The following is a 243,793-nucleotide window of genomic DNA, read 5'->3' on the forward strand; positions in this document are numbered from 1 at the left end:
TCTAGTTACTGTAGTAGGGCAGGAGTGGAGGAGTAGAGTAGTTAGGATGCCATTATAACAATTCAGGCAAGATGGTAGAGGCTTGGACCAGACCAGTGCAATAGTTGTGGAGATGGTGAGAATTGGAGATATATATTGATATTGAACTATATTGATATCATTGATAGTAGAGACACAGGGTTTGTGCATTTGAATATGGGATAAAGAGAGGAGTCAAGGATGACTTCAAGATTCTTGACTTAAGCAACTGGAAGGGTGGAGTTACCATTTACCAATGTGGAGAAAAGTGTATGAGAAGCAGGTTTGATAGGGGAAACCACACCTTTGGTTTTGGTCCTAGTAAGTTTGAGATGTCTCTTAGACATCTAAATGGAGATGTTAAGTAGGCAACTGAATATATGTGTCTGGACTTCTGGGACAGAGTCCTGACTGGAAGTATAAATTGAGGAATCATATTTAAAGCCAAATGACTAGAAGTAATCATGAAGGGAGTGAGTGTAGTTATGGAAGAGAAGCGGTCCAATGATGGAGCCTCCAGCTTAGAGTCAGCGAAAAGAAAAGGAACCAGTAAAAGAGACAGTGAAGTAGCAGCCACTGAGGTAGAAGGAAATTCAAGAGAGAATAGTGTACCAGAAGCCAAAGGAAGAAAAGATTTCTGAGGAGGAAGGGAAAGAGTGATCAATTATGTCAAATCCTGCTGATGGGACAAGCAAAAGGAAGATGGAGAATTTAACACTGGATTTGGCTCACATCATTTGGATGTCAGTGATCTTGACAAGTAAGGGCTGATAAAGGATCTTTCCATGAAAATAGTCTTCTTTACTTATAAAAGGTGTAACTGAGCCTCTGAAATGGAGTAAAGAGGAAGTAGATGAAGAATTTATGAAGAAGAAAGTCTGAAGGCAAATAAAACAAACCTCAATAACTATATACAAGATCCCTCACCTCACTTGGCCACAGTATTGAGAAGGGCCAAAAGAAAGAATTGGTCTCTACCCTCAGTTTTCTCTTCTGTATGATGGGAATGTTTACTGTACTTACCTTATAGGGTTATGGTTGGGATTCAGTGATTTAAAACATGTGAAGTATTTAGAATACTTCTTGGACATAATCAGGTCTTAATGAATGTTTGCTTTAATTACTGTATTACTGTCATCATGTTTAATATTCTTATTTTCACTTCAGCTTGGAAATTTCATGACTCTATGTCATCATTATCATCTTACTAAGAACCAACCATCCCTGATGGCTAGTTCTAGTGTTATACTGACACAGTAGAGTGTATTTGCTTCCTGCCCAAATATTAATCATGGCTTTCTTGTCGACTTCTCTGTAAGAGTCCATTTTAGATCAGAGTAAAGTAGGTTAAAAAAAAGGAGTTGGGAATGCTCTTTCCTTGGATGAGTGGTCCTTTATTGATACTATGGATTGGTAGATACAACAGACTTTAATCTTAGGGCTTTAGTATTAGGTCCACTTGGCTTGAGATAAAACATTCTCTTGGAAAACTGGTCCCTGAGTTTGCTCTGGCTTTGGAAGTGGCTGCTCTCCACAGTTTATATTTTTTTGCCTGGTTGTTTCTGAAGTGTTTACACTGCCCTCTCTAGCTAAAGTTGCTAGGCTGACTTTGTTTCATCTGGACTTTATATTACACCATAATGATTAATCCACTTGGTCTGGCCAAAGTAAGCTAGCAACTAAGTACCACTTGTAATTTCCACAACAAATGACGTAATTCATCCTAGTCTGGAGTTTGTACTTGATAAATGTCCAATCCTTGTCTACAGTGAACCTGGAACCTTGGCTATAACATCATGATGGAGATTTTTAATATCTTACTCTTTTTCATCCCTCTTTTTGAAATTTGAGGGAGGGGCTTTATGGACATGGGACTGAGATTGATAAAACTCAGACAGAAAGAAAGGGTCAAGAGAGAGTGACAATTAGTTGATCTCTCACTGAATTTGATCTGTCTTCCCTCCTCAAGGCAAGGATGGCAGCATGGAGCTGCCTCCATGCCAAAGCAGTCAGTCAGTGAGGTGAAACTGCTGCGGAGGAGGGGGTGGGAGCCTTTGGCCACCACTGTCCTGCTTCCTCAGGACACTTTCCAGACTCTTTGAGGATGGGGTGTGTGAGTATGTTTTGAGTCAGATATCTTTATCTGTATTTTCCAGATGTGGACAGTGAAGTTCACAGAGAATGTAGTACCTCATTAAAGTCACACAACCAGTAAGTAGTAAAGCCAGGATTTGAACGCAGGTCAGCCTAATTTCAAAATCTATATCCTTAAACCCTATTCAATATTGTCTCCTGATTCAATCTTACGTTTTTAAGTGTACAGTTCAGTTATTTTTAGTATATTTGAATTGTACGAACATCACCAAAATCAATTTGGTAATATTTTCATAACCAAATGGAAACCCTGTATCCTTTAGCCATCAACTCCTAAACCTACCATTCTGCCAGCCTTAGGCAACCACTATCCTACTTTCTGTCTATAGATTTGCTTATACTGGATAATTCATATAAAGGGAATCACACAATATTGGTCTTTTGTGACTGGCTTTTTTCAGTTAACATAATTTTTAAAATTTTAATTTAATTAATTTATTTTTTATACAGCAGGTAAAGACTTTTTTGGAGCAGTTTTAGGTTCAGAGCAAAATTAAGAAGAAGGCAGGAAAATTTTCCATATGCCTCCAAACCCCACCCATGCATAGCCTCCCTCGTTATCAACATCCTGCACCAGTGTGGTACACTTGTTACAATTGATGACCCTACAATGACACATCACAGTTACCCAAAGCCCACAGTTACTTTAGGGTTCACTCTTGGTGTTGTATATTCTTTGGATTTGGACAAATGTATAATAATATATATCCATCATTATAGTATCATACAGAGTATTTTCACTGGGCTAAAATCCTCTGTGCTCCACCTATTCATCCCTCCCTCCTTGCCCCCAACTCCTGGCAATCATTGATTTTTTTACTATTTTCATAATTTTGCTTCTTGGAATAATGATTTGAGAATTTATTCCAGAAAGATAAAGAAAAGAGAAAAACAAGCAATTCAAATAACAATTGACTAAACTCAGCTGCTCGATACAAAGTAAAGCTGGAAAAAAACAAAAACAAAAAAAGTCCCTGCAATAAACAGAACAACACCGTTCCCCTCCTGGAGTAAAATGACATTGAAAACTAAGCCTCAAAAGTTAGCAACCCAAGTTGGATTAGCAAGTCAGGAGGCTCTGGAAAGAATAGCTTCAAGAAGAAAATAAATTCCCTCTAAAGTGTTGCAGATTCTAGATTATTATCTTAGTGAGAAAGTGAAGGCATATGACAATAATACATTATAAAAATTCAGCACCTTGCTTCCTCTACTTCTTCCCTCTTCCTCCCAATTTAAGTATGTGCATTTCTTTTTCTACTGGCAAGGTTATATGCCATAGAATTTCTTTACTTTTTCTATGAGTCCAATCATATGTTAAAATGTAAGCTCTATGAAGGCAGGGATATTTTGTGTTTTCTTCATTGATCTATCCCTAGCACTTAGAATGGTGCTGGCCCAGAGTATGTAATCAATAAATATTTTTTATTTGAATAGAATGAAATTTACCAAATAATGACTAATATTCATTTAATTAAAATAAGTCCTGGTTATTTTTAAACTTAATAAACAGCCAAAATGCAGAAGAATTAATTATATAAGAAAGTATAAATTCTATAAGTTTTGACAATGTAAAATTAACTATATGATGAACTGAAGCTGTGACGTTGGGGGTAGCCATGAAGGGAGGAGGGGAACACAGGGCTATTAAATCTCTCATCTTAGAGGGAAGCCAAGAGATACCATCTGAAATTGATGGATCAAGAAATGGAGGGATGTATTGGGTAAAGCTATAGAAATATGTAACAGAATAATAAAAAATGAAATATATCTGGCAGTGGTTGTTGAAGTATAAATGAGCAAAGATCTTCATCTTTCATGAGGGGACCCATCAGATGTACTTTGAAGTTGATACATCGAAGACAAAAGGCTAATAAATTATTATTGTGGGTGTTGGTCTCAGAAGGATTAAAGTTAGAGCAATTTTCAGCTGTTACCTCTGGGGAATGCCACGGAAAAAGACCTGTACTTTCTTTTTTTTCAAATTACTCTCTATTACCAACTGAATTGTTATTGCCAGGTAGCCATATTTTAAAAGTGATATTTTTAATTTAAAAATAGTTTCTAGAAAAGAGAAGAATTTTTAGGGCAGAAAAAACATTGCAACAGTTTGCAATTACATACTGTCTACCAGCAAGGGCCGTCAAACATTTTGCAAACATTATCTGATGGTGAGTGTCAGAATCTACATTTGCCAGATGGAGATATTCAGACAAAGATGGAAGTGACTTGCCCATTTTCAGTGCATCTGTGACCAAGCCAGAGATAAAACCCAGGCTTCCTGGATTCTGAGTCCAAAGAAAGATTTGGATTGATTTCTTCTTAGAAAAATCACCACATATTGGTGTGACAATAGTTAAGGAAGAAATCCAAACTAATAGATGACATGCTCTGTGTTTAGGGCTTGGAAAATGCCTGTATTTTTCCATCCAATAATTTGGTGCCAAAATGCACATTGTCTGTCAAGAGAAAGACCAGTGCTTCTCTGAAGCACCTGATGGGAATACATATCATTTCAAGGAGTTGTGCCTGCAAAAATAAAAAATGACAATCCCTATAACAACCACAATTAATTTTTAAGTCTCACTGTATGTATAAAGATTTCTGCCATTTTATGGTCAATTAGGAAACTAAATATGGTTAATTAGCTTGCTAAATAATTATGATTATTCTGCCATATGCCTCTAATATTAATTTAGACTACTAGCATAAGTGGAAAGGATAAAAAAACTTTTACTGATCTGGCATCATTTTACCTATTGATTTTACTCTTGATGTGAGTGTGTATATATGTGTGTGTGTGTGTGTGTGTGTGTGTGTGTGTGTGTGTGTATTTTGCCTGACTTCCCCATCTGGTTAAAACTCTGGAGGGAAGTCATTAAATGATTATAGTGGATTCCTCTTGTCAGTAAAGTTCCCTCCTCAATCATCCTACCCCCAAAATGACAAATAAACACTTCTGAAAACAGGTCAATAGCAGATGATACTGGCCCAAATAACCAAAGTGAGCATTGGACCAAAGCTGCTGCAGAACTTCCAGGAGAATTTGGAAGAGGAAATTGTGAGAGTCCAGACTCAGTCTGGCTGGTTTCTTGACACAAGGGGAGCTGTTTTAGGTGAGGAGCTGTTGGTGGCCATGTTTTTAATGTGTGGACTGAGAAACAGAGAAAGGAAGAAGAAAGTGGATGTATGGAGAGGAGCAAAAGTGAGGCATGAATATAGTAACCATGAATTAATCTTTCTAAAAAGTGTAGTAGGGCTTCCCTGGTGGCACAGTGGTTGAGAATCTGCCTGCTAATGCAGGGGACACAGGTTCGAGGCCTGGTCTGGGAGGATCTCACATGCCACGGAGCAACTAGGCCCGTGAGCCACAACTACTGAGCCTGTGCGTCTGGAGCCTGTGCTCCGCAACAAGAGAGGCCGCGATAGTGAGAGGCCCGCACACCGCGATGAAGAGTGGCCCCTGCTTGCCACAACTAGAGAAAGCCCTCGCACAGAAACGAAGACCCAACACAGCGAAAATAAATTAATTAATTAATAAACTCCTACCCCCAACATCTTAAAAAAAAAAGTGTAGTAGAATATACATAATAGAAAACTTACCATTTTAACCCTTTTTGAGTGAACAATTCAGTGGTATTAATATTAAGTACATTCACATTGTTGTACAGCCATCACCACCATCCATCTCCAGAACTTTTTATCTTCCCAAACTGAAACTCTGTACCCATTAAACAATAATTGTCTGTTTCCCCATTCTCCTAGCCCCTGGTAACTACCATTCTGCTCTCCTTCTCTATGAATCTGACTATTCTGGGAATTAATCATTCTTACCAGGGTACTGTTGAAATTTGTGCCAGTTAGCAATTTATTGTCTCTCAGATCCAAATTCACCCTTCAATGCGTGCTCTGCAATAATAGATGGAATTCCTTTAAGCATCTCTCCTTTACAAAGAGCACTTGTTAAGCTTTCTCAGTAGAGGTCACTCAAGGGAGAACGCAGGAGGAAGGGGCCCTCCTGCTGTTTCTGGCAGCTACGTTATCAGCTGGTGGTACTCTGACCCAGTTCTGGCACAGGCCCCAAAGTCATGGTCCCTTGGTGTCCTTGCAGCCTTGGCCTGCCCTAACAATCCCCTTCCTGTGGGCTTCCTGACATGGACACCATATGCTCCAGGCCTCCTATCTGCAACGGCACTTGTACCCGCTCTGCACACCCATGTGTCAGGCCACTGGATGTGACTTTTCTACACCCCACTATGTCTCAGAGAGTTGCTCCCTGCTTGCCCAGTGACTGCAGACCAGCTCTGGACCGGGTGGATCAGCAGACCTCTCTGCTGCCCAGTGGTTGCAATCCCAGCCTTGGGAAGGGAGTCCTCTTTTGCTGTTGTCCCTCCTTGGGTACTCTCCCTCAGCTTTAGGGTACCACATAGAGTTCCCTTATATCTTATAATTGCTCTTTTATCAGAAAATTTAAAATATTTACATTAAATTTCTCCTATTTAAGTCACCTTGAGGTTTCTGCCTCTTGACTGGACCGAGACTGACATACAGTGATTGTGGGCAGAGTGAAAGAGTAAACCAGGATGTTCCTACAGAAACTGAAATGGTTCCTACAGAAACTGAAATGTATGGTCACCTCTTCTAGAGATGGGAGGGAAGGTCCCGACTGCATTTGAGGCTCTGGCTCTATTTTATTTCTAGAGTCCACTAGCTACCTGCCCCTGGGTTTGGAGATAAACCTGTCTCTAAAATAAACTCTAGGGGCTTCCCTGGTGGTGCAGTGGTTAAGAATCTGCCTGCCAATGCAGGGGACATGGGTTCGAGCCCTGGTCCAGGTAGATCCCACATGCCGTGGAGCAACGAAGCCCGTGTGCCACAACTACTGAGCCTGTGCTCTAGAGCCCGCAAGCCACAACTACTGAGCCCGTGTGCCACAACTACTGAAGCCCGAGAGCCTAGAGCCCATGCTCCACAACAAGAGAAGCCGCCACAATGAGAAGGCCACGCACCACAACGAAGAGTAGCCCCCGCTCGGCGCAACTAGAGAAAGCCTGCGGGCAGCAACGAAAACCCAATGCAGCCAAAAATAAATAAATAAAGTTGTGAAAAATAAAATAAGCTCTACCTCTTGTCTTTAAGAGAGCTCAAGTGTGTTTCTGTTAGTTGAAACCAATAATAAATATGCAATTTCACATTCTCTCAAATATGGTTCAGAAAAAAGGATGGAGGCATAAAGGACTATTCCAGAAGCGCAAAAAAAAAAAAAAAAAAAAAAAAAAAAAAAAGGGAGAGGAAGGAAGACTATGCTGAAGATAAACATGAGAGCAACTTCCAGTTTTTTAAGAATCTCAGTTGGGTTTGCTGTTGATGTTGGGGATTCAGGTTCTAGGACTCACCTCACTTGTCACCAGTGGAGACTCACACAAATGGAGCTGAGGAGGGCACTGGCTCAGGGATTCTGAATGCAGGGCAACGTGGCTGGGACCGAGTGAGTCCTCCTACTCCCATCACAGCCAGACCTTGGGATCTGCTCAGCCAGTGTATCTGAGAAAGGGGTTGGGTGTGCAGAGCCAACCCAGGTTCACCCAGCAGCCGGCGGTAAGGAACAGAGATGCCTCACCGCTCCAACCACAAGGTGGCAGAGTCGGAGCCTGCTCCCTGGGACGGAGAACGCTCAGGTGAAGGCAACGCGCTGAACTGGTTTTGCTCAGCAGACAAAAGTCCCTGCCCATTAGGAAAGCGTGGCTTAGTACATGTCAGATTTTCACCCATCGGATTTGCCATTTTTGTCTGAGGCGGAGTAAGCAATGAGGAGCGGAGAGAGGTGGAACCTCCCGTTCCTGCACTTCTCCCCCTGTGAAGACAGCACTAAAATGTTGGTGTCAGTTCCCCGCTCCATGAGCCAAGATGGAACTTAGGGAGACAAGGAACACAAACACTCCTCCCTTCCAATAGTAACTTTCCTTACCTATCCAAATAGGAGGTTTTTAAGACTGCACAGAGTATTCGACGCTTTATACTGATCACATAGAATCATGATTATCTTTCAAAGTGCCTTTTTTTTAACAGAAAAAAATAATATGTCAATCCTCAATTGAGTGTGAAACCTGAGATGCTTTTGCTATGAATGGAGTGAAACTAAGTGAATCCATCCACCCTCTTCCATCTGGAAGTACAAAGCTGGATGAGATACAGTCCCTGCCTTTTAGAAAGTAGAGGACTTCCACCCATATTTTACTTCTCCTGGCTCTGCCATGGAGAAAGAAAATTAAACTGGGTTCCAACCGACCAGAATGGAGGGTGAAACAAGAGTGGATTCTACAACCAGTCAGAGCAGATGCCGCAAACAATGTCAGAAATGCTGGCTGTAAACAACGGGTCAGGCTGTACAGCATAGTATGTCCCAGTGGTTGCCAGCTCTGGATCTGTGAGAACCCGTGTCTAAGGTCATGGGAAGGACTGTAGGAGAGCCCCTGGCTGCTCTGACTTTAGTCATATCTCCTGGTCTAACTTAATTGCATCTCAAGGTACTGAAAGAAACTGTCAGGCAGTTAAGGATTTTTGAAAAATATTTCCTCTGAAATTTACTCTTCCCATAACCTTAATTATCTCAGTACATTGCAACACAGTTTTTCTAGAGTAACTAACTGTCCAGTGCTTTGGAGTCATCTGTTTTTCTTCTTTCGTTCTATATCCTACATTTGCATTGTAGGCAAATCCTGGCCATTCCCCCTTCAGATTATGTCCATTACCTGACTACTTGTCAGCACTTCTATGACTACTTTCCTGGCCAAGCCGCCATTGTTTCTTGCCTGGTTCACTGCAGTAGCCTCCACACTGGTCTCCTTCCCTTCTTCAGTCTACTCTCAACCTGACAGCTAGAGTGATTCCATTAAAATACAAGTCAGGCTGTGTTACTCCTCTCCTGGCACCCCTCCAATGGCTTCTCACCTCAGAGTAAAAGCCAAAAGACTTACACTGGTCTGCAAGGCCCTATACCACCTCCATTCCCATTACCTCTCTGACCTTATCTCCTACCAGCTCAATGTGGTAGACTCACAGCAAAAACCGGTCCTAATTTTCCACCCCTCACTATATTCATATCCTTTGCAATGTGACTTCAAGGCTCTCCCCGTGAAGGAGTGAAGTTTGTTCCCGACCCCTTGAAACTAAGCTGGTCTTATGAATTGCTCTGGCCAACAGAATGCGGTAGAAGTGCCGTTGTTTCAGTTCTGAGCCCAGGGCTCAAGAGGTCTTGTGTACGTGCCCGCTCTCTCTTTTCTTCCCTCTCCCCACCCTGTTTCTCTCTCTCTTTCTCACCATCCCCTCCCTCCCTTTCTCTCCTCCTGTTACGGTCTCTCCCTCTCTTCTTTCTTTCTCTCCTCACCTTTCTCCCCACCCTCCCTGCTAGGCATGAGAACAGAATATCAACTTACTGGAGGATGAGAGACACTCAGGTATGTGCAGCAGAGCTAAGTCAACCCAGTTGTCTTATCCGAGTCTCCACACATGTGAGGGAGCCCAAGATCAGAACTATGCTGGCTTGCCACTGACTGCAGAGGCATGAATGAGCCCTGCTAAGCTCAGCTCAGCTCAGCAGAACCACCCAGGTGATCTTTAGACTCATGAGTAAAACTAAGTGTTTATTATGATATACCACTGGGGTTCTGAGGTTGCTTGTTACTTAGCATTATTGTGGAATAGATAACTGATACATTTTCCAGTCACAGTAGCCTTCTGGAAAAGACTAGTCACATCTCTACCTCAGAGTTTTTGTACTTGCTGTTTCCTCTGACTAGAATACTCTTCCTTGACCCACCCCACCCCCAATATCTGCACATCTTAATCCCTAACCTCCCTCAGATCTTTACTCAAATATCACCTTCTAAACTTTTTTTTCTTAAAATCTAGTTTTGCTTTACTGACATAATTTCAACTGGGGTAACAAAGACAAATTCATCAACAATATCTTCGAAAAGAAATTTGACGTTCATATGTATCATAGCATTTAAAATTTGAGTCTAGAATTTAGTTGTAGAATATAGGGGAGTATGAAACAGTGGACATAGTATTGACTTTGGATTCATTTTACTTGAATTTGAATGCTAATTTCTCTACTTCCACAGTGCTGAGGAAGCTGAGTTAATTTCTTTCAGTCTAAGTTTCCTCATTTTTGGGGCTATTTTTTGCTAACAAATATATTTTATATGTTCCTTATCTTTCTTGCTTATGATCTAAATCCCTTGCAAGCTCCTTGGGAACGGGGATTTTTGCCTGTTTTATTCATTACTATATCGCCATGCTTAGAACAGTGCCTGGCACATAAAAATAACACAATACGTATTTATCAAATAAGTAAGTGAATGAATGTGAATTCTTCAAAATGGTAGGGTGGACTGAAAATATTTTCTTCATTTTTAAAACTGGCAAAGTTAAGCCCCCTCAAATTAGATTAGCTTTATCTAACTTCTCTCCTTGTCCACATCATGATCTCTGTCATAGCCACCCTGAACTCCTGCCTGGATGGTTGCAATTGCTTCCCAACTAGTATTTTCACATCTGTCCTTCTCCCTACAATCCTTTTCCTCCATCCCGGCTGGGGTGGTCTCTTAAAAGGGAAGACCTGACTGAGACTGAAATCCTGAGCAAAGCCTAAGAGGACCTGCAGGATCTACCTCTGCTCCCTCCCCACCTTCGACTCACACACACTCTTCTCCTCATTCTCCTTGCTACTTCACTAGTCTTGCCGTTTCTTAAACTGGCCATGACCTCTCCTGCCTCAGGGACTTTACACGAGCTGCTCCCTGTGATGAAGAGCATCTTTATCACCCCTTGGCCGAGTTACCTCCTATTCATCCTCCTGGTCTCCTGGCAAGGATCATCTCCTCAAGAAAAGCCTTCCCTGAACCTCCAGGCTCAAGTTTCTCTGGTACTTCATGTTATTCTTTAGGGCACACCATACAGTTTATACTCCTATGTTCGTGCAATTACTTGTTTAATAACTGCCTTTCCCAACGTGCTGCAAGCTCAGTGAGGACCTAAAAACTCTTCAACAGATCATTTGGCTAAGTTTGGTCTATGGTGCAGAGAAGGCCTTGGTAGGTGAGAAACTTGTAGTGTCAAACAGGAAGCCTCTGAAGAAAAGGGCTTTCACATAATAAGTCACGTCTTCCAGGGAAGACTCAGTTCTGATGATATTTGTGTGCCTTTCTAAAGCCACAGAGGTCGATAAACCACTCCTCCCCGTGACCATCACCAGCCCATTAGCAGAAGACAGAGCGAATGCTTCCCGTCTAAGGGGGGTGTGTTGAAGAATAGCACCTCTTGCCATTCTTGCAATGTCATGATTTATGCAGCGAGGTACTGCTGCTGATGACAGCAATTAGGAACAGAACCAGACACAGCGAGAACAATAGCAGTAGTGTTGATTAACTCTAGGTAGGATATTAGTCTTCTTTTACTGTGAACAAATTACCCCAGACTAAGTAGAGTAAAACAACACCAACTTATTATCTTACATTTTCCATGGATCAGAAGTCTGAGCACAGCTTTGCTGGATCCCTGCTCAGGGGTTCACAAGGCTGCAGTTAGGGCACCGGCCAGGCTGAGTTCTCATCTGAGGTGTGGGGTCCCCTTCCAAGCTCAGTCGGGCTGTTGGCAGAATTCAGTTTCTCATGACCTCGTAGGAATATGTTCCCCATTTCCTTGTTAGCTGTCATCTTGGGATCACACTCAGCTCCCAGAGGCCATTGGTATTCCTTGCCATGTGGTCCCCATGCTATTCACAGCATGGATGTTTACTTTCTTCCAGGCCAGCAGGAGCCCACTTCTAGGATTTCCCACCTGTGACCAGCGGAGAAAGCTCTGTGCTTTTAAACTGACTAGGTCAGGTCCACCCCATGACCCCCCTTTTGCCGTATTACGTACCACAGCCATGGGAGTGATCGCTCGTCGTATTCACAGGCTCCGCTTTGCCCAAGGATGTTAAACAGGCCATCACGCCAGGGCATCCTGCCTACCACCAGCAGCTGGGACAGCTGATGTTAATAACAATGAACCCTTGAGTGCGTATTCCTTGCCAGCACTGTGCTAGGTGCTTTTCAGCATTTAATCTTTAAAATAATCTATGAGGAAAATTCCATTGCTTTCCCTGTTTTACCTGGTTTACAGGTGACTGTCCAGTTTTATACAATCACTAGGAAGCGTAACTAGATTTTAAGCTCCAGTCTTTCTGATTCTAGAATCCATTCTTATACACCTTACCTCAAGACAGCTGTTTCTCCTGTAACCAGGGGAATGATGATTATTACTGTTTTATGGATGTAAACACTGGTTTGGGGAGATCAAGTAACACACTCAAGGCCACCTGGTTGGTAAGTGATAGAGCAGCCATCAATCTAATCTTCTCCTTCTCAGCCCCACGCTGTTGGCATCCCATGTAATAGGGGGACATTCAAATCGCTTGTCAGCTAGAAGGAAACTCAGTAATGAACCCTCCCCCAGAGACCAGAGGAACCAGCATGCCTTCAGGCTCCAACGCTTGACTGAATGACATGACACACGTTATCAGTGCTATTTCTTTTAACCTGCAGTGAGTGAAAGCAGAGGTGTTTTATTCCCAAGCTCAGGAAACTTACCTGAGCTAAGGGCACCTGGAATCATTCCCTCAGAAGTTTCCTGATACTTAGCACCAGAAGTCGCTCCTCCCAAGATGGTAAAAGGTTAGTGATCATTAACTTCTCTCTTCTGTGCATTTACACGTTTGAATGAAAAGTGTCTGGGGGGCTGAAACAAACAATTATTCAGGAGTGAGGATGTATTTCCCTGGGACTAACATCGTCTTGTTTTCATTGCTTCCCGCAGGGAGACAACACAGCTTTGGCCCCGACCTGCTAACAAATACAATTATCCTTTGTAAATGTGATATCTGCCCCCCCCCCACCACCACTTTGTGCTTTGGCACCCAGAGGTCAACCTCCACCTGAGAGTGCTGTCCACTTTGTTTCTCTTGATAGCTCTCAATGCCAATAGTCAGCTTGGTGCAGAAACAGCTACTCAAAGGACATACCTGCCTCCAGCACCTCAACTGTAACCCCCTGTCCTGCTGCTGTGCTTCAGGTAAGAAGCAGAAAATAAAGTTATCAGAAAAGTTTCATTTCATCTGAGTGTCCTGCCAGGTGAAGGTCTGGATTATAACTGCATTCCTCTGTCAGCAGCTACTCCTCCCAGTGGGCAGCTCTCCTCCCAGGGCTGCAGCTTGCCCAGCACCAGGAGCACCACTTTCTTCTCCTGCCCCTTCAGGACCAGGGCTGGTAACAGCTGCCCACCTGGCACTCATCACCCACCCCTTGATGGCCCACACCTCAGTATATAGCTCTGTCCTAAAAATGTTCTTAATTAACCTTTAATTAATTGAAGTGTGGCATCCATATCCTTCCAAGAACCCTGGCTGATAATCACTTTAAACTCTTAATGGAATTATTAACTTATGCAGTGAGTATAAACTGGTGAAAAAAGCATTAGGCATATGGCTGATGGGGCACTGGACATTTGTATATTGCCAAAATAACATCGCATCGTTTACTTGCTAGTCACATGGGGAAAACATCATGCTACAATGGAAGGATGAGACTATCATTTGCCTTAATTGATGGCTCAATGCTAGGATCCTCAATGGTGAGTCAACCAGAACATATGTAGCTTATGATGAAATGCAATATAAAGTCCACATCTATGACATAATCTAGCTAACAAGATTTAAATTGAATCATCATGCCTTTGCTTTTTCCTTCCAGTTTATAAAAAATAAGTGGGTTAGAGAAACAAGCTAAATGATATTGTAAAGAAGCACCTAGTCAAAACCAGAAGATGGGATGTTCTGTAGATAACTGGCCAAATCTGTTTAACAAGCATGCTATTATGTCTATACTTGATCTTTTTTAAAAAGGACTTAAAATTGGATATGTGATGTACATGCTCTAATTGGTTCCTCATTAAACAAACTAGCTAGAAAGGACATTTGGGGGATGATTTGGATAATCAAATATGGACTGGTTATTATTAAGATGTATTGACATGGAAAGTTTCAAATCATTAACTGGGAGTAAATGCAGTTGTCCAGGGAAGGGACTGTGAAGAATAAAAGAGGGCTGAGGACATAGCCTTCAGAAACATCAAGATTTCAGAGAGAACACTGGAGGTGGAGAGCTGGTCGGGGACTGACGAGGAGCCAGGAGAGAACAGAAGCAGCAGGAAGGCCAGGGGAGGAGGGTGTTTCCAGAAGGAGGGAAAAGTCAGGTGCATCATACGCTACAGATAGGCGAGCGGGAGGATGAAAAGGAGACCACTGATATTACAGTAGGAAGTCCTCGGAGACTTCTGCACGTGGAAAGGCAAGGAACAGAGATGGCTCTTGTAAGAATGGTATTAGAAGGAAGGAAGAACACAGGACAGTAACTGGAGGGAAGCAACGGTGCCCATCTTTGCACGAGGAGGTGGAAGAGGAGGAGTTGCATTCCGGTTGTATCCTGGGTAAATGAAACTCCTCGAAACTACTCCTGTACCCAGAATACAGTGTGGGTGGCGCCCCCTGGAGGACGCAAAGGGAAGGGCTTATGAAGCAGGCAGAGTACATAGAGTTGTTTGGAAATGGAGAGTTAAGCAATTTGTAGACTAATTGGAAAAGGTCAGTAGGGATGCAGAGATTGAAAATCTAAGAGGAGAAGGAAGGATCACTTATGGCACAGGATGCAGAAATTCACAGAGCAGGGAATAACGTGGCGAGCAGCAGACAAGGCCGATGAGCCTTGTGGAGGATCGAGGCTTCCTCTGAATCAGCAGGAAGAGAGCCAGGACCCAAACCATGGAATTCTCACCTTCTGTGGAAGTCACCAAGCTGGTGATGATGAGTAACCATAAGCACACTTTGAAAGCAGGTTTTCCAAGTGGCAGTGTTTTGGAGTTCTGCAAAGCCGCATCAGCAGTCACTAGATTGTATGGGCCTCACATTTACTGGGGCAGGGGATTGTCAATGTGATGGGACTTGAGGGGTGGACCCATCACCCCAGGAAAATCTCCCCAAAGCTTTTCATAATGACACTGTGATGGAATGAATAAACAATAAAAGGTTTGGAGTCAGCAGATGAGTTTTTGGCCCTTCTCTTCTGTCATGAAAACTTTTTGAACTTCAGCTTGACTTGCTTCAGTGAACTTTTACTCAATCAAGGGCACAAAGGACACTGTTCTTAGTACAGCCCGTGACATTCTATTCAATCAAGAATCTGGAGGAGGGGCTGGAATATTTTGGGCCTGCAATGAGAAACATACCTGCAATGAGAAACATAAAACGGTTCTCCATGTGCCTGGAACAGAGAACTGCCTCCCTAAAAAGTTAAGACTGATAGAAGAGGAACTAAGGTGCACTGTTTACTATGACCATTTCTTTTCTCTTTCTGTACTCTCTTCCCATCACTCCATCACTCAACCAGAAAGGGCCGATGTCTTCTGGCCTCTACTACCCCACGGAGTCCTGCTTTGTGGCTACTGACCACACAGAAAACTATCCCCTGATCAGCAGGTCTCAGACGTGCACGCAACGCTCCTAACCAGGGCTCTGAGGAGACCACAGCTGTCTTCCAGGGGATTCAGCAGCTGCTCAAGGTCTAACAGCTCAGAGGCCATTAGTCAAAGGTTTCTATTCCCAACTGCTCTGCTCACTATGTCAGATGGATCTGGGACAAGCTCTTGGTCAGAGGGTTTTCTCCCTGGTGCCTCTTCGTAGATGCTCATTTTCCCAATTTATACTCCAAGCAATATCTTCCCTCACAGCTTTAGAAACTCTGGGGCTTTGCACAAATGTGTACAAAGTGTGGAGACTCCAGCCAAGAGATGAGAGTGGGAAGGAAAACTGCAAAGGGAGGGAGAGCTGAAAGGTGCCGGGCCATTAATTCCAGCTCAGTGGGGATGGGGAAGGAAACACTAACTCAGAACGGAGCTCCAGAGCTAAAGCAAACAGGAAGGTTTTAATGAGAAAGTCCTTGAGGGGAAATGACTCACTGGTTTGGAAAGAGTGGGTTCCTGGCAGGGCTGGAGGTACCACTTGGAGCTTCATCCTTGGGGAGGGAGGGTAGCCAGTCCGGAGGAGGTCCACCAGGGAAGGGCAGGACTTTCTTTTTGGTGCCAAGACAGAGCAACCTCATCCTCCACTGGGGTTCCCCCCACCACACACATTTCCCTGGAACGGGGGTTGGGAAGGGGATCCTCAGGCAGGAGCAGCTGTTTCATCTGCTACAGGATTGAGAAAAGCATCTTAACTCTTAGTATGGAGGGGGAGGCTGAGACTGCGTGGTCAAGAATCTGTTTGGAGAAGGGGCTGGGATATTCTGGTGCTGCACCTGCAATGAGGGATACACAACAGTTCTTCCAGTGCCTGGAACAGAGACTTAAAAAAAAAAATGCTGCTAAAAGGAAAACTAAGTCACGATGATTATCACGATGATGATCAGACATGGCGCGGAGCTTGGGGAGGGGATGCATTTTCTGATCCAAAAATCAGGGCATGGCATCTAACAAAAACATTTTTTCTCTGGTTTCTGAATTTGCATACAGGAGATGCCTTAAAATGGTATAAAATGAAATCATACTTAGTCATAAATGTAACAAAATGAACTTATCAGAAAGGATGACTTTGCATGAAATTGGAAGTATGCTGGAGAATATGGCAGGAACCAAAACTGTGTTTGAACTGAAGTGTACCTGAGAAGAGCTGGCGAATGAAACTTTAAAATCCTGACTTTATTATAATTTCTGCATGAATCAGCAATGGGTTGGGAGAGAGGGAGAGCACGCTCCCTTCTGCGAGTGTTGGTGTCAGGGGAGAAGCCAAAGTCCCTCCAGCGTATTCAAGTGAAAAGCGCTTGGGCTCTGGGGCCCGGGACCTAGAGTTGAGTCCTGACTCTCTGACATCCTAGCTGTGTTTCTGGTGAATCTGGGGTCCCTGATCTGCCGAGTGAGGACAGAACTGAGCCTGCCAAATGGCTGTGAGAATTCCAGCTAATGTCCATTGGGCGCCTGGTCCAATGTCTGGCGGGGATGGTTACGCATGATGTCAATTCCTTCTCCCTCTCCGACCCATCTCATTGAGGTAGGGAAAGATGCGCCAGCTTTGGAAAGGTGCCCAGTCACTGAAAACACCCTGCAATTTATCAGACATTTGGGGACTCCTCCAGAAGCACAAGGAGGCCCTGCCCGCCCCCCGCACCCCCAGGCAAGTGGGTGAGGCGAGAACACGCTCAGGTCAAGCTGCCTGCTGCTCAGTGGGTGCCCACCGCAAACCCACCATAAACCCACCGCAAACCAGTAATGGGCCAGGCTTCCACTGGCTGGAAAACTGCATGGAGAGGAAGCTGTAAACAGTCTGGGGGGAAAGAAAGTTTCCTGTTGAAATAGGGGCAGCAAGAGCCTGGTGATTTGGGGTGAGCAGAAGAACAAGGACAGCAAAGAGGGGGAAATGTAAACACAGATGGACCGTGAGCCCCCGGTGCATTTTATCTGACCCGAGGAGCAGCCGGGGCAGAAAGAATGTGGGAACCTCAATTATGCTGCAGATGATCACGAGGAACTTCCCAGCCTTAGCTGATGCCGCTGACGGCTCCTTCAGCGACTTAAAAGGGCATTTTAAAAGCCATTCTCCAAGGCCCTCCTGCAAGGGGAATGGGGAAGATTTGTCATTTCCACCCAGCTTGCAATGCTGTCACTTCTGTGCACCCTGGCTTTTTCTAAAAAGGTCTCTGTCTTTTAAATTTCATCACTTACACCACTTGCTTCAATGACTCTAAACCTGGCATGCTGCTCCATGGATTTGCTGCTCTCTGAATCACATGCTTTTGCACACATTACGTAGTAGGGCTTGGAGGCCAACCTTAGAAGGAAGTTGCCAAAGCTTCCCATTCCTTTACCAAGGCTGCTGGTGGTGCCTTTCTGGAGTCGTCAGAAACACACTCTCTTCCTCAAGGTCTTTTTTCTAATTCTAAGCTAACCTTGAAGGAAGATCCCAGGCTGGGCCATGACTACCTAAGAGCTCAAGCCAATTCTGATTAATAAATATTTAGGCACCTACTATGTGCCAGGCATGATGGAGATTCCCAGGTAAGGATCCTTAGTTTCTACTCTGCAGGGCCTTGCTGCCTGTAAAGGAGAAACATACAGGGTCTACGTCGGATCTACAGCGGAGTCCAGCTCCTGTGGGCTGTGAGTAGAAGCGACTGGCACAATGGAAACAGTTCATTGTTATTGTATTCATTCAAAAGATATTTGCTGAGTACTGATTATGTACCATACACTTTTCAATACCTTGGGGATACAGTGAAGAATAAGTGTGGGATCTGAGGTCAGGCAGAACTGAATCAAAGCCCTACTTCCAATGCAACCCAAGTCTCAAACTCACTGAGCTCCAGATTTTTCATTTTTAAACTGGGACCATAATAAGAATAATAATATCTACTTTGCAGAGTTCTTGTGAAGTCAAGGAGTGGTTATGATACGTGCTTAATGTGGCTGATTGGTTGTTCTAGAATAGATGAATAAATAAGGATGATGATTGGATATGCAAACAGGGGAGGTAAAGAAAATTAATTTTATTTCTTGGGCATGACCGAATGCACGGGTATGGCAGAAGGAGAAATAATAGCATATACAGAGACGCAGCATTCCACACGAGGCTATGCCTAAAACAGTGTTGTTCCTCAAGGGGCCACAAATTTTCTAAGAGAATGTTTTACTTTTTTATTTTAAAACTAAAACTTGACGATTATTTCATGTACATAAATGCATATGTATACATACATATATATCATGTATATATAATAAATATGATATATATATCATATTTCTAAATATTTATTCTAAATAATCTGAATATCCAACGTATAATCCACAGTCACCGCATGATTGCAGCCTCCAGTTTGTGTCTGGGATCACATTAATGCCAAGTAAAGCCACTTTATTTCTTTTCCTTTAATGAGGAATAGAGAGAGGTGGGCTTAACATATAAATGTGTTTGCATTTGCTGGAAGCTAAAAAACAGCAGGGTGCATTTTATCCAAAAGTAGGTTTAGAGGTGGTAGGAAGAGAGAAAAGCTGAGTGCAAGAGAGGATGCCTGCACTTGGCCCAGGGTAATACAGATGGGCTGACTGGGAAAGAGCTGGGCTTGGCCAGTTAGGACCACACTGTGTTGGGAATACAGACTTGGTTTTAGGAAAAGAATATGATGTCACATTTCATTAATGTTATTAATGCTCATTTTACTGGCTTTGTGACTTTTTTGGTGTTTACATCATAAATTTGTTTTAGTCTTATATGATCACTAAGGTAACATGGGTTAATACTACCTAGTTTTATGAGGCACAGATTTAAATAATATATTAATAGGGCCTCCCTGGTGGCGCAGTGGTTGAGAGTCCTCCTGCCAATGCAGGGGACACGGGTTCGTGCCCCGGTCTGGGAAGATCCCACATGCCGCAGAGCGGTTGGGCCCGTGAGCCATGGCCGCTGAGCCTGTGCGTCCGGAGCCTGTGCTCCGCAACGGGAGAGGCCACAGCGGTGAGAGGCCCGCGTACCGCAAAAAAAAAAAAAAAAAAAAAAAAAAAAAAAAAAATATATATATATATATATTAATAAACCTAATTTAAATCTAACCCAAGGGTCCACTAGATCTCTGAAGGGCAGGGCATTGTCCTAGGTTAAGGAGCAGCTGGGATACTCCATCCTGGTGTAGGCGGAGGAGGGGCTGACCAGAAGTGCCACTTTCTGGGTGAGGGCCTGAGTCCACAGCTTCCTGGGAACTATGAGCAGGTTCCTGGGAAAGGTGAGGTCATCACAGAAGGGCTTGGAAGGGTGCAAAGGAGCATGTGCTACGGAGAACAGATCCTCTTTCCCCAACTTTCTCCTGGCTTAACCTCTGGACTCACAGAAACCTCACCGGTTGCTTCTCTCAACTTCCTTCACTTACTGCTGCAGATCTGCCACGTTTCAGCTCCTATGCTGGGCGCAGGGATACAGTGTGCATGAGATGAACACAGCCCCCTACCCCCAAGGAGCTTACAGTGAGAGGGACCATTGAATTCATACTTATTCTCCACTCTCACTGCTTGTCCTTTTCCGCAAACTTAGTCTTTAGAATCCTACACATAATTCCCGCCCCACTTCTACAAAGAAATAATCAGGCTTCATTTGATTTATTCAACTACATACCCGGAAAGGGGCAGGTACCAGGGGCGATAGCGGCATTTTCTCCTGTTTTTTTCTTGGTGCTGTCTGAGTCTAGCCCAGGAACCTGCAAAAAAGTGAGGACTGCGTTTTATAGAGAGTTAGAAGAGGCAACAAGGAAATGGCATGATTGGCTAGGAGGTCCGGTATTAAGGCTAGCAGGTCTCGTTTTCTAGGGTGAGGGAAGCCAGCTAAAGCTGAGTTGGAGGATTGTGACTGGTGTATGTGAGGTTTCCTTGACAGTGAGGCATTTCTTGTAAGTGGGAACTGACTTTCGTTTAGATCTGTGATGTGGACCCCCGCCGCTGGGGCAGCCTCCATTTTGTGGGTCCCGATATTTGAATTAATTTTTTATTACATCTTAGGTTGGGTTCTATGGAAGTACTGCCAGAGGTAGGGGTTTGGGAACACGTGGTTTATTCAGGAAAAACTTGTAAGGGAAGAAGGGAAGCAGAAAAGTGAAGGGAAAAGAGTAAAGCGAGGAAGAAGTCCAGATTTGATCCCCAGAGGACTCTGGAGCATCACAGAAATGTCCCCACCATGAGGCAAGAGGGCCAGACTTTTGTGGTTGGGAGTGTGTATGTGTGTGTGTGTGTGTGTGTGTGTGTGCGTGTGCGCGCGCGTTGAGCGAGGGGCTGGTCGGTGGCATAACCTCAAAGCTGAGGCAACCCCCATCAGCTGTAAGGGTAATTTCTAGAGAAAGGGGGAGCTGTAAGCTGTTAGCTCACCACCTCTGTAGATGGGTGCACCAGCCCAGTAAGGGGGACCCGAGTGAGGCACCAAATGAATCTACCTCATGTAGGTTCAAATGCAGGGTTCACCTTCACAAGTTAGCATGACCATTATATGAGGTGATTATGAAAAGCACCTGCTGCAGTAACTGTCCCTTCCTCTCCTTTCTGGCACTAGAGGCAGAAGTTCTTGACAGACAAGCCTAATCAGAAAATTCTACCTGATTCATACTCGAGGTAAGCAAGAAGGTTAAACCCATCACCGAAACCTTATTCCTTTGCCCCCCTTTGCGCCAACCACGTGGAGGAATCCAACCTCACCTGGTCTTGTGCTTACCCAGTGCTTTGGCTGTTGCAACAGCCCCTAAAGAAATAGCTTCTTTCCTGTCTAGAATCAGCCCTCTGGATACCTCTACCGCAGGGCTTCCCAAACTCTATTGCATTAAACTCTAGTTTAATGGGGTTGGGGAATGAAGGTTGTGGTAGGGAATGACTCTCCCAAAGATGTCCACACTCTAATCCGTGGAACATGTGACTGTGTTGCCTTACATGGTAAATGGAACTTTGCCCATGTGACTAAGGGCATGGATCTTCAGGTGGAAAGAGCACCCTGGATTATCCACGTGGGCCCAGTCTAATCACATGAGTTCTTAAAAGCTGGAAATCTTCCCTGGCTGTGGTCAGAGAGAGATGAGACAGAAGAAGATGGAGGAGAGATTCAAGGTGTGAGAGTTATTCCACCTGCCATTGCTGGCTTTGAAGATAGAGGACAGAGCCATGAGCTAAGGAATTTGGGCAGCCTTTAGAAGCTGGGAATGGCCCTCAGCCAGCAAGAAAATGGAGACCTTGGTCCTATAACCACAAGGAATTCAATTCTGCCAAGAACCAGAATGACCAAGGAAACGGACCTTCCCCTTGAGCCTCAAGAAAGGGACATAGCCCTGCTGACACTGTCATTTTAGCCTGTAGAGACCCACATCAGACTTCTGATCTACAGACTGTAAGATAATACATTTGTGTTTCTTGAGCTGCTAAGTTTGTGGTGATTTGTTACAGCAGCAACAGAAAACTAACACGAGGGTCTTGATCAAATAAATTTGGGAAATGATGTTACAGATTATAGGACATGTTAATCATTTTGTTATGAGAGAGTCATAGTAAAAACAAAGTGAGTAAAAAAAACATTAATTGAATCAAATAGCAGATAACTTGTTCACTACAAAGAGAGAGGCCGACATTACCCTGATTCACAGTTCTGTGTTCCCACAGCATCATGTGTGCAAATAGAGGGCTGCTGCACAGCCACAGCATCAGCATCATGCTCTGTTGTCATAGTTACCCTCTGAAAAGGAAGATGCCCTGACAAAGACCAGACTGACTGTGGTAAGTGGTGGGAAGTTACCCTGAGGGCGGCCAGATGCTTCCACATTCATGTCAGAGACGTTTTCTGAAATTCGTATTCAGTCAGCTCTGCCCCAAATGGAAACATGGTCATTTATGTTTAGAAAACAGGAAGCCTTGCAGAAATACAAAAGATCATGAGAGATTACTATAAGCAACTCTATGCCAATAAAATGGACAACCTGGAAGAAATGGACAAATTCTTAGAAATGCACAACCTGCCAAGACTGAATCAGGAAGAAATAGAAAATATGAACAGACCAATCACAAGCACTGAAATTGAAAATGTGATTAAAAATCTTCCAACAAACAAAAGCCCAGGACCAGATGGCTTCACAGGCGAATTCTATCAAACACTTAGAGAAGAGCTAACACCTATCCTTCTCAAACTCTTCCAAAATATAGCAGAGGGAGGAACACTCCCAAACTCATTCTACGAGGCCACCATCACCTTGATACCAAAACCAGACAAGGATGTCACAAAGAAAGAAAACTACAGGCCAATATCACTGATGAACATAGATGCAAAAATCCTCAACAAAATACTAGCAAACAGAATCCAACAGCACATTAAAAGGATCATACACCATGATCAAGTGGGGTTTATTCCAGGAATGCAAGGATTCTTCAATATACGCAAATCAATCAATGTGATACACCATATTAACAAACTGAAGGAGAAAAACCATATGATCATCTCAATAGATGCAGAGAAAGCTTTTGACAAAATTCAACACCCATTTATGATAAAAACCCTGCAGAAAGTAGGCATAGAGGGAACTTTCCTCAACATAATAAAGGCCATATATGACAAACCCACAGCCAGCATCGTCCTCAATGGTGAAAAACTGAAACCATTTCCACTAAGATCAGGAACAAGACAAGGTTGCCCACTCTCACCACTCTTATTCAACATAGTTTTGGAAGTTTTAGCCACAGCAATCAGAGAAGAAAAGGAAATAAAAGGAATCCAAATGGGAAAAGAAGAAGTAAAGCTGTCACTGTTTGCAGATGACATGATACTATACATAGAGAATCCTAAAGATGCTACCAGAAAACTACTAGAGCTAATCAATGAATTTGGTAAAGTTGCAGGATACAAAATTAATGCACAGAAATCTCTGGCATTCCTATATACTAATGATGAAAAATCTGAAAGTGAAATCAAGGAAACACTCCCATTTACCATTGCAACAAAAAGAATAAAATATCTAGGAATAAACCTACCTAAGGAGACAAAAGACCTGTATGCAGAAAATTATAAGACACTGATGAAAGAAATTAAAGATGATACAAATAGATGGAGAGATGTACCATGTTCTTGGATTGGAAGAATCAACATTGTGAAAATGACTCTACTACCCAAAGCAATCTACAGATTCAACGCAATACCTATCAAACTACCAATGGCATTTTTCACAGAACTAGAACAAAAAATTTCACAATTTGTATGGAAACACAAAAGACCCCGAATAGCCAAAGCAATCTTGAGAACGAAAAATGGAGCTGGAGGAATCAGGCTCCCTGACTTCAGACTATACTACAAAGCTACAGTAATCAAGACAGTATGGTACTGGCACAAAAACAGAAAGATAGATCAATGGAACAGGATAGAAAGCCCAGAGATAAACCCACGGACATATGGTCACCTTATCTTTGATAAAGGAGGCAGGAATGTACAGTGGAGAAAGGACAGTCTCTTCAATAAGTGGTGCTGGGAAAACTGGACAGGGACATGTAAAAGTATGAGATTAGATCACTCCCTAACACCATACACAAAAATTAGCTCAAAATGGATTAAAGACCTAAATGTAAGGCCAGAAACTATCAAACTCCTAGAGGAAAACATAGGCAGAACACTCTATGACATAAATCACAGCAAGATCCTTTTTGACCCACCTAGAGAAATGGAAATAAAGACAAAAATAAACACATGGGACCTAATGAAACTTCAAAGCTTTTGCACAGCAAAGGAAACCATAAACAAGACGAAAAGACAACCCTCAGAATGGGAGAAAATATTTGCAAATGAAGCAACTGACAAAGGATTAATCTCCAAAATTTATAAGCAGCTCATGCAGCTCAATAGCAAAAAAACAAACAACCCAATCCAAAAATGGGCAGAAGACCTAAATAGACATTTCTCCACAGCAGATATACAGACAGCCAACAAACACATGAAAGGATGCTCAACATCTTTACTCATTAGAGAAATGCAAATCAAAACTACAATGAGATATCATCCCACACCAGTCAGAATGGCCATCATCAAAAAATCTAGAAACAATAAATGCTGGAGAGGGTGTGGAAAAAAGGGAACACTCTTGCACTGCTGGTGGGAATGTGAATTGGTACAGCCACTATGGAGAACGGTATGGAGGTTCCTTAAAAAACTACAAATAGAACTACCATATGACCCAGCAATCCCACTACTGGGCATATACCCTGAGAAAACCATAATTCAAAAAGAGACATGTACCAAAATGTTCATAGCAGCCCTATTTACAATAGCCCGGAGATGGAAACAACCTAAGTGTCCATCATCGGATGAATGGATAAAGAAGATGTGGCACATATATACAATGGAATATTACTCAGCCATAAAAAGAAATGAAATTGAGCTATTTGTAATGAGGTGGATGGACCTAGAGTCTGTCATACAGAGTGAAGTAAGTCAGAAAGAGAAAGACAAATACTGTATGCTGACACATATATATGGAATTTAAGAAAAAAATGTCATCAAGAACATAGGGGTAAGACAGGAATAAAGACACAGACCTACTAGAGCATGGACTTGAGGATATGGGGAGGGGGAAGGGTAAGCTGTGACAAAGTGAAAGAGCGGCATGGACATATATACACTACCAAACGTAAGGTAGATAGCTAGTGGGAAGCAGCCGCATAGCACAGGGAGATCAGCTCGGTTCTTTGTGACCGCCTGGAGGGGTGGGATAGGGAGGGTGGGAGGGAGACGCAAAAGGGAGGGGATATGGGAACATATGTATATGTATAACTGATTAAATTTGTAAAATAAAAAAAAAAGTTAAAAATGAAAAAAAAAAAAAAAAAGAAAACAGGAAGCCTATATTCATGATGGATACTTTCTAATGAGGAGGATTTGTTCTACCATCCTAACACTGAGGGAACCAAACACCAGCAAAAGCAATGTTTTGTAATAGATTTTGCCCCAACTACTGGTAACTTCTTATACCTCATTTCCTACCCTTCTCCAACTTAATCCCTTCATGCTAGTCACGGGGCTTCCTGTTATACCTTGAATACTCAAGTTTATCCTTCTGCAGGGACTTTGCCCTTGCTCTTCCCTAGGCTGGAATGCCCTTCCTCCAGATGTTTGCATGCTTCACTCCATCCATTTAAGTCTCTGCTCAAATGTCCCCACCTCAGAGAGGTCATCCCTAAGCTCTTTACCTAAAATAGACACCCTGCTCCAATATTATTAGTCTTCTTACCCAACTTTATAGTTCCTTGTGGCACTTCTGTAATTATTTGAGCAGTCGTTCATCACATCCCCACCAGACTCTAAATTACATGAAAGCTGCTGGAGCCTTGTCTCTTGATCACTGCTGTATCCCCAGTTTCTGGCACCTGATAAGTACCCAGTAAACACTTGTTGAATGCAAGAGGAATTGCTTGGAGTCTTGATTCTCCACTGCCCTTCCAGCCCTCTGGCACTTAATACTGGCTATAGTACCTCGTCCAATTTCTCCCAAATCCAAGTTGTTCCCTAGTCCATTGTAATTGGTGTGGATGATTGTATCTTTCAAAGATGGCCACCACAATATATATCCCATCTCACATGCTCCTCTTACAAATTGATGTTGATTCTCCTTCCTTTGAGGAATGTGTCTATAATTCTCTCCTCTTGAATCTGGCCTCGCCTGTGACCACAATGCGAATATACTATGACACTACGTGACTTCTAAGGCTAGGTCCTAAAAAGTGATATAGTGTTTGCCTCATTCTCTTGGGTCTCTCCCTCTGGGAACACAGCTCTCTTCCTATGGGGACAGTCAGGCCCATGGAGAGATGATGTATAGCTGTCCTGACACACAGCCGAGCTGAGGTCCCAGTTCACAGCCAGCACCAACTTCCAGATACTTGAAGAAGCCTTTGAAATGACTCCAGCCCCAACCATTGTCCAGCTGCAACTGAAGGAGAGACCCCAGTGAGAACCACCTAGCCAGACAGCCACCCACCAACATCCATGGGAGGTAATAATAAAATAATTGTTCTTGTTTTAAGCCACTAAGTTTAAGGGTGGCTTGGTATATAGGAATAAACAACTGAAACAGATGGGATGTGGAGCTGTCTGTTGAAAGCTCTGATTTCTAATCTCTATTCTGTACCACTCACTCTACTTCCCAAGGACTCAGTTTCCAACCTACAACACCAGAGCATGCATGTAACCACCTCTTGTAACCTCCTCTTTCAACTTTCATCCTAGGGTGATTGGTCATCCTCAGGAATTGTGCTTAGAAAAAAGTACACATATATTTTGATATTTTCCTATTATAACAGTTCAGAATTTGCCTGGATTCAGCCACTCTGAAGATAAATAAGTCACCCAGGACAGCTGGGTTAATGAACTGCACTCCACCGTCAGTCTTCTCAGCTCTGGTCCCACGCCAGTCCCTGGTAGCATTTCCTTTTCCAGCAGCCCTTGTCATCTACAAGGACGAATTCCATACATCTCTATGCACCTCTACAGCTGGGGCAGGCTCTCATAACGCTGTTCAACTGCTTTCTCCAAGCAGTTCTTACTCAAGGCTGAGGGTAAAACCAAGAGCCCCCCACCTCACTGGGCTGTTTCTGGGCCCAGTCTGGGAGGGGTTTTTAGGGAAGTCAACACAGTCACAGTGGGGCTAGATAACAAACCTATGGTCAGAACCTCTCAAATACAGTTAAGCATTGAGTCTGGAAAATAAGCTGCAGATGGAAATAATATGCAAAAAATACAGTGTCTATTGCAGAGAGACTGATTGGGTAGGAGATTTAGAACTGGTCAGTATGATAACAGTAGTTAAGATCATGGTCTGGCTTCAGTGAGCCCAAGCTCAGATTCTAACTCTGCAAGTCCCTAAGCCTCTCCAAGCCTCAGTTTCCTTGGCTGTAAGGTGGAGCTAAGACTAGAACCTCCCTCATAAGGATGTCATATGGACGAGTTGAACTGATGCTTGTACAAGCCAACACTGAAAACTGAAGCCCTCAGTAAACGGGAGCCCTTGTCTTGCCCTGAGATGGATCACAAAGGCTGCACAGGGTTGGTTAAGGCTGGAAGAGTTTGCCCAGTGATTTATGGAGCTGGAATGGGGAGCTCTGAAATGGGAAAGGCCAGCATGTTGCCTCAGGGATGCTGTATAAAAGCCTTGGCTTTTTATGTTTCCTCCCCCAATCCAGAACCCCCCTCCGCCTCCTCGGCAGCTGCCACCCCTGGATCGCTTTTGAGCCACTAAAAGTGTGGACCCCTGGGACTAACACCCTGGGAAAACCCTCCCTCCATCCTCTCCCTTGTCTCATTGGAAGGTTGCCTGAAGGGCCGACTCACAACACTTAACATAAAGAGCAGAAACTCCCTATCCCACCCATGCCCTTGGTTTCCCACGAACTAGTGGTGGAGCAGTCGCATTTGCACGAAATGGCATGTACTAAAATAGGCAGTTTGAAATATTCCTGGCAGATGGTGCTAAATATAGACACAGCGACAGATTGGCCCCTCAGTGCAGCTCTTCTCCAGAGCGTTAAGAACGTGCTGGAGCCAAGAAGCTTCTCTTTTCCGGAAGACTGTGGCAACAGCCCCAGGATCTCGCCATGCCAGAGAACTGCTAAGATTTAGAGAAGGGAGGTACCTCAGAGAGTGAACACTGGTACCATGGTAAGAGGTTCCCAAATTCCACAAGTGCTGGAATGAAGAAAAACAAAGGTGCAGAGAAGAAGTTCTGATGAACTGGAATTATTTATCTTCCTTCTGAAGGATCAACTACTCTCTCAAGAGATGTCTTCCATGAGCAAAAACTGAAATAGAAGTAGAGGCAGTAGAGTACAGTGGTTAAGGTTGGAGGTTTGTGGCTAGAGTGCACAGGTTTGAACCCTGGTTTTGCCCCTTACTAGTTATGTGAGCTTGGCCAAGTTATTTAAACTTTTGCTGCCTCAGTTTCTTCATATGCAAAATGGGATAACAATAATACTCTCCTGTGACAATTAAGTAATGTAATGTAGGTAAAGGCCATGCCCAGGGCCTTGTACAGAATAACTGTTGCTTGGATGGTGGCTATTTTATTTCATGGACTAGGAAGGAAAGAGAGGTACTTATTGTAAAATGGCTGAAGAGCTTTAAGGCTTGGAGGAATATTTCGGATAAAAACCAAGCCAAAATTAAAAATAAAGTCAGGTTGCAAATTCTTAAGTAGTTCCCATATCCACCGAGACTGTATTTGGAAAGGGTGATGCCATAAATAGCTACCCAGTGGAAAGCCATCACCGTGGGAAGGGTGCTGGTGTGTGAAAGGCTGGCTGCTGGGAGAGGAAGGAGACAATCTGGAGGGGCTCGGTCATTATCTTAAAAGGGAAGGCAAATCTATCTTTTCCTAAGGACTAGGACTTCGAACATCGTGAAATTCACTATCTGACTTCCACGCAGTAAAACTTTTTAAAAGCCAGGAGGATTTTCTCTTAAATTGTAATGACAATACCTGCCAGTCTGTGAAGTGCCATTAAGGGACCTAGCAGGTGGTCCTGTGCTCTGGTTCTCTGCATGCGTGTCATGCTCCATTGTGGCTGTGCCTCTGGTTTCCTTCTATCCAATCCTGTTGTCTCCAAATTCTGAAGTGAGAATTTCTGTGTATTTCACACTCTGTGTGCTGCTAGGACCATGTCCCATTGACCAAGAGAAATGTTCGCTTTGAACTGTCCTTGTAGGACTAGAATACACCTGACAGCCTAAATACTGCCCCCTGGAGCTAGAAGAGTCTTTTCTACAGAATTTTCTCAGGGGGATTATGGTAAAGGCAACCTCTGCAGGAGAATTATGGGACTATGTTCAGGGCTCTGGCTCCAGAAATAATAGGTAGTGCATGGCCTCTTGGTATAGACTTGCCCGTATTCTTATATCCTGTATTAGTTAAAGTAGGCTAACTGCTGTTACAGACTAACCCCAACGCTTCAGAGGCTTAACAGGGTGAAGGGTTCTTTTTCTCTCAAGCAAAGTCCATTGGCATTGGGATGGGGAGGAGTGGGGATGGGATGTCCCTGCTCCGTACAGTCATTTAAGAACCCAGGCTGACAGAAGCCCTGCAGTTTTCAATTTGTGGCTTTCAAGGTTGCCTGGGTGTCATCATCCAGCAGACAGAAAGGTGCATGGAGAACCACAGTGGGAATTTTTTATGGGTCAAGCCTAGAAGAGGTATATCTATCTATCTATCTATCTATCTATCTCACATCACTTCCACTCATATTCCATTGGCTATAACTTAGTATATGACCATATAGAGAATGTAAAGGAGGCTTGGACGTGTAGTTTACCTGTGTTCCCAGGAAAGAGAGGAAAATCAAGAATTTTGGGGATCAGCAGCCACCATATTGCACTTCTTGAAGCTATTTCAAGAGACCAGGAGACATTTTGAATCGACATTTGGAAAAAATTCTAGAATTTTTTTTCAGATTTCCTGTGCTGTTTTCACTCAATTTTGAATCAGACTTGTTAAATAGTTGCTTCTAACCTACATCTCTTCCTATTAAATCTTGTAGTCAAGGAACATCACAGCTTCCCTACAATAAAAGTGGAGTTGATCCATCCCTCACAGCCTAAGTTTCTTTGTGAATGGCACAGTAAATGAGTGTCTCCTTTTAAGAAGAAAACACCAATTATTCTTTAAAAGAAAGCTTATTTTCCTCAATGCAAGACTCAGAGTTTTGCCCTTTGCATTATTGTGAGTGTTTTAGAAACTGCAGATACTCCTCTAATGCTGTTTGTATCAACAGGCTGCAAAAGAGCTCAGTAGACAAAGGAATAAAAGAAAAGGAAAGAACCTTTTCATTTATAACAGGACCAGTCCTGTAATGGCCACAGAATATGCTCCCCAGCATTTAAGTAAGAACTGCCAGATGCTTTCCTCATTCCTACTAAAGGAAGTTGTATGTATGGATATAATGATATTCATATGTTTACAGCATGCTCTTACCTTTATGATCAGTTATAAGGACATTAAAATTTTCTGCAATATTAATGAAAATAAACATATTGCTAAGGCTTTAAAGACCTAACAAAAATTCCATTATAGCTGAAAATTTGCAATAATATTGTTGAGTGTACAGTCTACTGCTATAAGAAGATACAAATATAATAAAATTTAATATACACTCTACCCCATGTATACTTCTATCTGACACCTCTTACATTTTAGTATATCTAAGTTTTCACTATAAATGTTTTTACATAGAACAATAGTTCTAAAACTTTGTTGTGCACCAGAATCACACAGAGAGCTTGTTAAATATAGATTCCCAGAAACGACCCTGGACCGAATATGAGGGGGTGCATTGGAGCATATGTATTTTTAACAAGTTTTCCAGGTGGTTCCAATGCATACCAAAGCTTCAAAATCATGCCTGATGTGTCTTAACGCTCCCAGTGTCTGGCATATAGTAGGCACTTAACATACATTTGATGTATGAATGAGTGAGTGAATGAGCAAAATAAATTTGTTGCTGAGTCTAAAGCAATAAAATAAAAATTCATTGGGAATTTACTGCCACTAGCATTAAACACAAAAATAAGAAATAATCCCATTCCCAGGAATGCTGCAATAATAATTCAACTTTATTTGTACAGTGTTTATCATCAAGTTTCACTGACATCAAATATTCAAATTTACTACTAGAATGCCAAAAAGCCATAGATGAATAATAGGGTATCTGGAAAGGATATGCCACACTCAGAGGGGGAATGCAAGAATTGGAATAAACTAATTTTTTTTTTTTTTTTTTTGCGGTACACGGGCCTCTCACTGTTGTGGCCTCTCCCGTTGCGGAGCACAGGCTCCGGACGCGCAGGCTCAGCGGCCATGGGTCACGGGCCCAGCCGCTCCGCGGCATGTGGGATCTTCCCAGACCGGGGCACGAACCCGTGTCCCCTGCATCGGCAGGCGGACTCTCAACCACTGCGCCACCAGGGAAGCCCTGGAATACACTAATTTTGATGAAGACACAACATCTTAATAATGCAAAAATCTACATCCTTCCAGTGTTGTAGGTACATCTGGCTGAGAACTATTTATCTAGTGTCAAGCACAATTTCAGGACCACCTGCTTAATGATAATTTTTAATTAAATGACAGGTACTTTATTAGGAGTTAGACTCCCTCCCCCAAAGCAAAGTTTGTTATGAGAATTGCAAGCTTTCAGAAAGCTGACACAAACCTTCCTGTGTGTAACATCCTCCCAGTTTTCCTGTGACCTCTCTGGGTGCTCCTTCTCTGCCTTTTCATGCTCATCATTTTCTATTCAACCATTAAAAATTAAATTCCTCAAAGTTTTGAGCTCGGCTCTCTCCTTTTATCACTCTCCAGAGCATATGATCTACCCCTATACCTTTAATTACCATACATTTATACATGATACCCAAATTGTTGTCTCTAGCTCAGACCACTCCTCTGAGCTCCAGTTGGTTATGCACACCATACAAGAACAGTTTATAAAACTTAGACCTAACTTTAATGAGTAAAAGAAAAATATTAGTCAGCCTTTTATTTTTAACTGATTAAGCATATAGATATATAAAGTATTCAATATACTTGATAAATGTGAAAAATCTTGATATCATATGCCAAGCACTCAGTAAATATTACATGCTGGGGTATTTTTTTTCTGATGTTGTTATATATAATATAGCCCTCCAAAGCAGGATAAACATAAAATTTCAAAGCTACATCAAGATGTACATCTGAGTAGATAGTGTCAATTGTGCTAAGATGGAATGATGTTTGGCTGGAATTTTGAACACCCAATCTTGGACCAGCCCCCTATGGCTAGCTGTCTCAGGTTCAGGAGGAAAAAGTGTAGGTGCAGGGGAAAGCTGCTCTGTTTATTACTGTGAAGTTTTAGCCCCTCCTTGTCCTCTCCACTTGGAAATTAACCCCCAACTGAGCTGCACAGGGCCACCTGATGCCAGTGGGATTCCTTTGCCTGGAGAAGGCCAACAAACAGCCTAGATCTCAATCAAGCACAGTGGTCTAGTTCCTCAAGATCTACATCCAGTCCTGGTCCTCAAGTCCTACTACTCTGATGACTAGAAAATATAAGGAGAGAGAAACCCAAAGGAAAAACATGAGGGAGAAGGGAGAGTTTCCACCTATGGCCACTCCATCTCAGTATTCCACTGGTATTGATCCATCGCAGTTATCCTCCAGATGGTAGGGTAAGGAGTTTTGTAATTGTCCAAGAGAATAGTGGGTGCCATTTTTTCAGTGATGTGTTTAGTCATCCAACAAATATTTGTGAGTGACATGTGTCAGGCACTGTTACAGGTACTATGGTTACAGCAGCAATGAAAAATGACAAAATCCCTGCCATAATAGGACCTATATATTCTAACATATAAGTAAAATATATACAAGGTCAGATGATGATAAATCCTACTGAAAAAAATAAAGCAGGGAGGGTGGACAGGGAGTGCTAAGCTATTACAATAACATAAGCAAGAGATGATAGTGTTCAAAAATCACAGTGGGAGATCTTAGTACTACACTTTAAATTGATAGAACAGCTAGGCAGAAAGTCAGCAAGTATAGAGAAGACTTAAAAACACTTGCCCTCCCTGATATTTATAAAACATTCCACTCAATGACAGCAGAATACACATTCTTTTCAAACACGCATGGAACATTGTCTGGAGTGGACCATATGTCAGGCTATAAAACAAGTTTCAATAAAGTTAAAAGGTCCGAAATCATACAAAGTGTGTTGTCTAACTATAATACAATTAAATTAGAAATCAACAACAGAAGGAAATTGGGAGAATTACTAAATACTTGGAAATTAAACAAAACACTACTAAATAAACAATTTGTCAAAGAAAAACACCAGAAGGAAATTTTAAAAAATATTTTGAGCTGAGTAAAAATAAAATTCAACATATCAAAATTTATGGGATGCAGTTAACTCAGTAATTAGAGGGGAATATATAGCTATAAATGTCTACACTAGAACAGAAGACAGTTATTAAATCAATAACTTAAACATCAACCATAAGAAACTAGTAATAAAGAGACTAAATCCAAAGCAAGAAAGAGAAAGGAAATAATGAAGAGTAGAGTAGAAAACAGAGAAGTAGAAAACAGAGAAATAGAAAACAGAAAAATAGTAGCGAAAAATCAATGAAACCAAAAGTTGGTTCCTTGCAAAGACCAACAAAATTGATAAATCTTTAGCTAGACTAACCAGGAAATAAAAAGAGGAGTTATAAGTTACCAAACCCCCCAAAAAGAGGGGCAATCCTTTCCATTCTTGCAAAAAATTAAAGGATTATAAGTGAATATTATAAACTACTACTTTATATCAAATTAGACAACTTACGTAAAATGGAAAAATTTCTAGAAAGACATGTTACCTAAACTGACTCAAGAAGAAATAGAAAATCTGAATTGACATATAATAAGGTAAAAACTGATTTGTAATTTGAAATCTTCCAACAATGACAAAGCCATGCCCAAATGGATTCACTGGCAAAAGTTTTCCCACAAAGACTAGGAATATGGCAAGCATACCTACTCTTACTCCTTCTACTCAACCTTGTACCAAAGTTCTAGTCAGTTTAATAAGGCAAGAAAAAAATTAAAGGCATACCAATTGGAATGGAAGAAGTAAAACTGCCTTTATTCACAGGCAACATGATCTTGTATGTAGAAAATCTTGAGAAATGCTCACATTAAAAGATATATTAGAGTTAATAAACAAGTTTGGAAATGTCACAGGGTGCAGGATCAATGCACAAAAATCAACTGTATTTCTACATGTTAGCAAGGAACAGTCCAAAATCAAGATTAAGAAATGACTTCCATTCACCATAGTGTCAAAAAGAATAAAATATTTAGGAATCAAGTTAACAAAAGAAGTGCAAGATAGGGCTTGTACATTGAAAACCACAAAGCATTGCTAAATAAATGGAGTTACATTCCATGTTCATAAACTGAAGACTCAATTTTATTAAGATGGCAATTCTCCCCAGAATGATCTATAGATTTAACACAATCCATATAAAATTGCCATCAGGATTTTTTATAGAAATTGACAAGTTTACTCTACAATGCATACGAAAGTGCAAAGAACCTACAGTAGCTGAAACAATCTCGAAAAAAAAGAGAAAAGAACTTATATCGCCCAATTACAAACTTAACCATAAAGCTACAGTAAGCAAGACAATGTGGTACTGGCATAGGATAATCACATAGATCAATGGAACAGAGGTGAGAGTCCAGAAACAAACTCTCACATTTATGGTCAGTTGATTTTTGACAAATATGCTAAGGCAATTCAATAGGGGAAAGGTAGTCTTTCCAACAAACAGGGCTGAGACAATTGGCATTTACATGCAAAAAAAAATTGAGGGCTTCCCTGGTGGCGCAGTGGTTGAGAGTCCGCCTGCCGATGCAGGGGACACGGGTTCGTGCCCCGATCCCGGAAGATCCCACATGCCGCGGAGCGGCTGGGCCCGCGAGCCATGGCCGCGGAGCCTGTGTGTCCGGAGCCTGTGCTCCGCAACGGGAGAGGCCACAGCAGTGAGAGGCCCGCGTACAGCAAAAAAAAAAAAAAAAAAAAAAAAAAAATTGAAAATAAAAAGAATGTAGATAGTAACTTCACACCATACAAAAATTAACTCAAAATGGATCATAGACTTAATGTAGAAGTGAAATTACAAGACTTCTAGAAGAAAACATAAAAAAAAATGTAGTGACATTTAGATGTAGAGTTCTTATATATGATATCAAAAACAAGAAAAAAATGGATAGATTGGACTTTATAAAAATTAAAACTTTTGCTCTTCTAAAAGGCACCATTAGAAAAATGAAAGGGGGAAGGCACAAACTGGGAGAAACAGTTTGTAAATCATATGTCTGATAAAGAACTTGTATCCAGATTATATAAACAACTCATATGACTCAATAATAAGACAAGCAATTCAATTTTTAAATAGTCAAAATATTTGAATAGACATTTCACCAAAGAAAATATAAGAGCTAATAAGCACATGAAAAGATGCTTGACATCAATAAATCATTAAGAGATGCAGTTTAAAACCAAAATAAGGTATTACTATACCCCCACTAGAATGGCTATAATCAAAAAGACAGACAACAACAAGTACTGGTGAGGATGTGGAGAAATTAGAACCCTTATACCTGTGGGAATGAAAAATGATAGACCCACTTTGGAAAACAGCTTGGCGGCTTCTTATAAAGTTAAATATATTTTTACAACCCAGCAATTCCACATCTAGATATCTAGGTAAAAGAAATACAAACATACGTCCACAGAAAGACTTAAAGTTCAGAGCAGACTTACTCACAATAGCCAAAAAACTTGAAAAAATCCAAATGTTGACTAACTAATGAAAAGATAAACAAATGTGGTATGTCCATGCAATGGAATACTATTCAGCAGTAAAAAGGAGCAAACTACCAGTGCATGCTACAACATAGATGAACCTCAAAAACATTATGCTAAATGAAGGAAGCCACACACAAAACACTACATATTGTATGATTCCATTTATATGAATTGTCCAGAAAAGGCAAATCTATAGATATAGAAAACAGAGCAGTGGTGGCCAGGGATTGAAAGTGGGAGCAGAATTGACTGCAAATAGGCACAAAGAAATGTTTTGGGGGTGATGGAGATGTTCTAAAACTGTGATGATGGTTACACAATTCTATTACTAAGTGACTACTAAAAATCATTGAATTATACACTTACAATAGGTGACTTTTATAGTATATAATTACACCTCAATAAAAAAAGAGAGGTGATGGTGGCTTGGTTATGGTGTCTCAGAGGGGAGGTGATGAGAAGTGCTACCAGCAGATGGTAGAAGACAACATTATACTATGGGTGAGCATAATGGAGAGACCAGGGTCTTGATCCAGGTCAGATTTCTTCAGAGACATCGAACCAATAGGAGATATATATATATATATATATATATATATATATATATACATATATATATATATATGTATATATATATATATATATATATATATATATATATATTTAAGAGGAAATTTATTATAGGAATTGGCTCACACAATTATGGAGGACAAGTCCCACTACCTGCCATCTTCAAGTTGGAGAAGGGAAGCCAGTGGTATAATTCAATCCAACTCTGAAGATCTGAGGAGCAGGGCAGCTGATGGTGTAAGTCCTGGTCTGAGTCTGAAGTCCAGGAACACTGATGGCTGAGGGCAGGAGAAGATGGTGTACCAACTCAAGCAAAGACAGCAAATTTGCCCATCCTTCACCTTTTTTTTTTTTTTTTTTTTTTTGCGGTACACGGGCCTCTCACTGCTGTGGCCTCTCCCGTTGCGGAGCACAGGCTCCAGACGCGCAGGCTCAGCAGCCATGGCTCACAGCCTAGCCGCTCCGCAGCATGTGGGATCTCCCTGGACCGGGGCACGAACCCGGTGTCCCCTGCATCGGCAGGCGGACTCTCAACCACTGTGCCACCTGGGAAGCCCTCCTTCACCTTTTTGATCTATTTAGGCCCTCACTAGACTGGATGATGCCCACCCAAAGTGGTATGGGCAATCTTCTTTATTTCTTCCTTATTCAGCCTACTGATTCAATGCTAATCTCTTCCAGAAACACCCTCACAGACACACCAAGAAATAATAGTTTACCAGTTATCTGGGCATCTGTTAGTCCAGTCAAGTTGATGCATAAAATTAACCATCACAGTCACTTAACAGGTCAACATGTGGATTAAAAACAATACTTGTGCTTCATTTTCCCACCATGTACTGTTTGGTTTTTTTAACATAAATTTAGTTATTTATTTATTTATTTTTGGCTGTGTTGGGTCTTTGTTGCTGCGTGCCGGCTTTCTCTGGTTGCCTTGAGTAGGGGCTACTCTTTGCTGCTGTGCGCAGGCTTCTCACTGCAGTGGCTTCCCTTGTTGTGGAGCATGGGCTCTAGGTGTGCGGGCTTCAGTAGTTGTGGCTCGCAGGCTCTAGAGTGCAGGCTCAGTAGTTGTGGCTCACGGGCTTAGTTGCTCCGCGGCATGTGGGATCTTCCCGGACGAGGGCTCGAACCCGTGTCCCCTGCATTGGCAGGCAGATTCTTAACAACTGTACCACCAGGGAAGTCCCTGTGATGAACTTTTGATCTAGTGAGTAAACTGGTTTCCTGAGTCCTGTGTACTGTTCTAGAATATTAATCAGATCCAATTTTGAGGATTTGAGGAAATCTCTGATTTATAGCCAGCTGGTCAGAAATATAGGTGACAACTGGACTTGCAATTGACATCTGAAGTAGAGGGACATCTTGTGGGACTGAGCCCTTAACTTGTGGAATCTGATGCCATCTGGGTAGATAGTGAGTCAAAATTGAGCTGAATTGTAGGATACCCAGCTGGTGTCCAAGAATTGCTTGGTGGTGTGGGTAGAACGCCCACCCTGCCCTGCACCTTGCCCCCTGCACCCTCCTCAAACACACACAATGGAATTGGTTGCAGAACCTTTTCATAGGCAATAAAAATCATGGAGAAATTTTGAGCTCAAGAATGATATGGTTTCAATTTCCCAGAGCCACTGTAGGAAGAAGCCACAGGATGAACAAAGGAAGACAACATTAGCTTCCAGAGTGTGGTCCAGATACCACGAGGTGAAAAGGGATCTGCACTGTGGTACTGACAGTAATGAGATTGTTGGAAGAATAAAAGCAGAACAGAGAGAATTTGTGAATTTCTCTCACGGATGACTATCTAGGGAGGTTGCGTTCAAAGATGGCTGTGGTTCTGAGCCTGGACTGGGAGAAGTGTCATCAGGAACAGAAATAGTTTCATCTGGAGAAGAGAGACGGTGGAGAACATGATGGATTCAGTTTGGGATATGTTTGGAGGAAGGGATTCTGGCAGAGCAATCAAATGGAACATTTTAGCAGTCAGGCAGTTAGAAATGTAGGCCTGGAACTCCGGAGCTCCGAAATTTTAAGCAATGATCAGCCAACTTCAAGGCTCTTTAAATAATGGTACATGGATAATTAAACCAGGAAAGAGCATTTTTAAACAAACATTTAAGTACTACCTCCTCTCTGGGCTGCCCTGTTTGTCTCAGTAACTAGGCCCAGTTAAGAGAGTATTCCAAGTTTCTTGCCTCTTTGCTCTTCTTAACCAAGGAAAAGGGAAAAATTCCAAAGAATTCTTTCATAACAGAGAGTAAATGTAGGGTTCAGTGAGTTTACCCTTATTCTTAATAGGCTCTAATTAAATGAGCTAACTGGCCGTAGATGGTTAGCATTATACTTTAATTAGTAGAGGCTTAAAAACTCCTCCTTCTGTAAACCTGGTAGGCAAGGATGAGGCCTGCAGCATTTCAACAGGACTCCATCAAAGAGAAAGTTGGTTGGGAGAAGAGCAACTTCCGCATTAGAGGCCGGGGCCCTATGAACAAAGCTGTAACTATTGGGGTTTCATGGTCCCCAATCTCAACGTTTGGATCCTGTGAAACAGATTCTACGGTGGGCAGTTTCCCCCAAGCTCCATCCCTACTGTAAGTTACCAGGCTGGCATGAATTTTAATATTAGAATCAGGCTATATTGCTAGAGCTATAGGAGTAATGACTCTCCCTCTGGGTGGGATTTGAACAATCCATCCCTTTCCTAGAAAGTTCTTCTGAGATATTAACATTTTTACATTTTACTATGAAACCAAGACATGATCTCACAGGTGCTAGGATCTTCTTAAGCAATCTGTGCCTCCGTTACTCCATTTAAAAAATGGATGAAATATTATTGTATATCTCATGGGATCATGGTGAGGATGGAAGGAGTTAATTTACATATGGCATATTAGGTATTATAGTAATGTATGTATAGAAGAGTGCCTGGTTCATAGTAAGTGCTCAATAAATATTAGATTTTTAATTTTTATCATAGTAACTCTCATTCAGGGCCCTTCTCTTCTACATTTTTTTTCCCTGAAAATGTTAATTTTACATTACCTGCATTGTTACTTAAGAGTTCGTTTGAATGCACAGTTCTGGGCCCCAAACTATACCAATGGGATCTCTCTATCCCTGGGAATGGATCCCAGAAATCTGCCTTTGAACAAGTTTTCTAAGAGATTTTATTCTCCCTGGAGTTTGAGACCCACCAGTCTACTGGGATTATATGAAGTATGGATGACATTTCTGCCTTGCCTTCATGTCCTGCTGCCTGGATCAGCTATGGAAGTATTCCATCATCTAGAAACCCAAGACCTGAGATGTGGTAATTGTTCAAGGCACGGTGGAGTCTGAGTCAGGATAACGTCAGCAAGATCACTCTGAAGAACCCCTGAGTCTTGTAAAAATTTACCTCATGATCTGTTATGATCAATTCCTGGCCTGCAGTCTCTGGAGGGAGCCTCCCACAGACATCAGCTTCCCTAGAAGGAGATCTGTTTAGGGAGCCTGGTGATGCTTTGAATACATCTGTCACCACATCAATCAAGTCAGATCCACAACGTTCATGATTCCTGCTGCTTCCTGGCTGTGAATTATCTGATTCCCTGGCATGTCAGCATATCAAATGATTCATTTTGAACCTCAGCCTCACTGGATGTGACATTTGAATTTGACTCCTCTGCGAATCTTTACCCCAGAGCAGCTACCATGTCTCATATGAGAATCTTGCCACCTCATCATAGTGATCACAATACAAAATAATGTCCTATTGTTATGACTTTATGGTTGACTGTCCAAAAACTTTCACAGCTATTATCTGGCAAGCCTTCACAATGGGAGTGAGAAAAAACAGGAGTCCCTTCTGCTTTATAGGAAGCAAAACCTCAGGGAGTTTATGTGACTTACCTAAACTCACCTAACAGATTAGAGGCTAACATGACCAGCAATTCTCCATGCTTGCAGCATGGTCTTGTCCTGCTACCCTACATGGCTTCCAGCCATTGTGTCCTCAGGGTAGAGAAGAGGTGAGGAGCAGTGAATCGGAGTCCATCATTCACTGCTTTGTGATCTTGACAAAACCCACCTCACAGTGGTGAGATAAGGATACAGTGTCAAGCATAAAACTCCATGCAGGTGCTGCAGGTTAATATCCTTGCCATTATGATTAACTACAGACATCACTGACAGTAAGTGATGGTGGTCCTGACCAAAATGGCTGACATTCCATCAGGATCCTGTCTCCTCTCTTACATATTCTTTTTGAGAAAGAGGATAATTGGTTATTATGTTCCATTTCTGTCTTCTTTTGCTTTGATAAAGTAGAGAAAACTTTTGGAACGTATTCCCCAGTTTTCAACAACTGTAGACTAAATTGTTATATGACATTATATTTGACACAGAGAATTGAGGGGTTTTCTTCCCCAGAGAACTGAACTTAAGCTATACTCCTGTCCCAAATCAAATGAGTTCAGTTACTCTGTTTTGTTCCAGTAACTTTTTGACCAAATTAAGAAGACATGGTATTCACACACACACACACACACACACACACACACACACACACACACGACTATTACTCAACCATAAAAAGAATGAAATAATGTCACTTGCAGCAACATGGATGGACCTAGAGAATATTATACTTAGTGAAATAAGTCAGAAAGTGAAAGACAAATACGATATGATATCATTTATATGTGGAATCTAAAAAGTAATACAAAAATAAAAAATAAAAAATAAAAAGTAATACAAATGAATTTATATACAGAACAGAAACAGACTCATGGATATATAAAACAAACTTGTGGTGGTTACCAAAAGGGGAGAGGGAGGTGGGGGAAGGACAAATTAAGGGTATGGGATTAACAAATACAAACTACTGCATATAAGATAGATAAGCAACAAGGCACAGGGATGCCCATTATCTTGTAATAACCTGTAATGGAATAAAATCTGCAAAAATACTGAACCACTATGGTGTACCCCTAAAACTAACACAATATTGTAAATCAACTATACTTCAATTTAAAAAATTAATAATAAATTAAAAATGCTGAAAAGATACACTAGATCAGATGAGCAGGTGAGATACGACCAGGCAAGGAAAATATATTAGTTGGATGAATTTCCCAGATACCTGCTTGACCTGGTAAGCTGGTCCCTGACTAATTTCTCAACCCCATCTAGAAAGTTAGAATGAAATATTAAATAAAGGAATAAGTAAACATGCTGACACTCAGGGAACAATTTGCCTTAGATGATGTAATTATAACTTTCAGTTAATTACAGTCACAGAGATTTTATGCCTCGTCTCACAATCACTTCCTGCTAACAACAAGTTAATTCATTGCCACTACCTTTGCACCTTTCTGTTCCACATACAACACTCACCAGAACTTAAAAAGACCTTGGGGGAAACTGCAAAGTGAGGGAGGAGAACGAGTTACCTGTCAGGCTAAGGGCCATGGAGGTTCTGAGTGCATAAAAAACCCCAATAGAGGCAACATCCTAGAGGATTAGCGTATTAACACAACAACCTGCATTCTCTGTACATCTAATGAGGAAAATCCTCCTCCTGCCTGCCACTGCCCCTCCCCCACCAACTCCCTGAAGCATCTGGTACCCTGGGAATTTGTTCCCACCCAGGCAGGGCAAGTGAAGCCTGACACAAAACACTGTGAGCATCAGAGCAGCTATCTGACATGCAGAGAAATGACCCATGAGGGGAATGTAACCCAAGAAAATAACTTGTGGGAAAACAAAAATATTCCCAGCAGCACTATTTTTAAGGGAAAAAACTATAAAGAACGAATAAGCAGACAAGTGTATAGAAGCACCAAAAATACCATGATGGAATACTACACAGCTGATAAAAATAACAAGTTTATGGACCACGAACATGTAAGAATGTTTATATAGAGGAGTGTGAAGTGGAAAGTTACAACTAACAATGTAAAAATTAATTTCTATGTCTGTGTCTAAATCCTGAATACTGCTGTAAAAATTCTCACCACCCGAGAGATTAGAATCTTTATGAATTTATCCTATCTCAAACTAAACGGACCACATTACTGCATTTCTCTAGTAAGAACATTCTCTCAGTCTTACAACTTCTACTTACATTTCTTCCACTAGTCTCACACTTCTCAGCTATCTCATAAGAGAATCCTAGGAGTCGTCTGTGACTCTTGGTCTGCCTGCCTGATTTTGGCAACACAATCCCTCTCCTTTCTTGTGTTCTAGCCACAAGGGCCTGTTGGATCCTTGAATTTGCCAAGTGCTCTGCTGTCTTGAGGTCTTGCCTTATGCACTTCCTGCTCCCTAGAAGGCCCTTGCTTTGCATAAGTCAACTCAACCAAGTCTCATATTTATGCCCCTCCACTGTTATCCACAGGCACGTTTCCCTTCATAGCACCTAGCATGCTGTGTAATTATAGATATATTTGCATGACTAGTGGCTTACAATGTCCCCCTCCCCTAAATAAACTGTAAACTCCATGAGGAATCTGGGCTGTTCACAATCATATAACTACCTAGCACTTGACAGAGTGCCTGGCCCAGACTGGTTGTCTAATAAAACTTTGTGAATGAATGAATGGATGTGTGAATGAATGAATGGATGTATGAATGAATGAAGTGATGTGAATATAATTTTTTTATTGAAGTACAGTTGATGTACAATATTATATAAGTTACAGGTGTACAAAACAGTGACATAATTTTTAAAGGTTATACTCCATTTATACTTATTATAAAATATTGGCTAGATATGAATATAATTTAATATTCATTAGGTTTTATTTTTTTCCACAAAAATACCATGTAGTGTAGACTAATGAAAATGCCTTGCACTCATTCGAATAGTACTTTCTAATTTCAAAGCATTTTCATATACAATGATACAATTTAAAAATTCTTTAGTATCCTATGAGGTAGATATTCCAGCTTTACATGTGAAGAAATGGAGACTTGGGGAAATGAAATAATTGGCCCAAGCTGAACTAAGTGGTAGAGAGAGGTATGGAATCCACACTTGCTTGGATTCAGGCCAGTGACTTGGACCTTCTGCCTCTGTGGCTCCGAATATGTCACTGTGTCCACTATAGGATGCACTGGGAGCACCAGAGGGCTGGAAAGTGCAGAGGCATCATCCTGATGGCTACTGATACTTGAGAATGATGGGAGGTGATGGGGTTACAGTCTGGGAAGAGGGTCCTGGCCCTGGCCAGGGAGGGTTGGAGTGATGAGGCAGTGGGCAGTGGGCCTCAGATGTGGCTCTCAGGTCACTCTTTCACATGCAACCTGCAGTTGTTCAATGCCTTGTTGTCAGTGTTACTCTGGCGATCATGCAATAGGTATATGAAACTATTGATTACTGATAATTGCACAGATGGCTCCATAGTCATCAAACTCAGATGCAACACAACAGAACCAATAGAGCATGGGCTTGGGGTCCAAGCTCCTGGGCTGAACGCCAAAGGTGTGGTCAGAAAGTCAAGTGACACAGAGAAGTCAAGGAGAGTCAACATGGATATATCAACACCATCACTCTGGCAAAGCTATGACCTTATTCATCATATTGTTTGTCCTATCTAAATATTTATAAAAATAGAAGCTCAAAGGGCAGAGGTGTGGTGGGAGGGAGTATGATATAAAAAGGCAAGTAACCAAATGAAGGCCTAACCCTGAAGGCAGAAAATCCTTTCTTGGGTCACATGCTTTTAGTGCACCCTTGTCATCATTTCAACTTTCACACTGTGTTAAAGCCTTCATCGTCTTTTCAACCCCTGTCTACGGCAGCTTTCCATAAAGAGCTTGATGACAGCTCTGTCTGTTGGGAAAACCACAGCCTCATTTTTCTCTCTCTTCAGAAGAAGAGAGAAAAAACCCTTAGAACTGTGATACCTGCCACCACTTAACAAGGTGGGCTTGCAAGGCCAGCAGTGGAGAGGCTGGTTATTTCTTCCCTGACAGCATTTGTAATTCCGGCAGCTGCCTCTAGGCAAATGGCAGGTGGTGCCTGATGTTGATTGCACAGGCCCAAAGTTGAGATTCACCCCAAACAAGTATAACTAAAACAAATCATGAGTTGAATGTTCACTGCCTTTCTCATGCTTTTTGCATTATTAAATTACTAAATTTTTTGCATTATGCTTTTGTATTACTAAAATAATACTACAGTTATTATTAATAACATAATTACTTGAGAGGAACACTGTAACATTGAAACAAATCCAATAATAAATATAGCTACCATTTTTAACACCTTGCCTATGTTACATTTTTCATTTTTCACAATAACCTTTTTACCAGCAAGGAAAATGAGATTCAGACTTACCAGTAGGGTGCGAAGTTGGAAGTTAGGAGATTAAGTCTGTTCCCAACTATGTTATTAATTAGCTGTGTGGCCACAGGCAAGTCTAGTTACCTCTCTGGACTTTGATTTCCTTTCTGGAGACAGAAAATGAGTGAGTTAGACTTGCAGATGGTGCAGGTACCTTCTTGCTTTAAGTGTCTTCAGGCTGAATTTTATTGCTTTCTTTCATCAATGATTGTTCTAGTTCTTGTTTGGGGTTTTGGGTTTTTTCTTTCCTAATCCCCATAGTTTTCTCATCATCCAACTCTCAGCTTATCACCTCTCAGTGAGATTTCATTGACCAATCCTGCTAAAATAGCTTGTCCAGCCTCCCACTCTTTATTACAAAGTCTAAACACCTTGGCATGGCACACACAACTGCTGCAGATTGGCCTCAATTTTCTCCTCCAGAACCTAGTAAACAGTCAATGAATATTTGTTGATTGAATTTATGAATAAATCCAATTTATTAAAAGTTCTTTTGATTCTGTCACAAAAACCCTAGAATTGTGCTGTCCAATATGGTAGTCAATAGCCACATATAGCTATTTAAATTTAAATTAAAAGTTCAGTTCCTCAGTCTTACTGGCCACCTTTCAAGTAGTCAATGCTGTATGTGGCTAGTGGCTAGTGTAACGGGCAGTGCAGAATAAAACATGTCCATCATTGCGGAAAGTTCTACTGGGGAGTGCTGGTCTAAATTCTGGCCCTTTCTCTCCAACCCCACCATGATTCCTCACCTGGATTCTTATAACAGTCTCCTAAGTGGCCTGAGAGTAGCCTCCTCCCATGCTAGTCTATTCTCCACTCTGCCTCATTCATTTAGTTCATTTATTCATGCAGCAGATATTTAAGGAGGACCTTATACATGCCAGGTCTTCACAGGAGACCAAGCAGGGCACGAGTCAGACCTAGTCCTGCCTCTGTGAACTTACAGGCTGGAGATAATGTGTGTATGCCATTCTCACGCTTCAGAACTAATGTTGGGTCCTCTACCAAAGTACTCTACAGTGTTGTTCCTAGAATTCTGGGCTCTGGGGGATACAGCAGACAGAGTCAACTCTGCTCTCAAGAGGGGGTTAACTGATGGAGAGGTTCCTGTGTGTGTGTGTGTGTGTGTGTGTGTGTGTGTGTGTGTGTGTGTAAAATGGCAGGAGGGCCCGTGGGCTGCATCCCTGTGACCTCATCTAATCCTAATTACCTCCCAAAGGCCTCACTCCATCTTCTGATATCCTCACACTGGGGTATAGGTTTTCAACATATGAATTCAGTCCATAACAGTGGTTGACTACCTAGCAGCTTTTCCCCTCCTTCTTCTTTACACACAGAAGTCCACTTCCACTAGAGAGGCCAGTTACTTTCCCAGCTTCATCATAGGCAGAACATAGGCGTGTGACCCTATCCTGACCCTTGATACTAAGGAGAAATCTGCCAGGGGGTAAAATTTTGGAAAAATTTTTCCTCCCTATTTAAAAAAGAGAGATAAAACTCGAATGGTGTGCACTGTCTCCCTGTCTTCCTTTGGATATTTTTGTGAAGACATAATGCTTAATGCTAGATGGCTAACCTACATCCATATGGGAGAGACTACAGAATGACAGATAAGTCAATATGGAATCTTTACTACCTTGTTACTATATTAATCACCCTCATAAAATAGATTCCTCCTTGTTTAAGTTACTATTAGTTAACTATTTGTTTATTTGCAGCCAAGATGATTCCAAAGGACTATGGTATTACAAAGACAGCCCTACAACACATTGCAGGAAATTTGTATTCAGCTGTAATTTAAACACATTAAAAAAATGTGTTTATTATAATTTTCTTCCATTACATGACAGGCAAAATAAAGAACATAAAGAGCAGGACAAAAAGAATAGCTAGTGTTGGGTTTGGAAAGGCATAGGACCATCAGCAAATAAGCTGGTAGTAAACAAAGTAAATAGCCAGTACTTTGCCACACACTGGAAAGAATCACATTCTCCTTTGTAACTGAGAAAGGTTGTATTTAAAGGGAACATTGGGTAAAAGTATAAACAAAGACTGAGAACTTTCTGAAAACAGTAAGGGTCTAGAAGCAAGAAAGCAATAACCCAGTGCAGATCAGAGCAGGATACTAACAGTGTAGCCTAAGAAGAGGGTCAGTGGAATCCAGAAGACAAACCTAAGGTCTACATCAGGCCACTGTCTTCTCTCAGCTCAGCTCTATAGGTTTCAGTAATTCTCAACTAAGCTTTCTGCTTTTCTTAGTAAGACCCAAGTTAAAGTGCCCCTCAACATACTGCTACATATAGATACAAGGTCTGCATGGGTCTGCTCTGATTTGAAATAAAGATTCTGACACTCTTTTGTCAGATTTTTCTACCAAGATGAACATCTTTCTGGGGGTATTGCAATTTAGATATTTATTAAGCACTTTTATAAGCTGGTGGTATTATAGCTACTTCCAAAGTTGATTAAACAGACACAGCCAAGGAAGGGAGGATGGCTCCATCTGTCCATTAATGATGCTGGCAGCCCTGAGCAAGAGATCCAGGCATGGGGCAATCTGTCACATCCCAGTTATGAATGTCCTGAGGTGCTTTTAACGGGAACCAAGGTGCTGCACTAGGCAGCTGTCCCCTAAGAATAAGACTCCTTGATCTGAGGCAACTAGAATTAAACCACTTACTTCTCCAGAAAAAAAGAAATGGATTCCATGATGTGGTCTACCTCCTTTCCCATTGTTCACACACTAGTTTTTTAAAAAGGGAAACTTGAGTTCCCTGAAGGGAAGCTGATCCTAATGTTTGGTAAAGTACTATGTTTAAAGAAAACCCCACAAAACTCAGAGCTGTGAATGAATGACACAAATGTCTTCATAAAACTGCAGCCCGTGTGAAATATGGCTGATCCAACACATCAGGAATTAGTGAGTCTTCCCACAAGGCCCAGCTTGCTTTAAGGCTAAAAATGGAATGAGAAACTCCAACTCATGTCATCTAATCTGATCAAGGGCAGAGTCTTTGGGCTATTCTCTCAGCATTCAAGGAATGTGCTATTATTCCCCTGATAGCACACAAACTCTCCATGAGTTGCAGAGTCCCAGTGGAGATGTGTTTTGCCTCTGGTGAAAATGAACTTCCATGGAAAATGTGACACAAACACTACCTTTTGGGTCTCAAATGAATCAGGTTTTATGCCAGAAAGACTTTTCTCATCAAAACTGTACTTTGGGGAAGTGGCTCTCAAAGGGCTTGTGGGGCTTCCTGATGGTCCTCCAGGGCAGGGGTCCCCAACCCCTGGGCCATGGACCGGTACTGGGCCACAGCCTGGTAGGAACCGGGCTGCACAGCAGGAGGTCAGTGGCAGGGCAGTGAGTGAAGCTTCATCTGCCGCTCCCCCATCGCTGGCATTACCGCCTGAAACACCCTCCCCACCCACCCTGGTCCGTGGAAAAATTGTCTTCCATGAAACCGGTCCCCGGTGTCAAAAAGGTTGGGGACCACTACCCTAGGGCCTGACTGCCCCCCCAACCCCTACCCCGTGACCTGTTCTGTTTTACTCAGGTTTAAAAAGGGGAAAAATATAGAGCAGTGGGAAAAGTATGGTCAGGGGAGTCAGATCTGTGATTAAATTTTAAGCCTGCTGCTTCCTCACTGTGTGATATTGGATACATTCACTAATTTCTCTGAGCATCTACCTTAGAGGGTTGATGTGAGCCAATATATGTAACCTATGAAATATATGTACCTAAGAAAACACAAAGGATCAGATTGTTAAAGCATACTCATAAAAATAGATCTTACCCAGTGTCAAGCTTTACTAATAACATCAGTGAAACAGGTCATTGCAAGGCTCAGGTAAAGCAATGAGTGGTCTGAGACTAATGCAGCCGCCCAGGCCCTTTTATGCCACATCAAGATATTCTCTTGCCCAGATGAACATAGAAAACCTTTAAGCCATATATATAGCCACATCACCTACACGGAAACGAGTCATTGGGAAGTACCTTCCTATTTATATTCAGATAGTTACCTAATTTACTTTACTTTTTCCCAGAAACCATGCTCAACGTATCCATAGGTTCTAGATTTGTAACAAATGAGCAACCCAGGCAGATCAGGTATCTCCTTATAAAAGCATTTCATAGATAAGGATCCTGCAACTAGCAAATATCATTAGTATGCTTAGTTGGATGTCTATCATTAGCATGCTTACATGAAGATTTGACTGAGTTACCTTCCTTCTGTCTGTCCCATGGGCTTCCCCCCAGTAAAGAGAGAGGATGGATTGTAGGCCTATTGTTAAACACTTCCTGCCTAGAACCTAAACCAGACTGGAACTTGACAGATAGTAGCTTTTATCACATTATGAAAAATAATAACTACAATATGACTGTGCTTACTGTACTTCTATTCCTTCCTGACTTTCCAGGTCTCGCCTAATTCAGCCTCTCTCTTTCATCTAGGCCTCACCTGTCCAATTGTGTGCAATTCTCACCTCAGCCTTTTCTCCCCTTATTCCATTCTACTGGCTCTACCCATCTTTCAAGGACAGTCAAGAGCCCTTTCCTCCTGAAAACATCCATGTTTACTTCTGCCCTCTGATCTCACCCTTTCTACCATCTCTAACCCATGATCTAACACTGAATTTAGAGTATCTTACATCATTCTGTTTCTTACTTTTGTATGTATGACAGTTTTCTTTCTCTAAATAGGTTATAAATCCTAGGAGAGCTGAGAACTAACTTGCTCTGAGTCACTTATACCAGGAAACATTGCTTGATCCACCTCCCCAACAGACATGGTCCCACGTTATTGACTCCATCAACACCCCACTTCCCATACTGTGAGGTTATCATAATTTCTTGTAATTCCAGATTTAATTGTTGTTTCTCTTTAAGGGCAACAAGCTCCTGGAAGACAGGGTCATGTCTCTTTTGCTCACTCTTATAAACCTAGTGCCGGATACAGCACCTGGCAAGGAGTAGGTAATTAATAAATATTTGTTGAAGAACCTGATTTTCTAGTGGTAAAACTAGGTGGAGCAAGGAGGTCCATTAATGTATACAATGAACATATTGAGCACCTACTCTGGACACTCAGGGTGCAGAGATGAATAAGACATGATTTCAGTCATCTAATGTCTGGCCTGAGAAAGTTTGAGTCAACTTCTTTACCACCACTATCTGGGTCTATAGATATGTAAAAAAATGTTAGGCAGATAACAGTCAAAACCAAATCCCATTAGTTAAGCCCAATGAGTTAATGGGGAGAAAGTAGAAAAAATAGGGGAATGTAGCTCTAGAGGGGTGTGGGTGCTCTCAGGAAGACTTCCTGCTCCCACTGCCTCTTCTTCCTCCCCAGTGGCCATCGTACAAGTTTTACCACTGGCCTCAATTCATGTGAAATCCTTACAGCAATCCTTAAATTGAGCTTTAACTTAGTAAATAGACAGTTGTGTACGTATACACTAGGGCACCTTTCTGGATACCTTTTTGTTTTTAGAATGACACAATCTGAATAGCATTCCGACTTGTTTATAGCAGATTTTGGCCACCAACGTAAAGCTACATGCTAATTAACTATATTGTTCAAACCAGATAATAATATATACTTAATTTTGTCCATCGTAATATCACACTATGTAGTAAAAGACATCATCTTATCATTGCTTTTCCTAAATCAACAACTCTCATAAGTTTGGTACAGGGTCAGTCCATTCCTTAGTCTTCTGAGTAATAAGGGAATCAATGAATTTGGTATTTATTAGTTGTATCTTATGAAAGCTAAAGAGAAACTCTAGTGGGCCAATCTCTCAACTCCTCCTGGGAAGAGGGGCTGGGATTATGGAATGGTGGCAGATGGATTCATATATGATATTTCCTCAAGTATGTAAGGTGATTCCCTTCCTTCCTTCCTCCCTCCCTCCCTCCCTCTTTTCCTTCCATCCATTCTGAGCCAAATGATTACATAGTGCTGCTCAATATGAGAAAGTTTCTTCCACTCAGGCTTTCACCTTCCGAGGCTCCTTCTTGGTGCCCAAGCTAAAGCTGTCTGCAATCTACACCGACATCCCTAGCCGCCTTTGGCCGTATATTAAAAAGATTGAGGGCCTCCCTGGTGGCGCAGTGGTTGAGAGTCCGCCTGCCGATGCAGGGGATATGGGTTCGTGCCCCGGTCTGGGAGGATCCCATATGCCGCGGAGCGGCTGGGCCCTTGAGCCATGGCCGCTGGGCCTGCGCATCCGGAGCCTGTGCTCCGCAACGGGAGAGGCCACAACAGTGAGAGGCCCGCATACCGCAAAAAGAAAAAAAAAAAAAAGATTGATTATTTCAAAAGCAATTAGCTGGCTGCTTCTTTTGCCCCATTACATTTGCCCTCCCACTAAGGGGCTTCTCTTCTTCTTCCCTCCTGGAAGGTGAGCTCCATATCCCTTGGTACTCTCTTCAAAGCCTTTTCCATGCTCCGTCCTCCTCTTCCACAATGTGTTAGTAATTATTTCTCTGCTCTCCCACTAAACTGGAGCTCTTTGAAGGCAGGATCTGTGTCTCATTTGCCTTAGCATACCCAGTGCCTTCAAGCGGGCCTGGCACATGGTGAGTGTTGAGTAAATGTTTGGATTTAATGAATACATTTAATCAACGTTGAATCAGAGAACAAATACTTAGCATCTGGGAGATACAAAAAGAAGTAGGTTTAATGATTCATATTCGAGCACTTCATCCATCTGTGACAGAGGAATAAATGGCAAGGGATCCTATAGGCTACAACACCCTTCTGGGTGAAGCCAGGGTGGGTGGAGAGGCAGTAACAAGAAAGAACAATAGAAATTTGATCTGTATCTTTTGTAGTCTCTGGGGACAGCCGGACAACACTGATTTAAAGAGAAATTTGAGGGGGAAAAAAAAACCAGACAAAAGAACCCCCTCAACTGGTTTCAATTTAGCCAATGTAACCCCCTTCCAATTTATCAGGACTCAGCACTTTTTTTTTTTCTCTTTCCACACCACTTAGAACTCTGATCAATGATCTCAGATGGTTCTTTTTTCCCACATAGATTTTGGTACCACCTCTAATGCATTCATTTGGATTAAAAATAAAGACAAAAAGAATTACAGTTGCTTAAGAGGCCTCTTCTGTCCCCTCCCCAATCTGTCCATAGGAGGTCCAAAGCCCAGAAGTCTACTTGGAGGGCCCTGGCGGAGGCGTCCTGAGGAATGTAAACAGCATTATGAAACCAGAACCTCAGAGTTTTGGTGAGAGAATGGAGTTTTGGGAGGTCCCTCTCCCTGATGTGTCCACGAGTTGGAGTTAGCTATGCTTCTAAGAGACGGAACAGCCATTAGTCAAGGCCAACTTGAAGGAAAATATGTCTTATACTGTAAGCTCAACCCCGTAATTCCTAAAATGGACCAGTCTGGCCTACTTCCAGACTGCACAACCTAAACTAAAGAGAGAGTGGAACAAATGCGATTATCATATTTTATTAGTGTCCCCCTGTGCACTGTCCTGGTCTCAGGTGCCTGACCATCTAAGACATTCTCTTAGCTCAGCCTCAGGATACAGACATTTGCCTGATGGATAAGTAGTTGGCAAAAGCACATTAAGTTCCTCAGAGGAAAGATGCAGTCATATTATTTGACCCAAATCATTATGACTTATATACAGAAATAGGATTGGAAGATTTCAGGGAGTGTGGTTTGCTTTCTTTCTGACGTCCTCAATTTCTCATCGGAAGCTTAACATGGATTTGCAACTGTTTGGAACAGGATTTCTAGAATTCTCTTTCTCTCCTAGAAAGGTGGGTATTTTATTAGAAGCAATAGTAATAGCAATAGCTACACTTAATGACTCTCCACCTTGTGTCAGATGCCACTGCAAAGCCCTTTATATGAGTTACTTCTGTATTAGTTTGCTAGGGCTTCCATAACAATATCTACAGCCTGTGGGGCTTAAACAACAGAAATTAATTTTCTCACAGTTCTGGAAGCTAGAAGTCCAAGATCAAGCTGCCAGAAAATTTAGTTTCTGGTGAGGCCTCTCTTCCTGGCTTGCAGATGGTACTTTCTCACTGTGTCCTCACATGCCTTTTCTTCTGTGCACACAAGGAGAGACAGAGAAAGATCCCTGGTGTCTCTTCCTCTTCTTATAAGGACATTAATCCTATTGAATTAAGGCCTCACCCTATGACCTCATTTTAATCTGATTACCCCCTTATAGGGCCTAACTCCAAATACAGTCACACCGGGGCTTAGAGCTTCAACATATGAATTTCGGCGGAACACAATTCAGCTCATAATAACCTCACTGAGTCCTCTCCACAAGCTTGGGAAGTCAGGGGCATTCTCTACCTTCTACTGCTGGATAAATTGAGGGTTAAGTAGTTTTCCCAAAGTCTCACTGCCAATAAGTAACTTGTTGGTGTTGGTGTTGCTTGTTTTTATAGAAGGAGAAGTGGAAATACAGAGAGCTCATTGGTATGAATGTAGGGTTGCTAGTAGAAAAGTCAGAAAGGAACTGGCAGGTGGAAGCAAGAGCAGAGCACTGAATTCACTGGGGTAGAGCCTTTCGCCTCAAGGCTCTGGAAGAGCAAGAAGCTAGGCCATCGGAAAGGCCAGACATGGCCTCCAGTGCTGCAGAAACTGAAGAAGAGATTAAGAATTTGGCGTCCAGCAGATCACCGCCTGAAAGGAGAATGTAAAGTGTGTGGAAAGCCTGGTGGTTCAACTGCATGAACATGAAGACCAGGAGACTCTCGATTGGGGTCAGTTCCAAAATACTGCTTTCCCCTGCATTCATAGGGGTTTCATAGGCCCAGGTATACACAGCACAAGGAGAAAATATATTTTAAAATGAAATATTTCTTTCTGGGAAAAAAAGAAAGATGAGTTTAGTTAGACAAGTCGCTGGTCATTGTGCTGAGCTCCGAATACTAAGACAAGAAGATGTGGTCACTATCTTCCGGGCACTCACAGTCTCAGCAGCGGTGAGTCTTCCTTTCCGGGCCCCCTGATCTGGATACAACTGGGAAGTAGGAAAATGTCCCTTTGGGCTCCTTCCTTCTCTGAGTCACACTTTTGGGTCCCCCATTGGTGCCACTCTCCTCAGAGGTCACCTTTTCCATGTCTACCTCCAATCTGGCAGCTGGCACCCCAGATTATCCAGGGTCTTTGCTGGTGATGACTCACCCCATCAGAAATTTCTTGATATTTTTTCCACTAAAACATCTTTGATCCAAGTTCCTTTCCCTTGAGGCAAGTCTGGCTAGGAAAGGAAAGGTCATAGCTCATTTGTTCCTTCTCTTGGGTAACATCCTCACATTTTATTGGTGGCCTCTGGAGACTGGCACCAATTTCAGGCACGACAGCAGGCAGTATGGTGGGAATTTTTTGAGGGTAAGTGAGTCTGTCAATGGACATCAAACCCACAGTGGATGAGACATCATTCATCCTGAGCTTTTCACAAATAAGGCTATTCCTGCTACTACACAGAACTGGGCTAAAGGGTGTGTACCAGCCCCTGTCAGTGCTTCACTCCTATCTCCTAGACTTCATATTCCAGAATGAAGAAGGCCATGCTGCTTCTGATTGTCTGCCAAGGACGTCCCTGGGAGTAACCCTCAACCAATGACTCTCCAGGGATGGGGTATAAATAACTCAACTCCCTCATCCCTTGGGTGGGATCATTTTGAGGCATATGTTTTACACTGTGATCTCACGTTTCCCTGTGGAGTTTCAGTTACTTGCAGTAGAAAATGAATAATAATATACCTATTATTGGCTGCTTCCCCTTCCCTCCTTCACTGCCAAATGGCAAATGGTGTTTCCTGTGTTTCACAAATCAACTACTTGCACTGAAGTCCTTTTCTCAGTGTCATCTTCCAGAGGGAAGCAAACTGAGAAAGGGTGGCCATCAGAGAAATGGACAGAGGCGTGCAGCAGGACAGTGTACAGGCCAGGCTCTCTCATCATGCTGTGTCATTGGCAGCCCCCTGTGGGGAGCCTTACCAGCACCCCTCTCTTCCCTCCTCTGCATGGCCATGAGAAGAGGGTGGGGAGCCCACATCAGAGCTGGTCTCCCTCTGGAGATGTTTGGAAAGGGCAGCCCCAGCTGATGGTGTTTCCTAACTTCTCTGAGTGGAAACTTAATTGGGACTAATTCTGCCAGGGCAAGTACAGGGCTCTGGGAATAAACCTTTCAATAGGATGCACGGGATTTGGTGTTAGAAATGTCTTGTTTGGATTCTAGGTCTACCACATATGAGCTATCTGGCTGCTTAACGTCTCTATGCCCTATTGTCCTCATCTATAAAATGGGATAATAATTGCTGCCTCAAAGAATTGTTCCAAGGATGACAACAATAGCCAATGAGATTCCCAGAGGCTTACATGAAGTTAATGTAGCTCAAAACAGCCTTATGAGGGTGTGTCATGGGTCACTTACCCAAAATCCTTAGAGCCAGATGAGTTTTGAAATTCAGAATTCAGATTTAATAAAGATAACATGGCACATGTAACATATATTACAGAACCCCCTCAGGGTCTTGGGGAGTCCCCTAGACTCAATCACAATATTTCTGCACAAAATTAGGAAGATTTATGCAAAGTGGGTTAAAGCTCATAAAAAGTCTCATTTTGGAATTGCAGATAAAGGACTGTGTCCCAGAGAAGTTAAGCAACTTGCTCAAGATCACACCCCAGGATTTGAGCCCCAAAGACTCATGCCAGAGCCCCCACTCCAACCACTACACAGCGCTGCCTCCAGCAATGAAACCCTCTCCCCAGAATGAATGAAGGTAGTTAGAGACTTGTATCTGATTCATATGGTAGATAAGAGCTGCTTTTTGTTATTATCAAGAATAAATTTATATAATTTCCCCAGAAACAAACTTGAAAATATGGTCACATTTGAAACATTAATGCTATAAAAGACCAGCCTACAAAAAGTAATAGCTACCATTTCTTGAAAATGTGTTGAATAGTTTACATATATTCACCTCATCTAACCCCTATAAGAGCCCTAAGAGATAGGTTTTATTAGTACCACCCATTTTATAGATGAGTTTAAGTAATTTACCCAAGGTCACCCGTAAATAAGGGGCTGGGCAGGAGATCCAATCTGGGTCTGCTGAAGCCTGCGCCCCTTCCACTACACTGCCCTTCCTCCAAAGGACAGGTGTGTGCTGCTGACTGTCATTGTGTGATTTGCCCAAGGTCACAGGAGAGCCAGCCCAGAGCACTAACTACCTTGGCCCCGCTACCTCGGAAGGCCTTGCAGTCATTGACTTCTACTTTGGAAAGCTCCACAATTCAATATCATTTCTTTTTTGCTGCCCACTCTTGCCACTCTGACAAAAGAACAGTACCTGGTGTTCACTAGAAGATGCAAGGGAATTGATTGGAAAGGAAATGTTGTTTTATTCCAGTCCTGTCCATAGTGGTATACCTTTCTATATTTAGATAAGTGCTCTGTGCAGCCAAAGAGGCAATAAAAACAAGATAAAAACGTACTAGGCCCATGCCAGAAAACACTAAGAAGCTGTAAGTTCCTATTCTTTGCCCAAAGATGATTATTAAAAAAACAAGAGACAATAAAAACAAGCTGATGGGTAAACAAGGCCCAAGCTTCCTTGCGCCCTTGAGAACCCCTTCTCTGGGCTCCCGCCTGAGGGTTGTAATTCCTCCATTATTCATGGCAACAAATATTTCAATCATAAACTGTGTCCACTACAGTCATTTGTCCATGTTTTATCCTTTTTTGTAAATTGCACACTCTTCAAGGGCAGAGAACAGTCCCTAGTTATTTTATAACCTCTATAGAAGCTAGCATGGCATCTAGTAAATTGAGATTTTTAAATGTACCTCTTGTTCAAGCCTTTTTTCAGTCACATCTTCTACTGGTTTGAGCCAATAAGTAGTTTTCCCTTCCAGTCCTGTGAAGCCTCAAATTTCTGGCCTCTATCTGGTCCCTTTCATTTCTGCTGTCATACAAACCAGTTCTTGCCTGAGCAGCATATCTCTGTCTTGTGATACTTTGTTAAACACAATAAGTGATAACCTATCTCTCACTGGGAGAAAAAGGCTTGTAAGGCACTTGGCCTGCCTTTGAAATTATCAGTAACAACAGATTTACCAAATACTTTGCCATCACTTCCATTGGTCTCCATCTTCCCAGCCTTCACTATGTGTCTGTGCCACCCACCATCCAACTGCTGAGTCAATGCAACATATTTTAGGTTTTTCTTACATTCACCCTCACTTCAAAGTGCCCATTTCTAAATTCACTAAGGTAATTAACACAAGCTGCTATAATAAATAAACCCCAGAATTTCAGGGACCCAACACAAAATAAACTTGTTTCTTCCTTATACAGTCCAACGCAGGTGTTACTGGGCGACAGACAGCTTTCTTCCAGGTGGTGATTTAAGGACCCCAAGCTCCATCTACCTTATGGTCCCACCATCTCCTATGGTCCCTTTGTCTTCTGCTTCTAGCCAATGGAAAGGAAAAGAGAGGGGAGAAGGGACACCCTCTTCTAAAATCCTTGCCCCTGGAGTGACACACAGCACTCGCATTCCATTTTCTCCATGCCATATGTCCACACCCAGATGCAAGAACAGCCTGTGAGCTGTTTCTGCCACCAGTGTCTAATAATAATAGCTAGAATATATTATTCATCTTCATTTTGCAAATTGTGTACTTTAATTATTTCATATAATATATACAACAGCCTAAAAAGTAGGAATTATCATCGCCATTTCAGAAATGAAAAGAACACATAAATATGTATATCAATCTCTAAACCTCAGTGACTATATATATATAGTGGCAGATCAAGTGGTAGGTCAAGATGTGAACTCAGACTTGTATGACAGTCAAGCCCCTGTCTCTTCTTTTGAACAATGTAGCAAGAAATACACAGATCTGCTTTGAGACTGGTGGGTGGAAAGGATTAGGGACAATGACCGAAGCTGGATTTTTAAAAAATAAGTATCTGACAAGCCCAGAGAGGTATTAAGACTGGAGAATGACGTTCCTGCTTGAAGCAATGATATGTGCAAAGGCAGTGAGGCCTGAATAAGCATGGTATGCCTGTGGAAGACTTACTTTAAAAATAATTATGATGTTTAGATAGTATTTATCTAAGTGTTTTAGGACTACCAAAATCATGTCCTAAACCTCAGCCATTTTTCTCCAAAACGTCCCTGAGGGAGCTATATACCCAATGAACAATGGTAAAGGAAAGTAAGTGTCCCATTCTCAGCTAAAGTTGGGCTCTTACCCCAGCGCAGAGCCTTTGTAAGCTGGGCTGGAGCACACGAGCAAGTCTGAAGGCTTAGAGACAGAACACCTTTTCTCCCCGTAAGTCCAAACCCAACTTCAAGATTTCACCACACCTCACCTGCCAAAAATGAAGACCGAAAACTAAACAAATGAAAAGGCTTCATGATGCAAGATAAGAGCAAAAGGTTAGCTGGGCATGTTCTAAGCAGGAAGGCCCTAACTTTTCCCTCATTCAAGTCACATGGAAGCAGAAAGGTGAGCTAAATCTATTGACTGTTTCTGCAGCACAGGTGAAAGAGGTACAGGAGAGCACCAGAGAGAACTCAATTTTTATTCAGGACCTTTCTGTTTAAATCAAGTGTATGGAGGTATAATTTACATAAAATAACATATACCTATTTGAAGTGTAAGTGTGATGAGTTTTGAACCTATAATCACACATGTAACCACCACAAAAATCAAGATATAATCATTTCCATCATCCCTTCTGAAAATTCCTTCATGCTCTTTTGTATTACATGCCCCCAACTGCGAGCACCAAGCAACCACTGATCTGTTTTCTGTCCCTATAAATTAGATTTGCCTCTTCTAGAGTTTTATATAAATTGAATTATATAGTATGAACTCTTTGGGCTCTGACTTCTCTTGTTCAACACAATGTTTTATGAATAATATATATATATAAAAGTAGTTTGTTCCTTTTTATTGCTGAATATCCAGTCAACTACTAATGGACATTTAAGCTGTTTCTAGTTTGGGCTACTATGAATAAAGCTACTATGAACAGGGCTTCTCTGGTGGCGCAGTGGTTGAGAGTCTGCCTGCCAATGCAGGGGACACGGGTTCGTGCCCTGGTCTGGGAGGATCCCGCATGCCACGGAGCGGCTGCGCCCGTGAGCCATGGCCGCTGAGCCTGCGCGTCCGGAGCCTGCGCGTCCGGAGCCTGTGCTCCGCAAAGGGAGAGGCTGCAACAGTGAGAGGCCCGCGTACCGAAAAAAAAAAAAAAAAAAAAAAAAGATTGTGCACAATGTCCACAAAAAGACTTATACACATATGTTCATAGCAGCTTTTTGTTTGTTTGTTTCAGGTCCCTAAAAGACTGGAGGGCCTCATTACCTCACAGAGTTCTGTCCAGTTTCCAGAAATTAGATTAATTAACAAATAGGGTCTGACCCATTATATTTTTTCTTAGAGAATCAAAACAAAAAGGCAAACACACAAAAGCAACCCACGCAAAATTGGTGGTTACAGTAGGAAACATAAGTAGAAAAACACAATTCAGGGTGATATATAAAGACACAAAAAAGGTGTTCAGACTAATGTCAAATGCTGGTGGACTATGGGCTAGTTGGAGCCTGCAGACATGTTTTATTTGGTTTTTGGGTTTTAAATAAAATTTACCCGACACTTAAAAGTGTGAAAACTTCACAAAAAAACCTCACACACACACAAATAAGAATATCTGGCAACTAGGTCCATGTTGTCACTTCACAAAAGCCTCCAGGAGCTGAGAGGCAACTGCTCCCTTTGGCCGAGCGTGTCATGCTCTCTCTGCACTTGCTTCACTCCTGCATGTTGTCTACCTGGTAGGGACTTTGGTTTGCAACTCTGGCATCAAAGCATCACATCTAGTAATGAAAAGAAGTGGCTGGACACACTTCACTGACAGGAAACGTACTGTCAGAGGTGGAGACAACATACGAGGTGAACAACCACACTCCAAGACAGGAATTCTTAACTTCTAATATCTTATCCAGACACTTTTCTCCTTTTCCCCCTCAATGGGACAGCACAATATTCGGGCTGAGGGGCTCCTGCCTCGCTCTAAGATGACCACTTAGTGGGGCTCCTGTGGCATCTCTCTTGCTCCCAAGGGACCAGGTCAATCAGGCCCCCCAGGCCTATCCTGAGGGGCTCTGCTCCTTCCTCCTCAGCTTATTCTGCCTCCACCGTAAGCAAGTGAGAAGACTGGAACTTTCCACAGTGTTTCACAGTGGTGTTATATAGAAGGAAGAAGCGTTGTGATGATTCTACTTGAAGTTAGTTTTCTCTGCTAAGCCTGAGATCCACCCATGCAACTGTCCACAGTTATCTCCACCTCTGTCCCCCACAATTACTTCAATCAAAACTTTTCCAAATCTACATTTGTAATCTTCCCTTGCCATCCTCCCAGAACAAAATATGTTCTGTGTCCAGTATTTCCTTTTTGTATCCTCTCAATCACCTAAGCCATAAACCTTGGAATCATTCTAGGCTTCTCTCTTTTCTGACCACCTACTTTTCCACATCCAAGAACAACCCACCTCCTTGCTATCTGTATGACCAGGCCACCCAAGATGGTTGTTCTCTTGCTCTCTATACATCCCCTGCTTGACCCGTCCTACACCCTACTCACCTGACTGACCTTCCCTCTAAATCATAGAGCCTAATCAGTAAATGCCTATGTACTTGCCCCTGGCCCCAGCTAGCTCTAATTTTTAGATTAGAACTATCTCCACTATGATAGTTTGTCAAAGGAGTGGTGAGGGGCACGCCCGCCTGCTCGTTTCCCTGGCAACCGATGAGCCAAACTCAATTCCCCCTATAACTGGTAACTTCCCCCTCCTACCAGGAGCGAAGACTGCTGTGAGGTCCTGCCTGCTTCTGCTGCCACAGTTGGGGAGGGGGAGGTGTCACTCCAGGACCTTGCTTCGGATATGTAAGCTCCCCCTAGCCATTAAACCACTGATGTCTCTGTCACTGACTCCGGGCTCTTTCTTCAGCATTGAGTCTGGGTAAGTACTGGGCTTGTAGGCCTGTGGGGCACAGCCTAGCACTATCTTTCTTACATGCCATCTTCTCTATCATTTGTGTAACCAATCTAGTTCAATCTTTTACACAGAATATTCTAGCAGTCTCTCTAAGTCCAGTCTTACCTACTCCATCCCTCTAGATTCTAACCATAGCACAGTCAGAGTGATTTCTAAAACAGACGTCTGTTCCTGTTACTCTTCAGCTTAAACCCTTTATTGGGCCCACTGTTTGCATCATGGATTCCACCCAAGGTTCTCAATGACCTGTTCCTGGCCTGCTCTCTAGACTTGACTGTCCACTATGGTGACCACAAGCCACACACGGCTACTGAGCACTTGAAACAGGGCTAGTCCATACTGAGGCGTGCTATAAATGTAAAACATACACCAGATTTCAGAGTTAGTACAGAGAAAAAAGAATGTAAAATATTTCAGTAATAACTTTTATATTGAATATGTACATGTTGAAATAAAAATATTTTGCATATATGGGGTTAAAAACATATTATTAAAATTAATTGTACTTGTTTGTACCTCTATTAATGTGGCTTCTAGAAAACTTAAACATACATATGTGGCTTGCATTATGTTCTAGATGTTTTTCTTACCCTTTATGTTTTCCATCTCATACTCTGCTAAACACCAGGCATGCTCAGTGACTAACAAAGCAAGCTATGGTATTTTACAATCTTATAGAGCACACTTTAAATGAAAATTAGAATGCCCTTGAACTATCATACCCTATTCCTCCTGTGATGGCTTTAAAATATATGCACAAATCCCTTGACACTCCTCCTTTTAAAAGGTAGACTCTAATTCCCCTCTCCTAGAGTGTGGACTGGACTGAGTGACTAAGTAAATAAATAGAATAAAGCAGAAATATCAGTGTGTCATAAAAAGTGTTGGGGGCCTCCCTGGTGGCGCAAGTGGTTAAGAGTCCGCCTGCCGATGCAGGGGATACGGGTTCGTGCCCCGGTCTGGGGGGATCCCATGTGCCGCGGAGCGGCTGGGCCCGTGAGCCATGGCCGCTGGGCCTGCGCATCCGGAGCCTGTGCTCCGCAACGGGAGAGGCCACAACAGTGAGAGGCCCACATACCGCAAAAAGAAAAAAAAAAAAAAAAAAAGTGTTGGAATTTCCTCCTCCTCTCCCCCTGATTCACTCTGAGTGAAGCCAGCTGCCTTATCATTAAGAGATTCAATGAATCAGCCCTATGCGGAGCTCCACATGACAAGGTACTGAGACCTCCTGACAACAGCCATGTGAATAAGCCATTTTGGAAGTGGATCCTTCAGCCCCAGTCAAGCCCTCAGATGACTACAGCTCTAGCCAGTGTCTTCACTGTAACTTTATGAGAAAACATGAGCCAGAATCACCCAGCTAAGCTGCTCCCAAATTTCTGAACCACAGAAACGGTGAGATAATGTTTGTTGTTTTCAGCAGCTGAGTTTTGGGATAATCTGTTACATAGCAATAGATAACTAGTGCACCACTCATGCCCTAAATCCCTCCACATTTTCACCCGAGGACAGGAAAAGAAGAGAGAAGAGAAGTTGCTAAGAGCTCAAACTTAGGTTTCACTTACTTAGACATCAAGATTCACTTCAAAACCATCCCCTCCACAAAGCTTTTTCTAACAAACCTCAGTCAATTCCCATATGTCTATAAAAATTTTTTTTAATTAGAAATGTTTTCACACATTTTGAATTCAGTGTCTTATCCAAAAACATTTCCTGTTTTAAAATTAACTTTTTAGAAATAAAAATTTTTCTGATAAATACACACAGAAATTTTGGAACAATCTAAAAAGAAGGGAATTTAAATCACCTGACATGTGACCTCACTGAGGAAAACGTTACTGATATTTTTAATATCCATTTTGCATATAATTTACATAATAATATTATCTTGCATATGCAGTTTTTCATCTTCTTTTTCTCATGCAATGACCTTGTCTCTCAGTTCCTTGACCTCCTCATATCAGCTACAGACTCCATGGTCAGGCTCTAGACCAAACCTTTGCTCCTCAAAGTGTGGTCCACGGACCAGCTGCATCAGCATTGCCTGAAAGCTTGTTGAATATGCAGAATCTAAGACCCCATCATGCTCTCACCTCAAGACATTTGTACTTGCTGTTTCCTTTGCCTGCAAGGCCAGTCCTTGTATGACTAATCCTTGCAAGACTCATTCCCTCACTGCATTCTGGTCTCTGTTCCAATGTCACCTGCAGAGAAAAGCCATTCCTGACCTCTCTAACTAGAGTTGCATTCCTGTTGCATTCTACCCTCTCACCCTGCTTTACTTTCTTCATAACATTTATTACCACTTGACATTATTTTATATGTATTCATTTGTTTACTTCCTTCCACAAATATTTAGGGAACACCCACTATATGTCAGGCACAGTTCTAAGCTCTGGGGACCCAGAGGAAAACAAAATAAAGTCCCTACGTCCCCCACACTAATGTAAGCAGGCTCTACAAATACAGTTTGTTAGTTATTATATCATGTTTCTTTACTTATTCATTCCTTCAAGAAGAGGCCCAATCCCTACCATCAACAGAAGGCTCCATGCCAGGGCCCATGACTTAAACCCACCCTGAACATTCCAGCTTCTATTCTGAGGGAATTTTTCAATGTGTTTTTGTGCTGTGCTGAGCTAAGTTTAACTCAGTTGCTTTCAATCCCAGTGAATTATCCCAGTACAGCTTCCATGTAGTGGAAATTTCCCTTACTTGATGTAAGCCGCCAACTACATAGCTAGTAGTTGTCTTATTCTTGTGCGGTTTATCTGACTTCAAAGGGTTCCCCAAAATGGGACCAAAAATTTTTATCACCATCATCATCATCACCAACAGCAGCAGCAGCAGCAGGGTTAGGCCTGATAAAGTTGACAGGAGCCAAGTTTATCTTTGGTGTCCTCCTGCATCCTCTTCCTACCCTAGTGGGCACCTAGGGCCCATTCCTTGGAGGCCTGGCTCCCAGTGATTTACATGTATTCTCTCCTAAGGTGGCAACTTGCACATCAATGGGAAGTGCTTGGAGACTGCAAAGGAATGGGATACAGATAGCTTATGATGTGCAAGGCTTTGTTTATCCCCGCACAGTCATTTCATCATGCAAGGAAAATACAGCCTAGAAGGACATATTTTGTCCGTCATTTTACAGATGAGAAACTGAGGCTCAAAGAGATTATGTACCTCTCCCATGTCACTCTGGATGGTCTGAAGTCAAAGCTCTGCCTTTCAAGCCTCCTGAGCTTCAAAACTTCAAATGAGCACATTTCTAATGGTAGATTATCAAAGCCCATGATTGGAAGAAGTTTTTTTTTTTTTATACAGTGGTGGAGGTGAGAAGAGAGTGATGAAAGTATTGATGAAAAGGGAAGATTTATGCAGCAAGATCTTTCAATTACAGGTGGACCAACATTTAAGATAGAATGGATCTCAGACTGTCTGCACAAACCCCTTCATTTTACAGAAGTGGAACAGTAAGGCCCAAAGTGGGTGAATAATACTCATTTAAACCTAAATTTAATTTAATAATTATGAGTAGGGAATTGCCATTTCTAAGTAGAGTTTCCAAATTTAGCAATGTTTACATGTCTACATTCCCTCCAAAAACTGTTGGATAAGTAAAAATGCACAGGTTTAGCATAGGAAAGAATGTGTAATAAAATATTAAGTGGATATATTTTGTTTAGAAACCTCTGTCTTGATTTCTCAAAACTACTAAGGGAAAGGATCAAAATATAATGTATCTCATAGCATAAGCATGTTTACAAGAGCATATAGCATCTTTCTTGTAGCCCATGGAACATGGGGCTCCCCTTTCTACATGGGGTTGATGGGGCAGACAGGCAGTTTTTTATCCCTTAGAATGGCAGGGATAGGACTGGGTAAGGAGCAGTTCATTTATGAACTTGAATGTGATCAAAGAAAACGTTTATTGAGCTCTTACCCTGTGCCACGTGTTTTTTTGTATTGTTTTTTTGTTTTGTTTTGTTTTGGCCATGCCTGGTGGCTTGCAGGATCTTAGTTCCCCCACCAGGGACTGAACCTGGGCCCCAGCAGCAAAAGTGTTGAGTCCTAACCACTGGACTGCCAGGGAATTCCTGTGCCAAGTACTGTATTACCAATAGGTAGGGTACAGTCTGATTGGTAAGATATGATATACACTAAGGAAATTGTGAGTATAAATATACATGTTAACAATAATTAACACCTTCTGTTGGCAAATATAGAAGGATAATATTTTGATGTATTAACTGAAATGTTTTCCCTTCTCAGTAATTCTTGTTACCTGTGAACCTCTTCCCATACAGCCTTTCTTGGCACACTGCGATGGGGATGAGATTATACTACAGAACAAAAGAGGAAAATTCTTGCCTTTTGAGTTTCAAAACCTGAAATCTTGGCAAAAACAATGTTTGGAAGAAAAATAGATCTGGAAATGGTCATAGTATTTTCCTACTCCTAAAATAAGATAAAACTAGGAAAAAAAAAAAAACTGGTGGTGGGGAGAGGTGAGAGCAAAAGCAGAAGAGCTAGACCCTTGACTGGGTCACTAAGCAGAGGCCTGTACTCCGTTCCCTCTGCCCTGACCCCCTCTGGCTGAGTTCCCACTGCAGAGGAGAAACAGTAGACACTCCAGGGGAAATCCTTTCATCCAAGATGAGAATCTGTGGCCAGCAGCCGTCCCCCAGCCACCCGCTGCTGCCTCCAGGCTCAGGTGAAACCTCACAGACCCCAGACCCTTATGGTCGTTCACCTAGCATTTTACTGAGTCAGCAGAGAAGAACGTCTGGCTAGGAAAGCATATCAGGATGGAGAGGACCTGAGATGGCCTGAAAGTTCCCCCCACGTGCCATGGAGTTCAGGGAAAGAACGAAATATTTTCTAAGTGCCCAAGAGTATTGAAAGAGTACTGAAAGATCTTGTGGCCAGAGATTAGGAGGACACAGAGGTGACTTAGGTGGAACAGGAGCACTGCAGGATGATACTCAATTCAGCCAATGCCAGCATGGACTGATGGGAATCCCTGGACTGGTGTCTACTCCCAACTTTCTCTCCCTAGCCCATGCTAATACACTCTGAAAGCCCCCTAGATCTACATGAATACCCCAGGTTTGTGATCTCATTAGATAATTATCCATCCCCCGAAGAAAGCCCCCAGGTTCCTCACAAACCCAGTCCCATCCATGCACCCATATTTAACCAGCTTCCTTCAGAAATATTCTTGCAGGGTTCAACTAAATCCCCCACGCTACCAGCACAAATACTTCCCCCCATTCCCCCATTCTTAGGAAGTAAAGACCGGACAACATAGTCTGTGCAACAGCCCATGGTGCATCAGAAGAGAGAGAAGAGTAAGGTCTACAGTGATCCTGGGTTCCTGCTTCATAAAAGATCTCTCTTCGGAGATCAGCTATTAAATCTAGAACCTGACTATAAAAGCAGGGGAAGTTTCTCTTCCAAACTCTCCTCCCTAGGTTGGCCCTTTTCCCACCTCTGTGTCCCTCTTATAAAGTCCTCTCACTATCTCCCCATTGCAACCTGAAACCCATTCACATATAAGTAAGTGACTCGGAATAGTCTGAGGTTTAACTTCCCCTCCTTCTTTGCTCCCACAGCTAATCAGTTGTTAAATTTACCTCCTTGCTACCTTTCCTCTGCTTTTCATTATCTGGGAGTGCTCTTCTCTGACTATTCTCTCTTTCAGTCCAGGAACACAGTGGCCTTGCACTTCCTCTCTTTCTTGAAGTTCATCATAGCCAGCCATGTGACTCGCTTTGGCCAAAAAAATGTGGGCAGGGATGACATGCTGCTTCTCCTGGAAGTATTTAATTGCCGTATGTGACACTACAGCACTTTCTTCTTCTGACCATTGGAACCAACAACATTCTAGCTGTTGGAGGCTCTGTTGATCTGATCCCCAGTGTCCAAGTCTATGTACAAGGACTTGTAATGTGAGCAAGAAATAAACATTTGTTTAACTAATTCACTGGTTTTTACTGAATCTGTTGGAAAAGATTACAAGAGGATACGACCTCCTGTTGACCCACAGGCTAGACCAGGGCAGTTGGAGGCTTCTCACCCCTCCCCTCTCCTTATAATGTATGCTCTGCCCACAGTTCCCACAGTGAGAGCCATTTTCAAGGGTGCAGCCTTGAGATAGTAATGTGTTGTTGAGACCATATGGACTGAATACATGACTGAATCCAGTTAAGGCCTCTATATAAACTTTTACGATCCTGGAGGGTGGGTACAGAGATCTACTTATCTCTCGGCTGCCCAAGATAAGCCTTGTATGTAAGTTCCCTTGCTTATTAAAACTGCCACCTACCAATCTAAGTGGCCTGCCTCTTTCTTCAGTCTCTCCTTGCTCTCTCTACAGGAGCCAGTTTCAGATTTCACCTGGGAAATTCCTCAGGTTGTGAACCAGCAGCATCATAATCTTGCCCATCCTAACATACCTGGGCTACTGTTGGGTTTCAGGCTCTCATCACTTCTCATCTGAGCTCTAACACAGGCTACTCAAAGTGTGGTCTGTACACAGGTGTCAATCCACAAGATATCGCTGGTCTGCAATTAGGCAAGTACAGAAATTGAGAATAAACATTTAGAAATTCATATAACAATTCAACTGATTAACTTTATCTGTTGACTCTAATAATAAATATTTGGGCTTGTAGTCCCCCCAAATCTTAGCACTGGGCCCTTCCATGGGGTCCTGCAAAAATGCTTCTCAAATTAAATTGGATCAAAGCTTCATGATTAAGAAATAGAATTATGGTAGGATTCTAAGCAATAGCAAGCATATCTGGGGGATATTTATGGTGCAAGACCCTTCCTCACTGAGTGTGAAATCATCATTTAAAAGTTCCCCGAGTCTACTCTTTGTACCAGCACAAAATTTAGCTCCAGCAAGCAAAGAAACTTTCTGAGCTCTTTCTCATTTAACTTTAATTATTGTTTTAGGTTTGCCTACCTAACAGCATGGAGATGATCGTATTTATTCTTTGGAATAAAACTTATAAATATATTGCCTATGAATATGATTTTCCAAATTATTCACACACAGCTTGACATTTTGATACATTTGTTCAAGAGTCCAAGAGGATAATGTAACTGATCCCTAAATCACTAAAAAACTCCCTCCACGGGCTTCCCTGGTGGCGCAGTGGTTGAGAGTCCGCCTGTCGATGCAGGGGACATGGGTTCGTGCCCCGGTCCGGGAAGATCCCACATGCCGCGGAGCGGCTGGGCCCGTAAGCCGTGGCCGCTGAGCCTGCACGTCTGGAGCCTGTGCTCCGCAACGGGAGAGGCCACAACAGTGAGAGGCCCGCGTACTGAAAAAAAAGAAAAAAAACTCCCTCCAGGACTAAGTAGAGCTAATTTTTTTCTTCCCAAAGCCTGTTTGACACACATTAATATACTTCTCTGCACCATACAAGATTCTGAAAAGAACAGTGGGCTAGATGTTAAGAGACCTGGTTCTAGTCCTCATTACCCACTCACTTGCTACTACATGAAGCTGTTGCTTAACCACTTGGTGCCCTAATTTCTCCACCTATTGAATAAGCATAATAAATTAATAATAGCAAGTAAATAATATCAGCTCTGTTGTGAGAATCAAAATAAAGAGTACTGAAGTACTTGGTAGTGAATAAATTGCTTTACAATTATCATTTAGCATTTATATGTAATACTGCCTTGTAACATTCTATCTTGTACAAATAGATTTTCTCCTTTTAAGCCAGAAAATAAGTCTTTGAGAGGTGCATTGTGTAATATTTCTCTGTATCCTGTCCAATGTTCAGTCCTTTGGGACAAATAATATACATACAATGATTGTTTGAAAATTGTTTAATTTACCAAAAGTTGTTGAACCCCTTCACCATTAAGTAAACCGCATAAACTTCAGACTTCATACACTGCATGATGGGTATTCCTCACTCACATTGGCAACAGTCTTTTAGAGTTTTGGCTAGGAGAGTTGTAATTGGCTATCTGAGCTCCTTGAGAGCACAGGTCATATCTCATTAACCTTTGTTACTTCAGCACTTACCACAGTCATCTAAGCACAGTTAATGTCTGAAGATAAATTAGCATGTTAATAAATTAATGAACTTTAATTAAATACTTCCTTAATAGTACCTCCATTTAGTACTCTGCAATCTAAAAAGCCAATCTTTGTTTGATTTTAGTTAAATTGATTTTTAATCTTCCAGAATCATCTAAACATTTTAAAAGCAGACCCGTCCAATAAGTCATGTGATTTTCCCACACTCTTCCCTTAGTTAGCCCAAGCAAGTTCTTACTCAAAGATCATTAAGCAGATTAGGCTGCAGGAGTGTTGGTGGTAAGGAATGGGACAGCTCTTGGTCTGAAAGGAGGGAAAATTGTACTGATTGTTCAGAATACGACACTACTCTGCATATGTAAACAGTCAAGGTAAAATACAGCAGATGAATAAAGTGCTTCTGTCTAGAAGAACTATAAACTTTGGCAGGAACCACTGTGCTGCATCAGTGAAAGGCCTCCTGCTGGGGCTGCAATGGAAAAAGTGACCTCAGAGAGGAATTCAGAACTAAAATGCTCAGAAAGAGAAGATGAAATATCATGAAGTTTTGGTTAAGTCACTTGGTTCCAGGAATATAAAAGTGTAAAGCTGTTTCAGTTTTTTAAAAAACTGCAGATTACATGAACTTTGTAGATTACTATTCTATTCTAGCTGTAGTTTAGAATTCCAAAGTGCCTCCACCCTCAAGTTCTTCACAAGAGATCTGTGGTGTTTAGGAACACATTCTCCTAGAGAGGCCCAGGCAAGGAAGCAAAATAAGTCAGTCTGGAGTCATTGGACCTAGATCACTCAGCGTTCTACTAAGCCGTCCCAGTGCAGAGGGTGCATTCACTAGGGACCCCAAAATACACAGGCAAAGACAGCACTAGAGAGGAATCATCGCATACCCTTTCCCCCATCCTGCTCCCATCTAGAGAGGGCTTCCCTTTAACGGAAAAGTTTATAGGTATAACAGCAGCAGTTTATGTCTCGCACCACTGGGATTTAGCCAGTTCAATGAGTGTTTCAGAGCTGGGATCTGTTGCTAGGTGATCTGCTCTTGAAATTGTATCTAATATATTAGGCTTTGGCAAGAAAAAACTGAAATGCATCATGGCATATGGATATGAACAAAACCATAATCTAGGAAAAAACACCCACCCACCCTGGCCCCAAACAAGCTTTGATTTTTTTTTTTTTTTTGCGGTACGCGGGCCTCTCACTGTTGTGGCCTCTCCTGTTGCGGAGCACAGGCTCCGGACGCGCAGGCTCAGCGGCCATGGCTCACGGGCCCAGCCGCTCCGCGGCATGTGGGATTCTCCCGGACCGGGGCACGAACCCGTGTCCCCTGCATCGGCAGGAGGACTCTCAACCACTGCGTCATCAGGGAAGCCCCAAGCTTTGATTTTTTAAATACAGATTTATATTTTGAGTAAAGCATGAATCAAGTCACATATTTAATGTCAGTAGAGAGCGTAATTTTAGAGTCATGCCAGAAAGAAAAAGGGAGGGGGGTATGAGCACATAAAACTTATTTATATTTTTATTTATGCTATTTCCCACAGATTGAAAATAAACTTTCAAGAGCACCACATCTCTAGTTAATTCATTTCTGAAGTCTGAAAATTTTGTGCTTATTTAGCAGTGCCCTCTGGTGTCCAAATGGATCATTTTAGTTTGCCTTCAGGCAAAAAGTAAACCATTATACAATTAAACAAGTCTACAATCAGCATTCATTCATTCACCAAATATTTATTGAGCACTTTGTATATGCCAGTTTGTGGAAGGTGGTGGGACACACAGATGTATAAAAAAAGACATGGTTTGTTATGACTTATATGTGGAATCTAAAAAATAAAATGAACTAGTGAATATAACAAAACAGAAACAGACTCAGATACAGAGAACAGACTAGTGGTTACCAGTGGGGAGAGGGAAGGAGGGAGGGGCAAAACAGGGGTAGGGGATTAATAAAATAAAGATGTAAAATAAATATGCAACAAAGATACATGTACAGCACAAGGAAATATAGCCATTATGCTGTAATAACTTTAAATGGAGTATAATCTATAAAAATATTGAATCACTATGTTGTACACCTGAAACTACTGATAAAATATAATACTGCAGATCAACTATACTTCAATTAAAAAAATTTTTTAAAGACACAGTTCTTTGTTCTGTTCTTAAGGAGCCCATAGTCTACCAAGAAAGACAAATGTAAATGCAATTACAAAGTTACTTGATCACACAAAAGGAATCACTTTACCTATTTTTCACTAAAATGAGACTGACAGAGCCGGGTCGTCTCCATTTCCAAACTGTTCTGGACCATTACTCACACTAGCAGGTATCTGGCTGGCTTTGGACAGAACAACTTCGGTCAAGTACACAGGGAACATTCTGAAAAAGAGTAGACATCCCAGGACATACAGTGAGATTAAGACCTAGTTTTAAAGATTTCTGTAAGAAAGCTCCTTTCACAGTCAAGACACTTCTGGTCTTGTAGTTACATAGGGGCCCACTGGTCACCAGATCTGACACACAAATCTAATATTCATTAAGCCCTACATTTCTTTCTGAAAATGCAGACTGTTTTTCTAGCACTGTAATGAAAGCCCTCAAAAGGAATCAAATGGCAGAGACGCTAAGAACTGATCATAAACTGTTTTAGGATCCTTAGATCTGCAAATTGCTGACTAGGGTTACAGAAACCCATATTGTTCTGAATTGGTGCATCTTCAGGCCTTCTGGGGAAGCAGAGGGAGTCTGAAGGAGTTGCCAAGACCTTCCATCAAGAAGGAAAGTAGGGCCTCCCTGGTGGCGCAGTGGTTAAGAGTCCGCCTGCCGATGCAGGGGATACGGGTTCGTGCCCCAGTCTGGGAGGATCCCATATGCCGCGGAGCGGCTGGGCCCGTGAGCCATGGCCGCTGGGCCTGCGCATCCGGAGCCTGTGCTCCGCAACGGGAGAGGCCACAACAGTGAGAGGCCCGCATACCGCAAAAAGAAAAAAAAAAAAAAAAAGAAGGAAAGTAAAATTCAAAAAATATCAAAGGAAAGGAGTTAAGGAACTACTATAGATCAAGAATGATGCTTTATACAATTTTGTTATTTTCCTACTTTTGGTCATTTTCCCATTCTTGTAATTGTAGTTTTCCAGCGTAATTAGCTGTGGCTTGCTCCTAACCAACAGAATATGGCAAAGGTGACAGGATGTACATGACTACATTACACGATATTGGGAGGTCCATCTAAAGCTGACTCTCTCTCCCTCACTGGCTTTGAGGAAACAAGTTGTGCTGGCAAGGCTCATGTGGCAAAGAGGGTGGCCTCTCACCAATAGCCCACTAAGCTGAAGTCCTCAGTACAAGTGCCCACAGAGAACAGAAAGCTGCTATCAACCACATGAGTGAAAAAGCAGGTTTTTCCCCAGTGAAGCCTCAGATGACACTGCAGCCCTGGCCAACACCTTGACTGCAACCTTACAAAGGACCCAAATTTGAGATATTAAATGTGTGCTACTTTAAGTTGCTAAGTTTGTGGTAATATTAGTATGCGACAATAGGTAACTAATATAGATCTCAGGACACTTTTTTATTTTAAAACATTTTTATTATAAAAGTAATACAAATAGAGAAAAACTAAAATACTGAAGAAAGACAAAGTCATCCATTTCCTGCCCTGCCATCCTATTATAACCAGTTAGTAATTTATTTTGTCATCTTTTTATTATATACTTGGTGTGTTATTTATAGCCATAGTCATACACATTCATATACTTTTGTATCTTGCTTTTTGTTACTAAATATTTTCTCATGTTTCTCAGTAATTACTAATTTTTAATGGGTACATAACACACGATTCATTAGCTATATATGTTCATTGACTATCTCCCCAGACCAGTGGTTGGCAAACTATGGCCCTGTATTTGTAAATAAGCTTTATTGGAATACAGCCATATCCATTCATTTAGATACTGTCTATGGTTATTTTTGTCCTACAAACAGCAGAGCTGAGAAGTTGTGAGAAAGACTATATGACCTGAAAAGCCTAAAATATTTCCTTTCTGACCCTTTCCAGAAAAATTTTGCTGACCCTTGCCTTAAACTTTTAAGTCATTTATAATTTGTATTATTATATGGCCCAAAATGTCACTTGAAACATCTTTGTGCATATAATTGTTTATACTTTAGGCAACTTAATTGGGCGGTATTAACCAAAGTAGAAAAACTGGGTTTACTTAAGAAAGATGTTTTTAAGGTTAACACTGTCCCCTACTATCTCTCTTGTAATATTCTAGCTGTGATACAGTACAGGTGGTGGTAATAAGAAGGGAAGAAAAAGACCCAGTACTCTTGTAGGTAGCAATTCTCTGGTCCCTATTAATCTAGACATGTAATTTTACACTCTGGATGAGCATATTTCTAGTTTTGATTTAAAGTCAACCAAAGAGGGAAGTGACAGTAATTACAACATGAAAAAACCAATTGAAAGAATACTTTCTATTGGGGATGAAAAAGCAGACTAAAGTAAACTCTCCAGGTGTCAAGGTGTACCTGAAACGCCATTCCAGGCTAGCTGTAGTGACCAAAAGGCACTGAGAGGGTTGAGTAAGGGAAAGAGGTGGCAGTCTCAACAATGTCCCTTCTGAACACACCCTAGGCATAAACTTGTATACAACTATAATTAAACTGTCTCCAGATGAGAAAGTTCTAGAGCAACTACCCTATATTTTTGAATAAAATAAATTCTTCTATCTGGGAAAGTTTTATTCTTCAAAAAGAAAACTTATGGAATGGGACCAGCTAAGTCAACCCTGACTATCTCTGAGATAAAAGATGAATCAGGCTGACGGGTCTCAATCCAATCTTGTGTGAATAAAGCAAGCATCGGGAAGTATAGGTGTCATCTTCTAAGGGAAATATTCTGCAACATAAAAAAAAAAAAGATAAGGATGGACCTTTTCCCCAATAGATAACGTAATTTAAAAGCAAAACTAGGAAGATATGTAATGTGATTATCCCAATTATGCCAACAATGTATGTAAAGAAATCATATAAAACACATTTACTTATTAAATTGTTCCTGTCAAAATGTCAACCAATTTAACATTTCCTTAAAGAAGCGTTTAAGTGTTCTTAAAACTATTATAAGCCTTTACATTCCATCCCAGTTACTCATCAAATCATTAAGTGCATCATGACTTCATGAAGTACTCTGGGAAACTATGAAATTTTCTGTAGAGTAGGCAAGTCAAATTATTTTTGTGAAAACAGCTAGGAACATGTTGCTTTGAACAGAACATAGCCATTTCTGAGGTATGAAAAACCAAGTCATTTTTTTTCTTGAATGTTCATATTGCAAAAGAAGTGATGGTTCTGTGAATGGATTGATTCACACTTAAAATCATGTCATAACTTTCTTATTTTTTCAATGTTTACTGATAGTTGCCCCAAAACTGACCTGAGGATCTGGCAGCATAAATCCATCAGTAAGTTTGTAATAGACTATTGTGGAGTCAGACTCCACTATGGCCAAAGTAAAAGACATCGGCAAATCTGGATCACCTTGCAATTTTCGAGATGCCTTCAAGATGTCCCTTATCCTGAAAATAAAGTCACAACACATTTAGCATTCACAATCACTCAATTAATAATAAGATCAAATACTGTAAAATCTTGGAGAAGAGGTAGGCAATAACATTATTTCCATAATGCGGACTCAGGAAATGTATGAAGGCTCAAATATAAACATTTAAAGTTGTCTTCTTATACAGAAAATCTTGCAAATAAGAGCTATCTACTGACTTTCAGTCCTTCTCTTTTGTATTCACCCATCTTTCCTGATCATACCTGAGAGAATCAAAACTGCATTTAGGAACCAACAGAACGGGACACTAACAGTATTTAGTGCATCTAAATTAGCTAAAGATCCCGGTTACTCATTTATCCAATTTTCCAACTTGGTATCTTACAGTGGAACAATTTGGTATTCAGGTTTGTTTTTTTAAAAGTAGACTATAATAAACATTTCCCCATGTTTCTACTGGTGTTAATAATTACAACCTTTATATGGCTATATAATATTCTATTGCCTCATAATTTAACCAATCATTCCCCTATTGCTGTAAAGTTCTTTCAGGTTTTTTGTGAGGAGGAGGGTGCTAATAAAGATAAGCTGTAATAATCATCTTTCTGCAGGTAGTTGTTTCTTTTTAAATAATTCTGTTGGGCCTTTCCAGGTATCAGAATGATTAGATATGAATATAGATATTTTTGCGGCTCTCAATATGTATTCTGTTACTTAATAAAAGCTAAAAGAAAAATATATAGAGATAAAACTTTTTTGTAAAATTATATATCAAACATCAATGTTATAAAGGATTTCAGTTTGCTTGCTGTGGAAAATAATCTACTAAATCCAATACCTAGGTCTTCAAAACACTATTAGCTTTTGTTTACCACAAACTAAAAATTCTTATTACCTACTCAATAAAACCTGTATTCAATAATTCAGTAAAATATAATCTCCAGAGGAGCTTTCTTAAAAAGGCAAATAAAAAGTGATCAGTTGTTTTTTCATGAAGCTAACCAATTTTCCAGGAATTAGAAAAAGATTTACTAGCATATTAACATGCTACAACTGAATACATAAATAACTCAACACTATATTCTCTTTAACAAAAGTCTGATTTGTCCCCTTAAATTCTACTCCCAACCCTAAGTAAAAATTCTTGTGATTCTTCACCCATCCTACTAGCTACTGAATCTATAAAGTATCTAAAAAGAAAAGTCTCTGCTTTGAAATATTCTTCCTATAGTAATTATAATGCTTTTTAAAAAACCTGTGGTGAAGACAAGATTTTAAAAGTGATTTAAAACAGCAATAAACTTCTAGAAAAGCTGAAATTAAATTGTTCTTGCTAAACTATCATTCAGTCACTGCATATGTTACAGAGTGATAACTGGTTTCTTAAAACAGTCACAAAAAGCTGCTTACCTACTATCATTTAAATTTCACAGGTATGTAATCAGATAAGGAGAGAATGAGTTGCTAAGTTTGTTTCCTCATAGTCAAACCATTTCTAAAATGACCTTGAAAGAGGCAATTCAACAATATGGTAATACTGGATAAATAAAATGTTTACCTGACAAAATCTTAATTCCTTTTCAAGAGTCAGCAAAGCATCATCTTCTCTCTGAATTCTTCCCTGCCACCTTTCCCCAACCCTACAGAGGCACCTTGTGCAAACCTACATTACTGCAATCACTACCTTGTATTTATATTTACATCTAAGTGTCTGTTTTCCACTGGATTGTACCCATTTTGAGGGTCAAAGCTTTTTAAAAAAAATTGTTAATGCTCAATATGTAGTAGAATACTTGGGTAGAATGAATGCGGCTTTTTTTCTTATAATATTTATTTATTTACTTCATTTATTTTGTCTGTGCCGGGTCTTAGTTGCGGCATGTGGACTCTTAGTTGCGGCATGCATGTGAGATCTAGTTCCCCGACCAGGGATCAAACCCAGGGCTCCCTGCATTGGGAGGGCGAAGTCTTACCCACTGGACCACCAGGGAAGTCCCTGAATGAGGCTTTTTGAATGAAGGTTTCCATATAGCTATAACTAACTCTTCAGGCATATAAACTTTAAAATATTTCTGATAAACATTTTTCTAAAATTTATTATGCAATTCAATTACACTAAATAAGACAAGTTAAACTTGTCTTGACAGCTCAGGATCATCATTTTTGGTACTTATTATTGTAGATGACAGTGGTAGATGGTGTACCAAAGAACTCCTTAGAATATAATTTCTTTAAAGTATCTGGGGCTTCCCTGGTGGCGCAGTGGTTGAGAGTCCGCCTGCTGATGCAGGGGACATGGGTTCGTGCCCTGGCCCGGGAAGATCCCACATGCCACAGAGCGGCTGGGCCCGTGAGCCATGGCCGCTCAGCCTGCGCGTCCGGAGCCTGTGCTCCGCAACAGGAGAGGCCACAACAGTGAGAGGCTCGCATAAAGTATCTGATATTTGCTTGCTTTTTGTTCATCAAAACAAATTGTTTTATCATTTGTCTCTATACCAGGGCCTGGCAAACTATGGTCACCTGTTTTCTATGGCTCATGAGCTAATAATCTTTACTACATCTTTAAATGATACATTTTGAATGGTCATATAAGTACCTACATAATAGCCTCAATTTTGCCACTCTGTCCGCAAAGCCCAACATATTTACTACCTAGCCCTTTAAGAAAAGGTTTGCTGACCCCTATTCTATATTACGAAAAAGGTTAAGGGGGCTTCCCTGGTGGCACAGTGGTTAAGAATCCGCCTGCCAATGCAGGGGACATGGGTTCAAGCCCTGGTCTGGGAAGATCCCACATGCCGTGGAGCAACTAAGCCCGTGCACCACAACTACTGAGCCTGTGCTCTAGAGCCCTCGAGCCACAACTACTGAGCCCGCATGCCACAACTACTGAAGCCTTCATGCCTAGAGCCCGTGCTCCGCAACAAGAGAAGCCACCGCAATGAGAAGCCCACGCACCACAACTAAGAGTAGCTCCCGCTCGCCGCAACTAGAGAAAGCCCGCGCACAGCAATGAAGACCCAATGCAGCCAAAAATATAAATAAATAAATAAATAAATAAATAAATATTTTTAAAAAAGGTTAAGAATAAAAATGGTAAGATATGATCACCAAAGCAGTGTTCCTTTCTTTTTCAATATTATTTATTCCAAAGTCAGCACAGAAGGTTTCACTTTTAATGAGGATATAAAAGATCTCAAAAGACCACCATTCCTATGATAATAAAGAGAAAACACCTGATTTGCTTAACAATATGCCATTTTTCTTTAATGCCATAAAAGAGAGGTAAACACAAAGAAGTTTAAAGGAACTAAATTTCAATGAGCAATGAGCCCTTCCAGGGTAGACACCAAGACACAGCCACTTCCATCCCTGAGGGCAACTGCTAAGTCTGGCCACAGTGGCTGGAGGAGTAAGCCAGTCATACGCAAGCAACTTCACTGGGACCAGGAGAAAACAGCACTACTTGTAAAAACGTCACTTGAACTGGCATGGAGGAATGGAATCTTAAAAGCCAACAATCCCTCCAGTTCACCAACTCTCACTCATGGGACTTTTGCTGTGTTTAAGCAACAGCATGAGAAGCTGGGGAAGGGACTGGAAAATGGCAAGCAAGCCCTAATCACTAAGCCCTGCTGAAGAGAGAGGGCTGATCCCACTCTTAAGACATTTGAAACCAAGAAGAGAACTGAGATAACTAAAGCTGCAGTTCAGCCATGACTCCTCTTGACTTCTGATTTGATTGACTAAATTAGACACTAACTCTACCTGCCAGATAGCGGAAAGGATGAGCTCTTCGGAGGCGGGGAGTAGAATCAACATCCGTCTATCAACATCAGTTTTTTTTTCATACACAATGTCCAGCATCCAGTGAAAAACTCTAAGCTATGCGAAGAAGCAGGAAAATATATCTAATAATCAAGAGCAAAAAGTCAATACAAGATGACTGTCAGAAAACTAAAGCTGTTGAAAAACAGATTTTGGAATTAGTAAAGACTCTAAAATAACTATAATAAATGTTATAGCATTGAGGAAAAAGACAGACAAAATGAGTGACAAGATGAAAAATATAAGCAAAAAATGAAAATTCTAGAGGAAATGAACATTCTAGAATTTAAAAATGTATTTTCAAAGTATTGACTAGGCTTAATGGTAGATTAGACACAGCACAAGAAAGGATTTAGAGAACCTGAAAATAGGTCATAAGAAACTTAGCTGAAGTACAAAGAGAAATTTTTTTTCTTTAAATAAAACATCAGAGGCCTTTGATGCAATATCAGTTTAACATATGTGTAAATAGAATTACAGAGGAAAATAAGGAGAGAATGGTGTGTGTCTTAGTCCATTCAGGCTGCTATAACAAAATACCACAGACCAGGCAGCTTATAAACAACAGATATTTATTTCTCAGGGTTCTGGAGGCTGGAAAGTCCCAGATCAAGGCACCAGCATGGTCTCATTCTGGTGGAGGTCCTCTTCGTGGCTCATGGCCAGCACCTTCTTACCGTGTCCTCACATGGTAAAAGGGGCAAGGGATGTCTGTAAGGTCTCTCTCTCTCTTTTTTTTTAAGGCCCACCTGGATAATCCAGGCAAACCTCCCAATCACAAAATCCTTAACTTAATCTCATCTGCAAAATCTCTTTTGCCATAACATATTCACAGATTTCTGGGATTAGGCTGTGGGCACTGTCAACTACAAATTGGTACTTGCCATTAGCACTTGCCATCCACCTCTACAAGGATTAAATCATGTGCTACTGCAGCTGCTGACTTTCAGTGTGGAGAGCACAAATGAGGCACCCTGTGCTCTGGGAAAAACTAGCAGAACAGGTCTTCCGATAGTTAGATGTTTTCAGGAGCTGATTTTATGAGCCCAATTCTTGTATCTCCTCATATCTAGAAAAGCACTAAAATCCTTCGTGGTGACGTCTGCTCCTCGTGACTAGCAGAAACCTTCTGCAAAAAATATGTGCTTATTGCAGGTACTCCCCCTTCACCAAAATCACATATATACTGACCTTCCCCCCTACCTCTTTGGAGCAGTTTCTCAGAGCTATCTGAAATGTGAGGTCTTTTTTTAAGGCACTCATTCCATTTATGAGGGCTCCACCATCATGGCTTAAGCACCTCCAAAGGTCCCACCTCCTAATACTCAGGGCTTAGGATTTCAACATATGAAACATAGGGGATACGTTCAGACTATAGCAGTATAGAAGAAACAGCTGAGAATTTTCCAAAATTGTTGTCTCTGAATGTAAAGTGTCTCTTTTACAGACAGCATGTAGTTGGATCTTGTTTTTATATCCAGTCTTATAATTTCTGTCCTTTGATTGGAGTGTTTAATCCATTCACATTTAAAATTAATACTGATATTGTTGGATTTATATCTGCCATTTTGCTGTTTGTTTTCTATATATCACATGTCTTTTCTGTTCCTCTGTTCCTCCTTTACCACCTTCTTTTGTAATAAATTGATGTTTTCTAGTGTACCATTTTAATTTTAATTTGTGTTGACCCCTGAACAACACAGATTTGAACTATGCAGGCCCAATTATACGTGGATTTTTTTCAATAAATATGTACTATAGTACTACATGATCCCTGGTTGGTTAAATCTGTGGATGCAGAACTGCAGATTCAGAGGGTCAACTGTAAAGTTACTCTTGGATTTTCAACTGTGCAGAGGATTGGCACCTCTAACCCCTGCATTGTTCAAAGGTCAACTGTACTTTTTCGAGTTTCTTAGTGGTGGTTCTAGAGATCACTATAATATATTAGTATCTTAATTTATCACAATTTACCTCAGATTAATACTAATTCAATTCTAAAACAAATATAGAAACTCCAGTATAACTTGCATTCCTTTCTTCCTCCTTTGTGCTATTACTGTCATACATATTATGCCTATATATTATAAACTCAATACAGTGTTATATTATTGCTTTATACAATCTTATGTCTTTTTAAAAAGTTAAGAGGAAAAAGGATAAAAAATATATTAACCTATATATTTAATATTTCTGATACTATTCATTTCTTCAAGTTAGTCTCTGATATCATTTCCTTGCTTCAATATAGCCCCATCCTTTGTGTTAATATTGTCATAAGTATTACTTCTTAATATGCTATAAGTGTGATCAGTTGATTTTTGACAAAGCTACAAAGGCAATTCAATGGAGAAAGTCTTTTTAACAAATGGTGCTGTAATCTGAAGATCGTATACCTCAATGTCTACAAATAGGATTATTTTAAGAATCAATGAGGTGGCATACATGAAAAGGCTTTGCAAACTGTCAAGCAGTCACTGAATACAGTATTATTATATATAGTATCTATACCAGATTTGCATTCTTGCAAAGGTAGTGTAACCACTACCTTCCCCTTAAAAAATAATTTCCACCTATGCTGAATTGTATGACAATTAGCTAGATTACTGTTCATATCAGAGGTTTACTTTAGAAAGAGATAAAGCAACCATAAATACTAATCAGAAACCTTATTACACAGCACTGATGGAAAGTAACACTCTGAAGCCACTGGAATACACATAACTTAAAAATAAGTTTCTTTAAATATCCCTAACTGGCAGAGTATGACGAAGACTGGACACAGACAGAAAGGGAAATAAAACCTATTAAGACAACTTTTACGTATTTTCTTTTTCTCAAGATATGACATGGTTTAAATCAGAAATGTACATACATACGTGTGTGCGTGTGCATGGTTGTTTTCCTAATGTAAACTGTGTGGGAACTCTAGACCATATACTAAAAGTTAGGATAGAAATTTCCATCTCATTCATATTTGTTTCCAGAGTTCTTTGATATAAATAGCAAAACATTTTCAGACTTACTCAAAACACCCATGTGGGAAATGCTAACACTTGAAAATTAGCTCAGAGTTGTAAAGGGGGTATTGTCTTCGGAGTTGAGGGAAATCACTGTCAAAATGAAATGGAAGTTCCCCTCTCAGAGCTGTTTATCCTACTTGGTAGCGTGGGGGAAAATTACCAATGAATCTTCACAGTAATAACAATAAAATAATTTATCTGCCTCTGTTACCCAAAGCTCACTTGGGAAGTCTTACAAAGATTCTTGTTCAGGATCTTTTCTAGTCAATTTTTAACATATGTTTAAAGTAATGCCATCATCTTTGCCCATTTGAGATCTGTCCTGTTTGTTTCCTTTATGGGATACTAATAAACTAAAAATGTTTACTTTGCCTTTAAGTCAACAGATTGCACAATCTCAATATAACAACAACAGGTTCCAAAGTTCTATTTTAAAAATCACACATGGTTGTAAAGATGCTGAGGACACTGAAGCATCACTAAAATACTACAGTCTCACTTAACCTCTAACAAGCTTACAGTTTGAAATCTTAATTTAGAAACCACAGAACAAAGTTTCCTTATACGTATGCTTTTTAAAAGCTCAGTTCTTTGCAAAAATATTGTAGAGATGTTTCATCACACAAATCTAAAATAATAATTTAGATAATAAAACCCTTTATGGTTCATATGTGATAGTAATCCACATATGTAAAACATAACCAGGTATTAATAATAAAAATTTCAGATACTGAGTTCATTATACTTCAAGGGAAAAATCCCATCTAAAGAAAGAGATAAATCAGTAATAATCATAGTTGTTGATGAACAGTAACAGAATTTGATGTTTATAACAGGTTTTTCTTTCTCTTAATTGTTCAGAGAGGAGCTCAGCATACTGAAAACAGTGTCTCCCAAGTTTAACAAAGCTAACTTGAGAATGTGCCTGAGGCAAACACATAGGGAACCTTATTTGGCTACTGCCCTTTCTCCAAGCTATTCAAATGCTTTCCATAAACCTTAGCATTCATTTTTTTTGGTAACAATCCTACAATACAGACTAAGTAATCTCTGGAGATTTGCACAGAGGACAAGAAAGTTGAAGACAACATTGATTTTAACCTCAGTGTTGTCAAACTAGAATGCATCATGGGTTAAAATTATTATTAATTTCAATCCACAGAAAGCAATATCTCCTCCTGTCCCCTTCAATGTAGCCAAACTGATACACACTGTAGCTTCATCAATAAAAGACATTAACTCCCTGATCTGCCTCATTATGATATATTGAAACGACACGCAATAATGCAACTCTGAAACACAATGCGAAATTAAATTGGTGCCCACGGTGCCTTATTCATCCGCAGGCTCAGGCCTGAAGAAAGTTTCAAGAATAACAGACCACCTCCTTAGGAATCATGCCAATGCCTTCCTCGTAAAAAATCAAGGCAGCTAAAAGCCCAGGGGGGTTTACTGAACAATTAAGTGCCTGTGTGGCTATTCACCCCAGTGGGAAGCCATTCTAAAATAAACTGCAAGCTTTTTTTGAGAGTAAGAAAAAAGTGCTATGTCAGTTGAAAGAAGCTGCCAGAATTGGGGGTTTCACCAGAAGCAGATTTCCAACAGAGGTAGTATGAGGACACACATCCTGATATGCAGGGAAGCCGAATGACAAATCGTTTTACTAGTTATTAGACTTCAGGCCTCATATAAAATAACGATGATTTAATGAATTTGTAATAAAGAATATACTTTGGGAGAGAGGAATTTTTTTTTTTTTTTTTTTTTTTTTTTTTGCGGTATGCGGGCCTCTCACTGTTGTGGCCTCTCCCGTTGCGGAGCACAGGCTCCGGAAGCGCAAGCTCAGCGGCCATGGCTCACACGCCCAGCCGCTCCGCAGCATGTGGGATCTTCCCGGACCGGGGCACGAACCCGTGTCCCCTGCATCGGCAGGCGGACTCTCAACCACTGCGCCACGAGGGAAGCCCGAGAGGAATATTTTTGATTACAGGGAAATAATAATGGAGTATCCTTCAAAAAATATGTAGCATTTCAGAATTAGATTTCATAACTTTAAAAATGTTCTAAAGAAGGAACTCAGTTCTATTAACCCTTTACTGCACCACTAATACAAGTCCTTTTTCCAACGAATTTAACTAAAAGGTAAGGAGACTATTCATAGCACTGGCAGAGTGACTCTCCAGATCTGTGATTGCTCTCTCCTCAGATGCATACCAGCTAGAGTTACAGTGTACAGTGTGGGAAACAGTGATGAATTTTGCAGACATTCTAATTTTCTAGAAGCTCTTGGAAGGTTGCTTGTAGCAACTTATGTTCTTTAAGATATTATTTAGCAAGTCTCTGTTGCAGGAACTGAGTAGTCTCAGTGAGTTCACTCATACAACAAATACATATTTAACCCCAAATACCAGGTACCAGGCTAGGCACAGGGGAAATAGCAACGAATAGAACAAAGTTCCTGCTTCCGTGGAGGAAGTGGGGGAAGAAGAGAGTAAACAAACAAACAAACAAACAAACAACCAATATATAGTATATTGAGTAGTGACAAATGCTGTGTTATTAAAGAAGCCCACTTCTCAGGATGCGATAGGACAGAGGGTGAGATGATAGTAGCTTACACCAGAGTGACAGAGTATTGCAGAAGCAGTGAGAAATGGTCAGAGTTTGGATATACTTTTAAGGGAGAACTGACAGAATTTGTTAACAAATTAATTTGGAGGTCTGACAACTGGGTGGACTAAAACCAGTAAGAGACATAGCAAGGTTAATATATGAAAGTCAGTATTTTCCTACATACCAGCAATGAACAATTGGAATTTCAAATGAAAAACATAATACCATTTACATTAGCATCAAAAAAGTGAAGTACTTAGGTATAAACCTAGCAAAAATATGTACAGCATCTGTATAAGGAAAACCATAAAACGCTGATGCAAGAAATCATAGGAGATCTAAATAAATGGAGAAATAGTCCATATTCCTGGAGAGGAAGGCTCAATACTGTTAACATGACAATTCTTCCCATTGTGATCTATAAATTAAGCAAAATCCCAACCAAAACCCTAGAAAGTTATTTTGTAGATACTGACAAATTGATTCTAAAGTTTATATGAAAAGGCAAAAGACCTAGAATAGCCAACACAATACCGAAAAGAACAAAGTGAGAGGACTGACATTACCTGTCTTCAAGACTTACTATAAAGCTACACTAATTAAGACCATGTGGTATTGATGAAGGAATGGACAAATAGGTTAATGAATTAGAATAGAGGGCCCAGAACTGACCCACATAAATACAGACAATTGATCTTTGACAAAGGAGCAGAAGCAACTCAATGGAGAAACTGTCTTGTCAACAAATGGTGCTGGACAACTGACATTAACATGCAAAAAAATGACTCTAGACACACATCTTACATCTTTCACAAAAATTAAACTCAAAATGAAACATAGAACTAAATGTAAAACACAAAATCATAAAACTTTTAGAGGACAACATAGGAAAAAATTTAGATGACTTTCGGGTTTGAGGATGAGCCTTTAGATACAACACCAAAAGCATGATCTGTAAGAGAAATAATTAAGTTGCACTCTATTAAAATTAAAACCTTCTCTTCCCCAAAAGACTCTATTAAAAGAATGAAAAGAGAAGCCACAGACTGGGAGGAAATATTTGCCAAACACATATCTGATAAAGGACTTGTATCCAAAATACATAAAGAATTCTCAAAATTCAACAAAAAGAAAACAAACAGCCCAAATAAAAAATAGGCAAAGGGGCTTCCCTGGTGGCGCAGTGGTTGAGAGTCCGCCTGCCGATGCAGGGGACACGGGTTCATGCCCTGGTCCGGGAAGATCCCATGTGCCGCGGAGCGGCTGGGCCCGTGAGCCATGGCCAATGGGCCTGCGCGTCCGGAGCCTGTGCTCCGCAACGGGAGAGGCCACAACAGTGAGAGGCCCGCGTACCGAAAAAAAAAAAAAAAAAATAGGCAAAGGATCCAAACAGATACCTCATCAAAGAAGATACACAGATGGCACATAACCATATGAAAAAATTCTCAACATCATAGGTCAATAGGAAATTGAAAATTAAAAAAAAAAAGAGGGGCCTCCCTGGTGGCGCAAGTGGTTGAGAGTCCGCCTGCCGATGCAGGGGATACGGGTTCGTGCCCCGGTCTGGGAGGATCCCATATGCCGCGGAGCGGCTGGGCCCGTGAGCCATGGCCGCTGAGCCTGCGCGTCCGGAGCCTGCGCGTCCGGAGCCTGTGCTCCGCAACGGGGGAGGCCACAACAGTGAGAGGCCCGCATACCGCAAAAAAAAAAAAAAAAAAAAAAAAAAGAGACACTACTATGCATGAATTAGAATAGCTAAAATTCAAAAAACTAACAGTACCATGGTGGCGAGGATGTGTATTGCTAAGTGAAAGAAGACAATCTGAAAAGGCTACATACTATATGATTTCAAATATACCATTCTGGAAAACGCAAAACTACAGAGAAAGTTAAATGTTCAGTGGTTGCCAGCAGTTCAGGGTCGGGGCAAAGGGATGAATATATGGAGCACAGGGGATTTTTAGGGCGGGAAATCTATTCTGTGTGTAATGGTGCATACATGACATTATGCACTTGTTAAAATCAATAGAATTGTACAATAAAAAGGGTGAATCCTAACGTAAACTATGGACTTTACTTAACAATAATATATCAATATTGGTTCATTATTTGTAACAAATGTACCATACTAAGACAAGACAATAGTAACAACTAATAAACACTGTGCTGGACTGAAGCTTACATGAAAAACCTCTGTACTATCTGCTCAATTTTTCTGTAAATCTAAAATTGTTCTAAAAAATAAAGTATAGATAGATAGATAGAGAGAGATAACTATCTCCAAGGTTTTTGGCCTGAGCCTCAAAATGAATAGAGTTGCCATTTACTGAAAGTAGGAGCCGTTTAGGGGACAAATACAGAATTCTTTTTTTTTTTTTAACACGTACTATTCTTTTTCAAATTCTTTTCCCATTTAGCTTGTTATATAATATTGAGCAGAGTTCAATGGGAAAAGAATTTGAAAAAGAATAGATACATGTATATGTATAACTGAATCACTTTGCTGTACACCTGAAACTAACACAACACTGTTAATCAACTATACTCCAATATAAAACAAAATTTTTTAAAAATAAGAAAAATATTGAGCAGAGTTACCTGTGCTATACAGTAGGTCCTTGAGGGTTATCCATTTTAAATATAGCAGTGTGTACATGTCAATCCCAAACTCCCTAATTATTGCTCCCCCCCGACCCATCCCCCCCGGTAACCATCACTTCATCCTCTAAACTCAAAAGTTTTTGCACAGCAAAGGAAACCATAAACAAAACGAAAAGATAACCCACAGAATGGGAGAAAATATTTGCAAACGATGCGACCGACAAGGGATTAGTCTCCAAAATTTACAAACAGCTCATGTGGCTTATATCATAAAAACAAACAGCCCAATCAAAAAATGGGCAGAAGACCTAAATAGACATTTCTCCAAAGAAGACATACAGATGGCCGAGAGGCACATGAAAAGATGTTCAACATCACTAATTATTAGACAAATGCAAATCAAAACTACAATGAGATATCACCTCACACCAGTCAGAATGGCCATCAACAAAAAAATTTACAAACAATTAAGTGCTGGAGAAGGTATGGAGAGAAGGGAATCCTCCGACACTGTTGGTGGGAATGTAAATTGGTACAGCCACTGTGGAGAACAGTATGGAGATTTCTTTAAAAACTAAAAACAGAGCTACCATATGATCCTCCAATCCCATACTGGGCATATATCCAGAGAAAAAGATGGTCTGAAAGGATACATGCACTCCAATGTTCATTGCAGCACTGTTTACAATAGCCAGGACATGGAAGCAACCTAAATGTCCATGGACAGGTGAATAGATGAAGATGTGGTACATATATACAGTGGAATATTACTCAGCCATTAAAAATAATGAAATAATGCCATTTGCAGCAACATGGATGGACCTAGAGATTGTCATACTGAGTGAAGTAAGTCAGACAGAAAAGGACAAATACCATATGATATGGCTTACATGCAGAATCTAAAAAAAATGGTACAAATAAACTTATTTACAAAACAGAAAGAGTTCTTTTTGGACATGGCAATTTGAGATGCCATTTAGATCTCAGTGGAGATGTCAAGTAGACAGTTAAATATGAGTCTTAGATTCATAGAAGAGACAGAGGAAGAGACATAAATTTGGAAGTCATCAGTATATCGATGATATTTAAAACCATGGAACCAGATGAAGCTACCTAAGAAGACAAAAGCTCAGAGGCCTAAGCCCTAGAACATTTTAACATTTTGAGGCCAGGAACTTGAAAAGGTTCAACAAAGGAAGCTTGTGAAATAGCAAGAGATGGAGGGAGTTACTTAATCTCCTCAAATCCCTAAAACTTGGTTTTGCACTAACCACTGGTCATTTCCTATATCCTCGTAGATTTGTATATTTTAATTGATATCTTTAGAGAAAATGGAAACAAGCATTACAATTCCTAATACTCTGATTCAAATAATTTTCCTACCTTCTTTTTTCAGGATATACCAGCATCTCCCAAAGTGGCAAAACACTGGATTTAGCTTTCTCTTATCTTTGAATTCCCTAACCCCTTCAGCCTCTCCTGATCTATTGCTTACCAGGAGAAGGGGTACTTTTTCCATATTTTCTATCTCTGTCTCTCCTTCCTTCCCTCCCTCCTCCTTCTCCCATTCCCATCTCTCTCACATCAACACACACACACACCCCTAATCCAGGGCTTTCTCAGCAGTTGCAGGCACGCCCTCCTTCTGCCATTACTAATATCCCATTTTAAGGAAACATTTGCAGTTTCCATGCTCTCTCAGACCTCAATACCTTGCTCATGTTATTACTTCTGTTAGGAACATCCATTCCCAACTCCATTCCACATGGAATGCCTACACATATTTCAAACAGCTCGTCCTGCAGGAAGCTTTCTCAGCCTCCCGCACCTCCTGTACCACCAGCCAAGGTTCTATCTCCTCCTGCAATCCTCCTCAGTGCCTCGTACACGTCTCTCATTACATTCATCACGATGGCTATAAGTGTCTGTCCGTCTCAGCTAAATACTGTGAGCATCTTGTGATGTTTTGGATCCCTTGAGTCCAGCACACAACAGACGCCTAGTAAAATGAATGAGCAAACTAGAAAATGCTGGAGTAATATGCAATTTACTTTTTTATCCTTTCCCCCCAAACCAAAACATGCTTCTTTGACTCTAGATAGTCTATAATTATATTAATATTCATTTATATTCATTACATTTAATGTTTAAAGAAAAAGTATAATTATATACATTCATAGTATTTTTACTGAAAGTTATATTATTTTAGTATAAGAACAATAAATAAAATTTTAATTTTTCCAACACATCTCAGTGTTTTAAGATATGGGTTCTTTTTCTTCTCCCCATAAAAACACTGGTACAGTGAATTTAAAAATAAACAGTTGGGGGCTTCTCTGGTGGCACAGTGGTTGAGAGTCCGCCTGCCGATGCAGGGGACATGGGTTCGTGCCTCGGTCTGGGAAGATCCCACATGCCGCGGAGCGGCTGGGCCCGTGAGCCATGGCCGCGGAGCCTGCGCGTCCGGAGCCTGTGCTCCGCAACGGGAGAGGCCACAACAGTGAGAGGCCCGCGTACTGCAAAATAAATAAATAAATATATAATAAAAAAATAAACAGTTGGTCTATTTTATTACCTGGGTTACTGCTGTGATAACACATAAACAGCTAATAAAATATTTTAAAAATAATCATGACCTTTAAGAATAGAAAAATTACTATTTACAGTCTTTAAAAACTGTATTTAAAAGCTACATTAGGGCCTCCCTGGTGGCGCAGTGGTTGAGAGTCCGCCTGCCGATGCAGGGGATACGGGTTCGTGCCCCGGTCTGGGAGGATCCCATATGCCGCGGAGCGGCTGGGCCCGTGAGCCATGGCCGCTGAGCCTGCGCATCCGGAGCCTGTGCTCCGCAACGGGAGAGGCCACAACAGTGAGAGGCCCGCGTACGGCAAAAAAAAAAAAAAAAAAAAAAAAAAAAAAAGCTACATTAATTCCAACAAAGAAAAAAGAACTGCAATTCATTTGATTCAATGTAGGAGGAAGGAAGAATGTATTCTTTTGAAACATTGAAAATGTTGACAACAATGCTGTAAGAAACAGGTTGATATGGCTTAATAAGCTAAGCATCAGATTTAAAAAATCACAGGCTAGAAATCCTAACTTTGGCTCTGAATGAATTGTCTTCACTTCTCTTAAAGCATAAATTGTACAAGAATCTTGCCAAAAGAGTTCTGATCAAACCAAATGACAAAAGTTCTTAGACTTTTAGCCTTATGGCTGCTGAACTAGCAGATGACCAATTTGGTATATGGAATGTTGAAGGCTTTTTTCTAAATTTCTAGAATAATATTCAGACTGGAAGATGCTAAGAAAGAGGATATTTGGAAAAACTGCCTCTCAGATAAACTGGCTGAAGGTACCTCTTTTAGAGAGGTTATCAATCACCACACATCAAAAGAAATGTCATAAATTTGTGGAAGTGGGGGGGGATAAAATGGTCATTGGACAGGCTCCATCTTCACATAAACTATCCACTATCCTTCTCTGGCACTGAGAGAAGACAGCCATTTATAATTTAGTTGGGTTTAAAAGGATGAATGATTCACTGGTATTACTAAGCAAGGAAATATCGTCCTTTGTAACAAAGGAGATTTATAGAGCATTTCAAAAAACAGTATCTTAACTGTCCCTGAATCTCATGATTGTAGAGAACACTTTGCTCAGCTTTTTTTTTTTTTAACTTACGTATAAAAGCAGATAAACTTAAACTATGGCAACTGGGGTTTCAGTTTTCAGCACATCTCTCATATTTTACCGAAGAAACTAAATTGACATTGAAATTGGAAGACAACATAAGTTCTATCAGAAAACAAACAAACAAACAAAAAACCCCAAAACTGATAGCTAAAAAACAGAAAAACATTTTTTCCTCACAATTTGGTATGAGTCCTTGTGTCAGTTTCTTAAGATATTTTCCCATTTATAACTACCTATAATACTAATAATTACAGAAGCCTGTAAAACTATTATCCTAACTTTGTTGTAATACACTTCACACATTTAGGGACACTCAACAAATATCAATGGCAGGATGGTCCAAAGAGAAGCTAATTAAGCCATGTGAACATAAATTTGACTTCATTGGCTTCCTTAGCTCTGAAAAAGGCCCCTGTCTTTCATTAGCATTCCTCTGGTTGTCTCATTTTTAAATTCATCAGATCTCTTTGACCTCTGTGAATTTATTACTATGATTTTATATCATCACGAAGTCTGGGGAAACTGTAGTCATACCTCTATGGTCACTGACCAAACCTGCTACATGGATTCTGAGATTCACTTTAGTAAGAAACAATCTAGAGTACTTTCCGTATGCCATCCGAATGCATAACTTACTATTTTAAAATGTAAGCTAAAGATTATTTTACATTAGCTTTAGGAAGTATTTTTAGATGAGAGAAAAAGGAGCTGTGTCTTTCCCTTCAAGAAACACAAACAACTTCATACTCCATCAACATAATTTTCCCACTAGGTATCAGATATAAGCATTTTACCAATTCTATTCTGCCACTGGAGATCAGCAAGTAGTATTAAATCAATATTTTCACAAGGGACCAGTATACATAAGACCTTCTGAGCCTTGAAAAATATGCCAAAGTGTTTTAACTATGAGCAAATATTATGCATAACTGCTTTACAGAAAACACCAATCATAAACTGTACTTTTGCTCAAAGTAATGCATTCACTCACTGCTATTCAAATACACATCTGCTCTGTAATGGAATCTGTCTGTACTCTTGCCAGAAACTATGTACATAAAATCACTAGGTCCAAAGCCTGGGAAAATAAATAGGAAATGGATACAAAAACTGTTTGGGCATTCTTAGAAATTGACGCAGATATAACATTAAATGTTGTCTAGATTTGTTACCTTTTAAGGAGTCACCAAATACATATACATCATAAAATAAATAATGGAAAGCATTCGCCTTGCAAATATATATGCCATTCTGCCACTCAGCAGTCAAGCAGCAAGATAGCTACTGCTGTAGTTTTAAGAGCTACAGTGAGATTATTTATTGTTATCACTGGGGAAATATTTTATAACTAAGTTGTAGTTAACTATGTAAATGATAGAGTGTGGTCCAGTATTACAAACAACAGACTCCAAAACTTGGGACTTCAATAAAGAAGACAGCTATCATGCCTTAATGTGTAATATGCCCTTTGTAAATAACATGAAGTCACACCCGCAGCAACTGCCAACTCCTCTGGCTCTCAGGCTTTGTATACTACCCAGATTCCCTAGTAATAAAAATGTCATTTTAAAGTTTTTGAGGAATAAAGAGCATTAAAAAAAAAAAAAGCACTATAATCAAGCAGCTAAGCAACACAGTCTAGGATAGTGATCTACAGCTGGTTTGCTCCGGTTGGTTGTACAGTGTGTAGAAAGTAATTTGTTTCTAACAACAAAGCGTCAAAGTTGGCAGGTCATATTTTAATATAAAATTAATATTCCCCATAATATATCACCATTCTCACCTACGCCCATTCTAATGTGCTTTCTTGAGTGACAGTCAAAGGGGGAAGTCAGCACTAAGAGGTCCTGGGAACAATATATGAACCAAAGCTCTACTGTATCTGTGCTGCAGTTCAAGGGAAGTGGACTAGAATCATAGGTCAGAACAACAATGACAACAAAGGTTAAAACCACCAGTCAAAGCTAGGCATTAAGCATCAATGCTACTAAGATCACACAGAGAGGTAACCAGACATTATATGTTGCCTGATGAAAGAACAGACTACCAGCTATAGTCTTACTAACATGATCCAATTGCATCTGATCAAGCTGCTGGTTTCAGCTGCCAATTTACAGAAAATACAGAGGACAGGGAGACATGTTGAAATGCACCGTGAATAACTGACAAACCCAGATTATGGGAGAGTATGCATGTCAAACAGCCCAGGTTCTTTAACAGAAAAATTGTAAGGAAAAGAGAAGGATAGAGGCAAAACCCACAGATCAGGAGTTGGTAAACCAATGGTCTATGGGCCAAATCTGGACTGCCCTCTGTTCTTGTAAATAAAGTTATAAAAACCACACCATTTGTTTATGTATTGTCTAGGGCTGCTTTCACCATAACATGGCAGAGCTAAGGAGCTGCAATAGAGCCCAAATGGCCTGCAAATCCCAAAATATTTACTATCTAGAGCTTTACAGAAAGAGTTTGCTGGACTCTACTGCAGATCAACAGAGATTTACAGGATATAACCAAAAACATTTTTTAATGGGCAAAATTTGAGATGTAAATAAAGAAGTGCTTTATTTGTAGAAATTAAGTTGATTTTAAAACGTATATAAAAAGTAAAAGGGGCTTCCCTGGTGGCGCAGTGGTTGACAGTCTGCCGGCCGATGCGGGGGACACTGGTTCATGCCCCGGTCCGGGAAGGTCCCACATGCCGCAGAGCGGCTGGGCCCGTGAGCCATGGCCGCTGAGCCTGCGCGTCCGGAGCCTGTGCTCCGCAGGCCACAACAGTGAGAGGCCCACGTACCGCAAAAAAAAAAAAAAAAAAGTAAAAGGACATTACATGCCTCCTGACAAAAGAACAGACCACCAGCTACAGTCTTATTAATATGATATAATCAAGGCCCTGGTTCCCGTTGGCAATTTTCAGAAAATACAGAGGACAGGGAAATGTTGAAATGTACCATGAGTACACCATAAAATAGTATAGCCAAAATAAAAGTTATTATTATAAAAGTAAGAATAACGGGAAAGGAAAAGGTAATGCTTAGGACAGGGCACACTCAAGTGGTTCTGGGATGGCTAGAAAAGTTCTATTTCTTGACTTGGTGGGTTACAAGTGTTCAAAATGTTTGCCTTGTAACTCAATCTATGCATTTATATTATGTAGTTTTCTGTATCTGGTTTTATTCTACAGTAAAAGATTTTAAAATCACCAACAAAGTAAGAAGAACTATAGCTATGAGACTTTGTTATCTACTATGAATCTTGGCACAACTCATTTAATCCTTTATTATCTTTTGGGAACAGTAGAGCATAAATAAAACCACATTTTTAATCTAAGTTTTTTATATGTGAAATTAGGATAAAACAAGTACCCTATATACCACTAAGGATTTTAGAGCTGATGAAACGAGAGTATACATGTGAAGGTACTTTGAAATTCTGTAACTTCTCTACAAATGCAAAATACTCTTATAACCACATGGAATAACCTGCAGCATCACTCCCCTGCTTAAAGCCCTTCAATAACACCATCCATGTACCAGTAATTTTTAGAGTTCCTTCTGGAAACCTAGGACTCAACAGACATGCTTCAGGGGTAAGGAATCATGTATATTGTACAGACTGTGCCTTGCACAAGGATGCCAGGTACAAGTGCGTCTGAAATATGATTTATGGTGCTTGCCAAACCTTGAATCCTGGTGAAGAGACTTTTTCTGTATGTCCAGAGGGAGTCCCTTTTTCTAAATCGCTCCAAGACATGTTATGAGCTAGCTATAGCCCTGTTCAAAGATCCCCCCATACCTTCTTTTTGTCAAACAATAACAACATAAACTGTCTAAAAAGCTTCTGCATCATCAAGATAAACATGAACAAGCACATCTTATATTTGTATTTCCCTGATTACAAATAGATTTGAGCATTTGAGTTCCTCTTCTATGAACTGCCTGTTCACATTCTTTGCCCATGTTTTTCATTTGGGTTGTTCTTTTCCTTGAGGCACAGAAGTTATTTACATATTCTGAATTAATCTTTGTCACCTATATGTCAGTAAATCTCTTCTCCTAGTCTATGGAAACTTATATATTGTCAGTGGGACCATAAACTGATAACCTTCTGGAGAGCAGGTTAGTAAGAACCAGTAAAGATGAAGGTATAAATGCTATATGTCCCAGACATTTCACCTCTAGGTTTCTACATTAGAGAAATGCTCATACATGAGAACAAGGATATACTTACAAGGCTATTCATTACAGTACAATTTGTAACAGCAAAAAAGTGAAAACAGTGATGGCCTTCATGATGTACGTAACTCTTCCCGCCTCATTCCCCATCCTTCCCTTCTTTTCTCATGAGTTCTATACATTCATTTGTTCATTAGCAGCCTTAATCAATGCCATTAATCACCTACTCTGAACTAGATTCTATGCTAGGCAGGCAGGCACATTTAACTACTTGCACTTGTCCTACTAAAACATGGTGTCTTACAACTTTCAGGAGGCTTTTTCTGTCCTTCTTTTGGGTCCTGACACAACCTTGTGTAAAGTACTTATCATTACTCCACTACCCTTGTTATTCAATTACCTAACAATAAAATAAGTGGAGGTGGTCCCAAATTACAGTTAATTAAATCTCTGAACAAAGGACAATTCTGTTTTTACCAGATCTCATCTAACAATTACCAAAAAATGAAATAAAATTTATTTTCCAGCCAACATTTAGTGCTAGAACATTACTTTCAAGAGAATGTCTTAAATACCACATGCATATGTGGAATCACACACACACACAAAATTCATAAATACAGAGAACAGAATGGTGGGTGCCAGAGGCAGTGGGTGAAACGGGTGAAAAGAGTCAAAAGGTATAAACTTCCAGTTATAAAATACATAAGTCATGGGAATGTAGTGTACAGCATAGTGACTACAGTTAATAACACTGTATTGCATATTTGAAAGTGGCTAAGAAAGTAGATCTTAAGAGTTCTCATCATAAGAAAAAAATTGTTACTATGTATGGTGATGAATGTTAACTAGACTCATTGTGGTGATCATTTCCCAATACATGCAAATAACAAATCATCATGTTTTATACCTGAAACTAATATAATGTTGCCTGTCAATTATACCTCAAAAAAAGAAAGAGGCTGTCTTGATCAACACGGCATTCCTAGCACTTAGATCAGTTCCTGACACATAATTGTCTATAAATATTTGCTAAACTAAAAAGTCCAAGCAATATTATCTGACAGTAATGATATTCAAAAGTGAACACAGAGTTATTTATTTTTGTAGATGATTTATTATCAGATAAACTAAGAGCTATTTGTTCTCTTAAATTTTAAAAAAATGTATTTTTTTTAAGGTGAGCTACCTTCATAAATTCCTACCCAAATACTTTTAGGACTTGGCTTAATGAATTTCTTCCCTATACAAGGCTGCCAAAGCTTCAAAGTCAATAATTTTCTCTGTGTTACTAATGAAGGAAAATTCCTACATTAACCACAAACGTCTGAAATTGCAGCATCTCTGTTAGATATGTAACATTTTATATACAAAGTACACATAAAAGTAAAAATAGATAAAAGTTTGCCTACTACCTAAAAATATCACTCCTGTTAAAAACTGAGGAATGAAATCAAACATACACACACAAATCTTTGCTAAAAGGTTATCTGCATACTTTGAGTTGAGAAAAGCTTATGCCATAAAAGGCATTAAATGTAATGTGTATTGGGCCTCATTTGTGCTATTTTGTGTATTATTATTCCACTGCATAATATAATTATGAATATTTATATAAAAACAAAACACATAGACTTAAGCCCTCTGAGTTATTAAATTCAAGAGTATAAAAATGGATTACTAAGTTAACCTTCCAACTAATTCTATTTAAAGAAGAAAACAAACTTAAAAAGCTAGAAAAGCAATAATCACCAGTTGGGAAAAACTAGAAATAAATAGGACACAAACTTATTCTAGACTTATGAAATGATTTGATTCAAACAGTCAATTGATTTTATTTTTTAGGATTAAATTCAGGTAAACTCTAAATGGTAGTTCCTTCTCCAAACAAATAACATATTAATAATACTAGCTAGGATGATATTTGTTAGAGTAATTAAAAGACACAAAGGGAGAGATTTAAGGAGTGAATTATTAAGTCTTTTAGACAGAAGCATTATTGGAAATAATGCTAGTAAAATTGTTGTGTGTTGATATTCAAACACACAGAAAAATCTCAGAGTAAGGAGCCTCTCAAAGAGGGTATAAATAGCCTGATATATCAAAAAACAATTCTCAAACAAATCACACATACAAAAAATATTTAATAGAAATCTAAAAATTTAATATAATTTTACACAATACACACAGAGAAAATAACCAATTATGGTAGCTTTGATTTGGAAGGGATCTTACATGTTATCTACTGATAATCTATATCCCTCAATAAAAGACAAAGAAAGTGAAACTCAGAAAAATTAGGTGTGTCTCCAATCATCAAAGAAAATGTTGTATCAGTGTCAAGACCAGAACCTAGGTCTTATGGCTTTGGTCCAGTGGTCTTTCTATTAAATCAATATGCATTTATCATAGAGAATTACGAAAGGAATAGGTGTTTATCAAAGTGCTTCATGTTAGAATTTACGGTGCTCTGTCCTTTTCCCTGCGTGTAAACCCACTCAGATCAGGTGTTCCTCCTCTAGCTCAATATTAATCTCTTTAACTAGTTTCTTGAATCCACCACTCCCCACCTCTCAAGAATCTTGTTCCATCAGTAATTACCTTTACTCCTCTACGTTCAGACTTTCTCTAGGACAGTTCACAGGGCAGCTGGCTTCCCTCAGAACAAGGAAGTCAGAGAGAGTGCCTGACAGAAACCATAGTCTTTTTTTTCCCCAAAGTATAGTTGTTTACTCTCTCTCTCTCTCTCTCTCTCTCTCTCTCTCTCTATATATATATATATATATATATATATTCATTTTCAGATTCTTTTCCATTATAGGTTATTACACAATATTAAATATAGTGTCCTGTGCTATACAGTAGGTCCTGTTGTTTATTTTATATATAGTAGTGTATATCTGTTAATCCCAAATTCCAAATTTGTCCCTCCCCTCTTTCCCCTTTGGTAACCATAAGTTTGTTTTCTATGTCTGTGAGTCTATTTGTTTAGTAAATAAGTTCATTTGTATCATTTTATTAGATTCCACATATCAGTGATATCATACGATATTTGTCTATCTCTATCTGACTTACTTCACTTAATAGGATAATCTGCAGGTCCATCCATATTGCTGCAAATGGCATTATTTCATTCTTTTTTCATTCTTTTTTATGGCTGAGTAATATTCCATTATGTGTGTGTGTGTGTGTGTGTGTGTGTGTGTGTGTGTGTGTATACACACACACACACACATATACATTTTCTTTATCCATTCATCTGTCAATGAACATTTAAGTTGCTTCCATGTCTTGGGTACTGTAAATAGTGCTGTTATGAACACTGGGGTGCATTATCTTTCAGAATTAGAGTTTTCTCTGGATATATACCCAGGAGTGCGATTGCTGTATCATATGGCAACTCTACTTTTAGTTTTTTAAGGAACCTCCATAATGTTCTCCATAGTGGTTGCACCAATTTACATTCCCACTAACAGTGTAGGAGGGTTCTCATTTCTCCACAACCTCTCTAGCATTTATTATTTGTAGGCTTTTTGATGATGGCTATTTTGACCAGTGTGAGGTGGTACCTCATTGTAGTTTTGACTTGCATTTCTCTAATAATTAGCGATGTTGAGCATCTTTTCATGTGTCTATTGGCCATCTGTATGTCTTCTTTGGAGAAATGTCTATTTAGGTCTTCTGCCCATTTTTTGATTGGGTTGTTTGTTTTTTGGATATTGAGCTGTATGAGCTGTTTGTATATTTTGGAAATGAAGCCCTTGTTGGTCGCAATGTTTGCAGATATTTTCTCCCATTTTGTAAGTTGTCTTTTCGTTTTGTTTATGGTCTCCTTTGCTGTGCAAAAGCTTGTAAGTTGAATTAGGTCCCATGTGCTTATTTTTGCTTTTGTTTCCGTTACTCTATGGGATGGATCAAAAAAAAAGAATGCTGAGATTTATGTCAAAGAGTGTCCTGCCTATGTTTTCCTCTAGGAGTTTTATAGTATCCAGCCTCACATTTAGGTCTTTAATCCATTTTGAGTTTATTGTTGTATATGGTATTAGAGAATGTTCTAATTTCATTCTTTTATACATAGCTGTCCAGTTTCCCCAGCACTGCTTACTGAGGAGGCTGTCTTTTCTCCATTGTATATTCTTGCCTCCTTTGTGGTAGATTAATTGACCATAAGCGTGTAGGTTTATTTCTGGGCTTTCTATCCTGTCCCATTGATCTATGTAGCTGTTTTTGTGCCACTACCATACTGTTTTGATTACTGTAGCTTTGTAGCATAGTCTGAAGTCAGGAAGACCCGTATTCTGAAAACTGTAAGACGCTGATGGAAGAAATCAAAGATGACACAAACAGAAGGAATGATATACTGTGTTCTTGGATTGGAAGAATTGATATTGTTAAAATGACTATACTATCCAAGGCAATCTACAGATTCAGTGCAATCCTTATCAAATTACCAATGGCATTTTTCACAGAACTAGAACAAAAAAATTTCAAATTTGTATGGAAACACAAAAGACCCCAAATAGCCATAGTCTTTTATAATCTAATCTTAGAAGTAACATCCCATCATTTTTGCCAAATTTTATTTATTGAAAGCAAGTCACTAATTCCAGACCACACTCCAGGTAATGGAATTACACAAGAGTGTGACCATCAGAAGGCTGGATTATAAGAAGCCATCTTAGAGGCTGCCTACCACAGCTTCTAAAGAAGAAAAGCAAAAAGGGAGACTTGTTAACCAGATACCAGGACTTCTTATGAAGCTACCAATTAGGAAAATGTGGTATTGGCACAAGGATAAATATATTGACTAATGGAATATAAAGAGAGCCCAGAAACAAATCAATGCATAGAGGGAGCTTTGGAAAATGACAGAGATGATATGTCAGACAATAAGGAAAGGAGGGAATATTCTGTAAATGGAGGTGGAGAAAAATGGTTATCCAAATGAAAATAGGGTTCCTAGCCTTCCTCTCATACCATTAAAAAAAGCAAACGTTAAAACTCTTAGGAAAATATAGGTGAACTTCTTAGACCTTTAGACAGGAAATAGTTCTTAAATTAGATACAAAGATATTGATGATTAAAAATGGATAAATAGGATTATATTCAAATTAAGAACTGTATTCATCAAAAGATACCTGAAAGACAGATTTTAAAGCTCACAACCAAAAGGATTATTATCAAGAATATATAAAGAACTCCTAGAAGTCAATGAGAAAACTATAAGCAATCCAGTAGGCAAAGGATATGAAAATACATTTCTCAAGAGAGGAAATATTAAATATATAAATAAATGTTCAATATCAGAGAACTGCAAATTAAGACCACAATGAGATAAGCCATTCAACTGACAAAAATTTAAAAGTCTGAGAATACCAAATATAAGAGACCACACAGCTTCCAAAGATCTTGTTTACATTGCAGGGGAAAGTAAATTGAGGCAACCACTTTGGAAAACAGTTTGAAATTACCCCCTGAAGTTGAACATTAGCAACACTCCATCATCAAGAGAGTAGGAATGAAAACTGTGGTACAATCACACGATGGAATGCTATATGGCAGCCCCCCACCTCCAAAATACACTATAGATCAATGTTAGCAGTATGACATTAAGTACATAAAGTGAGCCTCAAACGATTACATGCCTTTTATAAAGTTAAAAGGATCTAAAATGAAACAATTCCCAATGAACATGAAAAATACAGTAATGCTTTACAGTAAATGATACTTGTTAAATACTCATATTTAACTTATTCCTCAAATAACCAAGAGTAAAGCAATGATCCCTGTACCCCAAATTCCTTTTAAAATATATTACTACCTCTACAAATGCTTTGAGAGGAAAGGAACAAAACCTCCAAATTTTTACAGTCATCGAACAGCAGATTATCTGAAAATGTTAACAATATGTGGCAGACACATTGTGAGAGGGAAAAATCAAGATTGTTTTTAACCACATTCCTTGTTTCAAAACTTTCCAATGTCTGTCTCTACAGAATCTCTGTAATTAATTAAAACCAACTTGTTGAAGCATCTGTGATATATCAATATTAGACAGAATATTAAGATATTTTATTTTCAAAGGAAAAGTGTAAATGACAAACGCTCTGTTTGTATCTGTATGTAAGTGTACATTGCTGTGACCTGGAGTTAACTAAAGAAGTGGAAGATAAAATTTTACAAAATGTATACAAATACTATATATATATTACTACCTCTAATTTAATGATTCCTAGCGCTATATTCAGGAAAGGGACTAGCCTGTTAAACAAAGATCAAAATCACCTGCCCACCTGTTATGGCTGAGGGAAGCACTGACGGGTGTAGGTACCACAGTCTGTAACCCTTCTCCTTCTATCTCAGTACCAAGAAGGCAGATGAGCTGGAGATCTGGTAATCCCACACAGTTTACTTCATGCCAACTTTTACCTGAAAGTGCATCATTGAATGGACAATAATGTTTATCAAAAATAAAAGATAAAAGCTCCAAACACCTACCTAATACTCAGCTGAGCAAACATCACTTATAAAGCTATGTCTCCTTATCATTCTAGTATTTTCTGTTACCCAGTAATTCCCAATGTAAAGGAATAAAGAAATCACAACAGTGACAAAATTAATAGCAAATGCATAAACGCTATATGCCAACCCAACTCCTCATCCCCCCACCACCGCCCTAATAACAAAACAATAATAAAACAAATACTTACTCTCCATGAGGTCCAGGTAAACCAAGAATGCTATATAAACTTGGGTGGCATCTCCTATATCTAATTCCATCATTTCTAAATACTGAAAATCAAAATGTAATTGTCAAATAGAGAAGGAAGAATCTCTTAATATTTTCTTTCAATCAACAACTATTCATTAAATAGATAATATATAAGACTCTCTTATAGGTAGAGTGGGAGTTACATGGCAATTAAGCCCTGATCCCTATCTCTAAAAAACTTATGGATTGTTAGGGTAAACACACGCACACCTGCAATTGTAGGTAAATAAAAATACATGACAGTAAGTGACTAAAAACCAAGTGAGTGGAATAAAAAAACATGACACAACAGGTCAAAGGAGCTCCACTCAGGTGGCTTGGTTGGTGAATGTGTCCTGGCAGAGGTGGGATGCAAATTGGACCCTGAAGGACTTGTCGTGTATGATTTGAATAAATAGAGAAGGTAGAGTAACAGTGTGAGTAATCACACAAAGGTGGGAATAAGCAACACATATTCAAGGGCCTATAAAGAAACCTATCTGCCAGGAGTAGAGACATTTTTTAATAGAACTTTTGTTGGCACATGTTAGTGGGAGCCTCTATTTCCCTGGTCTCTAATTTGCCTGTGGAGAAAGTCTGCAAGAACACCACTCCTGGCCTCTCTCCCCACCCCTGCTCACTCAAGAGTAGGGAGTTATTTAATTGTTGGTTTTTAAAGGACCAAGCAAGCTGCTGCTGCTTTCAGACTTGTTGGTCAGCACTGAGCAAACATTCTTCAGGGGCCTGACCCTGCAAGAGAAGCCTGAGGTATTCGAGTTATGTCAGTGACTAGGTGGGGAAGCAGGGACAATGCAGAAGTGAGGCGTCAGCAGACCTGCCTGGGTGCAGATCTGAAGTCACACTTCCCCATCGGTGTCCTCCTAAGTGTGCACAGGTACAGGAAAAGAGGGGTGTTATTAACTGTCCTCCTCAAACCTTAAACGTGTTTGAAAATGACACTAAAAAGGCAACTGGGGACCAGGTGGCAAGGTCTTGATGGCCAAGCTAATAGTTTGAATTTTACCCATAAGGAAATTCTCTAAGCATGGGAATAATATAATCAAAATGGTGTTTGAGGATGATAAATCTGATACTGCGTTACTGGATCGACCTAAGTAATTTTCAAACTGAATAATACAAATGCAGAAGTGAAAAATCAAACAACCAATATAAATAGTAACATGAAATCTAGAAGAAGTTTTTAAAATTTGTTACTGTTGTTCCACTTATTAAACACTTAGGTAATGTTTACTATATGTCAAGTGCTTTACCAATATTAACTGATTTAATCCTGTAACAACCCTATAAGGTTAGTACTATTCTTATCCCCATTTTACAGATGAGAAAACTGAGGAACAATGAGATAAAACAACTTGCACCAAAAAAAAAAAAAAAAAAAAAAATCACAAAGCTGGTGACAGAACCAGGATTCAAACCCAGGCAGTCTAACTTTGAGTTCATGCTCCTAACCACCATGATCCCTCTCCATGTTTTGGTTCTTTTATGGCACTGAATAACACCTCCATGCTAGTGTTTGTTTTTCTCACCTTGAGGGGAAATAAGGGGATCAGAGCAGGAGGATAAAATCAAGCGAAAGAAGATGAAAAGATCTTCAAATTGTTCCTTTTCTGGACTGTTTTTAGATTATTATCTATGAACTATTGCTCTCCAGCAGAAGACTGTAATTCTACTAAAGTTACTAGACCAAAGTATCTAGTCCCTGATATTCCTACAAAAACCCTTATATCCATTCACTATCCGTTCATTGTTTGGGCCATGACTGGTACAGGGCAGCAATTTGCCAAGCAGAGGCAAATGAGGATTGTGCCTAAACCTTAATCACTGTAGACTACTACATCTTATCCATGGCCCACAAACTGTTTTGCTTGGTTACTGTGAGTATTAAATGAGACCATCCCCGGAACGAGCCCTAAGACAGCAAAATTCAGATTAGTGGAGTGGTTACTATCTGGCCTTGAGGGGCGGTGTATTCAATGTTGTTCCCTCCAGCTAAGAATGGTCTGAGGGAGGGGGAAGGGGGCGGTGTCAGAACAAGAGTTCAACTCGTTTAAACAAACAAAAATAAGGTTGCCTGCAGCGGGCAATGAGCATAAAGGATCCCCTTCGGTGAGGTTCGCGCGTAAACGGCGATCCCATGCGGCTGGGAGTCAAGGGCCCAAAGGGGAGCACGGCCCGTGGGTTCCGCCTGGGGTAGAGGCCTGGACCGGCGCCCTGCTCCTCTCGCGCCTCCTGACCTTAGGGTGCGTGCCCATCCAGGCGTCCTCGGGGGCCCATGAGGGGGCGCCGCCGCCGCGGTCGCCGCTCGAGCGCACATCGCTGCAGCCCGCGGTCGGCTGGGACTCGCCGCTCTCCTCCATGCCCTGCTGTGAGGTGCGCCCGTGGTGCACCGCGCTGCGCTCTCCGCGCCCGGCCAGAAGCAGAGACGCGCGCGTTTGGGTTCCGCTTCCCAGTCGTCCCATGCGCTGGCGCGGGAGAGCTCAGATGCTGGGAGGACAGTTCTGTCAGCCTCATCTTCAGACAAACATAACTAGAACCTACGCAAACGCACTCCCCTTTCGGTCTGCGCTTATTCAGATCTGGGCAGATGCTAGCGAAAAGAAGGTTCAAGAATACCCCGAGTCCAGAAGCCCTTAATTCTCCTTATGTCAGCGCTGTTTGCAGCTCTGCTGAGAAAGTGGGAGAGACTTAAGGCTTCTTTGCCGTGACATGTAAGCTTAAAGTGTAGAAGTGGATGAGATCTCCAGAGAAGAAAGTGGAAAGGAGAAAAACCAGACTGCCAAGGACCGTATTTTTAGGGTGGACCGACCTTTCAGGATTAGAGGAGCAAGAGTAAACTCGAGTTGTTGAAAGTAAACACGAGCGGTCAGAAAAGTAGGATGCAAACCAGCATAGCATAAGTATGTGACGTGGAAGTCAAGGCCAAGGAGTTTCAATCAGGCAGAGTAGGACATTTTAAGCATTTACCTAAATCCCTAAAGTGAAATGGGGGGATGCTAGAAGTTGCTCTTACGCTTTCACAGTATCCCTCTTCTTGAAGTGTTGAGAATAGACCTTAGGGGTCAAGGGTGGAAGCAGGGACTGTTTAGGAGGTATTGCATTAACCAAGGCAAGAAGTGACTCTCAAGAGTCAAAGTACCAGGCAGGGATAGAACTTCTGCTTCCAAATATGACAGACTAAGACCCTACTGGACTATCCCCCAGCAGAAAACATAATACAAAAAGCTACTGCCAGAATGCCCTGGAATGCGAACAGAAGCATGACTCTGGTGGGGAGGGCAAGCTTGCTTGGAGAAGGGCAGATGAGGAACCATAAACGAAAGTTGCCCTTTCCTTGGAGTTTAGCTTGGAGCTAAGCGCAGTCCAGGAGGCAGGCTCTTTGGCAGCAGGGGTGCATGTGGGAAAACTCCCAGTTTTTCTTTTCTGGAGAACCAAAAAAGTGAAGCCAGGAAACTTTGAATGCTGAAGAAATTGAGAAATCCCAAAAGGGCAGGAACCAGAGAGAGGATCCCCTAACTCTGCTCACATGTCTGACAGATCCTGAACCACCTGAAACAGAATTACAGCAGTTCTGTTAAAAACAAAAGATCTGAACTGAGACTAGGGTTATCCTCAAAGAAACAGAGTTTACAGTTCAAATTTAGCCGAGAAAATCACCTGCTAATGCAAAGGAAATAACACTCATCATAGAAAAGTAATAGAATCCAGAACCTCCACAACTTATTATTCATAAAGTCCAAGATATGATTCAAAACTACTGACAAATGAAAATCAAGAAAGTGGATCACATTTTGTAGAATCTGACCCTGAGATGAATCAGATGTTGAAACTGACAGATAAAGATTTTAAAGTAACTATTATAACTATCCTCAATGAAGTAAAACAAAACATATTTTCAGTGAATGAAACTCTCAGGAGACAAAAAAAAAAATCTCATCAGAGAAAAAGAAAAAAGAATCACATGGAAGTTCTGGACCTAAAAATTAAAGTTTCAGAAATAAAAAAAATTTCACTGGTTGGATTTAACAGCCAAATGGAAATTACAAGGAAAAAATTAAATGAAATTGAAGGTAGAACAGTCATCCAAGAAATCATCCAAGGTGAACAAGGAGAAAAATGATTTTTTAAAAATAAACAGAACCTCAGAGACCTGCCACATGATACCAGTCAATCCAACATACATGTAAATGAAATACCAGAAAGAGAAAAGAAACAGAATGGGATGGAAAAAAATGGAAGAAATTTAAAATTCCCCAAATTTGATGAAAGAAATTTGCAGGTACAAAATGCTAAATGAATACCAAGTAAAATAAACACAATGAAGTCCATGCTGAAGTCAAACTGTTTAAAACCAGATAAAAAGCTTGAATGCATTTTTTTAAATGCATTACATATAAGAAGAAGTGCATGAAGATTCATAAATTGCCCTAGAATGTGTTACATTTGAATGAAGTCATTAACCTTTGCTTCTACAAGCAGCTGCTAAGCCCTAAAGAAGCAAATGACACTGAAATTAGTAGGCTCCTTGAAGCACTGAGCACTGACACTAATTCAAGTAATTAGAGGTAAGTAGATCTTTCTCTCTCACCTCTAAAGATCCCCATCAGTTCAGGTGATGGTACTTATAGAAGCATTTAAGAGTGTTCTGTTCCTCATATGAGGAAAGGGGAAATTTTATAAATCAGTAAGGAGATCCAGTGGAATTAGGTACTATGTGAACAAAGCTCAGACATCTTCAAGGGAAGATTTTCAACTTCAGAAAAAAAAAAAAAAAGGTGTATGGGGCAGGGAGGTTAGGGAATCCCAAAAGTATACAGAAAGAACCATAAACTGAAAAAAAAAAAAGCAACAGGCTAATGCTATCCTTTGGCAAATAGATGAAGTTCTATTGCTTAGAAAAAGCATGGTATATTTAAGCATAAATATTAAATGCTTCTGACTTTTGATGTCATCTTCTATTATAAAGAGTTGAAGAATGAAAATAAAATGCCTTTTGCCATTCGTATTAAACAATGGAAACATAAGTCTTGGTGATTGGGAATGGTTAAGAAAGAAAACAAAATATTTAGGACCACTTAACCTAGTGTTTAAAGTATAGTCAAAATGTCTGTTGTGACAATCTAGAGTAAAATCCACCAAGGACAGGTTAGAGTTTCAGCTTCTGATAGACTGAAGAATTTCTCCTTTTATAAATGCTTCAATGGTTCACTATATCAGAGAACCAAAGTGGTTAGGAAAAAAGCTAGATAAGTAACAAGTAAAATTCCCCCTGAGTATACTGGGTGAAATCAAATTCAGTGTAATCTGGCACTTGCTCTACTGATTTCCCTTGTTGATATCTGAGCCAGACCATTTTATTCCTACAAAAAAGTCTGTAATGTTTAGGCAGAGACATTAATTCAGTTAGTCTCCAGAGGAAAAATGAACTTTGAATTGTGATATGAATGTTTAGTGTGTTAAAAAGAAAAAGCTTTGACACAGTATTGTATAAGACAATGATCTCAAGCTGAAAAATGTAGACTAGCATTCTGGATCAGCTTTTAATTCACTGATTGTAAGAATGTTCTTATATATCTCATTCCTTCTTTTGTACACAAAGCATACAATTCCCCATTCTCTGTGTTTCCAGGAGAATAGGTGAGATGTTTATACTTTTAGTAAAATATTTAGAATGCTATGATATTTTACTATCCATATGCATGAGCATGTATGAAAAACCTCATACATATAGAAAAGAATTCAGAATAATCAAAATATGTTCTCTCCAATTTCTCATAAATTTAAGAGTGCAATCTAAATTCCCCATTTAAAAAATCAGAATATAGTATATTTAATTTTTTAAAATACTGCTTACATTTGGAAAAAAAACAACAAAAATAAGGTACCTAGAATAAAAATGAGCAAACCCTTTGTGGAGAACATTATAAATGTTATTGAAGCTCATTAGAGAAGTATATCTGTCCATTAATTTACGTCTTCTCTAATGAGCTTCAATAACATTTATTGGTCAGTTTGGGGACATCTTTATAATACTGATCTATAAATTGTATAAACTGTAAATTTCAATCACAGTCCCAACAGGGATTTTCTAATACTTGATAAACTGATTCTGAAATGTGGGCGTAAAGGGCCAAAAATAACCAGGACCCTTCTGATGAACAAACTGAGGGAACTTATAAAGGTCTGTAATTAAGAGTATGTGATATTTCTACAGGGGTAGATAAACCAACAGAATCAAGTAGAGAGTCATACAAATATGGACAGAGATGACATTGCAGACACAATGCAGAGTTGAGGCAATGAATACATATATGTATACATTTACATAATATATATGTACATGTATATTCATATATATTCATATACATATACATGTATGTATAAAAAGAAATTGGATCCCTAATTGCACCATAAACAAAATCCGATTTCTTCTTTTTTTTTCACTCTTTTTAAATTGAGGTATAGCTTGATTTACAATTTTGCATTAGTTTCAGATGTACAACATAGTGATTCAATATTTTTATTTTTATACATTATATTCCATTTAAAATTATTATAAAATAATGGCTATATTTCCCTGTGCTGTACAGTATGTCCTTGTGCTTATTTATTTCATGCATAGTAGTTTGTATCTCTAAATCTCATACCCCTATCGTACCCCTACCCCCTTCCCTCTCCCCACTGTTCTCTATATCTGTGAGTCTGTTTCTGTTTTGTTATATTCATTTGTTGGTTTTATTTTTTAGATTCCAAATATAAGTGACAACATATAGTATTCATCTTCCTCTGTTTGGTTTATTTCACTAAACATAATATCCTCTAGGTCCATCCATGTTGTTGCAAATGGCAAAATTTTATTCTTTTATATGGCTGAGTAATATTCCATTGTATATATATGACACATCTTCTTTATCCATTCGTCTTTTAATGGATGCTTAGGTTGCTTCCATATCTTGGCTATTGTAAATTATGTTGCTATGAACATTGGGGTGAATGTACCTTTTGGAATTAGCGTTTTTGTTTTCTTCAGATATATATCCAGGAGTGAGATTGTCCCATTATATGGTAGTTCTATTTTTAGTTTTTTGAGAAACCTCCATACTGTTTTCCACAGTGGCTGCACCAATTTACATTCCCACCAACAGTGTACTAGGGTTCCCTTTTCTCCACATCCTTGCCAATATTTGTAATTTGTAGACTTTTTGATAGCCATACTGACAGGTGTAAGGTGATATCCCACTGTGGTTTTGATTTACACTTCTCTGGTAATTAGTGATGTTGAGCATCTTTTCGTGTGCCTATTGGCCATTTGTATGTCTTTTTTGGAAAGATGTCTATTCAGGTCTTCTGCCCATTTTTTAATCAGGTCGTTTTTTTCTTTTATATTAAGCTGTTTATATATTTTGGATTTTAACCCCTTATTGGTCATATCATTTGCAAATATTTTCTCCCATTCAGCAGGTTGCCTTTTCACTTTGTCAGTGGTTTCCTTTGCTATGCAAAAGCTTTTAAGTTTAATCAGGTCCATTTGTTTATTTTTGCTTTTGTTTCCTTTGCCTCAGGCAACATATCCAGAAATAAATAAACAACAACAAAAAAGAAGTAAACCCACACACCTATGGTCAATTTAATCTACAACAAAGGAGGCAAGAATATCCAATGGGGAATTAGAAAACGTTCTAATTTCATTCTTTTACATGTAGCTGTCCAGTTTTCCCAGCACCACTTATTGAAGAGGCTGTCTTTTCTCCATTGCGTATTCTTGCCTCCTTTGTTGTAGGTTAAATTGACCATGGGTGCATGGGTTTATTTCTGGGCTCTCTGTCTTTTTCTGTGCCAGTACCATACTGTTTTGATTACTGTAGCTTTGTAGTATAGCCTGAAGTCAGGGAGTGTGATACCTCCAGCTCTGGTTTTCTTTCTCAAGATTGTTTTGGCTATTTAGGGCCTTTTGTGTTTCCATACAAATTCTAAAATTATGTGTTCTTGTTCTGTGAAAAATGCCATTGGTATTTTAATAGTGATTGCACTGAATCTATAGATTGTCTTTGGAAGATTGTACCTTTTTTTCTTTCTTTGGATGATTGTATCTTTTGACTACCTTCACCCATTTCCCCCATCCCCTGCCCCAGCAGCCACCAATCTACTCTTTGTTTCTATGAGTTTGGCTTTTCAGATTCCACATAGAAGAGATCATACAGTATTAACGTTTTTTCTATCTGATTTATTTCACTTAGCATAATGCCCTCAAGTTTCATCCATGTTGTCACAAATGGAAGGATTTCCTTCTTTTTTATAACTGATATATATAACATCACACACACACACACACACACACACACACACACATATAGAAATTGCTGGATCATATGGTAGTTCTATTTTAAATTGTTTGAGAAACATCCATGCTGTTTTCTGTAGTGACTGTACCAATTTTTATTCCCACCAACAGTGTACAAGTGTTCTCTTTTCTCCACATCATTGCCAGCACTTATCTCTTTGATAATAGTTATTCTAATAGATGTGAGGTGATATGTCAGTGTGGTTTTGATTTGCATTTCGCTGATGATTAGTGATGTTGAGCACCTTTTCATGTACCTGTGGCCATTGTATATCTTCTTTGGGAAAATATCTATTCAGGTTTTTTGCCCATTTTTAATAGGGTTATTTGGTTTTGTTGTTGGTGTTGGTGGTTGGGTTTTTTGTTTGTTGTCTGTGTTTTTTTGCTATTGCATTGCATGAATTCCTTTTTTATTTTGGGTATTAACCCCTTATCAGATATATGGCTTGCAAATATTTTCTCCATTCTGTAGGTTGCCTTTCCATCTTGTTGATCATTTCTTTTGCTGTGTAGAGGCTTTTTAGTTTGATGTAGTCCCACTTGTTTATTTTTCATTTTGTTTCCTGTGCTTTTGGTGTCATATCCAAAAAAATCATTGCCAAGATAAATGTCAAGGAGCTTTTCCCCTGTGTTCTCTTGTAGAAGTTTTACATTTTGGGGTCTTACATTTAAGTCCATTTTGAGTTAATTTTTCAAGTGGTCTAAGATAAGGGTCCAAGTTCATTCTTTTGCATGTGAATACTATTTAGATTTCCCAATACCATTTATTGAAGAGAATATCCTTTTCCCCATTGAGTATTTGTGGCTCCCTTGTCAAATGTTAATTGGCATATTTCTGGGCTCTAAATTCTGCTCTATTGGTCTATGTGTCTGTTTTTAATGCCAGTACCTTACTGTTTTGACTACTATAGCTTTGTAATACAGTTTGAAATCAGGAAGTATGATGCCTCCAGCTTTGTTCTTTCTCAAGATTGCTTTGGTTATTCAAGGTCTTTTATGGTTTCATATGAATTTTATGATTGTTTTTTCTATTTCTATAAAAAATGCCATTGGAAACTTGATAGGGATTGCATGGATTCTATAGATGGCTTTGAGTAATATGGACATTTTAACAATATTAAGTCTTTTAATCCATAAAGATTTACAGTTCCATTTATTTGTGTCTTCTTCAGTTTCATTAATGTTTTATAGTTTACAGATCTTTTACTTTCTTGGTTAAATTTATTTCTAATTTTTTTATTGTTTTTGATGCTGCTGTAAATTAAATTATTTTCTTTATTTCTTTTTCAGATAGTTTGTGGTTAGTGTATGAAATGGCAACTGATTTTTGCATATTGATTTTGTATCCTGCAACTTTACTGAATTCATTTATTAGTTACCCCAGCAGATAATAGAGTTTTGCAAAAACTGTGTAATCTACTCCACTGTGGAACCTACTTCTGCACCAAGCTTTATCTACAGACTAATTAAATCTGCACTACATCTCATACATATAAATTACTGTTTTCATATGTTATACATGCAGTTATGATTAACAAAATATACATTCTGTTAGTATTTTTTTATTGAAGTATAGTTGATTTAAAATGTTGTGTTAATTCTGTTAGTATGTTTTAGAACCAGCCAAGATCAGGGGAAATTCCATTCTCTTTGCCAGGCCAAAATTAATTAACAGGCTCTTTTTGTAAATCAGTAAGGAGAACACTCAGAAAACGAAAATACACCCAAGAACACCAGCAACTTTCCATCAATCCCATCTCATCCCAGAGAAAGGGCAATGTCAAAAAGTCCCTATGGCCTATGCAGGATAGTCCAAGAGTCTCCTTGCACACAGTGGCTGAGGCCAGAGCAGATCATGCCATTAGGTACTTTTGGTGGTTACCAAAAATACAACTACTGTCATGTGCAAGGTCTTATCTTCTTTTTCTTTATATCCAAAAAGGGTCTTCATTCTAAAAGGTATTAGGAACTATTGTTTTAGATAATAAAATGAAGAACTAAATGCTTTTATATGCTCGTAAGATGTTTTTATATGTTGAAAGTAGAATGGTATTTATCTGTTTAAAATAAGATATTTAACCATGTAAATTCAAAATTACTGAGTTTTAAAACTTGTATATTTAAACTAAAATTTTGGTTTTGATACTTCAATCACCTGAAACCTGCAACTGCCATATGATTGTGACCATTCAATATCTTTAAAAACAGATGAACATTTGAAAGCATTTGTAGGCTAACTGTACATCAGCTATTTAGCTCATTTTTTTCCATTTTTAACTGAATTTTTGGATTTTCTAGAAATGATTGTCTATATATGATAATTATATAAAAATCATGTAATATTCCAGATTTCTCTCTTCCCACTTCCTATCCTACCCTCTAGTCATGCTGTACTCATTGTGATTTCTCATGTGCTGTGTTCTCCCATTCTTTTGCTTTTATAGTTCCATCTGCCTGAAATTCCAACCTCTCCCTACCCTCTGCCCACTGGCATTTTCCTAAAACATGCTCCTCATTTTTCAATACTTAGTTCAAAGGCATTTCTTTAATAAGGCATTTCCTAACCACCTTCACTCCCTTCCTTTTCCACCATAAGATGTATACCACTTTATTACATTTATTCATTCATTGGATGTATCTTAATTATCCATGCATTTCCAGCACCTGTGCCTTGACACAGCAGGCAGTGAGGAAACCCTGAAACAAATAAGTGAATACAATTTAAGAAACATATCTAGTCTTTTCAAATGAGATAAAGGCATGTATTTCAAATTTGTGTAAATGTGTTTGGAATTGAAAAACATTTTCCTATGGTGACTATTATATCATTCTTGGATGCAGGCCAGAGCTTAGACAAAACTTTGAAAGTGGAATAGTTTAATTTTAGCCCTTTCCATCTCGGTCACGGCTCTTTTTCTCCCTCTACCTTCCCATACCCTTTCCCCCTCTTGGACTTGGAGGCCTCAAGCCCACATATCAGAAATCCACAGGATTTGCTTTGTCATCAAAGGGTTCCGTGCTCCAAATGAGGATCCCGTTCTGTTCCCTTCATCAAAGCTTCTTATAGCGCACCTCAGTTTAGGTACTGAGATTACAAACTCTGATTTAATTCACACAAATGTAGGAATGACAGAAACTATTGCCTAAGATTCTTCTCTCAAGTGTTTTTGTGTTGAAATTGGCATCATTGTCAATTGAGATGAATGTTTACATTGTAGCATTTTAGGCAGGTTAAGAAAAGGGAATAAAAGATCCAAGTAGTAAAAAAAAAAAAAAAAAAGATATTTCGGTGCACTAAAAACTATCCCTGTTGATTCATCCAAGAGACTCCCTTCTCCAACTCTGGCCCAGCAGGACACCAGGGCAGGACACCTTCTGCTCCTTTCTCTAGAGAAGAAGGATTCAAACACTCAACAGCCAAATGATTGACACTTAGTAACTTCATAAATGTTTGTGGAATGAACAAATAAGGCAAGCATTTTAAAATGTTTTTACATAGGAAGAAACTGATGTCCAGAGAGGTCAAGTCTCCAAAGTCACACATATAATAAGTGACACATGTGAGACAAAAATTTAGCTCCAACTCTAAGCATCCATTTCTCTTTCTAGTGTGTTACTTCTGCCTCAAAGTCATTTATTTCCTCCTCTTCTTGGCTGCTGGAGCCACAGACACCTCAAGACTCTTTCCTGCAAGAAGCCCTCTGTCCACCTCAGAGGCCCTGCCCCTGCCACAGCTGTGCTGAGAATGAGAGGCAAAGAGGTTTTGTTGTCCCTGGGGAAAAACTAAGAGGGAAATTCCCTGGGCTGGCACAGTGTGGAGAGGGGAGGTGAGCAAAAGTGCTTACTTCTAACATGCATGCAAGAACTATGGGGGACAGTCTGTTAGCAGCAGAGACAAGGAGATGCGTGTGGCTTTCAATTCAACAGGTTTTCCATGGAAAGAGCATTATAAGTGATGAATATTTTGAAGCATAGTTAGCTTTTATTTTTAAATTCGTTTTTACAAATTAACTGTTTTATAACATTGATTCTCTGAGGAAAGAAAATCATCCAAGACTTGCTTCACTGATTTCTAAAGAACTTGTGGCATAAATCTGTTAGTAAGATGAGGACTCAACTTTCCCAGAGCTTCCCCTCCTCGCTCCCCACCCCTCAACCCCCGTCTTTAAAATGATCCACTGTTACCTACCCTATCATGCCCTCAATCTCCTCAGTGACTAAATGAACACTCTAAGTGGACTAAAAGTTTTAAATAGGTGTTTTTCAAGGTGCATGGCTGTGAAACTTGATTTTTATCTGTAGACCAGGCCTTAATTATTTTAGAACTCTGCGCAGCTGATTTCATTAAAATGTCATTAGAGGTCATACAGGGCGCAGCACCAGTGTAGTTTTGGTGCCTCCTTTCATTTTTCGAAAAAACATGGATTTGGATAAGCTTTGGTAACAGAAGTGAAATAAGACAGAAACATGGTTCCCTAGCTTTAATGCCCTGCATTTACAAATGCAGGGCATTAAACCAAGTTTTGCTGAGGCGTGGGGATCTTAGTCTTGAAAGATGAGGGAAACAGGCCAAGAAAGGGAAAGAAGGAAGACAGAACAACATGGAGATGGTCTCCATGGAACCTTTCGAATAGTCCCTCCAGCAACATGTCCCCTGCATAAGTGGCTGGCGTACATGGCTCTCATGGCACCTCTGACAGGTGTTCAACTCTCAGCCTGTCCTACAAAACTGAGAGTGAGGGCAATTCCTGAAGGAGGATGGAGCAGAAGGAAACGTCTGCAGGCCATTACACATAAAGGTATGAACGTTAGCAAAGAGCTTAGAGCAGGAGACAGAGATTGGGAGGCTGCAATCACCCTGGGAGAACATGTAGGGCTAGAAGAGTAGTACACAGTGAAGGGGCTCGCACCCAAGTAGACTCAGAGGAGACCAAGGAGGAGAGATGACACAACAAATCCAGGAAGGTGAGAACTGAAGATAGTTCACTGAATCTTCCAATACTGAGGTCATCTATGGCTTTGCCAGAAAGACCTTAGTAAAAAAGTGGGAAACCACATGCACTGTGGTAGGAGAGATGGAAAATGAAGAAGTGGAGAAAGCAAGTGTAGAGCTCTCTTTCAAAGGGGCTTGGCCAAGAGAGGGGATTGCTAGAAAGAGAGCCAAGATTTTTTTTTTGTTTTTTAATTCTTTAAGGATAGAAGATGACTGATTGAGTTTTTCTTTTCTTTCTTTTTTTAGTTTTCTTTCTTTTCTTTTTATTGATTGATTGATTGATTGATTGATTGATTGCTGCATTGGGTCCTCATTGCTGCTTGCAGGCTTTTTCTAGTTGCGGCAAGCAGGGGCTACTCTTTGTTGCCGTGCACAGGCTTCTCACTGCAGTGGCTTCTCTTGTTGCGGAGCACAGGCTCTAGGCACACGGGTTTCAGTAGTTGTGGCATACAGGCTCAGTAGTTGTGGCGCATGGACTTAGTTGCTCCGCGGCATGTGGGATCTTCCTGGACCAGGGCTCGAACCCGTGTCCCCTGCATTGGCAGGCAGATTCTTAACCACTGTGCCACCAGGGAAGTCCCCTGATTGAGTTTTTAGCTTGAGGGAAAAGAGCTGATGGAAAGGGACAAGTTGAAGGTTCAGTAGAGTGGAGATAAATGGAGAAAAGTCCTGGACTAGAAGGGAGAGGATGGGATCAGAAGCTCTGTCATGAATAGGCACCTGCAAGTAAGCAGTGCATTGGTAGGGATATTAATTAGAGACAGGGGCGTTTAGGGAGTTCAGTAAAGGAGGTGATATTCTTCTGAGGAAGGGAGGGGGTTGAAGGAGAGTGAAGAAGGTGTCTAATAGTTGCGGAGAAGTTTGGATACAACTGGTAAAAAGACCGTGTAGGGCAAGCTGGGATTGGAGGTCATCAATCCATCCTGCATGCAGATAAATTAAAGTCTACACAATTCCACAGAGAAAGAACTCCAGATTTCTTTACTAGCTTTCCTCCATTATGTTCAGGATTAAATATCCTTCGATAGTGTATCCTAGCAATTTCACTTTACCTGCTAATTTACCTTCCCTCCTCCTTCCTTCTTCCTTATACTTCTCCTCCAGCATGTACAGATTTTCCCTCTCTTTGTGACTGTTTGTCAGTTTGGGTCATTAAGGAGAAAGAAAACCATCTAAGTGAATCTCCTCCTTTTTTTAAAATTAGTTTCTGCTTTATAACAAAGTGAATCAGTTATACATATACATATGTTCCCATATCCCTTCCCTCTTGCGTCTCCCTCCCTCCCGCACTCCCTATCCCACCCCTCCAGGCGGTCACAAAGCACTGAGCTGATCTCCCTGTGCTATGCGGCTGCTTCCCACTAGCTATCTATTTTACGTTTGGTAGTGTATATATGTCCATGCCTCTCTCTCGCTTTGTCACAGCTTACCCTTCCCCCTCCCCATATCCTCAAGTCCATTCTCAAGTGGGTCTGAATCTCCTCCTTAACATGCCACCCTGTCAGGAAGCTCAGGACCCTGAGTTGGCAGGTAGAGGGCCTGGCCCCCAAGGGGCTTTCTTTAATTTCAAGGGTTCGATCTGGCTCTAAAATTCTCCAAGTCTTCCAACTTGACCTTGTTGAGGGGTCTACTCAGTCAAGAATGAATTTAAAGAGCACTTGAGTGTGAGGAAATGCAAACATTCTGCCTTTGTGGAAGTTAAAAAACTGTTTATCATAGTAGTGAATCATTAGGTGACTTTCCATTTTAGAGCTCTACCCATTTAGTCAATAAGTGCATTATGAAAAACTGGATACATTGCATCACTGTGAAGGACTTTAGACTGCGGTTTGCAAAAGCAGAATAAATTTTCTTGGAGTCGTACCGTTATGTACACACGCTCGCGCGCGCGCGCGCGCACACACACACACACGCATTCACACGCCCATTGGCAGACACGGCCACACCTCACGACTCTGGGGGAAGCCACAGACCTCAGCTGTACAAGCTGAGCCTGGACTAGAGGAACTTTCCGCGGGACTCGGGACAAACAGCCGCACCGACACGACTGTCTGCGAGCCTGAGTCCCAGACGAGCGCCGGCGGCGGCAGGTACTCCGGGCCCCCGCGGCAGGGCCTGGGCAGTGCAGCTGGGGCGGCGGCGGCGGCGGCGGGAGGGTCCCGGGCTGCCGAGGTCTTGCCAGTGCGCGCGCGCCAGCCGCCTCCCCTCCGCCCCTCGCTGCCGGCCTCGGGCATCCACGGCCGGTGGTCCAGCCGCCCGCCACGGCCCTGAACATGGCCGCAAGCCCCGCTGCCCCCCTGGCCTGGGCGCTGCTACTCCTCTCGTGGGCTCTGCTCCGCGGCGGCTGCCGGGCACGCTTCGCTGCCGAGCCGGACTCCGAAGACGACGAAGGGGAGGCGGTAGTATTCCCCGAGTCGCCCCTGCAGAGACCCACGGTGATGGTGGCCGTCCTCGCGCGTAACGCTGCGCACACGCTGCCTCACTTCCTCGGCTGCCTGGAGCGGCTGGACTACCCCAAGAGCAGGATGGCCATCTGGTGAGCTGGCTGCGCCGGGCCGGCGGCGGGGGCGGCGCCCGAAGTGTCGCTGAGGGGAGAGGGGGCGCTCGGGGCACGCGGACACGAGGTGCGCACACCCCTCACCGCCGGCGTGGGTCCTGGGTGGATCAGCGGTCGGGGTGGGGAAGGACGCGCGCGTCTGCGTGCCCACGGGCTGCTAACCAGGATAAGCAGCCCGCCCCGAGCTCCCGTGGGGACAGTGTGGAGCGGGGTGACCTCGTCCCTCTCCCGGACAGGACTGGGGAGACCCCGCAAGAGTAGTACCTTCTCCCCCCTTAACACTCGCGAGGATTCCCTTTTTCCCCACCTCATATCCCTCGCCCCGGAGTGCGGGAATAAGGTTGCCCGTTGCCGCCTACTCCTCCGGACGCGACATGGACCGAAACTGCGGCTGGGGGCCGGGGCGGGGTGGGGGGCCCTCCGGAGTGGTTGGAGTGCGCTGTCCTGGCTTCCCGGTGCCGGGTTCCTGCTCCCAACTCAGAGGCTGGAAAAGTGGCTCAAGGTTCTCCCTGGGTGTGGGGAGGAAGGGGAGAAGGGATCAGGACGCAGAGTTTGAGGCTAGTTGGGGCCAGCTGTGTCTTCCTAACTACGTCACCACCGTGGGTCCTGTCTCCTCTGAGCGCTCCAAGCTGTCCCGTCCCTGCATCCTCCCGGGACCCATTCCCTGCCGCAGATGCAAACCGCGCGGGGTGCCTTGGGGTGCCGGCGGGCGTCCTGGGGACCGAACCGCCACGGGAAGGCAAACAGCTAAGTTTTGTTGCGCTTAGGGTAGAGACTCGGGCCTAGGCCCTGTGCTTGCTGCGGAGGTGGCTGCCCACTTCAACTTTCCCACTTGGTCCTGTCTCCACATCTGTTTATAAAAGCAGGTATCAGAGGGTGAGAAGTTGGTGGCCAGGTGAGCCGCTAAGGGGCCTGTGGAGGAGGAGGTGGACACTGGCCAGGGGAGATAGGCTGCCAGGTACATGGACAAGAGGCCTCTGGTGTCTTGAGGAAGACATAGCCCAGGTCACTCTGGAGCAATTTCTGTCTTGTGTTGTTAAAGGGAGCTGTCCACAGACATGACATCCTTAAAGCCACGGTTGGGCAGAAAGCGAAAAGGAAGGATAAAGCAGTAGCTGAAACTGGGAGCCTAATGGTACCTGGTGGGAAAGGTGCAGAGGTGAGAAAGCAAACATGAGATATAGTGCAGCACTGTGCTATACACTGCTTTACTATATACTCTGTTATACGTGACGGCTGCCACGGAGAAGGGCATGTTATGTGGAAAGTAGGAACGTTGGTGCAGTCAGATTTTAAACCAGAAGGATTTTTTTTAACCATTTCAGTACCAAAAGAAAATTTCACAAATGTCAGTTCTTAGACGCTTTCTTCAAAAGAGATGCTTTACAATATTGTCTTGGTCTTTATGCATTGTTTAGTTTTAAAGAACATCACGATAGTTGCTATAGGAAATTAGTGAGGGGGGAAGTGAGTACCAGGCACAGGTTTTGCTACCTGATGTGCAGACATTACCCCTTTTATCATATAGTAAACTTTTAAAAGATACTATCATCCTTATTTTACAAACGAAGAAATTGAGGCTTGGATCAGTTCAATAACTCAGTCACAGAATTAATAAATGGTTAAACTGGAATGTGAACCCAGGTTTGTTTCTAAAGACCACCCCAGAAAGGATAAAGGGAACATGATACAGTATAAGCAAAATGTATATAAAGCTACAAATAAGGAGACGAGTTGTTTTGTCACTAGCTTGACATGTAGTTTTGGGCCAGTTGCTTGGGATCCATAGACCTCAGTTTTCTCATCAGTAAAATAAGGGAATAGGAACAAGTGATTTCAAAAATCCTTTCCAGCTCTTGAATTTCATAGATTTTGTGATATGATCAGAATCACTCAGCAATGATTGTACATCCTGAGTTCCCTGGATGTTCCAGATTCTATGGATGTTGGTGTTCTCTTTAGATGGGTAGTATTCTCAATTCTGCTTAGACCTTAGGGATCTCTTTTCCCTTACCCTTATTCCTGGTCCATGTGACTGTACCTTTATGGTCTGTGTTGGAAAGTAAAGGAAGAAACCCAAGGCTTGGGTAAGGCCTTGGGCAACCCCTGCATTAACCAGCCACTGAAGACTCTTCTTTGAGTTCTGGCTTAGAAATCTTATATAATTTATTAGGTAATAATAATAAAATGCCAGTTTTTAAATAGTCCTTTACAGCTTTCAAAGTACTTTCATCAACTAGTTATCTCATTTGATCTTAACTACCATCCTATAAAGAAAGATTATCTCCATTTCATAGAAGATATTGTCTAAAGTAACTGACTGAAGATTATATTTACTTGTTAATTTTACAAATATTTAATAATAAGAGCTCACAGTTCTTCTAAGCACTCTACATTCATTTTTCTGGTTTCCTCTTCACAATAACCCTATCAGTTATGTCTTATTATTATACCCTTTTACAGATGAGAAAACTGAGGCACAGAGAGGTTGTGCAAGTAATGACCTTCTTTTGTGAGAATCAGGCACTATGCCAGGTTCAGGCTGGAAAAGGTTGAATAAGATGTGGCTCCTCGGGGCTCCCCTGGTGGCGCAGTGGTTGAGAGTCCGCCTGCCGATGCAGGGGACAAGGGTTCGTGCCGCAGTCCGGGAAGATCCCACATGCCACGGAGCGGCTGGGCCCGTGAGCCATGGCCGCTGAGCGGGCGCGTCCGGAGCCTGTGCTCCGCAGCGGGAGAGGCCACAACAGTGAGAGGCCCGCATACCACACACACACACAAAAAGATGTGGCTCCTCACAGATAAATATGGCTTTGTTTTTTTTTTTTAAACTAGGCAGTGTAAGGTGATCTGAATGGCATTTATAGCTTTTGGGAGAGTGACAAAAGATTTCTATATAAATCAGATTGGGGCAGTTGTGTGGTCATGAAAGGTTTTCTGAGGAGAGTTGACACTTAGTTTGAACTCAGTTTTGAAGGACAAATAGGAATCCACAAAAACCTGGGAAGGAAGGAGGGTTCCAGAAAGAGGGAGAAGCATGGAAAATAAAAAGGTACTGGAACATTAACCAGAGCTTCCTATCAGGGGAGATAAAGTGAGTGGCAGGTCTAAGTTTTGCAAATCTTCAAACTCATTGCACTGTACCCTGGAGCTGCTGACTTCATGACTAGCGCTAGAGGAGTATTTGCGGGCAAGGTGATGGGTTATAACCCTCCAGGAGAGGCAGTACCTCAGTTTAGGATGCTGCAGTTTTGAGGGGCTTCTGCCAATGACTTACTCTAGTCTCTCAGTCCCAAGCTCTCCTCAACATTCTGAGATGCCAAACTGGCTAGTCTCCACTCTGCAAGGCCAGCACATGCTGAGGTCAAAAATGGTCAGTGTCGGGGCTTCCCTGGTGGCGCAGTGGTTGAGAGTCCGCCTGCCGATGCAGGGGACACGGGTTCGTGCCCCGATCCCGGAAGATCCCACATGCCGCGGAGCGGCTGGGCCCGCGAGCCATGGCCGCGGAGCCTGTGTGTCCGGAGACTGTGCTCCGCAATGGGAGAGGCCACAGCAGTGAGAGGCCCGCGTACAGCAAAAAAAAAAAAAAAAATGGTCAGTGTCAAAAAATGGCCCGAACTTCATAAAACAGAACCATGTTGAGTATAGAGACTGGGCTGCCCGCTTCCATTTCATCTTATTTTAGTAACTCTGTGCAGACTCTCTCTTCTCATTCATCTGCTTACTTCTAACAATGGCTGGAGTAGCATCTGATAAGACTTCTTTCCTGTATGAGTAATTGAGACCCTGGTTCAATGATCACATTCAGATTTCCCAGTGGTGTGATTTTTTTTTTTCCCCTCACCTAAAGTTCTGGACCATATCTGCACTGAATACCAACAAATTGACCTGAAAACTTTTTCAGAGGATGAGGGCAGTTATCTCAGTATGAAGTTTATTTGGATTCAGTTGAATGAAGGAAAGTTTATATTTTAGAGATACTTTGTACCGGCAAAAAGGAAAACTTGTCACATTTACCTATCTGATCTCAAAACCCCACCAAACTAATTGTTGTCCTTCAGATATCACAGTTCTGTGATAAGGAACTGAGATAATCCTTGTGTTGTAATTAAAACCCGCACTGGGTTAATGGGGATCACTGCTGTGCTGAGATGAAGGGGACAGGTTGGCATTGTAACATGCGGCAGTGCACTTGAGTGGGTTCTCTTTAATTCAGTGGAGCCATGAATAGTGGCCTTAGCAGTAGAGGGAAGGCTGACCTCATCCCCCTTCCCAAGCCTATGATTAAGGGGGGCAGTGGCAAGTAACATGATGATGGAAAATGGAGCAGGGCACAAGGAAAAACATTTGACCCAAAAGATACATTAAGTTTGTCTTTTGGAGAGCCTGCTGTTCTGTGTGGGAAGACGGTTGGGATTCACAGAGTCTGTGCAGTCACAAGGCAGTAACTATCGTGTAATTACAGAACAATTTGGGCATTTCATTTGGTAGAGTTTTGAAAAGTAATATGTATGCTAAATTGAAAACCATCATATGGCTTTTAAATAAAGAGATGTTTCTGTTGACATAAACATTAACAATGATGAACTTCTACTTGTTCTGGGGTACTGACCCTGACATTTTGCACACAACTTTGTGGCGTGTTTGGGGATTAGCTTGGATTTATCTCTACATTTTAATGCCCAACCAGTAGCATTTTGGTGAATGTTTAACTTGATACACTAATATAAGTGTGTTTACAAAATGTTCCAAGCTACTAGTAATGCTCGTTTTCATCAGTGGTGAGAATGATGTCACATTTTATCATTACAATCTTGACATTAAGTGGTTATGTTTTCCCTCTAGACAGAAGTTGCAGCTCATGGCTGAAAAAGTATATGTACTTTGGTCTACTTCTCTCCATTAGTTTATTTCTCTCACCTTACCCCCTCCTTCTCCTTATTTTTCCCAGCCCGGTAGTTTAGTACAGAGGGCAGAGTATGCAGCTTACAGATAGACTAGGGCTCAAATCTCCTGTGTAATCATGGGCACATCATGAAGCTCTAAGCTGAGCTGCCTCATCTGGAGATGACCAATAATAACACCTACCTCAAAGAGTTATTATTACAAGCAAATGAGATAAAGTATTACAATGTCTTTTACACACATGCTACTAAATAGATAATAGTTGCTATTTCCTATACATCTTTTCCTTTTTGTCTCATCTCCATTACCTTTCTCTTCGCAAATGAAAATTTTAAAAAAGAAAATATGTTCAAAAGAAGCTCTGTTTATTTTCTTCCTTCCAACAAAAAGTTATCAGCATAATGGAAACTAACATTCATGGAGGGGCTGTTCTAAACACTTTGGTATGATAACTGATTTACTCCTGACAGCAACCCTAGGTGAGAAGTGTCATTACGCTCTTCACTTTACACAGGAGGAAACTGAGGCACAGAGAATTTAAATAACTTGTCTGAGGTCACAAGGTTAGTGCACGGTGGAGCCAGGATGCGACTCAGGCAGCTAATGTCGCAGACTGAGTACAGATGCTCTGTTTAAGATCAAGAAAAGACCAATTAGTTCTAGTTTTTGCTTCTGTCAGTTGACCCACCTTAGGAAGATAAGAGTGCCAGTGTTTTCTTTCAAAGAAGAATGGCTCCTTCTGCTTGAATGACACAAGGGACTCAGTGGCTCCCTTCCACTGTCTTGATGATTTTGTCACTTGGGCACTTTCTAGTTACTAAACTCTGTTCTATGTTGGTAGATTTCACAGGAACAGAACGAGACTAAATATGTGGGTTGTACTTAAATATGCAGGTCACTTGCTATGATCACAGCTATATAGCAACAGAGAGAAATTTATTACGTATTTTTAGTGACAAACGAAGAAGGCCACATTATTCATATGCATGGTGGCTGCAGCATTTTGGTAAGACAGAGGGTCAGTTTTTCAGCCTTTTTAATTAGTGGTCTTGGATTTGGTTGACATATAAACTCAACTTTCTTCCAAATAGTAGGAGACACTATCAATCCTCCCTCCACTGTACAATTTCAAAACACAATTGGACCTCAGAATTATATATTTCCTTTGGGTAAAAACTGAAGTCACCTATCCTTTTGCTCTAGTTTAGACAAATCACTTGCGAGTTAGAATGGATGCCTAACTTGTCCTGGATCTATTTTATTAATTGACTTCCATAGGTGGGGAAACCAAAGCACAGGGCAGTTAAGGGATGTTCCCACAGTATATTACATAATGAATAAGTGTCGGAGTGAGATAACAGATTTCTAGATTTTAAACCCTATATGGCTGTTTTAATGTTGAGTATTTTTTTTTTCTTTTTTTTGCGGTATGTGGGCCTCTCACCGTTGTGGCCTCTCCCGTTGCGGAGCACAGGCTCCGGATGCGCAGGCCCAGCGGCCATGGCTCACGGGCCCAGCCGCTCCGCGGCACATGGGATCCTCCCAGACCGGGGCACGAACCCGTATCCCCCGCATCGGCAGGCGGACTCCCAACCACTTGCGCCACCAGGGAGGCCCTAATGTTGAGTATTTTATAAGGAATATAGCTCATGGTTAAAGGAGCATACCAGTTATTCTAAGCAGGGTTTGGTTTTACGTACTTGTCTTCAACTCCTTTCTCCAGATTCTCCAGATTCTCCAGCTAGTGCATGGTGCATGCTTATGACTCCAGGTACGTAAGCATGCTTCCCATGGCCCTGTCCCTTGACTGTCTCGGTGGTCGTAGGAATGAACAATGAAAGCTTTGTAACCTGAAAGGCTGTTGGTTGTGCCTCGGTCCTTTTTCCAACACTTAAATGTCCTCATGGGTCCTATCACGGTGTGGCACTGTCTTCAAGTCTAAGGCGTACTACAGTAGGACCATTATAAGGCTTATATAGGGACTATAGTAGGACTATTATAAGGTTCATTTCTGCACATTGCTTCAAATAACATAACAATATACATTCGAGTTAAAGTTTGAGAGAAAATGATTAGCCTGTAGTTTGGTTCTTAGTTCTATTCCCCAGTTACCATATTATGAAGAGGTTTCACTATATGTGTTTAAATCATAGCTATTATTTATCAGGAATTACAAAGTGTGTGTATTGTATATGTTTTGACGTTTTTATTCTCAAAGGAGTGATCTGTTCATTTAATTGCATTTACATTGTTAGCATATCAAAAATTGCTGCTAAAAGAAGTTAAATCCCTTAGAGTCCTTGTAGGTTTATAGTAATTTAATTATTTTAAGCATTTTCTTTCCTGACGTTTTCTTTTTGAAATTGAAAGAATAATACTGTCCCGTAATAAAACTTCAAAGAGTGTGAATGGGAATACAATAAAAAGTTAATCTCCCTTCCACTCCATACCACCTGCCTGGGGCAACCATTGTTAACAGTTTCTTGTGTATCATCTAGAAACTTTCTGTGCATATACATATATCCTTTTAGGTGTTAACCCAAATGTTGGTTGGCCAAAAAGTACATTTGGTTAATGAATACGTTGTTCAATAAAGTTCTTGGTGAAAATGAGTCTTTTATTTTTACTTAAAACCGAACAAACCTTTTGGCCAACCTAATAGAAGTAATTGATATCTCCTATTCTGCACAAATGTGATGTTTTTAAGTCAATCTCTCTATCCCAGGTTTTTTAAACTCTGCCATCCCACCTGTACCTATGTCCTGGCTGGCACAGTGAAAGCCAGCTTCACACAACACCTGTTGCAGGTAGTTACTCTGAACCCTCCCTGATTATACCCATCTTGCTCTCTTGTTCTTGTGTCTCTGGCCCCCAGAAATGTGGCCCTTAGCCCATTAAGAAAAATTTTTTTTTTTTTTGCGGTACGCGTGCCTCTCACTGTCGTGGCCTCTCCCGTTGCGGAGCACAGGCTCCGGACACACAGGCTCAGCGGCCATGGCTCACGGGCCCAGCCGCTCCGTGGCATGTGGGATCTTCCCGGACTGCGGCACGAACCCGTGTCCCCTGCATCAGCAGGTGGACTCTCAACCACTGTGCCACCAGGGAAGCCAAAAAAAAACTTTTTAATGAAGCATAACACACATCCAAAAAGTGCGTCTATCATAAATGTATAACTAGATAACTTTACACAAACTGGACATGCCAGAGTGAGCAGCACCTGCCCCACCAGGCCTGCATTTGTCCACAGCAACAAATGGTTAGCCTAGGAGCTGCTGTCTCCCGGACTTTGTCCAGACAGGTCCCCATCAAGCCCACCCTCTGTGCACTTACGATTGGCCCCTGCTGTCTGGCCCATGTAGGCATTTGGGTGGTGACCCTTGCTTCCTGCTCAGGCTCCTCAGGAGCCCTAGGACTCGAGTAGTAACTGCTTTCTAGAACCAGCAGGCTTGGCAAGCTGCCAGTGAGTGACCTAGTAGTAAAATGATCAGGATTGTATTACTTTTCCCTCGGCTCTCCATTCCTATGGTTGGAAAGCTGTGCGTTAATGTTCATAAAGGTAAAAACCGTCTCGTTATAGGTAGTAATTGAAAAGCCGTGCGGAATATAAATAGAGTGGCTGCAATTAATTCACTGGAACTTGCTGCTGTCCAGAGCCATGAAAACGCAGCATTTGTGGTTGGTGACATTAGCAAAGTCTCTTGTATGAATTAAACCTTAGATTTGGCTGCAGGGCATTTCTTTTCCTCTCTAGGAGCACTGGACAGAAATCATTTCGGACTTAGACTTCCCGTAATAGCCTCATGACATCCTACCAAGGCTGAATTTATGATATCATAACATACTTCATTTAATCGAGGCAGTAATTGTTATTATTTAGTTGTTTGTCAAGTTCATCAAGCTGAAACATGTCCCTGACTTAATTGGTTTAGCTGATGAGATCGTGTTCCTCTGCAAACATAGTGCAAAGTAATCCTCTTCGCCCCAGAAATTTTTTTTTTTTTTTTTTTTTTTTTTGTGGTACGCGGGCCTCTCACTGTTGTGGCCTCTCCATTTGCGGAGCACAGGCTCGGGACGCACAGGCTCAGCGGCCATGGCTCATGGGCCCAGCCGCTCCACGGCATGTGGGATCTTCCCGGACCAGGGCACGAACCCGTGTCCCCTGCATCGGCAGGCGGACTCTCAACCACTGCGCCACCAGAGAAGGCCCCACCCCAGAATTTTTGATTAATGTTTCAACACCCCTTAGAAGACGTGCATTTCCGAAACATAAATGATAACTTAAGTGATGATCCTAGGCTACACACCCCTAAGAAGATGGCAGAAGACTGTGTGTGGGACCAGGCCGCTCTGATGAAGCAGCCTCATGAGTACTTGATTTAAGTGATAAATTGCCTACATTGGAAGAATTCTTTACCTCCTAGGTTTGATCACTTCCAAGTCTATTGAGGCACATGTCAGTCTGGAGAGAGGAAGTTCCTTAAATGGAGCTTTCCCCATCTACCACCCTCCCGGCAAAATTCATGTGTTGAAATTCTAACCCCTAAAGATGATGATATTAGGAGGTGGGGGGTCTTTGGGAGGTGCTTAAGTCATGGGACTGGAGCTCTCATGAATGGGATTAGTGTTCTTATAAAAGAAGCTCCAGAGAGATCCCTCACCCCTTCCACCAAGTGAGGACACAGCAGGAAGTCTACAACCCAGAAGAGGCCCTTCACCAGAACCTGACCATGCTGCCATCCTCATCTTGGACTTCTAGCTTCCAGAACTGTAAGAAATAAATTTCTGTTGTTTATAAGCTACCCAGCCTGTAGTATTTTGTTATAGCACCCCAAATAGACTAAGATAGCTGTCAAGCCCAAGGAAACCATGAAGGTGGCCCAAAGTGCCTACATTTTAGGCAGTAAAGAAATAGAACTCTTACTTTGCATCCCCTTTCCTTTCTGAGACTGACTGTATACATTTTGGAGGTGGGGAGGGCAGTGGGCCACATCAAGCTTTCCTGTTCTCACAGGGCGAGAGATGATTCTGAGAAAGGGGAATACATGGATGTATGTTGATTGACATTCTCCCTAAAAGTCATATTAAGTGAGAAATTGCCACTTTTCAGGGCCTTGGGAAAGGCAGGATTTTCTGGAGACTAACAGTGGAACTTAAATTCCTGGGCTGTCCGTGAGAAATATGGTCATGGGCATTTGGGGCTATGGCATTTCCAACACAGAGTCCCTTGCTGAACTGCTGGACTGCTTTTTAGTTTCTTGGTTTCCAGCCAGCTCCATAATCTGTCCAAGCTCCACACACCACAGTGATTATGGCTGAGACCCGCCAAGATAGTGGAAAGTTGCTGCCAGGTGGAATCAGGATTTTTCATGTCATCACTGCAACGTTGAACAGTAAGCTTATATGCAGCTCCTACATTGCTGCATTCCCTCTGCTAGAAGCAGGTGGGGTGGGAGTGTATTCAGACAGTCAGACCGTGTCTTATGTTTCAGATGGATTTTGTGGAGTTGGCCTTTAAGGCTCAGCATACTAAAATGTTTTAGAAAATTACAAATCTCCTTTCTGCTTTTCCTCAATCTTGTTAGACTTTAAGATTTACTGGACACATTGATTTCTATCCTAGAAAATTCTCTTTAGCAAGATAAACTATGAATTTCTAAAGCAACAGACTAAAAAAAATTATATGCATCCTTTTATTTATTTGACCATCATGGATTGTCTAGGTGGATAAATTCAGGTAATCATGTTGAAATTAGTAGTTGAGGTGGCCTCAAAGCAACTCAACCCCATTGGTCAAGTTCATTGGCCATGAGTGGACGTGGCCCTCATCACTCTTCTGCTGACCTTTTGCTATAAGGCTGCTGCGCTTCTACTAGTGGTTCCTAAATACTGGTTCATGGGCCAGCTGTATCACAACACCTAGGACATTTGTTACTTACATAGATTTCTGTGCCCCGTTTCAGCCACATTCAATCAGATGGCCTGTGGAAGGGGCCTGGGAATCTGTGCCTTAAACACGTGCACAAGTAATTTGTATACACTTCTGGGTCTGGGAACTGCAGGAGATGAGCTCCCAGAAGCCCCCATGAAAAATAGGGGGCCCTCATGGAAGGACTGAAAGCTGTATATGTGTCTGAAGTACAGGCCGTGGGATTTTCAAAGCTTGGTAAGTTGTCACACACTGGAATCTTCTAAACTCCAGGTTCCAGATGCGTAAGCAATCAAGAAGGCCAAGGGGTTTCTTATTAAGAGAAGTAGTAATGTACAAGATTACAAAGAAGAGGCTCTGCCAGACAGACATCATCTGTGTTTTTTATTGAGTCGAGCACATGTGTTCTCCCACCTTCCAATAGCGGCTATTTAAAAAAAATATATATATATATATGTATATATATATATATATATATATATATATATATATATATATTTTTTTTTTTTAAGGCAATGCTCCAGATTACCCATTGTATGAAGTGCCTTGCAGTGGGGCTCAGTATAAAGTGACATTCCCTCAAACCCTTTTCTTTGCTCAGGTATCTCACATCATGAGCTCATTAAGCATTTAGGTTTATAGAAGGAAGGATAGCTATTGATGAACATCTCCTAATAGACTGGAGGGAAATCAAACCAGTGCATTTCCTCCAAATAAATAGTAGTCATGTGAACCACTTCAGTCTCCATATCCCCTCATCCTGATTCTTTTGTTGCTGGTATTTAATTTTCTTACCCTTGATTTTCTCTCTGGCATGCCTTTAAAAGCTCCTCCCCTCATTTGGGAGAACAATGAACAGTCTATTAAATTAGCTTAGTTGAAGTTCAGCCTTAACTACATGATATTACAAAGTCTCTAACCTAGTGTCTTCACCGGTTATGAATCCAAAATAGAACTTTTGGGAAATTTACACTATTCGAGTCCGCTGTACAAAAGATTTTTCTGAGTTTGTCGCTGCTGCGTGAAGGTATGTTCAGAGTTGATACAGTAGCATTATTATAAGCTTACCAACAGGCAGCCTTCTCTGGGGATGATCACACCTCCATTGATAAATCTCATACAGTTCCACACCCTCGTTTTATTGTGTCCTTTAGGTGACCGGTCTATCACAAATTCCACTGTAAATGTCCTCAAGTTTATGTGTCCCATTTTCTTTTTAAGTCCTTTTCCTTCCCTGAAATGTGAGCTGCATTCTACAGCTTAATGCCTCCTGCCAGGGAGATAATGATCACCTGGGGAGGAAGATGAGGCCAGGTTCCCCGGGGAGTATCCGGAACTCTTCCCTTCAGCCAGAAGCAGCCTCCTCCATTTTCCCCCCAGTATGCAAATGTCCTCATTTTGTTATTTATGTTGTCTTGTGAAAGGACTGGGAGGCATTGTTCATTTGCTCATGCTGTGTCACTTAGAACAAGCCCCTTATTCCCTCTGGGCCTCAGTTTCCTCTCCGTAACATCAGGGAGATGTGCCAGAGTTGTGGCTCTCAAATGTGGCTGCTTATGAGAATCATTTGATGAGGGTTAAAAAAATACTGATGCCTGGGCCCCACCCCCAGACCACTTAGGTCTGGATCTATGGGGTAGGACTAGGGCAAGTGACATATTCTGAAAACTTCCCAGGGGGTGATAATGCGGAGCGAAACTTGAGAACCTGTGGATGAGACAGATGTTCTCTCGGGTCCCTTCCCGGTCTGACATCAGTACCCCCTTCATGGAGTGAGTGGATCTAAAGAATTTTTATGAATCATAACTCTGCACGATTGATGTTTCCTGGACCCTCAGCCCAATTTTAGATCTTTTTCGGAGTGGCCTAAAAAAAAATATCTAAGTTTTCTCGGAAGGTCATTTGTATATCACCCTGTTGTGTACTGTGCCCAAAGGTGTCCCTAATAGTGTCGTCTCCTGTGGAAGGCCCGTGCCACATGATGACTGAACTGCCAAGGGGATGACGTGGCATCAAGAGGGTGGCCTTGAGGGCACAAATTGGAACTTCTCAGGAAAGGGCTGCGTGCACCAGGTGTAGAGCAGCTGTGGCCGAGGGCTTCCTTCCTGCGGTACACAGAGTCTGCCCCTTGGCTAAGGAGCTGCGGACATCAAGCCCTCTAAGCACATCCAGCCGGGCTGTGGCTGTTCAGGATTGCTTCCCAGTGTGTGTTTTGGTGTGTTGCCCAGCCTCACTTTCAGGCATTCTGTTTCATACTGGTGTAGGGCCTCTAATCACCTCTGGGTATTGGATTTCTGATGTTACTTTTAATGGCTTTGGATTCTAGCTTCTTTTGTTTCTAAATTTGCATAAACAGTGCTGCCTTTGTCCTGTGGTCTTGACACAGCTTCAAAGCCATGACTGGGCATCAAAGATGCACTGGATCCTTATTCCTTAGGCATCAGATTGCAGCAATGCCAGAAGGTGACTGAAGGTTACAGCCCCACTTCTGGGCCAGTTTTCTGTCTCCCAAAGATTAGATGCTGCCAAGTCCCCTTTGATAATGGTGCTGAATCTTAATAGCTTTTCCCAAAGCCTGGGCAAATACTAGTGAACTAAAGGGACACTGCTGGCATTTGTCTGAGCAGGAAAGGACAGTAACTCACTAATATTTACTGAACTCCCCTACCCCATGAGAGGCAGATTATTGAGTCCCACTGGGAAGCATGAAGTCCCAGACCCACTGGCCAGTCTTTGCTGATGTTGGCATGGTGACGGCCAAACTCTCATTTTCCCATGCGTCTTATCAAAATAAAGGAAGTAATTGAACTTTCAGTTATCCATGCATGGATTTTCTGTCTTTTGGATATACAGAGGCCAGCTTTTGATAATGGACCTGTTTGGTCCAACCATCCAGCACCCCCTTGAGTGCTCTCTCTCTCTCTCTCTCTCTCCCACCCCCCCTCTCTCCCTCTCTCTCTCTCTGTCTCTCTGTCTCTGTCTCTGTCTCTGTCTCTGTCTCTCTCTCTCTCGGTGCCGCCCAATAGTTGTGTGTTTAGACAATGGAGAGTGATTTTTATCTCAGTAACATCCCACATAAGGCATTCCAGTACGAGTTTTATCTGGTTTCTCAGCTGTTGGCTCTTCTGCATCATCTATGCCCTGCCCCACCATATTTTCAGATTTTCTTGAATTCACTACCTTGCCTTGGTCTCCTTAGCTATACCATGAGTGCTGGATAGGCTGATCTTTAAAGATTTTTCTAGCCATAGCATGCTATGAATTTGCAGTTCCACCACTGATACCATGAAAAATAAAACAGCTTACTCTGTTGCCACATTATTTAAAATGCCATTTGGGCCTTTGTTTCTTTATTTGTACTTAGATATAACTTTTCAGTAGTTTTGACTTATCCTTGTCTCATATCCTTGGTGAATAGACTGATGGTTCATATCTACATCAAATTATAAAAATTAAAAAATTTTTTTGCCCTTTGGGATGGTTAAGTTTATGTGTCAGTTGGGCTGAGCATGGTGCCTGGATATGTGGTCAAGCATTATTCAGGGTGTTTCTGTGAGGGTGTTTTTATGAGGGTGTTTTTGGCTGAGATTTATATTTAAATCAGTGGACTTTGAGTAAAGCCTTCCATAACATAGGTGGGCCTCGTTTAGTCAGTTGAAGGCCTGAATAAAACAAAAGACTGACCTCCTCACGCAACAAGAAAATGTGTCATCACACTGCCTTTGGACTTGAATTGCAACATTAGCTCTTCTCTGCGTCTCCAGCCTTCTGGCCTACCCTACAAACTCTGAACTTGCCAACCTCCATAATTGCATGAACTAATTCCTTAAAATCATTCCACCTCTCTCTCAATAGATAGGTATGAAGTAGATATATTATATTGAGGTATATATTATATATATACATTCTCTCTCTCTCTCTTTCTCTCTCTCTGGCTCTCTAGCTATCTGTTCTATTGGTTCTGTTTCTCCAGAGAACCTTGACTAATATAACCTCTAGCCTGAAAGAAAATACCATCTCTTTCATGAACAACAACAGCCAAAAGAAGGGCTGTGCTGAGAAGAAAAAGAACACAGAGAATTATGTCAGAAGAGATAGTTCCAGATCTGAAAGCTAGGAAAACCATTGCTGTGGGCACCAGGGATGGAATGGTTGTGGCATGAGTGTATATATTGACTTTTCTCATGCGTGCAAAATAAGTGAGTGCAGGTCTTCCTTAGAAGGTCCCCCTTCTTTTTTGAAAAGGCAGAAATAGGAGTTGGACATTTGCCATTGTGATGGGAAACAACATGTGTGTTTGTTCTTTGCAAAAGCTGCTGGCCAGCGTGCAGACCTGTGTATTTTGCTCAGTCTACCGTGTGAGGGAATTAGCTTGCATGTGCACTTTGGGGTTAGAACCTGGCAATGGAAGTCAAGTTTCAGCAGGCGAATGGGCTATTGCACTGAAGTAATAGCTCCTCCCCAGGGAAAGGCTTTACTTCAAAGTGGTGTCATTTACCATAGAGATGTTGAAGATTGGTCCGCACTGACACCTTCAGAGGCCAGGAGCATGAGTGCCTGTGAAAGGTCCTTGTAACATGGAGCTGGTTGGGGCCATGTCCTTCCTTGCTGATGCTTTAATGTAGGAGCAGAAGAAAAAGTTGATTTTTTGTATATAGGCTCTAGAAAGATAAAATCAGGCTCTAAAAAGATGAAATCAGGAGGGCAACAATTTTCTTTCCAAAGAGAGTTCTCATTGGTGTCTCTGACTTATATTCCTGGGGTTCAGCCTCTAAAATCAAATTCCTCCTTTTTTGAACTCAGTAAAAAAGCAGTCGTGCTGGATCAGAATTATCCTGAGAAAGCACTGCTCTTTGGCTGCCTCTCTCAGCTCTCTCTGATCTTGGCTACTCAGCTGATACTCTCAAGCTGCAAGCTAGCTGCCTGCTTTCCCAACAATCTAGCACCAGCTGTTCTGAGTTTCTGAAGTAAGATTTTTTTCTAGGATGCTTTCATTACCCCGGGGTTCAGGCATGGTAGCGTAAAATGCGCTAATGAGTTTTTCTTCTGATATAACAGTAAATGTGAGTTAAGGCACAGAAGGTCAATTTCTGCCCTGTAGTGAAGTGGATTTTGAAGCTTTTCCTCTCTTCAGTGTAACAAGGTATCTGAGATTTGGTGTTGCTTCCCCTAATCTGTGTATCATCTGTCAAGTTTTAGATAATAAATTGCACTGACATTCCGTAGCTTTGAGCTAGAAAGCAAATAGTTTCTCTAAAAGGAGCACTTCATCTTTTTGATGTCAAAGGAGAAGCAGATAAATAAACCACAGTCTGTGTTTCACCTTCTGAAATCATTTCTCCGTAGCAGATTTTTGGGGTTCTAGTTAAATCTAGTTAGCTAGAATCTAGTTTGAGATTCCAGTTAAATCTCACTACTTTTACTCCTATTCTTACTAACATCATAGATTTGGCTCCATTTTCTCTTTTCCAATCCTTTCTTTTTCAGTTTTTCAAAGCAGCATTTTTCTAGGTAGGTCTTAGTTAGTTTATTGATGGATTGATCTGTTTATTTAAATATAGAATTAGCAGTACTAGAAATGCAAGTGTCTTATCTGAAATAATTAGGAGAAGCTGTTCTTCGCATCACCTTGTAAAAAGTGATTATGAATTTGAAAAATCCAGACAGATAATTCTTGTTTTCAGCAACTTAAAAAAAAACTGTATTTGCCTTCCTTGGCCTTTGATCCCTAAGAAGACCAAGGTTACACATGGCTATGGTCTGTAGTTAATTTCACCCTGGGTGGTAAAATAATACACTGTGGTTTCCAGACCCCTGAACAATCAACTGGTAACAAGTGAGGTCATTTTTGGTTGAAGAGTTGCATATGTCATTGTCTCAAAAGACACATGGGCTGCAGATCCTGTCTGGGGACCTGCTTCCAAATACTTGTGTGAACTCCTCCCAGCTCAGTTTGCACTTGGCCTTAATCTTACTTTTACACTTCAAAGAGCTTGAGTGCTGCATATCCCCAACTAAGTAGATAGTAAAACAAAACCAGCAACCTATTGTTAAACGAAAAATGAAAGGGACAACAGTAGTCATTTTATGATTCTTTTCATCTAATTCTGTCACTAAGGAGAAATTCATATATTTTTTCAGGCTCCATAGAAAAGTAGAAAGCTTTGATTATTTCTTTTAAAGTGTTTTAAATATTGAAGTAATATGTAAAAATATAAGGTGTATGGGTATTTGCTTGCCTTACCTTAAAGGCCTGCTTTTTTAATAGTGAACTAACTGTAACCAGTGGTATGGTAACCAACCTCCATGGTGGCCCCCAAGGGTCCGTGCCTCCTGGTACTCACTCTTTCCTAGTCTCCTCCCATGCCGACTCACATGACCAGTGGCATGGGTGGGAGTGAGAGTGCGTGACTTTCGAATCATAAAAGGCAAATCATAAAAGGCATTGCAGTTTCTGCCCCAGTCTCGTGGATTGCTTGCCCTGAGGGATGTCCCCCATGCCATGAGGACATCAAAACAATCCCAAGGAGAGGTCCATGTGGAGAGGAACTAAGGCCAGCAACCAACAGCCAGCATCAACTTGCTGCCATATGAGGGATCCACCTAGGAAGTCAGTCTTCCAGCCCAGTGCGGCTTTCAGATGACATCTATTTACAAGCTCATGAGAAACTTGAAGCGCAGATGTCCTAAACAGCTGACCTACACATCTAAGAACATAAGCAATGTCATTGTGTGAGATGCTGGGTGTACAGATATAGACTCTGCATCCATGGAGCTTCTGTTGTACTGGGGAAGAGCAATGACAGACACAAAATAAACAAACCAGATGATTTTAAAAGATGTGTTAAGGAGAAAGTAAAACAGGATAATGGGGCATCGATGAAGTGCTTGGATAGAAGAGTACTTCATATATAAGGTGGTCAGAGAAGGGCTTTTTGAGAAGGTGATACTTGAGCCAAGCCCTGAATGATGAGAAGGAGCCACCTTGGCAAGAGAGGGTAGGACTGGAGAAGAGAAGGGGAACCAGGCAGATTCCTAAATCAGAGAAAGGTTACACTTGTTGGAAGAAAAGAAGAAGGCTGGTGTGGCTGATCTGTCTTGGACTTAGGTCAGATTTGCCCTCTAAATGGCATACCATTCTTCTTTGGGCTTCTTTTTGGGGAAAATATGGTCAGTTTTCAATATCATCAATAATAGTATAAAGTTTTTATTTTAATTCTTATCAACCTGTGTAACTTATACAATTAAACCCCCACCAGTTAGTGGAAATAAATGTGCTGTAAACCTTTGAGTATTACGTCAGCAAATTCTCTACTTTTTCCCTGCATCCTGATTACACAGTGGAATGTTCTCAAAAGACTTTTTTTTTCTTCTTTCTGTATGTCACCAATGGCAATGCCATTACTAGTAGGATTCAGGGGGCGGTATTCATAAAAAAATTAAAGTGCTTTGTTTTAAAATGACAAAATAAAACTAAACACAACATATAACCCCAGCAATAAATGAAGACATTCTACACAGCCATCCAAAGAGTCTAAAAAAACAAGTGAATGCTGGACATCGCCAGTTCTGCATATACCTCTTTATTAAACCACAGATTAGGAGTGTTGAAAGAATGCACTAAGCTTAGGGCATGCATCACTGAGTGTTAGTTGCATACTATTTGCTGTACTTTGTCTTCTTGAGGCATGAAGCACAATTTTGCAAAAATACGGATCGGAGTTTTAGATCCTGCTCTGTATCTTTCCGTGGAAATCATTTGAACACAGTCCACTTTCGATGTCCTCGGTCCCTCTGTTAACATCACAGCATATCTCATCTTCATTATAAAGAACATTTCTCAGGTCGTCTCTAGGTTAAACAGAGCAATTTGTTTTGGGTTTGCTTCAGTCTGTGCTTAATTTCTGAGTTGCAACTGTGGAATATTAAACCCCTTAAAAACTCTTCTATCCGTTTCAAATGTTTGAGGCTTTGATTTCTTTATCTCCTAAAACAGGAATGAGACCACCAAACATAAATAATGTGAATTAAAAACAATCTGCTTTTGTTGAGTATTTATTCTCTTTTTATTCTTCTACTTTGTCAATTAATGTAACCGAGAGCTATGTCAGGCTCAAGTACAGACAAAGGCTACTGATTACTGATTTAAAAAGAAAAACTCTGCAAATCAATATTCGAGTTATGTTTTCTGCATAAACCCATTAGTTCTGTGCTGGAGAAAAGTCTCAATGGGTAATTATTTCAGACCAGTGAGCTCATAGCTGTCTGCTTGGCAAAGCTCAGCTCTGGTTTCTTCATGAAAAATACGATAACTGCCAGGATTTTTCTGTCTCATACCTGAGTCCTCACAAGTGCTGCTGTCACGTCTTAAGATTTAGCTTCTTAAGTCGATGACATTTCCTCTGCCTCTCATACAGTGTAACCACGAAGTGAGTTGATACTGAGAAGCCAAAAATCAGAGCAGAGAGCAATGATTTAATGATTTCAGAAGTGAGAGGCACATTTATGGGGACTGTGAGAAAGGATTTGAGCCGTTCAAATTCAAATGTTCAAATTTAAGATGTTTCAAAATCTAATCTCTAATAAAGTAATAATTATAATCTGGTTTACTTTAAGCAGATATATGGTTCCACAGAGATCTCTTTTGTTTTTTAAAAGCTTCCCCATCTCCCCTACCTTTGGCATTCTTACTGCTTGCTTCTGGCAGAAAAGATTTCTTCCTTCTCAGTTTATTCTGATCCCTGCTGTCTGGAGCATCTTCCAGCATAATAATTTATGCCTTTGAAAGATCACATATTTGGTTTTATAGGGGCCTCTGTGTCCAATTTGGCTTTAAAATATCTTAAGCTTTTTCGCTTAGGTAATTTGTGCAGTAATTCTATGTATATTTTATTAAATATCTAGACTTTGAAGGTAAAGTGAAGAATGTGTGTAGTCTGAAAAAGGGTTATACTGTTCCTTGATTTTATTACCAATGAGAAGTTTCCTATGAATGAAACCATTGTTAAGATTTGTTTTCCATTTTGTTTACTTTGCTTCTGAAGATGTTTTGAAACCTTGATTTCTGGGACTGGAATTCTTTATATGCTTCCTAGGAAGGGAAATATAACATGCCATTTAGAATAATTAATACCAGAAAAGCAATATCCTTCTTAGCCCTATCATACTGTAGTGGAACAAATCACCCATCCCCCCAGTTCAAACATAATGAGATGGGAAGAAGAGGTGTTCATTTTGTACAAGTTAAATCTCTCAGATACAATTTTTAAAAGTAGTTTTATTGTTCTCAAATACATATGGTAATTAGGGTAATGCTATTGCTATCCTTAGAGAAATCGTTAAATTAATATATGGCAATTGTCTGCTTAATCTTTATTGTTGGTATATGAATTAGTTTTCTAAATAGTTTATTATCTTATATAGTACTCTGCAATATAGTACCCTTCACTTAATCGTGAGAGCTAATATTAATTGGATACTTACGGTGTACTGAGCATTATGATAACACTTTCCATGAGTTAACTCATTCAGAGCTCACAACAACTCCATGAAACACCTATTATTAGCCGTAGCCTCATCTGACAAAGGGGAAACTGGAGACAAATTAAGATTTTTCCAGAGCCATAGACTTAGTGGCAGAGAGTGACCTGACCCAGGCCAGAGGCAGATTGACTTGGAAGTTAAGCAAGCTTAAGCTTCAGTCCCCCTGCTGGGGTCCCATTGCAATGTATTCCCATCTGTTTTGGTAAAACATGCAAAGGGAAAATATTTCATCAGCAGTGGGCTAAGACCACATAGCCAACTTGCCCTCCATCCCTCTTCTCCTTATTTCGGGTGGCGATAGAGTGGCAATGGTTGTATCTGGGATCTGGTTAAGAGGAGGCTGACTTGGGGATGCACTTAGTTTGGGGATAGTGGGGAAAATGTGGTTCGTAGTCACTTCCACGTATAGTTTATTACTCTTGTGGTCCACTTGACACACAGGTGAAGGACCAAGGGTTCTGCTGCGTAGCTGGTCTCAGAAGTAAGTGAGGTGCAGAAGAGCAACAATAATCGAAACTTGTCTCTGGAAAATACTTCCAGTCATCAGACATGAAAACGTTGAAGTGGATGATTTAGTTCTCTCGTAAATTCCTGGGCAAAACAACACTTCTCTTCTATTAGAAATATACGCGGTAATATAGGGAATACAATTGAATATAATAGTGTCCGAAGCTATTGGACACTTCCTTTTTTCTATGGGAACCACATGGAACAGAATATATCAGAATTGCTCTCTGAAGAGCACAACCAGAGGCAGTGTGTCTGAGTACATGGAAGTTTTCTGCATCCCAACACCTCAGCTTGTGTTCTAGCAGACCGAAGGCATCTTGGCCTCACAAAGTCTGACAGATCCATTTGAAAGGGCATTCAAAACTGTTAGCAACACAGTGAAGTGGCTTGAGAACTTTCTACATTATTAATAATAAAAAGCAAATTCCAGCCAACCTTAGTTGAGGAAAGACTAAAGTATATTTCTCTTCTCTTTATACACGAGATACTGTAAAATAATTGCGATATGAAGAGGTGATCAGAGTTTTTTTAAATTTTATTAAATTTTTTTATTGAAGTATAGTTGATTTACAATGTGTTAGTTTCAGGTGTACAGCACAGTGATTTGGTTATATATATATTACATATATATTCTTTTTCAGCTTCTTTTCCCTGATACAAAATATTGAGTATAATTCTCTGGGCTATACGGTAGGTCCTTGTTGGTTATCTATTCTATATATAGTAGAATGTGTATGTTAATCCCAAACTCCCAATTTATCCCTCCCCGTCCCTTCCCCTTTGGTAACCATAAGTTTGTTCTCTATGTCTGTGGGTCTATTTCTGTTTTGTAAATAAGTTCATTTGTAATTTTTTTTCAGATTTCACATATAAGTGATATCATATGATGGTTGTCTTTCTCTGTCTGACTTACTTCACTTAGTATGATAATCTTTAGGTCCATTCACGTTGCTGCAAATGGCGTTATTTCATTCTTTTTTATGGCCGAGTAATATTCCATTCTGTATATGTGCCACCTCTTCTGTATCCATTCATCTGTCGATGGACATTTAGATTGCTTCCATGTCTTGGCTATTGTAAATAGTGCTGCACTGAACATTGGGGTGCATGTAGCTTTTCAAAGTAGAGTTTTCTCTGGATATATGCCCAGGAGTGGAATCACTAGATCATACAGTAACTCTATTTTTAGTCTTTTAAGGAACCTCCATACTGTACTCCATAGTGGCTGTATCAATTTACATTCCCACCAATAGTATAAGAGGGTTTCACACCCTCTTCAGCATTTATTATTTGTAGATTGTTTGATGATGGCCATTTTAACAAAAATCTAAGAACATAAGTTCATAGAAGTATGTCAGGTAGTTAATAAAATGTTTTTTTCTGGATTTTGGATGTTTGTGGCATTTCTCAGCCTTTGAAAATTTCTTATAATGACTTGATTATAAAACAAGTTTATTAATGTGTTATAATTATTTAACAGTAATTTTCTCATTCTAAGTAAATATTCGCTTTCATACTTAATTTTACATTTGGAATCTTGTATTCCTTTTCTTAAAGTGGGTTCCCCCCAAGTTATATAAGCTCCAAGCCCCACAAAACCTTGATTCAATACTGCTGAAGCCCTGAGATTTCAAACCCAACTGCTGCCCTTTTGCACCCCTCTACCACTTGAGTGGTACAAACTGTCCCTTTCAAACCTTGTTTTTACTTTTGATTGTCTCACAAACCAGCTGTTCTTTCAATTAAAGTTTCATGTTAGAGCTTTTCTGAATTAATGAAGTTTATCCTTATTTAACACTGAAATCTCACTACTGAAAAAAAATCTCACTACTGAAAAAAAAATCCCCACACTTGGAGTTATAAATAGTATTTCAACACCCACCTTCATGTCCCACAGTAAAATGCTTTGAAAACATTCTGTCCGGCTGCTTTGCCACACGGCATGGCAATTTGCAGGACGACTCACCCTACTCCAGGCTTGCTATATAATTCCCTCCTGGATCTTTGGTGTCATTCAGGGAATGATAAAAATTTTAGTGACTGATAATTTATAACCACAGTGGACATTTTTAAATCATCTTGACTCTGAGATAAATGTAGTAGCTAAGGGTTCTGTAGTCCATAAAAAAACCATTTTGTCACATTTTATGAACTGTATATGACCTCAGAAACCACCATGGGCCTATAAATAAAGCCACCCATGACGGTATGAGGTTTGGAGTTAGAATTCATTTTCATAGCATCACCTTTGACGTTTTAAGAGCTTCAGCATATTCACTGAAGTTAATAGGTTGTCAAGAAATTATAATGAGTTAGAATTTCTGTTTGACTTTCACATACATCTATGATGTCTGCAGCTGGGACTCAGGATATTTTCATAGTTTCACATAAATAGCCTTTTACTTAATTCACCAAATCCTCTACACACTCAGAAGGTGCCCTGAAAACAGAGTGACTTGTCATCTGCCACCGAAGCCTCACTTCTTCACATCAGCCACATGGCTTCTTCTGCAGCTTGTTTTCTAACGTTCAATATAATGACTTCACGGCCCAGGGGCGGGGAACTTGCTCTGTGGATTTGAGAACTAAGAATGTTCCACATGTACCTATGCAGGGAAAATGAGCAAAACAGTCTGCATTTCACCAAATTAGAAGATATGCAAATACATGGAGGTATACTTTTATCTCTTCATTCACCAAAGATGTCAATAATCTTTCTGATGGCAGGAATTCTGTTCTGAAAGTGAGTAAAATACTGCCTCTCTCTACTCTTTAGAAGCCCAGCATCACAAAAGAAGCCCAGGGGGTTCAGAAACAAGGCAGTGTTCTGAGAGCCTGGAGGGGCACTGAGACAGAGTTGGAGAGTTTGGTTATGGCTCCATGTTAACGGCCATCCAGAAAAGCACCAGGATTAGATGTGTATTTACCTTACATTTACATAGGATGTCCTGCTATAAGGAGCCTTCAACTCTCCCTCTGCCATGCCCTCTACAATCTGATCTTTGTCCTCTGTAAGACCTCATTGATCCTACTTGCTACCAAAGTCCCTTTTGTTCTTCAGTTCCTTCTAGCCTGGCCCAGTTGCAGATAACTTAGATCCCCTTGTCTTTTTTGTTTTACTCACCTAGAAAAAAACCAATCCCAGATCAGTCTTCCTGCAGTCTCTACTTCGGGGTCTGGTTCATTCCCCTCCTCATTCCCCTAACACACACTCATGCTAATTTTGCCGCACGAGTTGAGCTCTCTACCCTCAAGTGGGCCCAGTGATTCTTCTGTTTCCCAGTTAGTTGCTCTTGTTCTGTTCTCCACTCTTGTAAGTCTACTTACTCCATCATCTCCACTGACATTTTCAGCATATCACCTTGCTTCTGAATTCAGCAAGAAAATGGAAGCCATTTGATGACCATGGTTTCAATTTCCTTGCCTCCTTTAATCCTATTTGGATGGAAGAGAGATTTCATCTTGCCTAAAGTAAACTTCTCAGTTTCTGCTCTGGATCCCATCCTCTTCCTTGACTTTATCGTCCCAGTAGCCTTTATCTCATCTTCTTCCGCTTAATTTAGCATTAATTCAGTGGATGTATATTTCTCACTTGTTATGTTTTAGACTTGGGGATACAATAGTGTTAGCTCTCAAGGACTTAGAGTCAAGCTGTTTGAGAGAATGGTCTACATTCGCCACTTTTGCATTCTCACCTGCATTCATTCCTCCTCTGGTTTCTGTAATCTGGTTTCCCTAACCTCCTTTCCATTGAAAGTTTCCTCACCAAGATCACCAGCAATTCCAGTCATTAAATCCAGTGGCACTTTGACAACTTCTATACAGTGATCTTTCTGCTGCATTCCATCATGTGGACCACACTTTCCTTTTTTATAACAGTGTCTTCACTTGGATCCATAATTCCTCTTTCTTAAGAATTCCTCTTAATTCTAACTAATTATAATTTCTTGACAACATATTAACTTCAGTGAATATGATGAGGTAATTTTATTCTTACCTTGTTGTCTTCTCTTTGGCTTACTTCTTTCTCACCTCATATTCCTTAAAAGTGGTGTTTCCCAGGGAATCTAGATTGGACCTTCTTCTCGTTGGACAACCTCACCCTAAATGGTCTTGTCCATTCCTGTAGCTTCAGTTACCATATGTGTGCTGATGACTTCCAACTCTTAATTCTACCCCTGATTGTTTCTCCAGAGCCCCACACCTAGTGGCCTCCTAGACATCTTCATGTGGATGGTCCAGAGATTCCTCTATTTTGTAAATCTCACACTGAACTCACTACCTTCTCTTCCCTTTTCTCAGCCAGCTACATCTCCCATGTTCCTACCACCATGCACCATTCACTCAAAACAGAAACATGGACCTCTCTGCTACCATTCATATCAAGTTATTATTTAAATTCTGTCAAATCTTCCTTCTTAATCCTCCAGAGTTTTTTCGCTTTTCCCTACCCTCTCTGCCATGTTCTTAGTTCAGGTCACTGTCCTCTCCCATCTCCTAATGGATTGCTCTGCCCTCAATCTCAACCCCCAATAATCCATGACCCACATAGTAACCATCTTTCTTTAAATAAAATCAGGCTTTGCTACTTCTAAACTTCCAATGGCCTTTGAAGGTAAAGTCTATACATCTTGAAATGGCACACAAGGCCCTTCAAGATAAAGGGCTTCTGGGGCTTCCCTGGTGGCGCAGTGGTTGAGAGTCCGCCTGCCGATGCAGGGGACACGGGTTCGTGCCCCGGTCCGGGAGGATCCCACATGCCGTGGAGCGGCTGGACCCGTGAGCCATGGCCACGGAGCCTGCGCATCTGGAGCCTGTGCTCTGCAACGGGAGAGGCCACAACAGTGAGAGACCTGCGTACCGCAAAAAAAAAAAAAAAAAAAAAAAAAAAAAAGATAAAGGGCTTCTGCTAGTTCTCCAGCCCTATTTGGCCTCCCTCCTCCTTTATCCCCCATGCTGTAATCATGTTGAGCTGCCTTCCAGGGGACCATAACTCTCTCTGATTTCTGGGTCCTTGTTAATACTCTTTGCTAGATCCAGATTGCCTCTCCACTCTTACTTGCCTGTTTTTCAAAGTTTGTAACAGACCTTACCATCTTCCAGTAGGGTCTCCCGGGGGCTGTGATCTGGGCAAGACCTCTTTGGTGTGGTTTCATGCGTCTTCCATAGCTTTCTTGTAAAGGTTTTTAAATTACCTCTTTGCTAACAGGGCCTGTCTTCTGATTGTATCCTTGGATTCTGGCACTGAAGTGCCTAGTAGGAAGGGGCTCAATAAATATTCAGGAAAGGGTAAATAAGTTATTTTAATAGATTCTCTCATCAATATTGACTTTATTTATTTACATTTTATGATAAAACTGAGGCCCCCGAAGATAACTAATGGTTTCCTCCCAGTTCCTCAGGGGCTTATCTGGTCGGGACCCAAACTGAGACCTTATGCTTCTTTACCCAGAAGCAGGGGAATTGGAATTCTCTTCTGTAGGATCCCATCTCTTATTTTGCTTATGTGATGATGGAAATGGAGTGCATTTTAAAGTACACAGTGAGGATGAATTTCACGTTTATTAGAATCCCACAGCCACACTGAAAACATACAGTTTTTTTGTCATGACACTAAGTTCAATAAAACAGTGATTCATTGTTTCAAAGAGTAATCCACCCTCATTATGCAAATTAGATTCAATCTTTTTTTTCTCTCTCTTAAGAAAAAGAATTTTGAAATGTAATCCACTATGGTGTTTTCATTTTTTTCCTCTGATAACCCTAGATGCTGTAGGATACCGCATACACAGTTTCATTTAGATTTCGTGACTATCAAAATCTCTAACGAAATAGTTTCTTTTCTTTGTTTGTATTAGCAGGTAACATTTTTCAATGGTTGTAAACACTTATAAAGACATCCGCACAAAAATGCTTGTAAGGATAGTGGATGAAACATCAGTTGTACTCACCATCCTAAAGAAGGAGGCGGCAGAAATGTTGTACGCTGTGGATGTGATGAGCCGGATTCAGGAGAGATGTGGGGGACTCTCTTTCTTTTCTTTGTTATTCTATTTTTCTTTCTTCTTTTTGGGGAAGAGGGGTCTGAGAAATGTGTTTTCAGAAGGCATAAGGAAGGACAAAGAAATATCATTCTTTCTCTGCCGTTTTCCTTCTCTCATATCCTTCTTGGAGATAACAGTATTCTGAATTATGATAAAGTATTTTATAATAAGAGCCAGGGTAAGTGCAGGGAATTTGTACAATTTGCATTTCCTGCCAAACTATAGTGGTCAGGTCACTTCATTATTGGTTTATATAACAATCTGGGAGCATATTGACCAATAGATCAGACTGCTGCCCACTTGTGTCTCACATATGGATTTTACACATAGGGTTTACACATTCTAACAGACAAGACAGACAGCTCAGAGAACTGCATAAAGATACTAACTATATAATTACATTGAGAGCTAAGGGGAAGTGTAAGATTGTGATGCCTTGGATTACTAAGAGAGTGGTCTCTGACCATGTGTCAAACATCATGTCAGCCAACTGCAATGAGGAAGTTGGTTTTGCACGTACTGGCTGGCACCTTAACTAAGAGGTGATAGTAGAGATGGAGTCTGCCTGGGTTTCTGTGCAGCAGACAGCTTTGAAGGTCACTGGAGGTTGGAAGGAGACAGGAGCTTGTGAATAGCAGAATGGTCTCCAGTTTGCTGTCTCTTTCTGGATACTTTCTCTTTCCCAGTTAAGCCATCAGGGGAGCTATGTTGGAGAAGGGGTGCTAAAATGAAAGCTTTACCGGCCCAGATTCCAGCTTTCAGTTAAATAGGCTCTCAAAACAAACCATGTGGCCAACACTTGCGTAGCTAACATTCACTTAGAAGTGTTTACAAGTGTCTCTGTGTTCAGCTGTAGGTCAGAACGTGCACTAAGGAGGAAGGTGAAATATAGGTGGTATTGTTCTGACCATGGTTTGAATTGTTTCTTGAAAAGGCTGCAGTAGCTCTTGGACCTCCACTAGCTTCCACGGTAGGTTGCCACCACTGGTGATTATATGCCAAGCAATGACCTTCTCCCAACTCGCAGCCCTTCACTGAGCTGCCATATGGTGCCACTGAGAATTAAAACCAGACCTTCCTTCCCCACTGGTCTGTTGTCTTTGCTTCCCCTGGCTGTAAGGCACCACTGGCTCCCTGCTTGGTGGCTGTGATTCATCTCCTCGAAGTTGATGATCATTTGTTTCAGTTGCCCCACATCTGGCCAGGAGTTCTGTTGGTGCCTCTGTGACAGATGGCCATTACTTTTGGAGCAAAGACTGGCCCGGCTCCAAAGGAATCTTGAAGTTCTTTCCTCCAGGAGTTGGTCAAAAGCAGGGCGTTTGGCAACGCTAGCCTCAGATTTTTAGTTGCCCTGTCATTTTCCTTTCTATCCTTACAATAACCACTATTCTTATGAACTAGAGAACATGAGCAAGAGTGGAAAGGATATAAATTATGTCCAAAAAGTAGGGAGAGAGGTCATATTTTAAATTACCAAAATAAATACAAATTTTAAATTTAAGCCAAAATCTTTTTTGTTTTTTACCTTTGTCACTGTTGACTTCATGGGATGTCACCACCAGTGTTCTGGATGTTCAGAGATTGGAAAAATGTTGTGTCATCTTCTGTCAACCATACAAATATAATCCCCAAGATGATCTACTCATAAATCTCCATTTAAAGTCTGAAAGAAACACAAAAACGGATGTTTCGATGTTTAGAGAAAGGAAGGGGAATTCATATGGAGGGCAGAGTGTAAGACAAGTTGACTGAAGAATTGCCATTTTCAGTTCATTTAGAGGTTTCTGGAATAATTGGCTAATGCAATGCATGTGGCTGAGAAAGAGACCAAGATAAGAATCACACATCTGTTAATTTACTTATACTTCACCTATTTCCAAAAAGGATTTGAGGGAATTATGTTGATTATGAAAATGCCAATCTCTTAATAAAATGTAATCCTAGGAATGTTGAAACAGAGGGGAATTTTTTTTTGCTCTTAATTCACATTTAATTAATTATGTTTAATTCTGACAACTCCCTCTCTGGTCTTGACTTCATTCAGGTTCATTTCTCAAGATCTGGAGATTAATGTGTTAGAACTCTTAACCCCAAGGTTTGCAAGTTTACTTGTCTATACCTCTCATTGGATTTTCTTTTTTTAATTTAAGAATAGAGTTCTCTTTCTTTAAAATTTAATTTATTCAAGTATGATTGATTTACAGTGTTGTGCTAATTTCTGCTGTACAGCAAAGTGATTCAGTTATACACATATTATACGTTCTTTTTCATATTCTTTTCCATTATGGTTTATCACAGTATATTGAATATAGTTCCCTATGCTGTACAGTAGGACCTTGTTTATCCATCCTATATATAATAGTTTGCATCTGCTAATCCCAAACTCCCAATCCATCCCCTCCCGCTTTGGCAACCACAAGTCTGTTCCCTATATCTGTGAGTCTGTTTCGTAGATAAGTTCATTTGTGTCATGTTTTGATTCCACATATAAGTGATAGCATACGGTATTTGTCTTTCTCTTTCTGACTTACTTCGCTTAGTATGAGAATCTCTAGGTCCATCCATGTTTCTGCAAATGGCATTATTTCATTCATTTTTATTGTTGAGTAGTATTCCGTGGTATATTTGTACCACATCTTCTTTATCCATTCATCTGTCTATGGACATTTAGGTTGTTTCCATGTCTTGGCTATTGTGAATAGTGCTGCTATGAACATAGGGGTGCATGTGTCTTTTTGAAATAGAGTTTTGTCTGGATATATGCCCAGGAGTGGGATTGCTGGATCATGTGGCAACTAAGAATAGAGTTCTTTTTAATTGTGCTACAACCTTACAAGTATATACAAAAGACTTTCATGGGGATTATCTATTTTTTACTTTTTATTTTGAAGTAATTTAAGGCATTACCAAAAAGTTGCAAGACTAATACAAAGAATTTTTGTATACCAACATTTTGTCATATTTGCATTATCATTCTCTTTTTCTATATGTGTGTGTATATGTATTATTATTTTTTGAACTGTTTTAAGACAGTTTGCATACCTCATGACTCTGTATTTTTCCTAGGAACAAGAATATTTTCTTACGTATCTGCAGCAGTTCAGTTATCAAATTCAGGAAATTTAACACTGATACAATACTACTTGAATTTACAATCTACGTTTCCACTTCCTGAATTGTTCTAATAATGCCTTTATAGAATTTTCTTTCTTCCTTCTTCTTTTCTTTTTAAGAACAGGCTCCAGCCCAGGATCATTTATTGCATTAAGTCATTCCATCCCTTTCATCTCCTTTAATCTGAATAAGTATTTAATTTCAGCCTTTCTTTATCTTTCATACCACTGAACCACTGACCTTTAAAAAACTCTACAGGCCAGTCATTTATAAGATGTCCCTCAGTTTGGTTTCTCTGATGTTTCCTCATGATTAGCTTCTGTTTAGGCATTTGGGCTGGAATACTAAGTCAGATGTCTTTGGGATCCATCTGGAGGCTGATTATCTGTTTGCTCCTTTCTGGTGATGTTAATTTTGATCAACATGTTAACACAGGTTAAGGTGTTTCCAGTTTCTCCATTGTAGAGTAATTTTTTCCTTTTGAAATTAGTAATTTGTCTCAGTAGATTTTAAGTTCCTCGTTAGCAGGAAACATCCTGTGTTCCCCAGTGTATCTTCGTTGTGGACCTTGGGACCTGGCAAGAGCAGGTATGGAGTATTTGTTAGATAAAATGGATCTGGGTATATATTCTACTTTAGTAAGTCTCAGAGATTTTGGGGGAAAGACGAGCTAACTTTGGTAAAGGAAAGATGAAAGAAGACTAGCCGGGTGGGGCTGTTTTCAAGATATTTGTTTGAGGACCCAGGGAGTGTGTGGCCCTGGGGACCTGTCTCACAGAACTCCACACCAAATGGAGCTGTGGTCTTGTTTCTCAGAAGAAACACAGTCCCAAGTAAACGAGCTTCTGTTCTTACTCTTCTTCAGGAGTGACAACAGATTAGGAAGGAAAGACCTATAAGCAGTTTAAAATAGGAGCCACGCGATTTGTTGCAAGTATGAAATATATTAAAAATTGCTTCAGTTGCTGTTAATTTAAAATACAATATTTTATCAAATCCAAGATACACCATGATTTTATGTATTATAGAGAAAGAAAGGAAAGCTGCAAGTTAAACTAAAACATGCATTTTTCTTATCACTTAGAATTTTTATACCATCACATTGGAGGCTAGGATGTCAACATACGAATTTGGTGGGGAGCACAAACATTCAGTCCATGACAATAGGCCTGGTGGAAGAGAAGTCCGGTGATTCATACCAGGAGTCTCCTGGGAAGTAATTCAAGTTAATATCAGCACACGGGGACCAGATCTGCATGGCATGCACCAGCTGGGTGGGGTGGAGATGGCAAGGCAGAGTGTGGGTGGGGTGTGCAGGATGCTGAGAAAGCTTCTAAGAGAAAAATTATCCCATCAAACTAATTCCAGACAGGAAGGGCAGGTGGGTGGAAATTCTGAGTATGACACTCCTGGTCATTTGGCAATCAACAAAGAAGTCCTATGGGTGGGGAGTGACTAAGCAGCTAGGAGAGATTAAGACAACCAGCTCACGTGGGGTGATGGGGGTCGGGGGAGCTCTACAGGAGCTAGAGGTCCTTGCAAGAAGGTGAAGGATCAAGTCAGGTAGTTTGGGGACTTGATGCTTATTGATGAGTTTGTGTCTTCAGGGAAGCCTGAAGAAGTTTGGGGCTCCCTTGGTATTCATTCATTCATGCATTCATTCAGAAAATGTTTCTGGAGCCCCCACTTTGTGATCCTTCATGTTTTGCTATAGATCTGCCCTGGTTACAGGCAAAGGGGGCGCTGAGCACAAGCTAGCACTTTGCAGCAGCTTGCATTGGGCCCTCTGTTTTTAGGTGCCTCCTGCCCTCAGTGTGGGAATTACCTTCTTCTGAGTAGGAAAAAAAAAAAAAAACTTCCTTTGGGTGTAAAATATTAATTATTCCCAATTATTTTCATGAACCTCATTATATGAGGAAGTCTTTTAATGATATTCAGAGTCAATCCCTGGACTAACCACTGATCCCAACCTCAGTGAGCAACTCCCACCCCCCATCCCCTTCCCGGATACATGGCTTCCTGTTGCTCTGTACTGAGATTGTTTTGTGATAGAGCAAAGTAAAATGATTTTTCTACAGAAATTCCCAGAATTTAATTAATTCCCAGAACTAATGTTCTCTAAATGTCCACAAAGGGCCAGTCTGTCCCTCAGGATGTTTGTAAATCATCCATTATTCCTATTTAGAAATTATGGAATTAGAAAATTCTGTATCATGTATGCTGTTTAGTTGCTGAGGAATTTTTATAGAGAACTGGTTGTCTCTTGCTACAACTCCTCCTAAAAGAGTTTTGTAAGGAAATGGGAGGATACTTTAAAATGCTTAAGGAAGTTGTTGTAGAACATGGTTAAGTACTTTAGTTGTTTTGGTTTATGATTTCTATTCCTATTTCCTGGTATTGTTTGGAATAAGTCCTCTGAGCTAATCGTTACATCCCCTTTTCTCCATTGACTTTACAGTCTGGCGAAGAGGATGGCTAAGGATGGGTGTTTCTGTTTCTTTTCCTGTCATTACCAGATTGAAGAGCACTTGTATGAATTCTAAGGACACGTGCTTTCCTGCAGTGATTGGGGAAGATGGACTTTCTACCTTTCACATTTTAGGTTCTCACCTGAGTGCCCAATGCCTCCCTTGGTTACACAGGACAGGGGCTAAAGCCCGTGGCTAGCTTGCTGTTTGGAAGATGTAAAGTGAAAATTGTGTTCAATGTGCACCTTAATCCATGATTGAAATAATGCTGTTTTAGATCCTAGGCACTAGGCTAGATGGTGGTAATTTTTTTAAATTAATAATTCATTGTGGAAAAGAAAGTGATAGAGATTTATCATAGTGAGATACTATACTTGAGGAAGTTGGTAACATGTTCCCTAATTTTAAAAACTGGAATGCCTGTAAAATTATCTTCATCTTCTTTGGACTTTTTAGCACGTGTGCTCAATGGGGATTCGGGCTTTTAGAGTCATGTCGCTAGTGGGAGCTGGCAGGCCTGCTTGACTGTGGTCACATCTTCCTAATGTCCTTTTTTATACATACCTGAAAGATGCAATAATACTTGCACATAATAAAAGAAAAATTGAAATGGTATGAAATAGCACACAGTGAAAGCTAAGTCTTTTCCCCACTCTAGATCCCCTGTCTCACTCTCCAGAAACAATCAAAGTTAAAGGCTTTATTGTAAGCTCTTCTTGAAAATTTTTATACACACACAAAAAACATGCTATTACTGTGCAACCCCAAGCTGCATGACATAAAAAGACAAGCATTTTCCTACGCTCGCCAACTCTGTGACTCAGAGATTCACAAAGGGCACAGCAGGGATGACTTTCCTCTGCTCTGTGATATCTGGATCCTCAGTTCAAAAGACTTGAAGGCTGGAATCATCAAAGGCTCATTCACTCCCATGTCTGGTCCCTGGACTGGGTGGCGTTGAAGACTGAGACTGCTGAGCAGAGCACCTACTTATGGCCCCTCCACGTGCTGTGGTTTCCTCACAGCATGGCGGCCTCTACGTGGTGACTTTGGGCTCTGGGCTTGAGCCTTCTGGTCAACAAGGAGAAAGCTGCCTCGCCTTTCTGGCTTAGCCCTGGAGGTCATGCAGTGTCACTTCTGCTACCCAGATTCAAGAGAAGGAGACCAGCCCCCATATTTTGATGGGAAGAGTATCAAGGTCACATCATGAGATGGGAGATATTGTTTCAGCTATCTTTGGAAAACAAAGTACATAATCTTTTTTCCCCCAAATGGGAATTTACTCCACTTGAAGATTATTCCATATAGATTTCTCAAACTAACAGCTGCATAAAAATATACTACTTGAGTACAAGTCATTTGCTTAACCAGTCTCCTACTGTTGAACATTTAGTTTGTTTCCAGTCTTTTGATATCACAATGATACAATACATATTTTTGATTATATCTTTTATGTACATATCTCAGTACATTTATAAGATATATTTTAAAAAGTGGGATTCTGGGTCAAAAAAATGTGAAATTTTAATGTTGGTCGATAGGAAGCCTAATTCTTTGCATCAGAATTGTTTGGTTGAATGTGATTTAAAACAGAAACTCAAAATAATATTGACTTAAACACACGAGAAAATTCTTTTTCCCCATAAAGGAATTTGGAGATAAAGAGCCCAAGGCCAGTATGGTGATTCCATAGTATCATTAGAAGCCCAGTGTTCTTCCAACTCTTTACTCTGAATCTCTACTTTGATTTAACTCAGAGACAAATATATCATTTGTCTTCCTAGTCCTAAATGGTTACTGGCCATCTCATCTAACTTCCAGGAAGTAAAAAGGAACAAAGGCCACCCAATCCCCTTGCTTTTAGAGCACTTCATGGGAATCATGTGCAACATTTCTTATATATCATTGTATATTATCATATATATATCCCAATCTTATACATCCATAGATGTGTTACTTAAAAGAGTGTATCCTTTTCCCTGAGTGGGGATGTGCCCAGATAAAATCATAGTTCTTATTACCAGGAAAGAAGGAGAGAATGGATACCAGGAGGTAATTAGTGATTTCTGTATCATTTCTTTATATGTATCATCTCTGATTTTCATAGAGACATAGTTATAATTATGCCCATTGTTCAAATAAGAGAACTGAAGCTTAGAAATTGTAAAAAGCTTGCCAATGGGCCCCAAAATAGAAAGTGTGGAACAAGAATTCAGACCCAAGTCCTTTTTCTACTATTCCAAACTAGAATAGGACTTCAAGTTACAAAGTCAACATTTACTCAGCCTGTTCTATATTACTGCTTTTCTCTGAGATCCTAGTAAGGTGCTTTAGTACTGTTTTGTTATGTGGTGTTTGCATTGTGTACACAAAGATTAACCTTCCCACGTGATGATTATTCTTTAAGTGGAACATTCTCTTCCTGTTGCTACAGAGCAGCAGCAGCCTCTAACAGCTTCCTTTGCACCTTGATTTCAATGACTTAATAATCTCCGCAGCTTTCCTCTAATGTTCCTTCTTTCAGATCGTGTAGCCTCCTGCTCCTCACACACAGTGAATCCTTTCATGAAGAACAGCTGAGTCATGAAAGGGAATGCAGATGGCCACGAGTTTATTTGCAGGCCTGGAGTCCAACCCAGGTTTCTTCTTGCAGGCTGCAGGGCAGTTACCTGACAGCTGTCCACTCCAGGCCCAGTGGACGATGTTTGCAGTTGGGCTCAGGGTCTCAAACACTTGGTGGTAGGAGCAACACCTGTGGATCCTGGGACAGGCACGCAGTGAGCAATGGGCTTCCATCCCAAAATCCTGGTGGAGGAGTGTGTGCTTCCTGCAGCAGCAAAATGGGAAAATCATAGTCTTCAAAATGGAGTGAGGAGGAGAAAAAAGGAGCATGGGGTAGCATAGCTAGAGAGTGTAAACTTTGTCATTCAAAATCTCCTGTTGAAAGACCCTTATAAAGAAATGAGATTTTTGTACCAGAGAAGCATAAAGCCCAAAACTGCAGGCCTGTGGAATATTCCCGACTATAACTAAGGGTTTAGACTTCTGACTTGACCTGAAAAGATTGTAAAGACTGAGATTCAGGGGGAAGAAGGCTGTGGAGCAGGGCATTTCATGGGGTTTTATAAATGAGCAGAATATTTCTATGTGATTCCAGCCGACTTTCCTAATAACAAAGAGCCTCATATACTAAGTTCAATAATAGTTTTAAAAATAACATGAATTGAATTGGCCTGTAATAAAAGTGTTTTGGAAAAATGTGATTCTCTGTATGTATGAAAATCTGAAATAGGGATGTGTGAGTCATTTCTAGAAATGAAAAAAATATGATGCTTTAAGTTAGAAATGCAGACAGTATAAAAGCAGATTAATAAACTGGAATATAGAGTTGAAGATTTATCCTTAATTCAGTATAGAAAGTCAAAGAGATGGAAAATATGAAGGAGAGGTTTAGACATGTGGAGGAAGGGATGAGAAGACTTAATATATGCTTGTTGGAATTCCAGGAGTAGATTTGAAAGAGAATAGGGGAGAGGCAGTATTTGGACAGAATATGGCTGAGAATTTTCAAGAATCTGTAAATGATACCAATCTTCAGATATAGATTCCAGTGAATCTCAAGCAGGGTAAGTAAAAAGAAATTCACTTGATACATCATAGTTAAACTGCAAAATATATTTTTTTAGAATTATGAGACCTTAAAAACAGCAAAGAGAAAGGATAGATCACTAAAAAACAACAACATACTACAGCTGAGTTTTCAAGAGTGAAATCAAAGCCAGAATATCTTTAAAGTGCTGAAATAAAACTGCCCTCCTAAAATTCTTTAACTGGCAAAACTTCCTTTCAACAAGGGGAGTCAATGGAGACATTTTCAGACAAACAAAAACTGAGAGAATTTTCTATAAGCAGATACCTACTAAAGAAGCATCTAAGTGCCTGTACTTCAAGGAGAAGGAAAATGATACCAGAAAGAAGATTTAAGTTGCAGAAAGCAGTGGTGAGCAAGGAAAATGTTAAACATGTGGGTGAATCTTAAAAAATTATTGGCCTTGTAAAATGGTAACAACGTCTAAAGAATTAGAAAATCAAGATAGAACTAAAATATAGTATAACAATAACATTTAGTTTGGGATGTGACGTGACTGAGTTAAATCATTCTAAGGTCCTTGTATTGGTTTGCAGAGAGTAAAAATGTTTGCTAAATTAAAAATTTGTTAAATTATATACATATATTACAATGATAACTAATAACTATCGGAGGAGAAATTAATGAAATAAGAGGAAAATATCTCAATCTAAAATAAGTTAGGATAGGAAAAATTTAAAAAAAAAAGAACTACTGTAGCTGCAGAACACATATTCTTCCTCAGGCACACATGGAATAGTTACAAAAATTAAACCCATATAGGATAAAAGAAAGCCTCAAAACATTTAACAGAATGGTATCATACAGACTGCATTCTTAGATTATAGCACAACTAGACAGATATCAACAACAAAAAGATAACTCAAAAATTGCCATATATTTTGAAAATAAAAATCACAATTATAAATAACTCAAGGGCCAAGAAAGAAATAATAATGGAAATTTAGAAGACATTGAAGGTTGCATACTACTAAATAAGCTAAGTGGCAAAATTAAGTCACTAGGGAAAAAAATAGAATAAACCCAACAAGAGATGAAGGAACAAAGTAATACAAATAAGATAGAAATTAATAGAATAAAAACTGAAGTAAAAAGAATAAATAAATTCAATATGTAATTCTCCTAAAATATTCTAAAAATCAATAAAATCTGGTAAGACTGATCATGCAAACACTGTAAGAAATGAAAAAGAGAATATATAAATAATGATAAAACTAATGTTAAAAACATAAAATACTATAAATGTTTATACTAATAAATTTGAGAAATTAGGTAAAATATTAAAAAATCTTAGGGAAAAATACAACAATCTGATTCATGAAGAAAGAGAAATCCTGTATGTTCCTATAACCATTAAAGAAATTTAGTCAGTAGTTAAAAATCTTTCCACAAAAAACCATTAGGCCTAGAAGATTTTCTAGATTAGTTCTACCACCTATTTAATGAACAGATAATTCCAACATTCTGTATACTCTTTGAGCTATTAGAAAAACAGCAAGTACTTTCCAACTTGTTTTATGAGGTTAACATAACTGAATACTAAAATCTTAGAAGGGCAATACAAGGAAGGAAAATACTGGCAAATCTTACCCATGTTTTCATAGATGTAAAAATTCTAGGCAAAGTACTAGCAAACTGAATCCAGCAATGTTAAAGAGATATTTTATCCTGTCTAAGTTGGGTTTATACCAAGAGTGGAAAATTAGTTCAACATTAGAAAAATCTATAAATGTATTTTATCACAATAACATATTAATGGAGAAAAAACATGTGTTCATTTCAATAGAGGCAAAAAAATTTTGTAATATTTCACCATCTAGGAAAGCAAGAAAACTTTCTCAACCCAATGAATGCTACCCACAAACCAAAATTAAGCAACAAGAAAAACCAAACACCAAAGCAGACTGTAACAAACATGATATTTGATAGTGAAATGCTAAAGCATTTCCTTTAAAATTAGAAACAAGACAAGGGTGCCACCGTCATCACTTTTATTTAGCTTTGTTCTAGAGATTCTGGCCTCAGCAGTAGAAGTAAAAGAAGAAATAAAAGGTTAAGGATTAAAAAGGAAGAAATAAAACACCATCATTCCCATATGATATGACTGCATAGAAAACCCAATAGAATTTGCAGGTAAGTTAGGAGAATTTATAGAAAAATTTAGCAAAATCCATATACAAAAGTCTGGATTTCTATTTACCGCCAAGTAACAGAAAATCCATTTAAGAAAAGATATTATTTATAACAGCTACCAAAAATGTAAGATACAGAGGAACAAATCTAACAAAAATAGGTAACAGTTTTATAAAAAATTCTAAAACTTTATTAAAATCATAAAGAAGACTTAATGTGGAGAAAGAGATGTTCATGGATAGGAAACTCATTAAAGATATTAATTCTCTCCAAGCTGATCTATAGATTTAATGCAATTCTAATCAGAATCCCAAGAGGATTTTTCATGAGCCTTGAGGAGCTGTGATTATAAGATTTATTTGAAATACCAAAGAACCAAGAATACCTAAGTCATTCCTAAAGCAAAAGAACTAATTGGTGGGGGGCAGGGGGGCGGACTATTTTTTAATCAAAAAACACCAAAAAAACATTGGGAAATTATTTTTGCACCTGACAGAGGAATAGTATTGAGAATAAACAAAGAACTCCTATGAATAAATAATACTCAAAGAACTCAATAGAAACAGGGGCAAAAAACATAAACAGATATTCACAAAAAAGGAAGCATGAATGACCATAAATATATGAAACTTTGTACTACCTGATCAGTAATAAAGGAAATGCAGATAAATGCCACAATTAAATATCATTTCTGACCAGCCAGGTGGGCCAAAATTTTAAAGCCTGACAACACCAAATATTGCTGGAAGTACAACAGGAACTCACATATACGACTGCTGGGAGTATGGATGTCTGCAACTACTTGGAAAACAGTTTGGCATTTTCTTGTAAAAGTGAATATTCTCAGACCTCTGACCCAGGAATTCTACTCCTAAATACACTATTGGCCATGCATATCAGAGAATACATACAACAAAGGTCATAGCAACATGGTTCTAATAGCAAAGCCTGGAAACACCCTAAATGTGCATTGACAGTCAATAAATCACTGAATTACAGCATTAACAATGAATTAACTTAACTATAGATATAAACATCAACATATGTGAATTTTAAAGTCAAAGGTAAGGCCACAGAAAACACACATACTATGAATTTATTTATATAAAGTTCAAAAACAGTCCAAAATAAAGTATTCATTGTTTAGGGTTACATACATTTGTGGTGAACATATAAAGAAAAGCAAAGGAATTAATAACCCAAAATTCAGACTAGAGATTACTGGCTGAGATGGAGGAGGAGTGACTAGGAAAGACACATAGGGGACTTCAAAGGTATTGATAATGCTTCTTAATACTTAAGCAAGGTGGAGAGGGGCACATAGGTGCATTTACCACTCTTTTACATGTATGTTGTATTCACTTTTGTGTGATGTAGTTTACAGTAAGAAATATGACAATTTATAATTTCTTAGCTTTATGGAATGCTAACCCATGAAACTTTATTGTAGATTTATCTTCATAACACCTCTGTTAATCCTACAGAAAACAAATCTGGGATATAAATGTATTTGCTTGAAATTCCATACGAGGCTGGCTAGGGCCAGATCTTAAGTCTCTTGTTCTATAGAGAGATTTCTGCCGCTTGCCATTTCCCATGCCATTAATTTATTTGTTCATGTATTTACTTGTTCACCCATTCATTCACTGAATGAGCTGTCTCCCTTTTTGACTCAGGCACTGTACTTTTAAAATTCTCTCAAGGAGATAAAGGTCAAGAATATAATTAAGGCCACAACAGTGAGAGGCCCGCGTACCACAAAGAAAAAAATATATAATTAAAAGCTTAAATACTTACTATTTTGATTACCTGAGTGCCAGTGGCCTCTGGGTGCATATTCACCCAGGTGTACAGCATTATAGTTCAACATGTGTACACACTACACAGTGATCACCACCACCACCACCATCCGTCACCATACAGTCGACCCCCTTCACCCATTTAGCTCACTCCCCAATCCCCTTCCCCTGTGGTAACCACTGATCTGATCTCTGTATCTATAAATTTGTTTCTGTTTTATTTTGTTTGTTTATTTATTTTGTTTTTTAGATCCCACATATGAGTGAAATCACATGGTATTTTTCTTTCTCCATCGAACTTATTTCACCTAGTGTAATATCTTCAAGGCCCAACCATGTTGTCACGAATGGCAGGATTTCATTCTTTTTTATAGCTGAGTAGTATGCCATTGTGTATATATACCATATCTTCTTTATCTGTTCATCCATCAGTGGACCCTTAGGTTGTATCTATACCTTGGCTATTGTAAATAATGCTGCAGTGAACGTAGGGGTGGATATATCTTTTCAAATTAGTGGTTTTGTGCTCTTTGGATAAATAACCAGAAGCAGAATAGCTGGGTCATATGGTAGTTCTATTACTAACTTTTTGAGTTTTCCATGGTGACTGCACCAATTCACATTCCCACCAACAGTGTATGAGGTTTCCCTTTTCTTCACATCCTCTCCAACATTTGTTATTTCTTGTTTTTTTTTTTTTTTTTTTTTTTTTTGCTGTATGCGGGCCTCTCACTGCTGTGGCCTCTCCCGTTGCGGAGCACAGGCTCCGGACACGGCTCGCGGGCCCAGCCGCTCCGCGGCATGTGGGATCTTCCGGGATCGGGGCACGAACCCGTGTCCCCTGCATCGGCAGGCGGACTCTCAACCACTGCGCCACCAGGGAAGCCCTCTTGTTTTTTTGATAATAGCTATTCTAACAGGTGTGAGGTGATACATCATTGTGGTTTTGATTTGCATTTCCCTAATAATTAGTGATGATGAACATCTTTTCATGTGCCTGTTGGCCATCTGCGTGTTTTCTTTGGAAAAATGTCCAGATCCCATCTTTTAATTGGGTTGTTTGTTTATTTGTTTTTTGCTCTATTGAGTTGTATGAGTTGTTTATATATTTTGAATATTAACCCCTTATCAGATATATGATTTGTGAATATCTTCTCCCATTCAGTAGGTTCCCTTTTCATTTTGATGATGGTTTCCTTTGCTGTGCAGAAGCTTTTAAGTTTGATGCAGTTCCATTTGTTTATTTTTGCTTTTGTTTCCCTTGCCTTTGGAGTCAGATCCACAAAAACATTGCTAAGACTGATGTTTTTAACGTAGCAAAAGCTAAGGGATACAGAAAAAGCAGTTCTAAGAGGGAAGTTCATAGCAATACAGGCTTACCTCAAGAAACAAGAAAAATCCCAAAGAAACAATCTTACTTTACACCCAAAGAAACAAGAAAAAGAAGAACAAATGAGTCCAAAAATAGTAGAAGGAAGGAAATAATAAAGATCAGAATGGAAATAAATGGAATAGAGACTATAAAAACAATAGAAAAGATCAACGAAACTAAACTGGTTCTTTGGAAAGATAAGCAAAGTTAACAAACCTTTAGCTAGACTCACCAAGAAAAAAAGAGAGAGGACTCAAATAAATAAAATCAAAAAGGAAAGAAAAGTTACAGCAGATACCACAGAAATACAAAGGATCATAAGAAACTACTATGAACAATTATATGCCAACAAATTGGACAACCTAGAAGAATGGATAAATTCCTCGAAACATGCAATCTTCCAAGACTGAATCATGAAGATATAGAAAATCTGAATCGATGATTACTAGTAAGGAGACTGAAACAATAATCAAAAAATCTCCCAACAAACAGAAGCACAGGTCCAGATGGCTTCACTCACATATTTCTACTAGGTCATGTCCTTCAGCCTTGCATGTATTTGCTTTCTTCAGGGTCTCAGACACCTTCTGCGTGTCCTAACCCATCCTTCAATTTCTCTCAGCAGGTAAGCTGCAGTCTTCTCCAGTTAACACCCTTGCCTGTGTTTAAAGAACATTGGTGCCCTGAGGTTTTAGGGCAGATAAGCAGCACTCAGCTGACAGGTCCTGACCTCCAGGCAGGCCAGCCTTTGTTCACAAAGTGGAGGATTCAGTGAGCCTGCAGGGCTGTCAAAACATTTATTCTTGTCTAAGGAGAGAAAACTTGGCAGAAAATATCCTTCCTTTCTCAGAGTTCCAGAGTCCGAGGTTTGAGCTAGTTCTCCTTATTGCATCTTCATAGTTGTCTCTTCACTTGTCTCATTGGTCCTGATTTTTGGGGTTTCTTTACTGAACACTGAAACCTAATCACTCTCTATACCTTTAAATCACGTTATGATTAGATGGATTTATTCAGCTTCTAGTGACTTCTAAACTTTACCAACTTGAACTTTCTGCATTCTGTTCCTCATATTTCATTAGCTCAAAAGGATCACATATGTCTTTCATGGGCCCGGCACTGTATTGGGCATTGGAGTGTCAAACTAGTTAGGATGGGGCTGAAAAGAATACTATAAGATTTAAAATAAAGGAAACCTAAGATTTGTTTCATTAGATAACAGATAGATAGCTAAAAGAGCAAAACATATATGCATGTATTGTAGTTGGGATTGAAGATTAAGGACAAGAAATAAGAGTAAAAATATTAATAAAAAGGGTTATAGATTTTAAAGAATCATAAAGAGATTAGGGAAAGATGGTAAATGAGAAAACCCCATAAAACAATTAAGAGTATAAATGAAGACAATGCACTTAAATATATTAAGGTAATTGGGATATTTTTAAGTAAATTGAGATATTAACAGGAAAAAAATTGTGAAGAAAACCCAAAAGGTTTCCTTAGAAAAACAAATAGTCAAACCAAAAAAAAAAAGAAGAAAACCAACACACCAGCTGGCAGCAAGGCAGTGATACATGAAGCCTTTGAGCACTTGCTGGCCTGACGTGGCTCTTCTCCTCTGGGCTCAGGGTCCTCACATCCTGAAGAGGGTGCCTGGGGATATCCCCTGCCCCTCTCCCCACCTTCCCCACTAGCACAAGTGAATACTTCTTTTTCTGAGTTCTACACATTCATTGTATTCTATTTTGCTAAGGTTTTATTCAAGATTTTTTTCATCTCTGTTCATATATATTTGGAATTGTTCATTATAGATTTGGGATCCCAAAATCATTTTTGTGAATAAATTAGTTTTTTTTAAAGATTCTGTGGTTATTTGGAGGATTTATTTTCCCCAATGAATCAGGGCCAAATGCCTTTTATTGGATTACACTGTCTATGTCTTTTATATACTGTATATATATACAATGTATACATACAATTACAATGTCTTGCTATGTGTTTGGAAATTTTGTATATTCAAAAAATGACTATTGAAGTTAAGCCTCAGTACTATTATTTCTCTCCATTTGTTTCTTTCTGTTAAGTTTATTCTTTCTGTATGTTGTGTCTTAGTCTTTATAACAATACAGATGAAATGACAGCTTAGAGATGTTAGGTAATTTAGTCAGAATTAATAACTGAAAGATACCAGAAGCTACTTCAGTCAGTACACAGCCTACTGGATAGGATGGAATCTATCTGTAGATAGTATAATCCGATACACTTGACTTTATTTTCTGTTTTTTAAAATGTGACCAAATATAAAATTCTTGATATAATGCCAGGTATTTTGTTATTCCTGCTCCTGAGATGTTACCACAAGGAAATCTCTTCTTCTATTGCTTTTGAAAATTCATCTTTAATTTGCAGGTTAATTGGCCTTGAATCCTGGGTCCATCACCTACTAGCTTTGTGACTGTTTCCTCATTCATAAAGTGGGGAGAATACCTATTTCCTAGGATGTTGTGAGGATTAAATGAAAAAATACATGTGATTCATTTTACCAGATCCTCATCTTGAGTGCTACCTTGCACGAAAGAGCTCCTGTTATGTCTTCGTACAAGTAGTAGTCCAGAGAAAAATTTGGTTCTTCTCAGGCTATGCTCTGCTGAAGAAACTTGGGCCAGATTCTTCAAATCTGGCTCTAGGAATGCCTAAGTCTCTCTCTAAACATCAGCTATGTGGGAATGAAAATGAGAATTTTACCAGTGACATGTTATGAGGTAATTTACAGAAAAATTGAACTGAAAAATTGGTTAGGAGATTCTGGGGGAGTGAATTTGAAGGTTAGACCTCATTGGCTTCCTTCCCATGATGCCACCAGGAGAATGTGGCTGCAGCTAAAGACTGAAGCTTGCCTTAGACCAGGCCTGACCTGAGGCTGGGGAAGGAGGGGCAGTGAGAGCTACCATTGGGCTGCTTGGTCCTGGAGAAGCCACTGCACCCTCTTTTAGGTCTGAAAGGGAAGTTGCCGCCTTCTCCCTGCATTGACTGGATCTACACTCTGTTTATGACAGTGGGTGCCAAGTCCTTTTGCTGGTTTTCTAATTCGGTTTGAGGGACACACCCTAATGAAAGCCAGGAAGAGTGATTCACCTGTTGCCATATTTACCATGACCACATTCCATTTGCTTGAACTCTTCCCTGGCCAAATGTCTCCGGGGATTGCCTTCAAAGCAACTGATGACACCCGCTCCCCTACTTCCTCCTGGACAGGCTATTGGGCTCATTGAGAGCCTTTCAACAGCTCAATACCCAATAGCATCTGACCCCAGCCTGTTTCCAGGGCCCACTTGAAAGTCAGACTTTCCAGATAAGGATTATGAAGCAGACAGGAAGTGCTCTAAAAGATATTTCCCCAATCTTGTCTGATTGTGTGTTTCATTTTTACAGTAAAGTATCCACATTTTAAATGTTTAGTGATTAAAAAGGAAGGTGGGGACACCAATCTTGCATTCAGTTATTCAGTTGGCATCCCTTTAACTCAGTGCCAGTGCCAGATGCTGTCCTGGGCTTGAAGATACAAGGACGGGCAAAGACAAACACATCTCTGCCCTCAGCTTATAGACCAGACACAAGAAATAAATTACCCAATACTATAGAAATAAATATAAAATTGCAACTCTGATAAGTACTAGAAAGAAGAGATGCATGGTACCCAAAGAACTTATAACCAGGGGATTTGACCCACGTGGGGAGGTCAGGGAAGACCTTGGAAGCCTAAGATCTGGGATCTTTGTCCTACTTTCCAAAGTCACGGGATGAAATTTGGGGCAGGCTTTTAAAAACCTTGTGTCTCCATTGTCTTTTCTCTAAATCCGGTGTCTCCATTCACAACAAGGGCAAAGATCCTTAAGCCTATCCATTAGAGAGGAGATAACCAAGTTAACATAAAGCTTTGAGAAACATTAAAGAGAGAAATCAATTAGTCATTGTTAAGTGCCACTTGCTCTTCAAGGCATTATTCAAAATTGTAAGCACTTGAAGATAAGAGGCCAGTGACCCCTGGGGGCTCTAAAATAACATATATGCCCATAGCTGCAGCCATTTTACTAATCACATAATATCTGTTGGTATATCTAGCACTTTGAAGACAAAGCTGCAATATACTCTCTACCTTTTAAAAAGTATTTCCTTCTGTTTTAAATTTTACTCCAAGTACAATTTCAAAAAAAGACTTAGGTGTTAACAAGACAATCATCAGAGTCCTGTTGTCTGACTTCAAGTCTGGTTCTCTTACTGAGTCTTGGGGCATGATGTGTCCCCTCTTGGACCTGATTTTCCTCATCTGTAAAATGGGTTGATAAGAATACTGCCTCATAGGGTTGTTGTGAGGTTTAAATGAAATGTTACAACTACAGGGTTCTGGTTCAGTGTCTGTCTGGTAGTGAGCACTCAGCTGAGGCTGCTGTCTTCCCTGCAGAGGTGTAGCAAGTAATAAAGGTAGCAGAGACCCATTGAGACCCTATGTATTTGTGCATGCCCCCTCTCCAGTAGCGTGTTACAAAGCCATGTGGATCCTGGAAATGTTGGGAACACAGAGTGTTCCTTCTCCCTGTGTTAGTTTTCCATAATAGAGATTGGAAAAAATACCATCAGGATAGCCTCCTGTTTGCCTCTGACACTGGGAATAAGAGTAAAATAACTTGAAATGGCTCAAAAATTTGTCTTGGTACTCTTCAATTTGCATGAGTGAGTACAGAATATGAACGTGGATCTAACACCTGCCAAACAGTAGTCCCTGCCTCTCACCCCTCCCGGGAAAGAAACCCCAAATGAAGTGATGTGGGGAGGCCAGACTTAGAACTTTTCAAAGCAGGTAACTTCAAGGCAAACATTTCCTCTCTCCCTCCTGGGCTGGCTGGGTGTGTTATTACTGGAACCAAGACAACAGGTATTGGGTAACAGCGAAGGACTGGATGGAAATTTTTCATCAGCTGGAGCCAAGTTCTCATTCTAGGTGGCTCTGTGGGAAAAAAACAGCCTTGAAGTCAATTTGCATATTGGACCCTTTCTGTCTGTCATGTTTCTAGCCCAACTTTTTCAATGGGGAAACAAATACTATAAAGGAAAAAGGTTGATAGCTTTTGAAAAAATCAAAATGCTTTGTATGAGTTTCATATTATTCTATTTGCTGCTTTTTCTGCTTGCGTGGTAGACCCTTAATAAATACAGAGACAGGTTTTTTATTTTTTCATCAATTTATGTGAACATTTATTTATTCACTTAGTCATTCAACAAGCACATGCTAAATGTTTATTATGCACAGTTTTTGAGTGAGAAATTTGGATACATGGTCTGAGAAATATAAATGAATTTATGAAGAAAATGGGTCAGCATGTTAGAAATCACTCCTTCCCCAAAAGCCCATCATATATGGCAGCCAAACCTGTGTATGAAAATGGAATAAAGTGGGCTGGCACTTCGTATGTATTTTGACAATTTCCTTTGAGGAATTCAAAGAACAGATTTATCCTAAAGGCAATACCTGTCACAATCTAGCAAAATATATTATTTCGGATAATTATTCATTGGTTTATTTTTCCTAGTAGGGCAAGATGCTGAGGACCCAGGAAAGCGGGACACACATCTTCACTGCTTCCCCCGCTTATCCCTTTCCTGAGGGACAGCTGTGTCATCCCTAACCTTCAGCAGCCACCTCACTATGTGACCTATAAGTCCTAGACCAACAAAATTACATGTGGTTCTGAAAACACATCATACTGTTTCATACCTCTCTGTCTCCACACTTACTCTTCCTCCTTCTGGAATATTCTATCTACTGTCCACCTCCCTCTAGATATCTACTCATTCTTCAAACCCCAGTTCAGGCTTCTCATTCTTTGCCCCCTCCCACACTTTCCCAGCCACTGTCTCCTCTCTGGTACTTGGAGACCTTGCTATACATCCACCATTGCAAATATCACACTAAATTACAGCTGTTTATTTATACAGATCTTCCCTGATTTATGATGGGATTACATCCCGATAAACTCATCGTAGATTGAAAATATCAGAAGTCAAAAATTTATTTAACACACAACCTACTGAATATCATGGCTGAGCCTAGCCTACCTTCAACATGCTCAGAACACTTAGGTGAGCCACAGCTGGGCAAAATCATCTAATACAAAGCCTATTTGATAATAAAATGTTGAATATCTCATGTAATTTATTGAATGCTGTACTGAAAGTGAAAAACAGAAAGGTTGTCTGAGTACATGGTTGTCACTGTATCGGTTGTTTACCCTTGTGATCCAGTGGCTGACGGGGAACTGCGGCTACTGACCCTGCCCAGCATCACGAGAGATTATCTTACTGCTTATCTCTAGCCCAGGAAGAGATCAAAATTCAGAATTTGAAGTATGGTTTCTACTGAATGCAAATTGCTTTAGCACCGTCATAAAACTGAGCCATCGTTAGGTCAGGGACCATCTGTGCACCTGTATTTTCCATTAAACTGTGTTTTCCAGCAGGTGCTGTGGTGCCTGGCACAGAGGAAGTGCATAGGAGATGCACAGGTGTCTGTTGGACTGAGAGCACTGTACAGGTATTTTTACAGTTCTTATTAGAAGTTTTATGGGAAAGGAACCATTCAACAAATATTTGTTGAGCACCTACTGTGTGCCAGGCACTCTTTGAAATGCTAGGCATAGAGCAGTGACCAGAACAGACAAATGTCCTGCTGTCATGCTGCTTACAATCTACTCCTTTAAGCTGATGGTCATGGGCTCAACTAAAAATTCTATTACTAGGGAAGAAGAGGAAAAACTGATATTGAGACAATTAGCAGTCTTTGCCACACTATTCTTTCCCTCTCTCTGTGTTTAAATGGGCATGTGGCTTTTTTATTCTTAAATAATGGTAGACTGTGATAATTCTGCTTTCTCTGACTTAAATGCATGTGTTGAATTTTGTTCATCATGCATCTTAAGAGCCTATTTAATAGGCTGTCTTATTTCTTATTTGAGGCTGTGTGTGTGTGTGTTGGGGACAGCTAGAGAGAGCCCAGTTTTCAAAGTAAGTTATCGAAAACTCCTTCACATGCCGTTGTCTCCTCACAATAGCCCACTGAGCTAGGCATGAACAACAGTGTTATTACCCCATTTTACTGGTGGGAAAATTAGGCACAGAGAGTTCAAGTAAATTAAGATTAGAGAGCTAATTGTCAGAAGAGCTGCGTCTCCCGACTTGATACTTTTTTATTTGGTTAAGGATGTGTTTAGTTATATAATAGTGTCAAGTAACTCAGGCTCACTGGGTGACTGAAGTATTTACTGTTGTTTTTAACTACAGTTTTCTCTAGAAATGAGTGAATCAAAGTAAATCTTTCTGTATAGAACACAGACACTTCTTTCACCTTTCTTCTGATCCTCCACCCAAATGCCCGCCTTTTCTTTACATTTTTAGCCCAGATCAGCCAGTTTTCTTCTTCACACAGAGATTGGATCCTGGTGGTGAGTTCTCCCATTGTGCTTCATTTAGCCAGCCCGGTCCTTGGGCTGTGACTTTCTCGGTGGGGACACTGGCCCCAGTTCATCATGACCTGATGTTCAGTGGCTCTGTGTTTGGCCAGGGCATTGCCCTGCCAGGCCTGAGGACCAACTGTTTACATCGGTAGCCTTTCCCAGCTTCTCTGCTGAGACCTTGCATGCTTCTGACTGCCGCATGTTCCTGGGTTGCATCTCTTCCTATCATATACAGGAAAGGCATTCATATAGCAGAGTAAAGGGGCCCTTTTTGTTGCATTGGAACAGAAAACTGAAAGTTTCAGAAATTAAGAAAAATACTTATCAGAGATGAAGTAGAAGTGAAAAGAGAACAAGCTTTGGGAGAGAGTCTCTAAGCCTCAGATTCCTCACCTGTAAAATGAGGATAATAACACCTACCTTGAGAATTACTATAAGGGTTAGAGATATAGCTGGAAAATGCTGAGCTTAGTGCCCAGAACATAGTGGATTCCCCATAAACGGGAGAGAATAAAATCTATTTTGTTCACTTTCCATAATATTTAAAATTTGGGCAACAATCCCAAGGGAAATGAAAATGCAGGTTGACACAAAAACTTGCACATGAATGTTCATAGCATTGTTCATAATAACTAAAAAGTGAAACAACAAACCTCTAATAACTGATCAAAGGGTGAACAAAATGTGGTCTATCCATACAATGGAATATTATTCAGCCATAAAAAGAAATGAAGTACTGATACATGCTACAACATGGATGGACCTTGAAAACATTATGCTAAGGAGAAAGAAGTCAGACACAAAAAGCAACAGTTGAATGATTTCATTTATATGCAATGTCCAGAAAAGGCAAATCCATAGAGACAGACAGAAAGTAGAAGAGTGGTTACCAGGGGCTAGACAGAGGGGAGGATGGGAAGTGGCTGCTAACAGGTACAGGGCTTCTTTTGGGGCTGACAAAAATGTTTTGAAATTAGATCATAGTAATGGCTGCACAGCTCTATGGATATGCTAAAAACCACTGAATTATACACTTTAAAAGGATGATGTTAGGTGTGTGCCTTATATCTCAATAAAGCTATTATTTAAAAATGGGGGCAACAGTAATTATGCCTTAGTTGCTCTGCAAAGAGCTGTTACATATGGCATTTGTGGGAAGTGTGCCCGTATAGTCAGCCCGTGCCTGAATCATTGTTTTTACTTTTTTCTAATAGCAACTCTCTTGCTATTAGACTGACTAAAAGAATTATTTAGACCTTGCTCAACCTGTGCATGTCAATCTTTTTTTGTCATTGAAGATACTTTCTGGGTATGTGAAAGCAGGGCAGTGATATTACCGCTATCCTCCCAACCATATTTGAAATATTTAATTACTGAAATGTGTGCCCTGAACATGTGCAGATGGATGGGCAGTGGCTATTAAGAGGTGAAATAATGTGGTCTTTGTGTTGGGTCCCTGGTTTCCAGAGAGCCGCTGTCATACTGGAATATATTTGTGGCATTTCAGCCTAATAGGTTATAAACAGACTTTTATCTCTAAAACCTGGATATCTGGCTTCTCTTGAAACGATAGGAAAGTCTAGCATTTCTGGGCACACATTCTAGCATGGCAGCAATCAGCTGGGGCCTGCGTGTGTCTATTCTTAACAGTCTTTCACACTGTCAGCTCACTCCTTTATGTTATCTGTGCTCAGCCTTTGTAGGCATTTGTGTTGAACTGGGGAAAGTCCTCTTGAAATTGTTCATTCATTCACTCATCAAGCCCGTGATTAGTGCCTGTTTTACACAATAATCTCTGTTAGGTGCTGGGATAGTCCTGTCCTCAGGGAAGAGAGTCAGGTAATGGAGAAAGACATAGAACCAGTTAATTATATTACAGGAGCAGGTTCAATGTTAGGAGTATGGGCAGGGGATTGATGTGTAGGTACAGGTATGGGGGTGGGAGGTTCAGGGCTCCTGGAGAATAACACCTTTCTGGATCCTGTGGTGTCCTCTCTCTAGTATTGGTGCTTTAGTTGTTGACCGTGCAGGAGAACATTTCACCAGTAACTCCATTTCTTCAGGGCACACCCACAAATTTAAAAACTTAATAGAATTGGAAAATCCAGCAAGGAAGAGAAAAGAGGAAATGAGGAGTGGGTGAAAAGGAGTGGGAAGAAGAATAAACAAAGGACAAAGGAGAAGAAAAACGAAAAAGTACTTAGGCAAATGAGAAACATACTTATCTTGTCTCAGACACTGCCACTGATGTTTTCATGGAATTCCAAGGGTTTTGACTCCAAGGAAAATTGTGCTGAAGGGCACTTTAACAAAGCTTAAAGGGAACTAATGAATCTTCCCATTTTTCTTATTTTATTTCCTCCCAACCTTTCGCGCTGAGATGATCCCATTGGTCGTGGTGATTAAGGTCTTTAACGATGCAGAGAATTCCTTCCAGTTTGACAGGTGGGCATCCACTCTCTGTGGGTGAGTGCTGTGGGGAGGGTCTGAGCTAGGGTTGGGAGGAGCACCAGAAGGCCTGAAGGAAGAGTCCAGGCTCTAACCCCTCCCATTTGTGTGGCTTGAGCAAGACATAATCTCTCATCCTCAACCTTCTCGCCTATAACATGGGGAGATAAAAAGAATGCCTACCTAGCTAATCATGAGGCTCAAAATGGGACAGTGCAAGACATACAGGTGAGGGGTTCTTAACACCAAGAGAGGAAACTTTAGCTCACAATCAAAAGTAGCAAGAAATGGCTTATTTGTAATATGTTTAATTAAGTTCATCCTGATTTTATTGAGATGATATTGGGCTTTGGAATTGACTGTTAATGGGTCAGTCGGTAAATTTTAACCACTCCTCTTTCCTGCCCTTTAGGAATGAAATTGATTACTTGGTTGATTGTATTTTCAGAATTAACATTTCTTTTTACATCACTTTTACCCAGTCTTCAGGTATGTAACGCCTGTGATTGTTTCTGGGATTAAATGGTACATACTGAGGAAGGATACTGAGAGAGTATAAATATTTATTTGTTGGTGAGGAGGGTTTCATGAGAAGTGAGTTTTCCTGATTTCTTCATTCATTAGGAAGAATTGCTACTAAGTGACTTGGTAGGACCTAGGAGAAGGCTTTTGTTGGGAGAAATCCCCAGCCCCCAGTTCATATTTGTATCCTGAACCATATCCATAGCTAGTTTCCACCCAACAGAAGGATTCTAGTTCTTTAAACAACTCTGCACAGTAACCAAGAGGCAAGAGTCCATTATCATAGTTTGCCAAGTGGCCAAGCATATCTCTTCCCACCTTGGCAGAGCAGCTGCTGGTGGAGCTTTCCCTGAGAGCAGAGACAGAGATGGTAGGACTTGATGACATTCCCTTCCTTAAAAATGAATTTCACTAGTTGCTTCCAAAAGTGAAATTTTATTTTCAGGTGGAACTCTCTCAAGTTGGAAAATTCATTTTTTGCCAGATCATTAGTCATGGTGTGAATCTTCCAGGTGGTGACTAACTTTGTTGTTCATTCCATCACAGTTCCCTTGAGCCTCTCGGACGCATATTTTGCAGGTTCTAAGGCAGCAAAGATAAATCGCTGCACAATATTGCTTTCCTCCTGCCCCACTGACTGCAGTCCTGTTGTTCTGTAGCATCAGAAGTCTAGACTTTCTGGGGTGGCAGAGAAGCTAACAACATTCCCTGAGGGTCAGTACAGATGGAGGTGATCAGAAGTACCATGTCATCAGTATCTGTGTTCCACCTGCTGAGACATCCGGCCTGCATCTTTTTTTTTTTTTTAACATCTTTATTGGAGTATAATTGCTTTACAGTGTTGAGTTAGTTTCTGCTGTATAACAAAGTGAATCAGCTATATGCATGCGCATATCCCCATACCCCCTCCCTCTTGCACCTCCCTCCCACCCTCCTTATCCCACCCCTCTAGGTGGTCGCAAAGCACCAAGCTGATCTCCCTGTGCTATGCAGCTGCTTCCCACTAGCTATCTATTTTACATTTGGTAGTATATATATATGTCAATGCCACTCTCTCACTTCGTCCCAGCTTCCCCTTCCCCTTCCCTGTGTCCTCAAATCCATTCTCTACATCTGTGTCTTTATTCCTTTCCTGACCCTATGTTCATCAGAAACATTTTTTTTTTTAGATTCCATATATATGTGTTAGCATACAGTATTTGTTTTTCTCTTTCTGACTTACTTCACTCTGTATGACAGACTCTAGGTCCATCCACCTCACTACAAATAACTCAATTTCATTTCTTTTTATAGCTGAGTGGTATTCCATTGTATATATGTGCCACATCTTCTTTATCCATTCATCTGTTGATGGAAACTTAGGTTGCTTCCATGTCCTGGCTATTGTAAATAGAGCTGCAATGAACATTGTGGTACATGACTCTTTTGAATTATTGTTTTCTCAGGGTATATGCCCAGTAGTGGGATTGCTGGGTCATGTGGTAGTTCTGTTTTTAGTTTATTAAAGAACCTCCATACTATTCTCCATAGTGGCTATATCAATTTACATTCTCAACAGTGCAAGAGGGTTCCCTTTTCTCCACACCCTCTCCAGCATTTATTGTTTCTAGATTTTTTGATGATGGCCATTCAGACTGGTGTGAGGTGATACCTCACTGTAGTTTTGATTTGCATTTCTCTAATGATTAGTGATGTTGAGCATCCTTTCATGTGTTTGTTGGCAATCTGTATATCTTCTTTGGAGAAATGTCTGTTTAGGTCTTCTGCCCATTTTTGGATTGGGTTGTTTGTTTTTTTGATATTGAGCTGCATAAGCTGCTTGTATATTTTGGAGATTAATCCTTTGTCTGTTGCTTCCTTTGCAAATATTTTCTCCCATTCTGAGGGTTGTCTTTTCATCTTGTTTATTGTTTCCTTTGCTGTGCAAAAGATTTTAAGTTTCATTAGGTCCCATTTGTTTATTTTTGTTTTTATTTCCATTGCTCTAGGAGGTGGGTCAAAAAGGATATTGCTGTGATTTATGTCATAGAGTGTTCTGCCTATGTTTTCCACTAAGAGTTTTATAGTTATTTGGCCTTACATTTAGGTATTTAATCCATTTTGAGTTTATTTTTGTGTATGGTGCTAGGGAGAGTTCTAATTTCATTCTTTTACCTGTAGCTACCCAGTTTTCCCAGCACCGCTTATTGAAGAGGCTGTCTTTTCTCCATTGTATATTCTTGCCTCCTTTATCAAAAATAAGGTGACTATATGTGTGTGGGTTTATCTCTGGGCTTTCTATCCTGTTCCATTGATCTATATTTTTTTGTTTCTGCCAGTACCATACTGTCTTGATTACTGTACCTTTGTAGTATAGTCTGAAGTCTGGGAGCCTGATTCCTCCAGCTCCGTTTTTCTTTCTCAAGATTGCTTTGGCTATTCTTGGTCTTTTGTGTTTCCATACAAATTGTGAAATTTTTTGTTCTAGTCTGTGAAAAATTGCCAATGGTAGTTTGATAGGGATTGCATTGAATCAGTAGATTGCTTTGGGTAGTATAGTCATTTTCACAATGTTGATTCTTCCAATCCAAGAACATGGTATATCTCTCCATCTGTTTGTATCATCTTTAATTTCTTTCATCAGTGTCTTATAGTTTTCTGCATACAGGTCTTTTGTCTTCTTAGGTCTGTTTATTTCTAGGTGTTTTATTCTTTTTGTTGCAGTAGTAAATGGGAGTGTTTCCTTAATTTCTCTTTTAGATTTTTCATCATTAGTGTATAGGAATGCAAGAGATTTCTATGCATTAACTTTGTTTCCTGCTACTCTACCAAATTCATTGATTAGCTCTAATAGTTTTCTAGTAGCATCTTTAGGATTCTGTATGTATAGTATCATGTCATCTGCAAACAGTAAGAGTTTTACTTCTTTTCTGATTTGGATTCCTTTTATTTCTTTTTCTTCTCTGATTACTGTGGTTAAACTTCCAAAACTATGTTGAATAATAGTAGTGAGAGTGGGCAACCTTGTCTTGTTCCTGATCTTAGAGAAAATGAGTTCAGTTTTTCACCATTGAGAATGATGTTGGCTGTGGGTTTGTCATATATGGCCTTTATTATGTTGAGGTAGGTTCCCTCTGTGTCTACTTTCTGGAGAGGTTTTATCATAAATGAGTGTTGAATTTTGTCAGAAGCTTTTTCCACATCTATTGAGATTATCATATGGTTTTTATCCTTCAGTTTGTTAATATGGTTTATCACATTGATTGACTTGCATATATTGAAGAATCCTTGCATTCCTCTGATAAACCCCACTTGATCGTGCTGTATAATCCTTTTAATGTGCTGTTAGATTCTGTTTGCTAGTATTTTGTTGAGGATTTTTGCATCTATGTTCATCAGAGTTATTGGCCTGTAGTTTTCTTTTTTTGTGACATCTTTGTCTGCTTTTGGTATCAGGGGGATGGTGGCCTCCTAGAATTAGTTTCAGAATGTTCCTCCCTCTGCTATATTTTGGAAGAGTTTGAGAAGAATAGGTGTTAGCTCTTCTCTAAATGTTTGACAGAATTTGCCTGTGAAGCCATCTGGTCCTGGGTGTTTGTTTCTTGGAAGATTTTTAAATCACAGTCTCAATTTCAGTGCTTGTGATTGGTTTGTTTATATTTTCTATTTCTTCCTGGTTCAGTCTAGGAAGGTTGTGCTTTTCTAAGAATTTGTCTATTTCTTCCAGGTTGTCCATTTTATTGGCATAGAGTTGCTTGTAGTAATCTGTCGTGATCCTTTGTATTTCTGCAGTGTCAGTTGTTACTTCTCCTTTTTCATTTCTAATTCTATTGATTTGAGTCTTCTCCCTTTTTTCTTGATGAGCCTAGCTAATGGTTTATCACTTTTGTTTATCTTCTCAAGTTGCTGACTTTTAGTTTTATTGATCTTTGCTATCGTTTCCTTTATTTCTTTTTCATTTATTTGAATCTGATCTTTATGTTTCTTTCCTTCTGCTGACTTTGGGGGTTTTTTTGTTGTTCTTCTTCTTCTTTCTCTAATTGCTTTAGGTGTAAGGTTAGGTTGTTTATTTGAGATGTTTCTTATTTCTTAAGGTAGGATTGTATTGTTGGAAAGTTCCCTCTTAGAACTGCTTTAGCTGCATCCCATAGGTTTTGGGTCATCGTGTTTTCATTGTCATTTGTTTCGAGGTATTTTTTGATTTCCTCTTTGATTTCTTCAGTGATCTCTTGGTTGGTTAGTAGCATACTGTTTAGCCTCCTTGTGTTCGTATTTTTTACAGATTTTCCCCCTGTAATTGATATCTAATCTCACAGCATTGTGGTCAGAATAGATACTTGATATGATTTCATTTTTCTTAAATTTACCAAGGCTTGATTTGTGACCCAAGATATGGTCTATCCTGGAGAATGTTCCATGAGCACTTGAGAAGAATGTGTGTTCTGTTGTTTTTGGATGGAATGTCCTATAAATATCAATTAAATCCATACTGTTTAATGTATCAGTTATAGCTTGTATTTATTTATTTTCATTTTGGATGATCTGTCCATTGGTGAAAGTGGGGTGTTAAAGTCCCCTACTATGATTGTGTTACTGTCTATTTCCCCTTTTATGGCTGTTAGCATTTGCCTTATTTATTGAGGTGTGCCTGTGTTGGGTGCATAAATATTTACAAGTGTTATATCTTCTTCTTGGATCAATCCCTTGATCATTATGTAGTATCCTTCTTTGTCTCTTGTAATAGTCTTTATTTTAAAGTCTATTTTGTCTGATATGAGAATTGCTAGTCCAGCCTTCTTTTGATTTCCATTTGCATGGAATATCGTTTTTCATCCCCTCACTTTCAGTCTTTATGTGGCCCTAGGTCTGAAGTGGGTCTCTTGTAGACAGCATATATACGGGTCTTGTTTTTGTATCCATTTCAGCCAGTCTATGTCTTTTGGTTGGAGCATTTAATCCATTTACATTTAAGGTAGTTATCGATACATATGTTCCTTTTACCATTTTCTTAATCATTTTGGGTTTGTTATTGTAGGTCATTTCCTTCTCTTGTGTTTCCTGCCTAGAGAAGTTCCTTTAGCATTTGTTGTAAGCTGGTTTGGTGGTGCTGAATTCACTTAAGTTTTGCTTATCTGTGAAGGTTTTAATTTCTCCATCGAATCTGAATGAGATCCTTGCTGGGAAGAGTAATCTTGGTTGTAGGATTTTCTCCTTCATCACTTTAAATATGTCCTGCCAGTCCCCTCTGGCTTGCAGAGTTTCTGCTGAAAAATCAGCTGTTAACCTTATGGGGATTCCCTTGTATGTTATTTGCTGTTTTTCCCTTGCTGCTTTTAATATTTTTTCTTTGTATTTAATTTTTGGTAGTCTGATTAATATGTGTCTCAGCATGTTTCTCTTTGGGTTTTTCCTGTATGATACTCTCTGTGCTTCCTGGACTTGATTGACTATTTCCTTTCACATTTTAGGGAAGTTTTCAACTATAATTTCTTCAAATATTTTCTCAGACCATTTCTTTTTCTCTTCTTCTTCTGGGACCCCTATAATTCAAATGTTGGTGTGTGTAATGTTGTCCCAGAGGTCTCTGAGACTGTCCTCAATTCTTTTCATTCTTTTTTCTTTATTCTGCTTCCTGGCAGTTATTTCCACCATTTTATCTTCCAGCTCACTTATTCGTTCTTCTGCCTCAGTTATTCTGTTTACTGATTCCTTCTGGAGTATTTTTAATTTCAGTTATTGTGTTGTTCATCACCATTTGTTTGCTCTTTAGTTCTTCTATATCTTTGTTAAGTGTTTCTTGTATTTTCTCCATTCTGTTTCTGAGATTTTGAATCATCTTTACTATCATTACTCTGAATTTTTTTTTCAGGGAGATTGCCTATTTCGTGTTCATTTATTTGGTCTTGTAGGTTTTTACCTTGCTCCTTCATCTGTGACATATTTTTTTTGTCCTTTCTTTTCTTTTTTTTTTTTTGATGGGTGGCACTGTATTCCTGTCTTACTGGTTGTTTGGCCTGAGATGTCCAGTACTGGAGTTTTCAGGCAGTTGGATAGAGCTGGGTCTTGGTGCTGAGATGAGGACTTCTGGGAGGCCTCACTCCAATTGATATTCCCTGGGGTCTGAGGTTCTCTGTTAGTCCAGCAGTTTGGACTTGGAGCTCCCACCACAGGACCTCAGGCCCGACCTCCAGCCTGGGAACCAAGATCCTGCAAGCTTCATGATGCAGTAAAAAAAAAGGAAAAGAAAAAAAAAAAAGGAAGAAAGAAAAAAAGGACTAGTACCATATCAAAGAATAAAAAACAAAATAGAATTAGAAAGATAAAAATTATATTAGGAAAAATAAAACCATAATCGTAACAACTGCAACAAGGTAAAATAAAACCACAACAGAAAAAAGAAAAAAAAAAAGGTTGTGGGTGGGGCGAACAAGCCAAAAGGAGAGAACAATAACAAAGTATAAAGAATAAAATAAAATTAGAAAAATAAGAGATTTATTAGGAAAAATAAAAATTATAAAAGAATCAACAACAGTGAATCAACAAGGTAAAACAGAACCCCAGTCTAAAAGAGGAAAAAGGAAAAAAGAAAAAAAAAAAAAGACTTGGCTATGGGGGCGGAGTTTAGGTGGGGTTGGAAACTAGGCAGGGGCAGGGCTTAGGGTGGGGCAGGACCTAGGCAGGTGGAGGGTGACATTTGAGCCTGCGGTGTGGTCTAGGTGGGGCGACATTCAAGCCTGGGGCGGGGCCTCTGCTTAGCACATGGGCGGAAGGGGAGAGGCAGCAGGTGGAAAGGAGGGCCCCTGGAGTGTGAAGTTCTGGAGTTGGGAGTGAGGGTCCTGAGTGAGGGTGTGTGGTGGGGTTTAGGCCCAGCTCATTGGAGGGGGTCTCCCTAGAGGTAGGGCCCTGGGTGGGGGTGTAGGGGTGGAGCTCGGGCTCTGTGTGGCAGGAGGGAGGCTCCAAGGGCAGAGGATTAGGCCTGGGAGCCCAACAGACTCCCCAGTGCCTAAGTGGACAGGGAAAGAGCTGGCCGCGTTTCCATCCATTTCTTTGCACCCCTCCCCACTGTCTCCCCCAGGGTCTCCCCCATCCCCTTTGGACCCGTAACCGTGGGTGGGTCCTGCTGGGTGTAGGAACTCCTCCCCTCCCGCAGCCACACCTCAGCGGTCCGGGTCCTGGGGTCCAGCCTTTACTTTTGCTCCCCCTTCCCTCCTTCCCACTCCCTCAGGACCTGGGCAGCTGGAGGGGGCCTAGGTGGGCAACGGATCAGGCCTGGGATCTCAGCAGGTTCCTGGGGGCCCAAGTGGGCAGGGGAAACATGGCCACGCTCCCTGTTGATCCTCTGCCCTCCCGGTGGTTCCCCAATTTCCCCCTTCGGGCGTGGGATCCCTTACCCTCCCCCAGCCGCCCTTCAGGGGCACCAGTCCCATCCCGCCTCCACTTCTCCTCCCCTTTCACTCCCCCCACATCCCACATCCTACCCGGTTGCTGGGGGTTCCTCCCATCCCCTTAGGTGTCCGTGGTCCCCCACTGGTGTCTGGTAGGTGCCCTAGTTGTGAGAAGATGCAAATTCCGCGTCCTTCTAGTCCAGCATCTTGACTCCCAAGGCACCGGCCGGCATCTTTAATAGGGCTCCAGTGGCCCCACACTTAGCAGTGTGAGTTTAGCCCTCACAACTCAGTAGTCCTTGTAAAAAGAAATGAGTCAGTTGTAATTATTTCAAACTGGCTATTAGTTTAGGAGCCAAGACTGAGGAATGAAAACTGACCTTCTAAAACAAGGAGAAATATCAGTGTGTTTAGACGTTGCCAAAGAAACCTCTGTTTTATTTTTGGCTACAGCCAAGTAGGAAAGCTCTGTCATCCTGCAGACATGTTTATCTACTGGTCTGCTCCAGCATCTCTTGCTTTCCCCTGTAAGAGTGACAATGCACCTACTGGCCTGGGAACCTCATCTGCCAAGGAGATCCCTGTACATGCTGTTGATTGTATTTGCAGTATGTGTTTACCCCTGTCCTAATGTGACTTTGAATTGGAGACTCATGGGCTTTTGCTGCCTTGCACAGCTAGGGAAGAGGAAGAGGCAAGAGGAACTAGAAGCAAAGTCAGAGAGAAAGCAGATGTGCAGCTTTATGGTAAGAAGTGGCCTAGCCTTCCCCCTAAGGCCATGTGGATGTTGCACCTGTATCTGCCAGCTCTTCCATTTCAGGTACTAGCTCCAAAGAAAGCCAGCAAAGACTATTGGAAAAAGAGGGGACCAACATGAGCATCACAGCCGTATCAGGGCCACAGCTCTCCTGAAGGTGGAGGAGGGAGACCTCTTAGTGGCTGGCAGGTCCTGGTGCTCCTTAGAGATAAAGGAAAGTCGCTGTCCCAATGGGGCCTTCAAAGAAAATTAATTATGTGAGGATTGGCACAGCTCAAGAGCTGAGCTCTCCTTACTATGTCAGCTGGAGCCAGAGATTTAATGTGATTCTACTCTGGTTGGGACAATTGAAGCAAAGATTGAACAGGCTTAGCCTCCCAGGAGCCTGGTCTTCTGGCCAGTGCCTGCTTGTGCTTTCACAAACACTGGTTTTCCAGTTTGATTAGTGAAATCACTAATCACTGTAAATCACCTGTAAGTCACCTCTCCAGATGTATCTTCACATCATTTGTTTCCTTCAAGGAATCCTTTAGCAATGTCCGTTACCTCTCTGGGTGCCTTTCCTGATCTGATTGGGAGAAGGATGGCAGACTCATTTTCCACGGAAGTGGGAGGAACTGTCAGTTTGGGAGAGAGCCCTCGGCTTCTCCTGAAGAGGTTCACACATGCTGTGTCCTCAGCGTCCTAGCTTGATGGAAAAATCCATCTTAGCCACAAAGATTTTATTTTATTTTTTTAAACATCTTTATTGGAGTATAATTGCTTTACAATGGTGTGTTAGTTTCTGCTTTATAACAAAGTGAATCAGCTATACGTATACATATATCCCCATATCTCTTCCCTCTTGTGTCTCCCTCCCTCCCTATCCCACCCCTCTAGGTGGGCACAAAGCACCGAGCTGATCTCCCTGTGCTATGTGGCTGCTTCCCACTAGCTATTTTACATTTGGTAGTGTATATATGTCCATGCCATCTCTCACTTCATCCCAGCTTACCCTTCCCCCTCCCCATGTCCTCAAGTCCATTCTCTAGGTCTGCGTCTTTATTCCCATCCTGCCCCTAGGTTCTTCATAACCTTTTTTTTTTAAATTCCATATATATGTGTTAGCATACGATATTTTTCTCTTTCTGACTTACTTCACTCTGGATGACAGACTCTAGGTCCATCCACCTCCCTAAAAATAACTCAATTTCATTTCTTTTTATGGCTGAGTAATATTCCATTGTATATATGTGCCACATCTTCTTTATCCATTCTTCTGTTGATGGACAGACACTTAGGTTGCTTCCATGTCTTGGCTATTGTAAATAGTGCTGCAGTGAACATTGTGGTACATGACTCTTTTTGAATTATGGTTTTCTCAGGGTGTATGCCCAGTAGTGGGATTGCTGGGTTGTAAACTATTTCTATTTTTAGTTTTTTAGGAACCTCCATACTGTTCTCCATAGTGGCTGTATCAATACATTCCAACCAACAGTGCAAGAGGGTTCCCTTTTCTCCACACCCTCTCCAGCATTTATTGTTTGTAGATTTTTTGATGATGGCCATTCTGATCGGTGTGAGGTGATACCTCATTGTAGTTTTGATTTGCATTTCTCTAATGATTAGTGATGTTGAGCATCCTTTCATGTGTTTGTTGGCAACCTGTATATCTTCTTTGGAGAAATGTCTGTTTAGGTCTTCTGCCCATTTTTGGATTGGGTTGTTTATTTTTTTGATATTGAGCTGCATAAGCTGCTTGTATATTTTGGAGATTAATCCTTTGTCAGTTGCTTCATTTGCAAATGTTTTCTCCCATTCTGAGGGTGGTCTTTTCATCTTGTTTATGGGTTCCTTTGCTGTGCAAAAGCTTTTAAGTTTCATTTGGTCCCATTTGTTTATTTTTGTTTTTATTTCCATTTCTCTAGGAGGTGGGTCAAAAAAGATTTTGTTGTGATTTATGTCATAGAGTGTTCTGCCTATGTTTTCCTCTTAATAGTTTTATAGTGTCTGGCCTTACATTTAAGTCCTTAATCCATTTTGAGTTTTTTTTGTGTATGGTGTTAGGGAGTGTTCTAATTTCTTTCTTTTAAATGTGGCTGTCCAGTTTTCCCAGCACCACTTATTGAAGAGGCTGTCTTTTCTCTGTTGTATATTCTTGCCTCCTTTATCAAAAATAAGATGACTGTATGTGCGTGGGTTTATCTCTGGGCTTTCTATCCTGTTCCGTTTATCTATGTTTCTGTTTTTGTGCCAGTACCATACTGTCTTGATTACTCTAGCTTTGTAGTATAGTCTGAAGTCTGGGAGCCTGATTCCTCCAGCTCCGTTTTTCTTTTTCAAGATTGCTTTGGCTATTCTTGGTCTTTTGTGTTTCCATAGAAATTGTGAATTTTTTTGTTCAAGTTCTGTGGAAAATGCCAGTGGTAGTTTGATAGGGATTGCATTGAATCTGTAGATTGCTTTGGGTAGTGTAGTCATTTTCACAGTGTTGATTCTTCCAATCCAAGAACGTGGGATATCTCTCCAACTGTTTGTATCTTCTTTAATTTCTTCCATCAGTGTCTTATAGTTTTCTGCATACAGGTCTTTTGTCCCCTTAGGTAGGTTTATTCCTAGGTATTTTATTCTTTTTGTTGCAATGGTAAATGGGAGTGTTTACTTAATTTTCTTCCAGGGTTTTCATCATTAATGTATAGGAATGCAAGAGATTTCTGTGCATTAATTTTGTATCCTGCTACTTTACCAAATTCATTGATTTCCTCTAGTAGTTTTCTGGTGGCATTTTAGGATTCTCTATGTATAGTATCATGTCTTTGTGTCCTGTTGTTTGTGGAGCCTCATAGCAGGTCAGGCACTGCAGTGTCACATTTTCTACAGGACTCTGAAAATAGAACCTTTAACTAAAGCCTCATGTTTCCTCCAGGGAGCTTGCATCTGGGCCTTTGCTATATCTCTCTCTCCAACCCTCAGAAGAGACCAGCGCCTGCATGTTTTCATGATTATGTATTCAAACGGAAACACACTTTCATAAGAGGGATTAAAAGGCCACAGTTAGAAGTATCTGCCTGGATTTCTGTTTATTTGCCTTCGCCAGGGGAGTGGAGAGGCAGGGCAGTTAGACTTGAGGGGGGAACGTAAGCCTTCCTCAGTGGGCTGGTGTTCTCTGGGACAGTGCAGGAGACTGGCCCTGCTCATCAAAGACCAGAGTGGATGAACCTGTGACCACAGCTGGAGGATTTGCTCATTTCCTCAGAAGCCTGAGAACAAAGAGAATCTTAATAATTTGGGGAAGTAACTGTACAGGAAAGTTTTTAACTCCATCAGGACAGTATTTAAAATCTCTGCCTATATTTTTAATTAGAGACATCTATCTTTGCATACAGCAGGCAGCTAATTTCTCTGGATGTTTATCAGTAGTGGATACTTAGACAGAGTTTGGAGTTGTTTAGTCTGTACTCCAGGAAAGTAAATTTCATACAATGAGACCTTTGTTAAATTTAACTTTGTTAAAATGATTAGGAGGAAATGCATCAATGTGTATGGAGGACAAAGAGAATATAAATCCTGTGTAATGAAGAAACAACAGTCAAGGAAAGAAGTAGATGCTATCTAAATTTTCCTACACTATTTATAAGTAATTTGGCAATAATATAGAATTCCTAAAACTTTTGGCTAACACTATCGTCAAGATTTTTTTGTTTGAACATACTCTTACTCATAGTACTTTGAGTGAAGAATAATGTACATTGGAGTGGATTCCCAGTTTCAGGAATTGCTCTACACATGCTTCATACTGTGAGATGAGTGGTTTGACAATTCTAGTGCCCTTCCTGGCTATGATGCTGGCCATGATGCTGGACATTGGTGGCTTGTGGCAATGTGTGAGAGTGGATGTGATTTTTGCTGACATGCTACACTTCTCGGCACAGTTGCAAACTGGATGGAGCCCGTGTCTCTCTCCCACATTGCTTCCTGGCCCACTTTCCCACCTCCTTGTACTCCCCCATCTCTGTCCCAACGTACTTACCTGGTATCACCCAATACCGTCAGCTACACACATCACCTCTCTTCCCTCCAGATAATGGAATGTCTGGATGGGCCTGTGGGTCTCTCTCCCTCCTAGACCTTGTTTTGAAGAAAGGAGCTGATTCTAATCTGATTTCCAGAAAAGACTTGAAAGTAGATCAAGTGGCCATCGGCATCACCTCTTGCTCCTCTGTTTTTTGAATAATGTTTTAGAGAAGGATAGTTTTCGTTCAAATATCCATTTTATGAAATAAGATTTTCAGATATTGGTCATAGACCTCTATCCTTCATTTTTCTATACCTTGTGACTTAAGTGCATACCTTCACATTACTTGGTGTTTTATAGAAATTTATTCCCTATGTAACATGCAGTTTCACCATGCTTTGCTTAACAATGTTTTTCCTCTTGAACATTCCTAAATATTCTCTCTCTTAAAGATTTCATTTGTTACTTTTGGAGCAGCAGTGACCACCAAAAGCTCACGTAGGAAAAACAAAAAACAGTATAGATTAGGTTTAACAAAATCCTATTTACTGAAATTGACATAAATGGAGGACGTGACCACTGTTCACATCTCTTCATTTGCTCTTATCAAGGCTCTCAGGGAACCACTTCTGCTGATAATGCCAATAGCTTTCCCTCCCAGGAGGAACTGCTGAATTGCCAATAAAGTATAAGCCTTTTAAGAGTCTCAGACACCTCTATCTTCCCATGACTCTTTCTTTCCTGTTTGCCCGCCCTCCCTCCCTCCCTCCCTCCCTTCCTTCCTATTTTAATTTTATTCAGTGTGGTTTAAAAAACCAAGAATAGCTGTTGAATTTTGTTAAAGACCTGTTTAGCATTTACAGAGATAATCATATGATTTTTATTCAGGTCTATTAATATAGTGAATTATATTAATGAATTTCCTTTGTATTGCACAATCTTAGGCTATGATATATAACATTTTCTTAATAGGATATTGGATTCTCTTTGCTAATACTTTAGGATTTTTGCAGCATATTCATTGAAAAATGTTGGCCTATATAGTTTTGTGTGTGTATCTTTATCAGGTTTAGATATCAATATTGTACTTGCATTATTAAAAGGGCTTGGATTTTTTTTTTTTTTTTTTTTTTGCCATGCAGCTCATGGGATCTTAGTTCCCCAACCAGAGATTTAACCAGGCCCCTTGGCAGTGAAAGCGCCGAGCCCTAATCACTGGACTGCCAGGGAAGTCCCCATTTTTTTTTCTTTTTCTTATGCTCTGGAGAACAAGCTACATAACATTGGAAATATCTAATTTATTAAGATATCTGGTAGAATTCCCCTATGAAACCACCTGGGCCAGTGTTTTCATTTTTCTCTTTATTTCTTCCAAGAAAATTGTTCTGTTTATCTCTCTAATGGAGTCAATTTTGCTAACATGCATCTTGCTAGGAAATCTTCTATTATATCTAGTTTTTAAACTTATTTTTCATTGAGTTGCACAAAGTGACCACTTATGATATTTTTTAAAAATTCCTTCCATATCAGTCATATTCCCCTCATCTTTGTCATTTCTTATTTTTAATTTTTATATTGTCTTGATTAGATTAACTAGTGATTGTCTTTTGTTGATTTTTGTTCTCAAAAAAAGTAACATTTCTTTTGTTTATTAGTTCTGCTCTTTTTCTGTTTTCTACCTCATGATTTTGTCTTTATTTATTTATGCTTGTTTGTGTTGTTGCTCTTTTTCTAGATTTTTGCATAGGAGTTCAACTCATTTATTTTTATTGATATAAGGATAAAAAAACTGAATTTTTCTCTGACCACTGCTTTAATTGTATCCCCCAGTTCTGATATCTAGTGTTTTCATTATTTATATTTAGAAGTTATAAAGTTGATTTGTAGCTCTTATTTCACTCAATAGTTGTTTAATAGAGAGTTTTTAATGGAATTTTGGGGGTTTTATTTTATTACTAATTTCTAGTTTTATGACATTGTGATCAGAGAATGCTGTTTATATTATTCCAATTTATAGAGGCTTTCTTCATAATGTAATTGTTGGTCAGTTTTTGTGAATGTTCCATGTACACTTGAGAAAAAAGTATAACCTCTATTATTGTGTTCTGTAGATCCTCTATATATTTATTTTTTTCCCATTTGCACTTTCTTCAACTGAAAATGGTATATTAACATCTCTTATTATTGGTGCTTGTTTTTCCTTGCAGTTTCTCTACTTTCTGCTAAATCAGGGGTTGACAAACTACAGCCTGCAGACTAGTTGCCTACTTTTGTAAATAAAGCTTTATTGGAGGGCAGCAATGCTCATTCATTCATGTATTGTGTATGACTGCTTTACTGCTACAATGACAAAGTAGTTGCAACAGAGAGTGTATGGTCTGCAAGCCTAAAATAGTCACTATCTGGTTCTTAAAGAAAAGTTTGCCAACCCCTGTGCTATATGAAGGTACATGGATATTCACATTTATTATATCTTTGATGTGAATTATATCCTTTAGCATTATTAGTAGAATTACAATTTTGCTTTGTCATGTTTAATATTTTTTGGCCTGAATTCTACCTTATTTGATGTCAAGTTTACAATCCCTGCTTCCTTCCTTCTTTTCCAATTGACTGGAATATCGGTTCATTTTTAGGTGTTCTGAATAACTTTGTTTTAGATGTATACCTTATACTCAGGATGCGTTTGCTTTGTGATAAAATTTGAAACTACTTTTGTTTTAATAAGTGAGTTAAGCTCCTTTTGAAGTGGATCAGTTTATTAAACTTTCAAGGTAGAACAGAAACAACTTTTGTGTACATTGTTTGAAGACTTTTGAAGGTACTGTATGGTGTATAAGTCATGGTAGAGTTAATCCAAAATAGATAGGTGAAGATACCTTGGATTTTGAATTTTATACTGGGAACTGTTATTGTGACCTTCCCCTCTAATGCATATGATTAAAGCAGCACTGGCTAAAATTTTTGTTGGACTTGAAATGAAAATGCAACTCTGAATAATTGCTTAAATTGAGGGTTGTTGTTATGTAAGTTAAAAGGCAGAGTTTACATCTTGGATAACTAAAAATTAAAACAAACAAGAAAATTTCCAAGAATATTAGTTACCTAACTCTAATTCATTTTATGTATATACTATTTTAGTACAACCACTTATTGATTCTACTATTGGCCAAGTCCTGCTTAAGGATCTAATGACACAGAAATGGTTTAAAGCAACATCTCTCACTTCAGAAATTCATTGTCTAGTTTGGACCATGAGGGAGTCATTTTCATACACACAATATCTAGAACTGGCCATTCTCCTTTCAGTTAATCTGGGGTCTTTTGGTTTTCCCCCTCTTTCTTTGGGTGACATAATAACTGAACTGTGTTGTGCTTTCTTTCATGCAGGGCAGCCACTGATCACAATGTGGATAATACAACAGAAATACTCAGGGAGTGGTTGAAAAATGTCCAGAGAGCCTATCACTATGTGGAGTGGAGGCCTATGGATGAACCTGAGTGAGTAGCAAGAGAACATTTTGTGAACTCATTATTCACCCTTCCCCCCTTAACCAGTCTTCCAGCCATTTTAGGCTTCCAATTTTGGGGGCACATGTGGCTTTCCCTTGTCTTTCATCTCTGTGTCTAGTAAGTTACAAAGACCTGCCATTTCTTCCTTTGACAAATCTTCATGTCTCTCTTCCTCTTTACTCCTGCAGCTACCAGCCAAGTTCAGGTTCTCATTAGTTCTCAAGTAAATTACCACAGCAGCATATATTTTTAAATATTGATATTATTTATTCATACTTTGAGGATAACCCTTTTATCCTTGAGGGAGCATAGTGAAAAGTTTGTATACTTCTGATATACACCTTGCTTTTTCACTCATCATATCTTGGTAATCATTCCAAAGCAATAGTTAAGGAGTGTCTTCCATTATTTTTATGACTGCAGAGTATCATTGTGTGGATGTATCATAATTGTTTAATTAACCTCCTACTGATGGACATTTACGTTATTTCCAGTCTTTACCATAGCAATTTCTTAGTAGCCTCCATCTTCAAATCATCCTCTATACCACACTGTCAAATCAGTCTACCTAAAATATTAGCGATGTGCTGTCATTTCTCTATTAAAAAGACTTCAGTGACTCTCTAGTACCTACAGAATGAAGTTCAAATACCTGATTTATATTTTTAAAAGATTTCATAAATTTAGCATCCATACGTATACACCAATATTTCCTAAAAGAAAACTGCTTCATCTGGATGTTGCTACCGGTTAACTGCTACCAAAAGCTGTTGCTAATCATTCCAGTTACAAAGATGTACCTTCTCTCAACACTTGTATTGCTTATTTCCTATATCTTCTTCTTTGACACAACAACAAACTTAACTAACATTAACTATCTGATTCATGCATTTTTTTTCTAAGTATTTTTTTATTTCTTTGGCAGGGGCTAAAATATACAAATACTTTATATTTCACTCAGTGCTATGTTCTTGGTGGACACTAAATTTATACTTGTTGGATGAACAAATAAGTAAATGAGAACATGAATAAATATATTTAAACTTACTACTCTAAATGTTTCCAAGGCTACTACAATTCTAGCTTAAGAAATTGTAGAAATAGGATGAATTGAGCTGCTGAAATTTTGCCCAGGATAAGTCATTTATTGGAAGCCAAATATGTATTATCATAATAAGGAGTGCTATTCCAGAACAAATTTTTGTTTTTCTAGTCTCTCTTTATATAATATTTTTATTATGTGCAGGTATGTACGTATCTACATATATATCTCAAATCTCAGTATATGGTCCATATATATGGAGCAAAATTTAACATCCAAATTTGAACACTGTAAAAAATTTTGAACAATCTTTTGGAATTCCTTATAATGGAATTTGGCCTAATTAGAGTAGCCCAGAAAGACTCTATGTACCTGCATCCTAGTAATTTTCTCCATTGCCAGATTTTGACTAAATATATTGTATGCCAAGGTCAGTGTGAGAAATACCAGAGAAGGCATTTTGGGGGGCAACATATTCAGAAAAACAGAAATTCCACTGATTTTTGTAGAAACAATAATTGAGGAAGACATTCCAGAGACTTCCTGTGCAAAAATAGTTTTATTAATTTTATTTGTATGGTTACGGTCTCCTTGTTTTTTGCGGTTTCTCATTCACTGAGGGAAATGTACTGCCAGTGCAGTGTTAAGAACTTGAAGTGGTGGCCAGTTTGGGGCCACTGTGACTTTATCACTGACCACACCAGTTGGGAGCTTTCAAGAAGGTTCTTGAGGGTATGCTAACCCACCTGCCTCCATGGTCGTGGACGAGTCCTGGCCTGGCTGCCTTGTGGATGTTGAGAGAGAGCCCAGCACTGTGCATCTGCTCCATGATCTCACTCCATCTGGGGCAGATCAACGTGTTAGACTCTGTGGAATCATTTACTGAGACTTGACCACGTAAGGTAAACCTTTGTTTTTCCTGGGAAACTCATATTTTGATGCTGTAACATTGCCAAATTTATTTGATGGCTAAATGTATAAGACTGTGTCTAGGAACATGAGCTTTGGGGTTATGTCTGGATTCAAATTCTGACTGTACCCCTTATTAACTGCATAATGTTAAGCAAATGATTTAACCACTCTAACCGATTTCCTCAGCTCTGAAATGGGGAGAGTGGTAGCACTTACATCACAAGGACCCAGTGAGTTCTAATGAGAACCCACTGAAATATTTCATGTAAAGAGTTATGTGTATGGGAAGCAGCAAATTACTTAATCTCTCCTTGCACCAGTTTCTTATCGGTAATAATGGAATAATGATAGCCATAATAGTGTCGACTTCCTAGGGTTACTACTGGAAGATTAAATGAATTAGTACATAGTGCCTGGAATATATAGGCACTCAATAATTATTAGCTATTATTATTATTAATATCATTGTTATCATTACTATAGGTCTTATCCTGATGAAATTGGACCAAAGCACTGGCCTGGCTCCCGTTTTGCCCATGTGATGAAACTACGACAGGCAGCCCTTCAAACTGCGAGGGAAAAATGGTCAGACTACATTCTGGTAAAAACAGACGTTTAATTTCTTGACAACTGTTATCTAGAATGTTTCCAAATCAGTTGTTGATAATGTAGGACTGTGGGAACAATCAAAACAACCCTTTTTTAGACATCTCCTCCTCAACGTTTTAATAAAGGCACAAGAAAAAATCTGGAGAACTTAATATCAGGATACCTGGATTTCATCTCAGACTCATTCTTGGCATTTTTAGTGAATAAGCAAATAAGCTCCTGAATTATTCAATCTCTTTATTGTAGTAGGCATAAGAAACTCTAATACTTTTTAGTTCATAGGGAATGCTATGGGTAAAGCAATATAAAAGGTCTTGACTTTTTAGAAGAGTTTTGGGGATATGAGAAATTGATTACATAAGAAGAGATTCAAATTAACAGCTCTGAAATGCTATTATTCCCTTTTGCTCCCAAGTGTCTGGGGAATGGTATCTCTTGCTTGGCTTCCTGGTTGCTTCTAATTATGCTGGACTCTCCTGGAGAATTTCTCTCCATGAAGAGGTTCCATTACTTCCCTCAGAACTTCGAGAGTGGTCCAGAAAAATGCTGGACTTGACAATTAAGAATCAATGTCATCCTTATCCTCCAGGAAACTGTCTCAGTTGGAAAGGACAGCTCCCTAATCAGCAAGAAGCTACAGTCCCTATTCCCTTGGGAAAACTGACACAGGTTCTTCTCCCCCCAAATTTATGGGAACAAAGTTCTTCCTCTGTGGCCCCCAAAATCCATTTAATTCTTTTGGCAAACGTTTTCCAGTACAACACTACAAATAACGCCAGTAAAGCAAAGCCAGTGTTGTTTCATTAAACTTATGGATGTCTTTTCTCTGTCACTAGACTCTGATTCCTAAAGGGAATACTTTTGACCTATGTCCATCCTCAGCCTCTCAACCACAAGAAAAATCAGCCCAATAGTTTATCACACACATAATTTCAATACAAATAATTTCATAGAAGTTTCAAATTGTGCTGATATTTAACATTGTATAGCTGTTTAAATGTCATTGAAGTGTACAAGTGCTGAACCACAAAATTTTTGGTAAAGAGATTGACTATCAAAGAATGAAAGCTTCTGATTATTTACTTTGTGTGTTGCAGGGGGGAGATATACATAACATAAAATCTACCATTTTAATTTTTTTAAGTGTACGGTTCAATGTGATTATTTTACGTGATAGAAACTGTTGCTATACTGTCCCTGTAAATGAATCAGTGTTAACAAGGATTTCTGGTAAGAATGGGAAATAGCTTCATTGGTTAACATGGGTTGATATAATGTACTTTAAACAAAAATTCTAATTGTAACATTAAGATAGCATTTATGGATCGGTTTGGGGCCATTTTGGCTTTACTATAGACAACCTGAATAGGTGTGTTCATCTGTACCTAGAGTGGGCACTCAGTAAGTGTGAATAAGTCCTTATTTAAGGGCTTGAGAGCCATTAGTAGCTTATACTTAAACCACTAACCAAGGTGTAGGTTGGGTCCTCGTTGAGTATGTGCCCAACGATGATACCAATTCATTGCTCGGTGCCTCATGCAGAGCTAAACATGTGGAAGTTAGACTAAATGTATTTTGCCTGAATGAAAGCCATTCAGCTGCAAGGGGTTTCCATAAGGAAAACACGGATAACATGCATAGCTGGTTCCATGTGTCATGAGCAAGTTTCCATGATCCTTTGGCAAGTGTTGGGTTACTCTTGTACCCATTACTGAAAAGTACCTTTTCATGCGATGTTATCCTTTTCTTTTCCTAGTTCATAGACGTTGACAACTTCCTGACTAATCCACAGACCCTCAGTCTACTGATTGCAGAAAACAAAACCGTTGTGGCCCCCATGCTGGAGTCTCGGGGCCTGTACTCTAATTTCTGGTGCGGAATCACACCTCAGGCAAGTCTTTTGGGTAAAGAATTAAGGTTATGAGTTTTAACAAGGCAACCACCTGTCAACAGTAGCCCCATCAATCTTTTTCTGATTTTCTCCCTTGAAACATGCCTGTCATTGTGTTATTGGAGCAAGCATTTTTAGGAAAGGAGGTAAATCCAGGTCCAATGCCACAACCCCATGAGCTGTTCTGTATTGATGACTTATGAAGAAATTATTCTAATGAGCTTAGCATTAGACGCTTTAAATTAACCACTATAACTTGCTGAAATTTGTACTTTTTTTCTCCCTTTTTGAATATTTTCTCCCTTTTTGAATATTTTTTCTCCCTTTTTGAATATTTAATTCAAAAAATTAAATATTTTTTTTGCTCATCAAAACTAACATAAGAACACTATAAAAAACTGGAAAGAGAAAAACGTTTTTTAAAGAATCATTTTAATCCCTAACACTCTAACATCATAGATGACAGCTTGCATGTTTTTAACTATATCATCAAGTGGCTATAATGCAATTTACTTAACCTTTCTCTTAGTTTAAAAACATTTAAGTTATTTGCAACTTTTAACTATTATAATGACCATCATAATTAATATAAAATTTCCCATATTTAATATTATTTCCTTGGGACAGCTTCTGAGAGCTGGAATTAGTGAGTTAAAGAGTATTAAATATTTTAATGACCTTTGATATGTTGCCAAAATATTTCCAAAGAGATCTAATAATTAGAACTGCCATGGTAGATGTTTTTACAAAATTTGAGTTAAAAACAAAATTTCAAATTTCCATCATCTCTCTTTTCCATTGTAAAATCTTCAAAGTCTAGAGATCTGTTGCAGTGAATGTTTATGGCTGATTACAGTTTCTATTCTTTAGTTAATAAATTAGAGAGATAAACTGATCAATGTAGTACATATCAATGTAGGATAAAGATTCTCTAAGGGAAAAATTATATGTTAAGTGTGTTCTCATGCTCAAAGAGCTAAATTTTCAGTCCCTCTTTTATATTTGGTTTGGTTTTAGATGAAGAATGAGGCCAGTGGTGTGCTGATAAATATATAATGACTGGCTCTCTGTGGGGGAAAACCCTTGACTGGTAGCATTTACCAGTTTTCATGGTATAAGGACTTCTACCATGCAAATGTTGTTTAAGCTGAGGGAAAGGTTAAGTAAATTGCAGTACAGTCACTTGATGATATAATTATTACAAATATGCAAAGCTTGCTGTCTGTGGTTTATTTACAATGGTGGGGATTAACGTGATTTTTGTTTTTACAGATTTTAAGCTACCAATGTGTCAACTGACTTGCAAACTTCCTGGCTCTAGCACGCTACTGGATGTGGTGGTACTCTTTCGTTACAGTTATCTCCCGTAGCTCCAAGAGATTTTGAATGCATGTTATCCACATCTCTTTTAGGGACAGATTAAGTTCATATTTATAAAAACCAATCAGTTCCTTGGGGAGAAGCTGTTATATTAAATTTAAGTTCATACACTCTCAGTTAATAATCTGCAGTGCTTCACATGGCAGAATCACTCTGGAGTGTTTTTAATGAGTTGTACATTGACACCAGCATCAAGAGTGGATTATCCTAGTAACGGCAGCCTCCCAGTTTTTGTTGTCTTATTTGCTTTAATATTAAAAGCTCACTTACTTTGCACAGTAAAAGTAAAATCAAAGCAATTTAGAGGCAATTCTAATTTATTTCTGTTTCTGGCTCTCTATCATCCCCAGTGAGGCTTCTGCTAGGGCAGGAAGAGAAACAGCCGATGACTTCATAAGCTTGAGGCAGGCCTTGGTTTCCAGAGCCTTTAAACACATCCAAAACAAAATGACCTCAGTTTTATCTGGTCAATTACCCAGAATCATTACCAACAACATTCAGTTTATGTGGAAAAAATGACACATCTATTGCCTCTGCCTGTCTGCAGGAAGCATATTAAGTCTCTTTATCTCTTTTTTCCTTCTCTGCTTCCTTCCTCCCTGCCCCCAGGATATTCAGTGATTCATTATTATCATGAATTTTCCAAGCTTCTCATTCTGACAATATTGTCCTAAGTAGTCTAGAACTTTGTATTTGACACGTGTTCTCAGGCAGTCCTCTAAAGAACCAGTTTTCCCTTTGTCCCTTGGAAGAATATTGATAAGTTGAAGGATGTTAAGTGATCCTTAAGTTTAAGGCTTATAAAAAATTGTAGGAATAATAATACTTCCTATAACGCATTACAGTTTCCAACGTATCTTCACAGACCGTATCCCATGTGATCCCTTCTACAACCCCGTGAGATAGACAAATCAGCTTTTACCCCATTTTTTTCAGCAGAAGAAACTTAGGCTCAAAGAGGTTAAGCATGGGCCTAAGATCAATCAGCTAGATGGTTAAGATGACTCTAAGACGCACATCTTCTAAGTCTTAATCTGTGATCCTTCTTCCTTACCACGTGGTCAGTGTGAGCATTAGCTCAGCTAGACCACTAGTTGAGACACTGAAAGAAATGTCAGAGACGAGGCTGCAGTGCCTGATGTGTGGGTACTGACAGCACTGCAGGAAGTGTGGCCGTAAGGGAATGTGACTGATTAATGAATATGAGAGAACTTTTGCAACTACTGAGTATTGTGCCCTTCGGAGTGCTGGCCCATGAAACTTTACACTCATTCCATGAGCCTGCCGTTGCCTAAAACGTTTCTGGAAATGCCTTTCCAAGCTTCACACGCTTTTAAGTATGTTTTGTCAAGACACATCTTCATCTTCTCTGGAATGGGTTTGAGCTTTGGCAATAGTCAAGTTATAATTGGTGCCACTGGAGTATAAAGCTCCAGTGGTTTCTGCACCCCATGAGGGCTAACACTGGGGTTGTCAATTTACTGCTAAGCCTCCAGTATCTAACACAGCCTGGATTACAGTAGGCACTCAGTAGATGTTTGTTGAAAGAACAGTTGAGTTTGGAGGGAAAACAAGCTGGGTTGCTCCAAACCAGTGTGTTCAAAAACCACAAAGTAAGGGCATTGGTTGTCCTGTGTGCTTGCCCAGAGAGAACTTTCAAAAGGGGAATTCCCCCAAAAGTGTGGCGCCGTGGCATCTCCACCAGAATAGTGAATAAGTAATTGCATTGAAAAAAGACCCCATTTATATGTTTAACTACTGCATGTTTGGGTAAAAATATCAGCCAGGGCTTCCCTGGTGGTGCAGTGGTTGAGAGTCTGCCTGCCGATGCAGGGGACACGGGTTCGTACCCCAGTCCGGGAAGATCCCACATGCCACGGAGTGGCTGGGCCCGTGAGCCATGGCCGCTGAGCCTGCGCGTCCGGAGCCTGTGCTCCGCAGCGGGAGAGGCCACAAGAGTGAGAGGCCCGCGTACCGCAAAAAAAAAAAAAAAAAAAAAAAAAATATATATATATATATATATATATATATATATATATCAGCCAATATATTGTAGTAATTTTAATAATAGCCAATATTTATTGATGCTTTCTTGGTGCTAGGTACTTCTCTAAGCACTTTTCAGGTTTACCTTCCTTAATTGTTACAGACAACCCCATGGAGTAGATAGCGCCATCATTCCTATTTTACAGATGAGGAAATAGGCACAGCAAGGTTGAGTAACCTGCCCAATACCTACAGACAGTAAGTAGCTGAGGTGTGATCTAACCCCAGACAGCCAGATCCCAGAACATGTGTTCTTAACTGCCCTGCTCTACCACCTCTGATAACTCATGTCATACTCAATCAGTAGTCAACACAACATATACTTTTATGAAACTATTAAATCAAGAGATATGCTGAAACCAAAATTATTTCTGGTAACAGGACACTTTTAGTATTGTTTTATTGAAGAGGTTTTTTTTTTTTTTTTTTTTTGCGGTACGCAGGCCTCTCACTGCTGTGGCCTCTCCCGTTGTGGAGCACAGGCTCCGGACGCACAGGCTCAGCGGCCATGGCTCACGGGCCCAGCCGCTCCGCGGCATGTGGGATCTTCCCGGACCAGGGCACGAACCCGTGTCCCCTGCATCGGCAGGCGGACTCTCAACCACTGCGCCACCAGGGAAGCCCTAGTATTGTTTTATAGGTAAATAGCATTTCCTGAGCTCAGCTGGAAATTCTTAGGCCACGATAAGGAGAAGGTGACTTTGCTTGGGGACTTGTACTTAACCGGTGATGACTTAGGAGTCAGCCTAACAGAAGATTGGGAAAGAGGAAGCCCTCAGATCAGTGAACATAACCCACCCATTTGTTCCTTACAGGGCTTCTATAAACGGACCCCAGACTATCTTCAGATTAGAGAATGGAAGAGGTTGGGCTGCTTTCCGGTCCCCATGGTCCACTCCACATTCCTAATTGACCTCAGGAAGGAAGCCTCTGACAAGCTGATGTTCTACCCACCGCACCAGGACTACACCTGGACCTTTGATGACATCATCGTCTTTGCCTTCTCCAGCAGGCAAGCAGGTACTGTTTGTATGCGGTTGTACTGCCACCATGGAAACACTGCAAATAACCAGCTCCTTTGTTTTGTGCATTTTATTTAAAAAAACACTCTTAATAAGGAAATAGCCTTCCTATTCAAGTAGTGTTAGAGGCAATTAATTGTCTGCAGTAACCATACCAGCACCCTCTGTGTTGCTGTCCCTGTGAGCACCAATGACCAAGAGCCAGGACTGGTCCCTACCCAAGAATCCACTCTCTTTAAAAAAAAAAAAAAAAAAAAAAAGGTGGTGGTTGCCATGGGCCTGTGATTCGTTCTTTATGGTGCTATTGCATTGCTTTGTTCAATATAGGAGTCCTTTACTTAATTAGAAAACTGTGACAGAGGGCCAAAAGTACACTGGGGAAGACCCTGGCTTAAAAAATGGAAGTTTATTTCTTCTCAAAAAAAAATCAGAGCTAGTACAGTGGCTCTGTTCCACAAAGTTTTCGGAGACCCAGGCTCCTTCTCTATTGCTTCTCCACCTTCCATGAGGTATTGTCCTTAATCATATGATCCAACATGTCTCATCAGTATAGATGCATTTCAGCTGTTGAGTGAAAACCATAGAGGGGAGGGCACTCTCCGACCCTTTAAGGGTACCATCCAGGAGTTGAACACATCACTGCCATGCATAGCCCATTAGCCAGACTTAGGACATAGGACAAGAACTAGCTCAGAATGTTGGGAGGCTCAAAATGTTGTCTTTATTCTATGCAGTCTGGAGCCCCAATTCTCTCTCTGGGAGGAGAAAACAAATTTTGGGAGGTAACCAGCAGTCTCTGCCACAGTCCCCCTGGAAGGAAAGGCAAAACCAGACTTAACTCTTTCATGAACCATTGTAGACTTTTAGAGGATGACAAGTCAGTAGGAAAGTAGGTTATTACTCTTGTGTCACTTGCACATGCAGTCAGGGAGGATATAATTCACTAAAGTGGTTCAACATGAAGATACACAACATTCCTAAAGCAAGGCTTTCTTCTCAGGGTCATTCAGACCTTTCTGACAGAGGCCAGGTCCCATTATCAATGAGCCAGAAATGTGCCACTTAACCACTAGCAAAAGTGAGTTTAGAAACCAGGCAGATGGTGTATAAATTCATGTGGCTGTATAGTCAGGGTGGATGAGATCATACACAGACCCCAGGCAGTTGAGGCAGGTTGCTGGCAGCTGTGAATATTAATAAAATTCAAGCTACAACTCACACATCAGGCCATCCTAGAAGCCTTAGGTATCCCACTTATCAGATTTGGTAGGAATGAGAATATTTGGTGGAAATATGGAAAGCTGATTATTTTTTCCCTTGGCAGCTAGAACCATTTAGACCCTTTGGCCAGGTGTAGACATGTTTTAGGTCTGTGTCAGGGCAAAAGCAAGGTTCTCATACTCATGTGGATTGGAAGTTTTCATGAAGGTCCTTGTGTCAGCGTTAATGGTAATTGCTTCTTTCCACTTGGTCTGTGATTGGCTCTGATTTCTCCAAGATGGGAAGCAGACTCAGGGCCTTCCCAGTCCTTCAATTATGCCAGTCCCTTTGCTTAAGAGCTTGAAGTAAAGATGCTCCAAGAAATTGAGCTGTTAACAATTACAGTAATGATCTTTGCCTAACAAAGCCCTCCTTGATGGACATTGCACAAGGCATTATTGTGACCCAGTCACTAAATTATTATGATATAGTTTTTTGTTTTTGTTTTTATTTTTTTGGCAGTATGCGGGCCTCTCACTGTTGTGGCCTCTCCCGTTGCAGAGCACAGGCTCCAGACATGCAGGCTCAGCAGCCATGGCTTACGGGCCCAGCCGTTCCACGTCATGTGGGATCTTCCCGGACCGGGGCACGAACCCATGTCCCTTGCATTGGCAGGCGGACTCTCAACCACTGCGCCACCAGGGAAGCCCTATGATATAGTTTTTAAAACCAAGAATTGGATTTGGGGCTGGAAGAATGACATGAGCTAGACAGGAATTTTTCAGCTATGCCCCTTGCTTGGCCTGTTCACTTGGACTTCATTCTTTATTAGTCAGATTCCCATAGGCCTACCCAGGACATTGAAAGCAGGTGCAGAGGCCCAGAGCTGTTTGGTGATTCCGCTGGGAGGAGAGAGGCAGAAAAGCAAGGAGAGAGGGTCAGTCCTGTAGGCTTTCCTGCTGTGCCTAGCATTGTGTTAGGCTCTGTGACAGTTGGGGAGATAAGATCTTTACATGTGGAAACATAAATAATAGTTATGAAGCAGTGAAAGCTGAGGGGTCAGATCAGTGGTACAAACTGTGAATAGGGCAGGAGTCAAGATAGGAAAGAATGACTGTCATTTGAGGGAATGAAAGAGCTTTCCTGACAGTCATGTGGCTCTAAGATAGCACTTTTACTCAGCTTGTAGTATTTTTAGAAGAGACTTGAATGAGCCTGGAGTCCTGTGTAGCCCATGGAGTGTTTCTAAGCTCTTTCCTTCTTAGGTTCAAAGCAAAGCACTTCCCTTCTCTCTTGAAAGAGTCTTGATGAAAGATGATTTATATTCTTTTGTTCTCACTCTTATGAAGCTCCCTAACTATGGATCATCCATTGGCGTATCTTTTTTTTTTTTTTTTTTGGTGCGTTGGGTCTTTGTTGCTGCACGCGGGCTTTCTCTAGTTGTGGTGGGCGGGGGCTACTCTTCATTGTGGTGCGCAGACTTCTCACTGCGGTGGCTTCTCTTGTTGTGGAGCATGGGCTCTAGGTGCGCGGGCTTCAGTAGTTGTGGTGCATGGGCTCAGTAGTTGTGGCTCGCAGGCTCTAAGCGCAGGCTCAGTAGTTGTGGTGCCTGGGCTTAGTTGATCTGCAGCACACGGGATCTTCCCAGACCAGGGCTCGAACCCATGTCCCCTGCATTGGCAGGTGGATTCTTAACCATGGCACCACCAGGGAAGTCCCATGGAGTATCCTTTTTTAAATGTCCAGAAGGAAATAGAGGGTCCACATGTCCCAGGCAGGACCATCTAACCACAAACCTCGACGCTTAATCTTTCACCTCCAACTCCAGGCATTGCCACATGTGGGTGAGGAGTGACAGGGGCAATCCAAGGGTGCTGGAGTGCTGGGGCGTGGTTGCCCATCCAGCCCAAGAAGAGAACACAGGGGTCACGGGCAAGTCTCCGTGGCTCTAATGAAGCCAGGGTTGGGAGTTCACCTCCCGCTGTGGCCAGTGATCTGGGCTGTGTGTCACGGCCACAGTAACCATCTCTGGCACCAGCCAGTCATCCTCCACATGTCTGCCGTGAGTCAAAAGAGGCAAGAGATGTGGGTGACGGGCAGGCAGAGCTTCCTCCTGCACGTCACAGGGAGTGCTCGAAAGTGCCTCCCATGTGCGGGGATGGCAATCCAGAGTGTTTACTGGTTTTGAGACTCAGTTTCCAAATCCTGGGTGGGTAGAGAGATACTTGGCGTTGGCTCTTTAGGGGCAGAGGTTTGGCACTGATGGGTCTTTAGCGACAGAGGTGTGACCTTGCGCAAATCACAGCTTTTCAAACTCTGAGCTTCCATCACCAAGGATAAAGGTAGGTAGATCAATCTTGCAATGTTAAGGTACTAGGTGAGTGCAAGAAAATGTTTGCTATCTTCATAAAAGAAGTACAGTCCTTCAAGGTATAGTATCCTTCACCATTCTTTTTCAAAGAGAAAATTGTTTGCCCCAGAAGTAGCTTTCACTGAGTGCCAAGTTCCTTCATAGATTTTATCTAATTACCAACACATTTTCTTTTAAATTTTTTATATTTTTATCCAATTATCCAGGCAGATAGTTGAATCAATTCGAATAGTCCCCCACAGTTTATTATAAAACCAGAAGTCCCCTGGGTGTCACCTCCCTGTACCATTTCCTTCTTTTAGAAGACAAGCACTTTTAACTCTTCCAGATGATGGTACAAGTGTAGTGGTCACATCCGTGTTTCTAAGTAGCATGCTTATAATGCTGCTTCTTGATTTTCTGGTTTTGCTTTAGGCAAATACCTATTGACTCACTAGTGAAGAGGAGGAGTTAGTTCTCTCCCCTCCCTCTGCCACGTTCACGCAAACACATTCTTCCCATCACCCTGTCCTCTTGATGTAGTTACGTGGTACTTTAAGAAAGAGCCACGGTCAGTGTTTTTGCTCTTAAAATCATGTGAACCTAATTCCATTTATAGACTATGGCTAGTTTTCCTTTCATATCTGACTTAACAATTGCCTTTTATATTTGCTTAGTTTTATTATTACTAACGCCATCCAAAACGAATCCCTGACTGTCTAAAACTCCTCTTAGAATGGTCAGCTTTAGCAGATGTTCTCTGTGTGTGTGTAAAGATGTCTGTCCTGGAGCCTCCTGTTCTCTAACGTGAGAGGTGCCCCAGCTTCGGAGCTGCAACTCCCTCCTCTTCTCTTCTGTATTGGCTCTCCTGTTCACTATGCCCTGTGTATTCCTTGTTATTTGTTTTTTGGGTTTTTTTTGTAATCCTCCCCCTCCTCCTTTCCTCCCCCTGCCCCTCTTTCTTCTCCTTCTTCTTCCACATCATCCAGTCACTGTCTGAGGAAGTGTGATGGCACGTAAATAGGACCTTGCACGTCTGAAAATGCCTTTCTTCTCCCCTCACACTTGATGGATAGCTTGGCTAGGTCTCATCTCCCCTTCTTACTGAAGCTTTGCAAAGTCGAATGGTAAAGTTGTTTACCTAATTAGGGTAGAGAGGCAACCTAAACATTAAATCATTTCCCTTCTGTTTCCTGAATTCATCACGACTTTGCAAGAGGGTCTGTTTGGATTTGAAGTTTCTCAGAAGCATTCATGTCGGCAAACAGTAGAGCTAGTGAGTCCTGTTGGTGAAGGCAGGAGAAGTGACAGTGTTGCTGGACCAGCCCTGATGGGAGCCGGGTTCAGTAAAGGGGAGGATAAGAGCTCTTTTCTTTGTTTGCTCTTCTCTGTTAATGCCACAAGACAGCTCCACCTGATTTGGCAGGTGATGCAGCTGACTGGAGGAAATTTCATCTGCACAAAATAGAGAAGTCACTATGCAGGTAATTGTCTGTCTGGAAAGCATAGGTGATTATAGAAATTAACAGACCAGAAGCTTGCACACATGGATCAGAGCTTGGCAGACTCATCCTTTTACCTAAGCAGTCTTTTCATTAGTCAGGACTGTCAGTTGCTGGATCTCTCTGAGACCCTCTTGATTCCAATATTCATAGCTACCTGGTTGAACACAGGTGCTATACATAACTCTTGGAGTTATCCAGCTGGGGCTGTGAAGGCGGGTTTTGAAAACAAGGGGGCTGTGCTATGTCTCTGGTATTGTCATACTGAAGGTTCTTAACAGGACTTGAAATGCAGACTTTCTTTTGTCCCTTTCTGACTCTTTTATAGAAGTTTCATGTCTGTTGGTTGACTGCAAATCCATGCGTTCTAAGAGAAGAAATCAAACCATGGAGCATCATGGAAAATTTTAAGTTTCCTTTGTTTTTTATTTTTTGTTCTACATATGCTTAGAGTTAGCTTTAATAATCTGTCAGCCTTACAGGATTTTCCTGTTTGCTTTCATATAAAATGTGGCTTTTATTCCTCATTTTCTCTTTATTTCCTGTAGGTGGATTACAGTGTTCCATTCTGTTCTCTGGAGCGGGAATTCCTTGCCTCCTTTTTGATCCCGTCATGCCTTTAGTGTTCATTTCAGGCCACAAGGATGCTTTCTCTTCAGAGAGAAAAAAATCAATTTCCTCTGAGCCGAAGAATGGCCCAGGGTTTTTATTTGCCCCAAATTCTGGTTACACTTTCTTAATAAAGGAGCATTTTTGAGGTCTACACACCCTGCCCAGAACAACTACTTGTTCAATTTCAGTGCCAAACTCAGCTTTGGTCACAGCCTAGTCTCTTTTTTCTTAGTTGTCATTGTAAAACTAAGAAGTGTATTTTCTGATTGGCCAGTTTTGTCCCTCTCTTGTGTCCTCAGGCATCCAGATGCACCTCTGCAACAGAGAGCACTACGGCTACCTGCCCATCCCCCTGAAGCCCCATCAGACCCTACAGGAGGACATTGAGAACCTCATCCATGTGCAGATAGAAGCAATGAGTGAGTGACCCAGGGGCCTGGTGGTGGTTCATGTTCCGTTGCCACTGTGAGCATACCAGCCACTTTTTCCCTCTCCCAGGACTAGAATCTCAGAGCCATCAGTCAGCCTTGGCTGAAACATAGTTGTTCATTTGTTCATTCATTCTCAAAATTTTCCTATGTGAAATATGAATATGACAAAGTCTTTACCTTCAGGGAGCTTCCCTTCCACGTGGAGAGCTGGGTACACAGTAAATACATTTCACACAGTGTCCTAAGGGCTATAATGGTGTTTTGTCTATGGATTTAAAATCTAACTTTGTTGCTTTCTAATTATATGACTTTGGGCAAGTAATCTAACCTCCTTAGTTGTGAAATGAAGATAAAACATCTAGGGTTTGGGGGCAAATTCCCCATGATATATGTAAAAAGTATACTAGCAAAAACAATAATTATGACTTCAACTTAATAATAGCTTATGGTGTAACAGATACCATACTAAACATTTTTTGTACTTTGTCTCATTAATCCTTACAACAACACAATGAAAGGGGTTTTATTATTGCTCATATTAAATATGAAGAAATTGGGATGTAGAGAGTTTAAGTATCTTGCTATAGATCATTCTGCTAAATAAATGATAGATTGGGATTTGAACCAACCTTGGTATCTCCAAAGCTCAGATTCTTAAACACTATCATATTGCCTCTGGGTCTGGCATGATGTCAGAACTGGTAAATGCTCAATGATCAGGGACTACACTAATTATTATGTGTAATGAGCAGTGGTGTCCAAAGGAGAAAGTAACAAAAGCACTCTGCCTAAGGGAGGATGCTGGGAATGGCTACCCAAAGGAGGGAATATTTGCACTGAATTTTCATGCAGTATCTGAGAAACTCTGTTATTCATCACTAGAGCATAGGATGTGTGTATGTTGGCAGTCGGGGTGATTGGGGAGGCACAATGGGAAGCAGGGCTGGAAGGTAGGCAGGAGCCCAGTTAGAAGGACCTCTAATGTATAAGAAGGTGTTTGGACTTTTCCTGAAGGGAAGGGAGATTTTAAAGAGATTTTCTCAGCGAAATGTCAGGTTGAAAGGTTGAAAGGTTGAAATGTCGGGATTTAGAAAGGTCACTCTCCTGGTAAGAGAAACATGGCTGGAGCAGCATGGGGCGGTGGGTGCTGGTCTTAGGTCAGAGGTGAAGAGACCGTTTTGGACATTACATGGTAAACTAGGCAAAAGATGGTGAGGATCTGAGCTAGGGCAGGAGCAGTGGGAATGGAGATAAACTTATGACATAGACTTGAAAGGACTTAGCCAAGAATATGTGGATGAATAAAAGGGAGGCAGAGGAAACCTTGTAAGTTCTGACTTGAATGTCTGGAATGACTGCAGGAATTTTAAATGCATGTAGATTAAAGGAGACATTTGCAAAGAAAAATCATGAGTTCATTTTTAGACCCATTGAGTTGCTTGTGAATATCTATTTCCTGCTTCTCACCCTGAGACAATAAATTCCTTGTTCATGTTAGTCTCAAGACATAGCCCATTCCCTGCCACCTAGTAGGCACCCAGTAAATATTTGTTGAATGAATGAATGAGTTGCCCAGTGGATAGATGGAGAGCTGAATCTGAAACTTAAGTTCGATCAAGTCTAAAGATGTTGAGTTGGGATTCATCAACAAGATAATGTGATATCACAGAATTTTAAGAAAACAGGAACATGAGATATGGAAGGAAGTTCAAGTAAGATAAGGACTGAAAAAGAGTCCAGTGGGTTTTTTTCAGCTAATTTCCATAACAAGAATGGTTTCAGAAAAGGCTGACTCAGAATTTAAAGTGTTTGAGAAGTAATTAAAAAGCAAGGACATAGAGAGAAAGCAGAATTTTTTTTTTAAGAAACATGGTAAGGACCAGAAGGTAAGACAAAAATAATTATAAAGATTCATCAGAAGATTCCTTTAAATAGCAAGCTCTCCTACTGTTTTTACACAGGATTGTGTTTGCAAAACATCAGTCAGCCCAGTATACCAGGGACATATTGGTGGTGATGAGCAAAGCATATCTGTAGATTATACCTGGGATGGAGAGCAAAGCACCCCTGACATTACAGCCTTTGTTGCTGGTGCACATGATAGTTTGCAAGCCATTTGGTCTTTCCCGGTCTCAATGTCCCTGAGTTTGAAAACAGAAACAAGAGATCACTACTATTCTCTATGAGTACAGAGAATAATAGAGATAATGGAGAAATAATAGAGTATTAATGATAGTATTAATACTCTATTAATAATAGAGTAGAATAATAGAATAATAGAGTATTCTTGGGGGAATGAGGATTGAATAATCAGCTGGTTCACTGGGATAGTATTTCTAGGACCAGCCCTTAGGAATTTCTTCTGTGAATTTCTTTAATACATAGTGTCTCTGCCTCTTCTCTATGTTCTAGACCCAGAGGCCAAGGGCAGTATCTTATTGCCTTCTATCCCAATCACCTAGCACAGTACCTGACATATAATCGGTAACAAACAAATATTTGCTGAATGCATGACCAGACAAGTGAATGAAAGAATGAGCAAATGAATAAAAACTGTGTTGCAAAGAACATGCAACATGAAGCCAGAATAATGGACTTGAACCTAGGCTCTATCATGTAAGAAGGGAGAATCAACCTCTCAGAGCTTTAGTTCCTTTATCTGTGGAGTGAGGATAATAACACTGACTTTGCAGGGTTGAGAGGAGCAAATAAAAGAATATACATCAACTCCATAAAACAAAGAGGTGTTGCTATTATTAGGACTCTGTTTAATGCTTGGTAATGTGTGTCTCCTTATCATCCCCATTCCATGGCTTTCAATCTTGACTCCAAGTAGATGTCAGCCCAGAGAGGCTGACCAGAGCCTTGCCTTCTCTTCTTTTCCCCCACAGAACTGAGAGCATAGAAAGTTCCCTGTACACAGAAACACACACACTGTCAAAATCAATTTTAATGATTACAACTATGTACAACAATATGCTAGGCAGGTAGATTTCATTTGGGAAGAACCTGTAATTTATAGCTGTCGTTAATGCTCCCCCGTACACTCCAACTCTAGTGCGAGGCACTTTATATATGGCGTTTTATTTAATTATTGTATTTACCTTCTCTAGTTGTAATTTTGTTAAAATTTTAGATCCTGAATTTTAAAAGACAGAGCATAATTGGGATAATAAAATAATTGGAAAATAAACCTTTGAGGGTAATAATGCAGAAACACACACTGAAGGCCTATGTAGGATTAAGAAAAGGCTGGTGATGATGAACTCATAGCTGTCAAGTGTCCTCAGGAAAGATGAACTAGATGCTAAAAGCACTAGTTCATCTGGAACCCAATGGGCAGTTAATAACTGGCTGCTAATAGACTGTACAACTGAAGCATTAGAAGAGGCATAAAATTTATGTACAAACACCGAACGCCTATCTACAATGTATGAGTCACTCTATGAGGGTACTAGGGAGTCACAACATTTTACAACCAATTCTGTTTTGGGTGTTTATATTTAACTAGGGAGACAGGACAGACATTTAAAAAAGACCCCAATGATGCAGTATATTGCTTTGTGAAAGGAGCAGTTATAAGGGCAGTAGGAATTTGGAGTAAGGAGAGATTGCTGTGGGCTGGTGTGATCTAGGAGAGCCTGACAGTTCTTAAGCTGGGCTTTGATAGAAGTGTGGAACTTAAACAAAGGGAGTGTTATAGTGAGGGCACTATACGTAGAGGAAACAGACTGAACAAAGGGATTGTTCAAAAAGCATTCACACCCTGGAAGAGAGTAGGCTTTAAACAGTAGAAGGCAATAAAGTTTGAGTGTTGGAGTGGTTTAATCGTTATGATTCTTGAATGCTCAGCTAAAGTACAATGCCGATTCTAAAAGCAGTAAGGATGCAAGGAAGGCTTTAGAAGAGAGCATCAGGCTATAAGTATTTATTAAACACATACTAGGTTCCATGGATTGTTCATATGCTGGGGATGCAGCAGTCAACAAAACCAGGAGAAGCTCTGACATCAAGGAATTTATATTCCAACGCAGAGAAATATACAATATATCAAGGAAGTAGCCACATGAATATTTGGGGGAAGAGTGTTTCAAGCAGAAAGAACAGCACATTCAAAGGCTGTTAGGAAACAGCCTGGGGTACTCCAAGAACAACAGGCCAGTGTGTTTGTCATGGACAGAATGAGAAGGTGAGTAGGAGATGGGGTTATGGTGGAAGAACTGTCCAGAGCATGCAGAGCCGTGTGGCCACAATAAGGAATTTGGACTTTATTCTTTGGGTAACAGGATTCCATGTGGGTGGGGCAGGGAGAGTGGCATGATGTGATTTATGTATTTAGGTAAATCACTCAGGCTGGGGTGTGGATACTAGAGTGTAAAGGGACCAGTACATCTCTCCTGGTGAGAGATGATGGTGGTTGGAATGCAAACTGTAGTAGGAAGGTGATGAGAAGCAGGTGGATTTGGGCTATATTTTTGGGGGTAGAGCCAACAGGACATACAGAAACCTGGATGAAGCCCATGAAGGAAAGAAAGGAATCAGTAATGACTCCAGTATTTTGGCCTAGTATACCATTTAATGAAATGGGAATGGCTTTACAGGAAAAGACTTAGGGAGGGAAGTTGTGGTCATATAAGCTTAAGATAATGATTAGACATCTAAATGGAAAGGTTAGGAGATATTTGGATATATGAATCTGGAGTTCAGGGAAGAGACTCCAGTTGGAAACAGACATTTGAGAGTCATCAGCATTAAAAGGATATTTGAAGCCATGGAACAGTGTGAACTTGTTTTGTAGGAGAACGTAGAAAAGAAGAGGAGAGAGTGGAGGACAGATCCCTGGAGGACACAAACAGCCAGAAAGCTGGAAGGAAAAATTAAGAAGTGTTTCAAAAAGGAACCAGATGCTGTTGAGAAGTGAAGTCAAACGAGGATACAGAACTGATCACTGGTTCTCTCAAGGTAGAGATCGGTGATGACCTGGATAAGAACCACGTCAGTGCAAATGATTGGACTAAAGCCCACTGGAGTGGGCTGAAGAGAGGGCCATGGGGAGTTGAGAAAGTGGACTCTTGTTGGCATGGGAATAGAGAAGTAGGGTAGTGGCTGTAAGAGAGTGACAAATCAAGGGAGAGGTGGTTTTGTTTTATTTTGTTTTGTCTTTTATGCTGTTTGTGTTTTTTTTTTTTAGGTAGGATTTTAGCATGTTTGTATGTTGATGAGAAAAATCCAAAATATGGGGAGAATTTAATGATGTAGAAAAAAGATAATTTAAGATCCTTGAGAAAACAAGTTCTAGATAGAACAGGGATGCTGTCACAGATGGGAAGGCAGAATGTGTAGGCAGAGATGCAGCGGGGTTTGTAGACTTGAGGTGGAAGGAAAAGGTAGGTCTAGTTTGGCTTTAAACATTTTCTCTATGACATATATAGTCCAGTCAACAGCTCAAGAGAGACATTGAAGATTCCAGGAGAGAGAACAAGACATAAAATAGACCTCTCAGGAAATGGGAAAATAAATTTACTAGGGAAGTATAGTTGCATCATTTGGCAGTATCGAGTGCCAATTTGACATCTGTGACTACAATTTTGAAGTGACTCAGTCTACGCAGTTGTGTGAATTTCTTTCATAGTGTTCTTGGTGCTAAGAGAACAGTCAGGTTTAACTAGGATTGGGAGTTTACCAAGCAAGATGAATAAAGGGAATCAAGGGTCATACAAGGGATGAACCATGAAATCTAGGTTGGGTACTGATGAGAGTGAGAACAAGAAGGGTGTGATGGATGCAGACATGATAATGGGTCACTGAAAGAATGATTGTTGGTTCTAGATTGTTGGTTGTTGGATGGATCACCATGTGGATGCTGAGGTTTCTAAGAATGACGGCAGGGACACTGAAACTGTGAGCCAGAGGATGGAGGCATCAGTGGCTGAGGGAACAAGATTAGGAGGTACAGAGGGCTAAAATATGCTTCAAAGAAGCCACTTTTTGAAGGATGGAAGAGCAACAGTTTGGAGTGAGTTGGAGGACATGAGAAAAATCAGCATTCACTCTGACAGCTGAAAGGGAGGCAGTGTCCTCAAAGGAAAGCCAAGTTTTAGTCAAAACAAAAAGGCAAAGAGACATTAAGAGAAAGTGAAGGGACTGAAAATATCAGGCAGTTTATGAATTTCAGACTGGAGTTTCTGAGATCAGAGAAGAGTTTGGGCTGGGTGGAGATGGCATGTAACAACAATGGCTAACACTTTTTTTTTTTTAACATCTTTATTGGAGTATAATTGCTTTACAATGGTGTGTTAGTTTCTGCTATATAACAAAGTGAATCAGCTATACATATACATATATCCCCATATCTCCTCCCTCTTGCATCTCCCTCCCACCCTCCCTATCCCACCCGCCCCTCAAGGTGGTCACAAAGCACCGAGCTGATCTCCCTGTGCTATGCAGCTGCTTCCCAGTAACTATCTATTTTACATTTGGTAGTGTAAATATGCCCATGCCATTCTCTCACTTCGTCCCAGCTTACCCTTCCCCCTCCCCGTGTCCTCAAGTCCATTCTGTACGTCTGCATTTTTATTCCTGTCTGGCCCCTAGGTTCTTCAAAACCATATTTTTTTTTTTAGATTCCATATATATGTGTTAGCATACAGTATTTGTTTTTCTCTTTCTGACTTACTTCACTCGGTATGACAGTTTCTAGGTCCATCCACCTCACTACAAATAACTCAATTTTGTTTCTTTTTATGGCTGAGTAGTACTCCATTGTATATATGTGCCACATCTTCTTTATCCATTCATCTGTTGATGGACACTTAGGTTGCTTCCATGTCCTGGCTATTGTAAATAGAACTGCAATGAACATTGTGGTACATGACTTTTTGAATTAATGTTTTATCAGGGTATATTCTCAGTAGTGGGATTGCTGGGTCGTGTGGTAGTTCTATTTTTAGTTTTTTTAAGGAACCTCCATAATGTTCTCCTTAGTGGCTGTATCAATTTAAATTCCGACCAACAGTGCAAGAGGGTTCCCTTTTCTCCACACCCTCTCCAGCATTTATTATCTGTAGATTTTTTGATGATGGCCATTCTGACGGGTGTGAGGTGATACCTCATTGGAGTTTTGAGTTGCATTTCTCTAATGATAGTTATGTTGAGCATCCTTTCATGTGTTTGTTGGCAATCTGTATATCTTCTTTGGAGAAATGTCTGTTTAGGTCTTCTGCCCATTTTTGGATTGGGTTGTTTGTTTTTTTGATATTGAGCTGCATGAGCTGCTTGTAAATTTTGGAGATTAATCCTTTGTCAGTTGCTTCATTTGCAAATGTATTCTCCCATTCTGAGGGTTGTGTTTTCATCTTGTTTATGGTTTCCTTTGCTGTGCAAAAGCTTTTAAGTTTCATTTAGTCCCACTTGTTTATTTTTGTTTTTATTTCCATTTGTCTAAGAGGTGGGTCAAAAAGGATGTTGCTGTGATTTATGTCATAGAGTGTTTTCCCTATGTTTTCCTCTAAGAGTTTGATAGTGTCTGGCCTTACATTTAAGTCTTTAATCCATTTTGAGTTTATTTTTGTGTATGGTGTTAGGGAATGTTCTAATTTCATTCTTTTACATGTAGCTGTCCAGTTTTCCCAGCACCACTTATTGAAGAGGCTGTCTTTTCTTCATTATATATTCTTGCCTCCTTTATCAAAGTTAAGGTGACCATATGTGCGTGGGTTTATCTCCGGGTTTTCTATCCTGTTCCATTGATCTATATTTCTGTTTTTGTGCAGGTACCATACTGTCTTGATTACTGTAGCTTTGTAGTATAGTCTGAAATCAGGAAACCTGATTCCTCCAGCTCTGTTTTTCTTTCTCAAGATTGCTTTGGCTATTTGGGGTCTTTTGTGTTTCCATACAAAGTGAAATTTTTTGTTCTAGTTCTGTGAAAAATGCCATTGGTAGTTTGATAGGGATTGCATTGAATCTGTGGATTGCTAGGGTAGTATGGTCACTTTCACAATGTTGATTCTTCCAATCCAAGAACATAGTATATCTCTCCATCTGTTTCTATCATCTTTAATTTCTTTCATCAGTGAATTATAGTTTTGTGAATACAGGTATTTTGTCTCCTTAGGTAGGTTTATACCTAGATATTTTATTCTTTTTGTTGCAGTGGTAAATGGGAGTGTTTCCTTAATTTCTCTTTCAGAATTTTCATCATTAGTATATAGGAATGTAGGAGATTTCTGTGCAATAATTTTGTATCCTGCTACTTTACCAAATTCATTGATTAGCTCTAGTAGTTTTCTGGTAGCATCTTTAGGATTCTGTATATATAGCATCATGTCATCTGCAAACAGTGACAGTTTTACTTCTTCTTTTCCAATTTGGATTCCTTTTATTTCTTTTTGCTGTGGCTGGAACTTCCAAAACTATGTTGAATAATAGTGGTGTGAGTGGGCAACCTTGTCTTGTTCCTGATCTTAGTGGAAATGGTTTCTGTTTTTCACAATTGAGAACGATGTTGGCTGTGGGTTTGTCATATATGGCTTTATTATGTTGAGGTAAGTTCCCTCTATGCCTACTTTCTGGAGGGTTTTTTATCATAAATGGGTGTTGAATTTTGTCGAAAGCTTTTTCTGCATCTATTGAGATGATCATATGGTTTTTATTCTTCAATTTGTTAATATGGTTTATCACACTGAGTGATTTGCATATATTGAAGAATCCTTGCATTCCTCAGATAAATCCCACTTGATCATGGTGTATGATCCTTTTAATGTGCTGTTGGATTCTGTTTGCTAGTATTTTGTTGAGGATTTTTGCATCTATGTTCATCAGTGATATTGGCCTGTAGTTGTCTTTCTTTGTCTGGTTTTGGTATCAGGGTGATGGTGGCTTCATACAATGAGTTTGGGATTATTCCTCCCTCAGCTATATTTTGGAAGAGTTTGAGAAGGATAGGTGTCAGCTCTTTTCTAAATGTGTGATAGAATTCGCCTATGAAGCCATCTGGTCCTGGGCTTTTGTTTGTTGGAAGATTTTTAATCACAGTCTGAATTTCAGTGCTTGTGATTGGTCTGTTTATATTTTCTGTTTCTTCTTGGTTCAGTCTTGGAACGTTGTGCTTTTCTAAGAATTTGTCCATTTCTTCCAGGTTGTCCATTTTATTGGCATAGAATTGCCTATAGTAATCTCTTATGATCCTTTGTATTTCTGCAGTGTCAGTTGTTACTTCTCCTTTTTCATTTCTAATTCTATTGATTTGTTGAATCAAAGCCTTCTCCCCTGTTTTCTTGATGAGTCCTGCTGATGGTTTATCAATTTTGTTTATCTTCTCAAAGAACCAGCTTTTAGTTTTATTGATCTTTGCTATTGTTTCCTTCATTTCTTTTTCATTCATTTCTAATCTTTATGATTTCTTTCCTTCTGCTAACTTCGGGGATTTTTGTTCTTCTTTCTCTAATTGCTTTAGGTGTAAGGTTAGGTTGTTTATTTGAGACGTTTCTTGTTCTTGAGGTAGGATTGTATTGCTATAAAGTTCCCTCTTAGAACTGCTTTAGATGCATCCCATTGGTTTTGGGTCATCGTGTTTTCATTGTCATTTGTTTCGAGGTATTTTTTGATTTCCTCTTTGATTTCTTCAGTGATCTCTTGGTTATTTAGTAATGTATTGTTTAGCCTCCCTGTGTTTGTATTTTTAACAGATTTTTTCCTGTAATTGATATCTAGTCTCATAGCGTTTTCGGACAAGATACTTGATACGATTTCAATTTTCTTAAATTTACCACGGCTTGATTTGTGACCCAGGTTGTGATCTATCCTGGAGAAGGTTCCATGAGTACTTGAGAAGAAAGTGTATTTTGTTGTTTTTTGATGGAATGTCCTATAAATATCAATTAAGTTCATCTTGTTTAATGTATCATTTAAAGCTTGTGTTTCCTTATTTATTTTCATTTTGGATGATCTGTCCATTGGTGAAAGTGGGGTTAAAGTCTCCTACTATTATTGTGTTACTGTCAATTTCCCCTTTTATGGTTGTTACCATTTGCGTTATGTATTGAGGTGCTCCTATGTTGGGTGCATAAATATTTACAATTGTTACATCTTCTTGGATTGATCCCTTGATCATTATGTAGTGTCCCTCTTTGTCTCTTGTAACAGTCTTTATTTTAAAGCCTATTTTGTCTGATATGAGAATTGCTACTCCAGCTTTCTTTTGATTTCCACTTGCATGGAATATCTTTTTCCATCCCCTCACTTTCAGTCTGTATGTGTCTATAGGTCTGAAGTGGGTCTCTTGTAGACAGCATATATACAGGTCTTGTTTTTGTATCCATTCAGCAAGTCTGTGTCTTTTGGATGGAGCATTTAATCCATTTACAGTTAAGGTAGTTATGGATATATATGTTTCTATTACCATTTTCTTAATTGTTTTAGGTTTCTTATTGTAGGTCTTTTCCTTCTCTTGTGTTTCCTGCCTAGAGAAGTTCCTTTAGCTTTTGTTGTAAAGCTGGTTTGATGGTGCTGAATTCTCTTAGCTTTTGCTTGTCTGTAAAAATTTTAATTTCTCTGTCGAATCTGAATGCGACCCTTGCCGGTAGAGTAATCTTGGTTTTTCCCTTTCATCACTTTAAATATGTCCTGCCACTCCCTTCTGGCTTGCACAGTTTCTGCGGAAAGATCAGCTGTTAACCTTATGGGGATTCCCTTGTATGTTATTTGTTGTTTTTCCCTTCCTGCTTTTAATATTTTGTTTTAGTATTTAATTTTTGATAGTTTGATTAATATGTTTCTTGGCATGTTTCTCCTTGGATTTATCCTCTATGGGACTCTCTGTGCTTCCTGGACTTGACTATTTACTTTCCCATATTAAGGAAGTTTTCAACTATAATCTGTTCAAATATCTTCTCAGCCCCTTTCTTTTTCTCTCCTTCTTCTGGGACCCCTGTAAATCGAATATTGGTGCATTTAATGTTGTCCCAGAGGTCTCTGAGACTGTCCTCAATTCTTTTCATTCTTTCTTCTTTATTCCGCTCTGCAGTAGTTATTTCCACTATTTTATCTTCCAGGTCACTTATCCGTTCTTCTGCCTCAGTTATTCTGCTATTGATTCCTTCTAGAAAATTTTTAATTTCATTTATTGTGTTGTTCATCATTGTTTGTTTGCTCTTTAGTTCCTCTAGGTCCTTATTAAACCTTTTTTGTATTTTCTCCATTCTATTTCCACGATTTTGGATCATCTTTACTATCATTACTCTGAATTGTATTTTTTTTTTTTTTTTTTTTTTTTTTTTTGCAGTACACGGGCCTCTCACTGTTGTGGCCTCTCCCTTTGTGGAGCACAGGCTCCAGACGTGCAGGCTCAGTGGCCATGGCTCACGGGTCTAGCCTCTCCACGGCATGTGGGATCTTCCCGGACTGGGGCACAAACCCACGTCCCCTGCATCGGCAGGCAGACTCTCAACCACTGCACCACCAGGGAAGCCCTACTCTGAATACTTTTTCATGTAGACTGCCTATATCCTCTTCATTTGTTTGGTCTGATGGGGTTTTACCTTGCTCCTTCATCTGCTGTGTATTTCTCTGTCTTCTCATTTTGCTTAACTTACTGTGTTTGGGGTCTCCTTTTTGCAGGCTGCAGGTTCATAGTTCCCATTATTTTTGGTGGCTGTCCCCAGGGGTAAGGTTTGTTCAGTGGGTTTTGTTGGCTTCCTGATGGAGTGGACTGGTGTCTGTGTTCTGGTTGATGAGGCTGGATCTTGTCTTTGTGGTGGGCAGTACCACGTCAAGTGGTGTGTTTTGGGGTGGCTGTGAACTTATTATGATTTTAGGCAGCCTGTCTGCTAATGGGTGGGGCTGTGTTCCTGTCTTGCTTGTTGTTTGGCATAGGGTTTCCAGCACTGTAGCTTGCTGGTCATTCAGTGGAGCTGGGTCTTAGAGTTGAGATGGAGATCTCTGGGAGAGCTCTCTCTGATTGATATTATGTGGGGCTGGTAGGTCTCTGGTGGACCAATGTTCTGAACTCGGCTCTCCTACCTAAGAGACTCAGGCCTGACACCCAGCCAGAGCACCAAGAGTCTGTCAGCCACTTGGCTCAGGAGAAAAGGGAGAGAGAGAGAGAGAGAGAGAGAGAGAAAGAAAGAAAGAGAGAAAGAAAGAAAGGAAGGAAGGAAGGAAGGGAGGAAGGAAGAAAGAAAGAAAGAAAAAATAAAGTTATTACAATAAAAATAAAAATAAATATTATTAAAAAGTAAAAAGTAATAACAAAAAAAAGAAAGATGGAAAGAAGAGAGCAACCAAACCAAAAAACAAATCTACCAATGATAACAAGCACTAAAAATTATACTAAAAAAAAAATAAATGGACAGACAGAACACTAGGACAAATGGTAAAAGCAAAGCTATACAGACGAAATCACACAAAGAAGCATACACATACACACTCACAAAAAGAGAAAAAGGAAAAAAATATATAAAAAAAGGAAGAGAGCAACCAAATCAATAAACAAATCTACCAATGATAATAAGCTCTAAATACTAAACTAAGATAAACGTAAAACCAGAAACAAATTAGATGCAGAAAGCAAACCCCAAGTCTACAGTTGCTCCCAAAGTCCACCACCTCAATTTTGGGGTGATTCGTTGTCTATTCAGGTATTCCAGCAATGCACGGTACATCAAGTTGATTGTGGAGATTTAATCTGCTGCTCCTGAGGCTGCTCCGAGAAATTTCCCTTTCTTTTCTTTGTTCGCACAGCTCCTGGGGTTCAGCTTTGGGTTTGGCCCTGCCTCTGCATGTAGGTCGCCTGAGGGCGTCTGTTCTTCGCTCAGAAAGGATGGGGGTAAAGTAGCAGCTGATTAGGGGGCTCTGGCTCAGTCAGGCCAGGGGGAGGGAGGGGTACAGAATGTGGGGAAGCCTGCGGCGGCAGAGGCCAGCATGATGTTGCAACAGCCTGTGGCACACCGTGTGTTCTCCCAGGGAAGTTGTCCCTGGATCACGGGACCCTGGCAGTGGCGGGCTGCACAGGCTCCCAGGAGGGGAGGTGTGGATAGTGACCTGTGCCTGCAAACAGGCTTCTTGGTGGCTGCAGCAGCAACCTTAGCATTTCATGACTGTCTCTGGGGTCTGCGCTGATAGCCACAGCTTGCGCCCGTCTCTGGAGCTCGTGTACGCGGTGTTCTGAATCCCCTCTCCTCGTGCACCCTGAAACAATGGTCTCTTGCCTCTTAGGCAGTTCCATACTTTTCCCTAGACTCCCTCCTGGCTAGCTGTGGCACACTAGCTCCCTTCAGGCTGTGTTCATGCAGCCAAACCCAGTCCTCTCCCTGGGATCTGACCTCCGAAGCCCGAGCCTCAGCCCCCAGCCCACACCTGTCCTGGTGGGTGAGCAGACAAGCCTCTCAGGCTGGTGAGTGCTGGTCGGCACCGATCCTCTGTGTGAGAATCTTTTCACTTTGCCCTCTGCATCCCTATTGCTGTGCTCTCCCTCGTGGCTCTGAAGCTTCCCCACCGCCACCCCCCGTCTCCGCCAGTGAAGGGGCTTCCTAGTGTGTGGAAACTGTTCCTCCTTCACAGCTCCCTCCTAGAGGTGCAGGTCCCATCCCTATTCTTTTGTCTCTGTTTTTCCTTTTTTCTTTTGCCCTACCCAGGTATGTGGGGAGCTTCTTGCCTTTTGGGAAGTCCGAGGTCTTCTGCCAGTGTTCAGTAGGTGTTCTCTAGGAGGTGTTTCATATGTAGATGTATTTTTCATGTATTTGTGGGGAGGAAGGTGATCTCCACATCTTACTCCTCTGCCATCTTGAAGGTCCTCCTGTCTGAAATGATTCTTTTATGTTTATTTACCTATGTTTACATCTTCAGGACCCATGTAATATTTCTGGTATATAATACATGGTCAGTGTACAAAAGTGGGGAAATTGGAGCCAAGGCACTTCCACTTCCCTCCAGGTGAGGAAAAAAGACCTCTCCAAGTTCCGGCAGGTGGCACAGTGGCACTGGCTAACACTTTTAAAAGCACTCTTCATGTACTTGCTCATTTAGTATATTAGGAGCTGTATGGAAAATTGGGAGATGAATGACAGGAGGCTAGATCTTGTAAAGGTGCTAGTAGTAAATGGGTTGTGAGGCATGAGGAGATTGGTTGTGCAAATCAGAGCATGAGGCGATGGGAAATCTTAGGTACCTCTTCTCAGTAATGACATTTTGAGGCAACAGAATGTCATGTAAAGTTTATTAGGAATATTGGATCTGAAGTCAGAAGATCTAAAACTGAGCTCCAGCTCTGCCAATCACTCACTATTTGACCTTGGCAAGACTACCTCTGGGTTGGTCTCAATTTATATATCTATAAAAACAAACAATTCCACCCCCCCAAAAAAATAAAAGTGAAGATAAAATGACATGGTGATTATGAAATCAGTTAACAAATTGTAAAGCACTTAAGTGCCAAGTGTGACTGTTATGGTCAAGAACAGAGCTGTGCCTAAGGAAGAAGGTTATTTTGGCAACAGTGTGCATAATCAGTTATAATGAGGCAAGACGAAGAGCATGCAAGTGTTTGAAAAATATTAAAATGGCCCAAGCATGTGATGGAGGGAGGACTTGAGCTAGGGTGGTAGCTGCAGCCATGGAAGAAGTCCAGGAGAAACTATAGACAAGTGTTAGGATTCGCTCCAAGCACAGTCTCTCAAATATATTTCTGGGCATGACTGGGCTGGTACATTATACACTGGATGGTGTGTGCTCCAGTGTAGACCACAGAAAGAGCAACAAAGGAGTGAGGACTTACCTAACTGAGCTACTGTGAACCCAGCCCAGTTGCCCAAGGCCAACTTGATGCTAATGGCTACCAAGGTCTAGCTTTGGGGGTAGAGGAGAGTGGAGGTTAAGGGTTCAGGTGCAGGAGTCAGACCTAGGTTCAAATACCAGCTCTATGAGCTCTGTGATCTTGGGCATGTTATTTAAGTCTTTGTTTCCTTATCTGTAAAAATAGGGATACTCAGATCTATCCTGTGGTACATGTTATGAAGATTAAATAAATGTAATTACATATGTCAAGAATGTAGCCCAGAGTGCAGTGAGTAGTAAGATCTCTATACCAATAGTTATTATTATTCCTAGATCTTGAAACTATCCTGGAGCCAATGAAGCACATCCCAATTGGTGGTACAGTGAGGGACATGTATGGAGAGGGATTCAAAGAGGAACTGAATTAATTATGAATGATGGAGTCAGAAATTATCCCAAACAAAAGCTGGGATGTACCTAATCTTCAAGTCTGATGTCAGCCAAGATGCATCCCTTCTCCCCACATAGTAAGCTTCTTAAGTCTAATTAATATCATCTCCTGTTTTTCCCTATGGCTTAGCTCTACCTTCAGCGACAAAACCCAGGCCTGTGTCTCATATTTCTGCTCAATGGTAGTTTTCAGGACCAGCCACTTGTGGCTTTTGGGGGGATACTTGTCCTGTGAACACAATGACTACCCATGTTTGATCGAAGCAAAGTGGCTAAAAGCAGACTCTTTGGCTGAACTGTTAAAGCCAGGCAGCCCATGTGAGTGCCAAACAGAGACTAACAGAGTGGAAAGGGTAACCCGAAATATACCCCCCTCCCAAGTCTAAGGCCTGATGAGAGAGGGCCAGACAGCTCTTCAAACAACATGAACAGGAAAGAGTTGGTATGTTAAGATTTTTTCTCGTAAAAACCTAACGTTGTACATGGTAACCCCACAATCAACATTTGTTTATTTTAAAAGAAATTAATGGAGTGCATTGGAGCAGGGAGGACCAACATATTCTGGGCTGCTGAGGGAAACAGAAACACACGCACTGTGTACTCATAGAAATGTGACTGTTTGGGTCAGGATTGAAATAATAAGACCAACTCTTGTGTTTGGCTTAGGAAACCTGTTTCACTACTTTCTCCGGTTTCACATCATTTGATCATAAGTGAAAGTGGATGTCGTGGTTTCTCTTTAATATACCAGTGGAGAGTAAGTTAAACAAATAATACCCTTTGGACAGGATCTCAATCAGGACAGGTGATGTTATGCTGGAATATCAAAGAATGCTGAAATCTCATTGGCTTCATACAGCAATGGCTCATTCCTTGTTATGCAAAGTCTACAGTGGTCCTCGTATCTTTCCTGGGCAGCTGTCCTCCACATATTGGCACATCATTCTAGGCTGCTTCAAATTTTTGGCTTCTCCATATCAACATAGGCTGCTAAGATCATTGAGGTGGGGCTGGGGCAGGGGTGGGAGGAGGGTTTGGAGAGTTGAGTGGCAGCAACTCATGTGGCCATGACTAACCTGAAGGTGGAAAAGCCCCTCTCATATGCCTGAAATAGAGGGGAATGGATACTGGTGAACAGTAGCAATGGCCATCAACTATAGGTCTTCAAACAACCCAGTTACCAGCTCTCACTTAACATTTTCCTTGTATTATGTCTTCAAGGAAAACCAAGTGAGTACTTTGAGTTTGTGAAATACTAAAAATTTTCAAGACCTTCTCAGGTTCTTTAATCAATATTACTTCCAACCTTTAAAGTATATAGTTTATAAAGAAAGCCTTTTTAGAGTATGAAATAAATAAAACTTTTATTACTTGAGATGCAACACCCCTCCCATCTGGAAACTTCCTTGTTAGCCCTGTACCAAGTTCTGGGATGTGGGCTGGGCCTTGGAGGTGAGTTTGCGTTAAAATAAAGGACCTTTTGAGTACCTGTAGCTAAACCTGCCTGGATGGGATTTTAAAATAAAATAGTCCCAGAGTTTTACAATCTTAAACATATAGATAAAAAGCATTCTTTAGAAAAAAGTCCAGCCTATTTCTGAGCTCTTTCATCATGGGCCACTGTGAGTAGTAGCTAGGAGTTATTGAGCATTTACTGTGTTCATTTACTGTGGCTAGTGCTTTGCATGTAGGTTTCATTTAAATTTTATAACACTCTAAGAGATATACTTTTATTATCCTGATTTTACACACAAAGAAACAGGCTTAGAGAGGTCACCTATCTGCTCCAGACCTTCACAGACCAAAGTTTAGACCCAGGTCATCTGACTTTAGAGCCCTCACCCTAAATCATTACCCTAGACTACCTTTCAAATGCTCTTAAAATAGGTCTTGAGGGAAATGGAGCAAATACTGCAGTCTGCATATAAACAGGTGCTCTCAAAACCAGCGTTGTGACCATCTGGGGTTCTTATATAGCCACTCAGTGCTAGAAAACTGCTGAGCAGTTATCCCCTGCCCTGAACATTCAGGCTGTGTTTCTAGAGGTCAAGCCTGTGGTTGGAATGCTGTTCTCCGAGCCTCTCACTAACAAAGCACTCTGTGTGTTTCTCGTGTCTTCCAGTTGACCATCCTCCAATGGAACCTTCCCAGTTCGTCTCAGTTGTCCCTAAATATCCAGACAAGATGGGATTCAATGAGGTAGGAAAGGTGTCTCTGTGTGTGTGCACGTGCACCTGTGCACATGTGTACATCATGCTTATATGTTTGTATCAGAACACAAGCCTGATCACACGTCTGGGAGCCAGCCAGACCAGCTTGGCTGCTGAAAAGAAACCAAGGTCTTGGAAAAGGTTCTCAGTTTTTTTTGTGCCTCAGTTCACTTATCTTAAAAAAGGAGCATCATGGTAAAAGTAAATTAGTGATTGAGTCAGAAAGATGTTACAATTTAGTCATGAAAGTGATATTTTCTAGGAGCAGATATTGCCATATTTTATCAAGATTCAAGGGTAAGGTAAAGAAGATATATATTTTAGGTATTGGAGGACTTTAACTTTATTCTGAGTAAGTGGAAACCACTCTGGAACATTCTTTGCTTTATTTTCTCTCTGCTGTTTTTCCATGGGAAAAGAATGGAGGGAAGAGTTTAGAGGACAAAGAAAAAGTGAGAAAAGAAACCTATTCTAAAATTCTCCCTTCAGCAGGCAAGAACTTCATAATAGTGCTCTGAGAGTCATATTTATTATTAAGTTTCAATTGTATAAAGAATGAAGCAGAAATATAAAGAGATGCCTGTCTTAGTAATATGCACAGCAGATACTTGGTGGGACCAGAATTGTGACTCCAAGTCACTGAATCCTTCATGGGTCCCTCATGTCCCATAACTGCTGGTCAGTGTTCAGGAGCTTGGTGGTCTAGAAGCTAGGACAGTGCCTCAGGAATCCACAAACTGAGACAGAACTTTTCTGTGAATTTTGGATGTGTTATAAGCCAAGCTTTGTGCTGCATGCTCATTGCCACTGATTAATTGAAAGAAAATGCCTTGTTTATCCCCCTGTACTATGTCATACAGGTCCCCAAAGTACAGCCATCTTAAATTGCTGCTGGAACTGGCAATTGGGATTTATTCTATAAAATTTATTTGCAGGCAGACTTCAGTAATGGAAAGGAGTATTTCATGAATATTAAGTGGAAAGGAGTTAGCAGCTATTATGCTATTTCCACAGAGGGCAGGATGAGACAAGATGATTTTAAGTGTGGTAGAGAAGAATTAGACTAAAGTGTACATAGTTTTATAAACAATCAGGGCTGCAGAAAAGTTGGACCACCCCGGGCACTGGACCCACTTCCACATATTACTCCAGCTTTCCTTCCCTGCAGCTCTCACCAGCTCTCAGGTCTCCAGGTAAAAGAACCCAAGGGTCTTTACATATATTCATTTTTCCCTTTATAAACATTCCAATGAGGATCAAATCCGAGCAGGTACAATGGGAAAAAGCAGGATCTTCTAGCTCTGGTCTTCCATCTGGAAGGACTGGGTCATTCTTAGAAGGCTTCTGGAAAAGGCCAACTCTGTAAAGGATGCAGATACGGGGACTCTACTCTCCTGAACCCTGGTAGTCATCTCTCTATTTGGGACAGAGATAGGATAGTGGAAAAAGGTATTTTCAGGGGCCTTTTCAACCTTCCCAGTACTCTGTGACCTTGTTGGTGGTGTCTGGGCTGCATTCGGCTGCGTGGCTTTTTGTTTGCTTACTATTCACTAAGTATGAGCAAGCCGTCTGTGTTTTTCCTTCATGGCTGCAATTTTTATTGCATTTGTCCTGGCAGGAACCGGGACGGGATTGTTATTTACTAAAGTCTTCTCAGACTAGAGGTCTTGGATCTGAGGGGACTTTTTGTTGTATTTCTGTTAATTTTTTGTTTTTTGTTTTGTTTTGCTCTCCTGGAGTGACCTCAGGTAGCTCTATGTGAACACATGAGGAAATGCCCATTCCTTTCCATAGCCTTAAAATTGGGAGATGGAACATGGCCCATCGCAGTATGATTCTAAATAGGAAGAAAATGAAATATAAATGAACATGACTCATTAAATTTTAAAATCCCAGGTAACAAGGCAAATACAGTCACCACAGAAATTGTTTTTTAAAAAATAATAGCCCAGTTAGATAAACAACGGAGGTAATGAAATCATGATGTACCTAATCCACTTTGCTCTGATTCAGATGGATGACTTCTTCAAAGAGGACATCTTGCTCCCCCATCAGTTCTTTGCCCAGAGCTGTATAAATGGATAGAAGTGAGAATATTTTGTAAGGAAGAGTTGAAATTTTAGTTAATTTAGCTTTTGATCCGGTAAAACATATAGCATCTCGATGATTACATTCAGAATGACTGTGTGAACCACAGCTTAACCCCCAGTAAAGTCTGAACTCCAGCCTGCTTATAAGACATAGTTTCTTCCTTATTCTAGACAGCATAAAGCAAACTTTATCATAAACCACATATCATAGACATTTTAATCTGTACTGCTCTTGAGAGATGAGGTTGTTCAACTCCCTCTTTTTACAAACAAGGGAACTGGACCCTGGAACATTAAACGTCTTCCTCAAAGTCATCTAGATGGGTCGTTAGGATGAAGCCAATGTCATCCAGCTTATTCCTGGAGGGTTCTCCTTTCCCATGCTATTCAGTATTTCTTACTGGTAGCTGAAGTCTCCCTCTTGTGCAGGACTAGTTTAATGTACAAAGTGAGTTTATTACTGCTCGTAGAAAAGAACCTTATTAAAGCACATAGATATCTGTAATAACATTCATGAGCCTTTGGGTACTTCTATGGCTCCTTAAATCTGGGAATAATCAGGCCAGCCTCATTATCTGTGTAACTCCCTATAGTAGCCTCAGGATATGTGTGTGTTTAGTGCAGTCATTGAGAATTTAGGGGCTAGGGTGAGGGGCTGCAGGAAGACCCAGTCCTCATGTGGGACAATCTGAATGCACATTTTTGGGACTTCATGAACCAGTATGTGTCCTCTCTATAAGGTTTCCCTCAGATCCATGTGATGTGGAAATGATGCCTTTTCCCAAAGGGCTACCACCAAGTGCAGGACCCTTTCTCTCTCTACTTCTTTCAGAAAAATTCTAAGGGAGTTGAAAACTTCTGGTAAAGAAGCTACTCAAATTAAGACCTTGGTAATTCAATCTGGAACCTTTGGAAATAAAAGGAATTTGTTAAGAGTAGATTTTTCTTATTCTTTGAATGACTTTAAATTTTTCTACAGTGGATATAAATTATAAGAATAGCTCATATTTTGTACCCAGGTGACAGGACCAGTATCATCTCAGTTTTACAGATGATGAAACTGATGCATAGGAACTGGTCCAAGGCAAACACTTAGTAAACTCAGGTCTGCTGATAAATCTAACCATTTGCCAAACTGCTTCTTACCCCTTCATCTCATATGTTTTAGGTTTGATTTACCTTTGGCCTCCTGAAGAATAACTTTTTGACCTGATATGAAATATAAACAAATCTTCACCACAGTTTCCCTGTCTTTTCCAATCCTTATTCCAAAACTTTGTTCATTACATTTACTTTACTTTTCAAATAGCCTAGAAAAAGAGTTGAATAATCTGTGTTTCTTTTCCTTTTTTCTTCCTGCATTAGATTTTCATGATAAACCTCAAGCGCAGAAAGGACAGGCGGGACCGGATGTTACGTACCCTGTACGAGCAGGAGATTGAGGTCAAGATTGTCGAGGCTGTGGATGGAAAGTGAGTTGGGGTTTTTCCTCGAGCCCTTGCAGATGTGGTTGGAGTGGGGATGCACCCTCTCTGACAGAGGTTTAGTCTTGGTGGGAGGAATCTGCACTCATTGCAAGATAGACACGTCTTCACAGTGCAGCCTACTTTGGGAAAACTTTATGACTCATAGTAGCTTATATATGTGAATTTCACTGAGTAGAGCAGAAATCCACTCACCATCCAGTGCTCTTTGGTCTTCATTATGCTGAAGGTTTGCACTGGATGTGATTTTCCACTGTCTCTGGGGGTTCTTCCAGTGGTTGTGGTGGTTTCCAGCCCTGTAGTGCACTGGAAGGAATGCGATCAGAGTTGCATTCAGAGCCTGATTTAGAGCAAAGCGTCTAACCTTGGGTGACCTGAAGAAACTAAATGGAAAAAATGCATAACAGTCTGTGTCTCCTGTTGCATGAGATGCTTGCCACAGTCTGCCTGGGCTGATCACTTTTCCCAGGAACGTGGCAGGAAAGTCAAATAGGGTACCCAGTTAGATTCCTTCAAGGGTTTTTGTTATTGATGTTGTTGTTCTGTTTTGCTTTGCTTTGCTTTTTTATTTGACACTGTTATTTCAAGGCATAGATATTTGCAAAACCTGCAATTCCATGTTATGTGTGAATTTGGAATATGAATGGCTCTAAGGAGTATGACTAGAAGCTGTTGTGGAAGTTTTTATGACTCCTTTAGAGAAACTCATCAGTGTTTCTCAAAGTGTGGCCTGGACACCCATGTCAGATTCCCTTGGGGCTGGTTAAGAGGGCAGCTTCCTGAGTTCCCGAGCTGCTGAATTATGATCTGCAGGGAATCTGCATTTAAGAAGTCTCAAGGTGATTCTTTGGTAAGGTTGCCACATAAAATACAGGATACCTAGTTAAATTTGTCTCAAACATTGCATGGGTCTTATTTATACTAAAAAAATTGCTGTTTATCCGAAATATAAATTTGACTGGACATTCTGTGTTTTACTTGCTAAATCTGGCAACCCTATTCTTGGATGCACTAGAGTTTGGGAACCACTGTTTCAAATACCTCTAATAGCCCCAATCTCCTTCATAGGCCACACGGACCAAGGAAAACTAGTTGAATTGTAAGAGTTCTGTATATACTCTGGATCCAAGCCTCTTGTCAGATATATAATTTGCAAATATTTTCTCCCATTTTCTGTCATCTTTTCACTTTCATGATGGTGTCCATTGAAACACAAAAGTTTTTAGCTTGATGAAGTCCAGTTTATATTTTTGTTGTTGCTTGTGCTTTTGGTGTCGTGTCTAAGAATCCATTGCCAAATCCAAAGCCACAAAGACTTGATTCTGTGTTTTCTTCTAAGAGTTTTATAGTTTTATCCTTTATATGTATCTCTTACACACTAGATCTTTGACACATTTTGAGTTAGTTTTTTATATGGTGTAAGGTAGGGGTGCAATTCATTCTTCTGTACATGGTTATCTAGTTGTCCCTGCACCATTTGTTAAAAGACTATTCTTTCCTTTACTGAATTGTCTTGGCAACCATGTCAAAAAATAATTAACTCTAAATATAAGGGTTTATTGCTGGATTCTCAATTCTGTTCCATTGATGTGTACACCAGTCCCTATGCCTCACAGTAGCTTCTTATGTAAAGAAGTATGAGTCCTTCAACTTTGTTATTGTTTTTCAAGATTGTTTAGGCTATTCTAGGTCCCTTGGATTTCCATATGAATTTTAGCATTAGCTTGTCATCTTCCACACAAAAAAGGACAGTTTGGATTTTAATAGGAATTGCATTGAAGCCGTAGATCAATTGAGGGGAGAAGTTCTATCTCAACAATATGAAGTCTTCTGATTCATGATCATGGGATATCTTTCCATTTATTTAGAGCTTTAATTCTTTGATGTTTTGTAGTTTTTAGTGTGCAAGTCTTGCATTAATTTTGTTAAATTTATTCTTAAGTATTTTACTCTTTTTGATGCTATGGTAAGTGGAATTGTTTCCTTAATTTCATTTTTAGATTGCAAATTGCTAAGTGCATAGAAATACAGTTGATTTTTGTATACTGATCTTATATCCTACAACCTTGCTGAACTCATTTATTAGTTCTAATAGTGTGTGTGTGTGTGTGTGTGTGTGTGTGTGTGTGTATGTATGGTCAGGCCATTCAAGATGGCTCTTCTCTTGCTCTTTGTATATCTGCTTTACCAGTCTCTGCTTCACTCACATGACTATCCAATCCCCTTAATTATAGGGTTTAATCAGTAACTGCCTGCATGTTTGCCCCTGCCCCAGCTGCTGGTTTCCTTGGTAACTGATGAGAAAGCGTGATGTTAATTCCCCCTATAAATGGTAAACTCCTCCTCCCTGGAGTAGCAGAGGTTTCTGCAGTGTCCTACCTGTTGTCTGCCGTACACAGTGAGTGGCGTTCCAGGACTGTTGGCTTCAGACTTGTAAGATCCCCCTGTCCAGTAAACCACTGATGTCTCTGTGCCTGTGTCTGGGCTCTTTCTTCGGTCTCGAGGCTGAATAATTATAAAGCTTGCAGACCTACGGGGTGCAGTTCAACAACTGTCGAGCTAGCCAGGAGGCTGAGGAAACTCCTGTGAGCACCAAAATGTTGGGAAATAAGAACAGGTAATGAAAAGTTGTGGGGGTAATCCTGAGGTGGCTGTCCACTAGCACATGGGGCCCTGTGGCTGCTGTCCTTGATGAATGGGGGCTGTCAAGAGAGCCTGGATGGTCAAATTGGGACCCCAAGGTTTGGTATCCTACTAACAATGATGAAGGAGAGGAAGAAGATTGGGACGAGGTCAGAGGTCCCTTGTCCCACAGGATACAGATGGAGAGCAGCTCCTTTCCCCAGACTGGAGGCAACTGACCACCATGAGAGATGTCTTTCTCTTCCATTATATTGATGATGTCCTGTTAACCTCAGAGTCTCTGACCAGTTTAGAAACATCAGCCCCATGCTCATGGCTCATCTGACTGCACAGGGATGGCTAGTGAATACAAACGCTTTGTTTAGTCTACAACATGTTACAGCAGGTGGAAGACATTACAAAAGGCCTACCGGAGTCCTGGAGCAACACAAAAAATCACTCTGCAGGATCTAGAACAGCCGTGCACGACATACAGGAACCCCATGGACATCGATGGAGACCAAGGAACCCACTTTACCGGCCATGAAATTGAGAGATGGTCTGATAAAAGTGACATACACTGGCATTTCCACCTGCCCTACAACCCCACTGCTGCCAGGCTTTTCGTGGACCATTTGAACAACAACTGAGATGGGAAACTTGCCCTCTCAAGTTTCCAGGAGGCTAATTCAAGCCCTACAAACTAAAACTGAACATCCCAGGAGCTATCATCCCACTGCCTACGCCATGTTAACCCTGAGGCAACTAGTCAACACCATCCAAGTTCAGCTGTTGACCACCAACGGACCATTGCCAACGATCGGTCAGGACAATAACTCACTTTTGCCCTTTCACAGGATCTACTCTCAGGGGAACACATTATAAAATGGCCCTGGGACTGGCAGATAAGTCCCCGGTGGTTTGGATTTGCTGCCCTGTGGGCAATAGGATTGGAAAGATTTCACCTAGTTTCTACCCGGCCCCACCTGAGACTACTAAGGTAATTAATCAGGACACCCTACTGGAAAAAGGCACCATTATATTATTATTGTGATCTGTTGTTATACCGTCTCTCTGTAATTCAGCAGCAGCTGGGCTGTGGGGACTGAAGGTGGACAGGCTGTATGGTACAGCAGGCCAGGCAAAAAACCACAGGCAGGGGTATGATCTCAGAATGCTGTTACTGCTTATAATTTGCTTAATGGTCATAATCTCCCCTGTATTGTGCCTGTTGAAACATCACATTCCATCCCTAGCCTGAGTGGAGGGAATCTGTTTGAGGACTGGGCAAAAACAGTGGCCGTACTGCAAACTGAGTCTGATTACTGGGTCTGCAGTAAGATGCCAGAGAAAGCTGACCTCGTTAATGTGACCATGTTGGGGACGACTGCAGACTCTCACTTTCTTCCTGTCCTGCAAGCCAAGCCCCTGGCTTACTCTTGGTACTCCTTAGCTGCTATTGTTTGTGTTGCATTTGTGGTGCTTGTTTGCAGTGCACCTCTACATACTTGAGCCCAGGGATATCTCAGAAGAGGGGCAGACCAAGACTGTAAGGGTTGTGCAGGGTACTTAGGGGTGGAGTGTATGGTAAGGCCACTCCAGATGGCTGTTCTCTTGCTCTGTGTATATTCTCTGCTTGACCAGTGCCTGCTTCACTCACATGACTATCCAATTCTCTTAATTATAGGGCTTAATCAGTAACTTGCCCCCTGCCCCAGCCGCTGGTTTCCCTGGTAACTGATGAGCCCACCTGACATCAATTCCCCCTATAAATGGTAGCCTCTTTCGTCTCCTAGGTAGCAAAGGTTGCTGCTGTGTCTTGCCTGTTGTCTGCCATACACGGTGGAGTGTTGCTCCAGGACCTTTTGTTTCAACTTGTAAGATCCCCTGTCCGATAAACCATTGGTGTTGCTGTCGTTGTCTCTGGGCTTTTCCTTCTTTGTTGAGACCAGGGAATTACGAGGCTTGAAGGCGGTGCAGCCCAACAGTGTGTGTATTCCTTTGGATTTTCTCTATACAAGGCTATGTCATCTGCAAATGTAGATAGTGTTACTTCCTCTTTTCCAACCTGAATATCATTTTATTTCATTTACCCAATTAAATTACCCTGGCTAGATCCTCAAGTACAATGTTGGATAGAAGTGGTAAGAGTGGACAGCCTTGACTTGTTCCTGATATTAGGGAGAAGCATTCAGTCTTTCACCATTAAATACAATCTTAGCTGTAGAGTTTTCACAGATGGCCTTGATTGGGTTGTGTGTTTTTTATCATGGAAGGGTGTTGGTGTCTTAGTTTGGGCAGCTGTAACAAGTTACCATAGACCAGGTGGCTCAGATAACATTTATTTCTCGAAATTCCAGAGGCTGGGAAGTCCTGGAGAAGGGTGCCAGCATGGCTGGATTACAGTGAGAGATCTCTTCCTGGTTTGTAGGTGGCTATCCTCTTGTGCCCTCATACAGCAAAGAGAGGAGAGAAAGCAAGCTCTGTGTCTCTTCTTATAAGGGCACTAATCTCATTTATGAGCATTGCACCCTCATGACCTAAGGCCCCACCTCCTAATAATATCAACATGTGAACTTGGGGGGAATATAAACATTTAATCCATATACAGTTGGATTTTTGTCAAGTTTTATGTCTATTGAGATGATCATGTGATGTTTGTCTGTTAATAATGAACAGACAAACATCACATGACTTTTTTTCAGATGTTAAATGAACCTTGCAATTATGGGATAAATCCCACTTGTCATGATGTATAATGCCTTTTATGTGATGCTGGATTCTGTTTACTTGTATTTTCTTGAGGATTTTTCTATTTATAGTAATAAGGGATATTGGTCTGTAGTCTTCTTGTGATGGCTTTTTCTGGTTTTGGTATCAGGATAATACTTCATAGAATGAGTTGGGAGGTGCTCCCTATTCTATTTTTGGTAAGAGTTTATGAAAGATTGGTGTTAATTCTTTAAATGTTTGGCAGAATTCTTTAGTGAAGCTATCTGGTCCTGGACTGTATTGTGGGACATTTTTTTTTTTTTTACTAATTCAACCTCTTTACTTTGTTATAGGTATATTCAGAATTTCTATTTCTTGAGTCAGTTTGTATCTTTCTAGCAATGTGTCCATTTTATCCAGGTTATCTAATTTTTTGGTGTATAATTGTTCATAGTATTTTCTTATCCTCTTTACTTCCATAAAGTCAGTAGGGATTGCCCCCTCTTTCTTTCTTCATTTTAATAATTTGAGTTTACTCTCTTTTATTTGGCTAAAGGATTATCAATTTTGTTCTCTCCAAAGAATCAACTTTTGGTCTTGTTTTTTCTCTATTTTTCTATTCTCTATTTCATTTATTTCCACTTTAGTCTTTGTTTCCTTCCTTTTGCTTGCTTTGGGTTTACTTTGCTCTTTTTCTAGTTTCTTAAAATGGAAAAGCAGATTATTTGAGATTTTTTTTTTTAAAATCATAGGCGTTTGTAGCTGTAACTAGCCCTCTAAGTACTGCATTAGGTGCATCCTGTAGGCCTTGGTATACTATGTTTTCATTTTGATTTGTCTCAAAATATTTTCTCATTTCCTTTGTGGTTTCTTTAACTCATTGGCTGTTAAGGAGTGTGTTGTTTAATTTCACATATTTGAATTTTCCAAGTTCCTATCAATTTTTAATTTCATCATGATTGTGGAACATACTTTGTATGATTTCAGTCATCGTTTTAAGTGTACTGAGGCTTTATGGTCTGTATAGTCTTTATGGTCTAACATGTGGTCTTAGAGAATGTTACACGTACAGTTGAAGAACGTGTATTTTGCTGCTTCTGGGTAGAGTGTTCTATAAATGTTAAGTCTAATTGGTTCTGTTTCCTGGCTAGTTCTATACATTACTGAAAATGGGGTATTAAAGTCTCCCACTATTTTTGAATTTTCTGTTTCTCCTTTTAGTTATGTCAGTTTGTTTCATGTTTTTGGTCTATTGTAAGATGCATATGTATTTATAATTATGTCTTCCTGATGGATTGACTCTTACCGTTATAAAATATTCTCCTTTGGTAATTTTGTCTAAATTTTTTTGTCAGATATTACAGCAGTATAGCTCCTCCAGCTCTCTTGTGGTTGCTGTTTACATGGTATATCTTTCTCTATCCTTTTACTTTAGACCTATTTGCCTTTGAATCTAAAGTTTGTCTCTTGTAGATAGCACATAGTTGGATCATCTTACTAAAAACTCACTCTGCTAAGCTCTGTCGTTGATTACAGGGTTTAATCCATTCAAATTTAATGTGATTACTGATAAGGTAGGATTTACACCTGCTGTTTTCTATTTGTTTTCGATACATCTTCTGTCTTATTTGTTCCTCTATGCCTCCATTCTTATGAGGCATAAGAATGTCCATTCTTTTATGTTTAAAAGATATTTTCTGCTTTAACATTTTAATTCCTTTGTTTCTTTTCCTATATATATTTTTAGTTATTTTCTCAGTGATTGCCCTGAGGATTACAATTAACATCTTAATTTATAGCAATCTAGTTCATATTAATACCAACTTCCTAGAAGAAAACAGGGGGGAATAAACTCCTTGACACCAGCTTAGGTGATGATTTTTTGGATTTGACACCAAAAGCAAAGGTGACAACAACAAAAAATTAAACAGGTGGGACTGTATCAAACTAAAAAGCTTCTGCACAGCAGAGGAAACCATCAAAATAGAGGCAGCCTACCAAATGGGAGAAAATATTTGCAAATCATATACCTGGCAAGGGTTTAACTTTCAAAATATATAAAGAACTTGTACAACTCAACAGCAAAGAAAAAATCTGATTTAAAAATGGGAAGAGGATCTGAATAGAGATTTTTCCAAAGAACACATACAGAAAACCAACAGGTATTAATACCTGAAAAGTTGAGCAACATCACTCACCATCAGGGAAATGCAAATCAAAACCACGAGATCTCCCCTCCCACTTATTGGACTGTCTGTTATTAAATAGACAAGAAATAACAAGTATTGGGAAGGATGTGGAGAAAAGGGAACCCTTGTTCACTGTTGGGAATAAATTGGTGCAGCCACTGTGGAAAACAGATGTTCTTCAAAAAAAATAAACTACCATGTGATCCAGAAATTCCACTTCTGGGTATTTATCCAAAGGAAATTAAAAAACTAACTCAAAGATATATGCACCCCCACGTTCATTTCAGCAATATTTATAATAGCCAAGACATGGAAGTAACGTAGTGTTTGACAGTGGATGAATGGATAAAGAAAATATATGTGTATATATAGAATGGAATATTATTTGGCCATGAAAAAGAAGGAAGTCATGCCATTTGTGACATTATGGATGGACCTCGAGGGCATTATGCTAAGTGAAATAAGTCAGAGAAATACAAATATGATATCACTTATATGTGGAATCTAAAAGCACACAAAACAAAACTCATAGAGAACAGATTCGTTGCCACAGGTGGGATTGGGAGGTAGATGAAATAGGTGAAGGGGTAAAACGTATAAGCTTTTTAATAAAATAAGTCATGGGATATAATATACAATGTGGTGACTACAGTTAATAATACTGTATGGCATACTTGAAAGTTGCTAAGGGAATTAAATCTTAAGTTTTCATCACAAGAAAAATTTGTAGCTATGTGGTGATGAATGCTAACTATACTTATCATGGGATCATTTCACAAAATATACAAAATATTGAATCCTTATGTTGTACACCTGAAACTAATGTTATACGTCAACTATACCTCAATAAAAAAATACCAACTTAACTTCAATACTATATAAAACTTAGCTACTATATAGCTTCATTCTTTCCCCCCTCCTTTGTTCTATTGTTACACAAATTATTTCTTTATACATAATGTTCTTTATACATTATTTGCTCTTATTGCTTTATGCAGCTATAATTTAAATCAGATAAGGGGAAAAGTTATAAACAAAAGAACACTTACATTATTTGTATTTATTGATACCTATGCCGTTATATTTACCAGTGCTTTTCTTTATGTGGATTTGAGTTATTCTCTAGTTTCCTTTCATGTCAGCCTAAGGGATTCCCTTTAGTATTTCTTGTAGAGCAGATCTACTAGTGACACTGTTTTTGTTTATCTGTGAATATCTTAATTTTTCCATTTTTGAAGGCTAGCTTGACTAGATATAGAATTCTTGGTTGACGGTCTCTTTCAGTCAGCACTTTGAATATATCAATCTTCTGCCTTCTGGCCTCCACGGTTTCTGATGAAAATCAGCTATTAATCTTACTGAGAATACTTTGTATGTAGTGAGTCACTTCTCTCTTGCTTACAAGATTCTCTCTGCATTTTTATCTTTAACCTTTTTTTTATGTCCAAAGGAAAGATGTACACATGCACACAATTTCTCTTCTGATTCCTTCCTGTCCTCATCCCTTCCATTGTTTAATAGTATTTAAGCTTTCTGTTAGCCACTCTCCTTCACTAGGAAAATACTTTTTTCAAAGTTGTCAATAGTATGATACTTAAGAACTGTGTTGGGCATTGCGAGGGGTAAATAAAGCATAAGACGCTTTCTTGTCTTCACAAAGCTCATAATGCTACCACAACACATTAACCCTGAGGAGTTCCTAAGGAATAATGGGAAACATGAGGAGTCCTTCTCAGTGTGCAAAAAGGCTCTGGGGAATATGCAGAACTCTTCCTTCTGGCTTCTGTGGTGGGGACCTCTCAACCTGTTAATTTTTGGGCATGTTCTGTCTTGCAGGGCACTCAACACAAGCCAGCTGAAGGCCCTGAATATTGAAATGCTGCCTGGATATCGAGATCCCTACTCCTCCAGGCCTCTAACTAGGGGTGAAATTGGCTGCTTCCTTAGCCACTACTCTGTCTGGAAAGAGGTAAATAATGCTTCATTTCAATGTGCAGTTCTTTAATGAGGAGGAAGGAGAGTGGGACCTTGTAGGTGAACTCGGGCCAGATATAAAGTGAACCCATAACTGTTCTGGCAGTGTGCTTGGAAACTGTCATTGTCTTATGTCTCCCTCTGACACAAGGCTAGTGACAAACAAGGAAGGGTAGCCTTGGTGCCACTTGGGATGATGATAGGGGAGGACACCCACGTTCTGGGGACCACACTCCTAGTGATGCATCCTCATCCTTAGTAGGAATGCCTTGTGTTTATCTAGCATGTCATCATTTATTAAGTGACTCAGTAGAAGAAATCACCCGGAAGTCATGTGAGATGGGTTAGGAGAGATGGGCCTATTTTACCCAAGAGGAAATAGTTATCTTGTTCAGGCAGGAAGAGGCAGAGCCAGGACTTGAACCCCTGTCTTACAGATCAGACATTGATAGGGGTGGTATTACAGTGTGGGGTGCGGGCTTCCCTGGTGGCGCAGTGGTTGAGAGTCCACCTGCCAATGCAGGGGACACAGGTTGGTGCCCCGGTCCGGGAAGATCCCACGTGCTGTGGAGTGGCTGGGCCTGTGAGCCACAGCCACTGAGCCTGTGCATCCGGAGCCTGTGCTCCGCAACGGGAGCGGCCACAACAGTGAGAGGCCCGCGTACCGCAAAAAAAAAAAAAAAAAAAAAAAAGTATGGGGTTCTTGGTTAAGGGTCAGTTCCCACAAGAAAAGAGAGTGCCCGAAGAAAGTCCTCTTGAAGGGGCCTTCTCCCTTTTAATGATCCAGTCTATGCCTATCTTTTTTATTCAAGAAACTTTGTTTTATAGACAAACTTTAAATTTTATAGGAAAAAATATGTAGATCATAAGATACTGGCCAATGACATTTCACAAATTAAATAATACAGCCAGGTTAACCAGCACCTACATCAAGAAACTGGTTACCAGCACCCCAGAAGCACAGCCCTTCTCTGTATTTTTTCCTAGCCATCAGTTCCCCAAGGGTGACCACTCTCCTGACTTCTAACAGCACAGAATAGTTTTGTCTACATTTTTCCTTTTATTATGTGTACACACCATATGGTTCCATTCAATCTCTCAACATTACATTTGTGAGATTCACCTATAACTTTGCATTTAACTGTAGATCACTTACACTCATTGCTGTAAATACACCACAGTTTATTTATCCATTTTACTGTTGATGGACTTTTGCTTAGATTCCAGTTATGAGCTATTACATGTTGTGCTACTATACTTTTGACTTTCTGATACCTGTTTTTTATTAGATAAATAAGTATCAGCTTTTCATAAGGTATCTTCCCACTGACCTTTACAGGTAATTAACCGAGAGCTGGAGAAGACTCTTGTTATTGAGGATGATGTGCGTTTTGAACATCAGTTTAAGAAGAAGCTCATGAAGCTGATGGATGATATTGATCGAGTCCAGCTGGATTGGGAACTGATGTGAGTGACAAGATGACAAGCTATTCAAAGAGTACTGAGAGGCTTTCAGTTCTTTCCAGGGGGCAGAGAGCCCCAGCTCGTAGGAGATGCAGTTCAAGCTTCCATTTACCTGGTTTTCTCTCCATAAATGTTCCCAGAAACAAGAAGTGAGTAGGGGATAACCATTGGATTTTGCATCTCTATGCTCTTCAGGGTGAGAAAAAAACTTTGGGAGATTCTTTGAGACCTGGAGTCTACCTGCAGGTAGATCAGGGGCCTTCAGACTGAGTGTTCACCTGGGAACACAGCAGAAACCCACTCATGAACCAGTGTGGTACATGGAGTATGTAGATGGAGGACCCACTCAAGGGCAAGGTTCCTGTGTCACACTTGAGCCTCAGCTCCCAGGAGAACAGGTTTCCTCTGTAGCCTCTGATGGTGTGGGAGGTTTGGAAGGTCAGTGGGAGAGCTCCTGTTGGGGAGGGAAGCTGTGCAAACAGGGAGAACACTGAAGCTGGGCTTAGTGGAGGCTCAGAGGCTGTCTTAGAAAAACAAGGCTCATCAAGGGAGTACTGGCTCTGAACTGACAATTTAGTTAATGCTTGTTGCCTGCTACCTCTGGGAATTGAGCTCTCTCTTTTTCTTTTTATGCTAAGATGACACTTTTTACTTCCCTCCAATGAGGCAGAAAGTTCCCAAGCATTATGTTCACTTCCCAGCTGTGTGTCAAAGGCAGTTTCATCAAATCAGAGGCTGTTCCTTTGGAGCAGCTGCAGCAGACAAGCTGTCCCTGCTCCTCCCATCCTCGGAGGGAAACTTAGCTATGGGCCCCGGTGGAATATTTGTTCTCTTAGAAAATGTACCATTCTGAGCTCAAAAGAAACCCAGTAACCTGTGGGAAATAGACCCAGGACTATGTAATAAAGAGACTGGCACCCTGTCATGTGATTAGATTCTGCACTGTCTCTTCAGATCATTGTTCCTAAAATCCTCCAGAAGTCCCCGCACCTCAGCCTTTCTGAATCTATGGCTCTGCAGCCTGTGGTTAAGGCCCCACAGGCATGGAGCCCGAAAGCTATTTTATGCTTACATGACATGTGCAAAGGTGATTTTCACTTAAGCCTTGGAATCACAGAGGACTGGACTTGGGGAGTCTAAGGCTTAGAGGTGACATACATCCCAGTTCACTTCCAATTTGGCTGATGCATTTCTCAGGACAAAGTACCAACAGATCCAAGAAAGAAAAGTTATTGTCCTGGTAAAGATACAGGAAAAAAAGATGTTTCCTAAATTTCCCAGACTGATCAAGTCAAAATACTTCATTGAAATCTATTATGTAATCATAAAGAATTAGTGGTTTCAAATTTTTCACATCACGTTTTCTGAAATGAATAAAGCAAATGTTATTTGAACTCAAAACATGAAACCAGATAGACTGTCTGTGACTGCAGTATTAAGTTTCTCCAGAAAAAGAAAATAGTAAGTGGGAAGAATAGAACAAGCCATTGAAATCATCTAGGGCAGCATGGCAGTAGAAATATAATGTGAAAAACATCATTTAAAGTTTTCTAGTAATCATATTAAAAAGATAAAAATAGGTGAAATTAATAATACATTTTTTGAATCCAACATATCAAATATTATTTTAACATATAATCAACATTTAAAAACTATTAATGAGATAGTCTATATTATTTTTTCATACTGTCTTCAAAATCCAGTATGTGTTTTATGCATATAACACATCTCAATCCACATGCTAAATTTTAAACTGTTGAAGTAAACTGTAGTCCTACTGAAATAATACATTTTGTCTAACAGAAAATATTATTTTACACATCTTCAATTTTTTAATTACAATTTGAATTTAGTAAAATTAATAAATTGAGTACAAACTCAGTTCCTCAGCCACTCTGGCCACATCTCAAGCACTCAGTAGGATTTTCTCTTCCACTTGGTATATGAGAGAAATTCAGGCTCTTTGCTCTGAAGAGACATTGGCTGAGAGACAGGTATATTTGTCCTCAGAAGAACTGAAGGTGAACATAGACTTATTCTACAAATCCTAGGATGTTTCGATAAGTGGGATCCCTTGAATGTTGAAAGAGATAGTTTTAGGGCAAAATAGAGCAAGTCAGCTTTACCTAGCAGGTAGGAAGCCGGACCTCCTCAACTTGGTCCAGGCAAGTGGAAACAAACTAGGCTCCAGACAAAAGTAATGGATCACAGATGCATGAGTAGACTGGGGAAGGTAGGAATGGCTGAGGGTACATCCTGTGTTGCAGAAGTTGTTCATGGAAGACAGGACCCAGGAGGAAGCATAGGCAGAGCTGGGTGAGAGGGAGAAAGCCAGGCAGGTGTTGTCATTCATTCTCCCCTGGAGGAAACCCCCTTGGGGCTACTCTTGGCTTCCTAGGTCTTTTACTGTGGACTGTATCTTTCCCGAAGCATTTTCTGTCTTGTGTTTACCACCAGAATTTGGAGAACTGTGCAGAAAATATCAAGTCCCCAGGCTGAAACTCTGGGGACTTGAAAGCAAACTCAGGATTCTCACATCTGGCCTTTCTTGTCCCCTTCCAACCACTGTAAACACAGCTAGAAATCCTATACCATCTTTGGGAAATGATCTGAAAGACCTTTTTTGTCATGAAATGTTTTTTATTTTTATTTTATATGGGAGTATAATGGACTTACAATGTTGTGTTAGTTTCATGTGTATAGCAAAGTGATTAAGTTATAATTTTCAGATTCTTTTCCCATACATGTTATTACAAAATATTGAGTATATTTATTTCCCTGCACTATACAGTAGGTCCTTGTTGATTATCTATTTTATATATAGTAGTGTGTGTGTGTTAATCCCAACCTCCTAATTTATCCCTCCCCTCCACCTTACCCTTTTGGTAACCATAGTTTATTTTCTAAGTCTGTGAGTCTGTTTCTATTTTGTAAATAAGTTTGCTTGTATCATTTTTTTGGATTCCACATATAAGTGATATCACATGATATTTGTCTTTCTCTGACTTAATTCACTTACTATGACAATCTCTAGGTCCATCCATGTGGCTGCAAATGGCATTATTTCATTCTTTTTTTATGACTGAGTAATATTACATTGTATATGTGTACCACATCTTCTTTATCCATTCCTTTGTCAATGGACATTTAAGTTGCTTCCATGTCTTAGCTATTGTAAATAGTGCTGCTCTGAACATTGGCTGCATGTACATTTTTGAATTACGGTTTTCTCCGGATCATATGCCCAGGAATGGGGTTGCTAGATCATAGGTAGTTGTATTTTTAGATTTTTAAGTAATCTCCATGCTGTTCTCCATAGTGGTTGTACCAATTTACATTCCCACCAACAGTGTAGAAGGATTCCCTTTTCTCCCCACCCTCTTTAGCATTTATTGTTTGTAGACTTTTTGATGATGGGCATTCTGACCAGTGTCAGTTGATACTTTATTGTAGTTTTGATTTGCATTTCTCTAATAATTAGTGGCGTTGAACAGCTTTTCATGTGCTTTTGGCCACTTGTATGTATTTTTTGGAGAAATGTCTATTTAGATCTTCTGCCCATTTTTTGATTGGGTGGTTTTTTTTTTTTTTGATATTGAGCTGCATGAGCTGTTTGTATATTTTGGAGATTAATCCCTTGTAGATCACATCGTTTGCAAATATTTTCTCCCATTCTGTACATTGTCTTTTTATTTTGTTTATGGTTTCCTTCACTGTGCAAAAGTTTCTAAGTTTAACTAGGTCCCATGTGTCTATTTTTGTCTTTATTTTCATTACTTTAGGAGGTGGAACCAAAGAGACATTGCCGTGATTTATGTCCAAAAGTGTTCTGCCTGTTTTCCTCTGTTTTATAGTATCCGGTCTTACATTTAGGTCTTTAAAACATTTTGAGTTTATTTTTGTGTATGGTATTAGAGAATGTTCTAGTTTCAATCTTTAACATGTGGCTGTCCAGTTTTCCCAGCACCACTTATGGAAGGGACATCTTTTCTCCATTGTATATTGCCTCCTTTGTTGTAGATTAATTGACCATAGGTGTGTGGGTTTATTTCTGGGCTTTCTATCCTGTTCCATTGATCTATATGTCTGTCTTTGTGCCAGTAGCATACTGTTTTGATTACTGTAGCTTTATAGTATAGCTGGAAGTCAGGGAGCCTGATCCCTCCGGCTCCGTTTTTCTTTCTCAAGATTGCTTTGGCTATTTAGGGTCTTTTGTGTTTCCATACAAATTTTAAGATTTTTTATTCTAAATCTGTAAAACATGCCATTGGTAATTTGATAGGGATTGCATTAAATCTGTAAATTGCCTTGGGTAGTACAGTCATTTTGACAGTATTGATTCTTCCAATCCAAGAGCATGGTATATCTTGTCATCTTCGATTTCTTTCATCAGTGTCTTATAGTTTTTGGAGTTACAGGTCTTTTGCATTCCTCGGTAGGTTTATTTCTAGGTATTTTATTCTTTTTGATGCGATGGTAAATGGGATTGTAACCTTAATTTCTCTTTCTGACCTTCTGTTGTTAGTGTATAGAAATGCAACAGATTTCTGTTATTAATTTTGTATCCTGTCACTTTACAGAATTCATTGATGAGCTCTAGTAGTTTTCTGGTAACATCTTTAGGGTTTTCTATGTATAGAGTCATGTCGTCTGCAAACAGTGACAGTTTTTTTTTTTTTACTTCTGCTTTTCCAATTCGGATTCCTTTTATTTCTTTTACTTCTCTGATTGCTGTGGGGGACTTCCAAAACTATGTTGAATAAAAGTGGCAAGTGGGCTTCCCTGGTGGCGCGGTGGTTGGGAGTCTGCCTGCCAATGCAGGGGACACAGGTTCGTGCCCCGGTCCTGGAAGATCCCACATGCCGCAGAGCGGCTGGGCCCGTGAGCCATGGCTGCTGAGCCTGTGCGTCTGGAGCCTGTGCTCCACAATGGGAGAGGCCACAACAGTGAGAGGCCCGTGTACTGCAAAAAGAAAAAAAAAAAAAAAAAGTGGCAAGAGTGAAAATCCTTGTCTTGTTCCTGATCTTAGAGGAAATGTTTTCAGCTTTTCACCATTAAGTATGATGTTAGCTGTGAGTTTGTCATATATGGCCTTTATTATGTTGAGGTAGGTTCCCTCTATGCCCACTTTCTGGAGAGTTTTTATCATAAATGAATGTGGAATTTTATCAAAAGCTTTTTCTGCATCTATTGAGATGATCATAATGGTTTTTATTCTTCAGTTTGTGAATGTGGTGTATCACACTGATTTGTGGATACTGAAAAATCCTTGAATCCCTGGGATAAATCCCACTTGATCATGGTATATGATCCTGTTAATGTCTTGTTGGATTTTGTTTGCTAATATTTTGTTGAGGATTTTTGTGTCTATGTTCATCAGTGATAATTGGCTTGTAATTTTCTTTTTTTGTAGTATCCTTGTCTGGTTTTGGTATCAGGGTGATGGTGGCCTCATAGAATGAGTTTGGGAGTGTTCCTTCCTTTGCAATTTTTGGAACAGTTTCAGAAGGTGTTAACTCTTCTCTAAATATTTGATAGAATTCACCTGTGAAGCCGTCTGGTCTGGGATTTTTGTTTGTGAGTTTTTAAATCACAGTTTCAATTTCAGTTCTTGTGATTGGTCTGTTCATATTTTCTATTTCTTCCTGGTTTAGTCTTAGAACATTGTACCTTTCTAAGAATTTGTCCATTTCTTCTAGGCTGTCCATTTTACTGGCATATATTTGATAGTAGTAGTCTCTTGTGATCCTTTGAATTTCTGTGGAGTTGGTTGTAACTTTTCCTTTTTCATTCCTGATTTTATTGATTTGAGTCCTCTCCCTTTTAATTTCTTGTTGAGTCTGGCTGACGTTTTATCAATTTTATCTTTTCAAGGAACCAGCTTTTAGTTTCATTTACCTTTTCTATTGTTTTCTTTGTCTCTCTTTCATTTATTTCTGCTCTGAGGTTTATGATTTCTTTCCTTCTACTAACTTTGGGCTTTGTTTGTTCTTCTTTCTCTAGTTGCTTTAGATGTAATGTTAGGTTGTTTGAGATTTCTCTTGTTTCCTGAGGTAGGATGGTATTGCTATAAACTTCCCTCTTAGGACTGCTTTTTCTTCATCCCATAGGTTTTCGATCAGTGTGTTTTCATTTTCATTTGTCTCTAGGTATTTTTTGATTTCCTCTTTGATTTCCTCAGTGATCTATTTGTTGCTTAGTAGCCCATTGTTTAGCCTCCATGCATTTTGTGTTTTGTTTTGTTTTAGTTTTTTTTTTTTCTTCTTGAAGTTGATTTCTAATCTCATAGCATTGTGGTCAGAAGAGATACTTGATATGATTTCAGTTTTTTAAAATTTACTGAGGCTTGCTTTGTGGCACAGCATGTGATCTATCCTGGAGAATGTTCCATGTGCACGTGAAAAGAACGTGTATTCTGCTTTAGGATAGAATGCTCTATAAATATCAATTAAGTCTATCTGGTCTATTGTGTTTAAGGCCTGTGTTCCTTACTGATTTTCTGTGTGGGTGATCTGTCCATCGATGTAAGTGGAGTGTTAAAGTGCCCCACTATTATTGTGTTACTATTGATTTTGCCTTTTATGGCTGTTAGCATTTGCCTTATGTATTGAGGTGTTCCTATGTTGGGTGCATATATATTTACAATTGTTATATCTTCTTCTTGGATTGATCCCTTGATCATTATGTAGTGTCCTTCTTTGTCTCTTGTAATAGTCTTTATTTTAAAGTCTATTTTTTCTGATATGAGAATTGCTACTCCAGCTCTCTTTTGATTTCCATTTGCATGGAATATCTTTTTCCATCCCCTCACTTTCAGTCTGTATGTGTCCCTAGGTCTGAAGTGGGTCTCCTGTAGACAGCATATATATGGGTCTTGTTTTTGTATCCATTCAGCCCATCTGTGTCTTTTGGTTGGAGCATTTAATCCGTGTACATTTAAGGTAATTATCTATATGTATGTTCTTGTTGCCATTTTGTTAATTGTTTTGGATTTGTTTTTTGTAGGTCTTTGTTCTTCCTTTCCTCTTTTGTTCTCTTGTGATTTGATGACTATCTTTAGTGTTTTGTTTGGATTCCTTTTTCTTATTTGTGTGTATATCTATTGTAGATTTTTTTTTGTTTGTGGTTACAATGATATAGTAGTCTATATAAATACAAGATTATTTTAAGTTGCTGGTCTCTTAATTTCAAGTACATTTCATATATCCTGTATTTGTACTCTCCTCATGATTGCTGGTTTTAATACCATATTTGTGTGTGGATGATTTCCTACCTTTATTGTATGTTTGCCTTTACTGGTGAGCTTTCCCATTCATACTTTTCTTGTTTCTAGTTGTGGCCTTTTCTTTTCCACCTAGAGAAGTTCCTTTAGTATTTGTCGTAAAGCTGGTTTGGTGCTGGTGAATTCTCTTAGCTTTTGCTTGTCTGTAAAGCTTTTAATTTGTCCATCAAATCTGAATGAGAGCCTTGCTGGGTAGAGTATGCTTGGTTGTACGTTTTTCCCTTTCATTACTTTAAGTATATCATGCCACTAATGGCCTGCAGAGTTTCTCCTGAAAAATCAGGTGATAACCTTATGGGGATTCCCTGTATGTTATTTGTTGCTTTTCCCTCATTGCTTTTAATATTTTATCTTTGTTTTTAATTTTTCTCAATTTGATTATTATGTGTCTCGGCATGTTCCTCCTTGGGTTTATCCTCTATGTACTCTCTGCACTTCCTGGACTTGGGTGACTGCTTCCTTTCCCATGTTAAGGAAGCTTTCAGCTATTACCTTTTCAAATATTTTCTCAGGCCCTTTCTCTCTCTTTTCTCCTTTTGGGACCACTATAATGTGAATATTTATGTTTAATGTTGTCCCAGAGGCCTCTTAAACTGTCCTCATTTCTTTTCATTCTTTTTTCTTTATTCTGTTCCTCAGCAGTGATTTCCAATAGTCTGTCTTCCAGCTCACTTATCCTTTCTTCTGCCTCATTCATTCTACTACTGATTGCTTCTAGTCTATTTTTCATTTCAGTTATTGTATTGTTCAACTTTGTTCTTTATATCTTCTAGTCCTTTGTTAAATATTTCTTGTATCTTCTCAGTCTGTGCCTCCATTCCTTTTCTGAGATCTTGTATCCTCTTTACTATCATTACTCTGGGGTTTTATCTTGTTCCTTCCTCTGGAACATACTCCTCTGCCATTTCATTATGTCTAACTTTTTGTGCAGTCTCTCTTCCACAGGCTTCAGGATTATAGTTCCTCTTGCTTCTGGTGTCTGCCCCCTGGTGGGCAAGGCTGGTCTAGAGGCTTGTTCAGGCTTCCTGTTGGCAGGGACTGGTACCTGCCCACTGGTGGGTGGTGCTGGGTCTTGTCTCTCTGGTGGGCAGGGTTGTGTCATGGGGTGTGTTTGGAGGCAACTGTGGGTTCAGGAAGACTTTAGGCCTACAGGCTCTTGTGTGGAGCCAATTCTTGGTGTCAAAATGGCAGCCTCCAGGAGAGCTCATACCAATGAATACTCCCCAGTACCTCCACCACCAGTGTCCACCACGTCACCACAGTGAGCCACAGCCTCTTCCCTGCCTACTCAGGAGACCCTCCAAGACCATCAGGTAGCTCTGCCCCAGGCTCCTCTGAAGTCATTGCTTTTGCCCTAGGTCCCACTGTGCATGAGACCTTGTGTGCATCCTCCAAGAGTGGAGGTTCTGTTTCTCCCAGTCCTGTGGAGTTTCTGTAATCAAGCCCTGCTGGCCTTCAAAGCCAAATGCCGTGGGGGCTCTTCCTCCTAATGTCAGAGCGCCCAGAACAGGGAACCTGATGTGGGGCTCAGAACTCTCACTCCTGTGGGAGAACCACTGCAATATAATTATTTTCCAGTTTGTGGGTCACCCACCCAGTGGGTATGGGATTTGATTGTATCACAGATGCGCCCCTCCTACCATCTCACTGTGGCTTCTTCTTTATCTTTGGATGTAGAATATCTTTTTTGGTAGGTTCCAGTCTTTTTTGTTGGTGGTTGTTCAGCAGTTAGTTGTGATTTTGGTGTTTTTGTGAGAGGAGGTGAGCTCAAGTCCTTCTATTCTGCCATCTTGTCTCGAACCTCTGAAAGATCTTTTAATCTCTACATCTCAACTTTCACGCTTCAACAGTCTGCTAGGCAAGAATAGTTGGGATGTTGATAAGTGGAGCCACAGAAATGGCCCCATTGATGGGAGATGACAGCCACGGTTGATGTGATGTGCCTTGTTGTGTGATACATTTAAATTAGACACACTTGGTCCAAGCTTTCAAAAGTCTGCAAAGCTGTGCTCCATTCTTATGGATGTCTAATACTAAAATTAGAATTTTCTCCTCCACCCATTTCCTTTTAGTTATATTGGCAGGAAGAGGATGCAACTAAAAGAGCCAGAGAAAGCTGTGCCCAATGTGGTAAATCTGGTCGAAGCTGACTATTCTTACTGGACTCTGGGCTATGTCATCTCTCTGGAAGGAGCACAGAAGCTTGTTGGAGCCAATCCTTTTGGGAAGATGTTACCAGTGGATGAGTTTCTGCCAATCATGTACAACAAGCATCCTGTGTGAGTTACCCTGAACTGCCTGCCTATCCCTTGAGCACAGTCCATTCATGAATTATGCTACTTGGTTTCTGGGTAATACTTAATATATTGAAGGGGTACTACTTTCCTAAGTGATCTTTCCATAATCATGACCCAGAGAGGCTGATTTGAGTGATTATCCCCTTTTACAGATGGGGAAGATGAGGCAGAAATGGTGAGTCTTGCATAGGAGTCCTCTTTAATACCCAGTGGGTAGTTTAACTGGATGTAATCTGCTCAGTCCTCTCATCTCTGATTTTCTTACTTCCATAAACCCATATACACCTCAAGGTGAAGGTCATCTTCCTAAACACCTCAGATTTTTCTGTTCATTTCTTAGTTCATTGTGTGTACTGTTGGCCAGGCAGTAGCTCACAGGCTAGTTGGGAACCCAGACTTGAGAACAGTCATTGTGATATATTGTGATAACTGTAATCACAGAGATGTGTTAGAGGCTCAGGGAGAGTGGGGGTGGCCTCTGAGCAAGGTGTCCATAGAAGAAGGCAGTGTGATGCTAGGGTTCCTGTAGCCTGGGAGTTCACTCTGACCTAGTGCTTATCAAGGGCATGGTAAATTATGGGTTTATGTGTCAGTCTCCCCAGTAACCTATGAGCCCCTGAGGCAGGAACCATCTTTTATCTCTGTGTCCTTAGAGCCTAGTCCAAACTCTATACATAATAGCTGCTTGATCAGTGCTTCCTTGAATTCATTACTGGAGCAGAAGACCAGGTTCTAACCTTGGCTTCTTCTCTCAGTTGCTGGGTGATTCCTCCCTAGATGGTCTTCATGTTAGCAGTTGAGTGTTCTTGTCCTGCATCTTGCTCATTTTGTCTCCTGTCTTCAGTAAAGATGGACAACATGTCGGAGACTGATTTTTATCTCTGCTTCCCGACATAAACATGGAGGTCAATCATCATCCCCTCAACAGAAAGGAAATTGAGACCTAGCAGCCAAGCAGATGTCACCTCATGTAATCTGCACAGGAGCCCTGGGAGGGAGGGCAAGTCGTCCCTCCACTTTACATTCACTTGTCGCTAGAATGCAAAGCCACGCTGGTGTGCCTCCGAGCCTACACCACATCACTCAACCCTTCATTGCCATCCAGCTCCCAGCCGTCTATTTTATTAATCCAGGAACAGAGCATTTTCTACAAAGTGATCACGTTTATTTATTATTATGGTCCAACAGAGCTTAATCCTTAATTTTTAGAATAAGACCTGAAATTCACTTTTAAACTAGTCTATCCAAATACAACAGAAACATCCTGACCTTTTTCTTTGTGCATTTGTTTAGACCATCTGAAAGCTTTTAAAGAAAACTGTATTGTGTGCATAGACTAAAATTTTCCACACAGAACACAACTTGAAAAATAATCAAATGAATCTATGAGAATTTAAGAGATAACAAGTGGGGCTCTTTTCCCCTGTTCTGTAAGTGTCCTGTCCCCTCACCCACCTGTACACCTCTTGTTTTCAGTGCTGAGTACATGGAGCATTACGAATCCAGGGACTTGAAAGCCTTCTCTGCAGAACCCTTGCTCATCTACCCAACACACTACACAGGCCAGCCAGGGTATCTGAGTGACACGGAGACCTCAACCATCTGGGACAATGAGACAGTGGCCACTGACTGGGACAGGACACATGCCTGGAAGTCCAGGAAGCAAGGTCACATCTACCGCAATGAGAAGAACACAGAGGCCCTGCCACCGCCAACCTCCCTGGACACTGTGCCTTCGAGAGATGAGCTATGAGGGTTCCATGGGGGGTTTACTGCCCTTTGGTTTTCCTAATGGGGTATTGATATGTTTGTTCCAGTTTCTTTTCATGGTCACGATCATCTAACCAAAGTGATCTAATGTGATTGATCAAAATTAGGATGTTTTTGACAAGGGAAGAGAATAGGGAAACTAAACCCAAATTTCCTAGATGGCTAGAAAATAGGCTTTATGGCAACCATTAAGGTGAACTTCAATCCAGACACCTTGTCCCTCAGTTCATTACCCATATGATACTGGTTCCCACATTGAGGTTGAACAGCATGGCTCAGAGATTCGTCCAAGGGAAAGGTGATCACCACACTATCACATCAATAAATGGGTAGGCCTGGCAGCCAAGTCAACTGGACCACATCCATTGGTCTAGTGGGCCCATTTTATGTCATAGATGTGACCTTGAAAACTTGAGTATGTTCCAAGTTCGGGGTGTGGGGGAGGGGAATCAGATCATTTAAAATCAAATTAATTGGGCTTTTTCTTTAAAGGCATTTGCCATGAGCCTTCTTGCAA

The 243,793-nt window shown here is 40.3% G+C and overlaps 2 protein-coding genes across 2 annotated transcripts; one reads left to right on the top strand and one right to left on the bottom strand.

Annotated features, from left to right (window-relative positions):
• Positions 1-72,805: 72,805 nt before the first annotated feature.
• On the bottom strand, positions 72,806-103,907 carry TSEN15 (tRNA splicing endonuclease subunit 15). The gene is made up of 5 exons (XM_060088507.1): positions 103,747-103,907; positions 101,451-101,532; positions 101,034-101,169; positions 74,679-74,820; positions 72,806-74,141 (listed from the first exon to the last, which is right to left on the bottom strand). Exons 1-5 carry the CDS (start codon positions 103,867-103,869, stop codon positions 74,121-74,123), a joined length of 504 nt encoding a protein of 167 aa, XP_059944490.1. The 5' UTR covers positions 103,870-103,907; the 3' UTR covers positions 72,806-74,120.
• A 13,103-nt stretch (positions 103,908-117,010) lies between these two features.
• On the top strand, positions 117,011-243,573 carry COLGALT2 (collagen beta(1-O)galactosyltransferase 2). The gene is made up of 12 exons (XM_060088509.1): positions 117,011-117,379; positions 184,841-184,951; positions 187,401-187,518; positions 189,283-189,417; positions 193,659-193,863; positions 199,829-199,948; positions 217,305-217,381; positions 220,848-220,954; positions 230,326-230,458; positions 231,803-231,930; positions 241,282-241,488; positions 242,983-243,573. The coding sequence occupies exons 1-12, from the start codon at positions 117,117-117,119 to the stop codon at positions 243,257-243,259; spliced, it is 1,881 nt and encodes a 626-aa protein (XP_059944492.1). The 5' UTR covers positions 117,011-117,116; the 3' UTR covers positions 243,260-243,573.
• Positions 243,574-243,793: the final 220 nt, after the last annotated feature.

Source organism: Mesoplodon densirostris, chromosome 2 (assembly GCF_025265405.1).
Source record: "Mesoplodon densirostris isolate mMesDen1 chromosome 2, mMesDen1 primary haplotype, whole genome shotgun sequence".
Classification (NCBI taxonomy): domain Eukaryota; kingdom Metazoa; phylum Chordata; class Mammalia; order Artiodactyla; family Ziphiidae; genus Mesoplodon; species Mesoplodon densirostris.

Bases quoted from the DNA above. Each gene is read 5' to 3' on its own strand.
- TSEN15 (XM_060088507.1), bottom strand. From the start codon at position 103,869: ATGGAGGAGAGCGGCGAGTCCCAGCCGACCGCGGGCTGCAGCGATGTG. The intron at 74,821-101,033 runs GTGGGCAGGTGA...CTTTATTTTCAG, and splicing joins GCTTCCCTCAGCCATAACAG to GATAAGGGACATCTTGAAGG. The intron at 74,142-74,678 runs GTCAGTTTTGGG...TTTATGTTGCAG, and splicing joins TTATGCTGCCAGATCCTCAG to AATATTTCCCTTAGAAGATG.
- COLGALT2 (XM_060088509.1), top strand. From the start codon at position 117,117: ATGGCCGCAAGCCCCGCTGCCCCCCTGGCCTGGGCGCTGCTACTCCTC. The intron at 187,519-189,282 runs GTAAAAACAGAC...TTCTTTTCCTAG, and splicing joins AATGGTCAGACTACATTCTG to TTCATAGACGTTGACAACTT. The intron at 199,949-217,304 runs GTGAGTGACCCA...CGTGTCTTCCAG, and splicing joins TGTGCAGATAGAAGCAATGA to TTGACCATCCTCCAATGGAA.